This window comes from Cavia porcellus, unplaced genomic scaffold, assembly GCF_034190915.1.
Source record: "Cavia porcellus strain 051 isolate PalLab524CR breed Dunkin Hartley unplaced genomic scaffold, mCavPor4.1 scaffold_21, whole genome shotgun sequence".
Classification (NCBI taxonomy): Eukaryota; Metazoa; Chordata; class Mammalia; order Rodentia; family Caviidae; genus Cavia; species Cavia porcellus.
In genome coordinates, this window is record NW_026947504.1 from 44,177,677 (window position 1) to 44,466,034 (window position 288,358).

Here is a 288,358-nt window from a genome sequence, read left to right on the forward strand (position 1 = left end):
TTCTGTAGTAACCAGCATAAATTGTACAAAGGGATTGGATACTATAAATTATTATAATATAACCCTAAATTTGAGTTGGTACAGATACCACACATATCATCCTAAGATGTAATATGTGTGCATGATTTTATTATAGCTATGAAGCTTTACTTTATTATAGGATAACACTAGATTCTGAGATGGTACTAGGTCTCATAGAGCACGGGATGCCTTAAGTGGAAGTTCTAGAATACACCATTTAATCAGCACTAGGTGCTACTCACCATGTCTGTTCTTCAGGTCTGGTTACAAAGATAGGACTTGAAAAAATATTCAGATTCAGAGGCAGTTGTTAAAAGTTTAGAAAAAGTTCTGGTTTTGCTAGAAACCAGAGGCATAGATTCTTATATGGTAAACCTCTGAACAATCACTCTTAGATTACTGGCTCCCGATGACTTGATGAACACAGGTGGAGATAAGGTGTTCATAATCCATTTCCCAAAACTGGCCATTACTCAGGTTGCATAATGAGCTCTCATAGCATTCATCCGCCTCAGACTGAGATAATATCCCTGCAAAAGATGCTTTAGCATCTTTCTCTTCACAACACCAAGTAAAGCGGACTCAACTGCTAGTCACTTACCTTCCTGTATTCTGGCAATTTGCTGAATAAATCTTTTCTCTTCTGCCCACTGTGTCCCTCCAGCTATTGGCTCTCTGGAGAAGCAGCAGAGAACTGGACATTCTGAGGTTGCACCTGTACAGCTTACACTGGATGAGGGAAGAAAGAAGGTTGATATTGATTTGACATCTACTCAGTGGGATTTTTGAGTAAGTTGTATGGCCCAGAATGATATTTCCATAAACTTGCAGAGGAAAGAGGATTATGTGTTCCTTCACAGATTTTTGAAATTCTGGTCATTGGAAGTGCTCTAAATTTACACCCTAGATTTCCACTGGGAAACACAGAATGAAAAGAGCAGGGCTGAAAAACAGAAATCATGCATTGTGTAAGAAAATGGTGGAGAGTTTGTTTTTAATATACATATAGAGTATGTGATGCTCGAAAATTCTAGAGCATCTGCTGCATGAAGCAACTGATTTGAATCCTGGCACAGTTCCACTGTTTATGTGACACTGGTAACTTTTTCACCTTTCAGAGCCTCAACTTTCTTCACCAGTGTGACAGCAATAATAGCATGTACTATTTGGAGAGAACTAGAGTCAATATATAAAAAAGAGTTATAGGGATGGAATTACATTTTGTAGCTTTTATGTTATACCTCCTGTAGGGAATTTCATGGTATTTATAAACACAAAGAATAGGAAAGTTTAACTCAACATTGTGTATTTATGTGATCACTGGAGTTTGTTGTCGTTGGTAATTATTTTTTTTTTTCCTCCTGGGAAGACCTACATTTGATAGTTCTCACGAATTTGGAACTAGTTTGTGGCTGTTCCCTGTCTGTGTATAAACTCAAATGTAGAAATGTTTGTGATAATATTATTTGGATATTTCATGCCTATTTCTTGTACTCTGAATAACTACTATGAAGGTAGCAATACCCAATGTGCTAGTTATTGTTACTCTCCTACTAGCCTGTTTTGAAATTCTGCTTTATTTTTATTTGTATTTTTTTTCTCTTTAAAATAGAGTTTTTAAAAAGTGTTTCCAAAAGTCACCCTCAGTTTGAAGCTGTCCTCGTGCCTTTCTTTTCCTGATTGAAGTTCACAATTTCCCCACCCACACTAAGAGCAAAGGGTTTGGGATTTGTTTTCGTCATTGTTTTTCAAGGCTGCTTGTCTCAGTTTAGAACAATTTCCTCACCGACATCACTTGCTTCTTAACAGAACATGAAAGGCTGGATGGAAAGAGATCGGGATTGCAGTTGCTTGTGCTGGAAGCAACAAAATGTTGACAATTGCCATTATTTTTCTATTAAGATTGAAAAAGCATTCAGATGTGCAGAAAAACCATCATTTTTCTTGAGAACTAATAACTCAAGTGGATAAGAAGGTGGAGAACAATAGAAGACTTTGCCTTTGTTCAGCTTCTTACCAGTCGGTAACCAAATCTGTTTAATAGTTGAAATCACCCTTCCCAGTATGTGTCAAGAATAGAATACTCATCATATTTTTAGAGTGAAGCAAAAGTCTGTGCATCAAAAATTTCACAACAGAAATCTTTAAAAATGTAGAACTGTAGTTAGAAAAATCCAAAAGTAACATTTAAGTTTGTTCTGAGCTCAAATCCATGCAATTAACCTTTGTAAAACATTATGTCACGACAATAGAATCTGCCTTGACAACATTGCAGTTGTTTCTCTCCCTCCCTTTTTATACTGCATACAAAAAGAATCTTGCTTTTGGTGTTTTGTTTGCTGCAATTCTATGCATCACTGATCAAATAATCACACCAGAAATCTTTACCAAGTCAGTAGTGGTTGTTTGTCGATAGTGAGGTGAAATTAATGGGATACAGTTTGAAAGCTTGATAAAGACAGGACAAATGTGAAAAGTAAGTGTAGGCACCGCCTGTTAAAATATTTTTGGCATTATTAAATGAAAATGCAGTAATTCAAATATACCCTTAACGAAAAACACACTTAATGTCACGGTATACTCAGTTTTTTGTTGTGTAGATCACTCCTGGGGCTAATTTCATGGTGATTTCTAGAATCCTGGTGACTCTACTTGTAACTATTTTGTGGGGGAAGAAAGCAACAAGAAAAACGTCTTTTTTGTTTGTGTATTCAAAATGACTTTTGACAGGTTCTGAAATGTGAGAGGAAACAAATACACATGATTATAATTATACATTTTGGAGATAATAGCTTATTATGTGTATTTTCCCCATAATTTTATTTTGTATAATATTAACATATCAATGCAAACAATATAACCCCAGCTAACTGAAACATGGGGGCTGTGAAAAGAAAAGAGGGTGCATTATGTCCTCAGTGTACCAGGACTCTACAAATACATACAGTATTTAGAAAAATCATCTTGGGTTCTAAATGAAACTAAAAATATTCTGCCTTTCTTTCCTTTCAGCTGTCACACACTGATGCATTCAGAGAACAGATTCAGATCCCAGCTTCACAATCTGGAAATAAAAGCATTCAAGTTCAAGTCCCAGGTTCACAATCTGTTAGCTGTGGGTTACTTGCTAAATAAAATCATAGACATTTTTTGGTCATCAGTCTTGAGTGATGTGCGAATGGAATTTATCACATATAATAACGGTGAAAATCATAATGCGGTGAATGTTTAAACCAAGAAGTGTTAGTTTTTCTTCTTTCTTGCTCCTACCCTCTCCCGCTCTCCTGCCCTTCCTGTCATCTCCTGCTCCTCTTCATTTGTTTTCCTTGTCTTCCTCCCTGCCCCTCCTTGTTCTCTTCTTCTTCTGCTCCTCTGACATCTTTCTCATTCCTCTTTATAGCGATATTCATGTTAAAAATCAACCTCATCTCACAAAGAGTATCAACATTTGGAAAAATTAAAATTTTCTCAGTCTCTTTCTTTCATTTACCCAACTGATTTATTAATAACCCTTTTCAGCTACACAAAATAAAATAGGTACAGAAATCTCCTGGTAGAAATAAAGGATCAAAATTTAAGAGCAAACACACAAAGAAGCATCAGATAAATAAATTTCTGGCTAGGGAAAATTTTAGGTAGTCTAGTAATTTTTGAACACAGCCATAAAAATTGAAAACTAGAAACTACCTTGTCTAATCTCATTATATCCTTTTGAACTAAATTTGACAAATCTTATTGTTTTTTGCTTTCTAGATCTTTGGCAATAATTTTCAAGTTACTGTTGATTTCAGACATTGCTTTCACCAAACAATAGGATGAATCCTCTGCTATTTGAGACCCATGAGTAGAATCATCGTCTCTAACCAAACCCACCATATGTCTGTTCAAACAAGTGAATCTGGCCTGGACTTGCCCAGAAAGGCAATCAAGAGTAAGACTGAATTTCCCAAGAAACTGCAATAATATAAATGATGTTTCTATTGTCTTCCCAAATGCACCTGACACTTCAGAAAGCAATTAGTTTAGGAAATCTTGCAACACGCCACACAGAACCACTCTTTATTTGTTTGTTTGTTTATTTATTTATTTTTTATCGATTCCGGGGATCAAACTCACGACCGAGAGCTTGCAAGGCAGGCACTTATGCCACTGAGCTAAATCCCCAGCCCTTCTTTCTTTATTTTTTGTTATGTAGTAAGCTACATATTTTTGTTTATATTTTTTATAAATATCTATACATATTTGTTTATATTTTTGTTACGTTAGTTACCCTTTACATTGTTTTCTTAGTTATCTCTTTCTCCAGTTATACTTTTCTGTAATACTTTAATTTTGAACTCTAGAACAACTATTTCTTCATCCATTTTATGATAAAGAAATGAGCTTAAAAATCATTCTCTACTTCGAAACTATGTCCATCTTCCCATACCTGGAATTTTGCTTGTGTCTTAAGGAAAACACTTTTCTACACAGTCCTATTTGGTGAGTGTTATTCTTTCTCAGTATCATGCATGTTTTGAGGGTGGGGAGTTAGAAGCTCAATTTCTTTTTCAGTTTTCAATTTGCCTTTTATATTACTGCTCTTCCATCCTATTAACCTCTATGAATGTTAATTTCCTCTAACCTGTATTAATGTACTCTGGTCTTCACTCTTATTTGCAAAGAAATTCTACATATCATTTAACACTTTGAGTCTATTCCCAGTGTAAGTCATTTTCACCTGGAAATGCTTCCCCTGATGCCACACTTTCATTGATCTCCTGATTCCCCACTATTTCTTTGTTTAGGGCTGCTTAAATTCCCTCTTTCCCCCTTGTACTGTTCATTCACCAGGTGAGAGTCTTGATTCTATCTTGCCTTAACTTTCCCATCGTTCTCAACAATGCACTTGAATTTGTCTTAAAATCATGCACAAGTTTTATTAGGATACATACTTTATTTTAGTTCTATAAATTTCAGAATCTGATCTAAGGCCAAAAGGATAGTATTTGTGATCCTTTTCGTGTGTGTTTAATGATTAGGTATGTCTGCACTGTAACATGTACACTAAGACTTGGCAATGCTGCCATGTCTGTGGATGTTAGGTCGTAAATGTACTTAGTGATGCATGCATGTGTCCCTCGGGAGGTTCTCTAGGCGGTTTCACCAGCTGGCCTTCCTCTAATGACCCTTATCCCAGGGCCTGACCCTGGTGCAGGCCAGGAGGCTCTGAAATCCCATTTTGTTAGTATCTGTAGTATGATTTGATCTCCCCAAGGAGAGTTAAGTTCAGAATCTTGGTTTCCACAATCAAAAGGCCTACTTTTTATTTCTATGGTTATGGCTATCACATATACCAGAATTCATCAGTCAGTGTGACTAGTACATTTGTTTCATAAATAAAAATGTAGTAAGGGGCATCACCAGGATGAGATAATCAGTTTTTACGCATGGTGTCAGAAGGCTAACATGCTTTCATTTTTTATTTATCTTCATAACTGGGTCAGGTCATCTCTAATTACAGAAGCAGAATAATTGAAGGCCCTTGGCTGAGACTTCTCCTCTAGAATGATATATAAATGAACAATATTTAAAGAGGTCTCTCTCTCTCTTTCTCTCTCTCTCTCTCTCTCTCTCTCTCTCTCTCTCTCTCTCTCTCTCTCCCCTTCTCCTGGTGTCATTTTCCCAAGCCATTGCTTTCCCACTATTCTGACAGTCACTTTCTGTGTATAGTTATAATAATCTATGACATTATATTGAGCCTGAATACCATTCGACTCCCACAAAGAAATTTACAGTTTCACCTGACCCAGGTAGAATGAGAGGGGGCGTGTATGCTACTTAATCATTAATTCTTTGAGATTCCTTAGTGTTATCCTCATATAATGATAAAAATCATGCATACATAGTTCCTTGTACTTGAAATATGTTTTTAATTTTTTTTTTACTTTTTAATCATAATGATATCCAATTTCCTTGCTCCAGAGTGGTAAGTTGCTACTTCCCATTTCACCAATCATTCCAATAAAGAACTTTGGATAAAATTGGAAATTAATTTCTTGATTCCAAGTCAAATAGCCAAAGCAGAGAATTCTGACTAATAAATTTGAGTTGGAGGTGACGTTAGCTCTTTTCATATATTAAACAGGATTTCAACCATTTTCTCCCAACTCAATGCCACAGATTTGTCTGTATTCACACTATATTTGCAATCACGATTATCCCGATTTCCTCAAATGATTTGTTTTCCCTTTAAATGCCACTAATAGGGACATGAAAGAACAAACATGTGAGCCACTGTCGCGAGCATCAATCCCAGTCCTTCTTCAGGTAAAGGTTGCAGATATAAAGTTGTGCTTTTACTCTTTTCTTATTTTTTCTTCTCGGCCATAGTGGAAAATTCATTTAAAGATACGATGGACCTGGTTTTCTCATGCAACCTACCTCATCTTTGCTTTCTGTTTCACTTTTTCAACCTATATAATTAATTATTCTAATTATTCTAAGCACTAACCCTCTGTTGGAGACCACAAATTATAAATTGAGTCTAGGGAACACCCAAGGCTGTCCTTGCCCTACTGGTTGAGCCAGATTGGAACATGGAAACTCCATTTTCTTTTCTGGTCACAACATAGAGCCCCAGGTCTAGTGACTGCTGTGGTGCCCACAGGTTGACATAAGCGAGGATGAGAAGACACCTCGGAAAACTAGAGTTTCTTATCGACCCCCATCTTGTCTGCATCCTTGCGAGAATGCTCTTCCTCCTGGCCTGCTGTAGTCATCATTACTGTTCTTGAAAATACTGCCTGTCACCCATTGTCTGTGACTAAGATGTAGTGAATAAGTACCAAGAGTCTGTGTGGCTCATGGCCTTTTGTTCCCCACAAACAACTGGTCACCCCATATCCCTGCACTGCTATTTTGTCTCTTGCTCTTTCTTCTTATCTGTGCTGTCACAGTTGGCAGGAGATTGGGAACTCACTGTAGGGGTCCTTGGTAACTGGAAATCATGCAAAGGGTAACAATCCTCTAAAGCAGCAAGACATATTCTTCCTTTTTTTCTGCATAATAAGATTAATGGAATGTAGTGCTTCTAAAAACTGGAAAATTTTTTGAGTTACTCACAAAATTTACTATTACCTTCTGTAATAGTAAACAACCCATTACTAAGATTAGTAATATTGCAAATATTAAAAATAGCAATGCATTTTAATCTACTTTCCACCTCTCATGTCTCATTGATTACTGAATATTGAAATTATATATATATATATATATATATATATATATATGTGATATTTTACGGTGATTGCTAATGTGTAATGACATCTGCACAATACAGTGTATTTGTAAATGAAGCCCAATACAATTGAAAAATTCATCTGTTGAAAGGTATTATGGAAAGTTTATATTCATCTATAGTATGAGATAATCATACAATCATTTAAACTCACAAAATAGATATAAAATCTACATACAGTAAGTAAAATAAGATTTTTTCTTCTCTGGTTATGCAGATTGAACTCAGGATCTTGGCACAGAGCTGTATTCCCAGCTTACTTTTCTGTTTTGAGACAGTCTCACTAGAGTGCCCAGGCTGGGTTAAAATTTAAGGTCCTTCTGTGTCGGGTCCTGACCTAGATCCCCAGTCTTCCAAATGAGTGTACAGCGAAGGCTTAAATAAATGAAACAAGTGGTTTGATTTTAGGGCTCCAGGTGGATCAAAACCCTTTTACTGAATTTGAGACTCTGAGGGTGAAGACAAGGAGCTTCTCTGGACCACCCGTATTTATTACATCTCTAAACAAAGAAAGAGGATACTGAGGGAAACATGGGAAATGAGCAGGACCTTAGCAGTCACTCTCCAAGTAGTAAATTATGCAGATTTAGGAGAACTGTCTTATCTCCATGATGACACTTATGCCGGGAATGAGGCTGCAGGAGTGAGATGCCTGCAGCTGCAGTCTCTATGTACTTAATCAGTGTTTGAGCCAAGTGTCCACAGCTGTGGCCTACCATGCCTTTTGAGGTATCTCTGACACCACAGGCCACTACAGGGCTCAGCCAGGACGAGTGATTCATAGAGGTTCACTTACTATGAATCAGCTCCCATCACCAGGCAAGAGGCCTAGCTCTAGGACAGACTCAGAGATAAACATAGAAAGCCAATTAGTAAAATTTAAATCCTGCTCAGAGCTGCTTCATAGTGGTCTCCAACACTTCTGCCTCAGCCTCCCAGAGTGGTGGGTTTTATAGACACACGTTACCATCCTTGGCAAGACTTTTAAGTAGAAATATAAACATAAATACAGAATTCTATGCTTAAAATATAATTTATTTTGTCCTTGGCTTTTATATATACCAAAACAATTACAGCAGTTAAATGGCTTTGTCAAGAAGAGATCAGCTCGTCATAGGTTGTATCATTGTTAGTTAAGAGGGTCTCTGAAAACTGGTGACAGAGATTTCACTTTGCTCAATTTTTAGTTTATGCAATTATGAAATGGATCAATTCTTTATGTGCACTTGTATGTCAATGACTTTTGACTATTGAAAATCTGAAAAGAAAATTGAAGTTCCATTCACCATAGCATGAATAAACATAAAGTTAGATGCAATCTAAATGAACTGGAAAACATCCTGTAATTCAAGGATCAGAAGAGAAGATATTCTTAGAATGTCAATATTCATCCACACAATTAACCTATAGCTTCAGAGTAATCCCTGTTAAAATCCTAGTTAATTTAACGGCACATATTGACAAGCTGATTCTAAAATGAGATGCAAGGGGCCAGAATAGCTAAAGAAATTTGGGGGAAAAAATGTATGAGGGCTCGTATACCCTGATGAACTTCCAGACACCGTTCAGATAAAGGCTGGGCTTCTTGTTTAGTTGTGCCAGTGGGCCCAAATTACATTATAAATATTCTAGCTTCTAAGATTTGTTAACTTTGTGGTATGAGCTAAACTTTTGTTACCTACTTGGACTTTAGAAGATCATGTTATCGGGTCACTACAAAAGGTCTTCAGGTCACTGTGTGTGTGAGTCTTACAGTAAAAATTGTTCATGGACCAAAGGTCAGAAAACATAGATATGCTTATCCAGTGTATTATTGATTTCTGTTATAATTAAAATAGGAGGTCATTGGATTTCTCATTGATGAAATAGAGAGAACTCTATATGCTCTTAGGCTCCGTCTGTGGTCCTTGGGCTAACACCTTTGGACAAATAAGAAGTTAATATTGAAGGCGAATAGCTCATGTCTAATGTTGCTTAATTTTGTTTAACTTCTATCACTTTTAAAGATAATATTAACAAATACTCTCTTTTAGGTTTTGACCCTTGCTTAACTTGGTTATAAAATGCAGTAAATAGCTGATGACTTAGTAATGTTCTTGTTCCCTTTTCCAGATTAACAAAAGATGACAGCTTATCAAAGAAAACAAAATGCATCTAACTTTGTCTCCTTTAGATCAGGCCTCTGAACCTAGCTAGGCAGCTCGGGGACACGCTGCCCTCACCTGAAGCAGCCATAAGAAGACAAGACGTAGGCCCTTCACATCAATTAAGAATAAGGGTTCAAAGTTTGGGGGCTCAGAGAAGTGAGATAAGAGAAAAAGATGCATAGAAGGAAATAGGAAAATTGTAATTTAAAAGTGCTTTTAAGAACCCTGCAACTTAAAGGGCACCATTTACCCACGGTTATCTGTATCGGTATTAACAAGGCTTGTTTGTGTTCTTTTCTTACAGGTCCATCACTTAATATTGCTTTATAGCCATTAAGATAGTTCAATAAAAAGCTCAAAGAATAATTACTGGTGAGGATATAAAAAATTTGAAATTCTAATACACTGGGAAAGTAAAACAATGTAGCCACTGTGGAAAATAATTCCCCATTTCTTCAGTGATTAAACATGTAATAATGCCCATTAATTCATTCTTAGATGGGGAATTCACAAACATTTGTAGTAGCGTCATTCCTAGTACTCAAAATATGTAAACAACTCATACCAGAAACAGGCAAGTGTATAAACAAAACACATCATTAAAGGTAATTTTATTTGGCCATAAAATTAAGTACTGATAGCAACTATTATATAGATCAACCTTTAAAATCATTATTCTTAGTGAAAAAGCCGGTCACAAAACAGTACATAAATGGTCCCATTCGTGTAAAATTGCACAGTAGCAAATCCAAAAACAGAAAGGAAATTAGTATGTAGTTTAGGTGCACTGGAGTGGGGGTAGGGGGCTGGAGGGAAAGATAGGATGCTGATAACTAAAGCATCACCATCTAAGACAATGAAAACATACAACTGCCCTGGTGAGATTGTGCATATCTATAAATATACACATACTGAATTATGCGATTTGAGAGAATTGCATGTTATGGTGTATCTTAGTAATGCAGTAAAAACACATAATTGCTCTTAAGATGGTTAAGAATGGACATAAAATTCTTTATAATTAAGTATAAAGTATATTCAGTTTTTAAACATAAAATGTACACTAATTAGAATTAAATTGGCTTATTTTGTTACAGAAAAGTTTATTTCTCATTTATCATAGGCAGATGGAAATTTAATTATTCAAAACCATCGGTAAAATTCCCTAAAAATTTTTTTGTAAGAATTGAAAGGAACGCTTCCCTTTAATTTTGTAGTAAAAATGTGAGGATTATTTCTACACCCCTTACCATATGTTCTTCAAGTGAATTTTGTCATGACAAAGTCCTTCATGAAATTCTTTAATGACACTCAATGATGCCAGGATAAAGATCAACTCTTCAGTGATGATCATTCATCTTTAGAATGTGACATAGGCAGTCTTGTATTTTGTACTCAGTGCTAGCCTAGACATCTCTATTAGATTTTCTTCAGGGACACCCAGCTTATCATACTTAATATTTCCAGAGAATTAACTTCTTTTTTAGTTCAATTGTTTTATTCTCAACACGTATTCTAGTGCCTGTCTAAAAAAGTATGCTTAATCAATCTTTGTGAATAAGAGACTGTTTCAAAAGGTAGTTTTCTAGGTGGCAGAGTACAAATATGAAGACTCTAATTGATGAATGCATTATCAATTAATTTTTTCTAGGCATGAGATAAAAATGGGCACTTTTCTCTATTATTGCACTTTGATCTCAAAAAATATGAATATCACTTTTTAATAAATTTTCACTTACACAGTTTGAAGGAAAGACATAGAAAAATAAGTACAGTTTGGAAACCCTGTTAAACCCCAGACCTGTGAAGAACAATACTATTCTAATCATTTCTGATGCAAATACAATCTACACTCTACATACTAGACTTTGTGAGTTCCTCTGGAAAATATTCTTCATCTTTCTGTCTCCACTCCATGCTTCAGAGCTAAACTTTTAGTTTGAAGGAAAAATGGAAATTGATGAAAACTGAAAAAAACCTTAGAGACCTAGGTCATTTTGAAATTGAGAAACAATTACCAATGTTGTGCTTTGTAAAACATAACCTATTTTTTAGGACAAGAATTCCAATTAGTTCCATTCATTAAGCAATGGTTGTATTTCCATTAGAGTATCAAAATATTGGGATATGATGTCTCATAATGTCATAATTTTTATAAATATTAGGGATGATATTCCTTCCTATTGACTCAGATGTGATTTTAACATTGCAACTTTACGTCACCTTTTTACTATAAAACGGTTATATTTTTATTACACAATAAATTTTCTTTAGTGGTTCACATATATTCTCAGATGATTACAATTTCATTATTCTAACTTGTTGAAGTTTGTACCAATTACACATTGCTGCATTACGTAACTTGTTCTTTTCTCTTGCTTTAGTTGTACACTGATAAAGCATTTTAGAACATGGTTTCAATTTTAGAAAACTACCACTTTTAAATTCTATAATTATTCTTAAAAATACTGGCAATAGAGTTGTAGATTTGCCAGTAATTCCAGATACTTTCAAATGGCAACTGAATTCTATCAAGACGGCTGTTGTGTCATATTCCGTTGCTGTGACAAATTTAGGTAATCAATTTCAAAGGAGGAAAAGCTTATTTTGGAGGTAGTTTCAGAAGTTTCAGTGCGTGGTCATCTGGCTTGCTTGTTTTGGGGTCTGTGGCAAGGCAGACTGCCATGATAGGAAGGGCATCATGAAGCACAGCTGCTAACCTCCTGGCAGGCAGGAAGCACAACCAGACAGGAAGAGCCTGGTGTGCTAATAGGCTCTTCCGGGTCACACCCTGATGACGTAACTTCCGCACACTAGGCCCCGCCTCTAAAGTTTCTACACCTCCCAATGGCACCACAAGCTGGCAATCAATCCTTTGGGAGATATTTATGATTCAAACTGTAATACCTACATTTTAAATTCATTTATTTATTTTTGAATTTTTGGCTTTTAAACTCATTAGAGCAGGTTTTTTTCTTTTCTTTATTTTCCATCTGGTTTAGGAAAATCAAAATGAAATTGAAAAATCTCTTGGGATTTTTTTTCAAACTTCAGTAAAGTCTGGCTATAATTTTGTAAAGAGGTCAGTTTCTACTCTATAAAAATGATTTGCATTTCCTCTTGCCACCCCAATTTTACCACTATCTGCATGTTTTCCTGTCAATATCGTTATTATTCCCTCTGTGTGTTTGTGTGACCGTATTTCTCAACATAATTTTTCTTCTCTAAATCTGTTTATATGCTACTTAAAGTATTTAGAAGAAAAACAAGAGGAAAAATATAAGTAGAAACATAAACACATAAAACTTTTAGAGAAAGATTGTTGAAAATCCATCAAAAATGTAAAATTGAAAAATAGCACCCAATCAAAACTTTAAATTTTTGTTTTGTGGTCTTGTGTAGAGAATAAGTAGACAAGTTGCAAGCTGAAAAGAAACATTTGTAAACCAGATATTCAAAAACTGTTATCTAGACTATAATATCTCTCAGGAAAGCATCATTAACAAACACATGAAGTCTAATTATAATATATACAAAAGCATTAACAGATATTTCAACAAAATGGCATTAAGACAGCAAATAGGACTATACAATATATAAAAGAAAAGTAAATAAAATTAAAATGACAATGAAATATCATATTTGTATATCTATTAGATAGGGTAAAATAAAAATTGGTAATGACATCAAATAGCAAAATGCAGAAAGGTTGAATCATGTATTCATTTGCTACTGATGAGTATATAAAATGATGTAGAACACTAAAATACATACTGGTTATTTCTTATACAAATAATCATCCCAAAATACAAAAGTTCCCCAAAAGAAAATTTCTTAAGTATTCAGTCACAAAATATACAGCTGTCATAGTCCTGGGCATTAACTCCAGAGGGGGAAAATATGTTTTTATAATAACCCACACATAAATGTTTGCAGCAGCTTCATTTGAAATGACCTCACACAGAAAACACTCCAGATATACGTAAGTGGATGATGAGTTAAACAAACTGTATTATTCACAGGTCATGGAATCAGAATTATCATCAAGTGAACAAACTATTGATGTACATAATAACTTAGATGGATGTCTAGAGTTTTGTTGGGTGCAAAACACTCATCTCCAAATGCTACCAATTGAATGTTCCTTATGTAACACTGGCAAACTTTTTGAAATGCCAAAACCATAACAATTGAGAACAGATTATTATTAGAAGTTTGCACTGGGAGGGGAAAGCATGGAGAACAGGAGACTGATGTAGTTATGAAAGGACAATGTGAGGAATACTTGTGATGGAAATTTCCTCTATTTTGACTGTAATTATAGATACATAGACTACATATGAAAATTGAAAAGAACTAAACACTCAGATAACTCTACCATTACAAGCATAACCATGGAACTCTCATCAACATCCTTTGGTCTTATTCTATGGTTTTGAAAGATGTTTCCAACAGACAAAAACAAATCAATGGTACATGAGATACCTCTCATGTATGTTTACTTCATGTGCACATGAATCTATAGTTCTCTATAGATCCCAAAAGATTTTTTTAATATTAAAAGCAACAATAAAAAGAATAAAAATGGTGATAAAGTCTTTCAAAACAAAAATAATAGATTAACACTAGTTAATATATTGCATATAGTGTTTGAAGTAGTTGTTCAGATTACAAGATATAGGTATGAATGTTTTAAAATTTAATTTTAAAAACAAAGTAGAAGAAATAATTGTTTCATTAATATTTTATTTTTCTACATTTTAACTTCCCACTTGTTATTTTAACGTAACTCCATATTTTAGAGATATATTGGAATATTTCATCAAGAAATTTGAACTACTGGCAATTGAGGCATAAAAGGTTGACGTACCCTAATTACTGTCATCCCACAGCAGCTATGAGCAGTTCATAACTTTGTGCCTTCTCCCAGACCACAGAGTGTTTTGCACCCATAATGCAGAATTAGCATGGTGTTATTTTTTGGGAGAAAATCAAATCATTCAGACATATTGTTCCCTAAAAGCATGTTGATATATCCCTTTATACTCCCAGGATACACAACTGGCTAATTATTGGTAAGCTGAGATAATCTTGAAAAAAACAATAATCAAAACAATTAAAACTAAAGGAAACCAGGATAAGTCTATTGGAATTAATTAAAATCCATAATGAAAAATACTTCCACTAATAAAATTCTTATTCAATAATATGTAGTACAATTCTTACTCAAGAATGGAGTAAGAGTTTTGCAGGTGTCAGGGAATAGGGGATATGTAAATCTTGAATAGCCAATGGAATTTCCACCATCCTATGAGAGACGAATGTGAGTAACTGAACTGGGGCCCCTGTGAAACCTGTGTTCATGCCATAGAACTGGCACTTAAGCATCAGAACACAGGGGGCTCTGAAGAAGTGAGCACAGCTGCTTTCAGAAGCAAAGCACCCTGGCATTTGTCTCATCTCTAACAAACCTGCATGTTCCCCATTAAGAAGCCCTTCCACAGCAGTAGAAACAGGACGTGAATGTATCTAGGTAGGTAAAATAACTTACTAGAGGAATTTCTCTGAATGGACTCAAATGACTCCACTATGTTACATTGCTTCCAAAAAAATTTCCATGATACACTGTTAAAATAAAGACAGTTACTAATACATACTATATTGCAAGCATAGTATGATCCAATTGAAATAAAAACAGTAGCAAAAATATAACCTATGCATATGCATATATATTTATACATTTGCCAAGATAAAGGTTAAATGTGGTTCTTCTGGGAGATTTAGAATGAAGGGAACGCTGCAAATTGTAGTGATGCTACATCAATCTTTTTGGTAATTAAAATCCGTATGTTTTACCTGTGTAATTCAAATGTCTGAGTGGGTGAAAAAGCACAAATATTCCAGAGTGACACTGTCCACTGGAAATATACTGTGAGTTACAAATGAAACCCATGTTAGTATTTCAGTTTTCTAGCAGCAACATTGAAAAACTGAAAAGCAATAGAGCTAATATATGTAATATATTTAACTCATTGCACTCAGAATATTATAATTTCTGCATGTATTCTTTGTAAAGCTCCAATGAGGTAATTTACATAATTTTGTAGTACTTTTCTAAAACTCATGTGTATTTTACACCTGTAATACATATTAATTCAGATTAGCCCCATTGCAAGCCTTAAATAGTCCCATATGGACACGAGATACCTTGCAGATGGAGTAGCTGTAGAGAAAACTGAAGGCTTTGTACTACTAAATTCCACTGGAGAGATGATTTCAGACTGTCAGTCCAGTGATGGTGCATCTGTCCCGAGCTGGTCTCGTGGTGACTGTCACCGTCCAACTCTGTGATTTTTCAGTGGGTAAGTTTTAATGTCATTTAATGCATTTTATCATCATCATAAGTTTACAGAATTATCACAAAAGCAACATTTGATGAGAAAAAATTGTACATTCTTAGGAAACTATCACAAGTCAGCTTTAAAATATATCTATTAACATAACTTTGTACAAAAGTAAAAGGTAAGATGATATTGGTTGTGGATTTTAATTGTGTACAATTTGAACAACTATAAGTATCTATTTAAAGAGAGGGCAAAAAGATAAAATTTCTACCAAATAAAAATTGTTAGTCAAAGCATTCATGACCTGATGTCTCATCTAAATATCAAAAAATGTTGCTGGGTTCTTTCATTTGTTTGGTTTTGTTTATCTGAGCTCCAATTCCTCTGAGCAGATGGCTGTATTTAGACATCTACACAATCTCCCAAGCCTCAGTTTCCTCAGTTACTTATAGAAAATTTAAATTTAATACCAAATATTTACATAAAATAATACACGTGACAATACTAGAGAAACAAAATGCAAATAATTAGGATGATGTTTCCGAAATTGAGTTGAAGGGGGTGGTCAGAGATCCTACATTTTGAAATTCTCTCTTTACTGGGAGGTTTGAAATTTAGAGAATTCAAGAAAATAAAAGAAGAGAACTTGCAGAATGGTAAAGTAAACTCAAACATTTGGCCTTTTGAAATTTGAATACTTGTAAACGTAGTTCCATATGTGACATATGGCTGGTTTTTCCCAGGTTGGTTTTAAAGAATCTTGAGCATAGTAGACAGCTGTTGGCACAGCAGAAGATTTTGCTGTGCTAACAAAGGTTGGTGGCTAGGAATGGCCAAGTGTGAGTACTGGGAGCCTGCTCTCAGTAGAGTCATGGGCCTGATGATCACTCGGTCAATAATTACGGAGAATTATTACATCTCAGGAGTACTCTTTGTTACACCATGATTGCCTGTGTTCCCTTCACATTTACTTTTCTGCTTTGAGAATAGCATGATACTTGTAATATCCTTTACTTTGCATCAATATTTTCATTATTGTCTACGAGTTTCCCATGCAATTTTATGCTTTGGATCCTTGTGTTTAACCATCGAAATACACCTAATTGCTATTAATGTCAAGGCAAGAAAGTGAGAATGATTTTTGCACTACTTTAATTGCCAGCCAGTAAGTAAAATATCTAGTTTAAGAATTTTTCAGACACAAATATTCATTTTTATGAAACAGATACAATTCGAGGACAATTATCACTTTGAAAAATAGTTCATCATTTACAAAATAATTAGCCATTATTTTTACATGGGTAGCTTCTCTGTTGAAATTGGTATAGAATGTTTTATATTGAAATTTTGCAGAAAGCATTATCTCAAATGGTGACATACATTTTTACACTATGCTTTCTGAATAATGTGGTTTCTAAAATGAACCTCAAGTGTATTAAATTCGACTCAATTTTCAAGACACTCCTCCCTCTGCTTCAGGAAAAGCATAAAAAAACTTTAAAAAATTTTTTTAAGATAAAGAGGACATAAAATATAAGAAATGTTATACAAATGGAAGGTGACTTTAGAGCTCTCTTTTGTGTTAGGGGTTGCTACTGCTAAAAATATGCATAGAAATGAAAAGAAACCTCATATTACTTATTTAGAGGCCTCAAACAAGTATGACCCTTTGCTTGTATTTAATTTTGTTGTTTTTTTAGGCTTACTTATTGTATCCTTAGATTTTGTGTTCATTAACATTATATATATAATTTCACTGCATATTTAAAAAAATTTAAATTCTAGAATGTCTGATGTTAACAAATCCAATATTTTGTTCATACTTATATGCATAAAATTCATAAAAGCATCTATCATAACATCTAAAGGTTGTGAAGAATCATAATTTCTGGGGAACTAAAAAGTAGGATTATAGATGCTACCCATAAATATATTGATTTTTTACCCTGATCACCCGTAAAATGTCAGCACCCAGCCCCTGGTATAAGTTACTATAGAAAAACAGTTTTTTGTTGTTTTCAATATTGCTATTGTTTGATGCACAGAGGATATTTGAAGGTAAATTTTGGTAAAAAATATGTATAATATTCATTTAGGGTCTTTGAAAACACACAAATACAGAGATGAAATGTTAGTAAAAATTCTGAAACAATAATAAATGTATAATTGATCTATTTTTAAATACTTAGCTCTGAAAAAAGTGAGCATGTCAGTTACTCTCTCTGAGTTTAGTCCAATATCCGTGAGATAAAAGTGTATTTGCACCAGTACAATTATTCAGTAAGCTCTTTCCTCAAACCCATCTTGCCCATTCCAAAATCTCCATTATAAAAGCAGGTTTAAGATTGAACATGAGCTCAGCTTCTATGAAAACTAGTATCTACCATTTCATGTCAATAGTTGAAAACCCTTGCTGAACTCTTTTATATCTTCTAACTCCTGTTATTTAATTGGCTCTAAAGAATCAAGTTAAATTATCTTTAATTTTTGCACCCACCTTTTGTCTTGTAAGAAGGGTAACACATTTATGGAGCTTACCAAACTCTCACTCTCTTAAAACACAGCATTTCAGAATTAGCAATAATAGTCTGTCCACTGTGGGTGTGTGTGTGTGTGTGTATGTGTGTGTGTGTGTGTGTGTGTCTTTATGTCTTGAGAGGCAATGTTTAAAGGTGGGAAGGTGGTACCTGAGAACATACCACAGTTCCATTCTTGCATTCTTGTGTTTCCCAAGTTAGTTAGTGTTGGGGTTTCTCCTCAGATATATATGTATATTCTTGTCTTCACATGTATGAGCACACACTTTTGGTGAATGCTAAATTATGTAATTTTCCTAGCAGACTCAGTTAATTTTTGAGGTAAAATGAACTCAGTATGTTTCTTTTGGTTTTAAAACAGTGCTAATACTGAGAATATGATGGTGACCTGAAAGATAACAAGTTATACAACTTAAATTTTAAGAAACTGTCAGCACTTTTTACATAAAGTGTGACTACTTTCCTTTTAGTAGTTGTGTACATAAGACTAAATTACCTTGCAAACAATAGAAGTAACAAAGTGTTAAATTTTCCTCTACAGGAAAAATATATACTATATTTATATCTTTTGATACAGTTAATAATGATTGTCTAGTGATTCTACCATCTACTGAGGGAAAAAGCAGAAACTATGATATTTGTATTCTTCTTTTGAGTTAGCAACAGTATCGTATGACTGAAAATACTAAAGTTCAGTTTCACCTGTGTTTAGGATGTTAGAATGAATTATATTCATCTGGATATTTTAGGTATGCAATGATGTTACTTTGTTTCAGTGCTCTAAAGTATTCTAATTTATTAATTTTATTTCCTATATTAGAAATTTTTCCATTTTTAAAACCCAATTATTTACAAAAGCTCATATTTAAACTGGTAACAGTTGAAACTGAAGTACTTAATTTGTTTTTTCAAGCTGGAGACATGTCTCATTAGGACAAAATATCATAAAAATCATGAATCATCAAAATTTATTAAGACAAACATTTCTTTTACTTATTGAAATGATGCCCTAGGCTGATGTGTCTGTATAAAGTACACCTTGTTTTTATTTAAGAACGGGCTTATTATAACCCCATGAGAAGGTCTGCTTGCTCGTTTTAATGCTGTGGTTTACATGTTCTTAGGGAATAATTTGGTAATAGTGTGTTTCGAAGCCAAACCTTAGAATTGAGTAGAAAATCCTCAGAAAATACTCATCTGTAGTGACCTTGCTAAAGTATGAAAAGTTCTAATATTTTAGCTACATTATTTTTGCATATAAAATATCTATTCGAGGAGTCAACTACCACATGAAATAAATTGCATTTATTTTAATTGAAAAAGATAGCTAAAAACTCTCTGTGGGTTATCAGAACAGTACAAGAATACAAGGTGCCTTTCTTTATTAACAAAAACAATTGTAAAACAAATCGTGGAAGCAAAAGCAGGCTACAAAACTGAAGGGTTCTTGGTAGCCTTTGCCTTACACACGTTACAGGTTAATATGCCACAGTTGATAAATGCTGTAAAGTGTTAAGTTAGCAGCTGCTAATTTAATTTTAAACATTTTCCCCCACCCAGAGAGAGCATCACGGAAAGTATGCATATGTACGATGAACGCTCCCTCCCTCTTGCAGGGTCACAATCTTGTGGTCACGTAGTCCTCGTGGGCCCCTGTGTCTGTGGGGGTTAAGTCGTAGTCTGTACTGGAGTCCTCGTCCTTGTCGTGTCTCTCCTTTGGTATGATGGGCACAGTGTCCTCCACCACCACCTTCTCTGACTTGAACGAACACACTCTCTTGCCTACCTGCAAACCCAGTGTGTCCGTATTCCTTTCTTTATGGTCTACTAACACACACTGTTCACTGAGACCGGGAATGCTCAGGTCACCCCGTGTGGCTAATCCTCGGGACTCCAGCTGAATATTTCTCCCAAGTGGTCCCGCAGCCTGTTGACGAGCAACTTCTTCTGAAACAGAGAAGATTGGGTTTGCGTTTTGCTCAGCAGCGTTTTGTTTTGATCGTCTATGAAACAACCCGAAGTTTTTGATATCGGCTACAAAATTCACTTTCCTTTGCTTCTCCCTCGGCAGCTCCTGCACCACCAAGGCGGAGCCATTGCTCATGTTATGTCTCTCGGAGGCAATGGCTGCTGACCTCGGATGGATCAGAGTGGTTAAATCAAAAAGGCTGAAATGCTTTTTCTTGTCCTTGCTATTACCTTCGTTATCACTCTTTTCGTCTGAGTCTGCTGGATTCGAAGACTCCTTGGTGGCACTTGCACCTTGTGCGGTGGAGAGTTTGCTCCCTCGGAGTAAGCCCAGAACTTCAAAGCGGAAACTAGAAATGTCTTGCTTTAGTTCCTAAAGGAAATGGAAAATGATCAGCTGCGTTGAGGCTTAAACAAACCCTGGGAAGCATCACATCCTAAATCCAGATACAGGTCTGAAATGTTTCCGTTCCTTTTAAGAACAAAGGTTCTACAGCCCTGTGGTTCTACTTAGAATTTCCAGTTCCTTCTCTGGGACTGAGTATGGTTTATTAATCTCCTTCTTGGAGAGTTTTGTAGTCACCAAAATGCTTCCTTAGGATGGTGTAGAAAAAAACCAAGAGCAATGACCCTTTCCAACACTGAGGGGTTGAGTTTATGGCTTTTCTTGGGACTGCAGTTATAAAACACTGCTGGAAAGCATTCATCTGATGTCACATCAATTCATGATCTCTCAAGAAAGTATTTTTTTTAATAATGCAGACTTTTATGTCTGAAGCGATATTTGAAATAAAATAAAGAGAATCATCAGTTGCTTTGCATAGGAACTTTGTGAGGACCTAGCTCCAACATGTATGTCTGTCTCTCAGCCTTACAAACTGCTTCCCGTTAAACTTTCCCAAGATCCATCCATTTCTCTTATCATTTTGGACAGCTCAAGTTTCCTCCTTAAATTGAAGGTGGCTGTCTTGGTGGTGTCTTCCTTCCTAACTTGTTTATTTAAGCAACTAACTCATTTGACAAAATAATTAAAATTCTTTAGTTGCAAAAAATATTTAAATCTTGATAAATGAATAATCTGTGATTTTTGTTAGTACCAGGGATCGAACTCATGACCTTGTGCTTGCCAAGCAGACACTTACACCACTGAGCTAAATGCCTGGCCCTTGTGAGTTCAGTCTTGCATTTTATCTATTTTTGCAATGTTACTGGCTGCTTATTTTTGTTCTCTCCGCCAAACTCAAGGCTTTCTCTGTAAAGCAAACCCACATTTTTCAAAATGTGTTTATTCTTGTTTTAAAATCTTATTGACCCTTAAGCATTGTTCCAAAATCTCTAAACACATGTAGTTGAATAACAAAGTTAATTTATATATATTTTCAGCATGTAATATTTCCTATGCTCTAATTATTTCTTGTGACGGAATTGAAAAAAGAAGAAACTCTAGTAGAAACGCAAAATTTGTAAGTTACAGTTAAATTTACACCTTAAGTTCTTGCTACCAAAGTGTTCTGAGCACTCAGAAAGCTTTTGTTGCTTGTTCCTTATTAAATGTTTCAGCTATAGAATTTAGGATAAAATATCAAATGCAAAAGCTCACTCAGGAGGGCACTGCTGGGAGCCCTGAGTCAGATTGGCAGGAGGTGAAAGGATTTGCACTGTCTCCAAGTTAAACCCCCTTGACATTTGAGGTTGAGTATGTCTCAAAACAATTTAAGAGGAAATTTCTTCACTTACTTTAGAAAAAAGTTCAGTAAGAGTTTAATTTAAAAAAGCAGAAGGGACACATGCCTGCTAGAACACATGGCTGAGTTTGCAGTATTGATTCTAAATGTGCGGGGCTGGTTCTCTGTTTTGCAGGCTTGCTTCTCATTGTGATGAAGACAAAAATGGTTACCTTAAAATTCTCTTCTGTCAGGCCTTCTTCTGTTTTAGCATCTCTAATCATCGCTGCGACATAGCGCTTCACCAGGTTCCTCATAACTTCCTAAGGCATTTTAGAACAACAGTATGAGATTCAAGTCAGACAAAGGGCTTTTCTAATGAGTCAGTTCTGAAGGGGGCTGTGTTTTATTTTAATGCAAATGTCAAGAGAAAACACCAGGATAACTTACTTGATATTGGTGATGTCTTCTCAGATTATCAGCAGCTCGCCTCTGGAAAGGAAAAGGACAGTTCTTTTTTGATTATATTAATGTATAACTATTCTGAAAAATAATACACTGAAGTCTGACCTTACCCAGTAGGTAATGGTCACAAATTCCTTCCAACACCCCCACACGCAAAAAACCCCCAAAAGAATAAAATAGGTTAATAATGATGGAAATGTAGTCCTAACAGGGAATATAAAGGAATGGAGAATTAGTTGATCACTTGACATGAGGCTAAGATATATGTATGTATGTATCTATCTCTACTTATGTATATTTATATATCTATATATAGGTATATGAAATACAAATAAAATATCTTTATGAATGCTATACAATGAAAGGAAGGAATGAATCATATGTGACATATAATCAGAAACCTTTTAAGACAATGAACTCCTGACAATAATTTAGGTCATATATCCATTTAGAGGGACTCCTGTTTTACTTACTTAAATTTACTAAAAGTAATAAAGGACTTTGTTCAAATATAAGATTAATTGGCTTATCAGTCTTAAAAATAAGTTATTATTCTGAAGTGAAAAACTTGTTTTGAAGGAAAAGGTGAACTAGCACACTACATTTTTGTGGAAAAGAATATATGGAAAAAAGATATTTATTCACTGAAAAATGTTCAGCATCACTTTTGTTAAATAACAAATAGCCCTCAAATTTCATATTTGCAATTTTCCTAAGTATTCTAAAGACATTAGGAATCTTTATCATAATTAGGAATCTATCATAATCTAATTTTTTGCGTTTTGAATAAACTACAGTATTGATTCTTAAGGAAACACAGTGGCCAAAAGAGTCTAAATCGTTTTTAAAACTCAATAGTGGAAAACCAATTTGGTAAATCAAGAGAAAGTAAAAGATAGCATATCTTGGTTAAATAAGACTTTTGATCATGTTCCTACTAAATACTTAATGCAGGCTAATGAAATAGAATCTTGAAGAGTTGTATGCACATAAAAAAGTTATAGTTTTGGAAAATTGAGCAGCATGAAAGAAACTTTTTTTCTTCAGAGACTTAGGGGAAAAATGCTATTTTAACTGACCAGGACCTGTGTTTATGAGTCAATTCAGATGATGCAACATTTAGCTCCTTGAAGACTACTCATGATTTTAAAGGTGATAGTTCCACCTGAGAAATTCATCTGCAATATGATTGAGCCATTCATTTAAACTAGGAACTTCCAAACTTCTAAGTAAAATTTAGATTTAGGTTACCTTGGAAAGAATTTAGCATGGAAATTTTATGCCTGGGCCACCAGATGGAGGTGTCTGACTGGTTGAGACCCAGCAGAGCTGAAATTCGACACAAAAAGCACTTCTACAAGGAAACAGAAGCCTCCCAGATCTCCATGAATTTAGTTAAAGTGAACAAAAACATGGACCTGAGTGCACATGAATTTCCTTAGCACCCTCATTAAAAATATTACCGTAGAAATCTGGTTTTGATGATAAAAGGAGATAGAACCTTTTAGCTCAATATAAAAAAATTTTGGTCAGTTCAGTTTTTATTGTTTTACAGTCAAATAGCATTTCACAACTGTTTTTACAATCCTTTATAAAATTCAAGAAGAAACTTTTAGCAAAGAAATTTGAAGTCACGATTGATCTTTAAGTTTGCTTAGTGTATCAGCAGCAGTAACGTGTCAGAATTAGAGAAACCTGAGTCATAAGTAAAACTGTTAAGTCACACTGTACACTGCAATGGACACAAACCACCTTTCCCTCTGTAGAAATATACTCAAATCCAAAGTTAGAATTTTTCATTCAAGTATAAAAAGATCAAAGACTACAGTTTAAATAACAAGTTCAGGTTTATTTTTCTTGGGAAAAATATTTCAAAATTATTCATCTACCCCAGTGAAAAACTTTAAAAAATGTTTAGCTTGATAACTTTCAGAATTTAATTTCCATAGCCCAGACTTAAGGCTAAATTAATATTTAACCTTTTTGTCAAGTGATTATGTTCTACTTCTACATGGTAATAATACAAAATTATTTCTAGTCTTGTTACAGGCAGCTGAGTTATAAATATTACAGGCAGTCAGAAAGGGATGGGCCCTCAAGGAAGCCAGAGCAAAAGTTTAGATACTTTGCAGCCTTGGAATGGCAATCACTTCCTGCTGTGGGCCAAATCTCAAGACAAAAGGCAAAGGGAATACAACCACATCTTAAGGATCCACAGTCCAAATAGTTCTCATTACCCTGAGGAAGTCAGGAGTTAGCATCCCCCTTCCTACAGGAAGAGTCCCTGCCGCTAAGCACGCTGTTTACTCTGTGACTGGCCCCCCCATTTGCTCCTAATTTAATCAGTCTTACCTGAGCAATTAATCTTATTGGTTGACCACAGTTTTGTCCCGCCTTATGCCCACCTTGCAAGTTCTCATTTTCCTCCACTTTTGACCCATCTAACCTAATGATTTTACCCTATAAAAGTCTGTGGAAAAGACAGAGTCCCTGGCAACCCACTCAGGTCCGCTTCTGTCTCTCTCCCAGACAGAAGCCTTCTTTCTCTCAATAAATATATTCTGCTCTTAACTTCCATTGTTCCTAAAATGCATTCTTTGATTTTAGAGAACACGGACTCCTACTGGGTGTCTAGCAGGTTGGGAGTTTCATTCCCCTATGTCATTGTGAATTTAGGCCAGCCAACTTGAACTTTTACAGCATGGCTAGGAAAATAGAAATGACTGAAGTCAAGCATCCCCTGAATATCAAAACCAAAATAAATGCAACATATTCACCAAATGCCGAACAGTGAAGTATGCCCTTGGTAGTTTTCTTATTAGTCTCCCCTTCTCTAGTTGGCTCGATATAGAGCTCTTTGTTTTAGTCGGTTATCATGATGCCTGGCTGTTAGTACTTGTTTACTTTCCTGGAAGTAACATGTTAGGCTGTTAAGAACATGGGTACTCAGGTGTTATATCTGTTGTGAGGTTGACTGAGCCAGAAAATGAAGGTTATCCTTGAGATTGCAAGGTGAAAAATACACTCCCTGGGGAATTTTGAAAATTAAGTAAGATATTTAAGGCATTTATCACTGATTTGAGTTTCCATTCTCTACATTTTTTCACTTTCCAGCTAACAATATGATGTACACATTTCAAAAATATTCTTAAATCACAAAGCCATGAATAATCCAACACATATCAGAATTACTTCTGAGGAAGTAAAAGGTTATAATTACAGCACATTTTTTCTCTGTGTGATTATCATGCTATTTCATGCTTGTGAAGACTGTTTCCTTTAGCTAAATATTTGAATGTTTTTAGAAGAAATAGAGAAGTACAGAAGCAGGAAATTTGAATTTGGATAAGGTGACGTTATGATTCTAGTATTCATGGATGGATGCAAAAACAAATTCAGTGGACTGTCATTTTTGGAGAGAAACTTAAAAGTTTTATGAGCATCTTGAGTGACCTTGAATGCTCATTATGAAACTCTGTGGATTTTTCTTTCTATGTCATGGGTTGTTGCTCTTAGATTCAATTTAAGATATGTTTATTAAGTGACAACATGTTCACATAACACATTTTTGCAGTGTTCTTCAAGCACCCTTGCAGAGGTGAATAAAACAATTTAAACGGTTCACCTGTACTTAATAGGCTTGTAGACTATAAGGTTGAATTACTACAAACGAAAGCAATACAAATTTCTTTAGCAATGTGCATTAAGAAAAATATTTTGAAAGGAAAGTACTTTAAACTTCTACTGCCCCAGAAGTCACAAGACTGCTGAATGTTTCTTGACAGGATGGCTTTTAGGAAAAGTGGAGTGGGCATCCCCGTGTGTCGCATTAACACAAACCACAGTTCACAGGTTCCTCCTGATTTGTTAGCACAAGACAGTGGCATTTGGATCACAGAACTAGTGATAAAGGCAATCAACTGGGAAGACACTTCTGCTGCTACAGGCAAACTCCTGGTTCCAGTGGAAGTGCCAGATTGTTTTAGAGGTGGAAGGGTTTGCAGCTAGGAAAGAGACGACTGTAGGCAAATCAGCTGTGACATTTTCTGCCTTTTAAGCTCTGATTCTCTCTAAGTCCACTATTTGGAATGGCAGGTTCTCTACACATAACTGGTTCCCCGCAGTTAATTTTTGGTGTCCTTGTCTCTCATTTCTACTCTGATTTTTGTCTATCACTGATTTTCAGCCCATGAATTATGCCTTTTAGTCTTTACCTTGTTCAGTGAATTCCTTAAAGGATGCGCCCTGCTGTGTTCTCTTGGAAAGTAAAAAGGCAAGAATTCACTGCAGGATGGGCTCTGTTTTGCAAATACTGCATTTCATTTCCTTTGATGATGGATCTACACATTGCTCATTCTAAATACACTTTCTTTATCATGGCATGCTGCTACATATATTTTTATAATCCCATTTTCTAAACTTGTAAAAATAATTGCAAATGGCTGAACATTATATTGTCAAGCTAGGTAAGGAGTATCCTCTTGCAAGAATATCAAGCAGTTAATTCCAAAATACCCACACTTGGAAAAGAAAGACACTGCCAGTAAATCTTTCAGCAGTAAGATCTCAGAGACTCATAATTACTCATGGATAAACACTGTCATATCTGTAAGGTGTGCATTTATGCCTATTGAGAGCCATCAATATTAAGGACGTATGCATTTTGACAAATCACCACTAAAAATAAAAGCTGAGAGGCATATATTGCCAGCACTCTTCCTTTGGGGATGAGAAGTTGTGCTAATGCATTCACAAATTTTAATTCTCTTCACTGATTTTAATTGAGCATATTTCTGTGGCAACTGGTGAATCTACAGTGTCTCATTTATATCCCAAGGCTGAGCAGGATGCTGCGACTCTGAGATGCTCGCTCCTGTTCTCCTTCCAGTAGAAAGTGAAAACATAAAACTGAGGATGTCTAAAATAACTTCCTCATGAATTTATCAAGAAACATTTTTTTTGTGGTTCAGCATATTGACCTATTAATTTAAGCATTCCATTTAGAAACCCAGTCTGTAGCATTTGAAAAGTGTTTCATGTAGCCGGTAATTATACACTTGGGGAGATACTACATTAGCATCTTTTACATTAATTAAATGGATGTGGACCTTTTTGCACAGCCAGCACAAAGGTCAATTTTTAGCTAAAAAACCTGTGAGAGCTCCCAATGTGTTATTTAATCAAAATTTCTAATTAAAGTTTCAAGCTGGAAACGCTTGTTTTAAAATGGAGATTCTGGATGATTAAAATCCACACTATGGTGTGAGAACCAAAACTTTATTATGACAAAAGACATTAAGCAAAACAGTGATGAAAATTAATATGAAAGAGTATGTTTCTCATTTGATTATGGTATTCTCAGCGCTTGGTACTCTTGGCCTGGTACTCCAATCCCTTCGGTGGGACGTTCATGATTTGCAAGAAACAAGCTCTCTCTCAACAACTGGTTTTCTTCCTGTCATAAATGTTTTGCTCTATAATAGTACATTTCTGCTTCATTTATATTTTCTAGTATGAAGCAAGCAATCAAATAAAACATTAATTTAAAACTCTCAGTCACCCATTAATGGAGGCCCAAGCTTAGAAAAATGAATTAATGAGCTTTGGAGATTAGTGACATCAATATTACCCAGAAGCTATAAATAGCAAGATAAGGTCACCAATAATGGGGCTCCCAGCAAGGACCACTGTAGCATCCTTGAAGAGCTCTGGTTTCAGGCTTCCTGAATGCAGTGACCAGCTCTCTCTCTGTCTTTCAGGCAGCTGTTAGATAATGTATATCAGCAAGTGAGCCACAAGTGGGAGAGTTAGAAAGAATTCCTCAAAGAATGTAATAATCTCCCGCTGGACTTCAGTTTTATGCTTCAAGATGATGATGTAATTATACACAAGTTGGGGAACAAGAACAGAATACAAGCCAGCCTATTAAGCCAGGGCTTTTAAGTGCAGAAACCTATGAGGCAGCTGAATACAGCTGAATGATTTGAAAAGCTACGGAGAAAAATGAAGGGACCAACCGTTGGTGTCCATCAGACTTTTCAGGAGACAAGTGAGGGCAATGGAGAAGACATTAGATCAGGAAACAAGGGACCCAGGGTTTTCCTAGCTGTTTTCCTGCGGGACCCTGAGAAAAGTAAGCAAGTTCTCTTAGAAAGAAAATAGTGGAACTAAATGCTCTCTAATCTCTTTTTGGAGTGTGATCCTAAAGCATGTTTTGATTTACCAAGTGACCATCACTGATACTTCTGTGTTACTTTTTAATTAAGTGTGATATTTCCTTGCATAATGCACACATTAGAAAGATCAAACGGAGATGAATTCATAGCACAATCAATTATTTTTGACATTTTCTCATTTGAGTACTAGTATTTAAACCATCTCAATTTACCTTTCATTTACCTCATTTCTTTGTGTGCAAGAGTTTCTTTACAAATAGAACATATTTGTTTCCATATATAAAGTAAACATATCCAATTTAACAAAAATAATGTTTCCTTTTGATTCTAGAAATGTATTCCATTAAGAGCGAATTTAGACAGTGTGGAGTTTGACTAGAGGGAAGTTCGCTGAAATCCTAAGGCTGCAGGGAATGAGAGAGAAGGTGGGGGAGGGAATGGAGAAGGAAGATATGACTGAGAATTTTATTTAGTTGGGCATAAACTCACAAATTCTTAAAACACCCACTGTCAAAGGTTAGTAAACTGCATGGCAAAGGAAGAGAACAATGGTTTGCAGCCACAATGACCTCTAATTACTTCATTGTTTATAAGACTCAAATTTGAAAATAGAGACATCAGCTGCCAGGCTTGGTGGTGCACACCTGTAACCCCAGCATTCAGGAGACTGAGGCAGGGTGATTGCTGTGAGTTCAAGGCCAGCCTGAGTTATATAAACGAGTTTAAGGGAAGCCTGCACTATACAGCAAGACCTTGTCTAAAAATAAATAAATAAATAAATAAATATGAAAGAAAGAAAGAAAAAAGAAACAGATATATTAAAAGAAATTCACATTTTGAGAACAGCAATATATAGAAAAGAAAGCTCTTTAACTTGAACCATTTACTTTCTACCTCTATAAAAATGGGAATCAGTCCTTTAACAGAATTGCAAATCCTAGTTGCCTCTAAAAAATAATGACAGCATGTATCTAAAGATCAGTATCAGTGAGAGGAACTTGGAGGAGGGACTTGGAGGTCAATTCTACAAATTCTCCAACTTTTTTTGGGCATCACACATAGGTATCTTAAAAAAGTTAGAAGAGAGTCTAGTTTATTGCCAAAAGATTCATGAAGTCTTAAAAATCCAAGATTCCCTCTGATGTTGCCTAAAATTAAATTATGAAAGACAAATTTCTTTTATGAGGTGACATATTAATAAAGCATTGATCACCCATGTCTTCAGGGCTCTGTTAAAAATTTGGTGATATGAAGAACAAGAGAGAACAAAGAAAAAGTATAAGAAAAAGTGTATTTTGATTTAGGAAGAAGTAAATTAGAGTATGAATTTCCTGAAATATTTTCCTATTTTCTTTGTAGACAATTTTAATAATTTCTCACATTCTTATAGCATCTTACATATGATTGTATTAAAAAATGTTAAATAAGTTACGTAGCATACGTAACTTAAAGGATCATATCCTTATTTATGTGTCTCTCATATTAAAATCAAAACCCTTAAGAATGAAAATGTGCCTTCATGCTTCCTGCCACTTCCCAATTTCTAGCCCAGGGGCTGGCAGATGCAGTGATTGCTTACTAACCCACATAAGGCTTTGTCTGTTCAATACATTTTTTTCTACACCATTTAAAAATAACTTTAATCTCTTTTAAAAGACAAATCAGATATTTTCAATAAAATAATTTCACTCTTTTCTGTGTTCAGGCATACAAATGGAGAAATAGGATTTTTCAATGACAGAGAACAACTGAAGAAATTCATGGCCATCAAACTGGCCCTACAAAGTGTTCTGACAGATATTCTAAAAAGAGATAACAAGACCAAAATTCCAGGAATACCAGTAGAAAGAAGCCATCAAGCAGCACTAGCAATTAAACTGAGAGGAAAGACAGGGAGCCAATAGCAGGAAAATAATATGACGAAGATAAGCCAATACGTATCAATTATAATCACCGATGTAAATGGTCTCAATTTGTTAATTGAAAGAAATAGCCTGGAAGAATGGATCAATAAACAATAACCAACAATATGCTACATACAAGAAACACTTATTTTACAAAGAAATTTATAGAATAAAAGTCAAAGGATGGAAAACAGTACTCTATGTTGTAGAACCCAGAAAAAAGCAAAGGTAGCTGTTCTATTAGCAGACAGTATGAACTTCAAGCCAAGACAGATCAAAAGAGATAAAGAAAGTCATTATATACTTGTCATGGGAAAACTTCAAGAAGAAGAGATGACAATCATAAATATGTATGAACCAAATAGAGGGACAATTCACTATAGGAAACAAATATTAATGGACATGAAAAATTAAATAAGCACTAACAATTATAATGGGAACTCGATGCTCCAGTGTCACAAATAGACAGATAAACGAGACAAAAAATCAACAAAGAAATATCAGAACTGACCAAAACCTGTGAACAAATGAATTTAGTACTTATCTACAGAGTGTTCCAATCTACAACATCAGCATAGATGTTTTTCTCAGCTGTGCATGGGATGCGGTCCAAAATAAATCATATACTAATTCTTGGAACATGATTAAGTAAAGGCAAAAGAATTGAAATTATCCCAGGCACATTACATGACTGTGGTGCAATGGCAAAATAAGCTGCAAAAGAAAGCACAAAAATCTTCATGAAAACATGGAACTTAAGTAACAACCTATTGAAAACCAATGGGTCACAGATGAAATTAAAGAAAAAATTAAATGGTATTTACATGGTAATGCCAATATAACACCCAAAACTTACAGGATGCAGTGAAACAAATCCTAACAGGAAATTCATATCAGTGAATTCTCATATTAGGAAAACAAAATGAGCTCAAATAAACAACATAAGGTTGAACTTCAAACACCTAGAAATAGTAGAACAAATGAAGCCCAAACTTCCTATGAGAGAGGAAATTATAAAGCTAAAAGCAGAAATTAGTGCAACTGAGACTAAGAAAATGATACAAAGATTCAATGAATCTAATTGGTTCTTTGAAAGATTAAATAAAAATGATAAGTACTTAGCCAACCTGATCAAAACAGGAAAGAAAAGATTCCAATTCATGCAATTAAGAATGAAAAGGGTGAAACCACAAAGGATCTTGTGGAAATCCAGAAAAACATTAATAACTACTTCCAGAACTATTACTCCAATAAGATGAAAAACAGAGAAAAAATGGAGAGATTATGAGACACATATGAATTACCAAAGTTTGATCAAGGAGATATAAAAATTCTAAATAAACTCATATCAGTCAATAAAATTGAAAGCAATTTAAAATTTACCAACAAATAAAAACCCAGGCTCTGATGGGTTCACTGCTAAAGTCTGCAAGAAATTTAGAGAACATTAATGCAATTCCTCCTCAAACTTATTAATGAAATTGAAAGGGAAACAAAACTCCCAAAATCATTCCTGGAAGCAAGTGTTACCCTGATGCTAAAACCAGAGAAAGACCTAACCAAAAGTCACGACCAATCTCCCTAATGTATGTGGATGCAAAAATCTTCAATAAGATACTAGAAACAGAATGCAGCAAATTATCAAGAAGATTATACACCATTATTGTTGGGAACCATGAATTGTAAATTGCTCTACTGTCTGTCCTAGAGTCTCCTTCCTCTGCTTACCTTGTGAGCTGCTTTTGGAACACAGAAATCACCTTTCCCGAGGTCAACGAGACTAGCACTCAGGCGTGGGTGGAATTTTGGCTTGTTTCCTTTGTGATGTAACTTGCCCATTTGATCTTTGCCTCTGTCCTGTTCTCTGTCCCCTCTCCTACTCTGGCTAATAAAATGGTAGCTAGTGGTAGATTTAGGGGCTTTTGTTCCTAGAGTGCAGCTGGTCATCCTGGACTCCCTGCTGCTGTACCTTCTTCCTTTCTTGCTCTTTCTTTCTTTCCTGCCCTGAGCTGTAACCTTGGTAGGAGATGGGAACGCACTGTAAGGGTCTCCAATAAGTGGTACTGTGGGAAGGGCTGCTAACAACTGGCACCCAATGAGCACGTCTAAGCCTCAAGTCCTATAGAAGAACATCCAAAGAGGAAATGGGCTGACCTACAGCACTTAATAACATGGGGTCGAAGGAAGGCGTGCTTGTGTGTTGACATACAATGGCTTACCACGGTGACTTCCCTCTCAGTTTGTGTGACTGTGGAGAGAGGAACATCCCAGCCCCATGGTGGAGCCTATTCCTGTCTGACTTTCCATGTAAGCATTCTCTGGAGGAAAGCCCAATACCACAAATACTGAGATCCATGTAAGTTACAAAATCCATGATAGGGAGACAACTAAAAAAGACAGTGCAAGAGGCTTGCATGCTGGTGATGCATGCTTTTCCCCCAAAACTCCTAAAAATATGTTTGCTGCAATGATGGCCATTATAACCTGTATACTGTTTCAACTGGTACAATTATAAACATAAAGCGGGAGTAATGTTGGAGACCACTAATTGTAAATTCACATACTATCTATCCTGGAGTTTCTTTGCCCTAGAGTTTCTTTGATCAATCAACTGAAAGATTGATCAGTGGTGGAATGCAGAAATCACATTCTTCTAGGTTGGTGAGATTAGCACCTAATGCGGGGATACCACTGCCTCTGTGCTGTTCTGCAAAAGCGTCCTATCCTCTCACCCACATAATAATGCTAATAAAATGGTAGCTATAAAATTTGGGTCTTTTGTTCTTAGGTGCAACTGGTCATTCAGGAGTCCCTTCTGCTATACCCTCTACTTTGTCTCTGGCTTTCTTTCTTTCCTGCCATGAACTATAAACTGATCAGGAGACTGGAATCCACTATGGGGGACTCCAATAACAGGTACTGTGGGAAAGGTCGCTAATATATGACTTAGTAGGGTTCATCCCAGGATAGTTCAGCATATAGAAGTCAGTAAATATGAAACACTGTATCAACAAAGCTGAAGAGAAAAATCACAGGATTATCTCAATAGATACAGAAAAATCTTTGATGTAGCCCAACATCCATTTAGGACAAAACCCTACAGAAAACTGGAATAGATGGACTTCATATCCATTTGATGAAAGCCAGTTATGACTAATGGCTTTTATATCATACTAAATGATGTAAAACTGAAAGCTTTCACTTTAATAGTTGGAACAGAACAAGAATGTCCATTAACACCAACCCTATTTAATATACTTGTAAAGACAGCTAGAGTAATCAGACAAGAGAACAAATAAAGGGAATAAAGACAGCAAAGGAAAAAGTTAAATAATTATTTGCAGGTGACATGATACTCTCCCAAACAGTCCACCAAGAATCTTCTGGATTTCAGAACAATCTTCAGTCACATAGCTGGATACAAAGTCCACACTAAACATTCAATGTCAAGTATTTCTTGACACAAATAACAAACTCACTGAGAGAGAAATTGGGAAAACAATACCTTTCACAATAGCATTGAAAAATATGAAATGCTTAGAAATCAATCTAGCAAAGGAAGTAAAAGATGTTTACTCTGAAAACTACAGGACTCTAAAAAAGAAGGGTGAAAAAGATCAGAAAATGGAAAAATTCCTTGCTTTTGGGTAGGAAAACTCAAGTAGTCAAAATGGCCATACTCCCAAAATTTCTAACAGGTTTAATGCAACCTTAATCGAAGATAATATACTTTACAGAATTAAAGAACACATTATTAAAATTCTTTTGTAATCAGAAGATATGTAGGTTAGAAAAAACAGTTGATGGACACAAAGGCAAGACAGAGCATCACAGTCCCTGACTTCTAATTATACTATAGAGCTGCTGTGGTAATAACAGCATGACCCTAGTAACAACAACCATCTCAGCAGAAACAACACTGAACAGACCTAACTATCAGTGGAACAAATTAGAAGATGCAGAAAACTCTCCAAACACAGCCACTTTATTTTTGACAAAAAGGCCAAACACATTTACTGCAAGAAAGATAGCCTGTTAAAAAAATGGTACCCGGGGCTGGGGATTTAGCTCAGTGGCATAAGTGCCTGCCTTGCAAGCCTGTGGTCGTGAGTTCGATCCCTGGTACTGATAAAAAAAAAAAAAATTGTACCAAAAATGACTTTCCACATGCCAAAGACTAAAAACTAGACCTATATCTCTCACTTTGCAATCAACTAAAATCAAAATGGAACAAAGACTTAGATATTAAAACAGAAACATATCTGCTGAAAGAGAGAACAGGTAGAACTCTTGAACACAATGAAATAGGCAAAGGATTTATAAACAAAACCCCAATTGCCTGGGAAATATTACAAATGATCAATAACTAGGTCTCATTAAAAAGCTTTTGCCAGCAAAATAATTCACTAACAGAGTGAAAAGACACCTTACAAGCTGAGAACATAGTTTAGCTAATTTTTCCTCAAAGGACTAATATATAGAACATATAAAGAATTGAAAAAAATCAGATTCTCCAAATTTAAAAACCCAATCCAAAAATGGACATCAGAGATGAACATACACTTCTCAAATGAAGAAGTTAAAACTGCAAATAAATACATGAAAAAAATGTTCAACATCACTGGTCATTCAAGAGATTCAACTTAAAACAACGCTGAGATTCCATCTCACTACAGAATGAATGGGTATTGTCATGCAATCAATCAATAACAATGTTGGAGGGGCTGTGGGGAAGCAGGAACCCTTCTTCACTGTTGGTGAGAGTGCAGGCTGGTGCAATCACTGTGGAAAACAATGAAGAGAGTCCTAAAAAACTCGGAATAGAGGTCCCATTCGACACAGCTTTTCCTTTTCTTGGTATCTTCCTAAAAGACTTAAAAGCATGATAGCACAAAAATATACGCAGACCCACGTTTAGAGCAGCTCAGTTTGTAATAGCTAAATCCTGGAAAGAGTCCAAATGTTCATGAGCCAATGAATGGATAAAAAAGATGCGGTATTTTATGCAGTGGAGTACTGCTCTCCCACAATGAGGTGGAATTGATTTTGAGACATTAATAGCTAAATCAATGCACCTTGAGACCATACTCTTAAGTAAAGTAAACTGGACACAGAAATATCACACTGTCTCTCAGTGTGAGAAATTGAAAGTGTAAGGAACACCCAAATTGTAAAATAAATATTGTGAAATAGGAAGAAACTGTTCAAAAGGGAAGAGGAACCAGGGAAGGGGGAAAGGGAAAGAAAGGAAAGGAAAAGAAAAAAAAATAAGAAAAGAAGGCTAAAATGGAAACAAAGCTTTGTAAATAAAGAGGGGAAGAGGGGCGGGAGGGAGGGAGGGAATTGGGAAGAAAAGAGGATCAAGATATATACAGGTAAAAATTCCCCGTGATGAATGTCATCACTATGTATATTTAAATTTTACCAATAAACTTAATTAAAATAAAATAAGAATTGTTACAGTGTGGGGAGAGGAGACAATAAAATCCATATTGTCCCAGTAAAAGAAAGCACTGTTTGCAGTTAATGCTGCCTGGTAAGAGTAAGCTAAAGAATGAGAAGGGTTACTTAGAGCATGACTACTAGTTATCAATTATGTTAAAATATTAAGGACCAATTAATATTTTGAATTTGGATTAAATATCTAGCATTCCTTGGTGATTCTAACCTAAAGCCATTTTAAGATACTTCAATTTTTCTTCCAATGTCAAACCGACTAATGAATGTTAGTGTTTTTTTTTTTATCAAACTATGTATGAAAACTTTGAAAAGTAGGCAGCAAAGCCAGAGAGGAACAGAATCTGACTTGTTCCACATCAATGGTTTACCTGCAACACTCATCCAAGTTTGCATATTTTCTGTTGGGAACAGTTTGAACCCCTGATTTCCAGTAGGAGAAATGTTTTCAAAGGAAATATAGACCAGTATACTAGGAACATGGCTCTTGGGAACTTTAATATTTTTAACTACAGCATCTTGACACACAATATAATACTGAGAAGGGCCATGTTGAGTTAAATGTATGAATCAGAGCTGACAGTTGGCAGAGTATGCTTAAGCTGTCATATTCATCCCGTCATTTCTTTGGGCATTTTTATGAAGCATAGTCTATAACTGTCACCAGACAGGGTCTAAGGGGGCATAAACACTGAGATAAAGAAATTAATCCACTCTTCCCATAGAATAGGTTCACAGGTTCATGGACTCCCATCACAGAAAAAGAATTTTCAGAACTAATCAGGAAGACGCACAAGAAGAGTTTTATTAGGCAGAAATTCAGAAGTCACACTCAAAGAAATAAGTTGTGGGTCCTCAAAAGAGAGATACATTATTTCCCAGAGTGGGAATCATGCTTCTTTTGAAGTGATGGAAATCTGGAAAAATAATCCATTCCCTACAATATGATTGGTTCATATTACAGCTAAGAGTCTAGTTTATGCATTTATTTTTTTAGATGAATAATTTAAGTATTCTTTGATTTCTTTTGACCTGTTCCTTTATCTTGGGATCATGTTCCTTTATTTTACTTTTATTAATTAAGCTGATTTATGGACTCTCTTGAGTATTCTTGAGGAATTTTGAATGTGATGGTTCTGGAGGGTAAGGGATGTAAATCTAACTGAGAGAATGCTGATATGGATTGCCCTGAATAGCTTCAATGGCTCCCGGAAGTGGTAGCCTTTTAAAATGTACATTGTTTTTTAGTTATGATTTCCTTGTAACCTATCTTTTATTTATTTTACTGTAGTCCAGTAACCAAAATACATGTCCTCTCATCGAGTTTTACAATCCAGAGGGAGAAACAGATATAGAGAATCAATGCCACAAAGAACCTGTGATACTAATTCTGAAAAGTTGTCAAAATCTAGACTTTAAGAAACAGCACATTCATTCCCCAGGTGTTGACCAGTAGGACTCATGGACCTTTGTGAAGAAAGTGCCACTATTAAAATAACAGTAGCTATCTTCTTTGTAAAACATGAGCCTAAGAAAAATTCCTCCCAATTCAGAGGGTGACTTACACTTGGTAAATGTGCAGTTAATGTTTATGATATGGAATAACAAGAGTGCAACTTGAAAGATCTGACAACGTTCAAAAAAGAATATAATTGATTTCATTCAAATGCATAATTTAAGAAAAGAATAATACTAACATGCTGTGCTCTTACCCCTATTGTTCCAAAACTTTCTGGCTTTCTTCTCATCTTTTTCTTGCACAGATGGGTCCATATCCATTTGATCAGGTACCACAGAGACTTGGGACTGGGGATGACATTGAAGGGAGTGGGCAGAGTTCCTCCTTCTTCAAAGTAGCTCATCCAGAGCTTTGTTCGAGCAAATTTCCACTCTATATCTGCATGGTCCTGAATAGGAAAATATGACAACTTCTGACAGGTTTCTTAATTAATGTGGTGAAATAAACCTCACACAGAGCCTGAACCTGACTTGGAGTGGTTCTGGAGACATTAATTAAATTCCTTATGAAAACACCGCTAGCTTCCAGAGACAGTCATGTAAGCATTACAGAGGATGGCTTTCTCTGCAAGGAGTCACAGCATTTGTGTCACTTTTTGCCCTCCTTTCTTCAGTGTAACAGAAATCTAAAATAAGTCCATGTTACAGTGACTGTAGTAATTAGCTGTGATGCAAAGATGATTCTGAACCTCTTGCACTGTAGACTCTCATCAATGCAATTTGATTAGGTCCAGGCCAAAAAGCAAGGTTTTGTATATTTCCAGAGAACTCTCTTCCTGTTAAGGGGATTGCCACCTTTACAGTTGGGCATAATTTAGCCTTCATTGCAGCCAGAGAAAGCCTTATTTTATGTTTCCATGTGAATCATTTTTTTTTTGGCAGTGCTAGGGATTGAACCTGGGGCCTTGCACATACTAGGCAAATGTTCTACTGTTAAGCCACATCCCCAATCTTCATATGAAAAATTCTTGTACACCTTCTCACAGAGAAGTTTTTCTAATAAACATATGATAGAGCTGATAGAGCATTGAACCTTGGCAGATGTCACCAGATCAGATAGGAATCTGGCTAGTGGTTGCCCACGAGCCCAAAGATGTATCACTCAACATTAATTATTCACTCCACTTTATTAATCTCCTGGGAGAAACTTTGAAACATTTGTGGAAATGAGATATTAAGACAGTCTCTTCTCAAATTATCCCTAAATCTGATTAAAGCAGACAATCTGGGAAGTAGGAGGTGGTAGAAATCGGGCATGCATGCATTTTAACAATTCAAAATAGTTTCATTGTAAGAAATAAATTATTATAAAAGAACTAAGTTTTTAGAGTAGTAGAATAATCTTAGACGATGGTCCTTTGTAATATTATGAAATTGTTGTCCTGGTATATATCACATTTCTATTCTGTCCAACTGTGGTTTTGGTCAAGACACTGGATGGATTGTGTTTTGTAGCAACTTGCTTAGAGGATACATGGCCTTTGTTTGGCTGAGCAAATTGCTGATTGCATAGATTAATTGGAAGAAATAGAGAAAAAGTTTCCCTCCTCTTTCTTCTCCCCTCTTCTCATGCTTCATCTTTTTGCTCCTCTGTCTCCCTTTAGTTCTAAGCACATTTACAGATTACATGATTGTGCTGAGTTAGTGGTGAAATGTATACACTGTACATGGTGGGTTGCAGCTGTGGAATTAGGTAGAATTAGTTCCAGGGAATGAAAAGTGTAGCTATGGAAAGTGGCCTATGAGTAGCACATCTTAATTCACTGGCTCTCAGGAAGTAACAAATTAATATTTTTTGTTCTGACTTTCTTATGTTCTTCTAATGCTACCACTAAGCAGGTGGTTATCTACTTGTGTTGTGGGATTCTATGAGGGTCTGTAACGTAGATCACAGTTCTAGAAGATCTGGAGATAAAGAATCCTAAGCTGAGCATGACTAGAGCCCTCCTTTATACTCCCCTTTTCCTACTCAATATCTAAATTTAAAGTTTCACCTCTCCCTGGAAGCCTGCCTCACCTTCCCTCAGTCTTCAACTGTTTCCTGTTTCCATTCCAAGTCTAGTTTCTTCCTTCACTTTCAAAACATTCTCAAATTTCTATTCTCAATAATATATATTTTTAATTTTTGACCTTGTTACATTAATGTTTCCTTGAGATCACATACATTAATATTTTCTTAAGATCACATACCTGAGATCGTTTTTTGCAAAGCTAATACTTTGTATGTGATATGTCTGATATATGTTAGGTGCACAAGTGACACATGAACAGCCCCATGAGTGGGAAGAAGGCTTTAGATATCGCCTGCCTTGCAATACAAAATGGTCCTCCTATTCTGTGCTTCATGCTTTCCCTGTGTTCATCTCTTACCCTATGATTCTGTGTTAAGAACAGCAGAACAAAAACATGAAGTCCTTAGAGTAAATTATTTTGTTCTGGGGCAGATGAGAATAAAACATTTGACATGCCCGTGCCCCAAAGAGGCTGTACCACAAGGTGCTGGCAGGTGTACCTGCCTCAGGTTCTCAGCGCTTGCTTTTTGTCTCAATAATTTTAGCATTAGGGCTAAATAAAAAGTGAAAATTGAGGATGGTATTTATGTCTGCAATAAAGTTACTGGGAAAATCATGCTCCACAAAAAAATGCTATACTCTGTTTGGAAAATGTTCTCTTCTTGATAAAACTGGGATATTTAATATTTTACCAGAACCAAGTTGTTTACAATTTGTTTCTATTAGCCTGGCAATTAAAGGATTTCTAACATTTTGTTATTGTCATTCTGGAAAATGAAATCCACACTTGGGAAATGTATTGACTAGAGGGAAACAAACTTCAGAAACAAATATAGTTACATGGAGACTAAACTTAGGAAAAGCAATGTAGAAATAATCTTGAAGTGTGTAGGAGAGTATCAGTACAACATGTGTCTATTTGAAACTCTGCAAAGAAAATTTAGCTTAATTTATTCATTAATTAGCAAATCTTTATTGGGTACATATTCTGGTTCAAAATCTTGTTCTATTAACTAGAAATGCTGTAAAGTATGACAATTTTATCAAGGAGTACTCTTTTATTAAACGTTTTGTAGAGGCAGATTTTTCCTATAAGACATCTGTCACTGACACAAACCAGCACAAATCACGAAGCTATTATTTTTGTTTACTGATTCTTGAGCTAAAATGATCGTTACACATGACGGTTCATCTTATTATATCTACCTCCTAAGATTTGAAGTTGAAATCTTACCATGTAGATGTACAGAGCTTTAAGAAAATGAAAACCTGATGGCTTTTTCCCATGCCAGGTTTCTTTCAGCGCTGTTCTGTGTTGCCAAACATGAGTTTGTTTTAATCCAGGTGGCAGAGGAGACATTTAGAAACTGCACAGCCAGGGAGACTGCAAAGCTAGATGCATGCTGCACAGAAAGGAGCTCTCTGTCCTTCACTTCTATTGTTTCCCATAGAGAATGACTCCCTTGCAAAATATATTTACTTTTATATCACATGTAATATGACAAAACCAGCTTATATATAGTCACATACAGCAAGCTGCAGCTCAGAAATTCTAAATTAACTATATTATAATTTTAATACTTATCATCAACAGTCAATTGCATATTTTATTTCCTAACATAACAAAATGGAATGGAACGGGCAACCAAGAATTCTAGAAGGAAAACTGAAATTAAAAAGTAAGCTTACAGCAATTAGTTGGTAAGAATTGTTCATCATAGCTATTAGCATGTTGAGTAAGACAACCAGAGAGATGACATTGTATGTCCCAAACATGGTGGCACCAACAAACTCTGTGAATTCATGCTGTGCTTTCACATTGGTTACATACAGATTGATGAGCCCAAATATTGACCAAAACAGTGACTGGAGTGTCTCAAATAACCTAGAAGGAAGAGAAGAAAACATCAATATGTAAATTGAAGCATTATGCAATAAAGCATGGCAATAGAACTTGGCACTATTATGTATATTTGATTAACAAAATATCAAAAATAAAATATTTTGTACAATTATAAAGTCAAATTTAAAATCATTAAGTAGTTAAAAACTATTTTATATAACTAGCACAACTGATAAACAGAGTTATCCTAGATAGATACACTTAATTTTCCTAAGAAAATTGAAAGGTGCATTTGGTTTCCTAGGCCTCAGGGACCCAGATCCCCTTTTTGGATAACTAGTAGGCTACAGATGGTTTTTGTTTCCTCAAAGGCTGAGGAAAATATCAAAGACTAACATTTTATGACATATAGAAGTTAAGTAAAATTAATTTTAATATCCTTAAATGAAATTTTTTCAAACAAAATCCCACTCTTGCATGTATGTTTCTGATAGTTTATTTGGTCCAACACAGTGGGAAAAGCAGTGACATCAGCAAATATGTAGTTCACAAAGTCTGACATGTAACTTGTTCCTATTCGTAGGAAGTTTGTCAATCTCTGTGCTGAGTTACAGATACGTAGTTAATAAATGATACATCCTAAAACTCAGTCTTTCAAAAAAGAAGTCATTTCTTTTACCTGACTTTGTTTGGAGAAGATTAAAAGCAATCTCATTGTTATAGATTTTCAGGTATATATCTAAAATCCACATAATATATTCCATAAGATGGCAAAGAGTCTCAGATAATAAAATTTGATATTTTTACGTATCAATGCAGGTTTTACTCCTTCAGGCAATGAACAAATTGATGAGTTTACTGAAAGTAAAACTGCCTGAATTTACTTTGAAAAATGGAATAATCTGAGGAGAAGCTAAACCCATATGGAAAAGTATTCGTTTCCGTGGGGTTATTACAGAATATTAATACCGTGAAATAAAAAAAAAAAGAGTGTGAAAACAATTTTTTAAAAGACTATGGTTAAATGTGAGAAAACAAAAAAAAAAAAAACAAAAGCCCTTTTATATCTTGCATGGTGTCTGAGGAAAGATTTCATTATTTAGATATTAAATTTGAATCATACCATGGGACAAAGTCAATCACATTTTTGGGCAGCTCTCGGTGTCAGTAACCTAGTGTCATGTGCATTACTTTGTGCAATAGTGGCTTTTATGTGAGTCTCTGGGTATCCTTCCTCAGACACTGCCTCAGTGGATCAGGTCAAACATTGGTCAAGTGACTCGAGGAAAGACAATTCAGAGGAGCCAGTTGCTCTTGGGCAGGCCTAAACTGAGTATGATCTGATTTCCTATTTAGGAAAGTTTATTTTAGAAACATGAAGATAACAAGTTAGATGCGTAAAGAGGGTCAGATGACACAGCTGTGGTAGAGATTTCGGGTCATTAGAATGGTAAGGAATACCAAAGGTTTGAGAGTGCAAACTAAGAGGCTGAGAATTAGTAGGAGCAAGCCAAGTAACAAGCACCAGGGTGATTGCACAGGCAGTGGTGACTCACATTAACAATGACACACAGGATGGAAATTCTGCACGCCAACTCCTGTCTCCCTCGGGTGAGGTCCTGCCCTTGTTATCATCAGCCTTTACTTGGATGTTCAAAGAGTTTTTAGTTCTGTGCATTTTTCTTATAGTAAAATGGCTGTCACTTGAAATAAACCCTATAGTTTTGGCTAGTATAAGTAAAAGGAATGTAAGTAAATGTTCCAAAATTGGCATTTAGGGCTGAATTTTCCCAAATTTACTGCTAAAACAAAAGAAAACAAACAACGACAACAGCAAAACAAGTAACCAAGTTCATTGTATTTGAACAATTAATTCTAAGAGAGGAAATTTAGTTTGAATTTATTTTTCTAGAGCTGATAAATGATACCACAGATTACAGAAAGCATCGAGTGTGCTGATCCAACTTAACTAGACTGAGGTATGTAATGCAGTATGTGAGAAGGTAATGATATATTATTGGCAACCCAGGTGTCAGATTGCTATAAAATTAGAGAATGTTAAATCTAATATATTGACTTTAGGGAGTGGTCAGTAAGACTTATTCTTTGAAAATTTCTCAGATAAAAATAAGTTTTCCCTAAGAGCATGAGCTTTACTTATTTTATTTTTTAGCTTTACTAAAACTCAGGTAAGTTACTAAACTTTCTGACATCCTTTGGATTTAATGTGAACAAATTTCCTTTTGAAAATGATATGTATTCTCATTGTGACTATAGAAATATATTTGAGGTGGTTTTTGCTTGACATGAATAGCAGTTTTGAAAAAGTTGCAAGTTAAATAGCACAAATTACATAATGAATCATATAAAAGATTAATTCATAAATCCCACAGCAGTTACTATTCAAGTGTTCTAATAAAATCAATGATGCAGATTAAATAGACTGTTATGATTGAATAGTACATATTTGCTGATAAGAATAGCAGGTTCTTAAGAAATATCTCTAAATCCTTTGAGAAAATATACACTGACTTTTTAAAGCCCAATTTGAAAATGAAAAAAAAAAAATCAAGCTAAAAGGGAATTTTCTAATTAACTATATGTTTTATTCTTCCTTTTCTTACTTTTATGAAATGTATCAGTAGGGATGTTTATAAAGCAGTTCTGCTGAACTAAAATATATTTACTTTTTGGATGAATTAGGATCATAGTGTTTAGGTATTTCTAAATGAGTCATTCTTTTAATAGATGGATTTTTAAGAAGCCAATCTAGGTTTATTATTTCAAAGAAATATTCTGATAGATTTGAGAATATTCTCCATAGATTTGAGAAGTGATTTAAAAGTGTACAGGCAAACATTGCCTGTACCTTTAAGAATAATTAAGTTATACCACAAAGCAAAATGCCTGCATGTGATTAATATTTTATTTTGGGGGGAGGAAACACTTCACTTTCTTATAATAAATGCCATGAGGTAATTAAGTGACACTTAGCAAAAATTTTGAGTTGAAGATTAAATTAGAGGGTAGCTTTGTATGGGATGGGTTTCTGTTTCCTAAAAGTAACATTTTATTTGAAGACCTTTGGAAATATTTCTCAAGTACTCTTTTTTAAAAATAAGCTTCTTTCCTGTTTAAAAGTTTTCAGTAGATAAGCTAAGCAAATATAAAGGCAATGTATTCTGTAGCTAAGGTTTTCTCCTTTCCCAAGAGACTAAAATTAAAAGAAAACATTAATTCAAGAACCACTTGAATCTTTTTACTTTATAACTGCAAATGTATTATTAAAACAAGTAAAATATGATTTTATTTGGTGAATCCCAGCCATTAAGAATTCACTCAAAAAATATAAATGGCCTTGCATAACAAGACACTATCTGTCACAATTCCAATGTCCCTCTTTTCATAAGAGAGTCCCTTACCTGGGGATGCTAGTTTACAATTGTATATAGAGTGATTCCACTGACCGAACATTTGATGTTTTTTAATCGTCGTCTTTCTTTTCATATTAAAGAGGAAATAACATGGAAGTGTGATCACAAAGCATCTCTTTGTGAGTGGAGAAATGCACAAAGAGACATTCAAAACACAAATTGTAAGCTATAGCCCCAGGATCTCACAGGCAAATAGGAAATCAGGAAAGGCATTCTGGGAAAATATTTTTGAGATAGGTCGGGGAGCAAGACAAAATTTTGCCAATTGGTAAGATAACAGAAGGCGATTTCTGAAATAAGGAAAGAAAATGACATCCTGAGGAATTTATAATAATTTGGCAATGTTGAAGAGGAGCAAATTTTGGGAGAACAGTGACAGATATGAGTAGAAAAGGAGGCAATAGGCAGATCACTAAAGGATATTTAATATCAAGCTAAAGGGATATACCTTTGGTTGGTGAGAAATGGGAAACTACCTTGACACTTTACCAGGAGAGCCTCTGATTTTGATTGGAAAGAACGTCCAGGAAGCAGGATGGTGGGTACATGGAAAAACGCAGAAGCCAGGAATAAAGGGACTTAAACTTGGGCATGGGCCACGAGCAAAAAAGGATGGAGCAAAGTGAGCTATAACAGAGAGCAGGTAGTCCTGGTTCACAACATGTGAGTGGGATGCGGGAAGGAGACATCTAGTACAGAATATGAGCTTTTGATCTCAATATCAGGGTAGATTATGGCAACGCTGACAAGAATGGAACTGGAAGGAGGAAGAACAAGTTTTGAGAAAGCTGGTAAATACTTTCTGACTGGAGTTTTTCTAATTGGAGGAGGCATACGATGAAGGACACCTAGCAGACAGCTGGGTGTACTGCGCAGTGTGGAGACAGAATCCGATCCTGCCCTAGTGACTGTGCAAGCAGACTCACTGAGGCATAGGGACAAATACAGAAGCACAGCTGAGCTTTCACAGGGACCCTCTTCAGAGCGCTTGCGGCTAGAATGCTGAAAGAAAACATGTTTTAAAAGCAGAAATTGGAATACTTTGTCAGAGGAAAGTGAGGAAGGTTAGAGAAATAAGAGGTAAAGTGGAAGAATATTAGCAGAATTAAAGGAGGATGGCTCAGGGGCACAGGACCAGCCTGGGGTGGAAGCAGAGGTTAAATTGTAATTGAATAAAGAGTAAGGAGAGGAAAGAAAAGGAGATGCAATTTAAAACCTGCTCAGATTAAAATGGGGAGAAAGGCAGGAACAACAGGTCAAAGAAAACACAAGATGGTTCAAAGTTCTATCTGTGTTCACACTGGGAGTGGAAGAGCTTGGAAATTCATGAAATAAATAAAATATAGCACTCTACTACTTGTGATAAATAGTTATTATTGACAACATTATATGAGAATACAGGCAGTGTTTTAGGTACTTCACTTAAAGTTTGTTTTCTAAACTTTATATGCAATGCGATTTCTAAAATGGTGGGTAGAAAAAGTAGCCTGAAAATTTATGGAAGGTATAAAATTACCAATAAAAATTGGTAGCCAATTAAAGCACAGAGATAAAAGGTAGAGCTGGAGCCCTGAAGATACCCTTTCACAATGACTGACATTTATTGTGCTAAATAGGACCCGTTTATTAATATTTTCTTTTAGTTATCGAATATTGTTGAGCAAAACTAACTTTTTGAATGTGGATATACAGTTTATTATACAGAAAAACTGAGCTGAAATATTTCATTAATTTTAGTCGAATGATTTGGGCCTATAATATTTGAAATATACAGTTATTTATTGTTTTTCATGCTAAGGAAAGAAATCACTAATATAGATATATTAAAATAATACATAACCCAAGAAATATATATATATATATATATATATTGCTTGTGATATATGTATATATATATATATATGAGACTAAAATTTATGTTAGATATTACACATCAGACTCCTCTTGCCATATTCTTGAACTTAAAATTAATTTGTAATATGCAACTACTTAGCAAGAAACCAGTAATAGATGCAAGGGGATTCCTGAGGATAAGTGTTAGGTATAAACTTGAGGAGAGCAGAGGAAGCAGACAGGTGAGAAGAGCTGAAACCTGTAATTAACTGAATTCTATGCACTGTGTGTAAGTTTCTTCTGAAGACAAATTATGGTATCAGGAGGACAGGCAACAGATACATACTCAGTGGTCTTTGTGTGTAGTTAGAATTAGGGAATACATTAAAAAGTAATAAAAATTATGGTATCAGGAGGACAGGCAACAGATACATACTCAGTGGTCTTTGTGTGTAGTTAGAATTAGGGAATACATTAAAAAGTAATAAAGAGTTTGTGTACAGTCAGGAAAGCTGTCAGAGGTATAATTCTTGTCTATGAAAACAGAAGTCAGTGGTACCAGAATATTGCAAGTCCTTAATCTTCCTCGCCCATGGAAAATAGGACTACAAAGGAGGAGGGCAGTGTAAGTTCAGAAAGCTAAGATGCCGTCCAGGGTCATAGAGCAAGGACACAACTGGAGGAGGTTTTACTGTGTCCCTCCTGCCTGGGACCAAAATATACCAGGAGGAGGATACCACGGAGGTAAGTATGCTCTTTGGTCCAAAGAACTGCCCCTTAAGAACAAAGACTAAAGAACTGAAAGGGCTGAAAAGGATCAGGGGAAGCTGTGCCTTCTGTGTGATTCCAGGATGGAAAGAAGCTAAAGAAGCTCAGGTTGAGATTAAAATTTTATGTGCAAATTAGCAGATGTACATTAGTTAGACAGGTTTTTAAATTTCAGTATCAAACATAAAACAGATGCAAGATTAAATCAATATAAGCATTTTAACTAAAAAGGATTTAGTTTATGTGAAATTATTGCTTTCCTCCCAGGTGAGAAATTAATGACCCTCATCATAGTACATGCAATTCTATGATGGTTCAAGAATAAGGATCTGACTTTTAAAGTCACCTAAAAAATGACTGATATGTGCTGACTACATAAAACAAAACTAGGTTGCCTTTTAGCCTGCAGATGATTGGTCTGCAGCAAGCCTGATTTGACCATGGATGTTGTCAATTGCTCATCCCAGTGTAGGCACAAAGAGAAATTTGCATGCATAGTAATAGTAGTTAGATTAGTCTTGAGATTACATTTTGAATCATTTTATTTTTAATGTTGGGAACTAGAAAATGAAACATGTGTGTGAAGGGACGTTGGTACCCAGAATACTAGCAGATGCAGCACACAGGTGAAGGGAACCCATTACTGGGAAAACACATGAAGAAAGTTTGAAAAACCCTTGAGTTTCCAAACATGATTGGTTTTAAGTAGATTCTGTCCTTTAAAGTACTGGTAAGTTGTCAATAGTTTATAGGTATTTCTTTTTATCCCATATTAAAATATATGCATATTTTACATACATGTTTTCCTTTCTGTGTGATCACTTAAAAGAAAAGATCAAAACTTGAATTAAATGTACTAGGTTTTTTAATGCCAAAAAGATTCATTTTCATACAAAGCCAACTTTTCTGTTTTCTGCATGACGCATAATTCACATTCTCCTTTTCCACTGGATCTATGTCATGGGTTTTTAAATTCTCAATATAATATACCCCAAATTCTGTCCAGGGTTACCAAAAGCAATATCTATCCAACTTACGTGGAAAATGCATTATTCTGCTTTTCACATCGTATGCCTTTGCAGCTTAACCCCTTTGTTTCTTCGTAATAGAAATAAAGTTGATTTAGACCATTCGCAAATGCCAGCAACACAAGACAGTATATGAACAGAAACTTCAGAATGTCTAGAAGCATTCTTCCCAGAGATATTTGCAGAGGTCCCAGGTGAGAATTTGCAGTAAACAGTGAGATCAGACGCAGGGAACTGAAGATGTTTGCAATAGCAAATAAAGCTTCAGCCACCAGAGTGGGGTGCCACATGTCCCAGGATTCTCGCGGATGAAGAGCACTGTACTGGAGAAAACAGAGACAAAAAGAAAGTAAAACAAGCGTATGCCATGAGTATGCTAAACCCAGACCTAGGAGGATTGTTCAGATCAATTCAGGACAATGATTTATTATCTGGAAGATGAAGTTCCAGCAGTAATCTAGCAAAAGCAGCAATTTACTAATTTATTATTTATGAGCATTAATCAAATAACCTTTCAAGACTATACTTGTCATTTGCAGTTGTTGTTAGGAAAAACAGAGTGCTCTACTTCTGTATGAGTCCCATCACAATATTCTCATTCTTTTAATAGTTGGATTAACATGGGAGACATTTATGTGTGCTACTTGATTCTCCTTGAATCTAATGGGTAATATTTTAAATTCTTTTTGGGGGAGAAAACACACGGAAAGCTCTTGATCTTTTCCAATTCTGATTCTTGACTGACAGGGAATTAAAAAAATCAGGCTGGCATTAGATGAAAGTTGTAATTTTTATTTTTAAACTCTGGTAAATATACTTGAACCTTCCCAGAAATACTACATCTTCAGCATAAAAGAGCAAATAATTGAAGATATAGGAAAAGAGTTAAGATGTTGCAATTATTCATCTTGACAAGTATCAGAGTGAGAATTCACTTAAAAAAATCTCTGGATATGATGTCATCTTTTTTTTCAATCACGAAGGTCCCATTTTCTTTCCTTTCCTGACTTCTTTTTTGAAAAACACAAACTTTTGAGTAGAGAACAATTCCTTGCTCGTGTATGATTTTACATCTCTTCTTTATCATCTTGTACATTGTTTAAAACTCTCAAACTGTAAACATTATGAAAAAGGATGCATTATTACAGCCTGAAACGAAAGTGGAAATTCTCACAGCATTTAACACAGTGTGTGCTGAAGAAGCCTTTTGTTCCACAAAATATTTGCAGTCAGTGATGCAGACAGGTGCAGCTGAGTGCAGTAAAAGTTCTATAAGAGATGAATACAAATTGCTGTGGGAATAGAGAAGGTTAATTCCGCGTAGTGCTCTTGGGGTAAGGAATGGATAGAGATTATGTGTTGTGAAACCCTTCAGAGTTCTTCCAATCTAGAAGTGATGCTATGCCTTGTTCTAGATTTCACACCAGTGGATGGCAGTTAGATAAAAAATCTCTCATCACATTGGATAGAACACAGCTCTCCTTTGGCTCTACTGTGCACAGAGCTGTTCTTTATGAATTATCTGACTTGGGACTCAAAAAATCATAAAAAGTCTTACAAATGTGAGATGTCAAATTCTTCCTCAATGTAATTATCCAAGTTGGGCTCAGAGTCTAGTACTTTGGTAATTATTGGGATGTGACCCTACCTGAATATGTTCATGTTGGGCACTGTCAAAGCTTTGTCAACCAAATAGTGCTGGTCCCTGGGTTAAACGATGTTTGAAATGCAGACAACTCTTGACAGGCAACTTTGGAACATCTCTCTTGGAGCTATTTGCTTACATTCTCAGGATAGTAAGCCTACGGACCTTGGACGCTTCAGAGAGAATTTATTTACTTAAGAAAACTAAGGTCTTTTTCTTTCCTTTTTTTTTTTCTTTCTCCAGGACAAAGATAGACAGCTGGCTCAGGTGCATTATGTAAATTCTAAGATTCATACTTTTTGATTCTCTCTCCAGTGGTACAAACCCCTGTATGGGCAGGGTACATCTGGTTCTGATCATATACTCCATTCGGAGGCTGGGGCATGGGGAACTAGTGCTAGATTGCAATTCAGGTAAGTTAATGTTCTGTTCTTTGATCCAGAAATACTGCTTCCTGTCAGAGATAAATACAGATATAAATACTGCATAATTATCTCTTGATTTAACTCTTTTAAGCTTTGCTTTCCAAATTATCTCTTGTTATTCATGTAAACATTTTCTTAGGCTTTTAAATATAATCTTCTCTTTATGAAGCAAATTAGCAATTTTTACAAACCATAATGTTCTTTGAATGTGTAGAGAATAATAGTAATTCATTAGTTATTAAATGTATTTTCCACACCTATTATTGGAAGTTAAAATTAATTTGTAATTTAAATCTTTTATTTTACTCAATTACCATAAATCTATTTATAAATTTAGACTCATGTTTCATTTTGACACTGTACTCTGTCTCCTGAGTATCCTTTCAGGTTCCTCCATTTCACTTGCCCTTAAATGGTGAATATGTTTTTCAAGCCTTTTCTCGTTCCACCAACTTTTCCTACAGGCTTTCCATGATTTCCACTTTCAGTGCTGACTCCTAACTATACCTCTCCAGCAAGGCTTCACTTTTTACAGCCCTGTTACATATTGTATTGTGTGGTTAACCTTACCGCTTGAATAGCTTATGGGCCTCTCACACTCACGGAAATAGAACTGTTCACCAATTATGTTCAAGCTGTTTCTTCATTTACATCTTCTGATCTTAGGGAATGAATACCAGATCATGCAACTCAGAATCTGCTGCTCATTCACGAATAAGCTCTTAAGATCTTATATGTACAGTTACTTTTCTCCACCAGTGCCCACACTGCCTGAAGAGAGCTCCTTTTCCTTCTTCAGTTGTTATGATGAGAGTCTCCTGACTCTTCTCCTGCCTTGATCCTTTTCTTGTTAATCATCTATTTTCTGCCAAATGATATTTTTGAGGCAAAAATCAGGCCATGTCACATACAGCTTCATGTACTCCAAATACAGTACCACTGGGATGACATTTTAACTTTCTGGGTATCACGGGAAGCCTCTAGGATCTACGTTCTGACTTTTTAAAGTTGAACTGTCACTGGTCTCTAATTAGCTACTCAATCCTTTAATACTAGAGATAATCCAAACTAGCCACTCATTCTTTCCAACATGCCTATCTATGAAAGCAAGGCCTTTTGTTTATCGTGAAAGGAATTATTTCAATTCTTCAGTTGTTACTCATTTGTCAGATGCATGAATGTCTATTTAGTGCCTATTCTGTATCTTCAGGGAACACGGTGTTGATGAATGAAGATACTGCTCATGCCAGGAACTTAGAATGTAGTGGAGAAGACAAACATTAATAAAGTAATGCTCATATTTCCCTTTAGAATTAAAGTCTCACCACCGTGATTAGTGGACATGGGGACCTGGTACCCAGAGTTGCTAGGCTCTTGTTGCACAGTAATTCTTGAAGGGGAATAAACACCTCTGGCCATCAAGTCCTATTTTCCTCTTTCAGTCAAGCATTTGTTTTTTTGTCTACCCCTATCTAATATGTTTTTGCTCCAAACTGTCCTTTCTGTTAAGATTCTTTTATACAATAACTACTCCTTTAGCCTTTATTATAACTATATAGTTGGACACACACTCTTGGATTGCTATTCAGTTTTGTTTTGCAGGGACCTTTGTATGCTGGGAATCTAGTAGAATTCTTTGTCAGAATTGACAGAAGCATCAGAAACACAGAGGGAGAAGAATCATAGACATATCCCAAACCATGGTTTTCAAGAAGGTGAATTACAAAATGACTTTCATCTATATAGGATGTTAAAGCTTGTGTCTGGATGTCCCATTCAAAGCCTCATGGGGTCCTGGGGAAGGCTTTTTAGAGGCAGCTGAATCTAGAGTTTGTGATTAGTTCATTGTCTTGTTCTAGGATTGGGGTATGAGTGCTACATCCATTCTAGGCCAGGTAGTCTGCACAATGTAAAAGGGAAGAAAAGTGGCTTGTTTCCCTCCTTTTTGCTCTTGTTTTTGATGTCTTCTGCTGTCCTTCCCACCATGAAATGTTACCTGTCTGCCACACCATCCTGCCTTGGGGCCAGCTGATTATGGACTGAAACCTCCACAAACTGAGAGCTAAATAAATCTTCCCTTTCTTAATTTTGTGTGTAGGGTATTTTACATTGTAAATCAGAGATAAGTAACTAAGAGATAGGGTGACACTTTTCTGTTGCTGATGTCTATGACTTGTACCAAATGCTGAAGACTGGATTTTGTCTCTGTGATGAATCTGTGGATATCAAATAGAATCTGTACACTCCCAGTGCAAATCCTAGTTATAGCTTTTTGGCAATGTATTTTGAAGCACAGTAAGTGATCCTATGGTTCACTAAACAATATAAGATGATTTCATTTACATCATACTTCATAACTAGATACATGTCTTCATAACTAGATACATATCTTTAGATACATACGTAACTAGATACATATCCATCATTTATCAGGCCCTTATATCTACTGTTCCATTTCAGAGACTTATTATCTGAGACATTCTGTGTCTAAATGCCATTAATGAGTATCCCCTGTTTATGGGATAAAATTCCAATTTGATAGCAGGATGTAGAATAACTTTCATATCCTCTCATTTCCATTATTTAGGTTATATTTCAAATTGAACTCTGCTTTATATACTTTGACTTGTCCACATTGTGTTTTCTCTCTCAAATGTTCCCTGTCCTGTGCATGTTTCCATTACATTACATCGTATTTCCATCATTGCCATTAGAGTGAATTCAGTGCCTGTGATGCTAGTTTGGTTTGTATCGTAGATGATAGCTCATTGTAACATCCTTATGCATTTGCCTTTCTTTTACCTATGAGCTAATTTTGAAAACATGGTCTACATTTGAGGAAACCATACATTTTCAGAAACCAGATCTAAAACTGGTGATCTAATAAGTGGTTATTAAATAAGTTAGGTTTTAAGCCATGTAATAGCTGTTTGGTTTAGTTTTATAAGAATCTGTGGGAAGGAACTTTAGGTCAGTAAGTCAGCGTGACATCACAGACTCTTGGCATGAGCTTTTTTTGATTATTATCAACACTGTGCAGATAATACCATCAAGGCTCTCTTAACTAATGTGGAGGGTATTATGTTATATGAAATAAGCCAGATACCAAAAGATAAATATTCTATGATGTCTCTTATGTGTGGAACCTAGAAAAACAGATTTACAAGTAGAAGATAGTACAATAGAAATTATTGCAGAAGGTATGAACATGGTGGAAATGGAAGGAGTTTGGATAACTTTTACCAAGATGCAGTGGGATAGAAGGAGTAAGCTCTTAAATTCTACTGCACAGAAAGTGACAATAGTTTACAAAATCTCTGTTATGAAAAATTAGAAGAGAAGAGAAGAGCTTCAGTGCTCCAAACAAGAAGAATAAATGTGTTGAAAACATATTTACCCTGAGTCTATCAATGCACATTATATAAAAATTGAAATATTGAATTACAAGATATATATATATATATATATATATATATATATATATATAAATAAAACTAATAAAGAAGAAGTGTAAAAATAACTCAACAAAAGTATCTTCTTTAGTTAAGTACATCAGCATTACCTGGAAGTCTGTTTGAAATACATATTTGGGTCTAACTCTAACACTAGTAATTTAAAAACTGAGAGACAAGGAGAAAAGGGATTTGTGCTTTAACAAGTCCTCTGGAAAATTCTGATGTGCCTAGAAGTTTGAAAAGGACCTCTGTTGTTACATAATTGCAGAATTTTATCACAGCAAGAGGCCGCCAAAACCCACAGATACTAGTTTTTAGTATAAGGAGGTCCAAAACCACTGTATAGATTTCAATAAAAGGAAAGAGGAATTGGTCAGCTTTGCAATTAAAAATAGTCTTGCACATATATGCCTAATTACCTTTGTAATTAGGTAGCATACTATCTTTGGGTAACATACTATCTTTTGCTGTCTTAAAACTGTACAAAGTCATTAACATCTATACATATAGGTAATTATATACATATACAAAAATTATATTTCTATTCTTAAAATAGTTTTCCTTCCATAAAATTGATAGGAATTGGTTTTCCTTAGTATTTTAGTGAACATTGGAAACATTTTAATTAAATGAATGCTGGGAACTATGGCTTTTATAACTTGGAGCAGTTTTGATATTATTTTACTTGAATATAGCACACAGACTTAGGTCATTATTCTAAGAATTAGACTAAATAATGCTTTTGCTCTTCTGTTTCCATTGGCTCTATCATATTGTAGCTTATTGGATTGTGTGTGATAGCATAAACAAATTTTCTATGGAAAATAAGATAACATAGTAGCCATTGTTTGTTTCTGATTTCTGAGATAACATAGTAGCCATTGTTTGGTTCAGAATGCCCTGTAATACTCTAATTCTCTTGAATGGTTTTATACTATTTTGTTATGTTTGATACTATTGTATATGAACTTGTATAAGAGACATTGTGGTAGTTACTGTTAATTATGGGTTTTCTTCTGGTGAAATACTGTGTTTCTTACATTGTTCTGTTCTGATCTGCTTTGTTATGTCCTGTTTGTCTTAATCTCTTTAAAATTAAAAAAAAAAGAATTAGACTAAATGAATAAGAATCCATTTACATGCTAGCATTTTATGGTTTAGTTCATTATATTCCATGCATTATTCATTTGGCACCCTATTAGATATTTAGCCTCTTTGTAAAAGTTCAACATTGTCAAGTAATGTTTTTTTAAAGGAGAAGAAGAGAAAAGGAAAAGAGGCAAAAAGAAAAGCAGGAAAAGGTAAAAAGTAATCCTTCACTGTAATATGAAAAATAGTCCCTCAAAGAACAAAATAATCTCAATTGTCATTGTAGAATGAAAATGTTTTAAGTAAATTAGGGGGTTAGGGATAAGATTGATGTTGTACAAAATGTGGAGGAGTAGTGAGACTTAAGGTATTGTCATGCTGAACGGGATAAAGAGAAATTATGTTCTGCTCTAATTAGATGAAATGGTATCAGCTTAAAGTGAAATAATAATTTTGGTGCTTTCAAAGAGAAATATTTTGATATATCTATAAAATTTTATCTATTTGATATGACTAAAAAGTAGACTTTGGTTAACAAAATTTAAACAGCATTCTTGCTAGAATTTCTTTAGAAGCAGAAAAGAATAGAATTAAAATAGCTATTGTGAAGAATTTTGATACACTGTTGCATTTAGAAAAAAATTGTATAAATACAAAATGTTTGCTAAATCTTGGTTTGTAATTCTAGACAATACATTTAATATCTATTAATAAACTCATGAGCTGATTGGTTACATATGACGCTCTCAGTAACTTCATTAATTAAAGTAAAAACATTTGAAGATGCAGTACTAATTATAGGAAGTTACGTTTTACCAAGATACAATAGTTACCTTTACAAACGCAACTATCTTCAAGGAGATTGTTGCTAAATATAAGGAGTTCATCACAAAATCCATTAGATTCCACCAATCATGGATGTAATCTTGAAGTCCACCGTCCCACATCTGTTTAATTTCTCCCCATATAAAACCTGCAAGTATGGAAAGATTCACTGTGTTATTATCAATGAAATCACTGAAAATCGATCTGCAATTTAATAATTATAGATTGTGAAACTGCAAGAGGCAATGTATTTATATTAGATCCAATATCTATTTTTTTAGGTAATAATACTGGCTCCCAATATCTTTTCAGACTTTTAGATTCCTAAAAGAATTCTAGAAGATTCTGTTAAGTCATTTTCCCTTTCTTTCAAGCATTTGAAATACTTATTAAAACCACAGTGATTTAATTAAGTTGTAATTCCTCTATATAACTTGTCCCATGAAAATGTCACAACATTTTCTGGTAAGTAAATATCTTGAAACGTATTTTTCTTCCAAGTCAAAATGACTCAAATATTCATGAAAAGCAACATATTTAGCAAATAACTTGTTTCAGAAAATTCATCAAGGTACCTTATTATGCTTCTTTGGTCAACTAGCATGTCAGAGTTCTGACTGCTGTCTTAGAGAAAGGTTGGCTATGACATTCATGATAATTTATTACAGTACTGTTTATCAATTTCAGAGCTATATCCAGAGAAAATATAAATCCCTTTCCGTTATTTACAGTTATATGTAAATAGAAAATACCTCTTAAAAATTCTATTAAAGACCTACAACATATCACTCTACATCATTATTTAATTTCCACAATCCTATAAAACCACATTTCACTATTGCAAGGCCTAATGATGAGAAATACATTAAGCTGTTAAGAATCAGCATATTAAAAATATAAATATGGTGCTATAAATATTAATATGAGCAAACAATGAGATACCTTTACTACAATAATTTGAAGGAAAAAACACTTTACAGTGATTTTGATAACTGCTGAGAATATAGAAAGTTAGAAAGTGTACTGCCCCTAGTAAAAGCAAGAACAATTCAGATTATCTATGCAAATTATAACTTGTTATGCATTCATAAGAAAGATAAGAAATCAAAGGGTCCAAACTTCAAAGAAAAGCATATTCCTACCAAAAGAATCATGTTGTGGCACTTTATCCTAGTACAGGGTCAAGAGACACTGGCACCATCCCAGAGAATTAGAAGAACTTAGGGACATTTTTGAAATTGTTGAGTGTGAGCTGGCTCAAGAGGACCGAAGCTCTGGAAGGTGCAGACACAAAAGGAGCTTGCATCAGGATCTATGACATGGACTCCCTCCACTGGAAGATCAAAAAAGCTGCTTCTATAGGAAAACCAGAAGACCATACTCTGGCTTCTCCATCATGAGGAACAAAACATGGAAAACCAAGAAACATTCTTGGACCTTAGGTTTGCACCCATACCATCAGAGTAGACCTCTCCTACTCCTTGAGGAGGAGCAAGAACTCTGGCTAGTGTATGAGCTTCAAAGTCTGACTCCTGGAAAGCTGAGTATGGATCCCTCCTAATGCCCAGAAATATCCGTCCCTAATGTCCAGACACAGGACTAGTCTGATCTTGCATCAAGGAAGCAAAGGATCTGTCTCACCCTCTGCCCTTGTTCAAGCCCCAAAGGGCAAATAACAAGCAGAAGCTGATAAGCATATGTGGAGACCATCCCTCGGAGACATAGGCGCACATATAAGATCAAAAGCTGTGAGTGAAACAGGAACACTAAAAATAATTCTCTTTCCTACCAAAAGCAGAAGTGTGTGACATACTGACACTGACTGTAATTAGAACAAAACTCAAACTCAACTTAACTCCTGACTGTATTGCTTCAAACTCCTATAGCTTTATGTCAGTGGAAGAGGGATATACATTTTCAAGGATCATTTTTAGGTGCTTATTTTGCTATTCCTTCTCATAGGTGGAATAAACACCATCACAAAACACATACATTCATGTACACATCTGAGTGTAAACTCATACATGCTGCAGTGTGACGCACTACATTCAGTCAAAACAAAGGAGAAAGAAAAATACTGAAAAAAGCAAAAACAAACAAAACAAAAGTACTGAAAAATAAAAGAAAGCAAAACTGATGTCAAGCTTTTAGTAAAAAACTATCCACTACAAAGCAAACTGGAATGACATATTTTAAGGGTTAAAATTAAAAAAAAATTCAATACAGAATTCTACAGGCAGCACAAATAGATCCAGTAATGGTGAGCTACATTCTTTTATTTTTAATCTCTTTGTGTACTATCAGATTCATCTACAAGAAATGTTAAAAGATGTTTTAGGCAGAAGATATATGAGACTGAAAAGAAATTTGGGCTTATGAAAGGAAATAAATATACATCTCCAGTAAATCTTCAAAATGAAAAAAAAAAAAAAAACCCATTAAATGAAATTTCTCCAGTTCTTTAAAGCAAAGAAGTAGCAACTGATTGTGGTGTGTAACATATGTATGAGTTATATTTTTGACATTAGCACAAAAAAATGAAAGAGGAATTAGAAGCCTCCTTGATAAAATTCTAGTTCTTTACAAGTCAAAACAATTGATAAAAATGTAGCCAAAATAATAAAGAAACAAGGGAGAATTACACCTCACCAATATCAGAAATATATAAGGAATATCCATGTAGATCTTACAAATATGCTAATAAGATCAAATGACTGGAATGCATAATGTGATGTTGATTAAATTCAACAAATTAAATGAAATGAATATTTTTCTTTGAGATAAAAGTACACAAGATCATTCAACATGAGATATAATGCCTAGTATCATCCTATGTTAGAGTCCATGAGCTTATAGCTAGTAACACTCCAACAAAGAAAAACTCAGGTTTAGTTGACTCCATAGTTCTACCAAACATCTAAGAAGAAATAATATTAATTCCAATTGAACGCTTAAAAAAGTACCATAGGAAGAAACATTGAAAAGAAATATTCTGATTTAAAAAACCATACAAAATATAAGTAATCAAAGAAAACTACATATTATGAATTGCACCAAGTTCTGAACAAATATTAGTGAATTGAGTATGAAAATATAAAATAAGTTTTAGAAATAAGATGATAATAAAACATAACCAATGCTGTTTTGTCATGCAACGTAAGGTTGTTTCACATTTAAGAATCAATATAACTCACTTCAAAGGCAGATTGTTGAAAAATAGATTATCTTTCCAGTAGATGCAGAATATGCATTTGACAAAATTTAGGACCCATCCATGGCAAAAACTTTCAGCACAGTATGGATAGAAGGGACATTTGTCAGCCGAGTGACGAAAACATAAAACCTGCAACTCCCATCATCTACACTTAATCTGTAAAGGTGCTAAGAAGAAATCTTTCAAGGTTTGTGATTAGTGAATTACCATAACTGTGTTCCAGAGAAACTATTAAGAAAAATGGGCATAGGGTCTGCTACAGCCTGCTCAGTCATATTTTGGTCACCTCATAGAGGCGACTGCATGACTTTGTGTCAATAATTTATATTTGCAATGCTTGATATTCTTATCACCAAATGATATTCTTATAACTTAACTGAATGCGGTAAAAATTATAAAATTATTATTGATGAAAGGGTATAGGGACAAATAAATATTTAAAAAGTTAAGATGCATTATATTGATTGTGGGTATGAGTTGCTATACATTTATCTTTTCTGTGTGATTAAATTTTTCTTAATAAAAGCTTTGGAAGAAATAACAGAGTAGTGGACATGAAGGTCCATTTTTAGTAAAAAATAACAATGGCTATTAGAATGATCTACAAAATTAAAATTTTAAATTTTAAATTATGCTCAAATTCATAACTTAAGGAAGAGCAAAACCATGCTGGAATAACAGTGCCTTACACTCACATAAGAAAGCCAATCCAGAGTGTCACCCAAACCCTACAGAAGAGAGCTCACCCAAGCAGGAGGAGCAGTGCCATGCACCCACATGATAAAACCTACCTGGACCAGAAAAATGGTGCCCTGTTAGAGAGTACAATCAGGCTGGAAGAGCCCAACCTTCCCCCAGGGGAGCTTGTCATGGGACAGCAGAGGTAAAGACTAGCCAGCCAACCTGATCCTGGACCAGGACGACACTCAGAGAGAGAAGAGAGCAACCAGGCTCTATGAGCACTGCCATTAGTCCAACAGCCCACTTTAACCCCCCACTTGCAGCCTACATCCAGCAGAGGACAGAGGCTGGTCATGCTCACCATCTATCAGTGAACACATCCTGTCCTCAGTGTGGGAAGCACAGAAGGCCCTCTAGTGCAAGAAGAGCACTTTTCAGACCAACAGGCCTTAGGCTCAGCATAGAAAAGCGTGTTTGGTTGGACCCCAAGATTGCAGATAGTGCAAGAAAACCGCTCATTCAACAACACAGAATTCTTTTTCCTTGTCTCAGTTTTTTTTTTTTTTTTTTTAACTTTTCTATTTTGTACTATTTTTATATTTCCTTCATTAGGCTTTTGGGAAGCTTAGAGTTTTTCTCTAGCTTTAGTTTTCTCTTTAGATTTTTTTTTTTTTTTGGTCTCCTTTTATCTTTTTCCTCCCAACATTTCTCTCTCTCTCTCTCTCTTTTTTTTGGTCTTTTTCTTTTTCCCTTTTTATCTGTACCAGGGATCGAACTCACGACTGCCTGCTTGCAAGGCAGGCGCTTATGCCGCTGAGCTAAATCCCCAGCCCCTGTTTATTTCTTTATACATCTCAAGAGGATCTCCTATCTTACTTTCCCTTCCTCCAGTCTACTGGTTTACTTTGCTTTTTCCATTTTTCTGTTCCTCATCCGAACTACCTTCACTAGTATAACTACTAAGCCTTACAGATCTTCAGATAAATAGGTAACTTTCAAAAGGTACACTTTTGAAAATGCACTATTCTTAGTAGAGTTAAATTGTTTTTGTTTAATGGATGTTTACTTTAGACTAATACTTGGTCAATATTTGGCTTGTCTTAGTGTTTATACTATAAACATAGATTTCTTTCCTGTGGATAAGTGTAATCCTTTATTGGTCCTTAGGGTTTGTCAACATTCAGTTTATATATAATGTTATAATTGATGCTGCTTTTATCTATAGTCAAAGTGACATAGCTAATGATATTAACTGGGTTTCTTGAGGTGCTAATATCCAGATTTTGTGGGGGTCATTAACAATACTGTGGCCCGTAACAGTTGAACTTGGTATAGGGCCAGATACTCTGCAGCCTCCCCACTCAAGTAAGTGGAGGAAGTTGGATCTATGCCCAGAAGATGCCACTGAAAAGAAAACATTAACCAAAGAGCTTTCTATATTAGAAATGAATCTTTCTACCTAATCAACCTGCAAGTCTCAACATAAAACAAACTAGCATATAGAAACAGGAGAGGACAAGCCAACAAAATGCACCCGCCCAATTCTCACCTCCCTCCCAAAATGATCCATAGTTCAAAGAGAGGGGAAATCAAAAGCCTTTTGCCCAAATCTTTTGAAATGTTAAACGTAGTTCAAAGAGGCATTTGGCAAGTTTTTGAAGATATAGGCAATAAGATATTGGGCCAATTAAATACACTAACATAAAGCTAAACAAGACAATAGAAAATATACATCACCAAAATAGAAAGGGATTAGAGACCACAAAAGAGCTCCTGGGAGAAATTCAGAAGATTAAAAATTCTGTTGAAAATATGGGCAGAAAAATTGACCAAGACAGAGTCTAAGTACTAGAAGACAGGGCTATTGTTGGTTGGAAATTAATGAGACAGTCACGGAGTATGGAAAAATGGCTCCAACAGCTCTGAGATTACATAAAGTAGACTAAAGATAAGTTGATATTAGCAAAAAATCAGAAGATGGCACCAGTGGCATAAAAACTTGTTTACTGAAATAATAGCTAAAAAATTTGCAAACAATAAAAGTGTAACTTAGAGTGAACTGAGACATATAGAACTCCAAATAGCCATGATCAGAAAAAAATCTATGTGACCATAATACATGATATCCAGAATTCTACAGTTCCAATAAAAGAATGGCATCTTTCAAAGAAAAGGGATCAATCACTTATAAGAAAACCCATTAAAATTATATCAGACTTCTCAAAACAGACTGTAAGTCTAAGAGGGCTTGAAGTAAAATGTTTCTACCCATATAAAAAAATAATTCCCAGCACAGGCTGACATATTCTACAAAACTATCTTTCAAAATTTATGGGGAAATTATACTTTCACAATAAAGAGCTCATAAAGAGACTAATGACCACCAAGCTAGCAGTCAGAAAAAAAAAAAAACAGTCAAAGATACCCTAAAAATGGACAATGAAGCTAATAATAACAAAAATTCTAATAGAATGAATACATCCAATACAGAAAGTACTTAAGTACAATGGAAATTTAGAGAATCAGCAAGTAAAGAAAATATATCATGACCAGACTAAATCATTACCTTTCAGTAATTTCTCTCAAACATCAATTACCCAGTCAAAAGAGACAGTCTAGTGGACTGGATCAAGAAACAAAATCCAACAATATGCCACGCAAAAGAAACACATTTAACTCAAAAATAAATTCATTGACTAAAAATCAAAGAACAGAAAACAATATTCCATGCAACAGGAACAGGATAAAAGCAAGTGTAGATATACTATAGTCAGAAAAAGCAGACTCCAGGTTAATCAAAGATCCAGGTTGATCAAAATGGGTAGCAAAGAAAGACGCTGCATATTGGTTAAGAGAACAATCAAATAAGAATAAGCAACAGGGCAGAGCACAAGCGCCTGCCTGGCAATTGCAAGGTCTTGAGTTCAATCCTTAGTTTAGAAAAAAAACAAAAAGAGAGATAACAATTATTAACATGGATGTACCAAGCAATGGTGCATAAAACTTCATAAAACAAGTACCTCTCAATACACAAGATGAGATAACATATACAATTAGAATGGGGAACTCAGTAACCCACTGTCACTAGACAGATCAAATAGACCAAAAAAAAAAAAAAAATCAACAGAGTTGAACAAAACCTTTGAACAAATGAACCTCATAGACACATACATGTTTTACCCAACACTTAAATATACATTTTTTTAGCAACACATGGGACTTTCTGCAAAACATATTGCATACCAGCCAATAAATCAAACTTAAATAAATGGAAAAATATTGAAATTATGTCATGCATATTATCAACCCAGTTTAATGAAATTAGAAAGCAATGACAAAAGAAAATGCAGAAATTATGAAAAGGTATGAAACTAATCAAGCCACTCTTAACTAAACAATAGACTATAGAATAAATCATGAAATGATGGTTTCTTGAACTAAATGATAATGCCAAGTACAACATACAGCATGACAAAAGCAGTGAATTTACATATCATAAAAGCAAATTTATTTGAGTGAACTCAAATAAATAACTTAGTGATGTACCTCACAGACCTAGAAAAATAAGAATCCAAATTCAAAGCTAGTATAAGGAAGGAAATTATAAAGATCAGAGCAATCAATGAGATAGCGACCAAAAATTTTAAATAAGTGAGTGAATTATTTAAAATATAAACAAAATAGTCCAATTTTCTGTCAATTTAACTCAAAAAAGGAGAGAAATGATCCGAATTAGGGCCAATAGAAATGAAAAAAGTGAAATTTCAATGGACACTGCTGAAATAAAAAACATTAATAACAACACCTTCACAAACCTATACACCAATAAATTGGAGAATTCAGAAGAAATGGATAGATTCTTAGATCTATATGAATTTCCAAAATTGAACAAGAAAATTTATAAATCCTGAAAAATCCAATAAAAGGCAATGAAATTGAAAGAGTAATAATTATCTTACAGTTAAGGTATAGATGGGTTCATTACTTAATTCTGAAAAATTCTGGAAATTTTTAATGTCAATGTTGCTCAAAGTTTTGATGAAATGAAAAGGGAAAGAGTACTCCAGAAAGCATTCCTGGAAGTTACCATTAACCTGATCCCCAAAACAAAGATCCAACCAAAAGAGAGGACTATAGACATATTTCTTTAATAAATGTAGATGCAAAAATCCTCATCAAAGATACTATGAAACAGAATTCAATGAATCATCAAGAAGATCATACATCATGACCACACAGGCTTCATGCCATGCTACAAAGATGGTTCAGCACATGCAAATCAATAATTGAAATATATCACATAAACAAGAACAAGGACAACTTTCTCATGAGCATTTCAACACATGCAGAAAATGTGTTTGATGAAATCCACACCGTATTGAAAACAGACACTGAAAAATAGGTATAGAAGGACCTTATCACTATCTGATAAAAGCCATTTATGAAAACTTACAGCCAACATCATCATAATGGGAAAAAAACTGAAAGCCTTTCCTCTAAAGTCAGAAAAAAGGCAAGAATATCTACTGTTAATACTCCTGTTCAACATAATACTCAAGAGTAAAGCAATTGGACAAGAAAAAGTATAAGGGATATGTATAGAAAAGGAAGAAATCAATGATCATTATTTGCAGATGATATGATCCTTTATGTAAAAGACTCCCAAATCCACTAGAAGTCTCATAGAATTAATAACCAAATTCAGTAATATAGCAGGATACAAAATTAACATGCAAAAGTCTATAGCATCCTATATATTAATAAAAAACCCAGTGAAAAAGAAATTAGGAAAAAGGTATCATTAAAAGTAAAAGCAAGAAAAATTAAATATTTGTAATTAACCTAAGAAAATGAAACACCTCTGTAATGGAAAGATAATATTCTGAAAAAAGAAATCAAAGAGGATATCAGAAAATGGATTACCTATTCCTAGATAGGCAAGACCAACACAGTTAAGGTGGAGAACTTCCAAAATTGTAATAGATTTAAGACAATTCCAGTCAAAATTCCAGCAGCATTCTTCAGAGAACTGAAGAAAGCAATTCTAAAGCCCATATGGAACCAGAAGAGACACATAATATTTAAAATCAATCCTGAGTAAAAAGAAATCAGGAGATATCACTACCAAGGTCCTGAAGTTATATTATAAAGTTACAATGAAAAAACAAAACAAAACAACAATAACTAACAAATAGCCAAAAACCACAGCATGGTAGTTGTACAGAAACAGACATGGTGATCGATGAAAGGAATGGACGATGCAGAAAAAAGCTTTAGTATATTATACAGTTTGCTTTTGATAAAGGGGCCAAAAATGTACACTGGACTAAAATCAAAATATATCAGAGAATTAAATGTTACACCAGAAACGTTTAATCTTCTGGGAGGCAAAATAAAGGAAATCCTTGAAGACACAGGCATTAGCAAGGACTTCCAGGACTCCAGTTACATAGGAAATAGTGAAAAAATTAACAGATGGGATCCTACCAAATTGAGCGGATTCTGCCCACAAAAGAAACAACTCACAGATTGAAAAGACAACCTACAGAATGGGAAAATTTCTCTGTTGGCTACTCCTTGGAGAAAGGGCTCATATCTAAAATATATAAAGAACTCAAAAAATTATGTCCCCCAAAATAAAAGATCCAATTGAAAAACAGGCAAACAGGGTGAGCAGACACTTCACAGAAGAAGTACAAATCACCAATATAAAGAACTGTTGCATATCACGGACCATTAGAGAAATGAAAATTAAAACTTACTGAGATTCTATCCTACCATTAAAAGAATGACCTTCATCAAGAAATCAAATAATAACAAATAGGCATGAGGCTGTAGGGAAAATGGATCCCTTTCCTACTGGTGAGAACATAAAGTAGTACTACCACTATGGAAATGAGTATGGAGAGTCTTCAGAAAACTGAAACTAAGTATCTTCTAAGTGTCCTCCTGAAAGAGTTAAAGACATCATATTACAGTAACACATACAAACCCATGTTTATAGCAGCTCAATTGTATGTACATCCCAAGATGAACAGATAAAGAAAATGTATTTACACGCGGGAGGATACTACTTTGCCATAATGATAAACTTGAATCATTTGTAGGAAATTGGTTGCAACTTGAGGTCATACTTTTAAGTGAAGTAAATCAGGCACAGTTAACTACTGTATGTTTTCTCTGATACGAAAACTCAAAACATAAAGAGCCAAATAAAAGACAGATAATAGGAAGTAAGGAGATAGATCTTTTTCAAAGAGGAACTGGATCAAGAGATGGAGGAAGGGATGGGTGAAAGCAAGGACAGAGGATGAAAAGAGAACTTGGAGTGTGTTTTGTACACATGGCAGTGCCACAAAAGTAACAAGAATTATGTATTGTGAAGAGTTACTGCAAAAACAAAGGATGGGTATAAAGAACTAAATTGAAGGGAGAGGGAAGGAAGGTAATTTTTAAAAAAGAAATAAAGGTAACTATACATACCAATGCCCCACAAATCAAGTAAATGTTATGTGCTAACAAAATTAAAAGTCTAATGCAAATGAAGGCTAATTTCAGCTTAAGTATAGGTCTATTTTAAATTTTGCAGTGTACTACTGCTTTACATTAGATTTAGTGTTTAAATCTTCATCTTCCTTCTGGGTCTCCTTCATTAACAAAATATCTCTTGTGAGTTCTGTGGGGAATAAAGGGGGAAGACGATAATATTCACCTTCATACTGAAGAAATGTGTATATCAGAATTAAAGGAGATAATAGCTTATGCACTTAGTTTTAAAATTGGTGGGAAACTTACAATTTATTTTATTTGGTGAGGAAACTACTTAGCACCCGTGAAAATATTTTCCTCTGTCACAATCATGGTGATTTTTTTTTTTTACATACTTGGTTGTGGTCCTAGCACCAGCAGATAATCACAGCTTTCACGAGAAGCCTAAAGGTTAGAGAGCCAGTGTGATTAATACTGTACTAGTAGCTAATGCAGAAACTGGGATAGTATCTAAATCCTCTAAATCAGCTATGTTTGAATGACATTTGAAGATTCTTGAGATTTTACTATATACATATTTGTGTTGTCTTTCTTGCAATTTTTCAGTTTCAGAGATTAGAAGAAGTGTGTGTGTGTATGTGTGTGTGTGTGTGTGTGCCTGTGTGCCTGTGTGTGTGTGTGTGTGTGTGTGTGTGTGTGTGTGTGTGTGTATGTGTGTGTGTACACCATATAATCACTGATTGGACAAAAGGATTTTAAGCTAAATTTCAGTGGAAGGCAGAATAATATTACTGTACTGTTTGAGGAAGGAGATGCCAGGCTCTGTAGAGCTAGCAGTCAGCTTTCTACCTTAGCCAAGAAGTTAAATCACAGCTATCACTCTTCAAAGAGAGGTTTGGATCACATGACTTCTAAGAAGAAGGATTCTTCTCTAATTGTATAATTTTCCAGACATTGCTTTTTGTTGTTCATCTTATAAAAATTTTACTAAAATTGATCATCACAATATTTGTATTCAGAGGTTAAAAACTGTGCTGTGTAAGAAGATTCACACTTGCTATGATTTGTCCTAGAAATTGAAAATTTGATCACTGATATGAAAAGTAAAGAAAAAGAGCTTCTGGTCCATTGTAAAGAAAAATTTTCTGGAATTTAGAGTTGTTCTAAAACTGGATTATGGTCCAGAACCTAGAATATCTTCCATCTATTGTACTCCAAAGGATGTCTGCCACTGAGTTGGAAACCTGGTCTATGTAATAAAATCCATCCCATTATGATGCATCTGTGATTCAGTGACTTTCACAGCTGTACATAGTATAATGCAAAACATATTTTAAGTAGGTAATCAGAGCATTAATGTTTCTTTTATCCTCTCAGAGATAGACTGAAGTATCACTATATCCACTTCTACCAAATTGGAAAATCAAATGTGATTATTAACAATCGCCAAAATAGGTAACCTCAAATGTTGTGTGAACAATAATGTAGCAGAAGAAAGGCACTACATCTAATGGCATTAGAGGGCAGAAGCAGGGCCACTCTAAAGGAATTACAACGCAATAGTTAGGAGCTCAGTATGAGGTGGTATTTTAAACTTGAGAATATCTTAATATCTGGGAGAACTATTCTTATGAGATGGGTAAAGGGAAGGATATTTTAACTCAAACTTTAGGGTATATTTAGAATTGAGAGTTTATAGCAGCACCTTGTTTAAAAAAATTGAGATCTAGATAAGATCTCTAGTCAATCATTTTTGGGTAATGAGTTGGAATCTATTTTCTAAGGCACCAGATTGGCGTATCATTTTATGTGGCTCTGGCCACCACATACCTGTTTGAAAGCCATTGATTTCTATCTGCTATTAGCAGGTTAGTGAAGCCAGTTTTATCTCTTCTGGCAGTAGTCACTGAACCCTTGAAGAAACTATTCATTAGCAAAACTAGAGGGTGCTATTAGCCAACTGTTCACCCAGAGAGCAAACTGTTCACGGGAACTTAAAAGCCTGAAGACAGCAAAGCTTGAGGGAACTTCTGTCACAAAATGTTTGTCCTGTTCCCACAATGGGAACATTTCAGAACTGTTCTTTGCTGTTTATAAATAGATGGCATGGTTTCTCAGAGTCGCGGTGGCAGCCTGATTCCATGCACTGATGTCAAGATTGTGAGGACTCATGAAGCAAGGATCCTAGTGCAAATGAGTCAGAGTACGTCCTCTCAAAGATATTTGTGAATGCCCGGAAAGTTTTACTATTTTTTTTCTATCTTTCCCAGAACATATTTACCCAAGGCTGTTTGAATGTTCTATTAAATTCTGTCTTGTGCAACTGGCTATGAAGACGAAACTGAGTAGCAGGTTTTCAGATGCCACATTTAACAAACTCAGTCTCAAATGAAAGTTACATAACAGATTTTGTCTCATCCTCTGTTGCCATTGGTATTTAACACAAATAGTAAACAACAACCCTGAATCAGAAGCAAGTCATTTTTTAAGTCACCTATAGAGGCTTCCAAGGGCTTACTATTCAAGTCTCCAAGTCATTAGAGATCTGACCTTGCTGAATTCAGTGCTGTGGCATCAAAGCAATTAAGAATAAACAAACAAATCAACAAACAAACAAACAAAAAACCCACAAAAAGCTCATTCCTGATGGATTTTGCTTTGTTTTGTTTTTTCAAATCAGAAAATAACAATCTAGTGGGAATTCTGCTTCGGTTGAAGAATCACTTCACTCAATATCACTTATTATTTTCTTTAGTAGAGAATTATATTCTACTGAAACCCTAAGAGCCAAGAAGTTAAAAGGCAGCTCCTGTGGTCTCTGAATTATATTTAAAACCTAAACAAAAATGAAGACAGTGAGCACAATATGACTTTCGGAAGATAGCTTTGAAAAATATTAAAGAACTGTTTCCCCCAGGAGCTGGCTAAGAGCTTTCAGGACTCCTACTGCCAAAGTCCTGCCTCTCCATCTCTGTGGGCTACACAGAGGAGACACAGCAGAAAATCCCTGAGATTAGGATTGCCCAGTTTTTGTGCTGTGAAGGAATAAACACTGGAGAGAGATGAAAAGTGATTATTATCACCATAATTCAAGAAAATCTACACCAAGTCTACTGGTGTGTTACCACCTCCTTGGGCAGCAGCAGGCTTGCTTACCTCTTCTTGAGTCTAACTCACTAGGAGAAATAGAAAAACAGAGGGCTTGGCAGTTGGGCTGCTGCTGCCTGACTGTTTGAACTTCGATTGGCCAGGTTCTGAGATGTTTTTGTGGACTAAGCACATGCAACAGGGAAAGGCCAAGTGTGTCATGTGTCCAGCCCTCCAGAGGGACTCTTAAGGCCACAGACCTCAGTAGAGACTGACTCTACTACAAGAGGCTCGGTAAGCCTCTCGCAAGAGCACACATGAACCACCATGAGGGTCAGCGTGTCACTGGTTACACAGCCCACTCAGTAATCTCCAGGGATGTGGGACACTCAGAAGAGTTGTGCCAGGGTACCAGGTAAGAAAGGAAGATGCTTCACTTCCCCTAGGAACACTTGCTTGAGGCAGTGGGCATGGCAAGAACACTAAGAATGTGTGCCTGGTTTTGTTCAGTTTGGAACAGATGTACTGTGTCAGCAAAAACTGACATTCCAGGTCCTTGAAGCTTTGTTGTCAGGCCATCACTGGAACAAGACAATCTTTAAAGTGATCATAAATTTTGAATTTAGACTGGATTGAACTTAATTTTTAAAATAAATTTTCAGAAACATGATATCTAAATGATAAGATTAGAGAATAGGTTAAGGAGATTTGAGAGTAGTTGGAAGAATTAAAACCATTTTATGTTAATAAAATTGTCACATGCATATGGAATTCACATGAAAATTGATTTCTGGGATTTACCCTCAGTCCTGAATATTAAATACCTCTGCAGTTTCCAACCAAGATCACAATTCAAACCTTAATTTCTCCTAAGAGTTCAGTGATTGATTTAGTCTTACTAATTGAAGTAAGATAATAATACTTATTGAATCATTGGCTCAGTGGGACACTGAATATTTATTCTTAACTTGAAGAGATTTTAAAAACATAAAACCATTATGGTTTTCATGCCATTGTTACTACATCAGAGGGGAAAAAAGTAGGGAGATAGAATTAAGGAAGTACATATTTTCAAAGCATACTAACAAATGTTGCTTTGTTAATTTTAGATTAAGATTAGACTACATGACTTCAGCATTGTGGATTATCTGATAGTTTATGACACATAGTTACTAAAAATCAAGTGGAAAGTTGCTATCAACGAAGGAACATTCTTTTTATAGAATTCTCACTTTAATTTGTAATTTTCCTTGAAAACTAAAACAAATATTTATTCAGATTGAAAATAATGAATAAATAGTTCTCTAAGTCTTTCCCTAAGTCACATTTTCAATGCATACCAAGGATTGCTCATCATATATTTTCAAATGAGTAAATGTTAATTATTTAAAAAAGATTGCCATTTTCTACTAAAAATGAACTTCAGCACATTTTTTAAAAATTAAGTGCAATAAAGTATGTTTATCTCTTCACATTAAACACTTTATATATTTATAAACACACCAATGAAAATTTTAAAAATTAATGTTCTTAGAAACAAAGACTTACTTAGATCTAGACTTAGGTCTAACATAAGGAAACCAAAAAGCAAACATCTTCCAGTCACATCACTTCATTCTTTCTTTCTTGGAATAGACGATTCATTTCAGTGTTAGACCCCTGATGACAGCAGCAATGGTGCGTGAGGGTGCGGACAGTGGTAAGTTCAGTGTTTTGCCAAATGTGCCCGCTTGTACAGTCCACCCACATTTATTCTGTACTAAAATCTCAAATGGCAAACAGAGGCAAAAATGTCTGAAGTCTAGCTGGGCAGGTTCTTGCCTTCTCTAGCTCTCTGAATTTTGGCACAAGGTATTCTAGAGGATGAAGGCTCTAGATTCCCACATCCTGGATTTTGAACTGAGTATCTGAATGTTCAATCCTGAGTGTACAAAGGATCTAGTTCTTCATTTGTTTCCTCTCTGTGAAATGATATTTTAACATCACTGAGTATAGTTAAGTGGAGGAGAGTTACTGCGAAGTTCACATGAGAAAATGCATTTAAATCACTCATCACTTGCCAAACTTTTTAATTTCTATCATTTTTACTACCAATATGAGTACTATTGTTATTTCAGACTAATGAAAACTAAATCAACTGTTCCTCTAGTCTAACTTTGATCCTTCCTGGGTTTTCTTTGTTTGTTTTTCTAGCTAATCATCTTTTCCCATCTTTTTTGAATCATTTGAATCGTGCTCCTAACATTTTCTGGAAATCTGTAGGTTTCAGTTTGGGTTTATTAGTTAAGAATTATGTTATCACTACCTAAAAGCAGTCATTTAACTCAGTATTAGGCAGGCGTACACAACAACTTAAAACTTTATAATACTACATTGTTTGAGATGTTACTGTGTTTACAACTCTAGAAAAGTAAGCCTAACATGTTTTTTTTTCCCCACACCTCAACAGGAAAATGGAGATCACATTTCATACTGTAATGATGACCTGCTTTCCTTGAAGATTAAATATTTCTTTTAAATTACTATCAGATATTCTGCAGCTATGTATGAGGACTTATGTGTCTGCAGCTAGCTGCTAAGATTGAGCACTATTGCAAGAGGAGGAGTTAGTTTCCTATAATGGTAAATATATTTTTTTTTTTTTTTTTTTTTTTTTTAGAGATGGAGGCTTGCAATGTAGTTTGGGCTGGCCTGGAACATGTAGTGATCTTCTTCCTAGATGCTGAGATGACAGGTGTGTGTCATCACGCTTGGCAACTATATCATTTTAGGAAGCTTGAATGCATAGTTAATTCAGGTGTGAGGTGAAACTGTATTTGATACCTATGATCTCAATAAAAATCAGACAAAAGATGAAAAATGGGTGGCTGCTGGTGTAGCTCAATGGTAGAGCTTAGCATGTGCTTAGCAAGTGCAGGGCATTTTGTTCACTTCCCAGTATCAAAATGAAATAAAATAAAATATTATAAGAAAGGAAAATATATATTTTGCATGAAAATATGATAACCATAGGGACAAATACCATTTTTCATTTCACATCTTTTAATTGGCAGGCCTTGATAAAGTTTTCAGACTTCTTTATATCAACTTTTTAAAATATAAAAATATAAATAAATGATGGAAATGAAAAACCAGCATTACTAACGAAAAGCTGCTCAATGATATGTGTTACTGGCAAGATCGCTATGTGAGCGCTTCTTACTTGATGCCTAGGAAGCTATTTTTACCACTGCTTTGCTCTCTTCCCATGTTCCAGCTTTCCTGGGCTCACCGTTCTCATCATCGTGCTCAGTGTGCACAGATTTCCATATTGTTTAATTGTGGGTTATTCTTAGTCATACACTTAATGTCAAGTCACTGGAGCTGCCAATTTGTTTCCTCTTGGGGAAGAAGTATTTCCTGCTTTGTTAATGTAGCGACCTTCTTCAATTTCTACTTTCTTTCCACAATAATCTTACCAATTTTGTAATTTTTTGCTAAGTTGATTGCATGAGTCTACATTTGGAAATTTTGTATATGCATGTATTTCTTTGTGTAGTGGGCTGTGATATGCAGTTAATTACGATTGGTTTTGAGGAAAAATTTTAAAGTAGACTGGGAAAGTCTGAAACCTAGGATCCACGGGTTTACTACTATTATTACTAATATCATATTTTGTATTGTCTGCAGAAACCTCTATTTAAGATAAAACTACTGTTACAGGTTAGATGATTTATCATAATGCATATTACACATAAAACATGCTTTACTTTGTATATAGATTGTATTTTAAAAATGAATTTTTAGAGAAATATTATATTAATATTATATGCCTAATATAACATGGGAAAGTCAACACTGAATAAGTTCCAAGATTGAGTCCCAGTACAGCAGCGTATAGCATTTTGGTTTGTTGGTTTGAATGGGTGCTTGCACAGTCTGAGAAGTATATTGGTACCTCTCTGTCTGGAGTACTATCCATTATGAAAGTTCTTGCAGAGTTATCTGTTATTAGTTCTCTCTATTGCTTAGAATTTTAGGTCAAGATGACCAAACTCATAAGTCTGATCCTTGAATGAGATTTTTGGATATTGGCTAAAAAATCATCTTGACTAGAGATGATTTGTTTTTTGATGGGAAAATAAAGGTTTTAAGAACTGTCTACGCAAGCAAGTCTGAAGTGAGAATAATTCAAAAGTTTTGCAGTATGATGAGCTATAACATATCAATGATGCCATTGAGAGAGACATGAGTCATTGTAGATGGTTTTCAAAAAGTATAATACTCAACAGACTTCACTTTCATTAGTTATTACACCATTGATTTTCAATAGGAAAGAGTGTAAAGAAAATGCAGAATCACTATTCTGTCATTTTACTAAATGACAAGATACTTGGATCCATAAGAATGAGGGCAATTCTGATGGATGAAATAACAAAATGTATAAAAGAACATAAATCCTTTCATAAAATCATACACTTGAGAAAAAGAGGATTCATTTGGAAGGATGAGCTCTAAAATAAAGCCAGAGAATGTTTCCAGAAAGTGGAAATTCCTGATATAAATATATAAATAAATCTTTTAGGTGGGATAAACTAAACGGGTGGTACAAAAGTGAGCATTTGCATAAAGGAAATAATCACAGATGTGGTAGATAGCTTCTAAAAATGGAGTAACTGTAAATTTAGCACAATTGGAAAGGTAATACTTTGTATAGCAAGTGGTTCACTGAGGTATCATGGATTGAAAATCTAAGTCAGTTTAAGAGGATTCCAGGAAACCCATGAACAGAGGTTCAACCCCTCACTGCAAGTATTAACTGACAAGCCACATCATTCCATGGTTGTTCAGTCTTGTTATTATGGTAAGAAATTTATAATAAATGAACTGTAAAATGTCCTATTAAGGAACTGAAACTCGTGAGCATGATCACTTTATCAGACAGAAACAATGGTAGGATAAGAAAACAGATGATTTATTAATAAAAGTCGTCAAATCCGAGCCTCACTTTTGTTAGTATCACATATGATAAAAAGTTAAAGTATCCCTATGCTGATGTCTTTGGCATAATAAAGAACAGTTTCTGTCTCTAGCAGGGGGAGCTTAGAAGACAGGATGATAGGATTGAGTAGGACTTTAGATGTCATCTGCTTTAGACTTTCATTTTATAGGTGATGATACAGAAAATATTGAGAGTTCATCATCGTCTGTAACTTCCTGGCCTCCTAGTGGTAAATTTGCTGCATATATTCCAGCACAGCGATTTTTCCTCAGCAGTTCAGTGATGTACTGCAGACCTTTTATAACCGTAGATCTGTTAAAGCTCTAAGAATTCAATCTTAATTATAAGGCACTCACATTTCACCAAACTTGCTGAATGGTGTAATCATTTTGGCAGATATACTTGATATATAAACACTTTTTCAAATGCCCTGCTTTTAAAGTAAAATAATCATAAACAGGCATTTTTTTCTTATTCCAGGAAATATTTTTTCATCCTAAAACTTCCAAGATAAATTAATTCCTTGCATGCCAACATATCCCGAGAAATTATTACCATTAGCGTGTATTTCTCACCATTAAATCTATAGTAGCTTATTTAACCACTTCACTTTAGTTTGGATGTGGTTTCTTTAAGACAATGTTCAAGGATATTCTGCTACAGAGTTTACATGTATGAAGCAGCCAATGATCATAGCTGTGTGATTATTTAAACTTTGAAGTTTTTATTTTTATATTACATGGCACTTGCTGTCATTGTGATCATGGAGCTATTTGTTTGCTTATTATGCATTTCTTCTAGTAAAATTTAAACTTCATAAGAACAAGGACTTGTTGCTACTTTTTGTTTCTCTTTTATATCACAGCCACACTGCACTGCACAGAAAATACTTAACACAATGTCATTAACTGCATAAAGATTTAGCAATAATTCAGCTGTGTATGCTGTGTTGTATCTGTAACATTTTCTAAATGAAATGTTCTGTATTCTTTTGGGGATATTAAAAGTTTTTCAAATTTAATTCAAGTGACTGGATCTCTTAAACACTTTTATAAGAATTGTTCCAAGCAGCACAAGCACCTGCCTGGCAAGCCCAAAGCCATGAGTTCAATCCCCAGTACAAAAAAAGAAAAATTGTTCCAAAGAAATTTTCTATGAAGAAAAAATCACATAAAAATGATTTTTCATGTGTAATGTTTAAGTGAAAACAGGCAAATTAATTTTCAATATCAAAGACATAATAATATAATTTTCATGACATAATATTAATTTTCAATATCAATGACAATGTCATAATTATTTTACTCAAAAGAACACTTGCAAATTAAGTAAGATCACACCTTATACTGTCAGATTAATTAGAATCTACCCTAAGCCATGGGAAGTTCTTAAAAATAAGTTTTAGTAGCATTTAAAATGCATTAGATTTTGTTAATATGATCTGTTCTTTTTGCTATTACTTAGAGTACTATAATCTTTGGAAATGAAGATTGGATCTGTCTCAGATTTAGACGCGCTGTTTTGTTTCCTGACTTTCCCTCAGTTCAGTCTCCGCAGCTGTTCGGAAGTTAACTCAAACTGAACTTCTGAGATTACGAATCAGGAAATTTGTCATATACTTTCTGATGAGAAGGATGTGATACCAGAGAGCCTTTAAATGATGAGTTAAATTGAGAAAATGTGATTTTTTTTGGCAAACCATAATATGATACAAGAAACAATAATTAAAATGCAAAATTTAACCCAGGCAATAATAATAAGAGGAAAGGAAATCAAGATTTTCTCTAAATAAGGCTTTCTGTCTTACTATGATTTCTAGCAGATCTTCAAAACTTTTTCTTTCATGATAATACAGAAACTTGGAAGATATTCTATAGCACCATGTTCTACTACTAATCATGGCTAGGCATTTCAATATATAAGCTGATTGTCAAAAATGATTGCAATTACTTTACACATAGAATCACTAATTTCTCAGAGATTTATTCTTATCTTTCAGAAATTATATCTATTTAAGAAAAGTAGGATGATTATGTTTGGTCAATGGTTGCAAAGCTTTAAAAAAGAGATAGAGAAGCTCAGAGAATCCCTTGTGGGGTAAAAAGTCAATACATTTTAAAATTCTGTGCTTATGTTGTATTTGGGAATAGGTCCACCCATTGCAATTTGCAAAATATTTAGGTCTGGGGATAGGGAATTAGATCTACCATGTTCAGACATATTTTAAACAATCTTATGTCCCAAATATTATTGAATATTATTTTCTGAGCAACAAAATTCCATGGCAGTAACACGTTTTTATTATATTTTCTATAGTAACACATTTACCCAGGACCCACGGTAATATCATCCACTCGACGATGGTTGGTGGTGGACCTTGCCTGTTCAAGTCTGACCTGTCGATGTGTTGGGAGGCAAGCAGCAGCAGGAACAAAAAAGTCAAATAGGAGGCCGTGTGGCAGATAAACTTGATAAATGGCTTTCTGATGAACAGTCCAAGGGGGCTCTTCGGAGCTATCAGGTAGCACATAGAGAAGACAGGAAAAAGAAGTCCTATGATGAAACACGTCACCATCTTCACTGCCCAGTGTCTTCTCCTCCAGCCAGGAAACTCATCATACCAACGAGATGCAAGCAACTGTTGACAGTTAGGCTGGGCAACAAACTAAATGGAAAGGAAAGGAGAAAGAAAAGTAAGTCCGCGTTTCACATGCTCGCTTTGTTTCTTTGGTAGGAACACAACACAGAGCTTCTGTTTAAAGACAGATGTTCTGTGCTATTTAATTTTAGATCCAGGCAATCAAAGTGTTTAAAGTCATGCTATGAATAGAACCAATTTATTAAACATTTGTTTTATGCATAGTAGTGTCACATACACTTAGCTCATTACAAAATCAGAATACTGTGGCTGAGTTGGAGGATGTGAAAGAGAACGAGAGAACAAGAACATGCATAGAAAAAGATGAATGAACTAAGAAGTTCATAAAACTCAACACACCTCCATACACATATGAGGATATTTTAAGTCATATGGTACTTAATTAAAATGTTAATATACTACTTCTTAACTTGGTTATTTTTTCATGATGACATCACACTTGATGCTAATTTTGATAGAACTTTTAACATTTTCCACTATAAACATCTTATTTTCACCATCGAAAAGCATGCATACATTTAACTGTCTTCATTCAATAAGAAAGACATACATGAATAATGTTATGATCAGCAGACTATAAATAACCATAACTAAATTCGTTGGAAATGATCCCTAAATATAATCAGTTATACAAAACATTTCACAAACATTGCAATATTTTATCTGGTAACATGCTTGAGCTGCAAAATAGATACTATTTACTTTATTTTCGGGATGAAGACAGAAGCGATTATAGGAGGTCTCCAGATTTATCCAGGGTTAAATATCTAGTAATTGATGAAATGTTTAAAATCTTCTGCAGAATTATGCTTTTGTGCACACTACGTTTGTCACTGTGCCTGACAGCTCAGGAGTGTAGGAATTAGTAGGATTTTTTTTTTTCAAATGAAAAGCTTCCAAGGAAGCTTCTAGTTAAGTTCTATTTATATAGGGAGTTAGGGAGGGAGGCATTAATCCATGGCAATGTTTCGGGGAGAGCAGTAACCTGCGCTGGTGAGCAAATCAGCAGAGTGTGAGAAAGTTTTATGTGTAGTTTTAATTGAAGAACAAATTTAAATCCCTTCTAAGGGATTCAAGAAAATTCTGAAATAGGCTTAGTCCACAAGCAAACTGCACACTCGCTTCTTTCACAGGAGTTCAGCCTCCAGTATTTCTCATTTTTGTTTTCCATTTCTTAGTCCTATCTGGACTTCCTGCCATTGCACTAAAATTTACATTAAATCCAATTCAATTCTGTGCCATAAGTTTATAATAGATTCAGAGAAAAATATATTTGAATACTTTCTCTCTTTCTCTTTCAACATTCTTTAGAATCTTTCGAAAGCCTAACCTTAAGATTGCTTATGGAGTCATTATCTGATATTATAAGAAGTTATTGAATCATTACATGATGGTATTATAAATATTAAATACACTGTGGAAATTACTGACTCTAATCTCAGTTTTACAAGTAAACAAAATTATATCATCTTGTTTTTCATTTAAAACATAACTACTTAAAATTGTAAAACTCTGAAATATACAGGCAACAAAGAAAAAAATGATGAGAAATTTGAAAAGTATATATAAAAAATCTAGAAATATAAAAAAAGATAGAAGAAACCTCAGTGACACACAGAAAGATTAAAATATTTGGGATGTGAATAAGCTAAACTGAATAAATTACAGGTATTACAATCATGATGATAAAAATTTAAATGGGTCAGATTTATTTTGCATCCTTTTCATCATGTTTTCATTTTTACATGGTTTTCTAGGTTAAAAACTTCATCCAGTGTTCACCCTGAAACCGTATTTTCTATATGAGCAAATCTTAGATTCTTGGACCATTTTCTTGTGTTATTTACCGTGACTATGACAGGTGTTTAATATACTTCCGGCGGTTCATAAAGAGGTAAAACTTCGGGATTACTTGCATTACAGTTACTATGTATCAGTAATCTAATTTCTTTCCTTGAAAGGGGTCAAGAATTCATATACATGTCAGTTTCCTATAGATCTTACTGGTATTCCTTTGCAATTAAAAATAATCTGTATCCTTTGGGGTTCTGACAAGAAATGTTTTTCCAAACTTATTTTTTCATGTTGATAACAGGGCTGGCTTCAAGATTGTTGTAGGCAGAAGAGCTTTGGGGAATTATTATGTTCATAGCTGAAAAATTCTTTCTTTCTGATACTTCAAGTCCTAAATCCCTTCATAGTTGTCAGACAGCCTTTAGATTTTTGAGCTTTTCCTTGTTTCCTAGAAACGGATATAGTTATGCTCATAATTAAAGTAATTTTTATGGTCTGCTTGAGCACAGCCCATTTTACTTCATTAAATCAAAGCATCATTTTTCACTTAGTCTTTCCTTATTTAATTAGGTAAATGATATTCAGAATAGTATGTAACTTAGACATTGACTAGATAGGTGAGAGGAGATCAAGGCCTGATAAATATGTCTTTGGAGAACTCAAACTATGTTGAGAACTGATAATGAAATATTTAACATGAAGTCGTATGACATTTTAAAAAGTAAATGTAGCCTCCAGGAGAGATTATTCTCAACACCAAATGATCAGAAAAATTATGAAAGCCAGTAGACTTTGTTGGTTAAGTCTGGAAAAAATACATAGATTTTTTTTTTTTTTGTCTTTTTCCTTTTTATCGGTACAGGGAATCGAACTCAAGACTGCCTGCTTGCAAAGCAGGCGCTTATGCCACTGAACTAAATCCCCAGCCCCAAAAAGTTATGTTTTTTTTTTTTTTTTTTTTTTTTTTTTTTTGTATCAGGGATTGAACTCATGACCTTGTGCTTGCCAGACAGGCGCTGTGCTGCTAAGTCCCCAGAACAAATAGAATTTTGATAAGAGCAGTTGAGTTTGCATTTTTATTTAGACTTAGATAATGTGGTGTTGAAAACATTGTATACCGGTCAGTTTTCTATTACTGTTACAAAGTAGGTGAAATTCTCAGTTTAAGGGAGAGAGAGGTTTATTTTGGTTCGCTGATTCAGAGACTTCAGTCCATGGTGACCTGGCTTCAAGGCATAAACATGGCAGAAGGGTCTGGTGGAGAGAAGTTGCTCACAAAAAAATAATAGAGTGATCCTCACCAAATCACTGAACTTTAGAGCAGGTGAAGAAAGGTGGACACTGTAATGATAGGCAGAGAACATAAAACCTGATTAGTTCACCACCAACATACAAACAGGAGGAGCCTAGACAAATCTGAAATGAACACAATGGACACGAGACACATGAGTAGATGACAAAGAACCTGGTGAAAAATGAAGATGGAAATGCTTATATCGCCTGGTATCTCATGGGCAGTTGCCCTCTTCATCACCACCTGCCTTCGTCATGACCCTAACATCGTGACCCTATTTGAAATATATAGTGTATATTCAGAAGAAATGGGGATTTAAAAATATATATCTTGAAATGATCCTGGATCTCCTGCTTTTCTTCTAAATTGTGCATACTTTAATAAATTGTTAAATTCTCCATATATCTTTCTCGTAACTTGTAAAATGAAGATAACAGATATACTTAACTTTTTGGTACCGGGAATCAAACTCACGACCTCACACCTGCCAGGCAGGCATTTATGTCTGCTGCCCTAAATCCCCAGCCCTGAAATACTTAATTTTTTTTTAAATACTTAACTTTTAAGAACTATTACAAAATTAAATGACTAAATAAAAAATAAGGTGGTACCTGACTCACAATATTTATTCAATAACTGTTAGATACTACTAATTTGTATACATATATGAAAGGAATATGTGTATAAATACTTATATTCATATATACACATAGTTACAAAAGTATGTACACAAATATATAATACACATTTACTTTCTACATGCTGTGTTTTCATTATATGTTATTATTGTATGCTAATATTGCATAATAGTAAGTTTGTTTTGGTACATGCATTAACATATTTTAATCAATTTCAGTCTCATTAACCCTATTTCCCCTTAAGGACAGTTCGGTTATACCTATTTACACTCAGAATTGATTCTTTGTATCCACTGATTTTCCACTTATGGATTGAAACAACTAAAGATGGAAAACATTGGAAAATTCATTTGTGCTCAGTATATATGGACTTCGTGTTATTCCGTAAACAATAGTAAAACAATTGCCTATATAACACTTGTATTCATTAGATAGTTAAGATCAATGGTTAAGCTGCTTGGCTGAGGAGCAGCCTAGGGGAGTATTAGCAAAGCACAACTCTGAGTAAGTCTGGGTGGGTCACGGAGGTGTGACTTCGGGGTCTGTATCTCATCCCTAGCTATTTCCTCTCCACTGCTCTTGTGCTCTGCCTCTAAGCCATCATGAAATAATCACACCACCATAACCAATCATGGGTAGACCCATACAAATCCATAAGCCAAATTTCTTTTTGTTGAGGATGTCAAGTGTTTCATCTCAGAAACAGGAAACCTGACTGGTACATTAAGGGTGATCTGTAGAATACATAAGAGTGTTATATTTGGATCTAAGATGAGCCCCCAAAGTCTCATGTGGCTAAAGGTGGCAATCTCGGAAGGTGATTGAGTCATGGGGACACTATACTCATCAGTGGATTAATCTCTCTCTCTTTTTTTTTTTTTTTCTTTTGTACCAGAGATTGAACTGATGACCTCATGCTTGCCTGGCAGGTGCTTATGCCACTGAGCTAAATTCCTGGTCCTTGAATTAATTTCTTTAATCAGTTGATAGCTGAAAGTCCTGTTAAGAAGTAAAGCCCAATGGAGGGGGTAGATCACTGGGAATGTGCTTTTGGAGGGTATAACTCTCGCTGGTTCCTTCTGCTCCCTGATTCCTCAATGCCGTGTGTGGCTTGATCATCTTTCCTTTGCTGGACACTTCATGTCATTTCTGCATTGCACCAGCTAATCCTGCACTGATCCCTCTAAAATCATGAGAAAATGAAGCCTTCCTCCTTAAATTAAGGGTTGTCAGGTATTTTGTCCCAGAAATGAGAAAATTAACACATAGAATATATATACAAGTTACACACAAATACGTTACCATTTTATATAAGGCACTGGAATATGCACTGATTTTTGCATCTTCAGGGGTCTTGGACTGTCTCCTATTAATGATTAGAGATGACTATAATTGCACAATATTTAATAAAATTTTTAATTACTATGTCACAAAATGAAGAGTTTAAAAAGTTTTGCACGAAATTGCATTCAGAAGATAATGAAAGTGACTCAAGTATAAGGGAATATTAAAAAGATAGTTAGCTAACTAAGTTTTTATCAGCTTTGTTAAAAAGTAAAGAACTAATATAGGTTTGACCAGATCTAACTCATGTTAGCTAAAATTCTTGGGCATGAACATTACTTGATAAACTTAAGATTATATCCTTTGCAAATTTTGTGAGTCAAAAAGACAGAAATGATTGCGAAAAATCACCAACATGGTTAACAATATACCTAATTATTTTCTTTGAACATGCATGGCAAGTTCAGATTTTCAACCTAGGGCTCACAGGTAAACGCATATCTTGAGGGTACCATGTCTGATGTTTTCATCACCAAAAATAAAGGTAGCTAAACATAATTTAAATGTGTTGTTGAGGCAGGGGCAGGATTAATCTTATAACTTTCTTCAGCCTAAATTCAAAATTATTTTGGAAAATAAGTAAGATGAGGACTTGGCAGTAATAGAAATTTGAGAATAACAGAAGCGAAAAAAAACTAAGGCAATTAACCCAAAATTGAATGCAATTTTAAACCATTGAATTTGACAAATGAAGCTCAGTTAGGTGGTCAGAACATTGAGTTAATACATTGTGCTAGCTCTTTGAAAATCACAAAGGCCTGCAGTTGGTACCACCTCCATCCACATCCATTCACCATACCTCACAGGGGGCATACATAAAGAACTATTTCAAATCATTATAGAAAATAGTTTAAAATGCCAAACGTTTTTAGATTGCTGCCTATATGCTTTCTTAAAAATGAACAGAAGTGTGGAGGCAGAAAATCATATGGTATTGAAAGAATATTATTTGATGATTGATTCGTGTAGGTGAATAACAGATTAAGAATGGTGAATGGAAAGCAGAGAGGAAAGTTTGGCACAAGTACTGGCCACCCTGAGGGGTCCAGTTCTCTAGACTCTGCTGAGCCCCTAAGATTTTCTGCATGTAAGAGTGGCATTTTCAGAAAGGACATTCCATTCTTAAATTCTCCTGGAGAGACTCCTGCTGAGGCCAGATATCTGCTTTAATATGTTCCATTAAGGAAAGAAGCTAGAAAGGAAGAGAAACAGATGGGCATCGATATTAATAATTTTTATGAGATAAAAGGTACATTAACTCTTCTTTTCCCTTCCCCATCCTTTTTCACATGAATTTCAGATTTATCATTCCTAAAGAAAATAAATTACATATGACTGAAAAATACAATATTAATTTCATCCTTTTTTCCAGAATCAAAAGTCGATATCTGAAAATTTCTCCTTTATTATGCCAGAATATACACAGCAGTCGTATAAGTGAAGTGTTGCCTTTGTTTCAAAAGTTTTAAATCCTATAAATAGACAATTTTAAAACTTCATAGAGTTAATAAAAAGGACCACTTCCTTTCATGCTCTCTGACAACTTTTCATCCAAATGATTCCTGCTTCCCTGATAACAAAGCCCTCTGTAGACTACATTGGTCACAACTTGCCTGGACAAAATAAACAGGATTACAATATTTAATTATAAATTTTCTTTTCACTAGACTCAACTCCATGCATTTAGGAATGAAAAGGGTGAAATCACTACAGATCTTTCTGAAATCAAGATCATAAATACCTATTTTGAGAAACTGTATTCTAATAAGATGGAAAACTCAGAAGAAATAGAGATTTCTAGATACACATGAATTACCAAAGCTGCATTAAAAGGTATAAAAATTCTAAATGAAGCAGTATCAGTTAATGGGATGGATAAGGTAATTAAAAACTTACCAATACCAAGAAAAGCCCAGGTCTTGATAAATTCACTGTCAAATTCTACAAGAAAGTTAGAGAACTAATGCCATTACTCCTCAAATGCTTTAAAGAAGCTGAAAAGAAAACAAAATTCTTTAAGTCATTTCTGAAAGCAAGGATTACCCTGATTCCCAAACCAGAGAAGGACCCAACCAAAAAAGGGAACTAAAGACCAATTTCCCTAACGTACATAAATGCAGAAGTCCTCAGTAAGATACTGGGAAACAGAATGCAGCATATCTTCAAGAATATAATACACCACGACCAAATAGGATTCATCCAAAGGATGTAACGATGGTTCGACATACGCAAATACATAAATGTAATACACCATATCAACAGATCCAAGGACAATAACCATATGATCATCTCGATAGATATAGAAAAAGCATTTGATAACGGTCAACACCAACTCATGATAAAATCATGATCTTATCTCAATCTGATAAAAGTCATTTCTGACAAACCAGTAGACAACATCATACTAAATATTCAAAAACTGAAAGCTTTCACTGTAAAATTAGTCCAATATCACCACTCCTATCCAACATAGTTCTGGAAATGTTAGCCAGAGAAATTAGATGAAAGAAATAAAAGGAATAAACATAGGAAAAGAAGTTAAATTATCATTATTTGCAGATGACATGATACTCCACATAAAAGACCCCAAAAACTCCACGAAAAAGACTTCTACATTTAATAATGAAATTTGGTCATATAGCTGAATACAAAGTCAACACTTGAAGCTCAATAGCATTCTTGTACACCAATAAACTCACTGAGAGAGAAATCAGGGAAACAACACCTTTCACAACAGCATTCAAAAGATGAAATACCAAGGAATCAATCTGAAACAGAGGAAGTAAAAGTCCTTTACACTGAAAATAGCGCTCTGAAGAACGATCAAAGAGGATATCAAAAATGGAAAGGTATCCCTTGCTCTCCCTCCTGTAAGAAGAATCAATATGCTGAAAATGATCATACCTTCAAAATTATTATGCATATTTAAAGCAATCCAAATTAAAATACCAATAGTGTATCTTACAGAATTAGAAAGAAAATTCCTAACATTCATTTGCAACTAAAGATACCTAGGTTAGCAATAACAATTTTGGGCAAAACAAAGGCAAAGCAGCAAAGTACATAGCAATCCCTGACTTGACACTATGCTACCCGGCTCCTGTGATTAAAAACAGCATCCTACTGCAAAAATAAAAACACAACAAAAAACGACATCAATAACGACAACAGCAAAACAGCCTCAGTCACCTTATCTTTCACAAAGGAATCCAATACTTTCCATGGAAGACAGCTTCTTGAAACACAGTGCTGAAAAAACTGGCTTTCCACATGCTGCAGACTAAAACTAGGCTCATGTGTATCACAGTGAACTAACCTAAATTAAAAATGGATCAAAAACTTAAATATTAAAACAGAAATACTAAATATTAAAATAGAAACAGTTCTGGAAGATAAAATAGGTAGAACTCTTGAAGACATTTGTGTAGGAAAAGACAATGAACAAAACTAATTGCACAGGAAACCACAGAGATTCAACATGTGGGATCTCGTCTTATTAAAAAGCCTTTGCACAGCAAAAGTAATCACCAATAGAGTGAGGAGAAACTCACTGTGTGGGAAAAAAACTTTGTCAGTTGTTCCTCAGACAAAGACTACTGTTGAGAATATATATATCATAAAAAAACTTTTTAAAAAGTCTCGCCCCCAGTTTAAAGGCTCAATCCAAACATGGGCATCTGAAATGAATGAACACTTCTCAGATGAAGTAGAAATGGTAAGTAAGCATATGAAACACTGTTCAACATCACTAATTTTTTGAGAAATGTAAATTAAACCAATGCTGAGATTGCATGACATTCTAGAAAGAATGGCTGTTACCAAGAAATCAACCAATAACAAATCCTGGCAGGGCCGTGGGAAGAAGGAACCCTTCTGTACTGTTGGTGGAGTGTAGACTCATGTAGGCACTGTGGAAATCAGTGTGGAGACTCCTCAGATAGAGGTTTCATCCTACTCAGCCATTTCCCTTCAATATGTATCATGTACAGATACAAATTCTCAATGACGAATTTTATCAATATTCGTATCTAAAATGTACCAGTAAATAGGTTGAGGAGGTGATGAAATTAACTCATCTAGATAGAAGAGAGAGAAAAAGTTATGTTTTGGAAAAAGCAGAGCCCACATACTTGTTTTATGAACTTTCACAAAGTAGGGAAAAACAAAAAGTATCTCTTAAAGAAAACTACATTTTCATCACTGATTTTTATTTTTTTTCATCTAATAGCCACCTATTCCTGTTGGTTAAACATCTGTGGTGTTTTTCCTTTATGCTGGCCCATCTTCCCAGATCCTCTGTCTTATCTCTAAACTAAGTCCTCAATTTCTTATAAGGATTATTGATTAACAGGCTTCCCTCTTTCCTTGGTAAGATCACAGGTTATGCTCTTGAAATAGGGGTATCTTTTGCTATTCCTTGTCATCATTTCCAAGATTTCCACTTGCCATGATTTCAAGTGTTGCTTGTTCATGTCCTGGTCTGTGCAGGCTTCATGAAATCTCCCTGAGGAAATGCACATTCCAGTGTTAGGGGTAGATCTTGAAGCATGGGTGAAGTATGTCCTGTAAACAAGGAAAAAGCTATTCTATATTAGGAAATTAGTTACTGGAGTCTTACAGCCTTAATCATCAAACCTGCCACCCGAAAGATCTATGTGCAAATAAGAACTTTACTGATGATTTTCTGACCTAAGGCATTGCTATCCTTGTAGATATGAAAATTTTTATTTATAAAGTACATCTCCATGAGATTTCTGAGATTTTATTAAATGCAGTTTTTCATTGCATTACACAAAATAACATTAACTTGGTATTGCTTATGCATAATACACATATATAATCTATCAATGTATCTATATATATATAGTTTCTGAAGTTTATGGAGGCTTACATTGTAAAATCAGAATGTTGGCAGCGTCATGCAACATTTCAGACTCTGCCTGAGAGGGCTGCTTGCCTCTTCCTTGCCTCTTCCTGCTGTCTGGAAAGTAACTGTCAATTCTTGGCATTCCTTGACTTCAGCTATATCATCCTAATCTCCGCCTCTGTCATCCATGACATTCTGTGTGCCTCATTTCATATCATCCCTCTCTTCATATTAAGGACACCGAACATACTGGATTTCCAAATAAGATCATATTCTCATCTATCAAAGTTCAGATATTAGCATATATTTTGGAAGACATAATTACAATCATAACTCGCAAAAGTACATGTTTTCTAACAGTTACTTACTTTTAGATTCTATAGCTTGTATTAAAATGGCCATTTCAGGGCTGGGGATTTAGCTCAGTGGCATAAGTGCCTGCCTGGAAAGCACAAGGTCATAAATTTGATCCCTGGTACCAAAAATAAATAAATAAACAAATAAAAATGCCACTTCACATGCTCCAAATATATTTCAAATATGCAAATATTTTGAAAACATAAAAACTCCATTATATAAACATGATTTTATTAGATATGCTTATAAGCAAAAATCTATTGTCTTGATGATCAGAAAAAAAGATATTTCAGTGCTATATTGTGGCCATGTGTCTCAGTCTTTCAATTTATGTTTAATTTTGTTTCCTTTCCTGACTTACTTTTGACTTGTCTTTTTCTGTCACAAAGACTAGTCGTAACTGGTAGTATATTAAGAGAAAGATAAAAATGTATCAATAACAATATGGAACAAGGAGGCTACACAGGTAGCGAGCTATCCATATGATGTAATTTTAAGATTTTAAGATCTGGGAAAAAAGTGATATACTGAACCCATCTCTCATATCAGTCTACTAATACAACTAAATATCTTTCCTAAGAAATTTCAGGAGACTTGTACATTATAGCTAACAAAACATTACACTAGTTAGGCAAGCAAAAACTTAAGCAACTGATTTCTTGTCATCTAGTGGAGATAGGATTTTCATGCAAATGAGTGAGAAAAGATATAACTTTGCTGGTTGGAAAAATGAGAGACAAATCCTAAATCTGGCCCATTGTTGTCCCCTTAAGGAAAGTTTCAAAGACTAAGGGAGAAATGTGGATACAGATTTTTATGACATCTAAGATATTGTGTTAGAATCTTTGACAATTATACTTTTCTCTGGTTTTATAATATTCCTGAACTCCAATTATCAGCAGCTAGTTTTTATCACAAAACTATCACTAGAAAGTCACAAAGATACATAAATCTGAGTAAGTTCACAATTTGATTTTTTTGGGTAAATGGCTTCCAGAGTTATAATGATTGCTAGCACAGCTATCTAGATGAAATATAAACCCATTCTTCTTTATCCCCTCATGAGTTGATTTAAGTCTTGGGGACTTGTTTGCATTAAAAACAAACAAACAAACAAACTATAATGTGAAACTGAATTTCCCTTTGTACATGTGTTATTTAGCTACTCAAACACCAAGACAAGAAAATTAATGACTCAAATAAAAATAATTGGGTCCAAGATTTGCTCTGACAAGGTTGAAAGATATCTAGAGGGCCAATAAACACATGAAAACATTCTCAGTTCATCAACCATGAGAGAAATATAAATCAAAACCCCAGGTTTAAAATTAAACAAACTAACCATAACATGTCATGGTGGGAGTTTGGAGAACCTAGAATTTCTAATACATTGTTTATCAAAATACAAATGGTTAACTATTTTGAAAAGCAATTTGCAGCTTTTCTTTCTTAATTAAGTATTCACTTACCAACGACACAGCCATTCTAGATCTAGGCATGTATAAAAGAAATGAAAGCATAAACCTAAATGGAGATTTGCATGCTATAGTAGTTTTATTTGTAGTAGAATCACATATGGGAACAACACAAATGTCTATTGACCTATGGATGAATAAGTAAAATATGGTATGTCCATACTCAGCAACAGAAATGAAATAAACTATTTTATTAACATACACACACATACATGGTGGGATCTCAAAAGTAATTATACTGAATGAAAGAAGCTATAGGGAAAAAGGAATTAATACTGTGTAATATTATTTATATAAACCTTAGAAAATAAAAGCAAATTGACAAACCTCTAGCTAACCTTATCAAGAAAAAGAAAACAGAACTCCAAATTCATGCAATAGAACTGAAAATGGGGAAATTACTACAGATCTCATGGAAATTCAAAAGATCAGGAATACCTACTTTGTAAATCTCTACTCACGTACAGTGGAAAACACAGAGAAAATGGACAGATTCCTAGAAACATAAGAACTGCCAAAGCTCAACCAAAAAAATATAGCAACTTTGAATAACCCAATATCAGCTATTAAAATTAAAAATATAATTAAAAACTTACCAACAAAGAAAAGCCCAGGTCCTTATAGACTCACAGCTCAATTCTACAAGTAGTTTAGAGATTAGATGCCAATACTCCTTAAACTCTTCAATGAAATTGAAAGGAAGCAATCCTCCCTAAATCATTCCTGGAGGCAAGTATTACTCTGATATCAAAACCAGAGAAAGACCCAACAAAAAAAAAGAACTGTAGGCCAATCTCACTAATGAACATTGATGCAAACAGTCTCAATAAAATACTGGCAAATAGAATGCAGCAAATCATCATTAAGATTATACATCATGACCAAGTGGGATTCATTCCAGGAATGTAGGGATGGTTCAACATACACAGATCAATAAATGTAATCCTCATATCAATAGAGCCAAAAATAAGAATCACATGATCATCTTAATAGATGCAGAAAAAGCTTTTGATAAAGTTCAACATAAGTTCATGATTAAAAACCCTTCAGAAACTTGGAATACATGGTGTCTACCTCAGTCTCATGAAGGCCATCTGTGACAAGTGAACAGCCAATATTATACTAAGTGGACAAAACCTGAAAGCTTTCACACTAAAACCAGGAACAAGACAAGGATGTCCACCATCACCACTCCTGTTCAATATAGTTTTGGAAATACTACCCAAGGCAGTCAAATAAGAGAGAGAAATAAAATAATAAAGATAGGAAAGGAAGAAGTTAAACTATCACTATTTACAGATGACATGATACTATATATAGAGGACCCAAAAATTTCATTAAAAGATTATTAGAGGTAATAAATTCATCACTGTAGCTGGATACAAAGTCATCACTCAAAAGTCAATAGCATTCCTCTACACCCAAAACCTCACCAAGAGAGAAATTATGAAAATATTACCTTTCACAATAGCATCTAAAAAACTGAAATTCTTAGGGATAAACCTAAGCAAGAATGTATAAGATCTATATGCTGAAAATTATGCTATGCTAAAAAAGGAGATTGAAGAGGCTATTAGAAAATGGAAGGATATTCCTTGCTCTTGGCTAGGAAGAGTCAACATTGTGAAAATGGCCACACTCCCAAAACTGTTAAACAGATTTAATGCAATTCTAATCAAAATATCATTGACATACCTCATAGATCTAGCAAAAACACTCCTAAAATTCATTTGGAAGCAGAAGAAACCTAGAATAGCAAAGGCAATTCTGGGCAACAAAGGCAAGGCAGGAGGCATCTCAATTCCTGACTTGAAACTATACTACAAAGACACAGTGATAAAATCAGCATGGTACTGGCAAAGAAATAGACCTGAGGATCAACAGAACAGATTAGAAGATGCAAACACAACTACAAAGACACTCAGCCATCTGCTATTTGACAAAGGGGATAAACATGTTCAGTGAAAGAAGGATAACCTCTTTAATAAACGGTGTTGAAAAAATTGGCTCTCCACATGCTGAAGACTGAATCTAGATGCATGCCCATGGCCATGCACAGCCCTAAAGTCTAACTGGATCAAACACATAAATATTAATACAGAAACATTAAATATGCTGAAAGACAAGTGAGGTAGAAGTCTTGGAGACACAGGGGTAGGCAGAGAATTCATGAACAAAATGCAAACTGCAGGGGAAATACTTCAAAGAATCAACAACGGGGATCTCATATTATTGAAAAGTTTCTGCACTTCAAAAGAAATAACCAACAGAGTGAAAAGAAAACCCACAGAATGGGAAAGAATTTTAGACAGCAAGCAACCCCTCAGACAAAGGACTTATACCCAGAACATATAAAGAATTGAAAAATATTAAGCACCCCAAATTTAAAGACCCTTTCCAAAATTGGGCATCTGAGATGAACAGAGTTCTCAGATGAAGATATACAAATGGCAAATGAATACATGAAGAAATGTTCACTATCACTGGTCATTCAAGAAATGCAAATTACAACAGCACTGAGACTTCATCTCATTCTAGAAAGAATGGCTGCCATCAATAAATCAACTAATAACAACGTTGACGAGCCTGTGCAGAAAAAGGAACACTTCTCCACTGTTGTTTGGAGTGTAGACTGATGCAGCTACTATGGAAATCAATATGATGAATTCTCAGAAGAGTACGATTGGAAGTTCCATTCAACCCAGCTATTTTCCTCCTTGATATTTTCCCAGAAAACCTGAAAAGGTCATGTGACAGTGATATATGTGCACCCATGATCATAGCAGCACAATTTGATAGCCAAATCTTGGAAACAACCAAATCAACCAAAAACAACCATCAGCTGCAGAGGATGAAAAAGATGTGGTATTTTTATACAATGGAATATTACTCAGCTATAAAAAAGGATAATCTTGAGGCCTTCATATTGAAATGGAGGCCACTTAAGACTATCCTCATAAGTGAAACAAATAAGAATCATATTTATAAATATCAAATTGTGTCTCTATTTTTAAAAGTAATAAGAACTGTAGGAGTAATAAAACCCAAAATGTGTAATCACTATTGTAAAAAGAGAGGAAAAAAATGCTCTGAGGTGTATAACTGCATGTATGTTTAAGTATGTAATATAGATGATCATGTTACTAAGTTTTTGTTGGATTGTTGAGCAGAACAGTGCAGTCCCACTCTTTGAATGTCCAGTTTGTATGCTTTAATTTTGTAACCAGAACAACTATTTCTAAAATGAAAGTATGTAATTTATCAGCTAGTTGTTTCTTAGTGTTTATTTATTTATTTATTTTTTGAATTCTATATTGTTGCTACTCTTTTTTTCTGTTTTGCTGTTTTTCTCTTTAAATAAAATGTAAAAAAAGATATCACTAAGACAGCAAATATTCTTCTAGACCTAAACTAATAAAATTAGCTAATATTTTCTTTCCAACTCTAACTCCGTTAGCTACTACTGTACATTTTTCTTCTCACCTACATGTTATGAAGTAGAGATGATGCGATTTTGAATCTCTAACAGAGACTCAGGTTTGTGAAAACACTCACTGTCTAGTTGCTTTTACATTTTCTTAACCACTGTCTTTTTTCCTCTCAAGTGTGTATATGCAGATATGCTGATGACTCAGCACTGTTAATGTGCCTGAATCTTTCTTACCATTGTAATTTTCTATGTGCTGATACTTTTTGCCAGAACTATGACATTTTCTTTCCTCACAGGAAAGTTCTTATTCTTTCAACTCAGTTTCTAATTCCTCTAGTTATCCTGGGCTAAATTGTACTCTTTTTTTCACACATATTTTGTAGATTTAATATGTCTTATACCCCATAGTTCTTTTACTACAGGTTCTCATGAGCTCTGTATGTTTTCATCACCTGACCCCTAGTAACAATAATGAATATTTACTCACTTGAGTTAACTGACTAACAAACCATATGTCTTAGGAATTTATTTAGACACTAATAACTCATGCAGGTTCCACAAAAGTCTGGTTGAATTCATTGACCTCAACAACACGAAAAAGAATATTTGGTGCTATTTGTAAATTAACAAATTAAAAACTTTGATAATTTTCCTTTTCCTTAACATGACACAAAACACTCTATGCAGTTTCCTTGGAAATCCACCATATTGCTTGTTTATAAGAGGAAAAGGAAGCTTCAGTATAGGTTAAAAGTCAGTGCTAAGAAGCTAATCCAAATCAAGACTTTCTTTAAAAATGTTATTTATAAAGAGAAGGAATAAAAGAATTTCAAGTAATTGCTAAATGCTGAGGTTTCGGTTTTAAGCATCCCCAAAATGTCCATGTGTTGCTGCCTTTGTCACCAGCTTGAGGCTCTATGGAGAGAGGGTGCAACCTTTCAGGCCTTTAAGATCTTTTGTTCCAGGCCATCAGGAGATTCACAGGTTTCTGCTCTCATCTGCCGTGATGCTCTGCCCTGCCTCAGGCCCCCAAATAACAAAGTGAACTTGTCATGGAGTGAAACCTCTGGAACCACAAGACTTCAATAAATCTTTCCTCTTTTCTAAATTGATGTTTGTAATTGTTTTGTTATAGTGACAGAAAGCCAGCTAACACATTAAGGAAATGCATTTTAGAGAAATGTTTCAATTCCATAAGAATTAATAAAAAAGAGATAAGCTTTCACAAAGCTAATCCTTATGTTCTTTCATCATCTTGTTACTTTACCAGAAAATATCGAAGATATTCTCTTTTTCTCTTGACTTTTTTTGTAAACAGAGCTATACGTATCAAATGTAATTTTAGAAGTGTATTTTTAAAAATGACAAACCAGTGTTAATTAACTCGGTCTTTGAGTATTGGGAAATGGAAAGAAAAGGTTCAAATTAGAAGGAAAGCAAGGGAAGGAGAGGAGAAAGGACAGAAGAGACAAAAAAGAAGGCAAAACTGGAAACATCTTTTATAAAAAAAGAGGGGTGAAGACAGGGAAGAGAATGGGAAGAGGAGAAGCAAGATGTATCACATACAGGTACAAACCCCCTCTGATGACTGTGATCATTATGCATATTTGAAATGTTGCAATAAAATAAAAACTAAAAAGGTTTTAAAATAATAAAAACATAAAAGTTAAAAAAAAACCTATTCATTTTCAAACATTGAGAGGAGAATAGCAAATAGAAGACTTCTAAACAAGAAAATTCTTAGGTCAAAATGCATATTTTATAACCATTAGTCTCTATAGAGAGAATGGGTAATATTCATTGCACGTGAAAATTAAAACATTTTAAGTATAGATCACACAGTTTTTCTGTTTTATGTTGTTATGAACATATGTTCTATCTCTCTGTCTATATGTATATAGACATAGATAAATTAAAATAAGTTTGTTTTGATTATGTGTTTTCAATATTCAGTATCACTATTTCAAAAAGTAAATATATCCCTAAACTCAATAGTCTAAAAGCTATAATACGACCTGATAGTGAATTATAGATGCGGTGGATTGACAACTGGTGGTCCATTTGTAACACCCATCTGAACTGAATCAGCATGGTACTGGTTGTGGAAGACCCACCTGAGGATTGCTGCCACAGCATAAACAGAGAACTAAAGCGGGAAGAGGGTGTGCCGTTGAATTTCCTGGAGAAGCTTGTCACACTGGCTTTCCTGACAGGAACTCAGCTGCTATCATCAGAGGGGCTCAGGTCCTTGCTGTTGCTGAGGACAGCTGTGGTTCTCATTGGGGGCGGTTTGGCTCCAGTGTAGGTCCCTCAGCCTGCTGGCACAGATCATTCATTCCCTACTTTCCACCACTCACTTTGGGCCTTCCCAGTGCAGATCCTTGATAATTTCATGAGACATTGCCATGAGCTCTAGGCCTCCAACTGGGCTCATAGAGCACATTGCCATGGGATCCAGGTCTTCAGCTGGATTCATTCAGAACATTCTCTTGGAATCAAGGCCCTCAGCAGGATTCTTTGCACCTCTAATGTGTGGACATATCATCTTTTTCAATTTAATAAATTATGCATTCTGTAGTGAATTCTTTCCCTTGTAAACTCTGACTACAATGACAGCTATCTGATTCACTGTATTTTTCATGTACATACAACAAATCATAAAAGATAGTGAGTGTCTGAGATGTGGGTTCCAGAACAGAAGAAACTATGCTTTTCCACCTTAAGTTCTATCAGCCCATCTCCAACTTTAGTCTGATCTGTTGATCAGTATTAAGCGGGGTGAGGGAAGAGTAAACGATCAACGTGTCCTCACTCTGTACTAATACAGGGAGCATATTTCTTAGTCCAAACATTCAAGAGCCTTCCTTGCTTGATAGTAAATAGAGTAATAATTTTATACGTATTAAAATAATCATGATTATACAGAAAACATTTTTAGACCCCTATTTTCACTGGAAAGCCAAAGGAGGTTTATGAACGCTGAAGAATATCTTGCTAAATTCCCCCCTGGTGGTGGAAAGTTCATTTGATAGCAAGCAGAACCTGTCTGCTTCATGTCACCCAGACGTAGTCTTGCCAACTCTGAGTAACTATTTACCTCCAAACATTTGTAATGCATGTCAGGGGCATCATGCGTATGAGAAATGTACTGAAAATATTTACTTATATTTCTGTCAGGATAATTTTACTTTTCCTAAAACATTGTTGAGAGATGAGAGTTTGGTTTTCTCTTTTCAGTAAATTCAGTAAGACCAAGGTACCTATTCTAGATACTTCTCTAGGTACCTCTTTGCCTGGTGCTAAAGAAATTCAAAAGTAACAAAAGTAACTTTTTTTTTTTTTTTTAATAGCGCCAGGGATTAAACCCAGGGCCTCCTTAAACAGCTAATTTGCCAGATTAGATCTGTTACTTGTGGTCCTGTGCACTGGTCTCCAAGAGTGCTGAGATGATAGGAGTGTGCTATAAGCCTCATATGATAGTACTTTTATAATTATGCCTATAACACATGATGGTCTATAAGCATATTACTTAAATTTCAAATCCTAACTTTTAGTTGAAAGTGTGTTATCTAAGGCTCTGAAGAATGGCAAAGAAGTTTTGATTTATTTCTCCATATGAAAGAACAGTGTTTAAGTAATCTCCATATTTTCATCAGGATGAAGAATTTCTCGTGTGAGAAAGCGTTAGGAGATCTTTTATACCATATATTCTTTTTTTTTTTATTTTACTTCTTCATTTTTATCGGTACCAAGGATCGAACTCTTGACCACCTGCTTGCAAGGCAGGTGCTTATGCCGCTGAGCTAAATCCCCAGCCCATACCATATATTCTTGGTATTAACACATTTTCACTATAGTTTTTTAACCACACTAATCCTCTCTCATGTAGTTGTAGCTTTAGTTGTAGCTGTAGTTGTAGCTTACTCTAAGGTAAAATATTCACAGGATGCTCTGGAGGCCAAAAAATACTAGATTTGGGCCAAAAGAATCACATTTGAAAGAGCTGCTAACCATGTCATGCTCTGTGGACTTTAACAACCCAATGCGTGTTTCAAGATTAAAGGTAACGTTTGAGTTGAGAATTTGGAACACTCACTCATTATCTGCGAGCTGATTAATTACTGACACCAGATCTACCAGCATCCAGATTTCTGCGCAAAATCCAGATCTGGAGGAAAATCAAAATATTACAAGAATGTGTCAATCACATTGGAAGAATATCAAATGAGCCTTAAACACTAATAATCCTGTCATCGTAAAGAATTAAAGCTTAACAGTAATATATTGTGCCAGAAACTCTGGAAGGAATTATTGATAGATAAATAATGTGATGTAAACTAGGTAAATCTTTACATGTATTATGCATGTTTCACTTTAAATACTTTACTTGTGTACTTTACCAAATAAAATAGAAACATTAATCTTCTCACTATAGTACAGTGGTCCCAAGAAATAAAATGTGGGCTACATTTGTAATTTTAAGTTGTGAAACAGATACATTTTAAAAGGGGGAAAATAAAAAGACAATTTTAATAGCAAATTGTCTTTAATATTTGAAAAAATCTCAGTTTAAGAATTAAACACTACAAACATTTATTATTTAGATATTTGTCATTTTTGTATTAGGATTGAGCATTTGAAAACTGGTGTATGTTTTACATTTATAACATGCCTCAGCTTAGATATAACTGCATTTCAAGTGCATAATTGTTTCATGTAACCGCTTGCTACTGTATTTTATAATGAGGTTTAAGAGATTTTCAAGCCATAGAATGATACATATGTGCTACAGCTTCCAAGAAATCTCTAAGAGGGTCACTGAGAACTGAATGTGGAGTAGAGCAATTTTGTGATTAATTTATCAAAATTTGTTTTTCAGAGAAAGTTAGTGGTAGAATATGTTATGTCACCTCTTCCATCTCGCAGCCAGGAAAACAAGATTCAAGGAGGCCAGATAGATTTTCCAGGTACACGAAGATCAACAGCAAGACACAGTTGTCTTCCTGCCAGACAGGACTGATTAAGACTTTCGGATGAGGGACACTCTGAGGTCTGAAGGTAACAGCAAAATGGAGTCAAGGTTCGATGACTGTGATTTCTTTCAACTCAGAAATCATAGATTTTGGAAACGACCGTATCACTCACTTGACCTTCTAACATTTTGCATTCATTTATGGCAATAATAAAAGTATAAAATAAATAATGTTGACTTATTCAAGTGCTAAGTTTAGAGAAAATAGAAGCTAAACATTCAGTTCCAAAGTACTAAATGTCTAATCAACGAGGAGTTTATTTTTTCTACTCTCTCCTTTCTCTTTTCAAATATAGACTATTGTCATGATCTGAATAACTAGCATAGCTCCTCCTGAGAGGAACAGGAAGTGAGTATTTCTACTTCCTGTCTTAGTCTGACTTGGTATCTTACAAAGGGAATTAAAAGTATTATCTTAATTTTGAGAACCTGAAGAAAAAAACTTTTATATAGGATCAGGTTTCATTGCATGGCTGAAGAATTCACAAAAAGGAAGAGAAGAGGGGAGGAGAAGAGGGAGAGAGAGGGAGAGAGACCTACTGCCTGCCTGCATTTCCCAAAAGATCATCAGGTGCTTTAATCTGTGGCTTAGTTTAGCTTTCGCCTTTCCTAAATTTGCCAGATACAGCAGGGAATTCTACAAGGCTATGTAGACTCATTTACAGATTCTAAGAATTAATGGGGCAAAATTTCCAGCTAAATGGGCCATGCGACCAGGAAGATGAGGCCATGTACTCAGTGAGAAGAAGTAGCCATGTTGCATATGAATCTAAGCATCCTGGTTTTATTTCAACATTAATATATAAAGTACTCTCTATATAAAGCAACCTATATACATATTTTGTAATTGCAAAATACAAACTTTGATAAATCATAGGTCTTCACTCCATTCTTGCTGTAAGGGCCCAGGTAGCATCACGCCTGGTCTGACACCCCTTAGCTATCCCCACTCTATTCTAAAAGTAGTATCTAACCTGATCTTTTCACAACATAAACTTCCCTGCATAAAACCTTTCAAAAGCTTCTTACGGTTTTTAGACTAAACACTGACATTCTTAGGGAGGACAGGGACTGACCTGAGCCTCCCTCCCACTCTCCAGATACTCTGGCTTCTCCCAGCATAAAATCACCCACATGATGCTCACTGTGTCAGCAATTCTTTGTGTAACCTTTCAGCACTCCTTTAACCTTATCTCCCAATTGCTTCAGTCAGGTTGCCTGGAATTTCAGTCTAATTCCGATTCCCACTGTCATTGCTATAACTACTCCTTATATCTGCTTTTATAATGCAACTATTAATTATATTTCCCCTTACTAAAATTATAGAAGGGCAGAAACTCTCCATGCTATATTAACCCCTGCATTACTACTATCTAAAAATGCCTGATTAAATATATGGGTACAAATAATATTTGTTCAGTGAAAGATAAATAAAGGCAGATATGAATGGATAAATGAATGAAAGCAGTGAGGTATTTATATCATAGTGTCTCAAAGAATTTGCAGGCATCTCATGTTGGAAGAGCTGGAAGTATTTATGTAGGCTTAAATTTTGCATTTTTTTTCTAGCATCTCAGCCTACATATAGCTAGCGTGTACAATATGGGTCCCCAGATGCTGACAACTGAAGAGTAACATGTCATTTTCAGACTAGACAAGCACATCTTCTATATCAACATAATAATCAAGGGGGAAATAAAGTAACTCAGCTTGGTTTGAATGGGAGAATAAATAATCTACTTTAAAACAAAAATTATGAATAAAACAATTATTTAAAAACACAAATAATGATGTCATGAAAAATACAGGCTCTCAAGCAAAAAAGGCTTATCTTTGAAATGAAGACTATAAAAATAGCTACTTTTTATTTTTAATGACAGAAACAATTATAAATCACTTTTCAAAATTCCAGGTGCAATAATATTATCAGGTTCTTTCTCCCTTTCTTTTCTTTTATCTTAATGTATATAGCTCAAAGCAGTTTGCACATTTCTGCATTTGGTTGCAATGCTTTATGAGAAGAAGGGGCTCGCTGTGCTTGATCATGTCTTGCTTTCTCTGGGCATTGAACAGGCCTCAGAAGAAATTAATGCATTGGATCACAGCACTATAGGCTGATTTGTTAGACAAGAACCTTTGCAAATCTGAACATTGAAATGTGATCTTGGTCATCATGTAGAATTGCTGTCTTTTGACAACTGTCCATCTCTCTTCCACCGTAAATCTATATGGAGATTTGAAATATTTGCTGGGCACACTGATAGTTATGCAAAAGTGACTCAGATAAACATTGGGAATGTGTCTCATGCCCTGCTCCATCTCAGGAGCCAAAGTTTGCCTAAGATTAGTTACATTGTCCATACAGGCATTTCATGTTGTTAGGAGCCTGTATGCTTGATCAATCTTTGTTAGAATTAACTGTATTGTTTTAATGTGTTTTGATGTATTTTCTTTTACCAATATTTCATAATAGGTCAGATAAAGGATTGTAAAAGCATTTCATTCCTTTCTGCTGCTAGAGAGTAAATGCTATTGTAACTTCTGGTGTAGCCTATGAGATGGGTTAATACTTGGGATTCATTTTACCTTTTGAGGTCTTATTAGATTTTAAACATTAAAGCCTCAAGGTCAAGTAGCTACTTTAGGAAGGAGAAACAGAATAAGAAAAAATAGGTAAATGTTAATGATGTTCTTCCCACATATTTTGATTGTATTACTGCTGATTTCAGGTAAAGGCTCTTAATTCAAATTTCTTCTAAATGTAACTTTGAATTGTAACATTGCAAATTAATTAAAATTACTCACTTAAATTCAGATCTCTGTTTCATACCAATATTTCATAATAGCTCTTGTGAAAATGTCACCAGGTTTGAGTTTCTAGTCATATTTTGTATAGGAAAAATTCAAGCCTTTGAGTTAGTCTTTTACAAAATAAAATTGAACTCTAAATTTACATAGCATCTTCAGGAAATGGTTAAACTTGTGCATATGTGTGGGGGAATTACTTCAGGACTTATGAGATGTTCCTGATGAAATATGAATGTTGATTCTTAAATATTTTTGACATAAAATGTCAGATAAACAGATCTTAAAGAAACATAATCTCTCTACTTAAAAGCTATTTTTACAAGTCTCAACAAGCATGCTATTTTTAAACTAGGAAGCTGGAAAAAACATTTTTTATTTTTAAATTGCCCTTTGTGAATTTATTTTCCTCGTAGCTATTTCTCTTGGGTATGTTGAAGGTTCGTTAGTGTTTTTCTCCACACAGATAGAGAAAAGAAAAAGGGAGGAACAGTGTCGTATCACTGGCTGAATAACTATTTATAGCATGCTTCTGATACCAAGATGTGCAGGAGTGTTATAATGATACATGCAAGTGGAAAACAAAAGCATGAAAACAGAGGTTGCCTGTAAGATAAAAACTTATTTCCATAACTATTTCATATTTGCATTCTTCAGAGACTCTAAGACAAAGATTCAAAGAAAATTTTTTGGAAATAATAATGATTTATTTCCATCATTATTGTCATCATTAATTACTTTGACTTAGATATTTATAATAGTTTGTACAGAAGTTTTTCACAAAAGCAGCTAGTAGGCAGAAACCTTATGAAACAGTTTTATAAGTACTAGTAGAGTATAGAGTGTTGTTAGAACTAAATAGGACAGAATACTATTTTTCTTTTACAAATCTACAGTTATTTAAATTTCAGTTTAAATATTATTTATCCTTTAATATTTTAAATATTATTTATTCTAAATATTATTTATCTTTTAATATTTAATATTTATCCTTTATATTAAAAGATCTTAAATCACTCAGATTTAAGATGTCACTCATAAAAATAAAATATAATGTCATTAATATTAAGAATCCTAAATATGTGAATACTTTTTAAACATATGTTTACTATTGTAGGAAAAAGAATGGTTAACATCTTCAGGTACACTGGTGCTAATTTCCTTAATTATTATTTTCTAATGACATGATTAAACCAAAGGTTATTGGCAAAACTATACTGTACTCACTTTGATTAACTCAAATATGCATTAACCATCTAGTAGGCTGCAGCTGTCTTCTACACACTTCAGTTTTGGCAATAAACAAAAGGAGTCCACTTTCAAACTACATGAATAAAACAATGAAATAAAACAAAACCAATATGTAGCACTTCAGTACAGCATATAATTAAAATACTAAGAACTATTGTATAACTTTGGAGGACACCATTAAGACTGGCTATACTCGGAGCTAATTTGAGCAGAAACTATGAAGTTTCAGATAAAGAACTTTAAGTGTATGACTTGTGCTTCACTTCAGAGACAGACTCAAGAGCTACTGAAGATAAATAGCAGAAGTCAGTTATTAGATAGCAGGTATAGTGGAAATAAAAGTCTCAAGATAGATACGCTATTTTGTGATATTTATATTTACTGATTCAGGACAGACTGAAGTTAGAAAACAATATAGACTTAATTTTAGAAATTAACTCCAAAATTGTTATTGTAAATATGGATGTCTCATAGGAACAAGGACAGAAATAAGCTTATCTTATGTACCAACATGCATTTAGTAGTAATTGGGGACCTAAAAAAATATACTGAGTAGATGTAAGATCAAGTTAAAATTCATAGAAAAAGTTCATTCTGTTCAATTTCTGTGTCAGTTGTGATATGGTGAAGAAATTTCCTTATGGCCTGGATTGTGCCAGTACTAAACCCTGTACTTCAGAAAGTGAAGATAGTAGGAAATACTACATTTGCGCAAGTAATTAAGTTAAATAAACTCTATAGGTAAAACCATATGAAAATGCAGAGAGAAGATAACCATCTATTGTTTGGCTTGCATCTAGATGTGACCCCCAAAGCCTCATGCAATCATTGCTGGAGGTTTATGACTAATAATAAGTTGGCTGATTGGTTTGGCATAGTCTAGGGTAGGATCAGGGGGTGCCCCTGTCTGGGTATAAGTGCTTCTCCCTCTAAGGGTAGGTAGCCTGGATGGATAATAAGAGGCGGAGAGTGAGTCCTGCGTAATTAGAGACAGACAGTGAGTCCTCACTGGTAACTTGTTACTTGCTTCTTTGTTGCTTTCCTGTTTTATTGCCTTGTGTCTGCTATGAACTATTTCTCCTTTGTAATGTTTCCATGCCCCTCTGCCTTGGAGCCAGCTAGCTATGACCTGAAGCCTCTAACACCTTCTAACTAAATAACAACTAAATAACTAAATAACAACTGTGAACTAAATAAACCTTCCTTCCTTTAACATGCATTGGGTATTTTGTTTCATCAACAAGAAAAGTAACTGAGACAACTATAAAACAAAGAGAGAAGTCTTAGAATAAACCAACCCTGTTTGATCCTTAATCTCAGGCTTTCAGGATTACTAAAAAAGTCTTAATTTGGAAGCTGAAATGGATTCACTGTGTCAACTTGAGAAATTAAGAAACCCAACTAAGTGACTCCGCAGTTCTCCATCCCAGGGTGTAGAGGACCCATCACAGGGCAGGTATCCTGCATATAGTGTAAGGGGGAGAGTAGCCGTGCTCCTCTCCCTTTTTTTTTTTTTTTTTTTTTTTTTTTTTTTCTTGCTTTTGCTGTCTTCTGCTACTTAAATTGTTGCCCCTCACGAGGCTAGGCTTAAGGATAGGGTTTGGATTAGGGCCATGCTAGGCTTAGGGATAGGGTTTGGGTTAGGGCCACTATGCCTTAGAGCCATCTGACTATGAACTGAAATTTCTACAAACTGTGAGCTAAATAAATATTTCCTTCCCTAGATTTGTGTGTTAGGTATTTTGTTCCATCAACAAGAGGAAAGTAATTAAGACAGAAACCCTAGCTGACTAATCCATATGAAACTAGTCTCTGAAAATAATAAGTATTACTTTTTATAATAAGTGAAAAACTACCCTTTATTTCTGAAAGTGAATCAAAACAATCAAATTATGAAAAATCAGGCAAAACCTGGAAGCAGGTACCCGGATAAATGGGTCTTTTATTTACTTTACATATGGTAGTTAACCTGAGAACAGGTTACTATTGTTGTATAACATGAAGCAGTAGAAGTGGTGAAATCTGAGTAATTCTGGCCTACAGAGATAAGGACCGTGCTTGGGTCTCCTAGAGTTACAGAGCATGAAGAGAATTCCATTAAGGTTATATCAAGGGATCAAGATCCTTGATGCAAGATCCAAGATGCAGAATAATTTTAAATAATTTATTTATTTTCATTTTTTATTAGCACTCATTTGTAACACATAATGTTTATATTCCTGTGTAGAGTTGGTTGATATACATAACACTTAATTCCTTTTTCATCCTGTCTCCCTTTCCTCTCCCCTCCATTTCTTGATTTTCTATCCATTTGAGAAATATCTGTCATCCTACCTCCTATTATTTATCTTTATTCTGCTCTTTTTATGCTAAAGATGGGCAAACTGCAGACATTAATTGAAAGGGGCTTAGAGTGGAATTAAGCTGAAATTTCAGACTAATTGGCTTCTTAATTTCATGAAATAAACATTTTAGATGACTGTAAAATACTTTAAAATCTTCATAACAATCTTTTACCATATCCAGTGTATGCAATGCAAAATTTCTCCATATAGTAACAAACAAAAAAATGATTCATTATCAAAAGAAAAGACAAACAAGGAAGGTTCACATGTTAATGATCTATATGATAATTTTGCTAGATAAGGGCTGCAGTTATTTTAATAAGTTCAAGAATGCAAAGAAAAAAATAGAAAGTATACAAAAAAAGAGCTAAATAGAAAATGAAGAAGTAAAAACTAGAAGAGCTAACATTTGAAAATACTGCTGGATGAACTTAACAGCATAATGGTGGTGACAGAAGAGAGAGAAAGTAAATTTGAAGATGGATCAGTAAAAATTATTCAACCATAAGTAGGGGAAAATATTAAAATAAATTATAAAAACTCAAGAATCTATGAAACAATATCAAAAAGTATACTGAAAATCTTGGAAGAATAAAAAAAGAAAGTCAGAATTACAATATGTGAGTTGATAATGCCTCAAAGTCTTTCCATATTAGTCTTAAAATCAGTCTAAGGAAAATGGTGCTCACATACAAGGGGACAACATTTAAATTTATTGCTGATCATTCTTGAAAAATTATGAAGTCCAGGAGTAAATGGGACAATATTTGTAAAAGGCTGAGTATAAAAGTCAAAGTCAGATCTGTGCCTTGTCAAAGCTTATGTAATTTACATGAAGTTGCATAATATGAACTTCATGTAGATTGTATAAAATTAGGGTATTGTGGTAGACTGAATGGTGCTTTTCCAAAGATGTCCACATTCTAATTCTAAGAATGTATGGATATGTTGTATTACATGGCAAGTAAGAGCAAAGCTTGTTAATCACTCGAAGTTAATGTAACAATGTCCCCCGGAATTACCTTGGAGGCCTTTAAAGAAGGAGTAGAAACTCAGGTTGATAGTAGCATTGGATACACAGATAAAGAAAAGACATAAATCAAGGAGTGAAATGCCAGAAGGTGGGAAAGGCAAGAAAATTGATTCTCTCCACAAATACAGCCTTGCAAATATTTCAATTTTAGCTAGTGAGATTTGTGTCATGTTTTTGACATGCTGAACTATGAGGCAATAAATTTATCTTGTTCTGAGACACCACTGAAGATTAGTTACTGCAGCAAGATAAAAATAACAACTGTGTATAGCACAGTTCTTAAAACAATCACTAAGCCAGTGAAAACTGGTATAGCCATCTACTATGAATTTTAGAAGACTTAGCAAGATATCTGTTGTTTCTCATAATACAATGTATGAGATGGTCCTTCAACTGACCTTGAGAAGCTAAGTAATTTTTGCTTTCCTCTAGAATTATATTTTCTACATCAAAATTACTTTTCTGAATTAATTAGAATTTGGAATGACATTTTATTTTATGTTACTTTAGACATTTTTACAAGAAATCTTAGCTAAAGGGTATAAAGTTGATAAATTTAAAAATGGAATGAGTAATCAATATTTAAGATTTTCACAAATAAGTATCATATCTCACTCTGAGATAATGACAAGCACATAAGTACTGACAAAATCAGTCTTGCATTTGTAATGCCATGTAATTTTTATTAAATGTAATTTTGAATATACCTTTATCTAAATATATTTCCTATATCGCTAATGAAAATTTTACTTGGGTACATCGTATATGTATACTGTTTTGTGTGCTTAGTACTGGGGATCGAACTCATGACTGCTCACTTGCAAAGAAGGCACTTATGCCATGAGCTAAATCCCCAGTCCCCTCCCTTTTTTTTTCATTTTTTTAAGGATACACATTTAATAAAATACAGAGATACAGCTCAGAAAATTTATGCAACTCAACAACTGGTAGATATGATCTTTAAACATGGCTTTTCACTGATTTACAAAGAAAATACTCAGGCAAGTATAAAAATATTTGTCACTAGCTGGAAAAATATTTATTAGAAGTACTTGGAAGAATTTGAAAAAATGACCAGTAGGAAATAATGCCAAAGAATGCTTCCTGCTTTCCCTTCAGACTAAACTAAACACAAGCTTCCTAAAACCAGCCTATAGATAGTTCTACCAGATCCCTGACCGCCTGTATCTTTCATTTTGGACAAGCGTTTCTGTAAAATAATAGTTGATCGTTTCCAAGAACGACTGAAAAACATCTTTACTTTCTCCAGTGTTTGTTACTGTGTTAATCCATTTTCAGTAACTATGATAAAAACCTTATGGCAAGAAATTTATTGGAGAAATGGTCGGTTTTGACTCATAGTTTTAGAGATTTCTGTCCATGTTCAGTTGCCTCTATTGCTTTTGTGCTTGTAACAAGACAGAACTTCATAGCAGCAATTTGAAGCAGAGGAAGCTGCTTGCTTCAAGGCAGCTGGGAAGTAAAAAGAGGGTAAGATCAGAGGTCCTGAACTCTCCTGCAAGGACACGCTTGCAGTGATCTTGCTTTCTTTATCTGGGCCTCACCTCCTAAGTTCCTTTATTCTCTGCAGGGCTATCAAATGGCAAACTAGCCTTTATTGTATGGGCATTTGGGGGCAATCAAAGATCCAGATCATGACAGCCCTTCAATTTCAAAAAAGATTAGCATATGTTGTGTTAACCTCAGAGTTATATATTTATCCATTCATTCTTTCATCTATTGTATTTTAATTTTTTTTTAAAAAGTGCATTGAATTATTCACTGAAATACAAGATTTTAAGCAACATGCCCGGAGAGGCTGTTGTAAAGTAGCAATTAGAACATTTGTTTCAGTATTATTGTTAAAAAATAGAGCTTCCAAAGAGAGAACCTTAGTATTTACGCTACGGTGCTTTTTTATTCTGAAGAGTTTCTGCCAACCGCACAGGACTCCCTTTTGCCTCTATGAGCATTGCAAAGCTTTCTAGCATGAAGAGACAATCAGTATGTGGATCTGGCTTAACATCAAAAACTTTGCAATGTTTGAAGCGATCCATTTGTAAATAATTTAAAGACTTTTCCAATTAATTTTACCTTATTTCACATCTAATATCTCAATCTCTTACTGCAAAACGGTGCTATTCGTAGTTCACAGCTCCTCAGATAGAGTTTCTGCAGGAACAATTACCATATTGGCACTCATGCAGATATTACAGTGCCAGATTATGGATTGATCATTTATATAACAATTTTAGAAAGGTAATAAGGAAATATATACAAAGTAGCAATGAAATAAAATCCATTTCTCAGGTGATTTTTAATAGTAGGTTTATGCTCTTTACTGACACATAAAATATATTTGTAAATATTAAAGATATACTATGTAACATTTGGATAAATAGGTAGACTGTATAATGTTTAAATAAGTTTGAACATACATCTCTCCTCAGACATTTTCATTTTCTTATGGTGAAAACAATCACAATTCTTTCTTCTAGCTTTTGGAAACATGCAGTACATAAATTTTAACTACAGTCACCTACTGTGCAATACCTCACCAGAATTTCTTACCTTTGTCTGTTACTTAGTATCCATTGATCAATATTTTCTCATTCTTCCTATCCTATTAAGTTAACAAATTATTCTGATGAAAGATGTAAAAATTGGACAAATAAGAACTGCAAAATACTGCTGAATGTTATTAACAAAGACAATAAATGGAAAGACACGCAAAGTTCCTGAACTGGAATATTTAATGGGGTTAAGATATTAGTACAACCCAAATCTATGCATATATTCAGAAAAGAAGCATCATAAAAGCATAGATTCAACAGAAGCATTATAAAAGCTTTTTTATTTATGTCTTTGGAAAAAAATAAATGTTCTAAAATCTTTTGCATTCCCAAGGGATTATAACAGCCAAATTTGAATAAAGGGGAAAGTTAGATTTCTTATACTTCATTTTCTCAAAGCTTTGATAATCACACTTATTCATGATGTCATTATAACAAACATTGACCAATGGGACAGAGTAGAAAGTTCAGAAATGAACCCTCATGTGTTTGACCAAATTATTTCTAACAAATGTGTCCAAATCATGGGAAAGAAGTATTTCGTGAAAATGGTACTGGGAAGACTGGATATCTACATGCAAAATAATGAAATTGGACTTCTGTATGCAAGAGAACTCTAACTGGATCAAAGACATAAACTCAGTTATCTAAAACTGTGTAATTCTTAGAAGAAATGATGGGATGACATCTCCACAGCACCAGATCTAGCAATGTTGTGAAGCAACAAGACAAAGATGGTAATTAGAAAAAATGAACATAATGAAAATTTATAAAATTATGCATAAAATGACACTGTTTAGCACAGTGGAAGTCAATTCCTATAAGAAGACAAAGTAGATACAAGTTATATATATGATAACAATTAATAATTAGAATATATGAACTCCTAAAATTCAACAATATGATAAATGTCAAACAAATCATTTGAATATAAGTGACCACTGAACACATATAGAGGTGCTCAATGTTCCTACTTAAAAGGAAAATGCAAATCAAAACTATAATGAGGTACAATTTCAGGTTCATTAGGAGTAAGACATTAGCCAATCAGAAATTAACAAGTGTTTGTGAGGATGTGGAGTAATAAGAACTCCTGTGAACTACTGGTAAGAATTTAAAATAGGGCAACCAGTTAGAAAACAGTGTTGAAGTTCCTCAAAACATTAAAAGGTGAGAAAGGCCTTGTATTCTGAAAACACACAGCTAAAAATGCAGATTAGTTTTATTTCAAAAACTTAATTGTATTTTTATCTGGAAAGGTAGATTTCTTAAGAGATTGTTTTATTATTTTGTTTTATAACTTAAATATTTATGTTTTATAACTTAAATATTTACCCCCTTTTTTTTATAACTTCAGTAGTACATAATAATGCCTTTTTTTTTTTTGTTTGTTTTTTGGTACTGGGAAGCAAACTTACAACCTTGCGCTTGCCAGGCAGGCTTTTGTGCTGCTGAGCTAAATCTCTGGCCCCAATGATATGTTTTAAAAAGTCTGAAAAATTCACTATATATAATTTGTAATTAAATTATTAATTTACATGTTAATAGCATATTTCCCATTTATTCTTTTCCAGGGAAATTAAATTTGCAAAAATGCCTATACACTTTTTATAATGTCTACAGAAAATATATTATTCAGATTTTGTATTTTAATTTTTTAAAAGGCTGAAGTGCATTATATGATAACATAGTTATTTACACACACACACACACACACACACACACACACACACACACATACAGACACACAAAATCATTTCTAAATACTCACAAGTAATTTGTTAGGCCATCTTGATTTTTCTGAAGCCCAAGAAAGTTAAAGAAAAGAAAAAGTTCTCTACAATGCTGGTACAAAATCTATACTGTCAGAAATAAGTCTTATGGATTATACTAATAAAAGAATCCTCAAGCTATAGTTTTTGCTTTAAATTTCCCATATTATTTACCTGGAGTGAGCTTTCTAACCCAAAACTGATCAGAATAGTACATAAACATATAAAGGCAACTAGATTGACACTCAAGTAGAAACAGTGGGAAGCTTGATATTCAAGGAAAGATTTCAAAATTACTATGTATTTCTGTTATAATGTCAGACAGCTTAAAATAATTATTAATACAGTGTTTTAAAATCCTAAATTTGCAAGTAGATCATGGAGTCCAGTATAATAACTAAAATCAATTCTTAATATTTGAGATATTAAGAAAAAGCTAACTGTATTTAACTTTCAAAGGAGGTAACATGTAATATCTTAAATTTTTGACACAACTTTTTCCCAAGCTAGTTGCATTATAAGAAAGAGTATGTTGCTATTTTAAAATTTAGCAATTTAAAATATTATTAGCAATAATCCCTGTTAATCCTGGATAAGAGATTTTGTTTTGCAAAATCACTCGTTGTCTCTTCCAATATGGTTAAGCAGAATTTTAAAATCCTCAGTCCACACAATTGGCCCCCAGAAGCTACGCCACTGGCCTTGTCACAAAGGCCGACCCTGCTTCCATGTCCTGGAATATTGATTTTTTTTTTTCCTTAACCAGAGTATGAAAATAAAAATTCTGTGTCTGGAGTCTCAGTGCCAAAGACACATCAGAAACCAGTAGTCCTTGAAGAAAAAAGAAAACACTAGTAAAACTGAAGCAGAAAAACGATGATAAAGTACTTAGGAATGGCAAAAATGAAATGATTAGCTACAGTAATACATGATACTACATATTACAGCTTTCTGGCACCTAAAATTTATCACACGATTGATGCTACATTGATAATAATATCTGCAGCATTTATGTGAACACATAAAAGACAAACTGTATGAGAATTAAACTATAAATCAATCAATGTTGTTAAAAGCATTTTATTTAACTTTACAGAAATTAACTAAATTTTTAATTTTATAATTAAAATAATTTAAAAGAAACATGATGTAATTTTATTTTTACATATTTCCTACATATTATTTAAGTAGTAACTTTCTACTTCACATTCAAGGGAGCTGACCATTGTTTTTTGGTCCTTCCCTGTGGATTTGCCACTGCTATGTATGTAGGACAACAAAAATTATATACAAATCTGTCTTGTTTTCTCCTCACTCATGAAATCATTCTGACAGAAAATTCCTTAGAGAGGTTGCCATCAAAGCTTTGTTTAAAAAAAATAGCTTTTTTGTCTTGAAGAAAAAAAGTGGCAATCCTTCTGCAAATACTTCCTGAGCTCATATGACTGTACCCGCTCACTGCGAAATAAAAATCACCAACTCTAGGTTTCAAGGAACTTGTGGTTTTATAAACAGGAAATATCTAAAACAATTAATCATGATGCATTAATATAGAACTGGTATTTGTTCTTACAACAGGAGAGGGAGAGCCAAATTAGCCTGAGAGGGGAAATGTTGGACCCTTTAAAGATTGGGTTTCAACATCTTGGAGAAGAAGTGGGATCTAGTAAGCAACACAACCAGGAGGGCATACAGGGAACGGATACAAAGCACAGTGTAAGAATGAAGCTCAAGCATTCTGGAATTGCTGAGCAGGTAAACAAGACAGGAGGGTACTGCTTAGATCGGTGTCCCATTCTCACATGCCTTGCAGAGGGGGAAGATGAAGCAGAAGCCTTGGGGTGGGATGGTTTGAACTGGGCTGCTCTGTGCTCCATGAGCTTTCTTTGCCTCTGTGAACCTGTGTGGTGTTCCTTCCCCGTAATCTCATTTCTGTTGTTTTTGTTCTGAAGGCTTCTAATTTATCACTGAAACTCAATTAAGCCACCCTGTCCCCCCAGGAAGCCTCCCATCAAAACCTCAGGCTGAATTAGAAATAATTTTTCTGGGCTCTGAAAGGCAGCTCTAAGATGCTTCATGCTGTTATCTGGGCAAGAGCAAAAATTCTAGGTTTTAGGAAAATTCTAGAAGAAATAAAAGATTGACTCAGGGTTTGCTATCTTCTTATTCTGCTGTCCACAGACTTTGGCACAGACAGATATTCTGTAACCATTTTGTAAAAGGGCACTTAAAGAGAAGAAACATCTCTGGGGTCACAGGACAGCTCCTGGCTAATCCTCCCAACTGCTGCCTCCTGTATTTACAGTGTGCAGATGTCAAAAGCTTCACCTCAAGGGTTACAGTCCGTACTCAAAAAGGGGTGAGCTGGGGAGGGGAAAAAAGAGGCTCCAACTCCAAGTCCACAGCTATCTGAAAGAATTTTCATGCTTACAGAAGGCTATAGATAGCAATAGTGTTAATAATTTAACTGAGTTGTTACTGTGAAAAATGAAAAGCAGGCTTTTACCAACACATAGAGAACTGACGATTGGGCAGATCAAGGCACAGAGAGACCTAGGTAGCAGGCAGGGCTTAGCTTATTCGCTTTTTCTGCAAAGGGTATGCCATTGCATGCTACCTAAAGTGAAAAGAAAAGGGAATAGAGTTGAATACAAAGAATAAAACCCATAATCCTGCATACCTGCTTTCCCCATTTGCCATCATCTAGAAGCCATCTTAGAATTTTGTTTTCACAATCACCAAGGTGTAGCACAAATTATAGTTACAAAACTAGCGCAGGCACTATCAATCCAAGAGTTTCTTTCTAAATTGTTGTTTCCAAGAATTTGCACATAAAATAACTTTTATTGGGAAAAATTTCCCCAAGTATGGTCAAAGAAAAGTGAGGATGAGGGGTAAGTGAAGAACTTTTCCTCTCATATACTTAATTAGTTCATAAGGAAAAGTCAAGTGGACATTTATATTTCAAAACTTCCCACAGTGTCTTGAGAACTATAATGTTTTTGCTTCCTAAATTTCCAAAAGACAACATTTTAGCTTTTGTGTTTTTCCAGGGAATATAAGATGGGAGAATCTGTTAAATCTACTCCTGTATAAACTGACCAGTCTAGTTTTCATTAGTGATCAATGACAAAGAAAATACGGCTCACTAAATAGTGATTTTAGAGTAAATAATCCTAGAAGTTTAATCTGAACATTTGTGCAACAGAAACAAAAGAAAGAGTTTTCATCACTGACGATGTAAATGATCTCGTATGAATAATGGAGTCCAGCTGCCCTTGTAGCTAGCACTTCTTTGTGAAACACTGTTGTGTCAGAGGTACGAGTTCACAGAGGAAAGCAATACATTTAAAGACCAAGCGAAGGGATCCAATGGACAGTGGAATTAAAATATATTATTAGTGGTCTGATGATTTTATTTTATGTCTAAGACAAATAAATTTGCATTGAATGGAGCTGAGTGTACACACTTGTGTCAGGCTATTAGAAGACCTCATTGGAAAAATTGTTTAATTAATTTTGAGTTCATTTAAAGCAGTATCAAAATAAATTACGTATCTAAGTTAGAGATTTTCTATTTTATGTTTTATAAGACATAATTTTGTCCTTGTTTAATCAGTGCAGTTGAAAGTAAATTTATAAAAGGTTATGGACATATTCGATCTCAATTATGAGAGCAAAGCATTCAGGGGAGAGTTAAGAGATACTGTTACATGTCACTTAAGCAGCTTGTAAAGAAACTCACGAGGATTGAACTCTGAGCTGGAAAATCTAGTGTTAAATTAAACACCTAATTACATGCCACATTCCATCAGCGTGCTGACATGTCCTGGGCAGTCACTCAGGTCCTCTCTGACACAGTGTCAGCACTGAAGAGGTGTGGTCCTGGGGGGGCTGCCGTGAGGCTGTGGAGTGTGTGCTGTCCATGTGGTTTTGCCTGGCAACAACAGGCGTGCACACACAGAGGACCAGAGAGGCAGGGTTCTCAGTTGGTCAGTGAATGTGCTCTTCATAATAGCAGAAGAAAGAATTACGCTAGAAGAATAGTATTTTAAAAATCACTTTTACAGGCTTCGTGATTATTTACACCACTCAGTATAGTTTCATGCTTTCAAATCCAAGCATATGCCTGCAATTTCTGTAAGCATGGCTGTGAGAACAGTTGCTGTTTCTGATCTGGAGCTACCAGGTTCCAAGGTCATGTTAACCAATGACTAAAAGGTACTTAAGAATAGAAGTCCGAAGGGCAAGTTGAAATCAAGTGTGGCACACAGTGTAATTTGCTTTAATGTCTATAATGTAAGGGATTAAAGAATGGGCAAACTTAGAGGCTGAGGTAAAATTCATCTATTATGCATCTTGGTGCCAATGTAGATCCTAATATAAATTAATCAGAATACCGATTATTATTAATAGATAAGAAGAATTATTTTATATTCCAAAAGGTAATGAAACCCATAAGGCAAAAATTAAAATTGATCACAAATTAAATTACGAAGCCAATATTTCCCACTGCTTAATATACAGGAAAATGACAAACTACTTAGCTATTTATATAGGGGCTTATGAAGTGATAGACAAAAACATGGTAAAATTAATTGGGTAATAATAGTCTTTCATAGTAAAGTATAACAGGAAATGTGCAGTGGAGGAAAGTTCCTAACCTTGCAGCAGCCACAGATCAGAGAAATCAAAGAAGATCCCTGAGAGAAGAAGGGGCCAGGGACAATATGTACCCTTCAAAGGCACACTCCCAGGTATACCCTCCCCAACAGGCCCTCCTTTCCAGGAGCCCAGCCCACTCACCTGTGAATTCATTCATAGGTTAAACCATTCATGAGGTTAATACCCTGTCATGCAGTCATCTTCCTAGACACCCTGAACATTGTTATATTGGGGATACCAATAGGAATATCAGAGACATACTGAAAAAGCCTGAAATTAAATCCTGATAACGTAACTTGTTTTAATATCTGAATTCATAGGAAGATTGTTGTTAGGAGATTACTCTAGATTCAGTCAATTAATTAGGTTTAAAAAAACATGCAGGTAACTGTACACAGTGGAGAGAGTCTGCAATTCCATTTCAGGTGTACTTATTTATGAGCACTTTTTTTTCTTTTGAGGTAGAATCTCACTATGCTGCTCAGGCTGACTTTGAACTCCCTTGAGTTCAAGCAATTCTCCTGACCCCGTCCCCTGAGTTCCTGGGACCACAGGTGTGCACCATCACACCCAAAACCCGAGACCATTTTTCAGTTCATATGCTACAATATGATTGGTGAAAAGGCAGTTGTATTCATGACATTCAGTGTAGGGAGGAGAGGAAAATGTAAGAATGTAATACAATAGTTATTGCATACAAGTGAGGCCACTATCCCAGACAACACTGAGAAGGATTTGCTTCATGGACTTCTCCCTGGGTGTGTGGGGGTGTGACATAAACTTTAAAGAAGAAACACAACTTTGCCAATATGGATATTCATGAGGAGGCATTCCAGAGCATGAAAGATAGACCAAAGGCAAATTTCAAAACTTTTTAGAACAAACCAAGAAACACTTGTGATAAAAAGGTCTAAAGCAATGCCTTTTTGCTAAAACAGAGTTTTATTTAAGACATGCAATTTTACTAGAAAATTTTAAATCATATATTGTGAAGTCAGTATTTAGAATGCTCTAGAAATATGTTTGATGAAACACAACTTATGGTTTCAAAGAATACAAATGACAATAAAATCTTATTTCTGGGTCAGGGATCTTTAGCTCAGTGGCGTAAGCACCTGCCTGACAAGATGAGGTTGTGAGTTCAATTCCTGGTACGAAAAAAAAAAAAAATCCTATTCCTGATCTTTCTTTAGTATCACCGGAAAAACAACCCGTAACAGTTGATAATAGTGTATTAATTTAAGAAGTTTAGAAGTTTAATTAAGCCACTCGGCAGGAGGCCAGCATCTTCACTTTGTAAACGTCCTTATCCTGTGCAGGACCAGGTGATGGGAGTGTGACACACTGCCACAGGGGCGGTAGTCTGCCCACAGTATAGGGGAGGAAAAGAGGACCTTCTGCTGCTTTTTGTTCTGCTTTTGCTGTCTCCTGCTGCCCTGAACTGCTGTCCCTGTGTCACGCCACCCTGCTTTGGAGCAAGCTGAGTATGATACAAACTGTGAGCTAACTAAGCCTTTTCTTCCTTAATTTCAGGTGTTAGGTGTGTTGGCTCAACAATGAGAAAAAAAGTAATCTAGACACAATTTACTTCGCTTTGGGAAAATCATCAGGCCAAATATACCCTTTCATTTTGAATGTGAAATGTTACAAAATTTTTTGTAATTTTTTTTCATTGAAATCACAAAAAAGATGAAAGGAAAATATACAAATATGATGTCTTTTTAAAAAGGCTTCATTTAAAGGATATCACTACTTCTAATTTTCTTGTTACATGTTATATTTTTAGCTGCGTTTCCTCTTCTAATATTAGCTTCTATTATCCTTCAAATCAAAATTTTCTTATCGGAAAATGTATAAACATCTTGAAAGAAGTGTTAGAAATGATCAGATGCCTTTAATACTTTGCTTTAGACATGGCTAATTACAGACACAATGGTCTGTGGCTTTATATTCAGCAGACTATGAAGCTGAGCTCACTGTGTACATTTGTGAAGTATACAAAGCCGTCTAAGCAAAGGAATAAATTTTAAGTAAGGATGAAGATTTTTAATGAGTCAGGAACAAAATAAACACACACACACTACACACATGCACACACACACACACACACACACACACACACACACACATATATATATATATATAATACACTGTACCAAGTATATACTTAAGTATATATGTGTGTGTGTGTGTGTGTGTGTGTGTGTGTGTGTGTGTGTGTGTGTGTAGTCTGTTTTGTTTTTTGGAACCAGGGATCAAACTCATGACCTTGTACTTTGCACTTGCCAGGCAGGCACTTATGCTGCTGAGCTAAATCCCTGGCCCTTAACAACATATATTTGATGTTTTCTTTTCTCTCCTAAAAAACTATAAGATCTGCCAGAGCAGAGGCAGGTCATCGTGTTGTTCCTTGAGCTCCACACTCTGTCTAAAATATGTTCTGTGAAATACATGCTGAAAGAAGTAAAGAAGAAATAAATGACTTAAGTATATGAGAATTATCTGTAGATAAATGTAAATGGATAGTAATATGCAAGTAATTCATGTTAAAAGCTTTGTCTTGGAATCCTTTCAATAAGAATTGTCAGGATAAATTGATTAGCTATCACTGGTAGTTTCATTATGAGTGTATAATGAGCTTTTGAGTAATTCTTTCCTGGGTCTTTGCAAAAGTCACTGCAGCCAAACACAAATTTAAACCAGCTATGAACACAGTACCAAAATCAGTGTCAGCAAAAAATGAAGCTGAGTTGACTTATCGCAGAACAAGTAGAATTCTAATAAGTAAGCAAAGGTGGCTGCTACCTTATTTTTTATTGTGTGGATCCAGCATCCTGGAAACTTCATTCAACTCAGGTGCATAGAATATTACCAACTCTGAACTGATGCAACATTAACACACATTTATAATCATTATGACAAGCCTTAAATCTACTTCTCCAAAGAGGGCTAAAGAAATAAAATCATATTATTGTGTTAAAGAAAGAAAATCGTATTACTTTAAGAAGATCTGGCATAATTCTAAGGTCATGTGACTTCACATCATTAACAAGAATGAACAGAATAACATTTCATGGTCATATTAAGTACTTCAGCACTTTAAACGATGTGAAACTTCTCATCAATTCATCTTATAGCTGCATATTATGATTATTTGGTCCTTTAAGATATTATGTCCTTGAGCCCTAAACACAAGAACCTAGGAAAATGTGTTAATATTGTTGACAGAGACTCAAATTAAGATATATGATTTTATTTTTTAATGTTTCTGTACGTAGAGAGGTTTTACATTTATTAAAAAAGTATGAAAATCAAAGAAGCATGCTCTGCAGAGCCAGTTCAGGCCCACTAAAAGTAGGAAAGGAGCATAGATAGCATAGAAAGTGACAGGGGACCACGGTAAAAGGCCAGTGTTTGGATCTGTGATTTTAGTCAGAGGAAATGCGTACAGGAGGATCTGTTGCCTATTTAGTAATAGACATACTTTTCTATGCAATAGAAATACTTTTCTAAGTATTTCAGGTCCCAGATAACCTGATCTACTCTGTTCAGTGTTGTTTGATTTTTGGTACCAGAAATCGAACTCAGGACCTTGCACTTGCCAGGCAGGTGCTGTGCTGCCTAACTATATCCCCAGCCATCCCTTCAATGTCAGAGAAACTTTTATTTCAACTAGATTCAGGCTCCTATAGCAGTTAGATCAACTCATCTATTCAAATAATTTCAGATTATCTGGGACCTAAAATACTCAGGAAATAGGCTTAGAGAAAGCAGTCAGACTTGAGAAAGAATAAAAGTGGCCAAATTTAAAAAAACTGAGTACATTTTAAAATTCAAAAGTCTCTTCTTTTTCTCACTGTTTTTCATCTTAATCACAGTTTTTCCAACTATTGTTCTAGAATAGATAATTAATGTCAATCAAGAATGAAAAGAGAGCCAATATTTTCTGGTGATAGAAGTAAACATTTTTCTGAGAATGTTTTCAAACACAAATTATGATGGAAGCATACATCATGCTGAGTGATAGGTGTAAGAAGGTCGTGGTTACTTTATTTAATAAGTACCTGAAATGCATGTAAAGTTCATGGGAAAATTATTATTACCATACAGATAACATCTTTAACATTTTTCTTCTGGCAAATCAACAAACCCAGCAAAAGGAAAGTAGTTTTAGCAGTTTCATCTGTTGTTGGATTATAGGTTTTTTCTATATTAGTATTGTCTAATAGTCATTTTATTTTATTTATTTATTATTTTTTATTTTTTTACTGGTACCAGGGATCGAACTCACAACCACACACTTGCAAGGCAGGCGCTTATGCTGCTGAGCTAAATCCCCAGGCCCCAATAATCATTTTATTAATGTAGTACTTTTTACTTTTCTAAGACCCTTCACATAGGAAATAGGCTTGCATATTTACATACCTCTGCACATTTTACAATTCCTACAAACCAGCGAGGAAAACATTTGAAATGCGTATATAAAAATACACAATCAATTCTGATAAATACACTCAAAAAGTTAAAACAGTCTATGCATGAGCCTTTGAAGTTAGAAAACACAAATGGCAGAACTCGGATGTCTCACAAGGGGGATTATAAAACTCGTTAAATTTCCATTATATCACAAACAAGCATGTACATTCCAACATAGATGAGACAAACCATTACCAGTCATTTAACCGCTGACTGTCATTCTTCAGTGAAGATGAATATTAATTTGGCAAACCAGAAATGTCATCCACTTATACGTGAAAAGCAAACACCATAAAACTCAGAACTAATATGATAAGAAGCAGTTTACTTTGTGGGAAAGATCATAAAACAGGAAGAAATCGTTCAAAAGAAAAGGCAACTACGGAGTGAGGTGGGAGGGGAAGAGAGGAAAGGAAAAGAAAAAAGATAAAAGGAAATAAAATGGAAAGAAAGCTTTGTAAATAAGGAGGGGAAGGGGGGTTGAAGGGAGGAAGGAAGGATGGGAAAAAAGAGGACACAAGGTAACTACATACAGATACAGTTTCCCTGTGATGACAGTGATCAATCTGTGTGTCTAAACTGTACCAATAAACTCTTAGATTCTGTGGTGCTCGGATGGCCATACTCACCTCTTTCTGACGGTACTTAATGGCCAGTTTTAGCCTTGCAAGATCATTTCCACTTTGTTCTTCAAGCAGACTATTGTCGTCTCGGTAATTTAGAATGATTTCCAGTTCTCTGGAGCTCCTCGTCTGATCCAGGAGGTCCTTTGCAAACTGCTTGCACTGTCGTGACAGCTCCTCATACTCTGACTTAAATTCATTTTCCACTTTGCTCAGTTCCTGAAGCTCCCAGCTGAGCTGAAAGGCTGTGAGAAAAGGGTCTTCGCTGGACAGCGCAATGAGCGAGGGACTGGCCAGGGCCTTGTAGATGTTGAGTCTGGAACGCGAGTGGCGCAGGCTGTCCACGTCTGAGCTGGACACGCACTCCACACAGTTACAACGGACCTCGTGGGGTCGGGGCACAGAGACGCCTTTCTGGACTAAAAGTTTGATTATCTCATAGTTATTTGTATGGGCTGCCAAAATGATTGGGGTAATGTCCGGAGTAAATTCAGAAAACTGCTTATCAAGGAGTATGGGAGGCACCTAGGAAAAAAGAAAGCAAAAATGATGAATATTCATCTGACTGTTTAAGTCTGTGACTTTCAAATAGCATGCTATAGTAGGGTTGAACAAGGCTCTTAAACATTTTGCCGCATTTTTTTCTTGCAAGAGAGATACATACTTTGCTCTAAAGAAAGAAGATAAAATGAAAAAGTTTATTTGTATGCCGCATTATTTTTTTCTGTAATTTGAATTTTGACATTGTATGAGATCTTCAGGTAAGTAGCTAGAGAAACATTTTTTTTTGATAAATTGATTGATCACTGCTAAATTATTTTCTGACAATTTTGCTTTTCTTGTTCCCCGATGCTGATTTCCTAAAGAATAAAGAAACACACTAAACTATAGTTAATGAGTTGTTTTAAACACAAACTCTTCCTCCTAAATAGTAGTCTTTTAATTGGTCAGTGAAGATTTTTGATTTGTGTGTTTGCTTTTACTTTACTGTGAGGTTCCTTTTGCTTTCTGAACATTCAGACTAATGATTAAGGATGACACAGAAAGTAGGTTAGCTTCCTAGGTTCTCTTTGTAGCTATTTTTTTTGGGCATATTTTTCAGGTGATAAGAGACATTACATTTTGACTATCAATGTTTTTAGAAATAAGCTGACACTGAACCTGGTTACCAGTGTGAACTCTCATTGAATCAGGTTACTGATGATTTCCTTTGAATTATACTCTTGAGATGCTCATAATGAAAATACTACTACTGCTTATTAAAAGTCTTGCAGGCACATTAACTCTTTTTTTTATTACTCACATCTGACAGATGTGATCTCTCAGGGCTAAGCAGAAGACCCAGGTCCACCTGTATGACACTCAAGTTTGTTTAATATGCTGCTTCACTATTTGGAGTTTAAAATTTGTTCCTTCTGGCACATAATCATAGATGCATCTACGCAAAATACGTGCTACATAAAGACAAGCTCAGCAAGGCAGAAGAAATAATGACACGTTACATTAACACAAGATGAGGATTATACATGAAGGAAACCCAAAAAAGAATTAACAGAAAACAATTGTCAAGAAAAATGATACACATAGTGAAGCTTCAATTACAGTACTTTCAAGCAGAAGTATAATTTTATATATGCATAATTAAGCATATATGTTTTAAACTCATCTAGCCATTTAGAATATCTATTTTGTAAGAAACACTATAAAATATTAAAGGGAATATGTAAATAATATATTAAAATAATCAGCATGAGGGTTATTTTAAGATGAAAAAATTAATTGTTAGTAGAAATGGAAGCATTTTTATAGACATTTTAAAAATTAATTTCTTTTTTTTGTAGTGGGGATCAAACTCACGACCACAGGCTTACAAGGCAGGTGCTTATGCCACTGAGTTAAATCCATGGCCCTAGAACCATAATTTGAAGGAAAATGAGAGGCAGTCTGCAGAAAAATAGAAAGGCAACACAGAGAAAAGAATAAAGAAGCTCATGGCTGCAATCTCAGATCTTAGAGAGAAGTCAGACACAGGGAAGCCTAACACTACAAGCACAAGGTTAACCTGGAAAGTACTGGCAGCCGCATATATAAACAATGGACTGGCAATCCTAGCTTCCAGTGTCATCCATGATTCTTGCAAATTTTAAATCCAGTGTAGGGATACAGTCTAAAAAACTACTTACTATGGCTGGTGTCTGTACGTCCAGTCAAAGCCTCATACAATCATGGCAGGGACGGGCTTTTCAAAGAGAGCTTGATAAACTAGGATCTCTTGTTTTCACGCCCTCACCTTCAGAGTTACTGTATTTCCTGCTCAACTCAGCAGGGGACCAGAGTCCTCACTTTGAAAACACCCTCAGCCTGTGCAAGAGGAGGGACTGGGACAGTGTGAGTGCTACACTCACCTAAGAGGGTAGCCCACATACAATATAAGTGAGGAAGAGAGGCTTGCTTTCCCTGTTTTTGCTCTTATTACTGCTTTTACTGTCTTCCATCTCCACGAACAATTGCTCCTCAGCCATCCACCCTGCCTTGGAGTCAACTGATTATGGACTAAAACCTTCACAAACTGGAAGCTAATTAAACTTTTCCATCCTTAACTTTGGGTGTTGGGTATCTTGTCCCAGCAACAAAATAAAAGTAACTAAGACATTACTCCTCTTGAGTGGCAAACTAGCTTTGGTCAAATCCACCACAGTGCTCACCATTTTTTGAGTTCTGTAACCAGAAGCCCTTTAGGGAGGGATCGTATTGATTGGGACTGAGATACTTTGGGACTCTGCCAATGCAATTCTGGATCACAGGGGACAGCATGCTGCAGTGACTGGATGGGAGACAGCAAGAGAGACAACCATGGAGGGTGGGGTCATCATAGACTCCCAGAGAAATCTAAGCAGCAGGACTTTCAGGCTGTAGAGGGCATGCTAATAAGTGGCATTGCCCTCTGTGGTGAGGAGCATTGAGCCTTTCATGTCCCCCACTCTCCAGTGCACTTGGGGACATGCTTCACTTTGGACACTTGCCACACTGCTGGATGTATGGACTGAGGATGGATGTGTTTCTACTCTCCCTACATTTCTCTAACATAGTTGCCGCTAGTTGATGTTAAAGTGTACAATTAAAGAATTAAAAAGCAAGCACGAGTAGTAAATTGTTAACATTGCCACATTCATAAAGTATTAACTGTCCAGGTCTGGGGAGGAACACGGCAGATCTCAGCCAGTGTGCAGCACAAATGTGTAGAGGGGCAGCAGAGAGCAAACACAACAGACTCCGGCCGCAACTCACTATTCCCGCTCCATGCTTTGTAGAATCCACTAGTTAGGGACCTGGCAAGATCTTTTCTCTAACTCAAGCATCTCAGCCAGAGGAAGATTTTTATTACCCATTATTCTTTTGTTTTCTTTTTCTCTATCTTTTTTATTTATATATATTTTGTAATTTTGATAATTATATTTATCTCTTACACTTCTCTTCTTTTTCCCTTTGTTAAAAACACCTCTTTGTTTTAAACTTGTTTAATTGTTATGTTTATCTTTATGAATGCTTAATTTTTTTAGTTTATTCTATATTATTTTTGCCCATTTCTTTTCTATTGTTACTGGTGGTATGGTGCTTGATTTTAATTTTTTCTCTTACACTTCTATAGGTAGTTTATGTTTGTATTATTATTACTGTGATTTGTTTTCTCCTTTGAGTAGTACTGGGGATTAAAGTTTTAAGAGGATTCTGGAATTAAGAATATCTTCGTGAGCCAGGAATGGTGGTGCATGCCTGTAATCCCAGCATGTGGGAGGCTGAGGAGGAGAATTGCTGCAAATTCAAGGCCAGCCTAGACTGCATTGTGAGAAATTGTCTTAAGAAAATAAAAAGCAAGCAAACAAAAAAGAAAACAGTTGTGAAAGTAGAACAAAAAAGAAAGTAGAAGAAAAACTCATCGCAACAGATGTACAAATCTTAACATAGAAACACAGATATATGAATAAATTAGGTATTGAAACTTTCAAAGAGTCACAATTCTTTAGTAAATGAATCTAAGTTTATCAAGTAGATGAAATGCCAGACAAATAATTCAAAAGATAATTTTAAAAAAATAATCACTTCAAAGTTGTGCAAATAAATGGAGTTAAAGAATTTAACAGCAATTAAACAAAGAAAAATTTTGAGAGAAACAAACAGAAATCTTGAGGTGACAAGCTCAATAAGTCAAATAAATCTTCAGTTTAAAACCTCAGAAATATACTAGATCAACTAGTGGAAAAATTACCGTGACTTAAAGGTAAATTTGATGAACTATCACAATCAGAGGACATTAATATATATTATAAATAAGCCATCCAAGAACTATATGACACAGTTAAGGGACCAAACCTATGAGTTACCAGTTTAGATAAAGGAAACAAGATGAAGATAAAAGTATAGAATTATATTCACTGAAATAATAGTCAAAAATTTCCCAAATCTTGGGAGAGATCTGTAAACCTAGGAGCATCAGGTTTTAGAAACCAAAATAGACACAACTAGCAAAGAATATCTGTATATAATATTACTGTTAAACTGCCAAAGTACCAAACAAAAACATGCTATTGAAAACTGTCGGCAAAAAGTGTTCAACATTTATAAATGCAAACCAAACATAACGACAGCAGATTTCTTAGCATAAACTCGAAGGTACCAGAAGACATAGTAACAGGTACTTCAAGTACAGAAAGAAAATAACACTGACTTAGATTACTGATAGAGTAATCCTTCTAGCTGACAAAGTTATTCTTCTGAGAATGAAATATTTCAATATTTTAAATAAAAATCTTTCAAGATAAGCATCTCAGTTACTTTTCTCATTACTGAGACAAAATATCCAACACTAAATTAAAGAAGGAAAGGTTTATTTTGGCACACAGTTTGTAGAGGTCTCAATCCATAGTTAGCTACTTTAAGGCAAGGTGGCTTGGGAGAGGGACATGACAGAGGAGAAACAGTCCTCTGAGTAAGTAGAAGGCAGAAAAGCAGGGAATGAGTAGACCAGCTTCTTTCTGTCCCTTGTATTCCATCCAGCCTACCTGTCTTTTGGGTGGTGTCAGTCACACTCAGATTGGGGCACTCTTAATCACAGCATCACACACCATACTTCAGCACCCTCAAAAAAAGCTTACCTAAGACAACATGAGACCGGGAGAACATGGAGATGCAAGATATAACAGTAAGTGTAAACTAAAGGAATTAATTACCACTAAACAAGCATCACAGAAGCTACTTAAGAAATCTCACAAGCAGACAAGGAAGCAAGAAAAATGCAGTCACAAGGCAATGAGAAACAATAAATCTTACTAGAAAAGTAAACAAAAAATAAGAATTGCTAAAGAATTAACAATGATTAATTTAGCAGACCATCAAAATTCTGATATACATCAGGGGCAAATAATTAAACTTAAATTATTCAAAACACCCAGAAGTAAAACATTAAAATGACAAGAACTAGTGAATCTCCTTGAATGTAATTAGTCTGCATTCTATAATTAAAAGAAATGGACTAAAACAAAATACAACCAGTTATGGTTTGGGTTAAAAAAAATCCAACAGATTGCTACTGCCAGAAACTCACCTCACTGGCAAAGATTCACAAACTGAAAATGAAAAGACAGAGAATGACGATCCAATCAAATGGAATCTGAAACAAAACGTTACTAAATATACTCATAAATGGTAAGATGGGATTTAAGCCAAATCAGTTTGCAGAGACAAATACCTCACTAATTTTTGATAAAAGCAATAATCCATCAAGAAGAAATAGTAAATAGGTATGAATCAAATATTGGAGCATCTACCTAACAAACCCTGCAGAACATATTGTGAGATAGGCCCTCACGTAACAATGGTGGGGACTTGAACAGTCTGCTCTTGAAAATAAGTAGGTTCCCCAAACAAAAATTTCAACACTGAAATGTCAGAGTTAAATTAATATTTCAGAAAGACTTGACAGATATTTATTCAGTTTTTCACTCAACAGCCTCATAACATAAATTCTTTTCATCAGCACACAGAATTTTCTCAAAGACAGGTCCCATTTTAGACCATAAAGCATATTTTAGCAAATAACAAAATGAAATAATTTCTTGCATCTTATGAGACTATATGGAATAAAACTAGCAATCAACAACAAAAGAAAATTCAGAAAATATAGAAACATTTGGGTATTAAATAGTAGATTTTTAAAAGAGCAATAGATCATTGAAGAAATCAAGGTAGTATTTTAATATTTCTAGAATGAAATGAAAATGAAAACACAATATCCTGAAACTTATTGGATAAAATGAAGGAAAATATTGTATGAGGAAAATATATAGCTCTACTTGTTTACATTACGTATTCAGTGAGATCGCAGATAAATAATCTAATGATGCATCTAAAATTCTCAGAAAACGGGAATATACCCAACCCCAAATCAGTAGAAGGAAATAAGTAATAAAGATTAAGATAGAAGTACATGAAAGAGACCAAAAGAATTATACAAAAGTTTATTGAAATAATGTTTGTTTCTTAGAAAGACAAGATTATCAAACCCTTAGCTAAATTTATCAAAAAAAGAGAAGGTAAGTAAAATTAGGGAAGATAAAGGAGATATTGCAACAGACACACTGAAGTCCAAAACTCATAGTTGAATCTTTCTTTCTTTCTTTCTTTCTTTCTTTCTTTCTTTCTTTCTTTCTTTCTTTCTTTCAACTCAGAGCCTTATACTTGCCAGCAGACACTGTATTATTCAGCGAAATCTCTTTCCCCCATGAGGGAATAATTCAAAAATCTATTGCATTCATAAATTGGAAAATCTAAAAGAAATGGACAAATTTCTTGACATATACAACTTACCAAAATTGAACCAAGAGAATACAAAAAGCAAAAATAGATCAGTAACAAGGAAAGAGACTGAAACGGTAACAAAATATGTCTAAAGAAAGACAACATCCAGGATATGATAGTCACTGATGAATTTTACCAGACTTTTAGAGAAGAACTAATACTAAAATTCCTAAAACTGCTCCATAAAACAGAAAATAAATAAACACTTTAAAACTTATTCTATGAACTGAATATCACCCTGTAACAAAACAAAATATACACCAAAAGAAGAAAATATATGCCAATGCACAGATGCAAAAATGGTCAATAAAATAATTGCAATTCAAATTTGACTTCGTATTGAAAATATCATGGAAAATTAATAAACTGATTTTATTCCAGGGATGCTATAAAAGAGAAGGACATTAGAATATTGAAATGCACCCCTTGTTTAGGGGAAAAGAACTATTGTTCACATGGTAAAGACTTCTACAAATTCTTTGCAATCTCCATCAAAATATCAGTGACATTTTTCGCAGAACTGGAACAAAAAAAATTAAAATTCGAGTGAAAGTGCAAGAGGCTTACACTAGCTAAAGCATTTCTGTGCAAAGAAAAACACATATGGGAGTTATCACAATACTCAATTTAAAATAAAAAGTGTAGTACTGACTTATAAATTGACATGTAGATTAATGGAATAGAAGACCCAGGAATAAACCCATGCAGCTTCAAGATCTGATTCTTGACAAAGCATCGAAAAAATAAGGTGGAAAATAGCTTCTTCAACAAAAGGCTTGGGAAAACTAAACACACACTCAAGAAGTTTGAAACTAGATCATTATTCTCACCCTGTACAATAAAAATTCAGTGCTGAAGATCTTCATGTAAGCAGACTTTAATGTAAGACCGGAAAGTTTTAAACTATTAGAGGCAAATGGAGGAAATAGTGGAAATACTGGCAATGATTTCCTGAACAGAAGTCTAGTAGCTCAGGAAATGGCAATAAGAACTGACAAGTGTGATTACATTAAAGTAAAAACCTGCACAAAGAGAAAAAGAAAAAGATAAAGTGATGAGAAGGCTGGGGATATATCTCAGTACACAAGCGCTTACCTGGAAAGTGCAAGGTTGTGAGTTCGGTCTCTGGTACCAAGAAAAAAGAAAACAATAGCCAGTCCACAGAATAGAAGAAAACCTTTTTCTATATGTTTATCTGACAGTGTATTAATATATAGAAAATGTATTTGAATGATTCAATACCAAAAGTTCAAACGAATCAATCATTAAGCTGGTGAATGAGTGGAACAGACATTTCTCAAAAGAAGATGTACAAATGGCAATAATTACATATGAAAATGTTTCGCATCTTTGCTGTAAGGAAAATCTAAATAAAAACTGCACTGGCATTATATCTCACCTCCACCAGCATGACTATTATGAAGAAAAAATACTCTGGCAAGCACAAGGTACTGAGTTCAATCCCCAGTACCAGAAAAAAAAAATTCTGGTGAAGATGTTGGGAATAGGAACCTTCTACATTGTTCATGGAAATGTAACAGTATAGCCATTATTTGGGGCTGGGGATTTAGCTCAGCATAAGCATAAGCGCCTTTCTTTCAAGCAGGCAGTTGTGAGTTCGATCCCTGGTACCGATAAAAAGGAAAAAGACAAAAAACAAAAACAAAAAACAAAACAAAACAAACAAACAAACAAAAAACCAGTATAGCCATTATGGAAATCTGTGCGGCGGTTCCTCCAAAACTAACATTAGAACTAACAATGGTGCTTCCCTGCCCCTTATGGGTCTACATCTGGAGGCGTCAAAATCAGTATACAGTCAAGCTACCTGTACACCCACGTTTATCCCAGCAGTTATAACAACTCCAAAATTATGGAATTAGCCTACATTCCCATAAACAGATTAAATGATGAAGAAAATGTAACTTATATACATGACGGGATATTATTTAATCACAAATAAGTATGCAATCATATAATTTGCAGGAAAATGAATGGAACAGTAACAAATCATCCTTTTAAGCAAAATAAGGAAGAATCAGAAAGACAAGCATCATTTATTTTTGTGTATGTGTAACCCAGAAAAACAAAAAAATTGAAAAATAACATGAAAGTGGTGTTTGAACTGTTAAATAAGAAGGATGGAGTAAAGGATGTAGGGGAAGAGAAGGTGAAGAGGAGGGAGGATGTGATCCAAGTGAGGTGTGTGCAGGCATCGGACTGTGACTCCTCAGCTCTGTCCCCTCCGCTCCTGCTGCTGAGATATTTCCCAGTTCATATCAACTTTACCATTTACTCAGATGCAGAATTTGAAGAAGTCTACGATAGGAGGCATTTAGGCCTAGCGTGGTGGCGCATGTCTGTATTTCTAGCTCCCAGGAGTCTGAGGCAGAAGAATCCCCACAAATTACAGGGTAGCCTGGGCATAGACTGAGTTCAAGGCCAGCCTGAATTATTCAGCAACACTCTGTCTAAAAAGAAACATAAATAAAATAAGAGATGTTTAATCTCAGGATCATTTAGAAAACCTAGAATATGGGCTTCCTGCTCTTTCCCATGCTTTGTTTTCAAGCCAGTCGATTCTGCTTTCATCCTTTTAAGAGGCTATTGTAAGTACTCAGGAAATATTACTGAAATGGCTTTCTTCAAGTCATATTTTTTGGTTTTTTCAAATTTTCAAATTTCCATTTGGCATAATTAAGGACTGATATGAATATCATGAGCATGGCTCTGTAGAGAAAAATCATATTGCGTTTGATTTATTTTAGCTGAAGTAAAATCTATTGCCTACCAAAACCAGGCAAGCAAACATGCATGAAAATATATACTCACATTATTAATAAACAAATAATGAAGCCCAGGCAACTATTTTAAAAGTTTTTCATGTTACTCAGTCACATATTTAATGCTGTAATCTACAACTAAAGTAGAAGAGATAGTTAAGATCATAATCCAATAGATGCCTTTTGCTAAATGTGGCCTTTTATTTTCTTTTACTTCATGAATGGGTAGTTAACCAGTACCTTTATTACAACTTTGCCACAGCACTATCTATATTACTAACAATCATTTTAGCATCAAAGAGCGTTTAAATTATTGACATACAAGAGGTATCTGTTAAATCATTAACTGAATGGCAATTACCCAAACACTTCACTTTGAAATATCTAGATCTGAGGCAGATATTTTAAAATATAGAGCATACTATTTTATCCAAATATAGATGTCTCTTTGCCACTGGAGAACACATTTTAGAACTATACTGATGCTGAAGTATAAAATTTTTGGAGAGAGATTCATCTGGAAGTGATATTCATGCTCATATAATAGTATTTGTTCCTTTAAGGTCAGTGGTTGTTAAAATAGTTTGTGTATCCATACAAAATTTCTTGGTATGTCTAAGACACTAAGAATAAAAACATTTGTAACTTGATCTGTGACTTTTCTTAATTAGCAATATTAGGTGTGAACCTTTCTTAAAATTCCTCTTATGTATAAAACAATATCTTCTGTAACATGAAATTTCTATGAGGTAAATACCTTTTTTATATTCCAACTCATAGTATGCTACTAGAAACTTTATAAAGTACACATTCTTTTTCCAAGCATCTCAATAAAAAATATGTCAAATGCTATAGATTTGCTTTAAGCTTCAAGTTTTTAATGTATTGAAGACAAATTTTTAAAATTTTGGATGATAAAAATCAAATGTGTTTCTGCCATATATCTAGAGCAACTCACTAATTTAAGCCAATAATATAAGGAAGTGGTAATTTAAAGTTATAGTTTAAGATTCATTTAACCATAGTGATTTAAAATAGTCTTATACACAGGCACATGCATACAAATACAGATGTATTTACAACATATCTGCACAAAAAATAAGTGAGTACTATATGAATGAGTGGGTCAGCACTTAGATGGAAGGATATATTAAGTTAAAATTTAACTAAGCAAAGTCAACTGTATTATTTAAGGCCTAAACTTCTGTGAGAAAACCACACTTTTGCAGAATAAGTACTCTCTGACCTCAGTATAAAGTTAAGGCTTTGCCAGTTTGTTTGGTGTCTGTAAGAGCAAAGATTCCTGTGTGGGCCACTATGTCTGAGAAGTAGCATTGCTATGGCTCAGCCATAGTAGCAATGTTAAATATACAGCAGCACAGTACGTGAACTTAATTATTTCCTTGATTCTGGTCGTAAACTGGCTGGTGAGGACTGAATGAAATTCAATGGTTAGGTTTAATTTTGAGCTTATGTTTGATCTGACTTCTGGTGAAAACTTGGTCCAGAAAATAAGTACAAAACCATCAAATGTACAAAAAAAGGAGGAAGAGGAGGAACAGGAGGAGGAAGAGGAATCAAGTTATTGATAGAGGGCAGGGAAGGAAAGAGAAAGAGATTGAAAAGATAAATGAAGATATGTTATGCACATGTACAAACTCACACAAGGAATGTAATCATTATGTACTATACACATGTACTAATAGACTAAAGTTAAAAAAAGAAATTGACTATCATTATAGATATATTACTCCAAATCCAGGATTCTGAAATATTGTGCAGTGTATTTCATAATCTGAGGCAGCTTGTAGACCTTACTTCAGTACAAATAAATTTCTAAACAAAATTCATAGTATTATTTAGGAAAGAGTATTTAAGTCTATTTAAAATATAATACTTAAAAGCACATAAATTATATAGCAACATATACCTTTCTCTGTTTAGTCTTTTTAAGAAATGAATATATACAGGAAGGTAATATGCAAATTTTGAAGGAATGACCAATATATAAATATAACAGATATGTACTATAATGGTATGATAGAAAAGTACTTGTTATTTCTATTACTGACAAAAACATTGCAGGGTAGCACTGTTGAGTCATATTCATACTTAAAATTATATACTCATATACGACTATACAGACATACAAGCCTATGTATACTCCATTTAGAAGTTAGAAAAATAACTTAAATTCTTCACCCTTGTTCATAGTTATATTTGACTCTTGTCTTGGTTACTTTTCATTCATTGCTGGGACAAAATATTCAACACCCAAAATGAAGACAGAAAAAGTTTATTTATCTCACTGTTTGTGGAGGTTTCAGTCCACAATGAGCTGGCTTCAAAGCAGACTGGCATAACAACAGGGCAACACTTCAAGGCATCAGCCAGCAAAATCAGCCAGAGCAAAGAGTGGAGAAAAAGCCTCTTATTCTTCCTTGTATTGTGAGCAGGCTACCCATCTTACAGGGTGAGGGTAGCACTCATACCACCTTTGTATCCTCCTCTTGCACAGGATGAGAATATTTACAAAGCAAGGATCCTGGCTCCATGCAGAGTCTCTTAAACTTCTAAACCTTTCAAATTGATACAATGTATGTACTATGACAATCCACACCTTGTCAGCTTGGCAACCAGACATATTTGTATAAACTGGTTCAAGTCACATGACATGCTTATTCTTAACATTTCACAACTTGAACTTTATAGCACAGGTTTAACAATCCTTAAGAACCAGCATGAAGTTTATCAACCTTATACTATATTAGAATCATAACATTTTCCTATAGCTCCCCAAAGACTTATGCACATCCTTTTATGTAAAAGAAACTGTGCCCATCTGCAAAAGTTTCCAAATTCTAATGGTTTCAACCATCCTGAAAAGTGTAAGTCCCAAGCCTCTTCTGAGATTTAGGGCAACTCTTAGCTGTAAGCCTCTGTACAAATGAAAACAAAATTAAACACTTCTAACAGTGTATGGCACAAGTTAAACATTTTTATTCCAAAGTTACAAATAGGAAGACACAAAGGATTGGGATAAAAAAAATGTCTAAAATCCATCAGGTCAAACATTAAGTCTTGTAGTTGCACATCCAGCATCTGAAACAATCTGTGGCTAATTGTGATCTTCCAAAGGGCTTGTGTGACTCCACCCCTACAGCACTTCTGGTGGTTGTAACTCCCACAACTTCTCTCTTAAGCTTGTGTTGCTCTCTCCTTGCAGCTTCCTTAGACAATGCACCTTTTTGGCTTTTCTAAACTTCTGGGTTCTCCACTGCATCTTTGGCTTCACATTCATAGCTTCACACATTGCTCTCTCAGAAGCACCACACAGGGCTTCACAGGCCTTCTGAGACTGGAGTGGATGTCTTTTTAACCTTAGAATTCTTACATTCTGTGTGCACCTAAAACCACCACCATGGGGATGACACTGAGGTCTGCTGCCAGTTGGAGCAGTAGCCACGCTCTCCTCTCTTGGCTGCAGGAGTTGAGTCCTTGGATGGCAGGGCACTTTGAATGCAATTCTGAGGAAGAAATTTCTTATGACATTGCCATTCTGGAACACGGTGCTATACAACCTTTGCCTCAAAGCAAAGTTTCACTTTTTCAGATTTGAGGCTACGAAGGTCCGAGACGTAGCTTTCTGTGATGCCTTCAGGTCACCTTTTTAATTCTCTTCTTCCTTTTCAACAGTTGAGATTTCCTCAGTTGTAATCTATGTAGTTCACAAATTTATTGGAGATTCCTTTCTAACCAAACCTACAACACTTTAAGTCATCCTAATGGGCTCTTTGCTCATGATTTGCAACATAAATCTGGCTAAAAGCCCCCCACAATAGCCTTGCCACAGCCTCAACATTTGACTGCCCTGAATTTCTTCTGTCAGATGAATTAGTCCGCTGGCCTTCATCTTAGTCTCAGACAAAGTGTCTGGACATGAGCAAAATGCAGAAAAGCTTTCTCTACACATCATCTGGAGTCCAGCACTCAATGTAGTCCTTCCTAGCAGAAGTATTTGGAGCCTGGTCTTTACTATTTTTCTGGTCTTCTAAGCTCTGACCATAATCTCCTATGCAGAAAAGCCTAAGTTTTCCATGCTTACTCTTTCCGGCAACATCCCGAGCCGCCTTTCCAAACTCTTTCCATAAGCCGCTCCCAAAGGCTCTTGAATAGCACGGTCAGGTATAGTCATAGCAACAACCCCACTCTTGACAATTTTTGTCTTGGTTATTTTTCTCTCATTGCTGGGACAGAATACCTGACATCTGAAATGAAGGAAGGAAAGGCTTATTCAGCTCACTGTTTGTGGATGTTTCAGTCCATAATCAGCGGTCTCCAAGGCAGAGTAGCATGGCACCGGGGCACCATTTCAAGGCATCAGCTGGCAAAAGCAGCCAGAGCAAAAAGAGAGAGAACAAGCATCTTCTCCTTCTTATATTGGAAGCAGGTTACCCCTCATCAGGGTGGGTGTAGCACTCAAACCATTTCTGTGCCTTCCTCTTGCACAGGATGAAACTATTTACAAAATAAGAATCCTGGCTCCCTGCTCAGTCTCTTAGTTAAACTTTTAAATTTCTCAAATTGACACAATGCTTTAACCATAACAAATTGTATCTGTTGTATCTTCACGTTTAATTAAATTAGAGTTGGAAAACTCAAATACGATTTCTAACAGTGTAGATTTTTGTTTTCATTTTAGAAGAGGCAACTAAACATTTAAAAAGACTTTCTAGAAAGAAAAGAAAGCATGATGTTCAGTTTAACCAAAACATGTTTTTATTGAAAGACAGTACATTTTATACATACAAAAGTTCTGTAATACCAAGTGGTAAAATAGATTATAACACACATATAACCTTATACACACAAGTATTCATTTCACTTGAAGAATGTTCTAGAATATTATTCTTTTAAGAAAACAAATTTAAGAAGAAAATGAATAACAAATGAAGAAAACAATATATAAACAACAAAACTTGTCATTTGAGAAATGGAGATGAAAACGACACTGAGATTCCTCCTCACTCCAGAAATGGCTATCATCAGGCTGGGGATTTAGCTCCGCGGCATAAGCGCCTGCCTTGGAAGCCAATGGTCATGAGTTTGATTCCTGGTAACAACAAAAAAATGGCTATCATCAAGAATCCAAGAAGAAGAATCTCTTCTCCAGTGTTGGTGGGAGTGTAAGTTGGCACAACCATTTTGGAAATCAGTATAGAGATTCCTTAAAAAAAAAAAACAAACAAACAAAAAACAAAAAACAAAACAAAAAAAAAACCAAAAAAAAAAAAACCCTAAAACTCAGATTCCATTTGACCCAATTGGTTTCATTGTTGCTATCTTCCCAGAAGAGTTGAAACACACCCATGTTTAAAAGCACACAATTTGTATAGCCAAATCTTGGAAACAGCCTAGATGCTCATCATTGGATGAATGGATAAAGAAATTGTGATTTTTATATAGAATGAAATATACCCTGCTATAAAAAAGATAAATTTGAGGAATTTTTAAGTAAATGACACAATATGAGGCCATAATTTTAGGTGAAATAAATCAGATACGCATCTCTCAATATCACATTGTTTCTCTAGTGTGAGAAACCAAAAGTGTGAGTAAGGGCCAAAATAGACAACAGATATTGGGAAGCAGAAAGAAAAATTTGAAATGAGAAGGAGAACAGGAGAGGGATAGGAGAGAGGGGAGGAAGATAAAAGGAATAGAAATTAATGGAAGGAAAAATGGGAATACAGCTTTAGTAAATAAGGTGGAGCCAGGGGCTGAAGGAGGGAGGAGTTTGGGGGAAAATAATGAAGATAAATCACATGCAGGTGAAAATTCCTCTTTATGAATATAATCCATGAGCATGACAAATATTCACTAGTAAAAATAAAGTTAAAAAACTAAAATAATATAAATAATGGTCTGTAAAATGTTCACCAGAACTTTGAATGAAAGAATAAAAACAATGACATGTGAGTATATATACTTGTGAAATCTACAACTTCCCAGGTTAAAAAGAAAGGAATGAGTTTAAGTTATTATAATTAAGGAATGAGTTTAAGTTATTATAATTAACAACAAACAGCAAACTAACACCAAACAAACATCTGGTGTCATTCAAATCTATAAGACAGAGTAATTCAATCTATAGAAAATTGTCAATAAAAGTACATGACTAAAAACCCTCTATATCTAATCAAATTGTCATTCTTTTCTTGGGAGTTTTAGAGGAATGGTCAAAGATATGACATAAAAACTTGTGAATTAAACTAATAAACAATAAAATATATTTGCAACATATGAAATATAACTAGTATTTATATTGCACAGAAATTATATATGCTAAAAGAAAATTACAAATAACTCAACAGATAAATAGATATTTATTTCATGGAAGAAAATCAAAGATTCAAAAACTAAAAAAGGCTGCTCTTTGATATTAACAGTCAATGAAAGAAAAACTAAAACAATAAGAGACATGATTTTTACTCATGATATTGCCAAATCTGAAGAGCTAAATTTGTACATGTGGAGACAAATTGGATAAATGTAAATTATTATAATCTTTTTAGCAATTATATGATGATAATACATTCTGAGATTAGTCTCATTTGTAGGCACCTTTCTTAGATAAAAGCAGGTATTTTACTCTATTAATGTTCCTTCTTCCTGGCTTCTGCATCCACACATCAAAATGAAGTTACACAGTTTGTAAACATTTAGAAAAAAATGCTTCTGTGATGAACATGTAAAATCGAGTTTTCTTATCACTCCCTAAACAATGTGTACAACCATGTACATAGCCATGTACATAGCACTTCCATTGTATTAAACATTATAAGTAGCATAAAGTATAAGAAAGTATCTAATTAAAACTCAATTACTGTACCCTTTTATTTAAAGGACTTGAGCATAGGTAAATCTTACTCTTCATAGAGATCCTGGAATTCATTCACATGGTTACCAAAAGAAGACTGCATATTTCACCATGATTTATCATGATAGAAGCTTAGATATCACACAAATCTCTTTTGAAGAAAAATGTTTAAACAGAACATCCCATGTCACTGTATGAACATATATGCCACTTGAATCTGAAGTAGAAAGAATGTTGTGTATATCATCCTGGAGAGACACTTGTAAGGTCTCATTTTGCAATTCTGGAAAGTTGTGGCACAATTTCTATGTAAAATTCTTTACGTTTTTTAAGCACCAGTTGAGAGAATCTACTTTATATTGGACATTGTCCTTTGGGCTGTCTCATTGTACCTTCATTACTTTATTTGGTAAAGAAGACTTACGTAATCAGGATAACCCTGTGTTTTAAAATTTAATTTGGACCACACTTCACTGTCTATCCTGTTGCCTAAATGTTTCAGGATAAAACTTTCAATTCACAATTTTCTCACTGTTTTGTGCCTTCTCCATTTCAGTTGCCTAATAATGTCAAACATTTAGCAGCCAATGCAAACATTAGGATTCCTATGACTCCCCTTTGTAAAGCTGAACGGCTGCTGAGCAACCTTTCTGGTCCTTAATGGAGGCAGCAAGAAAGAAAGATAATGTTACTCATCCCCAAAGAACATAGAAACACCCCCTTTCAGAAACACCATTCATGAGAATAGTGAGGAGGGCCACTCAAAACTGTACAGTGCATGCACCTGTGCCTCCAGGAATGAACCTTAATCTGAAATATTTTCAACTTTATGCAAACTGTGGTTAGTATGCATCCAGTATCCATTATAAAAATTAAATATTTATGACCACTTTTACTTTTTAAAATTCCATGTGCTGTCTTTTATTGCAAGCCTAAACTTCACTTTGAATTAAAAATGTTAGAAAGAGATACAACATCTATTTGAAAAGTGTATGATGTATGCAGTAAACACAACTCTATGATCATTTGAATGAGGGACTTACTTTAAAACATAATGTGTACTTGAAGCAGTGAACAAGAATACAGGAAAGAAAAACATTTCAACTAACTGATACTGCCTGGAGTCTGGTGATCAAGACATAAGCTAAAGTTAATATGTAGAAATCAACATATACTAGGCCTGTGTTAGGAGCTATTATATCTCATGTAAATCCTCAAAATCATTTTTGAAGATATGTTTAAGCTCTTTATGAGAATTATAGAATTTCTTTCTCACAGAAATTCATGCAGCTTGACTTCATATCTAAATTCTTCATTAACAGTCTATGCTCCCAGGTCAAGCAGCTGTGAGATTCTTGACATTAGTGGAAGGTATTCAAGGTATCAAGGGAAGACAATATGCATCACATTCTACCTCAGCTCTTTTAGCAGTGTGAAAATGACAAAGTCTGTTAACTTCTCTGCTTCTTAATTTTCTTGTTTTTGTTTCAGATGTTTCTCGCTATAGAATAAGATTTGGAGAAACATACACCGACTGCTTCTCAGAGTTAATTCTCAGACTTTAGATAAAGATCAGATGTGCATGTATGTTGTACTCTATCAATCACTAAATAACAGGGAGATTCCAGTGTTCTGTGTGACAATCCTGGACTGTTTGGAGATAGAGCAGAAAATTGGCATCTTCAGTTTTTGCCAGATTCTGGTTTTTCTTTACATAAACATAGACCCAGTTATAGGGCTTGATTCATCTGAGGGGAAGGACAATAATTTCCCAGCAAACCTCTTTCATAAGTGTAGATGTCAGATCTAGAAAATGAATTTTTTGTTACTTTAGCCATGTATTTCCTGAAATGGTATGGGTTTCCTTTTGTAAACTGCTGAGGATGCATTGTAAATAATAACCATTCAATGTTAATTGCATTTTGGATTAAGAACTGTAGAAATATACATCTACTCTTAAGGAGACATCGAACATAGCAACTGTAACTATCGCTAACCTGAATCAGTAACAGAACTTGAGGACTGCTATTACTAATATACAGACTATTCAATTCACACACTTTCCTGTTATGTTAATTTTAAAAAGACACACAAACATACATAATATATAAACTACATTGAAAGAGGATAATAAATGACACTCAAGTGAAATGTTTTTTTGTTGGAAATATGACTAACAGATCTATTTAAATATAGTTTCACATAAATTATTTAATTATATATTAGTTCTGGCTACTGATTCTACTTTTAATTACATTTGTTCATGTTTCTCAACTTCTCCTTTTTGAAACTCACAGGATCTTTGACTTCTATGACTGTTAATTTCTCTGGATAGGAGCATATATGAACAGATGTTAGTAGTCTCAGTAATTACTGGTAGATTTGGGAATGTTAGCTAAGAATCCTATGATGCCCTCACTCCACAAACCACTTTTCTTGTTTGTAAAATGGAGATTAATGCAGTTTTTATTTTTAATGATTGAGAGTCATGTCAAATATAAAGGTGTTTGGTACATAATATTTGATGAAACGTGATCTATTAACATCATCATCACTAATTATCATTTCTCTGGTGGCTTTTTCTCAGTCACATGAAATCTTTTCCCCTGTCGAGTCTTCAAATACTGCTCCTTTCTAGAGACCAAATTTAAGCCAAATGCTCTTGTTTTTCGTATATAGTCAGTGTAACATTGGTTGTACTCTTTGTGTTGATTATCATCTGCAAGTGCTAAGCTTTACTTTTCCATTGGATAACATGTGCATATACACAAAAGGCTAAGTTCCTGCCTTAATTCAACTTAAATTCTATAGGGAGACTTGAATAGAAGGATGAATGTCAGTGAAGCTTCTTAAGTTTCGCTGAGGACAGAGCATTCCTCCAAGAGGATATAGCAAGCGAAAGATCCCCGCAGCAGTATAGGTACTTGGTGTTTTGACCAACTTGATAGAGGTACTGTTTGTGAGTCAAACAATGGCAGAAGACAAAAATATTTTTTCAGTAGCAGGTGAGATCCAGTAGATGCAATGTAAACCATTGAAGGACTCCAGTTACTTACAGTGAGTGGAAAAGGCAATAGAACATTTTAAGTATAAGCATCACCATACATGACACAGAATGACAACACTTGGATTGAAAATAAACACAAAGTGACATGAATGGGAAGGGTGTACACCTATGAGGGGCTCTGGGAGAGAATTCTCTGTGGTTGAGGGAGACTGCAGTGGAAAATTTGACAAGCAGGCTGATACTGGATATATTACGAAGGTAAAGTCAACAGAATGTGCTATTGGGTTACATGTGAGGTATGGCACATCACAAAGAGTGGCCAGGAATGACTAAACATCCTGGCCCACACAGAATCTGCACCACTTTCAGCTTTGAAGAGGTGATGGGATACAATAAAGATTGGAATTTATTTTTTTAGGTTAAATTTGACATAACGTTAGAAATGTGGATCTCTGTATTTGACAGTTATCAGCATACGAATAGTATTTAGAGCCGTGAGTCTGAATGTCATTTAGCAAGTGAGAAGTGAGTATAGATAGAATACAGTAGTTAGAAATCTGAACTCTCTGACATTTCAAAATTTAGATTTCGAGAAGATAAGGAAGGACATATAAAGGGTATTGAGAAAATAGACGGAGAAGTAGGAGAAAAGCTTAGAGAGTGTGAAATCTTGGAATGCTAAGGAACGTATTTAGGTGCATTGGTAGCCGGTAGAATCCTGAGGACATTCTTTCATGATTAATTTTGTTTTCTTAGTGGGTCGAAAAAAGAGAGTGTCACCTAAGAAAGAGGAGAGGAGAAGGGAGGAGCTATGGAATTGCTGTGTAACTGAGGGAAGAAGAAGATAAATGAACTAATAATCCCAGAGTGAAGAGAGACTGTCCATGCACCCAGGAAATGTAGTGGGAGTTCTTGAGCACTAGGAACTACCCACTCAAAATGAATTATCATGTTTTTTGAGTGAACCTAGTTCAAATGGTTTTGTGCTTTTGCTCATCTCTCTGTGTCTTGCCTGGATGCAACACACAGTAGGTAGAGACAGAATGAAATGAGAAATGGAATTTTATCTGATAATGTTCTAAAGAGAGTGAGGTAGATAGCATCCCCTTACTGTAACAGACACCCCAGACATTCAGCTTAAAGGGAAAAGGTATATTTTGGCTTGTGGTTTTGGAGGGTTCAGTTCTCATAGCTTGGGTCTGTGGCTGCACATGTACATCAGTGGTGAGAGTACATGGTCGCAGAGGCACATTTAACTCTTGACCATGAATCAAAAGAGAAAGAAGAAACCAATGTTCCACAGTCCCTTCTGGGGGATGCCACCAATGACCTAGGAATTCTTACTTGGGCTCATCTCTTTATGGTTCTGCAGCTTCCCAAAAGACACTAAGGCCAAAACTGCAACATAGACTGTTAGGGTACATCCCAGGTTCAAGTAACAGCAAGCAGTAAGATAATTTACCTTTACATGAGAGGCCACAGTGGTACTCTAAGGAATAATAACATAGAAAGCATTATCACAAGGGATGTGGGGCTCAGTAAAATTTAGAATATGGATGATAGAAAAGAAAACAGGGAAAAATATCAAGACCTCAGAAGCAGTATAGTTAGTAATAATGTGGAGATGGGAGTACGTGGTTAAAGTTAGGTAGAGTTACATGCAATACTGGAAAGGTAGGAAAATGGGTTAAGAGAAGCAAGGGATGTTTTAAGATTACCTGTATGTATAGCCAGAGAATTTGGACAAGACCATTGTTGAGGAGTATGACAATAAATGTGAGGCCAAAATCTTGAAGCAGTGAAACTAGGTGGAATACAGTAAGTAGAGGATCCACAGTTAGAAATAAAGAACAGTGGCATGGAAGAACTGGTAAGGAACAAAGCCCAGTGGTGTGATGGGGACTCAGATTAAATAAAGGGATCTTCAATAAAGCTTCGGCTTTTTTCTTGAAACTCTAGGGCAGTGCAGTGTCAGCTACATGGTGGACAACCCATATTTTTAGGTTATTGTTGAAATGCTGTCTTTTAAAAGTTATATATGTACTAGTCTGAAATATATGCATATACAATTTTAAATTGTTTTCTGGTACTGATATGTATAATGTATAAAGCAAATCTGATTATTTTCTAAAATGCACTTGTGTTTCCTATGTTAATAGTATATGACTTTTCTAAATGTTTTATTAATTTTAGTAACTTATCTGTAGACTTCCTTTTGTGTATACAAATTATTTGAATATACTTTTCATCTTTTCCTCTCATTTGTTTTTAATTTTAATGTTAAACCAAGACATCTGATAAATTGTATAGAATATTCATTTTATTACTGAAAATGAGAAACCTTACTTTCTTACTGATACTAGCACGAATGTATTTATTGTATCACTATTTTACCTGATAGTAACTCCTGCTATTTTTGTTAAATTCCCTAAAATGAGTTAAGAAAGGTTTTTGTTCATTCTATTCTTGCTTTACTAAAGTTTTTGTTATCTCCTGTCTTCCAGATGAACATAAAATTAATCAAAAGCTTTCTTGCTCATTTTTTTTAGTTATAATTGTGTGTTTAACCTTTTCCTGCTAAGGTAGTTACATTTAAAAATACTCTGTTTAATATTTTTGAATTTACATTTTCAATGAGTTGAGTATAATTTTTCTTTCTTATCTTTTCTGGTTTTGATGGTAAAGATAAAATAGTTTGCAATATTAAAAATAATTATAACGACTGGAATAGTATATTTCTTCCATAATAGCACTAATGTATTTTTAGTCACTATTTTAAATATATTAATCATTTTTATCATATTGACTCAAATATTTTCCAAGATTTAATTTCTGTGTGCATTTTTATTAGAAAGAATTTTAATATTACTTTCTCTTGATAGTCAAATCTACTGGTCTTTTTTTCTCCAGACATTGCTCACTGAATTCCAGGGACTAATTCATTAAAATAGAACAGTGATTTGGCAACAAATAGCAACTTTAAAAGTTTGTCCATAGGATTTTATATAGGATAGATGCTTGCTTATTTTAAGATTTATGAACACATGTCCATGTGTAAATTCAGGCCCTTGAAAGAAATTTAATGTTCACATTATACTTTAAACTGACTGTAATATCTACTCAATTTATATGAAATTCAGCTGTTATTGATGTATATTTACCTCTAGACAGATTAAAAATGTTCTTGTCATGGTTGTACAATATTTTAATTAAATAGTATATAGTAATTTACTTAATCATCATCTATATTTTTAAAGTGATAGTATCTTCTCTGTTTTGAATGTCTGAATAATTATGGTAAAAACATGAGTATCTCTGTTTATTTGGTTTTCTTTTACTAAACAATGATAAATTGATTTTCCAGAAGGATTCTGTTCTAAATTGATACTGTATTAAATGGACAAAATTACATAATTGACATTGATACTGTATTACACAAAATTACATAATTGCTTATTGTGTTTTGCTTATCATTCAGTGTAAATGGAATTATTTTAATCATTCTTTGTAGCACTATTCGTATGTAAATTCATTTTTTCCAGATATTTTGAATTTTTTACTTATTTTAAATATAAAAAATAATGATAGTATTAAACTGTTACAGATACAGTTCATTTGAACGTAAACAATATATTTCAGAGCTCCAAAGTTACTCAAAGATTAATCTTTGTTTTTTATATTTCATATATTTCTTCATTACATTACATAAAGGCTACTGCTATTCATGAATTAATGTAGATTTACATTAATAAATGAATGTTGTTATAGCTGTCAAGTCCTACTATTTGAGGTTCCAATAAAGGACCAGTGCGCAGTGTATGCTCCATTTAAATGAATATTATCAACTTCCGTATAATTTTCAAATAACCTGAGAGTCTAGGAACTTTGTCAATAAGGTAGATGGAGCATGGATGGCTGCAAGCTAGGGACAGATGACAAGAATCCTCACATCTTAATCCATATGAAGGTACAGATAAAAGGGTTTCATGCATATGATATGGCAATATGCTTTTGCATAGTTACTAGTGTTGTAACCTAGTTCTAACCAATGCACCTCCTTCCTGTTCTGTATGCACCATTTCAATAGAGATTAAAATTCCATTTCCAGTAAAGACTTAAGTTTCAGCTCCTTGTAAATCCCCCTCCCCTCCCCATTCTTTTTAGGTTAAGTCTCCGTTTCCTGTAAAGGCTTTAAGTCTTAGTTTCTTGTAATTCCCCCCACCCCCTTCAGCCTATCTGTAATACAGTGTGCTGTCCTTAAGAAACATTTAACTACAAGGAAGTTACAGGAGATACCAAGAAGCCCAGATGCTATCAAACTGGGTCAAAGTTCAAAGTTCGCAACATTCCTGTGGTTTTCAGCTTTAAAACCCAACCCTTTTAGCTGTAAGGCTCGCAGACTCCATATTGGCTCCCGGAGATTGCATCGCCAGGCCTGGCCTAAAATAAAGCCTTTGCTCCCTAAATTTTAATTTCTTGTTCCCTTGGATTTTATTCCAGGGTCCGAGCTATCACATTAGTACATGTTACAAGAAATTCATGCTAAGTGTGGAGACTTTACTCTCACACTGTTCTCCATCAAGGCACCAGTTAAACAGAGGAGATTTTTAAAAATGTTCATAGGTTCTCATTTTGATAGTGAGAGATGCAGTAGATAATGCATCTTAATAATTAGAATAGGCTCATCCAAAAAATGGTAGCATGGAATCAGAAGAGTCAAACAAGAACCAGCAAAGTTGACAGATGCTCAAAGTGAGGCAGGGAAACTGAGTGGCTGGGTACTGCAACTTGGAAAATGCTGGGTGTGTGGTTGGATCATCAATTTTAAAAAGAATTGAGAGATAAAGCTGAGGAGTTGGGATGTCTGGGCTCATGTACTCATTAGCTGATGGGCCTCAGGCACATCCCCCTCTGCATCCCCTTCAGAGGTAACAGCACCTCCTGCCTGTTTACAGGATCAAGGGACCTTAGGATGTTGAAACTGCTTAGGCCGCATCACAGTAGTTTACAACTGTAAGGAAAGATAAAGCTTTACTCTTATAATATTGGGCATGAAGATACAGAAAATTACTGCAAATCTGGTTTTTCACTTTTAAGGATGGAAAATTACATTTAAGAATATTAGATGAAATTTTATATGTAACATGAATATGAAAAGAACTGGCCTTGTGAGTTCATATGATTCTTAAATTTTACATCACTTTCATTAATTACCATAATAGCATAACTGAAGATTTCCAAAAAACTATATTTATCCCTAACTTGAGCGTATATTTCATGATTTGTTTCTAGTTCATTGACTTTCATTTTGTTAGTGTGCAGAAAACCAATGATCCTTGAGAGAATATTGACATTTTCCTGTTACAAAAGTTATATATCCAACTGTCTAAAGATTTCTGTATGTAGAATTAAAACAGAAAGCAAAGGTTATTCTTAAACTAATATCCATAGATATTCTTTTTTTTTTTTTTTTTTTTTTTTGTACCAGGAATCAAACTCACGACCTAATACTTGTCAGGCAGGCACTTATGGCACTGATCTAAATCCTTGGCTCATAGATATTTATTTAGCCTATACATGTTATATGTCTATACAAATAATCTATAACTGTGTTTTACATAGAAAATTTGAAGTGTGCTTTATATATGTATATACCATATGTATACAAATATGCCTATATCTTTTCTAACAAATACAGACTTTTACAATTATGGCAGTTTGTTCAAAGAAAACACCATGCTTTATGTAGGGCTTTGGTTTTACTGAACTGGAAATGTCCTTGAAGATTATGTTATATATCATTATGGTGAGGTAATGGCCTAATTGTAAGACAAATAAATTGTCAAATAATTAACAGAATTATTAATCTTATTTTCATTCTGAAAATGATCAAAGTCAGAATGGTTGCCTCAACTATATGTGATCATTGAAGTTTGACTTTATCTTGTCAAATCTATTTCCTGATTGTTTTTTCATGAATGACAATGTTTTAAAATCTGCCACATTGATTCATCTACTTATTTCATAAACTATTGCTTGTTACAGTACACATAAAATTATTTAGCCAATGAAAGAAAATAAAGATTACCAAGATGATGCTCACTGAATAGACTGATGAAGTAGTTATAATTTTGTAAAAATATTGAACATACAAACACTACCACAGTATAACAGACTGATAAGTGATTTTATTTTAAAAGACCAAAGTGCAATATTAACAACTCTGTTTCTGCACATGTGTGTGTGTGTTGGTGCTTGTGTGTGTAGTGTGTATTTGTAATTATCATAAGACCCAAATTAAAGGGAATATATTTGTGTTTTGCAGGTTTTGTTTTGGTCTTTTTGATACAGGCTCTCACTGTGCAGTTCAGGCTGGCCTCGGACTCACTGTAGCCCAGGCTGGTATTGAACTCACAACAATCCTCCTGCCTCCGCTTCCCGAGTGCTGGAAATACAGGCATGTGCCACCACTCCCAGCAGATCTGTCTTTTAACAAGAATTAACAAATTAAATGAGGATAACAATATGATTCGTCAATGTCACATGATATATTGATTAGTGAATATCTTAGGAAAAGCAAGACTGCAAAATTTAGTTTTAGGGATTCAAATATAGATATAAAACTGAACTGTTTCTAAAATAACTTGTTTTTCAAATGTTCTTGTCTGAGACTGCATAAAAATAACTGAAATAACAGTTGGAAAAAAATCTACAAATTGATGGTGTGAAGTTAATGAGAAAAATCTTGTGATAAGTCAAACCATCAAGCTCCGGGGATTGCTACACATGACAGAAGAGATGCAGGGACAGCCGTATTCCTCCCTATAAGACAGAATGCAACCAAAGAGAACATCAGAGGGATTTTTGGATAGTTACTAAGGGAAGTACATACATTGCAAAGAAGATTTGATTTTCCCTCCTCCCCTGAGTTCCTTTAGTGGAGAACTCAAACCATTGGATTTAATAGTGATCCACTTCTTAAAATTTAGAGGAGTCTTATTAGCAATCAGTTCTAAAATGTCTCAATCTCTGTTTTAATAGACAGATGCATAGATACACAAATGTTAGCCAGGCTGTCTAACAGATAGTAGACAAAATACACAGAAAGAGTGAAATCCTACAGACAATGAAATGGGCTCCCAATAGAGTAGTGTTTATGCACTGAAAAATGTTCTTTGGCTTTTTCCTTTTTCAATCATTTTCATCATAGAGTACATTAGTATGCTAGTAACCATATCATTATGGATTTTACTAGAAAGTACAATTAGAAACTTTAAACTCACAATAATTCATAAATTTTTACTCTTTGGAGTAAAATTTAAAATTAATTTGGCAATTTATAAAGTAAACCTTTGTTCCAGGCATTAAATCAAGTAAAAAGGGACAAATTTCATGGAAATTCATGATTTAAAAAAAAAGAAAAACAAAAAAACCTCGATATTGGGGCTGGGAATTTATCTCAGTAGCACAAGTGCCTACTAGGTAAGGACAAGGTTGTGAGTTCAATTCCTTGTTTTCAGATAAATAAATAAATAACCTCTGCTACAGTGAAAGAGTTGTAACTTACCTGAAAATCATAGAAAGAATATAAAACACATAATTATTACTGTTAAATTCACACCAAAGTTCAAAACCAATACATATATTTTTAAAAAGCCTCCAATATTCACCAGGTAGAAGTCTTTCCCTTAAGAATGGTCAAAAAACTTTAATTAGTCTGCTTTATCTTTGATAATAAATGACACACGGTGACTTAGGTGAACAGAGACCACACATTTACCCTAACGGTGCTCAGTGTCAATGCTCTGTCTCTTCTTGGAAACTTGCCTCTTAAAAATATCACTAAAGAAACCTGAATATTTTTATGTGGCCTTTCTGATAAATTTCCTTTATCATAATTTTTTCTTTTGCCTTTGTTAAGCAAAGCATCTTACTTGCTAGTTTGTAATGTGCTTAGATTATATTTACTCAAACTTTTCTGTAGTTCCATAAGGTTGGTCCATTTTCCTCTGGCATTAGAGAGCTCTGAGGCAGGGCCACGCTTCCTGTGTACATTTATCTTCTCGCAGACTCACAATATTTGAAATCACTGTACGGATATCCACAAATTTTTCCTCAGTGGCTCTGTCACCAGAATCCAGTTAAAGTTGATTCCTGTGCCCTACATTAGCATATCTTAAAAACTTAGAAGCATGACAAGAAGGTGAACCTTTATATACAGATCGAAATACCACATTTGATTCTAAAATTAATCATGATAGCAATATCAAATATAATACACATATATTAAGCACTGTTGAAGTATTTTTAAAATTCTAATTTTAATTATTATAAGAGATACTCATTAGCATTATATATTTCAGATAGTAATTACAGTATCATCCACAGCAAGTGGTAGAGTTAGAAGATGAACTCAGATTTTTTTCTACATTATAAATGCGATCCTTTGCTAACACGAAACATTTTTTATAATTAGGAACCAAATCTTAAAATATTATTTGTATATGTCTGTTTATGTTTATGTTACTATTCCTATTTATATTTTGCTCCCCAAAATATTGAAGGCAGAAATTAAAGTGACAAATATGACACATTTTTATTTGATAAGTAAAATTTAATTTTAGACTTGGCTCAAGAATACATGTGATTGGTAATCTTTGTTACATTTTCTGAACATCTCTAAACTCTATCATTCTCCTATCATTAGATGTGGTTACAGAAGTCAGTGTGTGTGTGTGGGTGTGTGTGTATGTGTGTGTAAGTGGTGTAAAAATGCTCTTTAATTCTCTCTGATTTAAAGTTTAGAAGTGATTTCTTGCATTTTGGTTGAAAGAATCAGATAGCATAAGTTAGGTTTAGAAATAATATGGTACAATAAAGGGAAACTGCATTCACAGAATTTGATGCCAGAACATGTGTTCTAAAGCATACAACCTTCACATGGAATTGGAAATGTCTATTTTACATGTGGTGACTTGAAGTCGCATCACAAGATCAGAAGCTCCTCTTATGACAAAAATTCATGACCTCTAATATTATATAATAAAGTAAATCAGAGAAATCTCTCTCTATATATTTATTGTATACTTATCAAATATAAATTTTAATATTGAAACACATTCAATAGAGATTATGAGTATAGCATATTTAAGACTGATTCAATTTATATGATATATCAGTTTATTATAGTGACTCCTGAATCACTGAAGTGTTTTAATACATTTTTCCATATTCATAGAAACATAGAGTAAGAGCAATTGCCTCTAATTACCACCAAATTTCCCTTTATCATGCATAATCTAATATGTCTATTTTTCAGGCATTAGACATGATTTTCTTGTGTTCAAAAATTAAGTAAAAATATAGTTAGAAAATCAACATTGTAGAAAAAAGAGGAAGAGTGAAAATGCACTTTACATATCATTTATCTTGAAATTGCAATTGATTTCTACATTAGATTCCTTTGTAAGCAGTTTCTTTGTAACTATAAAAAATATTTGAACACCCCTATGATTTAGTTAAGTAGGTCCTAGACATCTGTGTGTTAATATCTGGGTCTCCAGCTTGGTGCTATTAGAAGGCAGTGAATCTTTTAGCAAGCGGGCCCTGTAGGAAGTTTGGTCATCACGAGTATGTCCTTGAAAGGAACATTGAGACTTTCTGTCTCTGTTTCCTGGTTGTCAGGAAACAAACAATTCCCTCTGTGATATCTGACTTGCCATAGGCCAAAATGCACAGAGCTAACTGATTATAGATAACCCAGAAACTGAGAGAGCGAATAAGTCTCTCTCCCTTATGTATTTTATCTCAGCTATTTCATCACAGTGACTGAAATCTAATTAAAATAGTCACATTCGGCAGCCAAAAATAATTCTAGTGATAAAGGAACAAAGATAATAAATGCAGAAATGCATGATTCCTTTATTTAAACTTTGCTTCCTGTACTAGTCTCTTTATCACTAAAACTTGAGAAGGTCAACTGAATAGGAGGAAAGATATATTTTGGCTTATGGCTTTAAAGGGGTCAGCTCATGGTCACTGGGAACTCTAACCTAGACACAACATGGTGATTATGAAGGTGAGAGAGAGACGGAACAAAAGGTCGGGATGGATAGAGTGGGGAGGGAAGGAGGAAGGGAGAGAGAGAGCTTCATATTTTCTACTGCAAGGGCATACTTCCTGTGATCTCTCTTTCACCAGGTTCTACTTCTTAAAGAATCCAAAGATGCCAGTTGTGGCATCAGCTGTGAATCAAACCTTTACACACAGAAGCCTTTTGAGTACACTTAAGATCTAACCATAGCACTCATCCATGCCATTTTCCTCACTTTATTGTATCATTGCATCTTGAGTTATTCTTACTGCTCAGCGATGATGGAGAGGAAAACGCACCCGAAGTGTTTTCTTCTGTCAAGAATTCTTAACATGAATAATGAAAGCTATACATGTGATTGCACTAAATCATCATTAGGCTCTCTTGCAAGCTAAGAAACTATTTGCGATTTTAAGAATACCAGTTTCATCATTCTAGTTTGTTGTTATGAAAGAGTGGTGATATCTTCAGACACTGTACACTAGCACCGTGTACGCACATGTCTATGTGAGCCAATCGAGATGCATTTTATACACTAACAAGTAAAAATGTAACACTAGGCAGTATGGAGAATCTGTGGGGTCTTGTATCTAGAATCTATTAAATTTAGCCAATGTCTTTTGAGCACACAGTACACATCAGAGACTTCCTCTGGTATATACACAAGGAAAGGAAACTGACTTTTAGGGTAAATGTGAGTGATACTTGATATGTAGACAGAGAGTGTGAAAAGTTAAAGTTCCTGCAGGTATTCAAGCAGCAGAGGAGAAATTGCAGAGTTAACAACTCTCAGACTCCTTTACAGCTGTCTCATGAACTTCTAAAAGTAAAATGTGAGATCACGGGGTCCGGTTGTATTCTGAGAGGAGGATTTCTTTGTGGCCATGTGAGCCACCTCTGTGGCTAATGGAAGTGAGATATCACTGCTCAGTAAATTGACACCAAGCAGCAGGCTTCAAAAGACGGTTTCCTTCCACAAGGTTCTAACAGCAGTCAGTACCTCCACTGTTGACAAATGATAAATGGTCCTTTCTCTCTATTCTCCAAGTCACAATGTCTGTCTGTATCCCTCTCTCTGTCTCTGTCTTTCTCTGTCTCTGTCTCTGTCTCTGTCTCTGTCTCTGTCTCTCTCTCTCTCTCTTTCACACACACACGTGTGTGTTCATGGGTGCATGTGTATGCACACACAGAATATATGGGGAAAGAGCAACTTTTTATTGAAACTACTATATGTGTCACTCAAGAAAGAGTTAGGGAAAAGTATTCTCAAACATAATTTGGAAGGGCCCCGTTCCAATGAATAAATTTAAGGTAGAGGATGCAAGTTCTTTATGGAAGTTTTACTACAAGCCAAGTCTATGCCAAGATATATGTATCATTAAGGCAAATGCACAAACCTGTGCGCATCTGATTGAGTGGCAGCTGTGACTGAGAGAAAGTGATACAAACCGATACATATTTTCAGTATAATATTCTAAGAAAGATGAAGAGGCATATAGGATATAATGGTAGCAAAGAATATCAGTGTTTTGTGCACAAATGAAGAAAATATATTTTGCTGTCTAAAAATAACCTTCCTTCATCCTGGGAGGCAGAGTCTGTCTGTACAGTCTAAGCTGTCAGGTTTCACTCCAGAAGCATGCTTTTGCAGAGTTCCTTTCTGTGCTCTATCAGGCCCACCACTGCATCACACTGACATGTGCATTGCTTGACATTAATCTCCTACACTCTTGTTAATGTGCTGTTCTCACCTCCCTCTTCCCAGCAATTTCTCACTGTGCCAGCCATGTCTCCCTTATTACTGCCAATCTCTTCCTACAACAATCTAGGAGAAATGGAAGAAATGGGATAACCAGTGTGTTAAGTTTCTGATTCTAGTGAAGTTAAGATTTGCCAGGAGGCTTTGGCCAAAGAAATTTCAGGACATTTCTATAGAGTCAAATCATGGAGGCAACAATTTTGCATGTTACTCGAGAAGCTCATTTTATTCTTAAATTGTGCATGTTTTTAAGGTCTGAGTTTGCTGGACATAGGATGGCTAAAATGACAAGCAATGTTTCCAAGTAAAAGTAAAAGTCTTGAAAACATACTAAAATCTAAATGGGCAATCTATCTGAGCCTCAATTTTCTGATTTATATCAGTTCAGTATAAGAAAAAGGAACCAATTAAAATAAATATGAAAATACACAGCATGTACTAAAAAAGTCCTTATGATCCTTATCATGTGCAAGTATTTATCCAGGATTATTTAAACCCTACTATTTAGTAGTGACTGCCTAAAAAAGTCACTGAGGTGAGGGAAAGAATCGCACTTTCGGTACAATAGGGTATCTGTGCGCATGGGGTCCACTGACCACAGACTGAAAATATATGGAAATAGCTCCCTCTGCGTGAACATACACAGACTTTTTTCTTGTTTTTCCAAACAGTACAATACAATTACAATTTATAGAACATTTATATAGCATTGTATTAGCTCTCTGTTATTGTGAGAAATACTTTAGGCAGTCGACTTATCAAGAGAAAAGGGTCATTTTGGCTCACATTTGAGGAAGTTTAATCCATGATTCATTGTTCCTGTTACTTTGGGCCTCTGGTGAAAGCACATAGTGGAGAAAGCTTATGGTGGAGCAAACCACCTCTCAGTGGGAAAAGAAATGAGGGACAGGCCCCCTCTAACTAGAAGACCTCTTGGTAGGCCCGCATATTAAAGTTTTCTCTATCTCTCAGTGCTACAGGCTGAGGACCCAGGCTTTAACATGTACACCTCTGTGTAACATTCCATACCCAAATGAATGCAGGTTTAAGTACTCTGGACGAGATTCAGTATATACAAGAGGATGTGAGAAGGCTGCGTGCAGATATAGTATTTTCCTATTGTTTATGAAGTGCTAGACTATAGATTTTATTATCTGGAAAAAGTCCCCAAAGATACTGAGGGATAAATAATTGTATTACAATACTGATGATCACTTCCAGGCAAATCTAGTTGTATTTTGAAAATGGCTGTTATGCTTGATACAGTGTGTCAACTTGAGTTTAGAGGTTTAAACTAAGCAGGAAGCCAAGGTACTTACTTTATAAATATCCTTGTCCTGTGCAAGGAGATTTTGTGAGTGCCAGAGCTCACCTGGAGGGTTGGGGTTCATCTACGTACAATATAAGGGAGGAAAAGAGGCTTTTCTCTTCCCTCCTTTTTGCTCTTGTTGCTTTGATGTCTTCTGCTGCCTTAAAGTGTCGCCCTTCTGCCATGCCTCCCTGCCTTGGAGCCAACTGATTATGGACTGAAACCTCCACAAACTGTGAGCTAATAAACCCTTCCTTCCTCCATTTTGGGTGCCAAGTGTTTTGCCTTAGCAGTGAGAGAAAAGTAACCAAGACAATGGCAGTATTTAACAAACCTAACACAAAGGCTGTTATAAGATTTAAATGAAATAAAGATGCACAATGGTCTCATAAGAATGCTAAATGCACTGTTTTTGTTCAATTATTAAAATATTATCATCCTTTGAACTACAATGGTTATAACAAAATGTAACACATATTTACCATTTACCTACCACTTTTGATATTTGAAATCGTGTATTATTATGTTTGAGAAGAATATTCCATCTACTAATAACTGAAGACTCATTGATATTTTAAAGAGTGGAAATATACAAAATATAAAGTTTAAATGCATGCTTATTCTAATTTAACTTTTATTCCACATAGTATATTATACTAAAATTTTCTTATTTATATATAGGATACTAGTGTTGCTTAACAATTTAGCTTAAGTTTCCAAGTCAAATAAACCTATGTGTTTTCATTCAGGGACTGCGAATCCTAGTAGGAATATATTTGGCTATGAAGAATAGTGCACAGTTAAAGCTGTTCCACCCACCCATTGCCACTTAGTTCATGCATCTAGTTAATAATTTTGCAGCTATCAATTTGTCTCAGCCTAGAAAAAAATTATTCATTCAAGTATCCTTTCAGAAAGTTATATTCTTTTCATATGATCCGAACTCATGACCTAGAGTCACTACCAGGTCTTTCTATTAAATGATTCAAACAACAGTGACTTGGAACTTTGACATAAGAGAAACTTTCTTGGTGCTTGAAAAATTGATTCTTGCAAAGAACATTAAAATTTTATAATATCTAAACCCTCATTTTTTTCTTCCTGGCATCAAAGCAATAAAACTCTATTCAATTTTCTTCTAACAAAAACATAAATGAATACAACAAATTGAACAGAAAATCATGGTAAAGGCAATTACGAAGAATTCTATTCATAAAATGCTCTTTTATAATTCCCAATTATACTACTACCACATGTGTTCATTTAATTACAATTATTAAATGACTCACTTTATTCCTAAATGACTTATTTTTCAGAGTATCATAATTAGTAAACTTAATACCTTGTTCTCTGAAAAATGTTATTGTATGTAGACTTAATCACCATATTTTAATGGATTAGATGGATCTAATAAAATTAATGCCCCCAAATCTTTTCATCACATCCTATATTTCAAAGATTAAGTTCCTTTTTCTTACTTTAATATAAATTTACTCTTCAAATAGCACTAGCAGTTTAGTGTTCATTATGCATTAAAGAATACTGAGCATCTTCTAGGGACATATGCATTTTAAATTAAATTCAATATAATAAATACAAGCTGCCTGGTGTAAGAATATAATAACTTTCAAATGACCTCAAAGTGGAGGGATTATACTTAACTGTATACTTTTTACTGCTAGGCATTTTGTGTGCTAACTAATCTTCATAATAACCTAATTTAGTAGGTACTATCATCTTTTCTTATTTATGAGAAAGTAGTTGTTACTTTACTAACTGATTTCCCTGAGATTTTAAGATACAATTTATATCCAAATCTTTCTCTCTAAATTCTTTTCAGAAATTCTTATTCCTTCTACTCCAAGAAATTTATATGACTCAATTGCACTGCCTAAAATTTTAAAAAGCCCTTTCTCACATTTTCATAATGTAAAACAGAAACACATAAACATGTGAAGGTTGGTCTTATTGCTGGAAGCTGTTTGTTTTGGTTTTTCTTTCATCTGATTTTTCAGAAGAGGTTGAAATCCTTTCATTCTATACATATTTAATGCTTTTTACTTTCATAGTAAGTATGTGGACTGAGAGAAAAAGTCTATAATTCTCTGATCTGCAGCATGCACCGGGGGTTAAATGGAATATTATTTTGTGAGTGCAGCATAGTACATATTTTAAATTTTTTTCACTGAGGATGGAATTATTCAGATTTCTCATAATTGCCATCTGCTAGCTCACTAAACACTATCTATTCCCTATGTTGTAAGAGCTTTTAAGATTCCTACTGAGGAATAACAACACTCAATTTATCTTTTCTGTCTTCCAAAGTACTTTTTTATATTGACTGTGTTACAAAAATCAAATTTGGTAATAATTTTCAATATTTTCACATTAATGGCAGGTTAAAAAATAAGCCACTTTTCTTTTTAATATACTCTTAGTTTATTTGTAATTTTTTATCAATATATGTTTCCAGTGAATAACACTTGAATGCCTTCTGTGGAGTTGGAACATTTAACTAATACATCTGAATTCTTTTCATTGTCTTTCCTCTCCCCTTTCCCTCCATCTCTTGATCCACTTTCCATTTGAGAAAGATCTATCTCCTTACATCTTTTATCTTGTTTATTTTGCTCTTGTTTATAATCTGGGTTTATTTGCTAATTGCTAACTTACATTAGAATATAAATAAAGCATTATTGGTGACATTTTTGCTATGTTGCAAATGCAGTAAGTGATTTCAGAATGAGAAACAAATACAATTCATATTTTAGTTTAATATTCTCCGTTATTTTCTGAGCCTCTCACTCTCTTCCTCTCTCTGAATTTTGATGGAATTGTGTCCTACACTCCTGTAAAAATGACTTTTTACTGCAAATACCAGGATTTAACCCAAGACAGCATGTAATGAAAGCAAGTAGAAAGGATAAATCTCAAATAGTTTAACCACAGTGGAACTACAGGCAGCTCTAGGGTTCTATACACAGTGCTCATAGGCTGACTCAGTCTTGTTATACATGTGATTTACTAATGACTATATAAAATTCAAGAAATATAGAGGACAGATTGCTTGATCCAAAGCACAAGAAGGAAAATCTAATGCATACAGTGTTGAAAGTGAACTTTGTCATAAAATTTGATTACTGAAGCAGAAAGTAAATGGCTGTGTATTAGTCATTTTTTCATTGCTGGGGAAAAAAAACCCACATCCATAACTTGAAAGAGGATGTTATTTTCACTCATGGTTACAAACGGTTCAGTTCATGGTTGGCTGCTTTAGGGCAGAAACAGCATGAGAGAAGGCCTAACAGAGGAAACCTGCTTCACATATGTCAGCCAAGAAGCAGAGGGAAAAGGGAGTAGCAGAGGAAAAAACTACCCTTCCACATCATATCTCCAGTGACCCAGCTCCTAACAGCACATCGCACTAAGAACTCATCAGTGTTTCATATGCATTTTCGTAATCTAATTACCTTCCCAAAGCCCCACCTCTGGACATATAATGCCTTTGGACAACTGTGGATCTAAACTGTAACAAAGTCAATATGAAAAATAAATAGACTTGTTGAATGAACAAACTTCTATGCACAGTAACTAAAATTCTAATTATTAGCATCCAAATCTACTGAACAATGTTTTTGATATTTAGTCACCAATGCATATTTTGGATGTATATTTGCATTGGCATGTTAATGCCAATATTATACTTTACACTGTATGATTTCTGATTTTATAAATGTAATGACTCTAAAGTCACAAAAGAGTATTAGAAATATGCTAAACTTCTCAAATATGATGCCTACATGCACTTAGATGGAAAGAAAAGGAGCAAAATGAACTAAATTCTTCATTACTCTTTCTGAACTAGGTTTCTATTACTAATAATTATAGTTTTCAAATGAACAAAGAAGCCATATTTTTACTGGATAATTTGTTGGTGTTTGTCTTTTAAGTGTCTCTTGTGATATTAGTGTATATGCTGGTCAATAAGAAGACAGAGATAATGGCACAATACAGTTATAATACCAATAAAATCATATCAGTACTGCATATTACCTTATAAAAACAATTTTACAAAATGCAAAACGTCATGCCAAATCTGGTGGTGCATGTCTGTAATCCCAACACCATAGGAGGCTGATGCAGGAGGGTCACAATTTTGAGCACAGTCTAGGCAACTTGGTGATTTAGCAAGATCCTACCCCCAAAAGTAAAAAGGATCAGGGACAGGAGCCAGTGTGAGGGCCACAACTTCAAACATCAGTACCAAATAAATAAATAAATGAAATAAAAATTATCACTAGGCTTTAAGAAGCAGATAAGATTATGATCTTGCTTACTGGCTACCAGCCATACAAATCACAGCTCAAAGAGATTCAGACTTCTACAACCAGCATGTGGTGGAGGAGGCTGGAAGCTAGCATTTCTATCACTCTGTTCTTTGCTTTATCTCAGAGCTTCCCAGTTTCTCATGACTGTGTTGTTCCTCATCCAATTGCAATGTCAAGATCACAATTGGTGTATACTGAGCAACTACATTAAAAATGACATTGCAATATACAGAATAGGAGAGAGAGACAGAGAGACAGAGAGAGAGAGAGAGAGAGAGAGAGAGAGAGAGAGAGAGAGAGAGAGAGAGAGGAGAGGCTTTCAAATCTGCCTGACTCATCCTACATTAAGATAATTAGGAAATGATTTAAATAACTTCTTTTCAAATTGGTTCTGAGACAAGAACCAGACTGACATGATGGCTAATGTGAAGAGGCTCTGGAGTGTGAGCATTTTATTTCCTGTCTTTATGACTTAGAAACTGTTACTCAACATGTCTACACCTTCAGTTCCCTATCTATAAGCAGAGATAAAAACAGCACCTACCATCACAGGATAGTGTAAAGACTGGATTAAAGAGTATAATTATATTTCTTACTATAGCTCCTTACAAAATGAAAGGCTCAATGAATCTTTACTAGTACTATTGAAGCTATTATCATCATCATGTCATGTCTACATGGAGGTTAATTGTTAGCTATGAATTTATTGATCTTGTAATCAGATGAAATGTCAGAAACCAACAACTCCTCTTTCCATTCTTCTGTAAAATAAAGTGACTACATTAGGTATTTTCCAAGATCCTTGCCAAGTATAAAATCTTATATTCTTTTTACGTTTTTACATAAAATTTCCTCATCTGAAATCTTACTGCTGAACTAATAAATGAAAACCTAGTAAAATATTTTACCCAAAGAATAGGTGTATAATAAAAGTGTAAATGAAATTAAGAAATTGACATGTATTATACATCGCTTAACATTTGAATGAATTAACTGAAATCTCCTGAAACCAGATTTACACAGTGTACTTCAATATACCTCTCCAAAAATAGCTGTAAGAGCTAAATCATTCATTCTTAAAGTGCTGTCTCTACCCCAGCAGTATTAACATCACCTTGGCCCTGCTTAGAAATACAAATTCTAGAACCTGATTCCAGACTCCTTGCTTCAGAAGCTGCTGGTGACATTCCATAATTTGTACTCTAACAGGCCTGCTCAAGATCCTACGGATGCTAAAGTTTGAGACTCACTGGTGTAAATAAAGACTGGAAAGGTGAGTTCTGTCACGAATAAACATTTACGGTGGCAGCTGTAGCCGAAATTGATTCTCGCTTTAGAAGACTTATAAGGGAAAGGTCTGGTAGAAATAATTAAAAATCAAGTAATTAATTAGGTCACTGAAAAAGAGGCTAGGAAGTCATTACTAGGTATTCATTCTAGAGAAACAGGTACTAAGAGGGTTAAAAGAAAAGCTCAGTAAAATTTTCATACAACACCAATGTGATGACTGTAGGGATAATCTCAGTGAGAATACATAATGTTCCATCTTCCCACTTAGTGTAGAGACACATACATTCTATGTGCTGAATGCACTTTATATGGAAAGGGTAAGAAAATTACTGGTCTTTTATTTTGATAATAAAAATAAGTTACAAACCTAGGAACCTGATATCCTCATTTATAAAGGTAAACACAAAATACTGAAAGTATTTATCTCCTCGTTATTTACTTGACAAAAAATAAATCACTTCATTAAATGCTGCATTAAGAAAAATCATTAGATACACTGAATATCACAAATATTTAAGCAATGTTTAAAGTCAAGGAGAAAACATGGGAGCTGCAGAATGGCAGGTGGTTTTATTGGCTTCTATATTCTTGCTATCGTATTCACTAATACCAGAACCTTTTTTAAATCTTCCGTTTCTAATTATATTGGTATCAGTAAGTTAAAAGATAAATAAATTCAATCTGGTTCCACAAACTTTTTCTCTGTTAATGTGAGTTAAATTTCCCAAGATATAAGCCAGAAACTCTCCCTTTTCCTTCCGAGAACTCCTCTTCTGCTCTCTTACTTTCTACCCCGTAATATTTGTAAAATCCAGTTAATTTAATTACATAATTGCAGAAGACACTTTCATTCTGTTTGTTGTGACTACCTTTCTCCATATACCTACACTTTCCCTGTCTGTCTTCATAACTAGAATTTAAGACTCAAAAACAGAAATGCTGTATCCTTAGCTAAAGGGCCTGTCTAAGGAATTTAAACACGTTAAGGATCTAAACTTTTCCTCTGGCCAATGTACTCTGAAACGCCCTCTGAAATCCCAGATTCTTTGTGGTTGGAAGATGCCACTAAACATTACTTTCCAGAAAAAAGTAATATCTGACAAACTTGTATAAAAAATACAAGATTTATGTGATTTTTTATATTAGGTTACTTTTCCTGAATTCATTTTATGTGTTAGATTTATTTTATGCAGGTAAATATTTTTATTTTCATGTTTTAATGACTTTAACAAAATTAATGGCAATGTGTTTTGGAGTCTTTGAGGATGGACACTTATGAATCTTGAAGTTACATAAATGATAATAATACATATACAAAATGCTCACGATGATCATAAGAATTATCAAGGAAATTACACCATTTTTTTAACCATCACCAAAAGAATTCAAAGAAATTACACCTTCTGAGATATAAAAACTTAGTATTTTCAGAGCTTGGTGATGTAGCTCACTAACAGAGTTGTTGCCTAACCCGTGCATCGTCCTGAATTTAATCGCTAGCATGGCAAAAACACGAAAAAGAAATCGAGACCTATTTGCTACCTACGACACACTAATTTATGGAAAATGTCTTTCCAAAAGATACTGCCCCTGCTGAAGAGATATATTACCTATGAAAATCGCAGATACACCGCCATGTCCTAATGCAGCTTGGCTGTCCTGGCCCAGAAGACGTCCTCTGTGTCCTACACTACGTATGCTTCATGTTGCTAAGACTTTTCTTTGTAACATCAAGTACTCTAAAATATATGGTAATTTTCCTTCAAAAGTATAATGTTCAAACAAAAAGTGAAATTTTTGTTTATTCTTAATGCTTTCACCTAAGTGGAATTCTAGAATGTTCAAATACAAAAGGAATTCTTGGCAAGTGGAGTGATGCAAAAGAAACCTTCCAGAAACACATGGTCTGGGATACTTCAGACTCTTGGCAGACTGCAAACTTTTACTGCCTTTTATTAATAATCAGCAGCCAGATCAAGTGCCTCTATGTAACAGTACCTACTTGTGAGACTAGGGTTTAGCTCAGAATGTGAATGTCTTCCAGCACTCTCATAATAGCGACTATCCTCTCCAGACACCAAGTTGTCATTGTCTAAAGAGACATTGAAATATAGCAAATGTCATTGTCTAAAGAGATATTGATATATGCAGCCAATGTTCTCTAGAAAGCAGAATGAAGAAGGTTTCTCAGTAATAAAAATTTTAAAAATACATTTAATAACAATTTTGTTCTACAGCTGTCCTGCAGTATAAAATGATCAATACCAGCCTCAACATCTGACTTCTAGTAGACTCTATAGACACCAAATAAGGGTATATACAGTATAATACATAAATATTACAAGCAGCAGATGCTTTAGAGATATTATTGTGGAAGGAATTACAAAATCACAAGGTGATTGTGGTGCAACCATAGCTTACACAGGTGAAAACAGAATCCTGTTAATTTCCATTTAAATGTTATACAACCTCTTAGTGATTAAACTCTGGGAAATAACATTAAATATGTCTTTAGATATTACTGCTGTTACTTGTCTGCCTTGATCTAGTTTTATTCACGTTTGCAAGGATTGATGAGATGAGCAGATTTATTAGTAAATTTGAATATGATAAGAAATTAACCCACAAACAACAACACAACATGGAACAAACAACGAAAAGTGGGCAAAACCATAAGCTTGAAGTATTTTTATTTGGACTACTATGAAACTAGACTACTATGAAAGTCTGCGTTCTGATAAGGGGAAGGGATGAATCTGGATGGGACATAAGAATGAATCACAGAACACAGATGACACACAACCTTGAAGTTGTCATGCTAATAATGGCAAAGATTCTGGTAACAGTCCTTCAGGAGAGCAAAGATAAGGGTAGCCACAGAAGGGTTTGCTTTAAAAGAATGTCACACCTCTTGCTAGTCTACCCTTTGCAGAAATAAGAGATTTTTGGAGCAGCAAACAGGATAGAAATTGCTAGAGGCCTAACAACATATTCCGTAAGATTTTACTTTCAAAATAGAAATTCTAAGACACTGCAGGATCTACAATGTCTTTGCAATTAGCCTCTTCGTCTCGATAAAGGGAAGTGAGGAGTGAAAGCAAACAGGATCAAACAACTCAGACACAGGGCAGTGACAAAAGGTACACAGACAAAAATATACTACTTATTTATACCTCTCCATGATTTCTTCAGTTCTTTATGGTCAAATATAGGGATCAGAGAAAAAAGAACACACTGTGTTTGTAATTTCAGTTTATTTTCTCATGATAACAATAAAGTGGAGCTACATTTTTTGCCATTTGTAAATTTTATATAGGCCTGGAGTTAGAGTTCGTCTGCTATTCAATAATCTCTTTCTTTTCTTTAGATCTCAATTTAAAAGAATCCACTAGAATGGCTTAAAGGACAATATTGGAATTAGATGGTGTAATTCACTTTTTCTCTAAGATGCAGAGGTCCAAAACAGACAAGCAGGTTAAATAGAAAAATAACCAACAATTCACAGTTTGATAGTGTAGGATGTTAGGAAATGAGAGACCAGAGAAAGACACCCACATGTATGCAGTCGTCACAAACAACATAACACGTTGTGCGTTACACTGAGATATTTGCAATTTGTGAGAAGTCTCCACAGGTTGCTTTGCTTTAGTTCCCACAGTTACATTTGACTTTCCAGTGTGGAAGGACACGGGATAGTGGGACAGTGATAGCTGTAAGATATGCAGGGTGTACTTAAAAGTGGTTTTCTGTTATAATAGTTCTGAGTTTGGTCTTCATTGCTCTTAGACTTTCAGAGAATTTGAACATAAAAAGAACTTTCCTGCAGAAAAAATAAACTAAACACTGTACTATTGCATGTACCTGTTTTTCTCCACTTGGCTTTTTGTGGTTCAGCAGCAGCTCAACAGCTCCAACAACCTCTTTCCTGATAGCGTGTAACAGAGCATCTCCGACATAGACATTGAAGCTTAAGAGGAGCTCAATGAGTTCCAGGTTCTCATTCTCAATGGCAATCAGGAGCGCTGTCCTTCCGAGAGGATCAATGCAATTAATATTGATTTTAAAATAAATTTCCGCTTCCTCTAGGGATTTCTTGACACTTGCATAGTCCCCCTTTTCCACAGCATTCAAGTAGGCTTTTTCTGATGGTGAGAGTTCTGATTCTGCTCGGACAATCCTCAGGGGGATGCGATCTCTGTAGGGGGCATTCACATTTCTTTTGTAATAGAACTGAGCCATGTTTCATGCCATGCTATTTCTTTAACTCTGAAAGGACACACAGAAAAACCACAAGGATTAGTGTTAGGGGGCTTTTTCAGTAATTAGGAATCTTCTTTCTTTCCCAGCTCACTATGTATTCATGACAGTAACACTATTATTTTTCACAAAAGAGGTTAAAGGTTTTATTTCAAACAATAGAAATAAACTTAAGATATATTTAGTTAGCTGAAATGCAAGTTACAGTCTTAATCTAAGAAGACTAGAAAGGCATCAGTATTTGGAAAATTATTTTATGAATGAATTTATAAGTTATATGTAGAACCGATTGTGAATAGAAAGTTTTAGAAATTATTTACCAAGTATACATAGCTCTGGAAACCATATATATAAGTTTTAGTTCAGTGCTTTGCAAGTCAGAAGTTATTTTTCTGATATTCTAAAACCACATCAGGGAATGTCCAAATACATCACTTATGGCCAATTTTGCTAATCACAAAGATGCTACTATGATTGTGCAACAACACTATATTGGCAAAATACTTTCATTTATCATATATTCTATTGCTAATGTTATTAGTGTTAAGGTCGAAGTTAATGTGTATTAATGACATGAATATCAATAAAACATGCTAAGCCTAATGAATGTAATTTATTATACTTTGTAAGTGAATTCATGAGGAAATAAAGAATGTGTAGTAGTGACATTAATTATTCAGATAAGACTCAGCAATCACACTTCCAAAAGAAAAAAGATTGAAAAAGGATTAGAAAGTATTATGAAAAGGCTATTCTTTAATTCTCTCACTTTATATGAGGAACAATAAACTGCAAAACAAGAATGTACTCATTATAAAATTTATTATTTGTACTCTTAAGTTTATAAAGTCACTGGGATCTTTACTGACACTCTAGGTTAAAAAATACGTATACCTATAACATACATATACATATTACATATAGAGAGAAATATGCATGTACAAATTATATTTTGAATATATGTCCTTTAGTGGATTTAGTTCCTCCTGTCACCTAGGTTTTTTTTTTTTCAGTATAGGTAATTAAACACAGAACTCTTTTGCTAAGCTACACCTGTAGCTGTTTTTTAGTTTTATTTTTAATTTGTAATGCTTTTCCTAAATCGTTAAATTGCTTGTGCTGGGCTCCAATTTTTAATCCTCATGTATTCCTCGTCTCCCATAGTCCTGGGATTATGGGTGTGTTCCATTATGCTCAGCTGCATGCTTGTTGTTTGAACTGTGTTATTTTTATGTGTAAATGTATATATTTATTTACATATGTTTACTATGTAAAGTTAAAATGACTTGGTCATTTTAGTTGTCTAAACACTCATTCATTCACAGTAAATCATCTCTACAGACTTCATCAGGTTTTGAGTAAACTGATCTGATTTTAATAGTACTTAAAGCTATGTATGAAAGATACATTGATTTAAAGGTATGATTATATTTAATGCATTATTTTCAGTTTGGGAAATTATGACTTGTTTGCATGCTAGTTCAATTTGTTAGTGATGTCAATAATAGTTTAGTTAATCCTTTGGTATCCAGGTTATTATGTTTTCTCAAATATTTGATAAAGGAGGCAATACTAAAAAATCTTTATTTCATAAGTGATTTTATTTGACATGTTGGACTTTGTATTTTGTTAAGGTCCTTCACTGACAAAGTAAAATTGCATGTTTGACATATATTATTTACAGATGTGCAAATTACTTGTGTAAAATACAATTGTAAATTTGGTATTTTGAGGAGTCATGCTGGATTAACAATAATAGTATTTATTTTATTCAATAACAAGGGCAATATAAAAGTTTTCCAGTGAAGCTAGAATTCCAGTGAATTGAGATCCTTATGTTCCTGTCTCAACTTAATAATATGATTTGAATGTTCCATTTATGCATCATTAAGTATTTGCTTTAAAGTCATCAGTGGCCCAGTTCCTAAATGCCTCTTTCCCAGCCCGACAGTGGTGTGAGGGCAGGTAGATCAATGCTACAGCCTTCCTATTGCAATTCTGCCAAGACTGCTACTTTCTCAGCATAATAACTGGCACTTATCTTATACCTTAGCAGCGTACACAGTTCTTTAGTATTTCACTGACTTTACCTATGACTTCTGAAAAACAATATAAAATTTTCTTTGACAGTTGAGCTCAACCATAAAACTAATAATGTTTTGACTTGAAAACAGTGTTTCAATCTAGTTTACACAAATAAAGTTTAACATAAAAATATCTGCACATTCATACATGTTCACAGACGTGGACACACATTATATTGAAATTTCATGTGACCAACAATTGAATCAAGGCAGGGCATCAGTCTAAAGGATGGAAAAACTGTATCATATTATATTTTATTACATGTATTTAATTTTATTAATGGTGTTTTTGAGCAAATAATTAGGAAAGGTACATTTTACCTCTCAGTGATAATGAGAAATTGAAGAATGGAACAGCGGATACTCAAGGACTTTGAGAGAGAGGACAAAGGAGGAGAACTTAGACATAATTAAAGTCTATTTCACATAACTTTCATAAGTACAAAGTATAAAAATGTATTTTGGTACTATTCTGAAAGAAAAATATTCTAGTAAAGATTGTACTTAAGAAGTGGACTGAAAATGAAATGTACTCGCAGTCTATTTTTTGTCCATAAAGTGAGGAAAGCTTTGCTTGGTAAGAAATGGGTGAGAGAATAAGAATCAAACAGCTAACACTGAGACAGTTCTTTCATTAGCTGAAATGATCTCTTTCAATATCTTAAAAAAAATACTTAAGTATTTCCAGCAGGAAGGCTAGAAAGGTTTTTAATCAATTCGAAGTACGTATACATCAAAATTTAAAATTAAGTACATATAATGCAATATTAAAACACAATGCAGAGAACAGGATGGAAAGCAAGACAGGAAGGATGGAGGGAGAAAGAGATAAAGGGAGGAAGATGGAGTGATGGAGAGAGGCAGACAGAGAGAGAGAGAGAGAGAGAGAGAGAGAGAGAGACAGAGAGAGAGAGAGAGACAGAGACAGAGACAGAGAGAAGGAGAGAGAGACAGAAAGAGAGACAGAGACAGAGAGAAACTTGATAGCTAATACCCTAAAATGTAAGACAGATTATATAATTTTGAAGCACATACAATTGTCCTTCTTGATTACTTGAGATGCAGGGGTACTAGCTGAAGGACAAAAACCCAATTTTAACATTTTCAAACCGCTGTGTGAATGTACTTGCAAGTGGAAGGGGCTGATAAGGCTGATGGAGCCCCTGAGCTGACACACTTATCAGCAGCTACAGAATTGCTTGTGGATGGAAAGTCTGTAAAAGAACAGGCCACTGAGGGCAGAAAATATCTTGACCTACTATATCAAAATAAAAGCCTGTTCTGGTCCCGCACATTCAGAATGAGTATTTTGGAGTGATTTGTTTTTCCTTCATAAGTCTGCAGAATTTAACATGTCCTTTCATTTCAATATTCCTCTATACACCAGGAAGGAAACAATTCTTCATTGAATTATGTTTAAAAGGCTAAAAAAACAGGCAGGGGATGATGGAAAACTCCTCGAATATTGAGATGTGAATTTTTATGTAACCTAAAGTTTTCTCTAAATACATTAGAAATTTAAAAATGTATGATGAGAACCCCAATTGAACACTAATCCCAAAAGAAACTTAAAAAATTGTTATTAAATATGTAAATCACAGTTATCTAAGCAGCAGATATACAAGAAAACAAGAGGATTCCAGTTAATCAGACGAATCTGAGGGTGTTATGGTTTACATATAGATGTCCCCGAAAAGCTCTTCCTGCCCATATGTGGAGCTCTGGAGAGGTGATTGGATCATAACTGCATGATGCTCTGTCTCCCCTCTCCCTGGACCACTCTGCTTCCCACTACCACGGCCCGAGCAACCATTCTCTGCCATGCCGCCCTGCCTTGGAGCCAGCCAAGTATGGAGTTGCTTCTATAAACTGCTAGGCAACATAAACCTCTCTTCCTTTAATTTGTGGGTGTCAGATATTGTGTTTTAGCAAAGAGAAAGTAACTAAGAAGGTATATTTTCTTTTTCTTCTTTTTTTTTTTTTCCTTTTTCATCTACTCACAATCTTATGCTTGCCAGCCAGGCACTTACAACACAGAGCTACATACCAGCCCCAGCACATTTTCTAGAGGATAACCATATGAAGTGAAAGACGAGTGAAATTAAGTTCTGGAGAACACAGAGGTGAGGACATACAGAAACCTCTGCTCTTTAATCTGTATTGGTAGATGTAAAATGAATTCCTTCATCAGTTTTTCTCTTCATTTTCTACTGTAGTGAACTGTCAAAAGTTCACTGTTTAGAGAGGCGACTCCTGACAAAATGTGAAATACAGATTTTTTGTCAGGATTCTTTCACTTCTAATATAGAACAGCAGCAACAACAAAAAGCATATTATGATATCCTCAAGTCTTAAGGAAAGAAATCAAGATTATGGTTTTAGAAATCAAAGCCCCTTAAAATTTAACAGGACCAGATGTGAAACTAAATACCTAACATTCATGCTGAGGAAGATAGCTTAGGGCAAGAATCAATGTTTACTTAGATTTTTTTGTTTTGTTTCTAATCTCATGGAATTTCGAAAGCATATGCTTGGGAAATATATGTAACAAAGTTTGAATTTCCACACTGAGTTAGAACATACACACTGATATTTTTCCCTTCTAATTTCAAAGGGATATTTTCTCTCAGTTCCAGCTGCCAATCTAGTTGTCAGGGTTTACATATATTTGAAAGAAAATTATAAGATACTGTACCCTCTACTATCTGGCATCTGAAGCTGCACCTGCAAAAATTTATTTTATACTGAGAAAAATACCAGACCACATGGATGTCACAACTTCAGAACTTTTCCCGTATTGTCTCCTACTTGAATACTATCCCTCCCCTGTAGGCTCTGGCAATTCTTGTCAAGTTTTAAAATCTCATCTGAAGTAACACAGTCTCTGGGAGAGTTTTTTCTTTCTTTCTTCTCAAGGTAGAGTGTATATTTCTTTTTATGGCTCTCCGTAAATTTAAAACCTGTGGATCGCTTAGATTTAGGGCATTCCTTACACACTTGTACATCTGTGAGCTGAATTGGCGGAGGTACAAACAAACCAATGACTATAATAATTTTATGGCCATTCCTCTGCAATTTTAGGTAAAGAAATGAAATTTAAATATCAAGTTTCTTTAAACAATTTTATAAAATGGGTTTATTGGCTTTCAGTCAATAGCTATTTAGTTAGGAATATCAAGTTGCAAAATTACTTCAAATTTTCCTCTTTTTTTTTTCTTGTACATATTTATCAGTAAATTTTGTTGGCTGTAAGAGAACTTACAACAGTGATAAATAAATTATCATATGTGTAACTCACATCTCTGGCACACTGTAATGCTTTGAGAGCCTAACACCTTCAGAAAGGCACAAAATTATAGTGATTTATTGATCCTTCCAAGGAAATAAAAGCACAGAAGGAAAAATGCAAGACACTCTAGGAAAAAATATTTAAATGTCTTATAATAGAAGAGGCAGAATAAATGACCCAGATAATAGGAGACTTAAATTTGCATAAGGAAACAAAACAGGACAGGAGAAAAATTCAAATAAGAAATCATTAAGAAGTAATTGGGGGATATGGGAATAATGGCAACAGAATAAATTGGTGATCTGGTCATGAAATTGTTTTGTAACAGAAAAATGTTAATAGAAATAAACATTAAAAGCATAAGGATTAATATGCATATAATATAATTGTAAAAGGTGAAAGTTAAATAGTAGAGTACAGGAAATAGTAATGACCAATATTTTTCGTAATTATGAGAAAGATGTAACACTTTGGGCTGAAAAAAATCCATGTGGTCATACAGAATGTGATATACAGACAATTATAAAATGAAGCAGGGTAGCCATATGCCTATAAAAACTGCAATTACATGTGTCATTAAGAATAGGCATATTTATGTTAGTTATTTGTTTTAGAGAAACTTAGTCCAGGGCAAAATAAAATTGCAAAATCATAAACCAACTTCACTGTTTTACTTTTCACATTATTAAATTACTGTGTACCTTTTTATCTGAGATAATATTTTGCTCACCTAGAAAAACAGCTGCCTAAATGAACATTTCTCAAGACTTATCAAAACCTTCACTTTGCTGAATTCACTAATCCTAAACAATTACATCATAAGTATTTTTATTTTGAAATATTTTATTTTATTTGAAATGTGGGGCAGAGGACTCAGCCACTTGAGCCCAGGCCAGCAACTGCTGTAAATACTGTACTGTGATTACCCCTTTTGGAGGCGTCCAACTGTATTCCTCATTGAACTAGAGGCAGCAACAGTCTTAAAATTCTTGTGGAAACTGATAAAGACTAGAACAGCAAGAGCAGTTCTGGGCAACAAAGGAAAGCAGGAAGCATCACCATTCTGAACTTTAAGTTAAATTACAAGGCTACGGAGATTAAAAACAGCGTGGTATTTAACACAAAAAAGACATCTAGATTGGTGGAACAGAATTCTGGATGCAGGAAAAACTGCAGGCATAGTCAGCCAGAGGCCAAAAACACACCCTGGAGAAAAGAGCATCTTTAACAAATGATGTTGTGAAAACTGTAATTCACACTCAGAAGACTGAAACTAGATCCTTATCTCTTCTAAATTGAAATTATAATGGATCAACCATCTAAATTTTCAAACAAAACACTTAATCTACCAGAAAGTAAAATAAGTAAAATTCTCGAAAATATGAGCCTATGTGACTTTCTGAATAGAACCTTAGTTGCAAAAAAAAAAAAACAAAAAAAACAAAAAAAAAAAACATCAAGAATCCAAAAATCCAATCATATAAATTTAAACCTGCTATGCAGGAAAGGAAACAACCAAGAGAGTGAAGAGACAACCTACAGAAGGGAAAGATATTCAACTATCCCTCAGAGAGAGGACTAATATCCGTAATATATAAGAACTCAAAATTTTAGACCCCCAACAAATGATCCAATTAAAAAGTGGGCAACTGAGAAGTACAAATGCATTATATATATATATATATATATATACACATATTTACTACCGTCAAGAATGACTTATGCAACAATAAAATGCATTCAACATGACCCATAACAGAATCAGATCCTGTGGTCCATATCTAATTTCTAGTTTGTGAAATCCATTTGTGTGTGCACACATGCATTTGTGTGCGTGTGTGCGTGTGTGAATTTATAGTCATTCTTTTTGCGACTTTTGTAGATCCCTTCCATGAATCTGTAAGCTCCATTAATGCAATCACTGCTCTTATCATTTTTGCAGAGGTGACTCTTTTGCTTAAACAAGAAGAAATATTTTAATGATAGAACAAAATTATAAAATGCTGAAATGTGGATGTACATATTAATTTTCTTACACATACATGATCTTTCTGTTTAAGAAAAACAGTTACTAGGAAATATTACAGAGGTTAGCAAAATGCCATGTGGCTCAGTGGTTACTGTTTGTGTTGTTGCTGTTAGATGTGGTAGTAATGATTGATGGTGGCAGACTGTGTAAGAGACAGAGACAGAGTCAGAGGGAAGTATTTGAGCTCATATTTCAGGGTAGCATACTGATAAGGGACCAGAAAAATTACAGTTAGGAAACAAAAGATAATAAATGATCCTAAGAGAATCACTTGGAAATTTTTTAAATTATTAAACTACACTGAAAATGAATGGCAAATGGACTTTGAATTTAAATATTAAACAATAGGAAGAGATAAGTGAATATTAATCTTTACTTTTTGTGAAAGAATTGTTTTCAAAAATGGAGAAATGGTTATAAAAAGACTTCTGATATGCATACATAAATTTAATAATAGTACTATATTAAAAGAATACATAGAAAAATCAACACACAGAATTAAAATTCAAATGAATCGTGTGTTATTCTAAATCAACCTGACAGAGACATTTATTATGTAGAAAAGAAAAACTGCTAAGATTCAAGTAGTAAAGTGAATAGTATCCTCAGAGAAAAGGAACCATATATAGAAAATAACAAAATATTCAAATTCACAGATCTCTAAAATCCATGAAAGGTATCAAGATGTCGAATGTTAAATGTGATCGGGTTACACAGAGAATGCCCGTGCCAGAAATACACTCTTTTGACCAGTTTAAGTCATGTAGGATAGGAATAGCTTTTCAGAGAACATACAATGGAGTTATATTTTACAAGGCAGGCAATGTAGGCAAAGAATTAGAAAGTATTGCAATGAAAGAAGGGATAATTGTTTAACAAAGTGTGCTCAGGTCTCAATAAACATTGTATTTTACTATCAGGCACAAATAATCACAGTAAAATAAGTGTTAATTACAGATAAAATGTTAAATTCCATAAGAATGAATCTATGACAATGAGATTTATACTAAGAAGAATATGACTAATCATTTAAAAAGGTTACCAATGTGTAATCCACGTTGTTTTTGTGATTTCTTTGTATTTATGTTTTTGATAATGAGAACAATATATTTTGGTAAAAACATAAGCATTCTTTAGTCATAAAATCAAAGTTTGTTTTTAAAGGAAACATTTAGTTATCCTTAATATTTAGCAAGCCTCTAATTTTAAAAATGTATTTGAATTTCTTTTCTTGACTTCAAAAGCCAGAACCAAGAAAAATAAGTAAAAATGACAAATCCAAATCTTTCATCTTAGTAACCCAATGACTTTTTAATAGTAAGACTTGTACAAAAACAAAACAGTGTATCTCAAAGGTTAGTAAACTCTTTGCTGCTGGCAGTATTTAAGCAAAGAAGAGAAAATTTAAAGGGAACGTGGGGCAGAGTACTCAGCAATAAACAGGCTGGCTAAATTGAAAACTCTTTAATGATTGCTGTGATTAAATCTGATACTATCAGTCTGTGCTTTGGTTGTTCCATCTTCCAAAGAACTGTGTGACCTCGAACGCATTACTAACTCTTTATTCTCTACTAGTTACACTAAATTATATCATTGGTTTTGTTAAGCTTTGCAGTTTTTACTGAATTTTTAAGAATACTAATACTAATATTTTGCTGTGTGGTACCAGATTTTCTTGCTCTAGGTCACAGATGATGTGTCTTCTCATAACTATTCTTAAAATACAATATTTTCAGGTCAGCATAATTCTGAAACAGTTTCAGGTATATTTATTTTATAACTAAAAATGAAATTAAGTTTCTGTACATTGAACAATTAAATTTTCTGTGTGAGTCCTCAATCTAAACCTTTACTGTACTCTGAAATTACTGTGGTTATTTCTGTTTCTAGAAAAGCTATGTTTATTATTAAAACTGAAATAATATTGTTATGTGTAACATGGAAGAAAGTGGAGATGGTAACATTATATGAAATAAACCATGCATTGAAACAGGATCTCACCTAACCATGCACTATCTCACCCAAGCGGAATCTGCAAAAGTTGCCCTCATAGAAGTTAGAGTAGAATAGTGTTTATCAGAGGCTGTAGAGAGTAAGAGGTGGAGGGTTCCTCATGGGGTACTAAATTATAGTTGGAAAAGAATAAGAACTGCATATGCCACTATTTCATGACTATACATGAGAATAATGTAGGTAAATTTTGAAAAATTACAAGAAGCAATTTTAAATATTTTCTACATATAGAAATTATAAATGCTTTATAAATTAGACGTATTTACCTATATTTATACAATTTATACATGTACAAAAACATCACAAGTTGCCTCATAGTTGTATATGATTTTATGATCTTATATATCAGTTAAAATAAGTACAAATTTAGAAAATTACATATCTTTTGTTTAGCTGATCAAGCACATATAGACTTACCATTAAGCTGAATTCAGAAAGAATTTTCTTACGAATTAAAGAATTTTACAGATTCACACTTATGAATTGGTCAAAACAATTTAGTGACATTAAGTCCGGGTTAGATCAAGATTGTTTTGTGGACTGAAGCTATAAAGTCACATAAAACACAACCTCAAAAGGTGAATTTTATGATATGAAATTTTCCCTTAAATAAAACCGTTAAAGTAAGAGCCACTGTCAATCCCTGACCTCAAGGAGGACATTAGCAAGGTGTGAGGAAGCACTACTGACAGTCAACAGTAAGGAGCATAGGACAAAGTCTCCAGGACAGATTTGTGCAGTGTTTCCTGAAGATTCAGAGAAGAAAGCCATTGTAGCCCCCTTCCCCACGGGTGACGTCCAGAGCCACAAAGGGTACTGAATCCTATCTATCTTATAGGGAGGTTTTTGTCACACTGATCAGATATCTGAAGGGGAAATATTTAGAAAAGGGAACATTTGTTTTAGCGGTTTCAGCCTGGATGACTGATTCCATCACGCACACTGGGCCTAAGGGGAGGCAGAATGCCATGGCACTGGAGAAGAAAGCTGCTCCCTCCCTGCAGCGGGGAAGCCGAGACTGAAGGAAAGACTTAGAGAAATAGGGGCTGGGGACAGGGCATCTGCTTCAAAAGCATGTTCTCATTTCATCTGATCCCTCCAATTGGGCCCAAGTCCTGTTTCTATCACTTTTCACGAATGTCATCGAGCTATGATAGCATCATTCATGGAACACTTACTCTGTGCCAGCCTCTTTCACGTCTTAATTAATTGAATTGACTTTTCCTCACTTTGAGACACAATTCCTGAAACCTACAATTTAGAGAGGAAGAGGTTTAATTTAGCTCATAGTCTATGGCCAGCTGGCCCCGAGGCAGGAGAACCATTGCAGAACTGCATGGGCTAGTAAAGGCGCTGGGCTCACAGCAGTTGGAAAGCACAACTGAACAGGGTCAGAGAGGATGGCGCCAGGGATCATATATTGTAGCAATTTGCCACACTTCCGTGGTCTACTCAGGTAGTTTCCATCGCCTAGGGGGCTCCCAAACCAATCAAGTTGACACAATTAAAATTAAATGTCACATTAACCCTCAAGAAAATCTGTAGATTAAGTATTATTATCAGTGTGCTGAGAATGGATACAAATACTATGCACTTGCTAAATTTTTCAATCTCCTTGTAAACATCTTTCCTATTTTATGACTTCTTTTCATATCCTGTAGCATACATTTAGCCTTTCACGTTGTTACTGAACAACTGTTCAGTTTCCTAGTATCACTTTTCTCAGTTTTTATCTGGCTCGATGAATTGTGTAATGGGTGTCTGGATTCAGAGCCTCAGATCCACCTCACCAGCTTTCAGAGAGGTGTTTTTTTATTTTTTTGTTTGTTTGCTTATTTTGTTCTTTATTTTTTTGCATCCTCGTCATCATTTTTGGATATTTCCTAAAATGCCAGTGTCTCAGATCCATTCCAAGTCCCTCAGCTGCAGTATGGACTTGTAGTCAAGGTAATGGGATCCATTTGGTTTGTCTCCTCATTAGCTCCTCTGCTCTTTTAGGGAATGTATACAAGCACGTAGATATCCCGTTTCTATTGTCAGAAAAAGCTGTACTTTAAATTCAGGTTCCTAATATATTAGTCTCTACCTCAACTCTGAATCAGCCAGTCAAGTAATTTGGTTCATCTTGCTATTGGATGGAACCAAGAAAAGATAGCAAAGTTCAGTCTTTGCATCATATGAAATATAGAAATGATAAATAGCTAAGTGTGTTTCAATCCCAATGTTAAATTCAATCAAGGAGGTTAAAACAGTGAGATTGTGCTGTCTAGCAATCCCCACCTTTTCTGTACCTTAAATAGTGTCATATTGCATATTTAACCTCAGCAAACACTATAGGGTTAATAGAAAATAGAAAGCATATATTGTAAAGAGTATTTGCCTTTTTTGTCATGAACTTTTAATCAATATTCTCAGTTCTTTTGCATTACAGAACTCAAACACCAGTTATGCAATGCCAAACCAAAATGTTAAAACTATAATTCTTAGAATATACTTAATAAAAATTCACCATGCTCAAGGAATTCAGCATCTCCAAATACTTTCCAGTGTATATACCATAGCCACTTAAAAGTTTACATTTCCTTTGAAAATGTTCCTCAAGTTACTTGTTTATTATAAAATTTTGTGACAGATTTGCTGTCCAGAGAATTTTATTCTCTACAATGATCACCCCTATGACAATGCGAGCATTTTAATGACATAAAGTTGTTGTAATATTCTCCAGTATTCATCATAAAAGTTTTATCTCTTAAGTAAATTGGTATTGAAATTAGACTACACTTGAAGTAGTTTATATCTGTAAGCATGAGAGCATTTAAAAAAATTTAATAGCTAGTTCTGTGCCTTTGGGTATTCAGAAATAGGATAATTTACATAATGATACAGTTTATTCTCCATTAAATTTTTGTTTACACATTAACTAAATGAAACGAATTTCCTGAAGTCAAAGTCCTTCTGTTGTCCTAGGAGTCAACATGACTAAAGTATTAACTTATGGAATAAAAAAGGACTATGGGCTGTATGGTAGAATCATCTAATCCAACTCTGGCTGTCAGTTACTTTTCTTGTTGCTGAGATAAAATATCCCGACATTAAAGTTAATGAAGGAAAGGTTTTTAACCTCACAATTTGTGGAGATTTCAGTTCATAATTGGCTGGGATTACTAGCATGCACAACCATGCCCAGATCTTTTGCTAAATTCTAGAAATACTTTTTATTTTTTACATTTTGCGTTTTTCAAGAACATGATATCTGTAAGCAACAAGAGCTGATTTGAACCTAACCTAAGATACTTTCCATCACTGTTTTCTGGGCAGAGTTACTATGTTGTGGTTACTATATTCTGTAAATAAAGTAACATTATCTACTTCAGAAATTTATGCTAAAGAATGAAGATAAAATGTGTAAAGAGGAACATGACACTTGATTCCCAGAAATTATACAGTAAGTGCTTATTCACTTTTTGCCCTGATCTTTTTCCTCTTCTAATTCTGGAAGTTCAAAATTAATCCAAAATTTATTGTAATAATACAGTATATATTACTAAATTCATATCTCAGTAAGTTTTCACCTGAAGAGCCTCAGGTGATTTTTACCTTCTCTCTCTCTCTCTCTCTCTCTCTCTCTCTCTCTCTCTCTCTCTCTCTCTCTCATCTATCTTTCTACTTATCTATCCATCCATCAAGGTAATATATATTCATTAAGGTAATAAATCCAGTGGTGATAAACCTGTGGCATTCATGTTGCAACAAGCTGTTTGTTATCACTGAAAGCTCTAATAGATCCATTAACACATAGAGCTTCTAAATTCATAATGAGATGTGTGTTAGTTTTAGAAACAAAAGTATTGGTTTTGAAATCTTTCTGTCATTTCGCCTCAGGCTAATGTAACTGGAGACTGTCCAAGGTAGGTAACAATGTCCACATGCAGGAATGCTGCTGGGCAAATGTGACATGAAATATACAAAGTGGCTGATATGTACATAATTGATCAAAAGTGATTATATTTATTTTCATTGCATTTTTTTCTGGATTTCTCGATGCAAACTCATGAATGCAAGTTGTAAATAGTTTGTTTAAAATGAGCTTGTATTCATTTAAATCAAGACAAGTGTAAATTGATATATGTATTCTATCAAAGATGTATTTTTCTCTTGTAGTTAATGGAGCAAATATTTTCAAAGAGTTACTTTCCATGTTAATTGAGACATACTGTTCATCTAAGTTCGTAGTTTTAAGAAGGTCAATTTATTAATAATCTACTACCATCTTGTGAACTTCATATTTCTTTCAGGTTTTGTTTGTAAGACTGAGGAAGAATAACAGTATCTCATTAAAGTAATAGACATGTGAATAAATTACTAATACTAGAGATGTTCTCTAAGATACACTCTGTAATATATACTCATATATATATATATATACATATATAGCATGAAAGCTATTAAGATAAAATTTATACATATGTAGGGTAGTACATACAATTGCCAAATAAATAACATGCAAACAGCATTTCATAAAATAACGGTAATGGCACCCAATATACTGCATAAAATTAAGGTGCTCACAACATTCATAATTTACATTGGCTTGCAGTGTAAATGAATATGAATTTTTTACAGTATACACTATCATAAAAAACATCTCCATTAAATTTAATGATTTGGCTTTTCTAACCCAAAACCCAATACAGTATTTTAAGACAACAAATATCATTATTTTAGGTTTATAAAAAGAGTACCAATCCTAACAAATCATAAAGTTAACGATAAGCAATTAATTTCACCATGTTTCACTGATTAAATTTTATTACCTTTTTTGATGAGAAACATTTGGAAGAACATCATCTAAGCAGGAAGTTAGTCCACATTTATTTTTGCCACATGTAAAGCAATAGTACCTACATACAAATATATTTTTTGTTACCGTGAAAAGGAATTCATAAAGTTTTCCTAACATTACTTTTCCTAGAAGAGGAATTTAATTTCCTAGTAGCACATATTTTAAAAACTAGGCTTTCTCTTAGTGTGGTAGAGACTCTGTGGAAGCTGGCGTAACCTTTCCCATCAAGTGGCCAGAATAAATGTGTGCATCCAGTTACCCTACTTTACCTCACTCCTCTCCTCCGTTCTTCTTGGGCTGTGGTTAAGAATTATAAGGTTTGTAGGAAAGTTGCTTATGTAAAAATAAATTTTGTTATGGGTTTTGTTAAAGAAGCAAAAGAACAAAAAAGCAAAAAGAAGTGAAGGAGAGAAAAGAAAAAGATGTATATCTAAGCATATAACTTAAAGTAATTCAGAAGTTAAATATGCTTAAAACAGTAATTATTTATTCTCTCAGTTATTTACCCCCATGGGCACTCTGTGGAGCCTCTTCTGTGTTTGGGATGATTGTGGCATTAAGAAGTATAAGGATTTGCTTATTTTTTAAAAGAAGTTCACAGATTTAGGTAATAAGATAAACCTCATAAAGTACCAAGAATATCATAAATGCTAAAGTAAAGACATTTTTTAAAATTATAGATACTCAACAAGCTTCCAGCAAGGTGATACATGAGTTGAATTTTGAAGGAAGAAAAACATACTGGTAAGGGAAAAAACAGAAAGTCACTTTGGAAGATGGAACCAACCAACCAAACAAACAAACAAACAAAAAAAAAATCCTGAAAACTGCATGTACCTATGAAAGGTAATAGTTCAGATACAAGGAAATTCTAAAATTATGTATACATCTATGAAAATAACTATAGTTCTATAAATATAAATTACTATAGTAATTTATAGTACTATAGTAACTATAAATATAAGTTACTTAAAAACCAAGACTATAGGTAATAACTGGGTTTTAAATACTTCTACAATTTACTTTTCTATGTTGAAATAAATGTAGGTTTATAAAATAGTAGTTTCCTATTCTCCTTTGCTTACAAAATATTAGTGTATTATATGAATGTGATGTAAACATGATCAACTTTTCCAAAATTTAAAACATAAGAATTGATAAAATATTATTAACTGAACTACAGACTTCATTAGGATTTTACTTTTTCTGTTTGGTCTGAATTCTTGTTCTCTTCCATGATACATTCCAATTTACCATATTGCATTTAGCTTTTCATATCTTTAATGTTCTCAAATGTCAATTTCACAGTTTTCTCTGTCTTTTCTGATCTCAATAGCTTCGCATCTCACTATACAGGTAATTTATAAAATGGCCTTAGATTTAGATCACTTGCTTTTCATCATGACCGTACCAAGCTTAGGGATTTGGTGAAAATATGCACAGAAATAATATGACCACCTCACTGCATCCCTGCACATCAGCCTGATTTATCTCTGATAGTGCTGACTTTGCTCCCTTAGTGCGGTGCCTGGCAGCACTCAATACCCACACTCCTCTGATAGAAGAAAGTCAACAAATCCTGTGCGTTCTCAAGATCTGGCACTGGCACACACAGCTTCCTCTGCCACAGGGAAAATTACTAAAGCTTTTTTTATATGTGCTGAACTATTGCAACAATTAATAAAATTTGAGGGAAGTACTTTGAGGCAATGCAAATATCCTTTTTCCTGTTTTCCCCCACTGACATAAGCATCCATCAATGGATTTTCTTGCAGCAGTTTTTACTATGGAATTCTAATGGTGATTTTCTACTGCCCTGATTCCTTCCATATGGATTACTTGAAATTCTGCCTTAATGATAAATTTTTCCATTCTACCCTACTCATTTATTTATATCATTATGGATTTACAGGGATTAATTATAATATAATCACTGTTTCTTTGCTTTTCGGTTTTAACCCTTGGGAGCTTCTCCAGGTTAATTTCCTTCCACATTCTCTTATTCTTCCCACCTAGGTATATTTCAGTACTGTCTTAGGTTGTGACATTACAAGATGCTCCAGGCTTATCTTGTATTTTGCTGCCCCAGTGCTAGAAGGAACAATTTTCTAATTTTATTTCCTTTTTCCCAAACTTTAATTAGTGGACAATTTCCCAGGACTGTGAAACTCAAAAAGTAATAAAGTGATGGGGGATAGAAGGAGATGACCTGTATCATTTTGGAAAACAATACTTGTCTATATATTATAATATTAAAACCACAAAGAAGTATAAGCAGACACAGTTTTCTGATTCATAAATAACTTTACATGAGATGGTGCAGCAATTGTGAAACAATTTTACTTGTATACAAGTAAGTTAGCATGTTTCACATAATAGTAACTATATTTCTTTTTGTTAAGGAAAAATATTACAAATAAAGGGGGGGAATGCTAGAATGAAACTGATGACTAATTGGAGTTTGAATTATCAGAATGACTTTATGTGTGCATGTGTGTAGACAGATGGAAAAATAAATATTTTGTGGTTCTATACATAGATGTAATTCCTAGCCTCATTCCCTTAGTGATCTTAATGACTCTCCAGTGGCAACAAGCAAACCTGGCCCCCAGATACTGATTTCAAAATACTATGCTTCCATAAAAGGCACAGGGGTTTCTTTGAAACACTGTTACTTCCAGAACTGGAGAAGGATAAATACAAGATGAGCCTGGGACATCTTGTAACATCCTAGAATAGTCTAAGAAGATAATTGTCATTTCTTCTATCAGGAGTATCCTTCCTCGATTTCATCATCTCCAACTCAAGTTGGCCCACTTGCTTATTTCTCTCCAACCTTAAGACCCAACTTAAGCAACACTTACTCTTTGAAGAATTACCCGACTCTGCCTATACTGGTCTTGGCCATTTTTATTGTCAGTCTTTGTATCACATATCAGTATGAACAAATAGCTTACTGAGCATCTAAAATTTTACTTTTATTGCTGAATGTTCTATCCATCTCCCACAATACCATATGAGGATACTTTCTTGATCTCTGAATTGAATTTTTATTACCTATCCTGGAATAACTGACTGTTATCAAGTAACTGAGTGAATCAAGACTGTGCAGTTGGGCTATGCACAGGAGCAGATGGAGATTAGGCATTTCTTACAGTTTGTGTTAAATGCTTCTTGACAAAAAAAGATCATCCTAATGCAGGAATGAATAAAATATGAAAAAGAATAAACAAATGAGGATAGATCATCCAAAGCAGAATCCAGATTTCATCAGAAATACTGTCTTTTTCTTGGTCACACTTATCACAGACTTTCCTCAAGTTTTAGCTAAGAGCAATTCAAAGTTTAACAACTACATATTTCATTTTTATAGTTTTTAAAAGTCTTAGGCAAATACACTTGCTAATGTTAAACTCATGCAGTCTTCTTTTTCCACTATGTGAACATAATTAATTATCATGCCCACCTTTATTAAACAGCCAAATCATCCCCTTGAGAGCTCTGTAAGGTGGATCCTTCAGAAAATTGTCATCAGCTCTAGATTTCCAGGTAAGCCAAACAGTCAGTAGCTCCTCCTACAATGGCACACTTGATAAAGGCCTTGGTGTCTGAGGGAGCTGTGTATTGTGGGATATACACAGACTAATTTTTCCTATGTGAATGAATGGATTTTTCTAAGTAGAAAAAGTGAGAAAGATACTCTGTATACATGAATAACTCTGCTATTTTATTAGAGACAAAAATTTCACTTATCCATTCAGTAAATATGTTTTGGATAGTTAAAATGTCTCAGATACGGTAACATACAGAGAAGATAACAGAAAGTAAATGAGTTGTATGGAGAGACTAGAATAAGATGAAACAGAATGAATAAATTTCCAGTATGAAATTAGGAAAAAAACAATTTGATTGAAATAGTGATGTATTTATTAAGTTGAATAAATTTAGCTGTAAGCCTAATGTTTATCAGGATAAAACACTTCTAAATTCGAAATACAGAAAGATTCTGGAGATGGTATCAGGAGTCCGCTATCCAAAGTTGCATTTTTCAAATAGCATCATAAGTATCATAAGATGTCCCCCCCCCAAATCATTGGCCTGTGTATTGATTTATGCAGATTGCTGCAGGTTTTTTCATGGACATTATTACAATTAGAGTTTTCATTAGATCTTCTTAGTATCCTTTTAGGAATTGGGAAGGGAAGAAAAAAGCACACTTTCCTGATATTATATGAAGTTTAAATGTAAAATCCTGTGTCTCTTCTCACATTGCTTCTGGGCACCTACTGGACTTGGGAGTGTCAGAATGGGTTTAATTCCTTATTCTCCCAGGGGCTGAGTTTTCAAGCCTTTATTCCCAGAGAACTGATGCAATTACTATGTATGCTAATTTTTTCTGCTCTTCCTCCATTGTTAATATGAATGGCATGAGCCAAAAAACATTTTCTTTTTTCTTTCACACACACACACACACACACACACACACACACACACAGGATAAAATGCTACAATAATTTTTCCTAAAACTCTTTTGATTGCTATCAATGCTTATAAATGGATGGTTATTAGCAAAAAAGAACTGTGATTCTTACTACTCTGTTTGTGTTTAGGTTGGAAACCGATAAAGCATATGATATAGATATAGTCATAGATATTTTAAAGTGTCATACTCATTTTTCAGCCTTTGTAAACAAAATAATATTATTAATATTATTCCTCTATTGGTTGGAAATCAAGAACTCTTCCTTATTACACTTGAGTCATAAGCATAGTTTCAAGAATCTTTCAAAGGAAAAATCAGCACATGACAAACTCTTGAGGGCCACATATGTTAGATTCTCTCTCTTTGTCAGCTACTTGCACCTTGCAACGGAACAGAGTTGTCTCTAGATCCATTCTAATACGCAAAGGAAATTTAGCTCTCCTGTGAAAGCAAACAAATGTATCCAAAGAGAAACTAACTGGTTTATAAATCTCTCCAGCCATCCAGGAGGAGACATGACCATTTACTGCTCTCATTTGTGTCAATTCAGTTTCTGAAAAAGTGACAAACTGTTTAATAGAAAGACAAAGTACCCAACTTAAAAAAAGTTATTAATAACAGTCAGAAAAACCTCTCTTGAGTCATATTATGTGACCTTTAAGTTATATAAAATTAAACTCACAAATTGTTGATTTCGGATGTGTCCTTTACTTATTTTCAAAAGAAGATTTTGATACCCTTCAGTTCACGTCTCTTTCTGACAAGTAATAGAGCCCTCATCTCCTCACACACATCTCTCTCATCTTCTGTGCCTTCTTTAGCTGATCCCATAGACTGCTTGGGATGAGTTTGACCTTCCAGAATCAGAATGTGATGACTGAACTTTGTGTACTTGCACCAAGCAGCCATTGAATGTGCCCCCACCATAACAGACGCTATAATGTGCGAGGTGGTTCTGTAGCTGAGGAAGTCTGCAAATGAATTGGCAGCTTGAAGCCCTCTCTCCATACCACTAATACAGTGGCACCTCAGTTCATGAACTTAATTATTTCCATGATTCAGGCCACAAACTGAATTGGATGAAAAATGAATAAAATTATGTGATTAGGTTCAATTTTAAACTTAGGAGGAAAACTGATTTGGTTGAAATTCAATTCGGTTCATGACCATATCCTTGGAAAGAATTAAGTTTGTGAACCAGGGCACCACCGTAATTGAGGGGAATAGAAGTTCCATTGAAAGAGATCTAAGTAGTAAATCACAGTCCTATCAAATTGTCTTCCTAAAATCCTTAGCTACAAATATAATGTATAATAAGTTAGTTGGTTTTTCATCATTCATGTCAGCAACTACTTTTTTCTGTACTACTCACTGAATTAGATACTATTTTTCTTATTCTCAATGACCCAAAAAGCATATAACAATGCTTTTTTATGAGACAGACTTGCCAATATTTTCATTTTATTTTTAATTTCCTTAAAAACTTAACAAATGGTTGCCTTTTGTCACTTGAATGAATCATTTACATTTAACACAGAGATTATAATTTTGAAGTATAGCTTTTGATGCATAGAACACTATTTCCTTCAGTATTCTTAGCAGGGTTGGTTTGGTGATCATGAAGTTCTTCAGCTGTTCTTTGCCATGGAAGTATCTTATTTCTCTATCCATTTTGAAGGACAGTTTTTCAGGGTACATCAGTCTATGTTGGAAGTCATTTTCCTTTAGGATTTGAAATACTTCACTCCATGATTTCATTGACTTCATTGTTTGTGTTGACAAGTCTGCTGTAATTCTCATAGGTTTCCTTTATAGGTCACCTGTCTTTTCTCTGTAATAGTTTTTAATATTCTATTCTTAGGTTGGACTTCTGGAATGGTGATTATCACATGTCTGGGTGTACTTTTATATTGGTTATGGCTATTTGGAGTTCTATATGCTTGTATGTCAGTTTCCATTCTCATGTTTGGGAAATTTTCAGCTATTACTTCTCTAAATAGACTCTTGATATCATTTGTGTTGTCCCTTTATTTTTCATTTATCTCTATCAATCTTATATTGTTTTTCTTTGCATCATTGTGCAGCTGTTGAATTATTTCCTGATTCCTTGTTATTTTTAAAAGATATTTCCTTTCCTGCTCACTAGCTACAATCTTGTCTTTGAGGTCTGAAATTCTATCTTCACTTTTGTTGAGGCAGTTTTTACAACTTTCAATGGAATTTTTTATTTCCTGTATATCTCTTTGAATCTACTTCATGTATTGTTTGTTTCTTATATTGTTCATCCAGCGATTCCATCTTTTTGATTATTTCTCTAAGTTTTAACTGTGTCTTCTTTAAATTTGTTCAGCATTTGTTTCATTACTTTTATCTTTTCTTCTTTTACCTAGGAGATTATTTCTAATATGAATTCCTTTAAAGTTTCCCAGAGTTGCTTCTTTATTTTAGATATTTCAGGTGTATGGCTTATATTTTCTTCTATGTACATGGCTCCTAGGCTTTCTTGGTTTGGACTGGAGGTTTGAGATTGCATTTTGGTCTTTCATCTTGTCATTTTCCTGTATTTCCATGTTTTGAGAGATGTTCCAAAGCTTCCCTTGGATGTGTTAGACTTCACCTCTTATGCCCTTGGCTCCTGGGACTGAATAAAGGTTGCAGAGTGTGGTCCAGTCAGGCCCACAGAACCTCCCGTGCCACCTCCTGTGTTCCAGGAAGCAGGACAGGCTCCTAACCACTGTGGGTGATGGTCCAAAGCTCTCCCTGGGCTATTGCCGATGCGCTGGAACTCACCTCATGTGCCTTTAGCTCCCCTGATTGAATGAAAGTCGCTGAGCATGGTCTAATCAGGCCCACAAAAGCTCCTGAGCCTAATCCAGTGTGTCTAGAAGCTGGGAAGGAACTTAACCTCTGGGAGCCAGGTCAAGAAGATGTAAAAATGCTGAATAACCCATTTTATATTAATGAAATTTAAAATGTAATTAAGTCCTTACCTACAAAGAAGAGCCCAGGCCCAGACGGATTCATTGCTGACACTCCTGAAACTCTTTAATGAAATCGAAAGGGAAGCAATCCTTCCTAAGTCATTCCTGGAAGCAAATATTACTCTAGTACCAAAACTGGAGAAAGACTCAGCTAAAAAAGAGAACTATAGACCAATCTCCCTAATGAACACAGATGCAAAAATCCTCTATAAAATATTGGCAAAAAGGACGCAGCAAATCATCAAGAAGATTATACACCATGACCAAGTGGGATTCATCCCAGGCATGCAGGGATGGTTCAACATACATAAACCAATAAATGTAATCCACCATATCAATAAAGCAAAAAATAAGAATCACATGATCATTTCTATAGATGCAGAAGGCATTTACCTTAAAATCAGGCACAAGACAATTATGTCCTTTCTTACCATTCCTATCTAATATAGTACTGGAAATACTAGCCAGAGCAATTAGACAAGAGAGAGAAATAAAAGGAGTAAAGATAGGAAAAGAGGAAGTTAAATTATCATTATTTGCAGATGATACATGATACTCTACATAGAAGACCCCCAAAACTCCACTGAAATGCTCCTAGATATAACAAATAAATTCAGCAATGTAGCTGGATACAAAATCAATACTTAAAAATCAATAGCATTCCTATACACTAACAACAAAATCACTGAGATAGAAATAAGAGAAGCCACACTCTTCACACTAGCAATCAAGAAAATGAAATACTTAGGAATTAATCTCACAAAAGAAGTGAAAGACCTATATAGGGACAACTATACTACTCTAAAAAAGAAATCAAATAGAATCTCAGAAAATGGAAAGACATCCCTTGCTCATGGATAGGAAGAATAAACATTGTAAAAATGGCCATTCTCCCAAAACTGTTATACAGATTCAATGCAATCCCAATAAAAATACCATCAACATACCTCATATATCTAGAGAACTCACTCCTAAAATTCATCTGGAACTAGAAGAGACCTAGAATAGCAAAGGCAATTCTAAGCAACAAAGCCAAGGCAGGGGGCATCACATCACAATTCCTGACTTGAAAGTACACTGCAAAGCAACTGTAGTAAAATCAACATGGTACTGGAATCAAAACAGAGCTGAAGATCAGTGGAATACATTAGAAGATACAACCACAACTACAAACACACTCTGTCACCTTATCTTTGATAAAGGGGCCAAACATGTTCACTGGAAAAACAACAGTCTCTTTAATAAATGGTGCTGGAAAAGCTGGCTCTCCATATGCCAAAAACTATCACCATGTATTAAGTTAAAATCTAAATGGATCAAAGATCTGAATATTAAAACAGAAACACTAAACCTATTGGAAGACAAATTGGGTAAAAACCTTGAAGATATAGGGGTAGGTAGAGAATTCAGGAACAGGAATCAAACTGCACAGGAAATACTCCAAGAATCAATAACTGGAATCACCTCTTATTAAAACATTTCTACACGTCAAAAGAAATCTCCGGCATAGCGAAAAGAAAATCCACAAACTGGAATAAAATTTTAGTGAACTGTCCCACTGAAAAAGGGCTTCTGTCTAAAACATATAAAGATTTAAAAAAAATAAGAGCCCCAAAATTCAAAGATTCAATCCAAATATGGGCATCTGGAAATTAAAGAATACAGTCTTGAGCAATCAGTGGGTTGCAGAGGAAATTAAAGAAGAAATTAAAAAATACCTATACAAGCAAGCGAAAATACAAATAAAACTTACCAGAATCTGTGGGATGCAATGAAAGCGGTCCTCAGAGGAAAATTTATTGCACTGAGTTCCCACATCAGGAAAATAAGAATGAACACAAATAAACAACCTGATGCTACACCTCAAACATCTAGAAAAAGAAGAGCAAGTCAAGCCCAAAGCCAAAAGAAGTTAAGAAATTATAAAAATCAAAGTAGAAGTTAATGCAGTAGGGATTAATTAAACAAAGAATCAATGAATCAAAGAGTTGGTTCTTTGAAAGAATAAAATTGATAAGCCCTTAGCAAACCTTATTTAAAAAGGAAAGAAAAAAACTCAAATTTATGCAATAGGAATGAAAAAGGTGAAATCACTACAGACTCTGTGGAAATGCAGAAGATCATCAACACCTATTTCGAAAACCTCTGCTCTCAAAAGTTTGATAACACAGAAAAAATGGACAAATTCCTAGAAACATATGAAGTACAAAAGCTGGGTCAAGAAGATGTAAAACTGTTGAATAACCCAATTTCTATTAATGTAATTGAAAATGTAATTAAGTCCTTACCTACAAAGAAGAGCCCAAGAACAGACGGATTCACTGCAGAATTCTACAAGAAATACAAAGAAGACCTAATGCCCACACTCCTCAAATTACTCAATGAAATGAAATTTAAAAGGAAGCAATCCTTCCTAAGTCATTCCTGGAAGCAAATATTACTCTAGTACCAAAACCTGAGAAAGACTCAGCTAAAAAAGAGAACCACAGGCCAATCTCCCAATGACCATAAATGCAAAAATCCTCAATAAAATATTGGCAAACAGGATGCAGCAAATCATCAAGAATATTATACACCATAACCAAGTGGGATTCATCCCAGGAATGCAGAGATGGTTCAACATACATAAATCAATAAACGTTCTGTACCATATCAATAGAGTGAAAAGAATCACATGATCATTTCTATAGATGCAGAAAAAGCTTTTGATAAGATCCAACACTCATTCATGATAAGAATCTTACAGAAAATTGGAATAGATGGCCTTTTCCTCAATGTGATAAAGGCCTTCTATGATAAACCAACAGCCAGCATCATATTAAATGACCAAAAACTGAAAGCCTTTACCCTAAAGTCCAGCACAAGACAAGGATGTCCCTTATCACTGCTCCTATTCAACATAGTACTAGAAATATTAGCCAGAGCAATTAGCCGAGAGAGAAATAAAGAGTAAAGATAGGAAAAGAGGAAATTAAATTATCATTATTTGCAGATGACAATGATACTCTACATAAAGGACCAGCAAAACTGCATTGAAAAACTCTTAAATATAATAAATAAATTCAGCAATGTAGCTGGATACAAAGTCAAAACTCAAAAATCAATAGCATTCTTATACACTAACAACAAAATCACTGAGACAGAAATAAGCCACATCCTTCACACTAGCATACAAAAAATGAAATACTTAAGAATTAATCTCATAAAAGAAGTAAAAGATCTATAGATGGAAAATTATAATACCCTGAAAAAGAAATCGAAGTGGACCTCAAAAAATGGAAATGCTTCCCTCGTTCATGGATAAGAAGAATAAGTATTGTGAAAATGGCCATTCTCCCAAAACTGTAATACAGATTCAATGCCATCCCAATGAAAATACCACTAACATACCGCATCTATCTAGAGAACTCACTCCTAAAATTCATCTGGAACCAGAAGAAACCTAGAATAGTGAAGGCAATTGTAAGCAGCAAAGGCAAAGCAGGAGGCATCACAATCCCTGACTTGAAGTTGTACTACAAAGCTACTGAAATAAAATCAACATGGTACTGCAATACAAACAGATCTGAAGATCAATGGAATAGATTAGAAGATACAACAACAACTACAAACACACTCAACCACCTTACCTTTGATAAAGGGGCCTTGATAAAGGGGCTTTGATAAAGGTTCTTCACTGGAAGAACGAGTTTCTTTAATAAATGGTACTGGAAAAACTGGCTCTCCACATGCTGAAAACTAAAACTAGACCCATGCCTATCACCATGTACTAAACTAAAATCTAAATGGATCAAAGATATGAATATTAAAACAGAAACACTAAATCTGTTGGAAGACAAATTAGGTAAAAATCTTGAAGACATAGGGGTACGTGGAGAATTAATGAACAGGAATCAAACCACACGGAAAATACTTCCCAGAACCAATTACTGGGTTCATGTCTTATTAAAGAGATTCTATATGTCGAAAGAAATCTCCTGAACAGTGAAAAGAAAACCCACAAACTGGGAAAAAAATCTTTATGAACTGTCGCTCAGACAAAGGACTTCTGTCTAAAACATACAAAGAATTTTAAAAAATCAGACTCGCAAAATTCAAAGACCCAATCCAAAAATGGGCATCTGACATGAATACACAGTTCTCAAATGAAGAAATATAAATGGCAAATAAATACATGAAAAAATGTTCACCATCATTAGTCATTAGAGAAATGCAAATTAAAACAGCAGAGATTCCATCTCACTCCAGAGAGAATTGTCTGGATCAAGAACACTACCCACAACAACTGCTGGAGAGGATTTGGGGAAAAAGGAACTCTTCTGCACTGTTAGCTGGTGTGGAGACTGGTGCAACCATTATGGAGGTCAGTATGGAGAGTCCTCAAATAGCTGGGATTGGAAGTCCCATTCGATCCAGCTATTCCACTTCTAGGCATATTCCCAGAAGATCTGAAAACATCATACCACAGTGATGTATGTGCACCCATGTTTATAGCAGCACAGTTTGTAATAGCCAGATCTTGGAAACAACCTAAGTGCCCATCAACTGTGGAATGGATAAAAAAGTTGTGGTATTTTTATACAATGAAGCTCAGCTATAAAGAATGATCACATTGAGATATTTATAAATAAATAGGTGCAACTTGAGACCATACTCATAAGCAAAATAAATCAAACTCACACGTATAAATACCATATAGTCTTCCTAGTGTAAGAAATGGTAAGAGAACATAAGAGTTTGTGGTAATCATGGTTCCTCATTATATTGCATTGAAGCCTTATAACGTTTTCATTCATTAGTTGGAATGGTTTTGTTTTTTTTTTTTAATTTCATTATGTGTGATGGTATGAACAGTTATTTTGAAGAAAATGAGACATTATGGCAGACGTTTCTGATTTAATATCATCTTGAAGTACTATCATGCTTTTCTTCTATTCCCATTGGTCCTATCATGTTATATTATTGGATATTAATATGTGTGATAGTATAAACAAATTTTACATGGAAAATGAGATAATTCAGTAGCCATTGTTCATTTTCTGTTATTTGGTTCTGAATGTCCTGTAATACCTTCATTCTTTTGAATGATTTTATACTATTTTGTTATGTTTGATACTACTGTATGTGAAAGTATGCTCAACTACTTCAAAGAAAGAGACATTATGGTAGCTATTGTTAATAATCCAGTTGTCTTGTTTTAAGTGCTTGTATTTCTTACATTGTACTGTTCTGATATGCTTTGTTCTGTCCTCTTTTTCCTTAATCTTTTTAAAATAAAATAAAATAAAATACTAGAGTAAAAAAAAAGTAATTAACACTTTTTTAAAGGAAGGGGAATGTGAGAAAACGTTTGGGTAGGGAGCCAGAACACAGAACTTTGGGAGAGCTACAGGGCTATGGTTCTCAGGTCAGGGTGCCAGAGGAGAGACCCATGCACAAGAGAGAACTCCAGAGGTCCATGGAGGACCCACACCACTATAAAGTAGAATCCTCATCACAACACGCATGTGAGGAATTACTTGAGACCATGGATAAATCATCTTCCAGGACTAGAGGAAGCTATTCAGAGTAGATGCAGGGCCAAGGAGAATTTGTGTTGTCAACTGTCAAAATGGAGAAATTTAATATTTCATGGAGTTTTAAGTAAACTACACAGAATGTTCCTCTTTGACAGGAAGAAATAATTAGCCCTTCGTTAAGGGCTGCTCAGATATGTCAATCATATATTGAAATTAATACTCAAAGAATATAACTGTTTCCAAATAACTGTGTCTTAGAAAAAAACTTATCCAATATTAATTTTAAGAAAACAAAATGTTTAGCACCCAGTGAATTAAAACTTACAGTGTCTACCACCTAGTCAGAGATTATTATACATATAATTATGAAAAATTAAAACTCATGATAAAAAACAATGTGGTCTTTTCAGCAAATATTGCTTGGATAACTATATATCCACATAAGAAAAAATGAAATTAGTCCCCTACTTACACAGTATAGAAAATTTAACACAAACGAATAAAAAATTTAAACCTTAACAGTGAAAACTATAAAGCTTAGTAGCAAAGACTATAAAGATTTTACACATAAATGTAAAAACTCAAGATCTTGGATTATGTAATATTTTATATATAATGTGGATATCTAGTTATCCAAGCAATACATATTTCTATTTCAAAAACCTGTATCAAGATGATGAAAATAGCCCCTCCCTGGTAAGCGGTGGTGGTTTGGCAAACTGCGGCCCTTCCAGGGGGAGAACCAGCAGCAGCTGTTGAGATCCACACTATATTGGAACTTAGGACACTGGGAAGCCAAGCAAGCACCTCCCCTCCCTGGTAAGCAGTGGTAGTCTGGCAAACTGCGGCCCTTCCAGGGGGAGAACCAACAGCAGCTCCTGAGATCTACACCATGTTGGAACTTAGGACGCTGTGAAACCAAACCACCAGCCTACCTCCTTGCTAAGCAATAGTGAACCTACTGATGTTGATGCACGGCCTAGAGCCAAATATCCCATTCCCCTATCCCCCTTCTCTCCCCGCGCTGCCCATTAGCAAATGGGAACCAGAAATCTGAGTGTCTCCTGGGAGGTTGACATAGCAAATAAGGGGGACTTCCTTCTACCATTTCTTTGAAGGCAAATATTTTCATTATCGTTTTGCTCTCTTCTGATTAATGATACTGTTCTATTCAATATTCTGTTTTAATAAGTTCTATAGTGTTCTATATTTCATCTCATTTTGATATACATCATTGAAAAACAACTATTATAAAGATAACAAAATATACTGTGATACCTATTACTGTTATCCTGGTAACCTGCTGTGCAGTTCTGTACCAGTTTCACTGTACGATCTTAGTTGGCTTTATTCTGTCTTTTTCTGTTGTATACTTTCAAAATAAAATTTTAAAAAAGATGATGAAAATATATTTCACAGATGGAAAATATGGTTCAAGCCTTTGTTTCATAAGTGTACTGCACTCAGAATTTATAGTGATTGGATCTCAATAAAAAGATTATAATTATAATTTAAATGTGCAAATTACATAAATAGACATTTTTCCAAAAAAGACATAAAATGACCACTGAGCAACCTGAAAAGATTTCCATACCACTAGTATTGGGGAAATGGAAGCCAAAACTACAATAAGAAACCACTTTGCACCCATAGGATGGCTATAAATAAAAGTAAATACAAAAATTGCATAAAATAGCAAATGTCACTAAGGATGCGGAGAAATAAGGACACTTGTTCTTTGCTAGTGGGAGATTAAAATGGCTCTGGCACTTTGGAAAACAATTCAGCAGTTTTTCAAAAAGTTGAACAGAATCACTGTAGCAGAAAATCTAGCAATTGTACATCTCAGAATAGCCTGAGAAATAAAAAGACATGCTACACAGAAATTTTAAGTGAAAATTTATATTAAATTATTCAAAACAACTAAAGTTAAAAACAACTGAGGTATGTCAACAGGTGAATAGAATAGAAAACTGAAAAAATATAGATACTGGAGTATGATTTAATCATTAAAAAGATAAAAGTACTAATCTATGATACAACACAAATGAACCTTTAAAACACTATGCTAATGTAAAGAAGTCAATATAAAATATCAATATATGGTATACATTATTTCTTTTGCAAAAAATATGTAGAATAGGAGAATCTGTAGGAGAAGAGAGTGAATCAGTGCTTTCCTGAGTCTGGAGTGGGTAGGGCCATGAGAAAAGCGACAGCTTGTATGTTTCGTTTTGTTGTGATAAAACTGTTCTAAAATTAGATGCAAAAAAACATTACAGGAAATCTTTCAGACGTAAAGAAATGACAACACATGGCATAGACAGGAAAGGATTTAAAAATCAGAAATGGTTTAGTGCGTGAGTAAATACATGTTGATCTAAAATGATCCCTAAGAGGCTTTACTGCTGAAAGTTTGCTTCGCACTAAGCAATGTACAAAGGTGGGACTTTCAAAAGGGGATGGGAACCTGAGGTTTAGACATCACTAGCCAATAAATCCATTTATAATTCAATGGCATTATTTGGAGGTGATAGAAACTTAGAGGAAAATAGACCTATAGTACTTGAAGAGTGGGTTATGGGGTTATACTGACATGGTCTGTATTTTTGTCCCTGCCCCACCCCCATTTCCCCCCCTTCCTTCTGTACTGACCAATGGGAACTGCATTACTTTGCCAAGCCATTCTTTATTATTATTATTGTTGTTGTTGTTGTTATTATCATTTATTGGTTCATTTTAGACACGCATATTGATATCATGCATCATAGGGAGTTTGTACCTGTACATGAAACACCTCACTGCTTCTTTTTCCCATTCCTCTCCCCTTCCTTATTCACAAAAGCTGTGTTTCTATTTTTTTTTTTTCTATTCTTTTTCCTCTTGTCCCTTTCCACCCCTTCCCTTATCATTGGAACATTTAGTTTCCATTTCTCAGTATCTATTATACATTTCAGTCTTTATCTACACTTTCAGCTTCTTACACTACAATGCAGTATTTTAACATGTGTATCTGCTTTATTTCACTTATGAGTATGGCCTCAAGGTACATCCATTTATCTAAGTGTTCCATCTGGTGGCAAAATAGATTTCAAGCCAAAACTGATCAAGAGAGACAAGTTCACTAAAGCCCTGCCACACCATTGTGTCATGATGCTCTGTTTTACGACAGGCACAAAACCTCTGAAGCCATGAGACAAAACAAGCTTTTGACTCCTTTAATTTGTGTATGTCAGGTACTTTTCACAGCAACAAAAAGCTAACATGGTAACAGAACAGCACAAAGGTGAAGAGGGGAAAACTGAAGCAAACTCTCTAGCTTTCTTATACATAAAGCAACATAGTATCATCTAAAGGTAGCTTCCATAATTTAAAAGTATAAACTGTGAGATAACAGAAATATAAAAAATAGTTTGAATCATTGTACATTTTGGGTATTAACTCCTTATTAGGTGTAAGATTTGGGATTTTGCTTTGATTATCTATGTAATGATTGTTACCTCTGTTATGAAGAAATCTTTTGTTTTAGTTCAATCCCATTTGTCTACTTTTGCTAGTATCGTTTGAGATATGGGGTGATACCCAAGATTATTGCCAGAACAAATATTCTCTAATAGCAACAGCAACAACAAAATAACTCAATGAAAAAAGGGGAGAGGGGATGAACAGACATTTCTCAAGAGAAATAAAACAAATACTCAACATACATGGGAAAATAATAAATGTGACTGATCATCAGAGAAATGCAAATTGAAACCATATTACCTCATTCTTGTAAGAATGGCTGTTATGCACAAAATGAGTGCTGGGAAGGACATGAAGAAAAAGAATCACTGAATATTATTGGTGGGAACGAAGGCTGCCATTATAGAAAGCCATGTGAAGGACCCTCAAAAACTTCAAAAATACACCCCCCGTGTGATCCAGCAATCCCACAACTGGGTATACAGCCAAAGACAGCTAAATCAGTGTGGAAACAGACAACTTCTCTTGCATGTTTATTGCTCCTCTTCTTATAACGGATGAGAAATACCAACGACCTGACTGTTCATTAACTGATGAATGGATAAAGAAAATAGGGCACATATACACAATAGAATGCTATTTGGCCTTAAAATGAATGAAATCCAGTCATTTGTAACAACCTGGATGAAACTGGAGGTCATTATGTGTAATAAGCCGGGCACAGGAAGACAGTAACTGCCGCTGCTGCTGAATTAGCACAGTCATTTTAGAAATCAGTATGTAGGATCATCAGAAACATTAAAAATGGAATTGCCAAATGATCCATAATTCTCATTATTGGGTATGTTTCTAAAGAAATTTAGTATATCAGGAATATATCTGCACTGTCTTATTCACTTCAATGACCAAGTTATAAAAATGATCTATGTGTATATCAACTGATAAGTGTATAAAAAAGTATGATACATATACATAAGGGGATAGCACTCAGCATTTTAAAATGAAGTGAATTAGGTCACATGTGATGATATGGATGACTCTAAAGGACATTATGCTAAATAAGCAAGACATATAAAGATTAACACCACATGATCTCAATTATATAGGGATCAAAAAAGTGACATCCTAGAAATAGGCAATTAAATGGTGATAATCCAAAGTTAAAGTTGGTAAGTCCTTGTTATGGGAGAGGAAAGAAGATGTTAGTCAAAAGTTACACAGTTTTAGTTAGGAGGAATAAATTCTAGCAATAGTCCTCACAGCATGATCACTATAATTGAAAACAACATGCTGTGTATTTCAATATTCCTAAAAGAGTGAAGTGCTTTCACCACAAAGAAATGGTATGTGAGATGATTTGTTCATTAGCCTTACGAAATTAACTCACAAGCTATTCTTGTACCATAACATTGCATCGTATGCCATAAATATATATAATCACCACTTGCCAAGTAAAATAAAATTTCAAAATGAAGCAATTATTATTGCTAAGCTAACAAGTGAGGGAAATTTTGATCACAAGAAAGAATCAACTTATCTAAAAGAAGACAAGGAAAACACAGAAAGGGATCAAAAAACACAGGAATCAAGGAAATGATTGGTTTACATCTCAGCAATAACAAAAATTTTATCAATTAAAACATATAAAGATCCTAATGCTAAAGCAGATAACTTCAGATGGGATAAAAATAGACACCAACTTATGTTACTTACAAAGATATGAGCTTGAAACTGAAGAGACCACAGGTAAGCGTGAAACAGAGGCTCCATGCAAAATGATTGACATAAAGCTGAAGTCTGCACTTTTTCATGATATTACATCTACACCTCTTTAAAGTTTTATTTGAAATTGTTTTCCTTGCGTACTTTTAATTTTCCTATTATATCTATTAATTGTTTTCAGCAGTGTGTATTCTGACTCTTTACAATTTCTTTTTCTTTCTTGATTTCATTTTTTTTCTTTCCTTTCCCGAGTTCTGCCAGTGCATTGTTCTTTTCCTTCACGTTCCTCTGTGAGCTACAATAAAATCTTCCTCTTTAGTATGATAGATACTTTTTGCAAGCAATAGAAAGCTAACCCAGAGGGGCATTTATGATCCAAATCATAATATTCTGCTCCAGTCCCAAAGGACTCATATGTATCTCACAATTTTAAAAACACACTCAGCCCATCTCTAAGGGCCTCATGTGTCTCAAAAATTCCAGTATTATTCAAAAGTACAAGTTGAAAGTCTCCTCTGAGGCTCAAGGCAAAGTCTTGTACCTCTATTAAAATCAAAAGGCAAATTATGTGTATCCCACATACAACTGTGGGATGGATGCAAGAAAAACACTCGCATTTGGGTGCAAAGGGAGAAGGCATGGAAGAAAGGACAGAATCAAAGCAAGACAGGAATCCAGAAGAGAAAACTTCGGTTTCTAGCCCTGTGCCTGGGATCTGTAAAATCATTGTATAATGTGAGCCCCAGGAGACGTGGGCTGCACTGCTCCGATGACCTTGCTGTAAGCAGTCAACGTGGTCTCCCCTGTGTCAGCTTTCCTCACCGGCTGCAGCTTCCTTTGACAGCTGTTCCATGTGTCAGACATCTCTAACTTCAGGCTTTATTTTCATAGCTGCCTCTATCGCCCTGCCTTGGGCTTCTTGCAAGGATTCTGACCCTTCCATATACTACATGACCTCTCAAAATATTCTTTGCTATCCCAGTGGATGTTTCTGTGATTCTGCAACTGTTGTGTTCTATATGATTAACAGAAAAACAGCATCACATAGATCATATCAAGTCTACCACTGGTTCAAGCAGTGGCGAGGACCCTTCAGACCACAGATGCAGCAGCCACTGAGGACCTACAAGATTAATAAATGTATGAGAAACAATTTCTTATGTGTCTCTGTGAGAAGGGCACTTTGGACATTATTCTAAAAGCAAAGTCATTAGAACAAGTTTAGCATTTTTACATCACTGGGCCTGCAACTCATGGGGTCTTGCTGAGGCCCAAGATGCCCTGAAATATTTTTTTCTTGCGGTCTATGTGGAAAGAACTGTGTTTGTCTTCTTTGTAATGGCACTGTGCTCTATAGCAGTCTCCCTTTCTGATTGTAACAACAAATAATTAAGAATTTTTTCAAACCTCAGGTATGCACAAAATGTAGACAAGTTATTAATCAGAATACAGCCTGAATGGCTTCTAGTCCAGTTCCCAAGGGGCTCTCCACTTCCCTTTGAAATGTCATCAGCACAGTCTTTATGTCTTTACCACGTTACTATGTGGATTCCTCTATGAATTATCACCAGAATAGTCCACTAGTCTCTGCTTAGAGAGGTCTAGGTTTTGTTTTTGATCTGCTCTTCCAAGTTATTCCTATAAAGCAGTTCCAAAGAGCTGTGAATCACAACACAAGATATAATCACAGCAGTGATTATATCCCGTGCCATCATCAGTTTTCTGTGTTAGCTTTCTATCGTTGTGACAAGACACATGAGATAAAAATTTAGATGGAAGAAAGTTTTATTTTGGCTCACAATTTAAATCCTAAAATTTAAAAAGCACAAGGTCATGTGCTCCCTTGTTTTCTGGTCTGTGGTGAAGCCAAAGATTGCTGTGGAAAGTGCACGACAGAACAAAATCGGTTCATCTCATGGTATCTGGTGAGGGGGAAGAGTAAGAGAGACAGAGAGAGAGAGAGAGAGAGAGAGAGAGAGAGAGAGAGAGAGAGAGAGAGAGAGAGAGAGAGAGAGAGAGAGAGAGAGAGAGAGAGAGAGAGAGAGAGAGAGAGAGAGAGATACAGACAGACAGATTGTGGTTTGGAGAACAGAGAGAAAGGACTATTTATCATTTGTCAACAGTGGAGTTGCTGACTGCTATTAGAACTTTCTGGAAGGAAACTGTCTTTTGAAGTCTTCTGCGTGGTGTGAAGCATCAAGAGTGTCTCGAGAGAGAGAGAGAGAGAGAGAGAGAGAGAGAGAGAGAGAGAGAGAGACAGAGAGACAGACAGAGACAGAGAGAGAGAGAGACAGAGAGAGATGGAGAGACAGAGAGAGAGAGAGACAGAGAGAGAGAGACAGAGAGAGACAGAGAGAGAGACAGAGAGGCAGAGACAGAGAGATACAGAGAGAGAGAGACAGAGAAACAGAGACAGAGAGAGACAAGTCCAAAATTCCAATATTTCTTTTAAGACTCTGCCTATCAACGACCTAGCTTCCATCTATGAGTCCCTTCTCCTCTAGCTTCTATAACTTCTCAATAATGCCACCATCTGGGAGCCAAACCTTCAAAACAGGAGCCTTGAGGAATATTTGAAATCTAAAGCATTATTAGCATTCCACGACACAAACCGGTTTATACAAAGTAGTCATTTACCTATGTACCACATTTTTAATATTTTCTATTCCTTATGGGGAAAAAAGCCTTCTGGGAAAATTAAGAATATATACACTTAAGAGTACCTAGAATCATACCCTAGATTTGCACGTTCTTTCTTTGATGTGAAGTGTCATGGTTTATGTCTGTGGCCCCCAGGCCTCATGAGTTTGCATTGTGTATTTGTGATTGGTTCATTGTCCAGTGCTTGGATTGATGGTGTTAGTGCTCCACCCACATAGAGGTGGAGCCAGGATGTGATGTAATGGCAGGAAGAAGGCGTGTCTTGCTCTTTGCTAGTTCCTGTTTGCTGTTCACAGCCCCCATGAGCTGCGGCCCAGCCATGCCTGCCTGCCTTGGAGCCAACTGAGTGTGGACTGAAACCTCCAAAAACTGTAAGAAATAAACCTTTCCTTTACCAACTTGGGCTTCAGGTAATTTGTCTCAGCAATGGGTAAAAAGTAACTAAGGCATGAAGTATTGAAGCCTGTTTCAGTGCTCTTGTCCATAATTATAATGATTGGGAACACACTCCATTTAAAGGTGAGCAAAGTCTTCAAGGCATTACTCTCTCAAAGCTGCTACACCTAGTAGAGACAAAGCTGAAGTGGAAACCCTGGTAGGTCTGATAACCATGTTCTTTACTACCATGTTTAAAATTCTAACAGAATCTTCTAAAGCTTGTCTGAGAGGCAATATGCACAGATGTTTCAGTGTACTACATGTTCAATGAATATTAAGCACTAGTGGTGTTATTTTTGTTATGAATAACTATTAAATAGAATTCCCAGAAATCTCCATGAATAGTACTCCTTAACCTTCTGTGACAATGCATTTCCCCTTCCGGAGCCATCGCGTTAGTACTTTTTCTCTCTTCCTCCCCTTTGAGGAGTCCTTACTGCACTGCAAATCAGGTGGGAAGAGCCATAGCAGAGGCCGTAAGTTCCAAGGTCTCAATGTTGAATGTTAATCATTTCTCTTTCTTTAGAACTTAAATACCATGGTCAGAGGTAAGGTAATATTTTGTTTTTGAGGTGCTGTGTATCAAATGCTAAGAATTTGCTGTAATGCTGAGATACACAACTAGTTTTCCAGTCTTCCCCCTAACACAAGTATCCAGATTTACCTAAAATTCTATTAATGGTAACATTATTTCAATGAAAAAGTTGCAATAATTTAGTTTAGAAACAGCTTGCAACTTATAGCTTCATGTTAGTAAATTATTTTAGGTAGAAAAACTCATTACTATTAAACATTAGTTTATATATTTTTACCAACTTCTATGCTAAATGATTTTATTTTAATTTATAGATAAGAAATCTGAGGATTAGAAATATTAGGTAATTTACACAAGATTACACAAATTAGTGGACGTGATGGTTAAGATACAAATTGGAGTGTAAAATCAAATCTTTTAAACACTTCCTGTGCTAGTTTAATACAACTTAACAGTCATTGTGAAAGTGTAAACACACTACCATTTTTCTTTAGGACTACTAACCATAGTGTTTCATCTACGTTATTGCATCTTGCTAAAAGGATTTTCTATTAAGACAATCATATCCGAGTCTGAAAGATGATTTTTCTGTTAGTCAGATCATCAATAATTAATTTTCAGACCCAAAGTTTGCCTTACACCAAATTTCTGCAAACAAAAAATACCCTACATTTTCTTTTGTTTGGTCTTTCATGCTTCCCTCTGCAGTTCTGTTGACAGGTTATACCAGTGAAAACTCCAGTAAGATAAATCAAATTGAATAAAATAAAAGTTGATTCTGGAGGAAACCACATCAATTATTTAATCCTGCTTCTTCATTGCTACTGTTGTCAGGTATCAGGGAAAAATATACGCAGGGGTTTTAAAACATGAGCCTTAGGAAGTACTGGAAATGAGGAAGGGACATATAAATAAGAAGACTTTAATACAGATATTCAAAAGAAGAGTTCAGAAGTGTTTATTTTAAAATATTTTATAGATATAAACATAAACTTGGTCTATTAAAGCTAATAATTGCAATGACAATCTTTTTGAGAAATTTACTTTGATAAAGTTCTTCAGATACTTTCTTGTTGATGTTCTGCTAGAATCAATAAGACTTAGTTAACTTAAGTCTTATGATCTCTTCTTTCCTGTAATTTTGATAATGACTTTAGTAGCTTCAGTCAGATGAAATAAAAATACTTTAGGTAAAAATCTTCAAGTATACACGGTTTATATTATTTAAATTACTGTATATTTTAGAATACTATTAAATAATATTCATAGATTTCTATTTAATGTTCTTTTCTCATTTAAAGTTTCACAGCCCAACTTTAGTAAGCAATAAATTTATCTTCACATATTCAGGTTTTGTAACATCCCTAATATGTTCAGCCACTAAAAGTTGACCTTTCACCTTTGCCTAAATTTGTACAGTTGGAGACAATTAAAATTCAATTGCACTAAAATGATGTTATTCACTGAAGAAGCAACTATGGATCCAGGAATCTATTTTCTTCTCTACACAATCAATGACATTTTTAGTGGATTTATTTTGGCTTTTCAAGTACATAACTCATTATGAATTTGGAAATCAAGATAGTCCCACATAATTCTATTATCAAAACATCTCAAAAATTATATGTGATTTAACATGATATAAAGTAAATATTTTTGAAATGATAGAAATAAAATGTAGTGAAATTGTGCTTGATACAGTTTACAAAAAATAATGATAAATGACTATGCAGTGAAACAGAATATGAAAGAAAATATTATTTCATGTTAAACTTATATCTCAGCAGAAATAATAGTCTAAGAATGAGGCAGCAGAGACTAAATCATTCTCATCTGTAGACTTGTTGGGGACCACGAATTCTCTAGTGACTCTTCTTAGCAGATAATCCTCTATGCCCTCTGAGTCATCCCAGGATTATAGTCAAGGATGAGATCCTTCTGAGCATATGATCCTCTCCACCCTCTGGAGTCTGAGCCCTTTGCCAAACTAATCCTTTGCTAGCCCCACCTATCGCATATACACCTGATAAACAGTGGCAGGCTTGGGAGTGGAGGAGGACTGATCCAGAGACATTGACTCCCCCACTGATCCTACACTTGTCTCTGTTTTTTATTTTTCTGAAGTCCTCTTGAGACAGACAATCAGGATTCTTGGCCGGGCTCCCAAAATAGACTTTTATAAACAAAAGGAAGTGATAAAGGCCAAACATCTAATTTTCTTTGCTGTTATTTGAACAAATGCCTTGTTTTCTATGTGTGTTATATTTTTCTTATTAAAAATAAAGATGGAACAAGAGTGACAAATCATGATGGATTTCATCCAAATTAAATGCTGCTTCAAATGGTTTTATTAAGAGAATGAAATAGCAAGCATCAGGCCTGAAGAAATTATTTGCCAATTACATATGTGATAACTGCTGTGTAATATACATAAAATATATATTATATAATATATATAAAAAACTCTCAAACATCAACACCAAAACAATTGGGAAAAACACCAAAGACAACAAGATATGTTTAACTCAAGTTCGTATACAGATGGCAAATATACGCATGAAAAGATGGCTAACATCATTAATGATTGAAGAAATACAAACTAATACCACAATGAGATATTGCTACTAGAACACTGATTAAAATTAAAGATAGTAATGACACCAAATACTGGTGAGGAGTGAGAAACTGGGCAATTCATGTATTGGTGAGCATGTGAAGCATACAACAACACTGAAAACAGTTTATTAATAAACTGAAAATAGTTACCTTATGATTCATATTTACACTCTGGGCAGGTGTACCAGATAGATTACAACTTACAGTCATACAAAAATCTATACACAATGATTATAACAATAAAACCTTGTAAACAGTCCAGATGTACTTCGGTGGATAATAGGTTAAAGAAGGTGTGTGTCATTCATACTCATCAATAAAAAAACCAAACTATTGCCATATACAACATAATGCGTCTGGGTAAATATCTAGTGCATTACACTGAGTGACAGAAACCAATCTTAAAAAGATACATATTATATGATTTCATTTATAGAACACTCTCTCAAAATCTAAAATAGATACAAAGTAAATGTTAGGGTTCTAAGATTTGAGTATGGCCCCTAGCTAAATATAAATAAGGAAGCAAATCTTGGAATAATCATATTTAAAATAGGTGTGACAAAAGAAAGATACTGTAACAAAATACCATGAGCTAGACGGCTTACAAACCAGACTCTTCTCTGCAGATCTTGCTCTAGCCTCCTCCTGTGTAGCACCAGATTAGAGCCTATAGTCACTTTTCACTCCCTAAATATCCAAATTTTATGCTAAGTAGTTAGCTAATTCTCACAGTTCTGCATCCTGGGAAGTTCTGGGAATGTCCATGGAGGTGTTAGCAATCTTGGTGCCTGGTGAGGAACAGCTTGCCAGGTCTTAGATGACAACTTGTTGCTATGCTCTCAGAGTGGGAAAGTGGCTCTTTAGCCACTTCCTAAGGGAGAGTATCATCCATCAAATCTTCTCCTGCATGACCTTACCAATTCTCAGCGCCCCTCAGTTTTAACACTGTCACTGTGGTGGGGGTAAGAATTTCAATATTTTGGTGGGGACTTGAGAGAAGTAAACATTTGGATTATGGAATTTTTTGGAAACTGGACATTGGTAAATAAGAATTAAAAGTGAAAAGGAAAGAATAAGGACATATTTTTTTCAGACTGTACAACTGAACATAAAATCCAATCACTCAGTAAGTAGTACTTTCACATGTGCTACAATGCCTTAAAAGGCCTGGAGCCCTAGTGTTACACCTGCTAAAACTAACAAATAAGAACTTCTCTGTTGTTCAAATGATTACATGAAGAACATACTCAGATTTCAAAATTACAGCATACTGCTAAAGATACCAGAATTTAGACTTTTTCAGATTTGGGTTGACTCAGACCTAACTCATATGTTAGTTATGAAACTTGAGGAAGCTAAACCACTCTAACACTTAAGCCCATTAGTTTCTTCACTAATTAAATCATGATAGTTACAGGTGTCATGAAGCCAATAATATACAGGGATACATTTGGGATAGGACCTATATCGCAATGGCAAAGAGAAACACTGAAAACACAATCAAGGTTTGGAGGCAGATTTATTTTTGTCAGTGAGCACTGAGCAGGACCAATCCCAAAATATCAGGTCTCAAAGGCTCACGGAGGGACGTTTCTATGGTCTGCAAAGTAAAGTACAGACAGGCAGTACTTGGCTGCCTTTGATTGATTCTTACAATATGGATCATAGTGACCCACCATGCACCACAGTGACCAGCCATTTCTAAGAGAACCCAACAGGATCCATCACCTGGGCAACTGAAGTATACTTGGGGCGATGGGTAGACCTTTTCTCCTACATTTCCCCTCTCCTTTAGTTGCCCCAGCAAATCTTTGCTTGTCACATTACATGTGTTTTTTCTGCGACAAGGCTCAGCAAGAAACAATAACATTAGGGTGGTCAGTAGCTAATGATTAATTAAAGTTTAACTGGGTGGTTTGCTGTGATTTGTAGAAGAAAGTTGCAAAATTGTCTTAGTTACTTTTCTTTCATTGCTGGGACAAAATATCCCCACTATACTCAAAGTTAAAGGAGGAAAGGTTTATTTATTTTACAGTTTGTGGAGGTTCCAGCCCATTAATCAGCAGAGGGGAAATTCATGGTGGTTGAAGACAGAAAAACAAAGTAAGTACAACAAGGGGGAAGCAAGTCTCTTTCTGCCCCATTTATCTTACATTTTACTGCCCTTTTATCTTGGGTTAGGGTAGTGCCATTCCAATCAGTGAACTGATCCAGCAGTCACCCACCCTTAACTCCAGTACCCTGAAGGATAGCATTGAACCATGAGTCATTCACAAAATCTAGACTCAGCTGGCTCCAAAAAGCATGAAGCTTAGGGGGAGACATTCCATTTAAACTGGTATCACAGCTCTTTCAACAATCTATAGTATATTCCTAGCTATCTGAGGTTTCAGAATTATTAAAAACTAGTTAGCTAATTAACACAATATTTGTATATCTGGAGACTGAAATGTGACTTTATGCTCTAATAGAGAACCACAAAGTAAGAGACCAGAGGAAGATACGATATGAAGAGCATGTGGTATACATAGTTCTGCAAAATACTCAAGAAAACGCAGTAGCATTAAAATCTGAGCTACTTTCAATTCTGGGAGTTTGCAGCTACAGCTAAAATATTATAGCTTGTATTTGACCTCTGTAAAAAGGTACTTTATATAGGTTTTGGCTATCAGAACTTTAAAATAAAAATATTTGTATATTAACCATAATCACAGAACCATCTATGGAACAGCATACTGACAGCAGACAGAGGGATTAAGAACACATAAGGAAGCAAAAATACAGAGATATCTGAACTTCTTTTGTCTATAAGCATTCTTGATACCTACAAGAGCACACCGTTTTTAGCAGGAAAATAAGGAAGTCATAGAGATAAATCAGATTCCAAACCCAGTAGCCTTTTAACATATTACACACACACACACACACACACACACACACACACACACACACACACACGAGGAATGGTTTATCTCTGAAAATCCACTCCAAACCTCCTATACTCATAGGTGGGTTTTGGGAGGAGAATGGATCATGGAAGCATGAGACTTGTTAGTAGAAGAGCCCACTCATGAATTCATAGCTAATTGCGATGTTGGGAGGTAAAGCCTTGGCTGGAGGAGGAGGTGAGACACTGAGAGTGTGTCTGGAAAGGTCTGTCTACTTCTCTCCTTTGATCTCTCTCTGTCTCTCTCTGTTTCTGTCTCTCTGTCTCTCACTCTCTTTCTCTCCCTTTTCTTCTCCCTCCTCTTCCCTTTTATCCTAACCTTCCCCCTCTCACTCTCCCTTCCCTCCCCATCTGTCTCTCTGCTTTGACGCCATGCTCTGAACAAGCCTCCTCTGCCACGCCCCTGCGCCATGGCACACTACCTTAGAGGCAAGTGAGTATGGAATGAAACCTCTATAAACTGTGGGCCAAAATAAACTGTTCCTCTTTAGAGTTTCAGGAGTTGAGTACTGTGTCTCAGGGATTAGGAAATAACTAAGACATATACCCGTTTTATTATCTGGTGAAAGACAGATTTAATTTGGTGTTGATTAAAAGGTTACTGAAGTCATTATCTATGAAATCATTTAATCACACTAAGAAGAGTCTGTGAGAAGGCAATCTTAGTAACTAGTACTCAAGAGACAGAAAATGGCATAACAGTTTTGACAAACCTAATGAGCATGTGGAAACGAAAGAAAGCCCTAAATTCAGGAGGAATTAAGAAGTAAAGTTACTGTATTTTACAGAGACGTGAAATAGAAATGACAAAATTTTGGAGGAGGATGACTTTGAAAGACCCTTTACACGTGCTCTTTCTTCAAGGTCTATTGTAGATGAAAGACCCTCAGATGGCACCTCACCTCTTTTGGGGAAACCCAGTTATTTCCTCATGGACAGTGATTGAGTTTCTCACATGTAAATAAAATCTAGTCAGTTTCTAGGAAGCAGGTTGAGCATGTAACTATGGAGACTCAAGCCCTTCTGAGAGTAGTTCAGACATGAAGTGAAATTCTGGATCACCAAGATTTTCAGTTGTTTTTATAGCTTGCAACTCTTTCTTCCATGCCATCAAATACTACTGAGAGATAAGCAAAAATAAGCCATTGATACATACAAGAATTTAGATGTATTTTGAGTTGGCAGCCAAGATGCTCCAGTGGAAATGAAGTCTAGCTTTATCTTGGATTATACTGTAGCTCAGAGATGGTGTACTTGTTAAACTACATCACAGACTGAAGTAGCAGAAGTAATGTGGAGGTGCACAGTCACAATTGTGTTACAGGATTTGGGATTAAGATTGAGAATGTCATCCTAAAATAAAAGTGTGGTTGTCCCTTCTGGGACATGATCAGCCAGAAGTGAGTCTAGAATTATATGGAATTCCTCACTGTTTTATGAACATTCTAATAATCTTTCATGTAAGCCATGCAACAGATCCTCATCACACTTAATCACACACTGATTTTTACCTAGAAGAGGCTATCAAAGAACAGCTTCAGAAAGGTCATCACTGAAAACATAATTCTAACATCATCAAAATGGAGCTGAGACCTTGTAGAATGTATTGGGATGTAATCATGGTCAAGTCAATATTAACAGTATCCTGCAACTCACTAGTACATTCCTTCCCACAGATTAAAATTATAATATATATTTAAGTCAAGTAAACAAACAGAAGACAATCCATATTTCATGCAGGATAAGCAGAGATAGGTTTGGATCATACTAAAATACATAGCATATTTATGTATTTTTTTCATCATATGCTTCACAGATGTTGGTAAAATCAGAGGATATCCTATAGGCAGGTGTGGATAGTATTTTGAGTTATATGTGATTCAGTCTAATACAATATTGGGTCTATCTGTAAAGAATCTAGGTAAATACAGTCTATTAAACCTTAGGCAACATAAGTAATAGGAGTTATACTATACTACAGAATGTACAGTTACAGAGCACCTATAGCACTTTACCATCATTTTATAATGAACTTCAAAATTACATGTTTGAAAATAATGAAATTTTCAAAACTACAGGTCTTAGAAATCTTATCTCAATAAAGAGAGGTTAAATTGCTACTGCCTTACATTGATTTGTTTCTTTTTTTTTTTCTAACTTTGTAGTATGACTGCTATTCACCAAGAAAAAAAATTAATTGGAATTTAATAATTATGCCAGATTAATGTGGCTGCATTTATAATTTATTATTTTATATCAAATAGTGGCAAAACAGTTGTTTAGTTCCAGATATCAAAGACTTGATAATATTTAATAATATTTTTAATTAAAAATCATAGCTTGTTGATTTAAACTTCTTGTTACTATATTCATGTTCCTATGATTGCAATTAATAAGTCTAAAAGGTACCAGATAAGTATATTTTTAAAAAACATTTTAATTACATATTTCAACATTAAAGCTAAAATATTAAATAGAGGCATGTGTTTATAATAGAGTGAATGTGGTAGGCTAATTCTACTCTAAAAAATTAGGTAGATATAATATAAACAAACAAAAGTAGACAAATTTTCCTCTAAAGAACTATTGTAAGGGCTGGGGATTTAGCTCAGTGGCATAAACACCTGCTTGGCAAGTATGAGGCCATGAGTTCAACTGGTCCCCAGGAACAAACAAAAAACAATAAACCAAAAAAAATTGTTGTGGAGTTAAGTAGGACTTGTGAAGCCAAGAGCCTAGATACAGAGAAACCACATAAAAATGAAATGACCTTAAACAAGCCATGTTTCCTCACAAGGATTTTGTCAAAACAAACACAAACACCATACTCAGCAGGTCCTCACTTAAAGCATTTGTTAACATTTTAAACTTTCTGGGGCAAGAGGTAAGATACTATCAGAAAACTGCTTAAAATTATAGAGGAATATTCCACACTCTCACAGTAAAACAAGACAGATTTTATTATTATAGAATTTTGCTATATTGTGGATCTAAGGTGTCTCCCAAAAGTCCAGGCGTTAAAGCCTTGATCCAGAGACTGTGGAGCTGCTGGAATAGTGGAAAGATTACAATATGGGGCCTAGTGGGATATCTTTAGGTCACTAGGAGTGTGCCTTGGAAGGGATTTGGGGACCTTGGTGTCTTATTCCTTTTTTCTCTTTGATTTCCAAAGCATGAGACGAGCAGTTTTGCTTTGTCACATAATTCCACTGTGACTTACTGCTACAGGTCCAAAGTGGTAGGATCAACTGATCGAAGACTAAAACCACTAAAACCCTGAGCCAAAGAAACATCTTCTATTTCTCTTTATATTTATATCTATTGTGTTAGGTATTTGTTACAATGATGAAAAACTATTAACACAAACATGAGGGAAAGAAATGGCTTTATGAAACATAAGGCTCTCGAGTCCCTTAAGTCCTGCAGCAAGAAACAAGGTCAAACCAAGCCTGCCCAGAGTCTGCAAAGTAACCCTCAGTTTCCCAGTGTGAGGCTGGGTTAAGATAATTACTCTGACACCCTCTACTTTCAAAAGTACAAGGTCTATCCTTATACTGTTGACAAGCTTTTATAATTTTTAATACATATTTCTCTTTTAAACTAAGGAAAAGAAGCATTCCAACAAAAAATATGAAAAACAGGTTGACACATAGCTCTATTATTGGAGCTAATAGTCAGACTTTAAATGTGATATTGAAGAATATTTAGATATTAGATATAATAATGAAAAGTTTACGGATTTAAACCTAATGAAAAAAATGAAAAAAACTACAAGTGAAAATTTAACAATTGAAATTAGTATCTCAATAAATTAGTTTAGCAACAGATAGGAGAGAGTAAGAAATGATTCATAAATGGTAAAGTGGTTTATAAAGATATTCAAATTATAGAAAAGGGAGCAAAAAATGAATACATTGCAAGAAGAATTAAAAGATACTAACAATATGACAAATAATAAAAATGCCTACACATGTCTTAAAGGGGGAAAAAACATACAAGTACCTGGGGTGCAGTAACCCAGAATTTCCTAAGACTGATGCAAGATATCAGCCATATGGTAACAATACTCCAGGTTCACACTGGAGAAAATACACAGGAGCAATATGGGTGATACTATTTAGACACTATATTGTGCAATTTATGGAGATAAAAAATACTAAAAACATATAACAACTAAAATAAAGATGATATTATCCTCAAAGATCAAAAGCCAGCCTTATAACTGACCTTTTAATAGAGATGATGAGAATCAGAAGTCAGTTGATTGGCATACTTAAGTATGGGATGAAAGTGAATTTTCAAACTACAGTACTCTAACCAGTGAGTGTACTTATTGAAAGGAGGGAAAAATTTTCAAAATTAAAACATTTCAAATCAAACAAAAACTGAGAAAACTACAAGCACACTAAAGAAAATTCTCAACCTCTCAGAAAGGTCCTAAGGAAAAAAATGTGTTGTATCTGTAATTATGAACCTTAAAAAAAAGCAAGTGAGGAAATAAAACATAATAACAATTGTTTTTGAATATCTAAAATCATTAAATCTTCCTAGCTGGGGTTTCTCTCCCAACAACTAAATGCCTGTACATTGGTACATTTAAATTTTATTTTTTAAATATACAAGTATGTTATCTTTTCAATTTATTTTAAGCTACTATGTGGTAAAAAAACGAAGACAGAAATAGTTCATCAATCATACAGATAAATATTATGTATTGGTTCATCTTATATTTTTAATAATAGGTAAAAATAGAAAATATTGCTAGAATTTTATGAAAATAAACTAGGATTGCTCACTGACTGAGTTAAAGTTAAAACTTTTTAAGGCAAAGTATTGACTAATATTAGTGACATCAGTAACATATTAAGTATTTTTCTCTAAGTATAAGATAATACTTTTGAAAAATATTTATAGTGACAATTTTTAGTGTTTTATCTTAGCATTATCATAAGCACTAAGTTTAATATAAAACACAAAATTGACAGAAATTCTAGGATCTACCATGAAATGATTTTCCCTAAATAATGGAGCAAAGAGAACAATTTCTCTTAAGCAAAAGAGACTAACTGCACCATGGAAAATTTAACAGTATGAAATTTGCTTCTTTGAAATTATTTAAGCCCTTCCTTATAGAAAATTTTCTTAAACAGATTACAAGAAATATTTATCTCCAGTCTAATTTTTGGAAAAACTGCATTACATGTTAGGATTTGTGTCTAGATGTCTCTCCTCAAGGCTCATGAAGTTTTAGACGAGGCTTTTTTGGAAGTGGCTGAATCTACAGTGTGTGATTGACTGGTGGTGCACACAAGGTTCTGGAATTCATGGTAGGTGTTTGCTGAATGAGTCCACTGACTGAATTCGTACCACTATAATCCTGGCAGACTCGATATCCTCTGAATGGCACAAAAAGACCCTGTTAAACGTTGGTTGTTGATTTCATTGTCTTCTACCATCATGAACTGTTGCCCCTCTGCTATGTGCCACTGTGCCTTGGAGTCAGCCAGTTATAGACTGAAATCTCTACAAAGAGTGAGCTAAAAAAGTTTTTTCTTCCCTAGCTTTGGACACTGGGCATTTGGTCTCAGCAATGAGAAAAGTAACTAGGACAGAATTTGGTATCAAAGAAGTAGGGTTGTTGTGTGTAACTATAACTGACCATGTGGTTGAACAGTCTTTGGGACTAGCTGTGGAAATACATTAGAAAGGTTTAGAGATGCCAGCTGAAAAAGTAGATCTGGGTCACCTTAGGTTGTTTTATATGGGAGATTCTGGTCAGAGGTCAGAAGATCAGAGAAGTCTGATAGAAATTCGGCAAGCAAAGACCAGGTTCAGGAGGTTTATGCTGGGAAGAAGTACTGCATTGGCTGTTGGACTCCAGATGATGTATGTTATGGCTTGGCAGAAAGTTGGTCTGCATTTGCTCATATCCACAGACTTTTCTGAAACTGAGATATAGGATATAGCAGACTAGTTAATCTGGCCAAACAATTTCAAGGCCTTCTAATGTTGAGGTTGTGGCATAGCTGCTGTGAGGCTTCTAGCCAGGTCTATGTTGAGAATCAAGAGCAAAGAGGCAGTGTGATCCAAAATATTTTGAATTATGCCAAAAAGGAAGCTCCAATAATGCTGTGGATGGCAGAGATAGAGTTGAGGATCTTCATTGACGAGAAGGAACAGAAGTATAGAAGAGATGGACTGAGGGCATCAAAAGAAGCAGCAAGATTTCACTTCTTGCATCTTTAAAACTGCAAAAGTGAAATACTTTCCTTTGAGAAGTAATCCCCAGAGCACTGTGCTCCAGAATAGTGGCATCCAGAGAATTTGTTCTTCAGAATTGGATTCAGAATGGTCAGTGATCCAGGCACTCAAACCCTGTATCTAAGAGAGAAGAAAGCTTTGCTACTGCTCCACCTAGCAGGAGATTTTGCCATCATCTACCTGGCACTGGTTTTAGGTGCATGAAGAATGAAAGAGTTGTGGGGTTAAGAAGCTTCCACTCAGATTTCAGAAGACTTGGCAAGCTAGGAACTTTACCCCAGAGCTGGCAATGTGTGAAGCCGTGAGTGTGAAACCACAGGTATAGTGGAGACCCCAGAAGTTTGGAAAAGCCAGGAACATGAATTGTCTGAGGAAAACTGCAAGGAACAGGATCAAGAGAGAAGTCCTGGGAGTTAAAACCACCAGCAGTGCCAAAAGGGCAGAGCCACACCAGCCCTTTGGAGTTCACAATTTGCCACAGTTTGCCTCAGATGATGCACATGAAGATCAGGAGTTAATGTTTTCCCTGCTAGATTTTGGACTTGCTTTGGTCCCATTTCTTTGCAACACCCTATTTGTAACTTTTGGAATGGAAATATTTACCTTGTCCCTTTGAATGTTGGAATGTTAAACCTTCTTTCCATTTGTACAGGGCCTCACAGCTTTAATCTCAGAGGAGGCCTGGGCAATGCTGAAGCTCTTATGACTTTGGCAACTCTTAAAGAGGGACTAAATGCTTTTTTAAAGGAATGATTCTTTGGGGACTGGAGGTAGAATGCTATGGTTTGTATCTAGATTCTCTCCAAAGCCTCAGTAATTTGAGATGGGGCTTTGTCAAAGTTAGCTGAATCTAGAGTTTGTGATTGATTAAGAGTGCAATGCTGGGATTAAGGGTGTTGGAAATATGGATGGTTCATTGCTGGCTCAGTCCACTGACTGGATTGGTACCACCCTAATCCCAGCAATATGGGTAAGATAAAGGGTGGCGGGAGGCTTGCTTTTTACTTTCCCTTGCTTTCTTTTGCTGTCATCTGCTGCCATGAATTGTTTTTCCTCTGAGATGGCATTCTGTCAGCCCACTCTGCCTTGGACACAATAAACTGAGGAGTGAAACTTCTATAAATTGTGATCTAAATAAGCCTTTTCCTTTTAACTGCAGATTTCAGGTATTTTGTCTCAGCAAGGTGAGAAAATAACTAGAAGACTACTAATGAGATTTAATTTGAAGTCATGACTCAGTAGAAGTTTTAATCACATTTCACCATGAAAACATGTCATACTGTGGGGTTCTAAATGTTCATTACACTTCCTATAAATGTTTCTCCCTTGGTATAATCAAGGCAGCAGGTAATGTAAATAATATTTGGTAGTATCTCTATTATAAGATCCCAGTCAATGAAGGAGAAGCTTCATTCCTGGATTGATAAGAATAGTGAAAACATCAACTGACAGGTATAGAAGTGATGGAGTGTAAACAGTAGATATTATCATCGGATGGCATAAATGAACCAACAATATGTGAGTCCTTTGAGAAGCCACTGTCTGTGGATTACTCATACGATTAAAATAATCAAAATAAAATGTAGAAGACCCTAGAATAATCTCTAACATCAATTAAATTCCTGTGTACTTCATGAGCAGAGAATTTCAATCACTTTAAATATATAGCATGCAATATTCTTATGCATTAAAGATGGAAAATACTATTTTGCTCTCATAACTAGAAGCCTTATAAAAAGTTAACCTATGTTTTGAAAATCTTTCTTTAAATTAAAATGAATTGTTATTGTTGAATATATGTAGATTACTCAACAATGGATCATTTCAATCAATCTTTTTACTTTTTCTCAATTAGGTCATATAAATACTTTGTAGATATTTGCTATTTTTAAAAATTGAAGTTAAAATACTATAGTTTAAAATATGTATTAGTATTCTGTATTTAGTGTTGCTAGTAAATACTGCTAGTAACTATTAAGCTAAAGAAAGAGAATTTCCAACATGCAATTATATCCAATATTTCAAATATGGTAACATAAAAACAGGAAAATACAAAAGTATTTTATAGTTATACTTCAAGTTCTTGTTTCAGAGCTTCATTTCTAAATACAGCAGAACCCAAAGCAATTCTTATCCCTCAAACTTTTGATACATTTGCATCATGTAAAAAACATTTAGCAAGAATTATTATAATTAAATCTTTTTTCCATTAAGACTTCTTCTAATCATGAAAGGGCAAAATCATTTACAGGTTCACTTTGTTCCAAGAATGTGTTGGAGTGTTAAATGAAAATGGCCAGGTTAGCTCTCCAAATAGTTATACTACAAATCAAAATGTTAAGCTGTGAGGTTAAAATGAACCAGATAAGCAACTCTTTCCCTTTTGCCAACATTTTCCTCTTGTACATCATAAAAGGAGAGGGCTATCTTTAAATGTCCTTTTTTCTTAAGTTTACAGGCAATGAGAAACTTAGCGAATGGCACCTTGATTATTTTGATGAGTCTCAGAAAGCAAAAATTCTGGCAAATAGTGGGTAGCACTGGGAGGGCGGGTCTCACATAATATTTTTAAAAGTTCAACACAGCTACCTACCCCAGTTCCTGTTTCTGCACCCAACATTTAAGACTATGAGAAAAATGGCCTGTTTCTAGATTTCTCAGTATACTTTGAGCTATAAACAGAGAAGCCCACATGAAAATACTAACAGTAAACACTGAGAGCTCCTGGATGACTGATGAGGACTCAGGTTTAAAGGAATCTCTTGAGCCAAGGTCTTTAAATAAACTCAAATGAACTATGTCTTCTGTTTCAAATATTCCAGGTTATTCAACCATGGATCATTTTAAGCTATCGATTTGTTTTCTTTTTCCTAACTGGATTGCGTATTTCCTTTGTAGATATTTACTCTTTTTAAAAATAAAGGCACAAAGACCAGGTGGTGAAGACCTACGTCATTTCATTCCTGCCTCTCTAGCTCTTGATTTACATTTTGCTTCACAGGTTCCAAGAGGGATGAGGCAACACATTTATATATAGTGCTGTAAATCCAACAAAACTTTGGCAAAAAACTTACCTCCTTAAATTTGTAGCCTTTGAAAAGGAATTTAGTAGTATCTATGTATAACAGAAAGGCACCATTTTAGTAGTGTCAATAGTGTTTAAATTAAGATGGATTTACACACAGAAAACTTAGGTCTTCCATGAAAATCATGATTTGTGGCTAGGAGTATTTCAACATGATCTGTTTTTTAAATCTTAGTAATAAACTGTACTCATTTTAAGATAAATTGTGTTGTTTCTTTAATGAATTATCTGTCTTCATAAGAAAAGTTCAGGAGAAAAGCAAAGAATATTTGTAAGATAATATGAAGTACTCGAATGCAATAAGAAGTTAATAATCATTCTTGCTTGAAGCATTAATTAAAAAGGAAAGTATGTGCCCTATTTCTCTTTACTTCTTTACATCTATCAGAGTAATTGTTATGTATTAAATAAGTCCTCAGCAAGGTATGGGTACATATATACATTTAATGAGATGCAGGAGACTTACTTATAAATACAGTTTTAGACTTATGACTTTTCATGTCATTCATTATATAGCCAAGCATTCTACAAGGACCTTCTTACATCAGCAAAAAGAAATTTTTTTTTAACATTGAGGACTGGTTTTAGAACCTTATCACAGAGGAACAACTTTTTTTTCCTTTTAATTTTGATCAGGGCATTAGTTTATCACCAAATTACCCAGACGGGTCTTGAACTTGAAATTCACCTGGCTCACATTCTCAAATTATGGCATAACTCTATGACCACCATACCATATTTGTTAGCTTTACTCCTATAATCCCTGCTATTAATTTGCATTTTACACTCAGGAGTAGTCTCCCTTTTTATTTATTATGATTACATATATGAACATAATGCATATAAATATATATGTGTGTATCCATATTGTACATTCTGCATTGTATAAATATCCGTATGTATGCTGGGCTCTACATCAAATTAAATGTGACTTAACTACGCTTGTTCAACCTCAAGTAGTACAGAACATACATTCACAATGGTCTTCGAAGTGATCTGCTAGCTATACAGCTTTAGTGTACTTGAGCACGAAAGATCTCTTATGTAAATAAATTTTTATAAAGATGACTGCTTGTAAAACATGGCAAGTACATCACTCTTTCATTCATATTAACTCTTCCTGTCCACTCACCCCTACATTAAAATTTGGGGCATGGATATTAGTTTATGATCAGTTACTGGAAACATCAGTATATTGAAATAAAAGCTATGAGATAACAGCTGATAACAGATGAATTCAAGCATTCTTACTTGCAGAAAATGTGTGTTGAGCAATGGTTATACTAATTCTATGAAATGGAAGCTATGATTTAGTGTCCTATGCAGTATGATTCTGTTATGCACAGGTCTGCCTAAATATATTGTTTCCCCACCATCATGTAGAGGTGAAATGCATTAAAAATGTAGCAATGCATAAGAATACTTTGAATAAATCTAGATTTGTAAATATTTCACTCTCAGTGGTGTAGGATAAAAAGAATAAATATCAAATCAAAACAAAATACAAAACTAGACATTATGCCCTCTTAAGAATGTGACATTTGTTCAACTTAATTTGTTGATACTATCATTCTAAAGTGAGTTTCTTTAGTTCAGTAGGCATTCCTGATATACTTGCATTTGTCTTCTTACGATTCTAACTTCTTTTCATAGTGTAGTGGAACAAGAACTATCCCCTAAAAATTCTAACGAAGGGCCACTTAAACTAATGAGCATTTTATAATCACATCTATAAAACCTATGAAAATGAGCATTATAAAGTAACTAGTTGATTGCAAATTATGTTTAATGAACCATGGTGGGAAATTATTTTTGTAATGCAAGAAAAAATATTGTGATGTTATTATTATTAATATTATTGTAACTGGTTTAATCATACAGATAAGTATTCTAAAATCAGCCAAGGATGGCATTGTAAAAGTATGAAGTAAATTAATTATGCTTGATTAAATCATAATATTTAAGACAATCTAGTTCAGTTACAAATTCATACATTTTTAAATATCCTCTTGGTTTCTAAAGATGTTTGCCTAATTCAGAAGAAAGACCTTTGCCCACCTGTAAGGCAGAGCATACAGAAGCTTTGCTTGTATTTATACTTGGGACATCTGGAAAAAATTTTCAGAAGTACAGTAATGTTGGCAGAAGTACCAACTGTGCTTCAGTGCTTGGAGAACTTTTAAAGGAAGCAAAGTGGTAAAAGTTATTCTGGACAGAGGGAGCTTTTCTAAAAGACACGATAAAAAATGTAAAGCTTATCCATAGAATAATCGTTGAAATAGTCACATACAATAATCCACACGTATCTACTAGACGCATACCATTTTAAGATTAATTTTTGTAGTGGTATTTAAAGATATCACTTCTTCAACTTCAATGTGAATGGATTTGTGGTATAATTAAATTAGTTTCAAATATATGCATACGTTTAAAAATATAACAGTTTTACTAAAATTTGTTACCATCTGATAGATGCCCTCTGCAATACAGAAATAAAAGCTCTTCTCATTAGATACCAAAGAACATTAAAATAACTGAACAAGTAAAATTTCAAATAAAATTATGACAAAATACTTGATACAAATACAATACAAACGTGATTGCTTTCATTAATAAACAGACATTTTATTAGGAGCAGACAGATATTCTAAAGGGTTGACTGGGAATTTTTTACTTAAATACTACAATCCTATGAGCATTAAAGAAAAATTTATAAAATTGAATTTTGTCCATGAAAATAGACCTTCCTTTCCACATGCATTGTATTTGCATTCTAGGATAAGAAAAATAGAGTGCTGGAGATGGCACTCGGTGGTAGGGACAGAGTTTGGATAAAGCCCTTGGTTCAATGACCAGTGCATAAATAAATAAACAATTTAATTAATTGGAGAATGGTGCTTTGGAGAATAGCTTGCCTCCTGCTCTGCTGCAAAGCTGGTGGAACTTTAGTAAACAGATTACTGTCTCAAATCCTGTCCCTAGGAAGGGAACAATTGCCTGTGTCCCTGTGATGTGTTTGAACACATCAAAGAAAAACAATAACAGCAAGAATACAGTAGATTCATGAATCTTATTATTTTTACTTTAGAAACTGTAAGAATTAAGTAAAATGCAGGGTGAGATTTGAATCAAGTTTGAATCTGTTTAACCACAAAGAAGTTTTGTAAATTTTTGAAATTTAGTCTGGTCAGGTTGTTAAAATGTGATAACATTACTTCAGATTCAAACAAGATTCGAAAAAACAGGTGTCTAGAACAGTTCTTGGCATATATATTTGTGTCCATAAATATTCCCACTCCATTCTTTCACCGTTGTTTTAAAATAATAATTTCTGATTCTTACTTTAGCTACATTTCAGCCTTTTTTGCTATTGATTCAAAGCAATCACCTAACGGGGCTTTTTAAACACATTTCCAAAATATTATCACGAGCTTTAGGCAGAATTTAATTACTGCATATCCATATCTTCATTTATTGTAGTTTTCATTTCTCAAAAAGAAAGCAGCATACCAGGTAAAGCTATTCAAGGCATATTTTAAATTAATGTTTGATTTAACAACTCTAATTTTATGTATAAACTGTGCATGTGTCACCTCCTCCTATCATCTCCTGGATATCCTATTTAAACTGAACATTCAGACGCATCAGTTAGATATAAATAGATGATAGCATTGGCTATGAATTTGTTCATGAAGTAATTATAAATTAATGTCTTTCCAATGCATGTCTTTAATTTTTAGTTTTCAAATGAATGATTCCAAAATGTATTTCTTGTTACACAGCTTTTCCTTTTTAGTTGTAAATATTAACATTCTTAGAAATCAGATCTGTATCTATACTGATTTAAAAAAAGCAGCCATGGTCAAAGCATTCTCAAATATTTTAATATACAAAAGTCACAATGTATCGGAAAGTGTTCAAAATAGAAAACATAAGGAGAAGAAAGTCAATCCTAAACCAATTTTTCATTATAACTAGATGAGAATAAATGCCTAATTAAAACTGAGTTAATCAAACTAGCTTTAATATTTATTATGTGAGTAGGAAATAGTTTAAGAGGAAAGCAAAGTTTTTATTTTAAACTGTCTTCTCAACCTAATTTTCAATAGGAACCAAAAGCTTGTGGTTAATATTCCATGAATATTAAAAATACCAGTTTCAATTTGGTCCAGACAATACAATTTAGGAAGTAAAGATGCATATTAGAATCTGATCTCATAAAACGTTTGACACATGATTTTGGAAGAAAGAAATGTACCTTATTATATGGTCCCTTTGTCTAGTTTATTTCACAAGTCATAAACAATCACATTTGTGTAAGAAAATAAACAGTCTATAGTTTAAAATCTTATATGCTGCTTAATATTTTCCATTTACCTACCATTATTTACAAAAATCCCTTCTTTGAGCATTGTCACAGCTGATTTTATAGATAGACATATATGTCTTTTTATTCATTACAAATTAATTAGAAATGATAGAATATTTGAAAGTGGGTAAAAATTATGTTGATTTACATAGATTTATAGCAATTAAATTTGCAGGTATAAAATATAACAAATACTTCTAAAAATATACTGCACTATTGTTTTTCTTAAATTCATCAAGCTTAAATTCTCAAAGAGAATTATTCCTCAACAGACATTGAATCATATTTGAAATAGGGTAGATTGATTATATTTGACTGGATGAGTAGATATTTTTATTACTTTTGTCATTATAAAATAAACAAAGTAATGACTGTGCTATTTCTATCTTTCAAATACAGTTAAGGGACAACAATTTTTAAGCCTAATTATTCAAAAAAGTGGTTTTCTATTTATGAAATTCATTGCGTAACTTTGATAGGCATAATCATTCAGATATTTGAGACAGTATATCTAATTTTCTGATCCTTTATAGGTTGAAGTGATGTACTAATTTATAAAATATAAGTTGCTTTTAAAATTTATTTATCTTCAGCTTCCTGAAGAACATCAATCTTAAAACATTTTAGCCCTTTAGATGCCTGCAGTTCTTTATAGAATGTAGGAAAGTTTGAAATGTATGTACTGATCAAGACTTCCAATTTTCTTCTAATCAGAAAGCACAGATTTGCTTCTGCTTTTCCTATTTATGTAAATTTCCCATTTATGAATTAATATGATAAGTTGTATGAAAAGTTATCTGTTTTGTTACAAAATTCACAACTCAAATGACCATAAAATTCATAGTTTTTAATCATTTTTTATAGTCTCCTTGATGCATTCTGATTTTGACCTTTTGGAAATAAGTACAATATAACAATATAAAAGTAGAAAAACAATATAAAAGTAGATAATTTTAAATCTCTTCAGTCATAAAAGTATATTCCATGTCATATCTGAGAGAACAACTGTAAGCAATGTCAATTTTTTTTTTTTTTTTTTTGGTATCAGAAGTCGAACTCAAGACATCCTGCTTACCAGGCAGGTGCTGTGCTGCTGAGCGGTATCTCTGGCCCACTTTGTCAGTGTTCAACAGGCTTTCCTAACACGGTCATGTTTCTCATATCTGGCTAGATTAGATACTTTACACTTTGGTAGATGCTCCTAGTGAAGAAAATGGACCTTTCTAAATTTGTAAATGCAAACCTATATGTCATAATTCGTCCACCTATATATTTATTCAGCATAGAGCGAGCAATTCTCATGGTCAACTTCATCAATCTGTTGGTCTATGTTTTTGTGCCTTTCTGGCTTTAATCTTTTATTACCCCGGCATGGCAGAACACTGGAGTTCTGATTAAAGCTCTCCAAAAAGGCAGAACTCTGGTGTTATGTTCTCTTATTCATAAACAATATAAGTGTTTGCACTCCACCTGCAGTAACAAGTATTAATCCAAGATATTCATGTAAAATAGTTAGATAAAACTTCTCAGACTTACACCAATGGGCTGATCTGTATGAACAACTGTAGTAGTTCATATAGATTTAAAAGCTCGGCTTTAACGTTGTCAAAATGAATGGTGACTCTAATTTTCAGTTAGATAGCTGTGCCTATATTCTATTGCATTTTCTTTTGTCTTTAATACTTAAGGGGATTGTCCTGATTTACTGTCCAGGTGAACACAAGTAAGCATTATGACTTTCAAGACCAAATCATAACACAGTGATGAGGATGCCAGTGGCCTAACACATCCACCCACTCCTACTCTGTCTCTGAGTTCTACTTTTAGAAACTCCTCCAGTAAACCTTCTTTCTTAAAGAATTTTTAAAAAAATGATCTGTATTGTGATTACCCTGATAAAAAAGCCAGGAATTATATGAGCTCTGGGAAGTTTTTGTTTGTTTTCTTTTTAGTTTTACGAGTCTGGGCTAAATTTCTTCCTAATAAAACATTTGCAGCTCTCCTTTCTATGTCCTCCCACTTCTTTGGCTTGGTGCTTACTCCATAAGCACCCCCTGTCTTTTATAGCACTGGAATTTAACTGGGAAGGGCCTCCCTAAGAAACCATGTGAACAGAGACACAACCCCGCAGGGGATCCATCACAGTGCCTGCAAGCAGAAGATCCCAGCTCTCTCTGCTCACTAGGTCCAGTGCCTGGCCAGCACTCTGTGGTATTCGGGAAGGCAGCGGAGTTCACGGCTAGCACAACAAGTTGTGCTGTGAATCTTAGCGATCTACCCACGCAGCAAGCAGGATTATTGGCTCAGTTCTAGACAGGGTCCAGCAACATGGGAAAAAGTGCTTCTGCTTTTTGACAGAAAATGGCACTGACGCAGAGTGTAATCAATCCACTTGGGATATTGAGCACGTTCCTTTCCGTGGCCCCCATAGTGTAGGAACCAGAGGGTCAAAGGCTCTCTTTATATGCACCAGGGGAGGCCACTATGATCCATTTTCTCTAAATGCATAAAAGGCTAAAAAACCACCACATTGCCCAGCACCGCGGCCAGGCTGCAGCTGCTTTGTTTGCCATATAAGTCACAGCGGGGGTTTGCTCCTGCCCTCTCCCCTAGTCTAACCAAGAGCCTGAGCAGCACCCGCAAACTCGGGCTCAGTGGGGATCAACCACAGACAGCTCCACGGATCTTGTCCCTATCCACGAAAAGAAACTAAGCAGTCCCAGGCTCTTGAACTCCGAGCCCCCCAGGTGTCCGCCTCCCAGGAGGGAGCCGGCTTCCCGGGCCACCGCGTAAAACTTAACGGAGACCGTGCAAGGACTGGGGGGAGCGGGGGGTCACAGGGGGCTCTGACGCGCCCAGCTCTTTACCTGCAAAGTTGCAATCTTGGGTGAGGGGATCCGATCCGAGCCGGGGGCTGCACGCCCCGTCACATTCCGCAGGGCTTCCTCGGGCGCGGTGGACTTTTGCACCATTCCAAGGAGAAACGCACGAAGCTGGAGCCCACGCAGCCGGCTCGGAACTGGGCGGAGTGAGGATGCCGAGAGCGAACCCCGGCGGCGGGGGAGGGGCGGCCGGCGGGTGGGGATGGGGGAGCGCTCACCCACCCGCGCCTTCAGCCCTCTGGACCAAGTTAAGAGCTCCACAACTGACTGCGCGAGCCCGAGCCCGGAGCAAGGCTCCCCGTTCCCCGCCTCCGTCCCCCCGAGGCTCCCGGCTGCAGGTCCGCGCCAGCCGCTGGGCAAGGACAGCACTGGAAGACGCTCGACCCACGCCTGGGCGAGGGCTGACGCTCCCCTGGCTCCGTGGCCTCAGTGGCCTCCACCTCCCCGGGCCAACCTCGGGACTTCCTAACGTCAGCAGCGGGGAGCTCAGCACTGCGAGCTGGCCCAGCCTTGGTGAGACTCTATCCCGCCGTCCGGGACGCAAGCCAGACACACCTCCGGGCTTCGGTGGGGCTCTGCAGACATGTAAGAGTTCGGTTTACGCCAGGACCCAGCTTCCCAAAGCCCGGCTCCTACCCCAGTAAACAAACATCCGTGCGGCTGGCTGGTCATCCAACAGGAGAAAAGTAACCCCCGCAACTCTCCAGCCTCCTCCGCTGGCGCAGCTTGGGGTTCCTGGCACCCCCTCGCCCGTCCTCAAGGTGTCAGACTTCCCCTGCGAGAGCGAGGATGCGGTTCGCTACAAGGCGAGCCATCGCAATGAATAAATGATGAGCCACAACGTCCCACCCACCCCTACCAGTTCGGTCTTCCCAGGAGGCAACGGAAATCAGCAAGTTTCCAAGTGTTAAAACCCGAGCGAGACGCGGGGCAGCCTTGGAGCACAGGGCTTGGCAGCTGCAGGTGATGTAGGAGTGCGCGCCCGTGCTCATGTGCACGACATTTCTGAATCAGTGTTATCCCTGGGCCAATCTCTTTGGTGTTCACAGACAAAAATAATATCAAAATGAGAAGACGAAAGCAACGTATGTGTGCAAACCAGGCAATAACTTACTTGCTGTAGCTGCGAAGCTTTTCGCTCTGGGAAGTTTGATTGGTCCCAATCTCACGACCCGGGAAAGATCGGAGTTAATTTGTAAAAGCAACAGTAGCGTCCAGGCAGAATCTTCTGTAGGAACCGGGAGAGATCACTTCCTTCGGACTCCTGTTTCTACTTGGTTTCTTTTATCTTCTGAAAACTCCAGGGAGACATGCTGACTGCGTGGCTCTCCAGCAGACGACTGCTCCAGATTTGTGCTGGTGCCACAGATTAGTGGCATTCTTTCTCCCCAGCCGCTGGGTGTCACGCTTTTTACACCTTCTGGAAAACAGCCCTATAATGATCTCAAAAAGAACCAGTTTCTTCCCGTGGATTATTTATTTCCCAAGGAGCACAACAGACAGACCAGCGCCCACACGCAGACTCCCGAGCACCAAATGCAAGCATTTCCTTCGTGTTTATGTACCCCTAGCTCAGATGAGCTGAGTTTATCTGTTTGGAGTATTTCCAGGACAGAAGAAGATGTGATAAAATAACCCTCAATGGAGAGACACACATGAAACTTTTTTTCCTTTTAAATCAATTATCTTATTTTTTACTTTGTCTCTTATCCTAATTGCTCTTCTCACGAGTTCATCTACAACTGATTTGTATTCTAAATCTCTAGGAGCAGGAACCTCTAGACCATCCTTCTAAAGCAATTAGGTATCTACACTGAGACAAACTCCGTTGGTCTACAATGCTTCTCTAGAAAATAGAGAGAGCAATAAAATAGTTCTTTCCTTCTCTAAATTTCTTGTTACTCTTTACCTCAGAAGTATACCAACATCTTTAAACAATCATTTTTCTTAGCTTTTATAAAATATGTAAAAATACACATATCTGCAGACACGGCAGTAAAATTTAAAATGAATTGGTGTCAACTTTCTGACAAGAAGGAAACAATTCATATGGAAAACTATTTTATGGATAACATATATACGTGGCTTTAGACAGTGAACTTACTTTGATATTTTAGCATCTATACCAAATTAAATGCATTTCCTGCCTCTCTTAACATAGTGTCTCCAATATTGTGTCAATGAGAGTCATTTTACCAACTTTTAATAATTTATTATTTTTCCCATAAGGAAAGAGCTGATGAATCTACAGTATGCACAACCAAGAGGAACACTAATACAGCACTGTATATACCAGCCACAGGAGCAGACTGTTCTTATGGGGAAAAATAGTATCTGTTGAACCCTGAGCCCCATTTTGGTGCTTCACATGATTACTGATTGCTAATCTCATGTCATTCACAAAATGATTAGCATTAACAGGAAAATTATCAGAAGCCTTCTTAAACAATCCAGTGAACTGTATATATTGTGGCCTAGGCAATCTAAAGAAGTTTGTAGTTTTGACAATATAAAACTACTTGGCATCATTTTGCAAACCTTCATAGCATTTAAAATGCAGCTCACTGAAGTCATTAAATTTACAGTAAAATGCTATGTGCATATCTGGATTTTGGTTTCAATATCGGATTCAAGAAATGACGAAAAGCTCTCATGTTAAATTTAGCAGATATAAGTAACCTAAAAAATGATAAAAGTATAACAGTTTATTTGCAGTGCTTAGCTGTAGTGTAAATATATCATGGGACTGAGACCATAATTTCTTTAAGAACTCAAATTTACTTCTAAAAACTGTTCTCCATATAAAGCTGACAGGTAACATTTGTAGATTACTTTCTTTTAAAATTGGAAAAGACAAAGTCACAGACAAATACATTTGGAAAATTTAATTCTGCCTTGTGTCCTAATTGATATTCTGTGTAATAATAATCTCCTGTGCATGACGTCTTCAAATAGATGACAGTGGCCTTTTCTGATCCCAGACAGGTTTGGGATACAGGTGAGCATTCCCTTTAAAGCCTGCCTGACTGTCTCTTGTGTGGCCAGAACTCTCAAATTTGGAACAATGGCTCTACAAGTGTGCACCCAAGGACTCTGGTCTCTGCTTAAGGTTCAGATATTTGCTTTTGTTTCAGGTCTTTCATCTTCTGTTTGTGACATCGATCAGAATAAGGCTTTGATCCATTGTTTAGAACCTGGTTATAAACATGGCTTTTTACCTGCCTGTTTAAAAAATGAATGTTAGCAAATTTTTTTGAAATGTTAATTTTAGTCAACTGCTGCAAATTTCTGTGAAGTATTTCACTATTTTAATTGTTGAAAAAATGGGTTGTTTTTATACTTTATTAGAAGACTTTGTTGAAAGCCTTTGCTAACACATTTTTGACTGCACATCTGATTAAATCCTCAGAATAGAATCCTACAAATAGAGACATGTATCAAGATGCAGGAATATTTTAAAGCTCACTGTGTATGTTATCAGGGAATTTGTTTTATGGAACTCTCATCAATAGGAGGCATATTTAATCTGTATTTTCCTCTTTTCTCCCTTTATGCTTGCTGATTTCCTATTTAGGAAAAAAATATAAAACTAATAACTTGTATTGCTAGAAAAGGTGACATACTTGTATTGTATTATTTTAGTGTGAGTTTATATAGTTTTTCAATACTTAGTAAGGATTTTAGTGCTTGCTTCCCTAATTTGATTTATAATAGCGCTTGAGATATTAACATTAATGTGTTCTCATATTTATGTATTTCTTCACTTCTTTGATTTTCAAAATTGGGGATAATATTATTTATTTTTGAAAAGTTATGGTTCTCATAAATATTAAACCACCACATTTTCCTAGATGATTTTTTGAATACTTCAATGTTCTTAACATCTTTTCCCACATGTATTCATTCTTTACAAGTTGTTTTAATCATTAATTCATGGACCCTGGAATCATATTGTGTATTTGAAATCTCAGTAATAGGACAAAATGTATACTTAGGTGCAAAGCATTGTGGTAAGTTTAGTATACATCTGTGAACAAAACAGATATTTTATATTTACAGAATTTATATTTTAAGTAAGACAAATACATTGTAACTAATATAGTAAGTTCTGTGCAATATTAGAGGATGATTAAAGGAAGAGGGTGATGATACTAAAAGCTCTGGCAAGGGCACATGATGACACTGAGTTGCAATTTTCACAATTATTCAGGGCGGACACACTGGAGCAGACACAGAAGTTGGGAAGCTGGTCATGGGATTATCCAGGAAAGTACAGTGGAGGTAGAGGAGTAACTGTAGGTGACTCCTGTTTCAAAAATTACTCTGGGTGTTATAGGGAAGAGAGACTAAAGAAGTAACACAGAAGCAGTAAGAACAGGCAGGAGGCTACTTAAACAAACCATGAAATGTGGTAGCATAAATTTACTGAAGGCAGATTAAGGATCCAGTCTGGAAGAAGACCCACCACAATTTTCCAAGCTCCGTACATACAGAGGGTGAGTGTGAGAGTGGAAGAAAGTTGAGATGGTTTTAGAGGGAAGATTAGGACTTCATTCGTGTGTGTGTCAAGTCTGAATGGTTGTCAGAATATGAAAAGCTGCATGACCTTGGTTAATGTCACCGAAGTCTATGTGCCTTAGATTTTCTATCTCTGAAAGAATGAAGTAATCACTCCTATCTCCTAGGACCAAATTAGTCTTATTTAGTGACCGTCTAATTGTATCTTTTATAAAAGAGGAAACCAGTACCACTTACAATAAATGGTAAATAAAGAATTCATTCTTCCTTTTCACACTGGTAGAAGATGTCACCTCTTTTTTATTAACCAGGTTGCTTTGCCAAGCTTCTTTCTTCTCTATCAATTCTGTTCTACTGATACTTCCATTCTGTGATTTAGCTTCACGTTGCTATTTGCTCTATTCTCTGTCATTTTAAATGTTAGGTAGTTCTTCCATCAGTTCTTGCTGTCTAAATGGATGCAGCTGTTATGACAAGGATGAAATCAACAAATATAATACGCTTATAAAGGAGATGAGTACGTATCATGCTTAACAGACATAATCTGCTCTTAGTGTTATTAGTGCTCATTACTGAATGAGGCTGTCCTGGCCCTGAAACAGAATAATTGTTTACCCTCCCACCCCGGTCTTACGATACACCCATATGGTACACAAAAGGCTTCTACCCCAAATATATACACCTATCTCAGTACTTCTCCATTACAACCCAGAGACATTTCATTCTGTGCAATTTGTTCCTATTAATTAATCACTTTCACAAACTCTTGCTTATTTGTGTCCTGGAAAATGGAGTATCTTCCTAAATCAAGAATGGAAGTAGGCATCATTGGAAGACCAGGGAGATATTTGACTGCTTCAGAAACCAGAAGTAATAGATGTGCAAATATTCCTATTGGATATTGACAATGTTCTAGTATGGGTAATGCATACGATTTTTTTTTAAAAGGGAAGAGATAATAGAGACAGTGAAGGACATTTTCTTATTGATTAAGGGAAAACAAGACATAACAATTCTTAAAGTGAACCGCTGGTGTTATCTTAGTTTTGTTTTAGAAATGATCTTCCATTATGTTTGGCCTTAGTGGAAATCCTCCCACCTTTCAGTGATACGGTAACAATTGTATCTGCATGATTCCATTGCAATGAGAGCTCTTTTTCTGTTATGAATTTTGTGAATGTTTATCAGATGTCATTTTAGGCTGTAATGCTTTAGCTAATCTTTAGTATCAGTCAATTTTTGAAGAAAGAAGCAAATGGTTTAGAGAAAGTTCTCCTTACTAAATATATGTCCCAATTTATCTTTCTCTCATTTTTATTATTAGAGTGTAGAGAACTGAACTCTGGGTTTAACACATACTAGGCAAGTGCTCTCCCACCGAACCACTTCCCCAGCAGTGACTCTGTACATTTTAAATAAGGGTGGTAAGTTTCTGAAGAAGCAAAGGACTGTTAAATGAAAACTGTTAGTGACTTCACAGAATACATCAAATAATATATCAAGAAATGAAATGATATAAAACACGTCACCGAATCATACTTAATGGTGCATAATCAGCCTTTAGTTTCCAGTTTTTCAAATGAAAATACGCAAACCTATAAATGACTTTTAGAGTAAGATGAAATGGGCAGTATAGTTCAATGGCAAGTACACAGATCTATAGGAGGGCTTGAGCTGAGTACAAGGTCTGCTATCGCTTTTGGCCACTTAAGTCAAAATCATTCAACAAGCGGTGGAAGGTCTTGATTTGTGATATCTCAGCAGATTATTAAGTTTTTGAAGAGGCAATGTGAATATCTCTGAATGCAGACATTGCTAATTACAACAGCTCGAAATTTTAATTAATTGTTTTATAAACATTAAGTCCTTAATTTATAAAAGAATAACATTATCCACTATAGTAGGCATGATTCTCAGTTTACAAACTCAATAGAGGAAAAGAGATAAAGAAAAATATTTTGCAAGCAAAGTACTAAAAGGGTCCAGGTATATGACAATCCTACTTGTACTCTGAAATCCATCTTTTATTCAAATGTTAGAAAAATAGTTTTTGGTCAACTAGAATGTAAAACATGTAAATAAAATTGAAAACTTTTTAAAATATTTAATTCATAGTTTTCCTTATGATACTTTTATAAATCACATGAGATAAAATATTTAGAAATATTGATTTTTTTTCTGTTCTCATACTTTATGAAATTTAATTCAATTTCATTTTGATTTAATTCAATCTCTTCACCAGCAACTTCAAAATAAATTAAAGTCATCATTAGAACTATTATTTGAGTCATCTAAAAGAGTTTTGCAATGTTTATTTTCATTTTTTTAAACTCATATATATAAATATATATACATATATATATATATATAGTCTTCCTTGAGTGTATGATGCAATTTATGTGTAACAATTTGTGTGCTAAGAATCCATTACATAGTGCAACAATTTTTGTTTTTCTTTGTTGGCTCTCCAAAATATGGACAAAAACATGAATTTTTAATAAGACTAACCTGCAGTATTATCAAACACTTAGGAAAACGTATTATTGGAAATAAATATTACATTTTTATTTTTGTCACTGCTGTTGCTTTTATAATTGGAATCAAACTCATGACCTTGTACTTGTCAGGCAGGTGCTGTGCCGCTGAGCTATTTCCCTGTCATGCATTGGAGTTTTATTTGTTACTTATTTGTTTATTATTTCACTGATGAATTTTTAAATGGTGAGTTCTGCAGTTATGTAACACTGATTTGTATACTCTAGATACAAGGTTTTCTTTTTAAAATCCAAATGAAGTCACTGAGGCAACTCCCAATTCTATATGTTTTAATTAGGTTACAAACCTGCAGTTAAAATTGAAAATTACGATGGAATATTTGACACTGGGTAATTTATAAAGAAAAGAAGTCTATTTCTCATAGCCCTAGGGCTACAAAGTCTAAATTCAAGGGGCCTGCAAATTAGAGTTTCCTCTTTCTGTTTCTAAGTTGCTGTCCTGAATTCACTCTTTCTTTCAAGTCTTTTATAATAGAATTATTTCATTTTTGAGGGCAGCAATCTCCTGACCCAAATATCTTCATTGGGCCCAACTTGCCAACATTTTATTTGAATTGCATTTATATTACAGTACATGAAATTTAGAGAACACATTCAAACTACAGCACCATCCATGCATGAGAGAAAAAGTTATGTTAGGCCAATGACTGAGAGAGAGTTGATACATCTTTTACAAGTTATAGTTTAAGAGTAGAAACTGAAATGAGACAATGATTTAATTAGGTTACATGACATGCAGTCATACTGGATTCACCACTGAATGTCACGATAACTGCTTCCTGGAGGTAACTGAAGTTATTCTCATTTTATTAATGTTCATATTCATTTGGGAGAAAATATAGCATTTATTAATTGCTACTTATTAAAGGAAAGAGAAAGGAGAAGATGTAATAATTGAAGAGGAAAAGAAACTATCCTGGAATTAGTTAACCCAGGCCCAGTGATTACATTCCATAAAGTTCTTTAAAAACACATAAGAAACATACATTTCATTAAATCAGTGCATCTTATTATTCTTAGATAATGTGATCATGAATCCAGATTGGTGTCATCCCCTTCAAGGAGCGATCTCTCAAGTTGACTGCTGTGAACCTGGCCTTTGCCACTTCTTGTCACAGTCTGATGCCAGCTACAAACTGTTTGGTGCCAGGTGTCAATTTCTGATTCCATGGCATATAATGAAGCACCTTGGCTTCTTAAGAAAGAAAAACTGTGAAACTGATATTTTTATGTCTTTATTTTGGAGCACCTATTCCTTTAATGAGAAAATCTAAGTTCAGTTTTATTTGCTGACTGTCTCTGCAAGGCAGTGGTGTCTGTGTGTCAATATCCACTGTAGCTAGTCTCCAGAAAATTGGGTCCCCACGATGAATTTAGTGTTATTCAAAAATTCTGCATCAGGATTCTCTGATTACCTGATGAAATGTTTTGAATTTCAAGGGAACGTTCTGTCTTTAAATGAATGTCACAATATCTTAGATAATTGCAAAATGTATTTGTAAACTTAACTAGGTCTTACTTCTGAGACAGGTGGCAAGACAATTTGGCTTATGCCATTCATGCTAAACTTGGGTGATCTAAACCTGTTTGCTAAACTTAAAGAACTCAGATGTCTCACGTATGGTTTAAACACACGTGGTAACACTCTCACAAATTTTTGATTATGCAGATGAATAGTTCTTATTAGATTTACAGAAATATATTCTGTATATCTATCTCACCTATGAATGTTACACTGGAATAATTTTATATCTTATTTAAGCACACACACTTCTACTGTATCAAATTTATTTTCAATATTAAATCATAACTGATAAATCACCTTCAAAATGTATACACTAAGTAAAAGGTTATTTTTAGATGAGATATGTCCTCTGATGTTACCATTTATTTTGCATTTATGAAATGAAAAGGAAGGATAAAACTGGCATTCAATGATCCACACAGTAATAAATATTTGGAAACATCTTTTTAATGAAGTGCCTGGGTAAATAATGTATGATTAAACAGTAATCTCTTACATGGAGATCAGGGATATAAGGCTAGAAATTAAGGGAGAGTTTACAACTGTCACGTAGAATAATTAGTGTTGCATGTGGAGAGTAAATGCTTCACTAGATTACAGACTACAGTTTTAAGAAAGCGAGGCTACTTTACTCTTTCAGACTAAACGCAACATACCCCAGCAGTTCTAACTAGCACAATCATGTGTAAATATGACACTAGTATCTGGCGTGCCAGCTGTGCAGCGCAGTAAATGACTTTGCATAAGATGTGTAACTTGTCCTCTGTACCACATCACAAAATTCTCAGTGTCTCTTTCCAGTGTGGCCTAATGCTTCATTTCTCAGTTTCGAGCTGTTTATAGATAAACACAAATATGGGAACAAGCACTATAAAGCACATTTATCATTAAAATCTGTTAAAATATCCCATGTAATCATCTCAACTGTCTGTTCCCTCTAGAATTGCAATGCTTGAGGAGTGCTTTGGAAATGCTATGCATACACATATGCTAGTCAGGTAAAATAATTTCTAATGGAAAGTTACTGAGTCTACCGAGTAATATAGATACGGAAATCTAATGAACTGTACAGTAAATGCTACAATGGTAAAGGACAGTGCTATAAGTGGAAAGTAATGCATGAAAAGAGAAATCACTGTGTAATTATATAGAAATGATCTTCAATAGGAATAAAAAACACAAGAGCAAGCGTACTCAATTTTAAGAATCAAAATTGTTTTGTTTCTATAACTAAATCTTTTATTTTAAGGTTTTGTGATGGTCTTTAGGAGAAACATTATCTGGGATGTATACATTTTGTATATCTGGCTGTCTTTCTCCGTAGTTCTTGAGACTAGGTCTCAGTTTTCTAATTTGAGGCTTGCAAGTCATATCATTAATATTGGGTGCAATTACTTATTAATATTAAAGTTTAAAAGTAAGAACATGTCTATCACAAACAAAAATATTCTTTTAGTACTACTAGAAGAGTGGAATAGCGTTACAGGGCAATAGACTCAGTGGGCCTATAGATGGTGCTATGTAGAAAATTTATAAGTTTATAACTTTATGTCAAAACTTAGTATTTCCATATGCATCCGTACTCAAAACAATACAAATTACTAAATTAAAATAACATCACCTAGAAAAAGTCTTCAGCTCTTTAATTCCATGCCTAAGTTTTGCAGTGGGGGAACTGAGAAGAAATATTTTCCCCAGGATCAAATCACAAAACTTGTTGGCTCAGAAAGCAATAACTAAAAAGAAGAAAAGAGAACTGATAAAGTTTGAACAGAAAGATATATGGGAACAAAAGTAGTAACAGACACACTAAATTGATGAGATACTGCTGTGAAGTACTAGGTCACAAAACACAATAGAAAGCTGAACTATTCTCAGATACAGAGAGCCATTCCACAGCTGGTGTGGAAATCCAGGGTTCTGGGAAGGATTTACTTTAAATAAGAACAAGAAGAATCAAAGTGTGTGGTGTGCTTACTTGGGGATTACTGTATATTGCTCTCTTCCTTCCCTCCATTCACCTATAAATGGCTATTATAAATGATTTATGAGAAACATCTTGGCTTTATACAACAGTGCATGCAAGGAGAAAAAATCAGTAATACTGATTTTTATTTTAACATTACATTTTTTAGTATATACTTTGCTAGTTTCTGTTGGTGCCAGATCTGATACTATTTATATGTTAACTTGGTGTTTCATGGGAAGTATACAAATTATCCTAAAGGAGACAGATAGTACAGTCTGTTCTATTCATATTAAGAAAACACTAGATATATTCTTTCCACTGTTCTGAGTTTATTGTTTTCCAAATCACTTTGGTCTTGGTTCTCTTCTTTTAAATTAGACTTTCAACATGAGAAGCATCAAACTAACAAAATATATAAATTTTGTCATGGGCTGTCAGCATACATTTTTTGTTACTTCTAAAAAGTCATGAAATTATAAAAATTCTCCTTAGATCCAGATTTATGTTCCAACAAAGTTTATGATGTCAACCTTAAAGGCACAAAAAATTCTGGTTTCTAATCAGAGTAAAGCATGTGAAATCTTCAAGCAATTCAGATATCATAGGAGCATGGAGATGGGAGATAAATAATTAACAGAAAAATACATACAAATGGAAAGAAATTAACATGGGATGTAATGAGAATGATTGAACGATCATGGCAGCGAGAAAGAAAACAAGGTGAGGTGATTAATAATCAAAGGGCTTTACACAGAAAGGCAAACCCTTCTGCATTTTCTCATTCCCATTACTACTCTTAATATCATTACCAAATATTTCTTGTGTATAATGGAATGTGTCTGTGGTAAATAATTGTTACTTACTGATAAAGACTATGGAACTTAAGAGAACTGAGTGATAAAAACGTTTTTGCATTTATCTGAGTTTCAGAAGAGTTTTTCATAGAGTAGATTTGCTGTTCAGCATGTTTCTTTTACTGTGATTTCTAGATTATTGCTATGTATTGGGTTATTCCAGGGAAAAATGAATATTGTTTGGCTTATCCAATCATATCCTGCAGGATGTTTTCAAAACCAGTCTATCAACAGCTGGAATGAATAAACAAAAATTAAGGGCTGACACCAAAACCCCTTTTCTGCCTTCTCAGTGTATCTTTTATTATGGTGAATCACTCTTTCCTCTCCAAGCTCTAAAATTGCTCCTCAAATGCAGCACAACCAACCTAGTGAAAAGCAAATGACTCCTGATTTTAATGACTAGATTCCTAGGTGGTCCTGGGCCAAGACTGGACAAGTTATTCCCCAAGAATTACATACAATAAAAAGTGAAATATTCCAAGTCTTGGGGACCTTCTAGTTTAGGTCTTGTGCCCTTAGAGCTACCATAGCAGTATCTCTTGCTCTATGAATAAAGCAGTGGACTTTTAAATAGACCGAATGGTCTCCATAATCCCCGGAAAAGAGACCTAGGATAGTATACAGAGAAGAGGAGATTGAGAGGCATGGAGATAGGTGTGACAGAGATGAAGGTAGACATCTAGGGAAGGCAACTAAGCTTCTGAAATCAAGTGAAGCCGAGAGCAGCTCCCCGTCTGCCCATCCCTTGTCAGAAATTTAGTGCATTTCTTGTCTGCTGGATGATTTATTTTGAGTTTTGTCTCCAGTTATGTTGGTGTGAGTTGGTGTTATCGCTCAAAAAATGATTCAGCAATGCACCAAGACATGCCAATAGGTGTGCAAGGACTCTAAAGCCCATTAAAATGTCAGTCTTATAGTAAACTGACAACTTCCAGTTTTATGAATTTATAAGGTATGAAATGCTGCTGTCATTTGTGAATATATTTAACATGAACATTATTTTTTTTAAATAAAATTGAAAAATCAGCGTTAAAAATCACTTCCCCTGCTTTTTCCTGTAAGATATTAGAAAAGCAACATTTTCTGTCTTAATAATAACCCAATTATTAGTAAAACAAGAATGTTACTCTGGGAAATCAATTTCTGATTTGAAGGAAAGAGGGAAGATGCAAGTTTTTTTGCCTTGATCTGAGGTCCACTGAGATCAGGGAAGGCAGAGAACTCAGTTAGAAATGGAGCAGAGGTCACAGGGAGAGAGACTGGATTGATTGCCAGAACGAGAAAATGCAAAGGGTCCCCCTAATGAGACTGCTTCCTTGTTTGACTGGATTAGCCTTTGGAGACATGTTTATTCTTTTTAATGGAAATCTGGTCTACACTATCTTCTTAGTAACTTTTATTGCTGTTTATTCATTCATTTTTTTTTACAGTTCTTTATGTCCTTTGAGGAAATGATCCCTTGAGACTCACTTTTGAAACTCTTACGATGGTTAGACGTTGTCAATAGTTTTCTTTTATATTCTGATCCACACCATTTGGTGACATTTAATGTGCAATAGAAAACATTTCTTCTGTTTGTTTCAGTGAGGCTTTTGTATTATTTTGCTACTGTTCCTAGTAGTTTTCATTAGGTTCAATATACACAGTCAGTGAAGTCGATGGATTATTTGCCATATGTTCTATATATACAAAAAGAAACCAAATATTAGTCTATTTTATGAGCCTAAAGTAAATGACAGCTCTGACACATAGGAATGGGATTTTACTGTCACACTGACATCACTGTTAATGTTTTAATAATGGCAATAAATCAACAGGCTCTTTTTCTCTGAGTTGCTTTTGCCTCAGACTTCCTGTTGACATGCTGTGCCAGTACAGAGAAAAAGTTATTGTTTCTCTTTTTAATCTGCTTGTTTGGGAGAGGGAAGGACCTGTGGGAGGGAGCCTGGATGGGACAAAGTTCCTGACAGGTGTCCCTCCATCAGATTATCTACTGTGGAATAATTTGTTTTTTCCTATTTTTACTTTTTCTGTTTTAGCACACGCTTTGTATCCAACATCATTTGGTACAATGCACAACAAAATGTGATTCAACAAGGAAGTCTGCTAATGTGATCCTAAAATGAATTATTCTTGATGAGGACCCAAATGAGTTGTCTACATCACATCGCATCTTCAAATGTTCCCTTTTTGTGAAATCTTTTCATAATCAATCAGAAATCTCTCCAGGCTAAACAGGTTCAATTTTATTTTTTAATCTTAATATTTATTAGTACATTTTCAGTACATAATGTCTGTTTTCCTTCATGAGGAGTCGGTACACGTACGTTAGCTATCTGAATTCATGTTTTTATTCCCTTCTCCCTTCACTCCACCCTCTTAGTCTGCTCTCTTTTACAAAAGGTCTTTCTTCCTGTTTCCCATTAACTATCTTCTATTTTGCTTATGAATTTATTTATATTTTGGGTTTCTCATATAAGAGAACCTGTGCAGCTTGTCATTTTGATTTAGCTCATGTAATATTATGGTTTCAAGGTGAATCCATTTTCCTGCAAATCACTGAAGTTAACCTTCCTTTTGGAGAGCAGTACTCCACTGTGTATGAATACCACATATTTTATCATCTCTTGATGGATACATAGGCTACATTTAAGACTTATTTATTATGAGTTAACTACAAACCTATGCATACATGTATCACTTGTAATACTATGTCTTTAACATAGAAATCTGAGATGGGAATAACTGGTTTAATTTTTGGAATTTTTAGTTTTAGTTATTTGAGGAGTCTTAATTTTAATGGATAAGAAAATATTTACACTGGGTAACAGCAATGAATGGTCTACAAATTAAATTTTAATTACTTCTTGAACACTCTATTGTCTAAAGTTTCCATAGGCAGCAAAGAATACACCAAAGTCTCCACAAACTTTGTAAATAAGTGGTTGCAGCTTATAGCCAGCAGGTAAAACTGGAAATCCATCAAAAACAATAAATGTTGATTTGTTTCTAAAAGTACCTTTCTGAAGTTAATTTTCCATATGTATTTGTATTATCATTATTGTTATTTTGTCAATTGGTAAACTATTTAAATTATCTTTGTTTAAAATTTTTTTGTCAGAAAAGAATAATATGTCCTATTTTTCTTCCCTAAAGCATAGTAATGAATACATAGATAAATGCAAATATGCTTCCACGGAGAATACATGACTCTTACAAACTTTTATGATGAAACTAAGAAACAGAGAAGTGTTAAGTGTCTCAAAGGTACAATATTAATGGTGCAAATTAGGTCTCTTAACATCTAACCATATGAACAGGCTCAATAATTTGTTTAAAAAGTAATGTTAAACTTATTGGTCTTTGTAGCTAGAGATAAAAATAGAAGTTTCTCTCCTCTGACTTCTTAATAATCTACTAAGTCGAATTTAATGCAAGCTTAAATTCCAGTCTTAAAGCATCAAGGAAAGTCATTTTAGGAAAAAAGATACTGTGTATTCACGATATTGGAGTCATTGGCCTGGGATTACTTTTTTTTACCCCTGCTGTTTAGCATATATTTCCAACTGAGTTGTCCAGTGGGATTTGCTGATGCTTCTTATTTTTCACACAGTGTACATGAATTATCCTTTTCAAGCCTGTGAATAATCCTACAAGATAGATTCTCCAGTACCACTGTACAGAAGCTTCACACAGCTGAGCTCCATGATTCAGCAAACAGCTCGAAGCCACAGAATGTAACCATCAAAACTCTTCATGCTCCATGCAACACCAAAGTTCTCGATCATCCATTCCTCAGGGTGACAAGTTAGAATCACTTGGGGACTACACATAAGAAGGGAAGGCGGAGACAGAAGTGGACAGAAAACAGACAAAGAGGGGAGGGGCTAGGCAGAAAGAGTACTTCTGACATAACCCTACCTACAACCAGGTAATCAGAATACAGATTGCTGGAGGCTGAGCACAAACACTCAACAGGTGATGCCATATGCACCTAGGTTTGCTCTGGGAATCTCTCTTTAGGAGCCAATCTAGAACTTGCTGGTAAAAGAAAGCACCATGAAACCTTTTCCTCATTGCCATAGAAATCTTAAGGTGTCCTCCTGATTTATCATCCGTATCAGGGCACATTAGAATGCAGTGTGAGTGATCTTAATAAAATATAGAAACAACAAACACAATTCAGGTTAATCTGAAGCCAAGCACCCTCTGTATAACCCCAAACTGCTTTCCAGTTTGGATTTCAAGTCGAACACTGACCTTGCACCTCTGCTATTTCTGTTACGGAGCGCTGCACAAAGTGTGCACAGTATATTTGCAAAACTAGTAAGTTCAACATTGTCTCTCTTTTTCTGTTTTAAGAACAACAATTATTTTCTCAGTTAAAATAATGTTAATAGTCTATGAGATACATAAAAAAGAAAAGCTATTCATTTCATATAGAGAAAGTAAGAACTTAATATTTCTAATATGAAGCAGATTTCTGGACAGGCGATAGCCACAATCGTTTTTTGACTACTCTGTTTAGTAGAAGATGTCATTTATCTTGCAAATTTTCAGAATTGTGCCCTCTGTATTTCATGCACTTGAATTGTTATCTAAAATAATAGGCCTATGAATGCTTTATATATATATATATATATATATATATATATATATATATTTAAAATAATCAAATCATATTTAAATTTGAAAGAGAAGGAAGGTTTAGGTTTGGTATAAATGGCAGTTTTGGGCGAAGTAAGAAATAAGAAGCAAAATTTTAATTTTATGATGGCTTACACGCATAGGACTTGACTGTTCTGTAGTCTTTCAATGGCTTTTCAAAAGTGACATACACAACAACAATATGATGAATACCTTTATCTTGAGATCATCTAAATCGCACAAGTAAGATTTATAGTTTAAGATGTACAGTGAACAGTTTACTTTTAGTAACACATCAGAACCTTTAAATGGCAAAGATTTATTATACACTAATGCACACTTAAAAGGAGCCCTGCAGTATGCACTTGCTTGAGCCTTTTTTAATCTTCCAGCTCATAGTTTACACTGCTTAATTAACATAGAAGCAAATGAATTTTTCCTGTATAGCATTAATAGATCACAGAGGCCTTGCAGAGTATATAGCTCTATGAAAAACTCTGAAAAAGCATATTTAATTCAAGTCTCTTTCCTATCATAAAAGCTAATTAACTCTCAATTGAAACATAATTCTCTGTAATGTTAAGTAAATTGTATTTTGTTCAGCACATTCATGATAATATCCACTCAGGCTTTTTAAACAACTAAATTACAACTTTTGTAAGAAATTATTTTATGCAATTGTTTCACTAGACAGGCCACTGAGGGAACATATTAGAGAAAATATTCATTAAAGACACAACGTGGAGAAAGATAAATTAGTTATGTACTTCCTAAATTAAGAACAGAAACATAACTGCTAAAAATATATAATTCTTGTCCTTTATTTATACCTACTTTATTTATCTTTTCCATGCCTTCCTGATGGTCCTTGCAGTTTCTGAAGATTCAGTTCTCAAATCTCTTTACTCTTGAGATGTTTGCATGCCTTATCTACTACCATCAAGCAGATGGCTCCCGAATCTATGCTTTAACTCTTTAACCGCATGCTACAGTTTCTGCTGTGATCTATAATTTCAAATTCTCAAATTAAACTTTCACTGAGTTTTCTTTTGCTAACATCAGACAATGAACTTGCAAGTGAATCCCTCGTTCAAGTGAAAGGACAGTCTTTATTGATTCTAACCTATATTTTGTATGATGTCCTGTATCCTTTTGTAGTAACACATTTTGTCCTTTAACATTGCTTCATCTTTATTATACAGAATTCCTAACAGTGCAGCCTACACTGCAAGAACATCCTAGAAAAGAAACAAAAGAGCTTTATAAGATTATTTAATGTGACTGTTTCACAGATAACCTAGTGTGCTATTATTCAGGTACAGAAAGGAGTCCATCAAGATGAACTGTAAGTTGCACTACTAAGTACTCTACTTGCCAATAGAGCCAATGATGCTGGTCACCATGTGGGCACCAGATGTTTAAATAGTGAAATTCCATCCTGCTTCTTTAAGGTGTAGTAAGCAATGTGACAGCTCCTGAAGAGATGGGATGGTATGACTTGACCTGAAAGTTGCACCCAAGTTTCAAAACTAAGAGCAGTGTGCATGTACTTATCCCACTTTTCCAAAAACTAAAGATGGTGTAAATAAACTTTCTCCCTTGCTCAGAAATGGTAGGAATTTGTAAAGCACAGAATTTGCAGGTAGGAGGTATTGAAATGCCTATATTTTGGACCTCCTTGAAGATGGTGGAACAGTAAGCAGCAAACTAAAAAGCTTATAACTTGAGAATAAAGAATGTGAATGAAGAAGCAGGGGTACAAACAAAGAAACTACAAAGGCTATTCACAGAAATAATTGAGGAACGCTTCCCAAACATAGGAAAAGGAAATGATATTCAGATGTATGAGGCATACAGAACTCCAGCCACCTACAACCAAAACAGAGCCACACCCAGGCATATAATAATCAAGATCCCAGAAATTCAATATAAGAACAGAATATTAAAAGCTGTTAGAGACAAGAAACAGATAACCTATAAAGGAAGGCCCATCAGAATAATGGCAGACTTCTTGACACCAGAAGAGCTTGGAGCAAAATATTCCAAGCCCTAAAGAAAATAATCTCTAGCCCAGATTGATATACCCTGCTAAACTGTGTCTAGAAATTAATGGAGAAACAGGATGCTTCCAAGACAAAGAAGAACTTAGGAAATTCACAACCACCAATCCAACTCTACAGAGAATACTTCAGGGCATTCTAGAGAGAGAGAAAAGTACCAGGATTCCAGGAACAGTGGCAGACAGGCCTCAATGAATGGAGTAGAAAGTAGAATAAAGAAGACAAGCAGTCAACCAATGGCAAACAAAGATCATAACAGAAATGAGGCAGGGAAGGTTGGTTATAAACTAATATAGATGGCCTTAATACACTAAATTTTAAAAAAAAGGAGAATCACAGGTAGAGATCAGGTGTTAGGGTCCACGGATGCTCTATATAGGAAACATAATTAACCGGAGAAAGGGTATATGGACTGAAAATCAAATATGGGAAATCAATATTCTATGGCACAGGGAGCCAGAGAGTAATAGGGGCAACTACACCAGTATTTGTGAATAGACAGGCTTTAATAGGTTAAGGAATATAATTATAGATCAAGTCCAGGGGGGAGAAGGTTTGGAACCACCTAGGTAAATAGCAGGTTGACCCTCAATTTAAAACCGAGGTTCTAGATGAGACCCAAAAATACACAGTACACCTTGGAAAGTGAAAGGGGAGGAATGGTCTTTAAAAAGGTGGCAGAAGATATAGTTAATAGTGTATTAAGAATTAAAACCCATATTACTCACACTATTCTGCTTCGATAGATTTTATTCTGTCCAGGGTTGTCTACTTGCATTAGATTTGAGGGCACAGACAACTATCCCCCAAACACCATGACATAGCACAGTAATCATCTTTAATTTCCTATTAACTTAATTTGGAGCCTGGTTTATCATGACTGATCTTAGTTAAATCTGGTCTGTTTGATTGCTGTTTGATATTGACAGATTTTATTCAAGATTTATATGATTGATAGTATCAAGTCTGTGCATTTAGGCAATTACACTGAAGATGACAAGACTCACTATGATACTCATTCTGGCTTGGTTACTACCTATTTCTGAAGTTTTATAGTACATACAAAATTGCATTTTTATTAATACTGTTATGTACTGATATTTTCAGTTATAATAGTATAACTGATGATATGGCCAATTCTATTGAAGATAACCAGAGACAACACAGTAACCATGGTAGAAGCCCTTATACAATGGTCTTATATGTCTTTTTCATTTCATGGTGTTTATAGGAATATGTTTTATTTTGTCTTGCTTTGTTTTGTTCCTCCCTCTAATACAGAAATGATAGAAATACATGTTAAGACTCATGCATGCGTAGAACCAATAAAAAGTTTATGAGAACTGATCTTATGACACATGATGAAATGAACAAATATTTTGAAGTAAAAGAGGCACTACATTACCCAGTGCTGATCCAGGAGTATCATAATGTGAAACCCAGCAATAGTATTATTCTTTGTTCAGAGTGATACTAGCCTGCTTGGGTTTGTTCAATCTCAACATAAATGAAGATATGGACAACTGCATGTATAAATGTATAGGATTGATAACAGTATTATTAAGTTTTTGTTGAACAGAACTGGTTACAGTCTTGCTGTTTGAAACTCCACTTTATATGTTCCACTTTTGTATCTTGAATAACTATTTGTAAGAGGACAATATGTAAATATCAACTATTGATTTCTTACTGTTTATTCTTTCTTTGAAAGTATGTATTATTCCTACCCATTTTCTGTTTTGTTTAGTCTTCCTTTAAATAAAATTTTAAAAAAAGAGCAAAAGGAGGAAAAAGTGGAAACTACTGTCAATTTCTTATTGCCTTATCTTGAACTTTTGCATTGTTACACAATTATATTAGGTTTGGCTTTGTTCTGTCTTTTGTTAGGTTTTATGCTTTCAGATGGTAAGGGCAGCTATTTTGAATATAATGGGAAATATGGTAATCATGGTTTCCTATTATATTGTTTTGAAGGCTTATAATGCTTTCATTCATCGGTCTGATTTTATTTTGTTTTGTTTAATTTTATTATGTGAGATGTTATGAATGCTATTTTGAAGAAAAGAAGACATTATGGTAGCTATTGCTAGTTTACTATTATCTTGTTTTGAAGTCCTTACCATGCTTTTGTTTTTCTGCTTTGATTGATTCTTTCCTCTTGTGTTTTATTTAATTTTATTACATGTGATGTTACAGGCAAATTTTTTGAGGAAAATGAGATAACAGAAGCAACCATTGTTCATTTCCTGTTACTTGGTTTTGAAGTCCTGTAATGCTTTCATTCTTTTGAAATTTTTTTACTATATTATGTTTGATATTATTGCGTGTGAAGGTATGCTCAACCATTTCAAAGAAAAGAGACATCATGTTAGCTACTGTTGATGTCCAGTTTTTTTGTTGCTTGCATTTTCCTGTTCTGATTTGCTTTGTTTCATTCTGTTTTCTTTTCTTCTCTCTAAAAGAAAAAAAAAAGAAATGCCTAAGTTTCTAGAAATATATGGATTTGGCCAGTATCTAATTGAACAAATAAATCACTAAAGCTACATACATAAATAATGAAGATTGTAATAAAGATAATTATCTGAACTGTTTGCACACCTGTCCTTATCCTTTGCCAGACAGTCCATTAAGGACACTCCTGTTCACCAAAACATGTGTCCCAAGAATTTAGCTACTGATACATAGCAGGCACTAAACACATAATTCTAAGGAAATACTGAGTCATTTCTAAAAATAAATTTCTTGTTAAGAAGGAAAGTCAACTCTTGGCATAGCACATATGGAAGCTGACCATACACAGATGCTTGTGGCAAAGAAAATATAAGAATAGTGAAATCATATGGCTCTTATTATATGAAATTTCTTTTATTTTAAAAAGGGTAAAACTAAACATAACAAAACAGAACCAAGCAGATCAGAAGCAAAACAATGTAAGTGAAACAGATTTCAAAGCAAGACAACAGGAGAGTCTACCTTGGTTACTATATTGTCTCTTGTTTTCTTCTAAATAGTGTCTATATCTTCATGCACTATGAATTCATACAAAACAAAATGACACAAAAGTAATCAAAACAGAGTAATCAAGGCACTTCAGGCCTTCAAAACCAGACAATAGGAAAATTAAAAAAGACTGTCATAATGTCTCTTGTTCTCTTCAAAACAGCTGTCCATACCTTCATGTATGTTTAAATTAAACAATACAAAACAGACTAAAACCACTCTGAACAAAGAATAGAAGCATTACTGGATTTCACAGCATGATGATATGGAATCAGCAATGGATACTACAATGTCTGTTTTTATTCAAAGTAGCTGTTCATTTCATCACACATAATAGAATCGATTCTCATAAACTGTTTAGGAGAAGTTCTAGGTGTGCATAAGCTTCTACATGCATACCTATCCTTTCTGTATTAGAAGGAAAAACAAATCGAAGCAGATTTCTGGAAAAATAAGAAACAAAAAGACAAATAAATAACAATAGTAAAGAGCCCCAAAAAATGATGATATAGGCTTTCAAAACATGGTGGTAGGAACAGAACTAAGGTTGGTATTTTCCATAGTGATCTTCAAGAGTTCCTCAGGTCACCAGACACAAACATTGTTCCAACCCTATGACTATTAACTGCTTTGTCCTACAAACTTATAGAATTTGTAGCGCAATTATCTTTGCTATCCTAAGTGTGTTTATTCAAATTTAGATTTTTTTTTATTTCCCCTTATTTTTCTTTTTTCTCCTTTTCCATGAGACATTATTCTTCCCCTTGAGCAGAGTCTTTCCTTTTCACTGTATTTACTGAGATTTTTGTATCTTATGTATTGTTACCATTTCTTACACTAGGGCGACACAATGTGGTATTTACTCATGTGAGTTTGATTTATTTCACTTATGAGTATGCATCCATTTACATATAAACATCTCAATGTGATCATTCTTTATAGTTGAGTAGTACTCCATTGTACAAAAATTTCACATATTTTTAATCCATTCCTAAGTTGATGAGCATTTAGTTTGTTTCCAAGATCTGGCTATTGCGAATTGCACTGCTATAAACATGGGTGCACTTATATCACTGTGGTATGATGTTTTCATTTATTCTGAGAATATGCCCAGAAGTGGAATAGTGGAGTCAAATGGGACCTCCAATTCCAGCTTTCTGAGGTACCTCCAGACTGACCTCCACAGCTGTTGCACCACCAACAGTGGAGAAGAGTTTTTTCCCTACAGCCTCTCCAGCATTTGTTGTTGGTAGTTTTCTTTATCCTGGCCATTCTTTCTGGAGTGAGATCGAATGTCAGTGTGGTTTTAATTTGCATTTCTCTTATGACAAGTGATATTGAACATTTTTATGCATTTATTTGCCATTTGTACATCTTTATCTGAGAAGTGTGTATTCACCTCACGTGCCCATTTTTGGTTTGGGTCTTTGAATTTTGAGGATCCAATTTTTAAAAAAATTCTTTATTCTTTTATTCTAATTCTTTATTACAGAAGATCTTTATCTAAAGGACAGTTGACTAAGATTTTTTTTCAAAATTCATGGGTTTCCCTTTTACTCTGCTGGAGATTTCTTTTGACATGCAAAAACTTTTCAGTAAGATGAGATCCCAGTTATTGATCCTGTGAAGTATTTCCCATGTGGTTTGATTCTTGTTCATGAATTCTCTACCTACCCCTATGTTTTCAAGATTTCTAATTACTTTGTGTTATAGCAAATTTCTGTTTTAATATTTAGATCTTTGATCCATTTTGACTTTAGTACGTGGTGATAGGCATGAGAAATTTTATTTGTGATTTTATTCAATTGTCTAAATAACCTTCTGTGATAAGAATTATTATAACACATTACTTAGTTCAGGCATAAAGATATTGAGCAATTCACCTGAGATCATAAAACTCATATAAGTTATAGAGCTAAAATTTGAATTCAGGAAGTTAAGTTGTAGGAAGTTTTCATGCCGCTGCTATTCACAATCAGAATGATCTCTAAAGACAACAACAGTATATTTTTCTAACAAGGTAAGGTAACAAAAAGTTTTTTTTAATATTTTATTTTTCATCTTAAAATATTTTATTGGAACATATTTGCAACACATAATGAATAAATTCATCATGGGGTGCTGGTACCTATACACATTGCATCTTAATTCCTTCCTCCCCTCTTTCTGTATCCCTAGATACCTTCCTTATCTGCAAAAAGCCTTCCTCCTGTTTACTATCAACTAACTTTTATTTTGCTCTTTAGATAATTCAGACCTCAGGTTTCTCATATAACAGAAATTATGCAATATTTAATCTCTGTATCTGATTTATTTCACTTACCATTATGGGTATCAAGGTGTATCCATTTTCCTAAAAATGACTCAAATTATCCTTCTTTTTGGTCCAGAAGTAATCTATTGTGGATATACCATATTTTCTTTCTCCATTTGTCTGCTGATGGCCCTATAGACTGTTTTTGAGATTGAGCTACTGTGAGTTTTACTGTTGTAAACATAGTCATGCATGAATTATGGTAATATGATGTCTGTAATTACTTGGGGAAGATGCACAGAAGAGGTATAACTGGGTCAAGTTTTAGGTTTCTGAGGACTCTTACTACTGATTTCCATGGTGGTGGCAGTGGTTACATAGCAGCTGTGCTAGTCACCCACAACTTTTCCACGCTACTTTCACGTCATTTGTTATTTTTGAGTATTTGATTATAGTTATTCTTTATGGAATAAGATGAAATCTCAGTGTTGTTTTGTTCACATCTCTCTAATGTCCAAAGATACTGAATGTTTTTCACCTATTGACCATTCATATTTCTTTGGAAAAGTACCCATTCATTTCAATTGCCCAGTTTTTGATTGTGCCATTTATGAGACACTTACTGCAAACATCACAGTAGATGGGGAAAAGTGGAAAGTTTTTCCTCCGAAATCATCATAAGACAAGGGAGGCAACTTTAGACAGTATGTTCAATAAAGTAGTTGCAAATTTAGCCAGAAAAATCAAGCAACGGTAAGAAATACAAGAATACAAGGGATATGTGTAGAGGAGAAAATACGTACTATATCCTTATTAGCAGATGATATGATCCTTTACATAGAAGACTCCAGAAACTTTTACTAAAAGATTTTAGAACTAATAAACCAACTCAGAAAAACAGCAGATATAAACTAAATACATAAAAATCAGTGGTGTTCCTGTATACTTATAATGAAACTAGAAGAAAGAAATTAATTCCATTTATGATCACCAAAAAAAAAAAAAAAAACTAAATACTTTAGAAACTAAACTAAATAAGGAAGTAAAATCCTCTATAATGAAATTTTAGAACTCCAAAAAAGGAGACTGATGGAAGCATCAGAAAAACAAAGACATCTTCTGTTCCTGGATAGGCAGAAATAATATTGTCAAAAATAACTGTATTACCCAAATGAAATATAGATTTAATGAAACTTCAACCAAAATATAGTGTCCTTCACAGAACTAGAAATAAAGACTGCTGAAATTTAGATACATCCAGAGTGATGCATAATAGCAAAAGCAATCCTGAGTAAGAGCAAATCAAGGGACTAGCATGAATTTTAAGTTATATTAAAAAGCTGCAATGTTAAAAAAAAACTCTATGTACAAGACATACATAGAGGTCAATAGAACAGGTGCAACAGTAATCCCAGGTACAGCTTCTATCTGCTGTCAAGTGGGTCAGAGAGGACAGCCTGTATCAGCCCTAACTGATTGGGGCAGCGTAGACATTAGACCTCTGGGATTAAGAATGGGTGGAAAGGTTTCATCATTTTTAACCTAATTTGTTTTACAACATGGGATGATTTTTTATACTTCAGTGGGGCCTAGAACACTTAGCTGCCAGTTGGGTACTGAATGACTGAGCTCCATCCCCAGTTTATGCCATGAATTCATAGAGAACAGGCTCCAACAACCCAAGCTCCTTCCCATCAGTTCTCACAAAGTGCTTCTTTGGCCAGGTTGATGCTTCAGCTGAATCTTTTTCTTTGGCTTCCTATTTTATCTGATCATTTTCCTAGACACATATTGTAGTAAAGGTTTTCAAGGAAAACAATTTAATATAGGACATATTATTTATAGAATTATTTTATAGTAGTCACCCAAGAGTCAAATGCAAAACAACAACAAAAACAAAAAAAAAGTGTAGATCTTTCCACACGCTAGAGACCCCAAAGAATCCAATTGAGGGCCTGGATCTCATGACAATATTCTGCATGAGCCCATCTGAAGAACATGACAATGCTCCCCACGAGTCCAACTGGAAACCTAAAACCCATGGCAATGTCTTGTACAAGTCTGTTTTATGGATCTGTTCTGGGAAGTCCCAAAGGTCAGTGGCAGACACTAGAAAGACTGTGCCAGCAGGCTGAGGGTTCTACACTGATGCCAAGAAACAATGCTCAAAGTAAGGATGACAGCTCCCCAAAAAAGTACCACAGCCATCCTCAGCACTGAAGTCTCAAGCTCCTCCAATGATGAGTAAAGCTGAGTTCATATCAGGAAGCCAGTGTGACAGGCGTCTCCAGGAGACTGTACAGCACACCATCTTCCCTCTGGAGCCAAGAAGTGATGGTCAAAGTAAGGGCCAGAGGTATCCCAAAGTGAAGCACAGCCATTCTCAGTGACAACAAGTGCCTGAGTTCCTCTGATGATGAGAATAACCAAGTTCATGTCAGAAAAGAAGCTCAACAAACTTCCCCAGGAGAACCAAAGGCAACAGGAAAACCAGCAAAACACTTCTTCCTCTCCAGTGGTCCTTTTTATGATGTTGGCAACAATGCTCAGGTGGGCCAGCCATACCCAGCACCATGCTCAGTTCAGCTGGTTGTTATATGTTGACCACTAGTTAACAACCCACCACATCATGCTTCAGGAAGCTATCACCATTCTTTGAGTGTTTAATATGCTTAATATGCGTGTTAATTCTCTCGGCAAGTATCTTGCCTTAACTTGTTTGTTTACAACAATGCCAACAGCATGCTATGCACACTCTTCCTGTTTTGCCGTGGTCACATCTGTGGAGCAGTCCTTTTTGTACATTACTCACTCCCTTGATGTCTGCAATGTCACCCTTTGTTGTGGATTTACATGTATGCAGCCAAAGAAACAATCCTGTGTTTTCTAAAGGAACTAGAGAACATATCCTCTTTCTTTTTGCGTTCCTCATTTTGGCAAATTCTGGAAGATTGTGGTTCTGGCTGAAAGGAATAGCTAATAATTTTTATCTTTGAATTTCTGAATGAATAATTAATTCTAAGTTTAAGCTAAAAAATAAGGTTAATCAACTGAATTCTTACATCTCCCTAAAAGTTACATATAAAATCCTAATTCCCAATTTGATGGTATTAGGGGATGGAGCCCTCAGGAAATGATTAGGTAGTGAGAGTAGAGTACTTATGATGGAATTACTGTCCTTAATAAAAGAAATCACAGGCAGTTCTCTCGCTGCCTTCCATCATGTAAGAGTACAAGACAGACTTCTATGAAACAGGAAGCAGACACTCCCTACACCCCCGATTTGGTCTTGGACTTCCTGTCTTCCAGAAGTGTCAGTTATAAATGTATTTGGCTTGTATGCCAGATATTCTTTGATATTCTGTTATAACAATCCAAAGATTAAAAAGACATTTTTAACCAGTCCTGAGCATTCATTTTATCTTGCTAAACAAATTTTTAAATATGTGTGTAATGAATGCCCACATTTCACTGCCAATTTTCTTTTTCATATGCACATAATATAATGAAAACTTTGTATGATTTCGATAATATTTTGTAATGACTAGATGAGAGATGAATCACTCATATAAATGTTGCAAGCACGTGGATTTATAAATCAGTGTCTAGTTTGTAAAACAAATGAAATTTCACTTATGATGAGATAAAACAAAACAAGGACTAAAGAAATCATCTAAAGATTAACTTTCATGGTCTTGTTCTAGAAAATATTCAACAGGCACCTGTAAATATGCCCCAATAACTTTCGTGTCTGCTAGAAGATATTCTTGAGTAGACCTAATTCTTAATAATGACAATTTATGATCAAATATCAGACAAATAAATTAAATACTAGGCATTATGGATCTTAATTTTGTGCACAGAGTTGGCACAAAAGTAAAATGTCTCCCCCTGGAGACTCCAAGAAAGATCAAGTTCAGGAGACCTCACAGTGTAGATCCTGCTAACCCTGGAAGGAGGTAGATGTTAGGGGCCCTGCAGGTCACTAAGCATGTGACTTATAATCTGGCTGTGCAGGATTAATGAGGCTGGATGGCAACATGATTGACAGAGTAGCTATAGGGCATTTAGAGCCTAAGGACCCATCTTTCCTTAATCACTTCTCAAAAGGCAGACCATATTGTTCTTTCCACATGAATAAGTTTTTCATCAAATTAAGTGACTACCACATAATGAGTGTGGTTTATTATTAGGTCTAACAAACACATTTGTTCTTTTAAAAATGTTCTTTCTAGATGAAATTAGCATGAAATGTAAAAACTCATTAGGACTAAATAAAGCTAGAGATGGAGTTTTTATATGTATCTTCTACCATTAACTGAAAATTTGTACAAAATTAAAATAGAATCTATTAAATATAGATTCATTTAGATTACCAAAAGTGGAGGAATATAATGTCCTGAGAGTTACAGGGTACAAAATTTTAAAAATTCAGACTGTCAGTTCTCATTTAAAATTACATTCAAATGATTCTTTGTATTTGTAAAAAATAACGTTACAGCATCTAATAAGTTGCACAACAACATATGGTTCAAGGATTGGATTAGCTGGGAGCAGGGGCTTTTCTGTCACCTCCGACCTGTGTGATCAGAACAAGTTGCTTTTTGTGTTCCTCATTTTGGCAAATTCTGGAAGATTGTGGTTCTGGCTGAAAGGAATAGCTAATAATTTTTTATCTTTGAATTTCTGAGTGAATAATTCATTCTAATTTTAAGCTAAAAAATAAGGTTAATCAACTGAATTTTTACATCTCCCTAAAATTTACATATAAAATCCTAATTCCCAATTTGATGGTTTTAGGGGATGGAGCCCTCGGGAGATGCCTCTCTTTCCTCCTCTGTAAAATGACAGTTATAATTACAACATTTTTTCAGGAGTGTTGTGCTAAATTTCTTTTTATTACTAAGAAATGATTATTCTTAAATATCCAAAGCATAGTAACATAAACAAGATATTAGTATGAATTACCATATAAATTTTAAAGAAGTTGAGCACTAAAACCAATTTTCAGATTGTTACATTTTAATTGGAGTTTTCCTATTATCTAAATTAATGCATTGGACAATTTATTTATCTCTTGGTGACAAAATGTATGCAAGATATATCCATCTTCAGTAGCAATCTCACTGTTTTTTTGAGATAACCTAGTGATAAATGAATTCATGCTTAATAATCTATAGTGCTCAGAATGGCCTAAATCATTAATAATTGTTCTAAATCATTAATAATTGTTCTTACTTGACTTGATTTCACCTCTTAAAGTGATGGAATTGGTCACCTGGTCTAATTTTGTTCCTTACAAATCGATGTAGAATGCGTAGTAGTGATCAAGACAAATAAAATATAAATGGTGTGAAATAAACTAGAGTCATGTTCCAAAATATAGGGCATGTTGCAAGGATGTTTTCCAGATGGTCCACTGGGATATGGGAAGAAGTCATTATAACTTAAAATGAGAAAAACAAATTTCCCATGATGTTTAATATATGTTGAAAATAGTGAATCTAAATAGGGATCAGACAGTAAGAGCTATGGGTAGCGATGAATATTTAGCAGGTTTAAAGACTAGTGACATAAGGGATAAGCAAAATATCAGGACAGATTGAGAAGCCTGCACCCTGGATTCTGGGGCAGCTCTGCAATTGATTTGCTCTAACTAACATCCTCTAAAAACCTGCTAGAAGCACAAATTTCGAGCCTTCCCCAAGCCCACCGAACCAGAAGTTCTACAAGTGAAGTTCAGCAACATAGTTTAATAAGACTAATAAAAGTCATTATATTCAACTAATTTTGATCCTTGATACTGATCAGTCATATGAAAAACGGACAGTATGGTAGAAAGCAGTTGTTCATTTCTGGGAAGTGTCTGTGCTAAAGTAAACCAAAATCCAAGAAGCACAATAGATGACACTGGAAATACAGAAATTTGGGAGAGAAATTGGGGAGAAGGTGAAATTTATATTTCAAGAAAGAAGATGATTTTATATGAAAGACCCTCAAAACTGATCAAGATCCCTTTGGGTATAGGAGAATATGAATTCCTTCCATTACTACTTTACTAAAAGTTAAATTTATTCCCAGAACCATTCTAGCACTAGAGTCATAATGTTGAACAAGTCAGATGTGAATGATATCTTTGGTGAGTCTGGTGTCTGTACTAATCCTTAATTATTAAAAAAGAAAACCCTGAGAAGGTTAACTTAATAAAGGTGATTTATTTTGGATCACACTTTCAGAGGGTTCAGTTCATGGTAACCTGGCCATATTACTTTGATCCGGTGGCAGTACAGTGTGGTTTGAAGGGAGCACATGGCAGGATAGGACTCTTCATGGTGGATGGGAAGCAGAGAGAGAAGGTGAAGAATCCAGGTATATACCAAGTCAGGGTATCTCCCAGTGTCTAATTGTCCTCCACTGCTATAATTTCTACAACCTCACAACAGGGACAATGTCTGGGGACCAAGCTTTTAACACGTGGGCCTTTTGGAGACATTCAAGATCCAAACTATTGCATCTATAAAGAGTACTAAATCAAAGGTACATTTTACTTGAGTGATCAGATCATACATACATACATATAGATTAAGTCCTATTATTTAGTTATAGTACTTGGCATTTGGACTTATAAAATTTGTAAAATCAGTGCATAAAAGCTATGTGTTATTTTGAGAAAGGTAAACATGTTAGATAATATTTTATATTGTACAAATAGTACTTGACATTTAGGTTTAGAAAAATTTGTAAAAATAAGTAAATAAAAAAATACAATTTAGTTGTATTTGGAGAAAAGATATAAACAAAATAGGTTGTGATGTATGAACAACTTAAGCAATCTACTATAATCTTGAAAAAAAGGAAACAAGATGAGAATCTATGTCTCCTTCTTTCCAACATTGCTTTTAAAAGAAATGAGTTTTAACCTGTAAATATTGGAACAAAGACACTATTTGGAAATTGGTACATTTTGGATAAATGTTTATTCCTACTATAAACATTCAAAACCAGAAAAAAAATTACTAAGCCCCCAACTAGCATTGGAAAGGAAAAAAAAAAAAAAAGGAAGAGATGGAATTGGTATGATATTGAAAAATATCAGAAGCCCAAAACTATAGTCGGAAAAATCATTATAACATGCCTTGTTACCCATTATCTGTTCACATGTTTAAAAATGTATATAAAACATGCCTTCTTAGGGTTAAAAATTCTTAGTGTTACTTTGTTGATTTCGTGAAGTTTTCTGGCATGTGTCATTCCTCATACATCATTATAGGAAACACAGAATATTATCATCAGTGTAGTTGACAAATTAATGCACCACACATTCTAATCCCAGGAACCTATGAATGAATATTCCTTTAGTAATAGGGATTTTATACTTATAGTCAAATGAAAGATTTTAAGATAGGAAATCACCCTGCATTATTCAGATGGGCCCAGTGTAATCACAAAGATCCTTATAAGAAAAATACGCAGAGTAAAAATCAAAAAAAGAATATGGTATTTTGGCAGAAAAAAAAACCTGGAAGACCATGCTGTGAATGTGGGTGAGTGAACCACAGCCAAGGAATACAAGTGCCTGTGGCAAATTGTATTTCATTTTAATTTTTATTATTTTTATTATTATTTTTGATGCTGAGGATTGAACTCATGACTTCACACATGCCAGGCAGGCACTTATGTTCTATTTGTGTGCTTATTATTGTTATGGTACATGAGGGGTTTGGCACATATATTTTTACAATTTATTCATTTATTTTTTGGGGGGGAGGAGAGTGCTGGGAATTGAACTCATGACCTCACACTTGCCAGGCAGATACTGTGCCAATGAGCTATTTCTCCAGTCTTTTACAATTTATTTTTTGTGTTCATAATTTTAGTAGCTACTTATCTATTTAAATATATAATAACTATTAATTTATTTATTCATGTTTCTTTTTATAAGGATAGATTTCCACCCAATACCCAGAACATAGTTTTTAAAAAAAGGTTTTGATTGCAGATTTTTCTCACATACTAATTCTGGTTTTTCAGTTTGACTGTATCTGTCTTCGGGTACCTCTTAGGACCACAGTGCATGCTTTCCATGATTCTCTTTTCCTATTCTTAGGAAAGCTTCTATGTTAAGTATATTATGTCTTAATGGTTATCCCCATGTTTTTCTAAATTTTATCCATATTTCAAGCTTGTTTGATTAATATAGTTTTAACATATTCTTATGCCTTATGGAAAAAGTTGGAAGTTGTAAGAAACTTCAAGGATGTTCCATATTCAATACTAGTCCTTCTAGAAATTGTTTCAGTGTTTTCTTTTCTTCCCAGATAATACAAAAATGACACAACATTGCTTTTTACAGTTTAATACCAATAACCTCACATTTTTAAAAGATGTACTTCTTTAAGTCTAGATAGCAATTCTTAAAACATTTCCATGTCACATACTTTTCTTCTCCACATTTAAATCATATCATAAACAAAAATTGGTGAGATGTCTGCTCAAATGATAATTTTTCTCTGGTGTTTTTATTTTCTTATAATTAGAAGAACTGTAGTAAGCTTTCTTGAGGAATCGTTATTGACATTTTGTCAGCTTTTCTATCCGATGAGAATTTAATAATGACAATTAAAAATTAATTGAGTGGGCTTCGTGTATTTAAACTGTGTTAGAAAATAGTTCATGATGGGTTAAACGGTTTGGAGAAATGCCTCTTAAAGAACCACATGATAAAGTCATGTGTACCACTGTAATGCTCCTGGGAGATGCTCTGCATCTTCAGGGGAGGGCCCTTTATAAAGTTCTTAGGCCATCGGTGGCATGCCTGGGAAGAGGACTATGGCACACTGGTCCTTTCTCTATTCTTTTTTATCCTGCTTCCTGGCTGTGATGGTTAACCTAGACTTCTACCTTAATTACATTATGTGTCTAGAGGTAATGTGTATGTGTACCAATTTCCCAAGATGAAAATAATTATTATATATTGCAGATATATAGTAAAAAAATAAGAAAGAAACAAAGAAACCTGAAGAAATGCCTAGGGTGGTGATTGGATGGTGAGGGGTGCTAAACTCACCAGTGAGGTAACCCACCGTTGAGTACATAGTTACTCAGCATCATGGGCTGCTGGGAAGCCTGTAGCTGACCTACAGGCAGGTCACCAGGGGTGTGCCTTTGAAGTGTATGTCTTTTCTCTGGTTCTTCCCCCTTTTCCTGCTTCCAGGATGTCATGAAGTGAGTGACTTCTTCTGTTGCATTCTTCCATCAGGATGTTTCTGCTTTGCCACAGGCCTAGAAGCAATGAAGACAAGTAAGTGTCGACTGCACACTCTGAATCACGAGCTAAAATAAACTTTTCCTCCTTAAATTGTTCATGTCAGTTATGTTGTTTTGGGGAGGGAAGCTAACAATTTATGCATAGTAAAAAGTGTGAAAGCACACGATACACTCAAAAGTACAGTGTCAGTGTTTTTGTTTTGTTTTTTAATAGCTTGCTTTCTTTCTTTCTTTCCTTGGTTCTGGGAGTCATACTTAGGGCCTTGCATTTGCCAGGCAGGCACTGTGCCACTAAACCATATGCCCAGCGCAGATCTCAGTGTTTTGCTCGGAACAGTGAAAGTGAGACATTCTCAGAGCTCTCTGTGCTGTAGTTAACAGAGGGGAACAGTAAGGTCAGACACTTGCTGGACTGGCCTTTCTCTAGTCCCAAGGAGCTTACTGACCTCCGGCTCAGCTGTGCTTCAGTGGCTCCCTGTAATTATAAAGGGTTTATTAGTATACTTTTCTTTAATGCAGGATGGTCAAATTATTTTGCCATAATAGACTTTTAGGTGAAGATTAAATGTAGATATTTTATTTGAAATTTCTCTCTGCTATGGTCTGAAGGTGTCCTCTTGTTATGGTTTACATCAAGAATGTTTCCCCAAGATTTCAGGCAATCACAGGCAGAGCTTTGGGAAGGTGATTGGATCATGGATGTGAAGAAACTGACCTGTTGTTAAAAGTGTGGTCTTGTTAGAAGAGGCAGGTCACTGGAGACATAGCCTGGAAAACTGTCTCTTCCCCACTCCTGGCTTCTTGCTTTGCTTCCTAGTTCTCATGTTGTGAGTATCTTTTGCTCATGACCCTTCTACTATGTCCTTTTGGCTCTGAAGCATACAAACTATAGAGTAAAACTACCAGCCAAAATAAACCTCTCCACTTTTAAATTTTGGGTATGGTTTTTTGTATTAGGGCCCTCCTGCTTTTCCCAACTGCTCATTACCACCATTGTTTAAATGCATTTAAGATATAAAGAGTACAGCATGCATCAAAATCCCTTGGAGTCACTTTTGCAAAGATTGTAGTGGTCTCTTTTCTAAACTTACTGTGTATGTTATCTTGTAGACTTTTATCCAGTTCCCCATGTGTTTGCCACAATCTGTGTCTCAAAGATTCCAATTTCATTGCTCCTTCTTCTTACGCTGGCCTCTGATTTGAAGCCAGGGCCTCAGAATATGGAAAGAAGGGTGTGGTTAAGTGCAGCCTGAGAGCCCAGGGATAAAGAGGAGGAGAGGAGTGGAGTGGTGGTCTCCTGTGCAGACCTGGGGATGAGTTTCAGCTGCCTATTCAACTCAGTCCTCAATCAGCCTGCTGGCACTTTCTCATGTTTTTATTTGGGCTGAGACTAATTCACCTCTCAAAATATAATATTAGCCGGCCTAGAGCATTCCCCCACATACCACTTGTACATGGCATAGAAAGAATGCAAGAGTAACAAGACAAAACAGGAAAAAATATCCCATTGCTAACCCAGAAGAGAAGGATGATCTAGAAATACAGACTGTCGATGTTGAATAATTTCATCTCACTAGCACATATTAGATGAGAAGGCAAATCAACCAGGCAGGGCCTGAAAAATGCTTCCAGAGTGCCTGCATGCCTCCCTTTGTGGAAATCTGTTCTTTGTTCATAGAAATTGGTGAGCTAGATGAATAACTGACTGCAGGGCCGCCTAGCACACCCTAATGAGATTTCTCTGTTATCTTATTTGTTCAGAAACCAAGTTGGAAAATGCTGGTTAAAAAATACACTTTTGCCTCGAGACACAAATGAACCCAACTGGTTTTCTGTATCAAGCCAAGTGACCAATTATCAAATTTGCCTTTAGTTCCTCATGAAAAACACATAAAGGGATAGAGATAGTTTAAAGCAGGATAGAGATGCTTCTTTCATGCAGAGAGGTTTCATTAAAAGCACTGCTTATCCTAAAATTGGCCAACGAGGGAAAAGGAAGCAAAAAATGAATCTTTTAATGTATGCCTGGGGAGGCCCTCAGGTTTTCATTTGGTCAATTGAACTATAGACTTAATGCAAAAATTTAAAAATGATATCTACTCTGAGTTGGTTAAGGAGTTCGAAGAGAGAGACTGTGGGGAGGCAATCCTGGGAGCAGCAGCCATACAGCCAGGCCAGGCTTCATCTCTAATAGCCTTTTGATCCACATTCGAATTAGCTGTTAAATATAGGTTCTCCCTGAAAGCTTCCCTGATCACAAGGCAGGGATTCGATATTACTCATAGGCAAATCTGCAGTTTCAAAAACACTGCCTAAATCACATTGACTGCAGTCAGTAAATATTCTAAAATATTTTTCCTTGGGGAGGAAAGTAAAGCCAAGGCTGCCCGTCTCTCATGCACTTTTTTAGGGTCAGCGTAAAGTCAGGAAGGACACACTCAAGTGCAGATGGTGCACAGGGCCGATTCTGTGGCACGGGCTCCAGGCCATAATCCTGGGACAGCGGTCATGATAGACGCTCCATACTGGGTACCTTCTACAGCCAAATGCCAAGGAGGCTCTCGGCTTCTCACCTCCCAAGTGTCACTTGATCTTGCCAGTGAAGTATGAACAGAAATACCACAGTTCCCTTCTGAAAGCCTGAGCAAGATTTGCCACAGTTCTTGCATGGTCATCCTGGTAGTGTGAACCATGAGAACCCATCTGCCAAAGTTCCTCACTAGCTAGGAAGGGGAGAATCTGCACACTTCAACAAACACATCTTAAGATTATTGCATGCTTTTATTTTTACAATTGATTATATAATAATTTTCTCTATTTGTTTTTCAAAATGAAAAATCAATGAAAAATCCATTAAACTGTAGGAAAAATACCATGAGAGACATACTGAATACCCAGAACTGAGTCTAGCTATAAAATCGCTCTGCATAAACAACTAGAGCATTTCTTTGGCAACTTGGATGGTTAATTACACTGTCAAAAAGAAATACTAACTGTAATTACATCCATTTTCTGTCTAGTTTCACAATGTATTTCCCACTTTCTTACAATTATTGTCGCAAATTTTCATTTTTGGTGTTTCAGGTGACTCTCTTGAGAATATTAATACCTTATTTCTAAAATGTATAGGAAATGTGTTATATAAGAAACATAAGAATAAAAATATCTATGACATCATATTCTTATAAAGTAAGATATAGATTTCGTGTTTGACTCTATTTTAAATTACTCTTCAACGCACAAGCAGAAATGAGTATAAATATAATTAAAAATGAAAAACCTATAAAATATGTAGAATAATTTAAATACTTATTTTTAAACATGAATGATCTAGTTCTAAATATAGTTTTCTATATTCACAGGTTCTACATGTGCAGATCAAAAATATAAAAAATGATTACATCTTTTCTGAACATGTACCGACTTTTTCTTTGTCATTATGTCCTAAAAATATGACTTATAACAACTGCATAGAGAGTTTTATATTTTATTAGGTACATTAAGTAATTTAGAAGTGACTTAAAGTGTGTGGGGGAATGCTCACAGGTCCTGTGTAAAGTCTCCTATATTTACGCGACTGAGCACGCATAGACTTTGGTAGGCATGACTCTCACTGACAATGAGAATTGTGTTTAATTGTTTATCTCAGATTGCACCATGAGAAATTGTTAGTTTTAGTGGCATGAGTAATAATTGGGAGCCAGTTTACTTCTATCCTGTGTTTTTTCCTTCTAAATTGTGATTAGAAAACTTCATGTCTATATATTTTGAAACAAAACCATAATAACACACAAGCATATACTTTATAACAGCCCTAATCCCTAGTAATATCATATTACTACTAGAACTAGGCCATGTCAACAGTAATATATTATTTGGAATGTTACTTATTAATTCATTGATGTTCCTGTAACAAGAGATTATTCATATTCTCATTTTCAGTGATAGGACACTGGGCCACAATGTGTTCTGAATGGTAAGTGGGCTTGAGGAAAACACGTTATTCTATTCTACCTTTCCAATCTCCCCTATACCTTTGATGGAAGCTCTAGGACTCCTTCCCAATACGTACACCAGAAAAATAAAGAAATGATAATCCTAGGACTTGAATTCAGACCTATATTCTAACTCATTCAATACCAGATACTCTTTTTTATTTGGTGGGGGGAGGGGAGGGTGTTAACTGTATTTCGTGATGGCCAGGCAGGCTCTTGTGTTACTGAGCTACATCCCCAGCCCTGATGTCCTTATTCCAAAATGGATAAACCATCAGTACAATAGAGTCTCTGTGAAAATTAAATGGAGTAATACAGGTTAAACCCTTAGCTCAGTGTCTGCTAGGCACCAAATTTATAATAGATTGCATGTATTATTATCAATTCTTGCTTCTCAACACCAAGGATATTTAGGATCTGAAAGAACTGTGCTGATTGCCCCTATTCTAAACTCTTGCTAGATAATTACCATGAACTATGAGCTCATCTTCTGTGTACTATTTAAACTATTTGCCAAAGTAGTATTCCAAATCCGATTCATGCTGAAGCCCACATGAGGTCCATTAATTTTAACATAAAGTTCTGAAATTCATTCATGCAGTGGGTTCCCTTAGCTATAACCTTCTACTCTCCATTTCATTGATTTATTTAGACTTCAAGAAGCAGTTGAGACAGAGTTTAAGACTACAACATTCCCCCACTGCAATTTTTGCTCTGTTACTCCCTTTTCTTTTGCCTTAACTTGGATCTAAAATGAGGGTACTTGCAATTCTTAGTTCATAGATTTATTTCAAGGCTTGAGTATATCTATGTACATAACATGTTTTGAACAGGGCCTACCTGATAGTATATTTTACGAATATTAGTCAAACAAAATTTTTTATACATTAACTATTCCTAATATCCTAGTGTTCAGAATTCAAAGGAAAAATGTTTTTAACCCATACGTCACATCTACTCTTAAAGAAGTAGGGTCTTGGTGAGTTAGTTATGCTAATATGCAAACAGAAATTAAGGTGGGAAGTATAATAGAAGACAATGAACACAATATTGTACAGTCAGCATAGTGTACTCTAAATACAGAATAGTTTTTAAGGTTGTTAAATGTGATTTCCATTTTAAAGGGAGAGAAATTAAAAATGAGAAAGATTATGTGACCATAGAGGTACCGAATGTTAAAAGAGATATTTGAGCCTAAGTTTCCACCAATGGGCTCTGATTTTTCCACTGTATCTGTTTTCAGTTATTTTTTTTTAATTCTACATTTTTATCTTAAAAAATTAGAATAAAATGTAGAAAATACTGTATTATGGCAAAGTTATCTACATTGTAACCACATAGCCTGGCAAATTCATGCTCTGATGGAGGGTTAGCATCTCAATTTGACCCTGTTCTCTCTCTCTCTCTCTCTCTCTCTCTCTCTCTCTCTCTCTCTCTCTCTCTCTCTCTGTCAGCTTTTCAAGTACTGTGAACCTAATGTTTTCCTCTTTTTCCACTTCATTACTGTTATTTTTGGATGTTCATATAACAATAATAACATATTGTAAAGGCACTTTTCTTCCAGGTTTTTCCCTGTTTTCCAGTTCCAGTTTCAATTTACAGCAGTTTTTGAAACAGTTTGTGGTGATTGTTACTACTTCCTCATGGCTCATTGTCTTTTGAGTCCCTTAAGTTTTATTATTTTCCTGCTACTTAATACAAATTCTTGTTAAGGTCATTTATGAGTCTGTGTGGCCGTATCTGATGGTCATTTTTCAGCCTTGGTCTTAAATAACAGAGCTGAATAAATGAATAAATAAATACAGGATTAAAGTCCACAGAGACTGCCAGGAAACATGTGGGTCATACAAACATGGATTTTTGAAACTTGAAGAACAAAGAAGAGACCGTTGTGATGAAGTCTGAACAGCAATAAAATTAGAAGTGTTTCAGGGTTAAGATTAGTTATGGGACCTTAGAGAGGAAATTAGTGAGTGTGTTTTAGGCATGGGAGGCCTAAATTTGTCACCCATGTGATGAGATGAATTTCTGGAATAGTCAATAGTCTTTGTTTGGGAACACAGGAGTCCATTTGAGTTTGTCTTTGGTTCTGTCCTACTGAATGTGAAAGAGCTACTAGTTAATCCATCTGAGCTTAACTAATTGGTAAGATTGCATGGTATGTTGCATATTATGGTTTGGTGCATATTCTCGTCTAGTATGTTTTGAGGCTAATTAATAGCTTGTTTTGTTTGTTTGTTTTCTCTTTCCTTTCTCATCCTCCTCATTCTCCCCTTCCTGCTCCCTCTTACTCCTCTTCCTCCTCCCCCCACTCTTCCTCCTCCTCTTCCTTCTTCCTCTTCTTTTGTCAAATTGGGGATTCTATATATTTTCTCAGAATTCTTGGCTGTCTCATATGAAAGTAATATGTACTTTATGTGTAAAAATTTTTTTTATTTCACCCTTATAAAATCTCATGTCAGTTGCAGGGAATATAGTTCTGGAGCATAAGCACCTGCCTAGCAAGTGCAAAGTCCTGAGTTCAATTCCCGGTAACAAAAAACAAAACAAAACAGGCAAAAAGCAAAACAAAACAAAACAAAAACAAAAACAAAAACCTCACAGCAGTGCAAATTTACACTGCTAAGAGTCAATATGCTTATGTTTCAACTTCAAACATACGTCTCATCTGTACTTTGCCTCTTTGATTACATAACTAATATACTGTTTAAAGCAGAGAAATAAATTGTGCTATTCATACACAATGCTATAAAAAGTATTAATCTGAGTCATTTATAGAAAAATAGATGCACTTTTAAACTGCAGTGCTAAATGAAATGTATCAGACACACAAGTTTAAATATTGTATGGTTTTTTTATACAAGAGACCCAAAGTACAAATAAAATAAATAAATAATAGAGGGCAGAGCCAGAACTTCTGCAAAGGGGAAGAGGACCACGAAATGAAGGGGCAGGGAGAGGGAGGGCATCAAAAGAATTGAAGTACATCATATATACAGAAACTCTTCAAAATGCATATAATCATTACATATTACAAACGTACTAATAAAAGAAAAAAATTGGGTAAAACACCATAACATTTCTTGTCTTCAAAACAGTAGAAACATTTTCATGACCTGCATTTACAATTGGGACTGTAATTGTTACAGGCTACTTCTCATCTTGGTTTTCTAAAAAAGGCATCGGAAGGACCACTGAGATTGAAAGCAAAGTAAATACTCCACTTGCCATAGAAAAGAACTTTTATGTTAATTATTGATTCCATCCCCTTAATTATCTTATTTTATATTTTATAGAATAAAGGAGCCATTAGAAAGGATGGGAAGACTTATTTGGTACCAGAACTCAACAGGGAGCTGTCGTATTTACAACCTACAAGCAGAAAAAGAAATAGCATAAAGAAATCTGAAAGGTTAATAAAGGCACTTTTACCTTTCTGCTACATATTACATATCTTATAGCTTCATATTAAAGTTGCATATGATAAAATTTAATATTTTTAAATAAATTTAATATTTTCTTGGTGACTGAAAATTATTATCATCAACTGTTTTAATTATTTTACTCTAATGTATTGAAACTCTCAAAATGTAGCTTAAGTTGTTTTATTATACTCCAAATAAGTAGCTTAAATACATCATTGTCCAGTAAGACAGCATAATAACTGAGTCATAGAAATGTAGAATGTATTTTAGAAAATTTTTAATAAACATGAATGTAATTTTAAAATGAAGCATAAAAAATATAAGGGTTTAAAGAAACTTGCATTAGCTATCTGGGAAATTTGTTTACGATTAAGACTTCATTTACTGTTGGCACCAGAAGGGTGATTCTTTGAATGCATAATGCAGGAGGAAAAAAAACACAATAATAGTCTTGCACTGAGTTATCAGCGTGTATTCTGATGTTTCTTGCTCAAGAGCCATATTTGGTTTTATTCTCTTCAAAAAAAAGTAATAAGAACTGTGGGAGTAATAAAACCCAAAATGTGTAGTTGTCATTGTACAAAAGAGAGGAAAAGAAAGTGCTCTAAAGGTTATAACTGCATATATGTTTAAGTATAGAAGATAGGTAACCATATTACTGAGTTTTATTGGATCATTGAACAAAACTGTTTGCAGTCTCACTGTTTGAAAGTCCACTTTGTATGCTTTAATTTTGTAACTTGAACAACTGTTTCTAAGATAACAATATGTAATCTATTAACTAGTGATTCCCTACTGTTTATTCTTTCTGAAATTCTGTATAACTTGTATCCTTTTTCTGGTTTTTTTTTCTTTTTTCCTTAAATAAAATTTTAAAAAAAGAGCCAGTAGGGCTGTTATCATCTCAACTCTTTTGAACATCATTACAGTTTCTTCAAACAGATAGTGGCTAATGTTATTCTAAGTGTATCATTAGCTGCAATATGTAGGCTAAAAATATTGTCAACAAAGGGCATGCTCAAGGGCTACTATACAACTGTTTTAAAGCTCTCTTTAACTGTTCTGTAGTTTAAGGAAAACATGGCAGTCTTTCTTTGCCAAAGGTAAGTTGTGTTCACTGAAGCACGATAACCCAATGTGAAAGGAGTGATAGATCTTTGTCCTTTAACTACTGCTACAGCTGTGTGTCTTTTAAAGCTTAAATATTCATGCAGCAGTTTAAGATATTACTTTCTCTTTATCTGATGGAAATATTGGCTCTTCAAGTTAAATAAAATGCCCTCCTTTCCTTTCACATTTAATAAGCAATCTTTCTGAGCAACAACTGCATATAGTGTGTTACTATGTGGTGGATCATTAATATAAATTTCATGATTATAGTACAATTGGTCTACAACTCAGCTTGTGTTGACACTTAAAGTTTTTGATTTTATGATTGGACAAATGTGATACACACTCAATATGAACCATAATTTAAATTTTGAATTTTAATCTTTTCTCCGAAGAGCAATGGTTTATACACCATTCTCACAATTTTAGAAAAAATTAAAGCCAAAACTCACAGTCAGGTATGTACCATAACCAACACACTACCTTGTGTTGGTTTGCTAACATGGAATACTTGAGATATGAGATGTATTAAATGTATTCTGTTATTTTTAAATAACATGGAGAATCATGTGTCAAAGAGCATCTGTCCTGAATTCATAACTTTTCTATAATAGGCTTGTGGTTTGTTTTCAAACATTGGACTGTATTATTTTGCTACCTATCTGGTTGCTTTTATCAGTTATTACCTGCAATTAGAGGGTAATAAACTTTTCTCATGTGGCATGATAGAATAATTCGAAGAATTTTCCACAACAACCTTTCCCAATAGCCCTTCACAAATACAAATCTGGACAAAATAACACTGATTGAAACATAAATTTCTGTGTGAATTTTATACTTATTAGGGAAATAAATGGCCTGGCATTCCATTATGTAGAAGTAAATCAGGCACTTTAAGAGAAATAATATGTTGTCTGGTAGTAAAATAAATAATTTAATCTTATATTGTATATCATAGCAATGGTTTATTTAAGACTGGTGACAGGAAAATATATTGCACCTATGAAGACAAGAATCTACATTCCTATTTATATGCATGTACAAAATGGACTATTTTTGAATCAACATTTTTTCTAATAAAAAATAACAGTCATTCTCTGTGTAATCAGTTGGACAACTCTGTGGTATCTATTAAACTCAGCATTATGGTGACATAATCAGAGATCCAATTTAAACCATGATTATTAAATAAAGAATGCCATATATTAAAGTCAAATTCTACGAGAGTGCCTGAATAATCCCTGATGTTAAAATGCAGCTAAATATGTTGGCATACATCACAAATATTAAATACTTTTTTGAGGGCACATAGCCTATAGCATCAGAAAGCTCTATGTCCAACCAAAAGTAAACCCTGGGAAATATGCCAAGGTTTAAATGAAATCAAGAGGTGAAAAGGAAAATCACAGAGCAAATCTAAAACAATGTAACATACACTGTCTCTCCTTGTTTTAGCTTCCTGAAAATTCATGCTAGCTTCAATTGGAAGACCTTGCACAGATTCAACCCCTAGAGCTTGACATTTGGCCTCAGAGCCACTGAATGCAACCATTTCCCAGCTGTCCTCAGTCTGGCTAAATCTTTACATCTCAAATGCCTCACTATAGAAAACTGCAAAGACAATCTTTAGGATGAAAGTCTGTACTGTAGAAAGCTGCATTTTCTACTTCTCTATGCAAAGTTTGAATAAACCATTTTAAATTAGGCATAATTAAACATTAGGAAATACACATACTATTTTTGTTAAATGTTTTGACAATGACTTATATGTTATCAATTTAGGTATAAAACTCAAACAGCCAGGTATTACAAGAGAGAGGAAGTTGATGGTAACTATCATGCAGAAATGTCATTTCTAAATCATCTGCTTCATACTGCAGGTTTCTTTTTCCTAACTAACAATTTTGGTTATTTGGGGAGAGGGATTCTTTCTCTTGCTCAGAAGCAGATTTTTAATTTTGACAAAAATACAGCTTATGTTGGGGCATATTATTTCTGTCATCTGAGAGCATTTAATGGTATTTATTTCTGAAGGAAATTACAAGAATTTGCATTGAATTGGAAAAAATGACTGCAAATGGGAAAACACACTGTGCTACTGGGAGCAAAAAGCACATTCAGTCCCCGAACATTCGTTTCCCACTGAGTTCAAATAGCACACAGTTCTTTCTCCAGAGCCACCTCCATGATTGGGGCTGTAAAGAATGGTGGCACATTAAATTAAAATAAATGATTGAGAAAATTGCCAGTTGGTAGAATGCATGTTCTAAAGACTTATCATAGATACTGAGCTTACATAATGCTGTCATTACCTGTGATTATGTCAGAGCATGTTTGTTAGAAAAGGTCATTTAATTTCTAAGCCATCTCAAAACAACAAAGCGACAGCAGCAGCCACAGCGACAGCAACAACAAGAGCCAATGGCTGAAAAATGACATGCTTAGATTTTTAGAATAATTCTAATAGGTATTCAAAACATTGCACTTTCATTGACTTTAATAGGAGTATGGCTGGCTCCAGGAAACAGTATTTATTTTAGTGGGTTTAAATATATTTCATATTAGAAAACAAAGAAGAAAACAAACAAAATATTTCAGAAGAGCACCAAGCTTTCAATTCTTGCTTTTTGTTTGTTTGTTTAACCAGGAATTGAACCAAGAGACATGTGCCTACCAGACAAGCGAGACACAGCTAAGATACTTCCCTGGCCCTTACTTCTTATTTTATAGAGTGATGGGTATTTTGTGTCTATATAGATGGGTACCTACAATGCATGGAGAAAAGGAAAGTAATTGTAAGAAAAAACCAACCATTCTTGTATTTCTATTTCTTATATTTAAAGCAGATTCTCCTTGCATTTCTGTGTGTGAACATGCATGTACATATGTGTGTGCATGTATGTGCAGAAATGATATTAATATTTCTAGATTCTTTATTTTACTTAACTTATACCATAAAATGTTCTTATACGATTAAGCACATAGATATTATAATCTATTATGTTTCTGGATAGAGTATGACTTGTTTACTCATTTTTTTCCAATTATGACAATTGACTATGAAGAATATCAATAATTAACTACCTTGTGCATGTCTGTTTCTTTGAGATCCTAGAACCGGCAACACACTATCAAAGTTAATGAGCATTTAAAAGCCGCTCAATAACTTTATGCTACTTTTCAGGATACACTGACTGATTAATACAGGCATTAGTAACATATGTGACAAGCTTCACATTATCTGCTGTTATTAAATATGTATATATCTATACTTATGGCAAATAGATATTAACAAATTTGAATTTAAAAGGACCAATATAATCTTGTTTTAATTCACACCTAACTTACATTCTGACCTTTGTCTCCCAGGCTTTGGAGGCATTGAGAATGGAGCAATCATAGACAGGTCTGCCTAGGGTGTCACGGAGTCTTCTTAGTGCAAGTAAAATTTTCAGGCACTGCTTACTACTAAAGACAAAGCAGCAGAACCAGAGATTGGCTTCATTTTGGAGGAATAAAGCCCAGGTGAATCTTCTTCCATTCACTCAGGAATTATTCTGCAAACTTGTAGAGAGATTACATGTCTCTTAAATCACATTTCAAGTATCTCAAAGTAGCACCCAATATATCTGCATTTAGAAATGAATCATTTAGAAATATTTCAGGGATTTCAAAAATTTGCCCTAATGTTATACAGCAGACATCTAAAGTGAGCCTTACAAAATGCTATGACTAGTTCCTAGAGGGGTTAATACCTTAATCCATGATGAGAAAACCTGAGGCCCATGATAAGGACTGATATGATGATAAGGAAAGTGTCTTTATTTCAGGCTGCTACAACACAATACTTTGGATTGAGTAATTTATAAACATAGAAATGTATTGTTCACTCTTCTGGAACTGGGAAGTCCAAGATTAAGGAGCCTACAGATTTGGTGTTTGCTCTCTATTGCATGCATAGAGATTTTTCAGCTGTTCCTTAGTCTTCTTTTATAAGGGTACTAACTTATTCAAGAGGGCTCTTTTATAGAGGTCCCTTTTCCTAATACTACTGTTTTGGAGCAACTATACTTTAACCTGTGAATTTAGAGGGGACATAGACCTTCAGACCATAGCAGAAATTTATTTTCTATAAAATTTTTTTCTATCAAAAAAAATAATGCAGCTAGTGGGTACTGGGTAATGTTTTCTCTCACTCTCTTCTGTTTCTCAAAACACATAGATGTAGACACTCACTTCAAAAGTGCACTTGCACCACCTATGCATACACTTATGTATTAATTCAAAAACACTGTATATACACAAAAGTAACGTATGTGTATATTTGATATAAGTATTAATGAGTCCAAGTGTGTGTGTGTTATTTTTGGTTCTGCTCTTGTTTTGTTATGCTGGAAATTTAATCCCAGGCCCTCATACTGAGTTACATCCTAAGCCCTTTTTATTTTTGATTTTGAGGCAAGATCTCACTTCAGTGCTAAATTTCCCAGTCTAGACTCAAATTCATAACCTTCCTGCCTCAGCTTCCCAGAGTACTGGGTTTGTTTCACAGGATTTGCGTTTTATATATGTACACATTTTTATATGTGCCTCATTTTAGAACTTCAAAATTTTTTTGCCATTCCCCAAAAACTAAATGTTATAAAAGAGACTCACCAAATTTTTATTCTGCCCGGGTTTTTAAATGATTTGCATCTCATCCTTGAGATGAACTCCCTTGCCAGTCATTAACTCAGGATAAATATTTCTGAAGTGGAAAGGATCTGATGGGGTCTTGAAGGCAGGAGAGGAGACCTGAGGGTTATTTGTGCATGGAGCTCTGTCCAGTTCCCTCACCCTGAATAATCAGGCAATTCAATTTGCATAATTAACCCTCCCTTAAAGTAGTCTTTAAAGTCTTTGCCAGGAAAGATTACTAAATGACCACCCGAGGATTGTTGCTGCATCCCATTCCCTTGAGCATCCAGAGGCTGTCCATGCCAAGCTGAATGGTGTGTTACTAATTTTGAGGGCCTCAAGAGTGTGCATGCTTCCCCGAGAGGTCTAAGTGTTGTAAGCCCTGATTATCTCCCTTGGCACCGAGAAGGTGAGTGCATGAATTTGAGCCAAGTTAAGTGACACAAAAGGGTCGCTCATTAATAATAAGTCACACAGGCAAGGAGTTGAATAAATATGGTCAATAATTATAGAATTATAGAATAGTCAGTTGTAGAAAAATGTTAACCAGATAGTTTTGGAAGAAAAATGTACCAGAAATTGACCTAGAAATTACCTTGTTCACTATTAGAACTAAAACTAGTAAATCCTCTGGTGTCATTTTAGTAAAACCTATCCTGAAACATTAGAAAGACAAATATAATCCGTTGTTTAAAATATATTCTAAATTGTAAAAATGTTCATACATACAGATAAAAACAAACATGAAGAAAGGATGGACGAAATAGTCACAACTATCCTTTCTAAGGAAAAAAATCTTTGTTTCTGCTCCAGTGTTCTAAATAGTAACTTCAATAATTCTGTATACTGTGTTAAACTATTACCTCTGAATGTAAAATCTTTAGCTCTATTTGCTTATCAACTAATGTGATTAATACTGTATTCTCTAGCTGTCTCTCTATGTCTCAGTATCTTTAAATATTTTAATATATTGCAAAGTTAATATTCATTATTATTTCTAGGGCTTTAGATAGCATCCTCACTGTCTTGTTGATGGGGAGAAGCCGTACCATTGATGTTTATCTTCCTCTTTTTTCCACATATCATCACTCAGCTTCTTTTGTCTGGGTTCTTACTTTTATGTATTCAAAAGGAAGAACATTTGGGTATTTTTCAGACTTTAAAAAGTTCATGCATTTTACAGAGTTTTCTCAGCTCAGAATAATTTAACCCCCAACTTCAACCTCAGAAAAACACTTGACAGTGATAGCAGATATCTGAGATTACCGCACCTTCAGGGGGAGCAGGAATGCTGCAGAGTATTTTACAACCCACAGCAAAGATGTCTAGATTGCCAATTCTAAGAAACCATGGACTCTCCCCACAAGATTCATTCTGAAATTGCAAAAAATAGAGGGGATAGTTTTAAAAATACCAGACAGTAGTTCTATATTGTTGAGAGTAAAATCTTAAATTCACCTAGAAGTGCAATATATATTCTTAAACTGAATAAAAATCAATTGTGTCCTAATAGATCATGATTTTCTTGCACATTTAAAAAATTTCCTGGATCTCCTAATTGTCTTTATTTCATTGAAATAAGTGCATATATTCTCTGTTACAGCACTGGGATTATTCAACTTCTTAGTGAAAGATTAGTTAAGGATAGATTATTTTTCATGAGTAACCTGAAGTTTTGAAAACCTTCAAATATGAAAGTTTCCAAGGTTATAGAATCCCAGTATCAAAACCAAATCTTTTGGGATTTTAACTCAAATCTTTTGGGATACTATTCCATTGTGTCGATTGATCAAGTATGCAGTGATCCAGAAGAAAATTATCATGTCTATCTCATTACAATTCCTTAAAGGACACTTGCACCAAATGCTCTGATGTACCTCCCATTAAACTGGCATAAAATAGGGTTTGCTTTTCACATAAAACAAAACAAGGAGGTAAATGCTTTGGGGGTTCTTTGAGGACTCAATATTAGCTTTTCTGAAATCTTCTAAGTCTTACTTTTATAAATACTGTAATTGTACCAAAATTCAACAGAATGCACTCTGAATATTAGGAAAAGAAGAAAATTTTCTCCTATACCTGTTTCTTCTCTTCTTTCTCCTTTTCCCTCTTAATCTTCCTCTCCTTTATTTTCTTTCCCTTCTCTTCCTCTTCTACCACCTCTTCCTCTTTCTCTCTTAATCAGAAAAGAGTTCTTCCCATTTGAATTCCATTTATTCGACCACCCTCCTTTCATTTAATTGACTATAATTGGTAAACATCACCACTGAACACTTAGGAAGTACATAATTTATCTTCTGTGCTTGGGAGAGTATCAGATTTCTCTTAGAATATTTTTTCCCACTGAATCCATTGAGGCAAAATGGGTACACCATCTAATGGCTAAGCAAATGACACTACCTACTATGTATTTTTAATATAGTAAGTAAATGACAGCATTTGCTTATGAATAATTGATATTTCATCAGAATATCTCTACAGATTGATTTTAAATTATTCTTTCTTAGTATCCAGTGGATCATTTCAATCTAAAAATTCTGCTTTTTATAAGGATTGGGGATTTTTTCTATAATTAATCTCCAATAATTTCTTTTTCCTCTTTTTATAAAATTACTAATAGAAATTATTGATTCTCTTGGACTTATTATTATTGGTTTACTTTTCTCTAAAATTGTTTTTATGACTGGATTTTAAACCTTATTCTGAGGAAATGTTATTCTCTTCCATAAGTCTTCTTTTGCTATGGGCCTCAGTCTTGGTTGACTAATTTAGTCATTCTTTTTTTTTTTTTTTTTAATTTTTATTTTGAAAGTATACAACAGAACAAGTCAGAATAAAGCTTTCACACTGTTGATATTGTTACCATGATTAAGATTGAAATGTTGATTTCAAGATAGGTTTGTTCTTGTTTGCCTGTTTTCTGCTACTATTGCTACCCTTTGTCATGCATAAGAAGGTGCAAGTAATATTAGAGGTATGAATTGGAGCAGGGATAGTTGTCTGGAAGTGCGGTTTCTTATTCTTCAGTCAAGTAGAAGGGCTCCAGACCTCACTCAGAAAGCTTTATCCATTTCTCCTATAAAATATCATCCCATTTTCATAGCTTTCTTCCACTAGAACTGAAAGTAAAAGATGTGTATGGGTGTTTGTTGCTTTGAGGGACATCAGGAAGAATGTCACAAGTGTTCAGTCTGTCCTTGTCATTCTGCTTCTCTCCTGATCCTCACCATCCACCTATTTAGGGTCAAGACTGTAAAAGATGACTCCAAGCTCCATTTGGGAATTCTCTGCTTGCTGAGGCTGTGACTTTCTCCACCATTCTCATCCAAACGTCTCACAGCAGTAGCCTTCTCTCTTGGAAGACTAACTTTCTAGTTAATAGCTCAATGATTACTAGGGAGACAGAGGAAATAAAATATAATGGATTCTTTTTGCAGTACTAAAAGCAATTCACTATAAGTTTAGCTTTATGTCTTCTTGAATACATAGGTTAGATAATTCACCAGGGTCAAGCAAGATTACATATATTTTCACTTTATATATTGTTCATACGTCAAACTCACTAAGTCAAGTATCGGCTGTTACTGTTTCTCGTAATACAAATCCACATCCATATCTAACTTTGTCAAACTTTTCACGCCTTCCTGTAGGTATCCATCCATTCATTTATATATGTGCCAAGTATTAAACTGCTCATATGCACCTGATTTCATGTTAGAAATGATTTATTTCTACATGAATAAGATAAACCCAGATAAACAAAGATTAAAGTATAGGAAACAGATGTGAAGACAGGTTTTTCTGTATAACATTATAAATACTTTAATAAATATGTGAACAAAATGGGATGGGATTTTTCCTTCATGCATTAATGCTTTTATACAAACAAGGTCATGCTAATGAGTTTAGTGGTGTTGCATTATTTAAATGGTTTTATATTCCTTAAAGAGACTGCTGGTAGACTAATTTAACCAGAAGTAAATCTAGGTGAATTGTTAACAGGAAAAGAAATGTGTCAGGCAGCGGGACTCAATGGCTAAAGCTCTGAACAGTTGTTTCTTCAATATGCTTCATTTACTATAAGGCGGTGTATGAATTAATTTAGTACTTTGATCAAGCTGCAGTTGTGTAATTTGTGTAATACAAACTTATCCTAAGTAATTTCTGATTGTTGTTTCTGAATTGACATTTTATGGTCATTTATCTAGCCATTTGATTAATATCTACACTCCCAGAAGTCCAAAGAAGAATATTTATTACCAGTTCTGAACAGATGAATGGAGGACTTTGCATATTCAGTTAAGGCAGTTTTGAGGTGTATTTAGGCTGGACTTCCTGACTTCACATGCGAACTAATGAGCCAGAAATAATTACAGGACTGCAAAGAATCACAAGGTATTTACATCTCCAGGTCTCATTACAGGAAGTAGCAGTCTGCAGCACGAAGGGAGTGCAGGCTCACAGAAGCAGGTCTCTTTCAGGACCTGCCTCTACTCCTGCTGGAGAAGCCACAACACCCCTAGCTCGGGGAATTTTAAAAGGAGAGTAATTAACTTGCCTAAATTTTAATGGTCCTGGACCTAAGGCAAATGTTAAGATATAAGATATGCCTCATTCAACTGGTACTGACCTTGTCTTTGATTTTACTTTCTTAATTTTATTCTCTTAAAGCTCTTAGCTATTTTGCATAATTCTCCCAGTGACAGAGAGTATCTTCCAGAGATAACTGGAATATTGTTATGAATATTTTGAGTCTCTGTTTATGGTTGGAATTTAGAGTTTAAATCTTTTCAGATATTGTATTAAATGTAAGTTTGGCATTGCTCATCAATACGTAAAATTAATAATAAAATTAATTAATAATAAAAATTAGATAAAACCTCCATTATGTAGCCATGATGCCATGACTCCGTTTTCATCACCACATTTGGAGATATACAATATATTCTATCTTTTCCATTAAAGATTACAATGCTTATATATACTTATTATGAGAATAGAAGAAAGTGAAACGGCAGGAGGAAATGGATAGAGAAGCAGCCTATTCTATGTACATTTGTTTAAATCACTCAGTAAAATACATTTGATACTTAAGAGCCCTTACTTCCATGAGTGTGATAGACATCTTAAGGTCTATGATTTTTTCTAAGATTCTGGTACTAGCACTCATTTGTCTTCCCACTAAAGAAATTCTCAAATTCCTGGAAAATTACAACCTCTAGAGGTGATGGTTCTAACACCTGCAAAAAATCATATTGATCCTGTTTCAGACTGTGCTAGAAAGTGGCCTGCCTGGCTTAGATGCAACTTAGGTGAGACTTTTTCCCACTACTGCTGGAATTGGAATTGAGGTAAAATAAAGAGGATGTACAATCTTCCACTGGAGCTTGGGAAGGGAACAAGACACAACAAAATCAGGGACATATGGAAAAGGCATCGGAAAAGCCAACATGGGAAGATATTAGTAACTGAAATGTGAGTTCAAAAATAAAAACACTAGATAATTGAAAGACGGACTATTTGTTGTTGTTGTTCTCTTTGTCTATATGACATAATTTAAAGGGTTAAGACAGGCATTTACAATAAGGTCCTAAACTACTGGGGTGAAAAGACTGATAAGAAAAAACAGTTTTGGGGTCAGGATGATAGCAAAACCTGTTGGAAAACACAGTTTTAGTAAGCATACATTTAAATCCAAACAGGGCACAGTGATTGCAAAGATTATGTAGGTGGCAGAGAACAATATCTACAAGGAAAAACAAAATGCCAGAGAAATATCGAGTGTTGAGATGGGACCTAGTTTCAGAGTGGTCGGAGAAACAACAAGATTAGAAATAGGGACAATATATCAAAAGCAAATCTGTGCCTTCGTGTTTTTGGTACTTCAAATTATGTGAGGGGCAAAGGTTTAATGTTTGTGTTAAGTGTTCCCAAGCAGCCCTGAACATGTGGCAGAATTTAATAACAAGAAAAATTGGTAAAGGTGCAGATAGGATTTTAAATATTAAGAAATTCTCTCACATGTACTTGTGTAGGAGATTTTCAATTTTAAAATGAGAAATTTACATAAAGTACGGAGAATATAGATTTATTCAATAACTTCGTTATAAATATATTCACATATGCATATATATTAGTACTTTAAAATTGCATTTAGCCAATACACTTTTTCCTGTTTTTTTTTTTAATTTCTATATATATCTACCCATCCTTGCAACACACTTCATATGACTCTGAAAATCATAGCAATCTACCATCAGACTGACTTAGGATCATCCTGATGAGTCAGAAATATCTGATTTTTGTGGTCACAATGAGCTACCCATGAGGGATGTCTGAATTTATGCCAGCCAATTGAGATCTTTTTCTATGTTTTCCCTGCTAACATTGTACTGGCTAACAGCCTGAAACTCATCCCTTGATATCTCCTGGTAGGGTAGAACGTGCATCAAATTCATTATTTATTCTGTAGCATGATACAGATCCCACCTGAAAAGAATATGGACAGTCCTGAAATAACATGAATAGAAAAGGGTATGGTTAATGAGAAGCTACAATTCGTTTTAGTCCCTAGGTCCTGGTGTTTGTACAAAACACAATTTCTGTTCTTCAGAGTTAATGAAATCCACTACTAATCTCTTTTTCTTTTTCTTTCTTTCTTTCTTTCTTTCTTTCTTTCTTTCTTTCTTACTTACTTAATTTCTCTTTCTCTCTTCTTTTCTTCTTTCTTTTTTTTACTAAAACTAGTATATCAGATCTAAACATGATTATTGTTTTAAGTGAAAAAATTTGAAAATATAGTACCTTTGCTTCTGAGAAGCCAGAGAAAATTATATGAGAGCCACACAGCCAAACTGCATTAGGACAGTGTCTTTATGGCACTGATATAATCCTAATGGTAAAACACAAATATAGTGTTTTTCATTGCTAGAGCTGAATATATAAATAGGGAGCCAGAAAACATACAAATAACTATAACAAAACTGACAGTAGTCTTTCCTGTGTACAAAATTGATTTACTTACCTATGAATAAATTGTTTAGTACCAGATTTCTTAAGCTGTTAGACGTGTTAATTATTTTGTAATGTCCCCCCATGATTTGTGCATCAGGAACAATGCAGAATTTGGTTGCATTGTGAATTTATAACAATGCTCAAAATATAAGCTTCTGTTGCTATAAGTAATGCATTCAGGATTTCCTGCATTGCCTGTGCTAGATGTTCCTTTGTAGAAAGTTCCAGACCACAACTTAGTAATAAATACACGGCAAGTACTATTTTTTTTTTTGCCACTTGATAGACTTATAATGAAAGATACACTGGCATTTTGAAAACTTGAAACTCTGGGTCAAGAGATGTAACAACCAGCTATGATAGATAATGTTTCCATTAAATAATTAAATGTTTTAATTTTACATTTGATCTGTATATAATCAAATATACACTTGACAATTTTTAATGTGAGGGTATAAATTCCTTTTACTTCATCGTTTGCAAAATGTTAAATTTTGTCAGAGTTCTTGGAGTTGCTGGTAGATACTAAGGAATGATGCAGAAGGCAGAGAATGGAGAAAAACCTAGATTTGCCATTCATTTGTGAATGGCATCAGGGTCTGACCAGGGCCTGGGACAATGCTACATATATCGGGGGTTAAGGATCTTATCAGCTCATGTGACTGTGACCAACTGCCATGGTCACTGAACTGAAGGTGCCTCTTTTGAGCCTTTCCTTCTGCTTCTCCGGGCCAACCTACCAAAGAAAAAGTAGTGCTTCTGCCCCGAATTTATTCATATATAAAATTATGTGATTTTTATATTGATTCCCTTGATTATTATGAATGCTATTTTGCTCTGTTTGCTCATTACTGAACCTTGGGAAACCACGTGGCAGTGCCCCCTTAGGCACTCAAAAAGTAATTAATGAATGGGTGGACAAATGAATTGATGGTATAACTTGAAAGAATGCAAGGAAATATTCAGATATAACATTTCACAATACTAAATAGCCAACTATGTAGAATACATAGGAAAAAGCCACCTCCCCAAATTGCTAAATGATTGGAAGCATGAGGAGTCATTACATGAGGTAGAAAGCATTATGCAAAAGAGAAAGGTGGAGGAAGAGGAGAGAAATTGTTTAATGTGGGGTGCCTGCCTATTTTGTCCCCATGGAGAAGTCTGAGATAAGCAAAAAGGAAAGTTTGAAGATTAGAAGAGAAAAATGATTAATTAGATAAGTATTATTGCAAAATTTATGGTTTGGGTTTTTTCATATATGATTTATCCAGCCATAAGGACTCACTCTTTCTTTGTGTGTCTTGACAAATCTTTCCATTTCTTCATGATCCAGACCAATCTTACCCTTATTTGAATAATCTAAGAGTCAAAAAGATACTCGGCCATGTCTCCTTGATGCAATAGTTACGTTCTTCTTTGTACACAGTATTAGATACACCACCCAGCATATCAAAAAATGAAGTACAGCGGAATGAATGAAAGTAGTAAATACAATGAAGCCAGAAACGGAAGAGAAGCTGAGGTAGGAAACTGGCAGATAGTTATGCTAAAATGAAGAGATGGAGTTCATGTTTGATAAAAAGAAAGTACAGAAGCTGGAGACAGAGAGTAAGCAAAGACAACTGTTTCCTTGTCCTTGCAGACAGTTTCAAGAACAAAGTGCCCTGTGGTGCCAAAACAATCAGAGTTCAAGTGCTGTGTTGCCACAAACAGGACCATGGCACGTACTTAGTGACCTGAAGTCTATAATCCATAAGATGATAATTGGCAGAACACAGGAAGTAAGAATCAAGACTGAAAAAAGAATGACAAATAAATAATAATGAGCTGATGGCATGATAAAAAGAAACATATCGGTAATTGCAGATGCAACGGGGTCCTTGGAGATGTAATTTTTCACCTTGTCTTTAATTTTAAGGTAAAGGAGAACTGAGATATGTAAATTGCATGAAAAATCCAATGTAAAAGAAGAGGCCAAAACTGCATGAAAAAGAAACATTTGATGAAATAATGCCCCAGAGATAAATCAGAAGAGAGCAATATAAACAAATCAAATGCAATATTTGTTTGGCTTTTGAAAAGAATTCTGAAGCGAAATGGGAAAATGCAAAGAAAAGGGGATTTTAATCTACTACAAGGAAAAATTTAAAGCAGTGCTTAATATAAGAATTTTTATAATCAATGTTATTAGGTAGATACAATTATAATACTTTTATCTGTGTCAGAAAGATTGCTAGTTGGATATGAACAGAGACGTAGAAACAATCACCTTCCTGTGATGTAATTGAAATAACAGGAAAAGTTTTAATGACATTTACAACATTTTTCAGAAACCCAGGTAACCCTTTTTGAGCTTTTGATTATCTTAGTATTTTAATATTATAATTATAGCATGTCAGTACCCTGTTTAAAATGTAATTATCAAAACTCAGGGGAAAGCAATTCTTATGCATTTCATACAATATAATTTTAGAATTTGAGCTATTTTTATGTCCTTATTTAAGTCATAGAAACATAGTTGAAAATCTAGGGACTTGTATTTCTCCCTTTTCAATAGGTTTTTTTAAGATAATGTTTACTTTTGAAGTGGCCTTGTTACTGGTCTATATTTATATAAAAAAATAAAATTATTTCTGATGGAATATAATAATTCCTCCAGTTTTATAAATACATGTGAATGACAGGGCCATAGTATCTTTAAATTTTTTTTTACCTGATTCTTTCATGGAATCCATTTTCTCTAGAAAATAATTAAAATTATAACCTCTGATAGGTGAATTACTGATTTCCCTTGAGTCTCTGCTTAAATGCCATTGAAGCTGGCCCCAGTCACACTATGTAAGAGCCTTTCAGCAAAACACTGGTTCGTTGGCAACTGAGGATTTTCCTGGTTCACTAACATGTTCCTACAGCCCAGAAATAGGCTTTTTCATGCTGAATCGACAACTGTTGTTAGGATATATACACTTGAGACGATAAAGATTTTGGTGGGTTTGGGTAGAAATGGAGATTTTTTAAAGTTTCTAAGTGTTTCAAGTCATCCTTTGAAAAGATGCTCAACCAAAAGTAGGATCCAGTTTTTAAGTGAAGAATTTTCTAAGTCTTTCTTCCCTTGAGCTTCTCTTCCCTCCCGTCTGTCTTGTTTCTTCCAACTTTCTTCCTCCTTTTCGCCACCTCTCTGTCCTCCCTTTTTATCTTCTTCCCTTCTTTCTTTTCCTTTTCCTTCTCCCCTTTCTTTGCTGTGTTCCTTCATCCAATAACATGTATTATTAAACATACTGATCATTGTGAATCCCAAAATCAAGAAACTAATAGTCTGTACTTTAAGATGAACTCAGTTAAATAATGAAAACAGAGAGGGGTGTTAGAGCCGAAAGTTAAACTAATTAAATTAATTAATTTAATTAATTAACGATTAAATTAATACGGCATGCGTCTGTGTGTTACAAAGTGAAGTGTGAAGGAGATACTGAGACCTATATTCTCCTATGATTTATGACACATCCATAAGACAATCCAAAGACATATGATGAATATATTATAAGAAAATTTACTTTTCATAATACCTTTTATCAAATATCTTGAGCCAAGGTCATACCTAACTACTGACTTTCTGTTTAAACAGATCACTTTCATTCACCATAAACAGTGGCAAATTTTTTGGTCATCCAAGCCCATTCATTTGTTTCTGGAACTAATGAATCTAAACTAAGGACCCTAGAAACTAAAGTATGTCTGACAGTATTTCCCAACATGGCACATTTAAGGCACTGAAATAAAATGACAGAAACCTATTACTTTTTCAAACAATTCCGAGCTGTAAGAAGATGCATTTCTCCTTGTATTTTCTTGAATGATTATCCTTATACCATAATGGATTATTGCATTACTCACCTTAACTGACATTTTATAAGACCAAAAATTAAAAAGAAGTGTGTATTATGGTATTGAAGAGCCCAGAGGACATTTTAAATTAGCTAAATATGCTAAGCCTTGTTAAGTTTATGTTAGAACTACTTGTTTTCTAAATTAAAACAGAATCAAGAGACTAAGCTAAACAAAATAGGTAATTGTATAAAGATTAAAACGTTGTTTATGTAATAATCATTGCATAACCAGACCACATTTCTATGGTAAGGAGGTGGAATCCGGTAGAAACACAGTCTTGTTTGCCCTCTGCCTACCGAAGAGGACACTGTATTTCCTCTTCTGGTTTCACTGAGCTTTCTTGGCTTTTGAAGGTGTTAAAGTACACAATTTAAGAAGTCAAAAGAGAAGGCCAAAGCCATCTTGATAAGAAAAATCATTGCATAATTATGTCAAAAGTTCCAAGTCCTGGAAATTGGAATTAGGGTGGCAGGAACAAGGTTCTGTTTTTAAAAAGTCAGAAGAATACTCTTCTGGAAGCTGGAATAGTGCTCTGGGGAATACAACTTCAAGGGCAAAATGCTTGGTGCAAGGTTTGTGGAGTTCCGCTGAATGTTGGCAAACGTAATTCTCCCCACACTTACCTCCTCCACTGCTTATTTAAGAGACTTCAGGAAACATCTTCCCTAATTATTTTCCAAGAACTTGAAATGAGATGGGTGTTCACATTAAGATGTACAACCTAAGCTGAAACCTGCCTAAATGTAACCCTCATTTATTTTGGTTGTTACTAATTTGAAGAAAAGAGAAAGGAAGCTTGCAAGTGATTAGTCCACAGAAGAAATAGATGCCAGCTAGATCGATGACTTCATACATTTTTTAGAATCATAAATATTCTTATCAAGAATCATAAATATTCTTATTATGAATCATGACATATTCATAATAATATAATGACATATTAGTTATGTCATTATAAACACAAAGGAAGGATTTTCATGATACTTTAAAATCCTAGTATTTGGCTAACATTGTACTAACATTGTATAATTGACACATAATTAAAAAAGTAGAACATCTAGTTCTTTCTTGCCTAATCTGCAGTACTGTTTTCTAGGTTAAAGAAAACATTTGTTTTCTATGATTTTGTGGCTGAATATTTCTAATTTTTCTTACTTCTAATGGCTTCCACAATCAAAATAAATAAAAATAAAACAAAAATCAGAATGGAGTTGGGCATAGTGGTACATGCCTGTAATTGCAGCACTTGAGAGGCTGAAGCAGAAAGACTGCTGTGAGTTCAAGGTCAATCTGGGCTATGTTGTGATCCCAACAAGCCTAAACCACATAACAAAACCCACCCTGTCACGTATGCAGACTCACACACACACACACACACACACACTCAAAGCAAAATAGAGTAGTTTAAAATAAACTCTCATTCTCTCTTTTCCCAACATACCTTTCCTCAGTGCAATTGCTAGAAAAGAAAAATGCTTTTGCTTGTTTACAAATGTTTTAGGTACATGTCTTCTTATGTAGACAGAGCATGACAAACTGCTACAGTTACTTGTAATTATATACGATAAATCTTTTAGTTCTACTTTATTTTGTTATTTGATTACTGCTTTTGATAAACATTACAAGCATAGCTGCCTCCCCACCCTCATCTGCCCCACTCTTTTGCTCTCTGTCACTTCTGAGCATTACAAAGCCCTTGCAGGATCGCTGCCCACTCCTGTCCTGTCTCAGAGGTTCACTCGTCACTTTGCTTTCCTAATGGAACCTGGGTTCATCCCTCTGAAAGTAGTTATTTTCTTTTTTACTCAGAAATAGAACATTTTCTTCAGTGAATTCTTTAAAAGTGCCATTTGCCTACAAGTCCCCAATACATATAGAACTTGTGATTATACCACACAAAATCTGTATATTGCAAGAAATTGCTTTCTCATTTGCCCTTTATGTTACATTTAAAAGGTTGTATTTTGCAAAAGCATAGCCAAACCAGTACATTATAGAATCCTGTTGTTCTGATTCAAAATGATGAGGAGAAAGAAACTTTTAAAATGCATTTGCCTTATTCGGGAGTATTTAGATTTCAACAAACTCTTACCCTATAGAGTCTTTTGTTTTATTCTTCTTTTATAAATTAGCATCTTTGGTGATTTTGTGAAGGACTCTTTCTCTCATAAATCTTCTAAAATAAATTGGTTTTATCAAACCAAATAGCTGTAATTTTTGGAAGATAGGGAAAAGAATAGTAAGAGATGCCATGCTACAAACTATTCAGTAAGTCAACTGATCAAATATACATGATGTACACTGTAGACAGTAGATTCTAGGTAGGATGAAGTTTTCTCTGTCAACAACCTAGCCCAAGAAGGAGAAGAATAAGTAAATAAAAGCAGCATCAGTGTACAAGACTCTCTTCTGAGACCTTTCTCAGTGCCCCTAGGCACTTTGTAACTCAAAATTACTGGTGTTATAGTATTTCTATTTAAAGAAAAATCACCCTTATTGCTAAGGTCTATCTCATTTATAAGAAAATGAGTGGTTTTTGCTGATATTGATACTTCAGAGATTGATATATTAACAGTAAAAATAATTCAGTAAGCATCTCAGGAAGCTGTTTTTGAGAATACAATTCATGGAAATCCAATAGTGTTAAAATGATTGCATAGACCAGAAGCATACAATTGAAAGTGGTAAAACCTTCATGCAATTGCTTATTTTGAATTTTATTCTTTCTCTCTCTCTCCACGAGTTTATGGAAATTTCATACTTTTAAATAGTTAATTTCCCCAAAAGAACTTTAAATGTAATGAATCCTTAACTTAGTAACTGATAACTATAAACTATTCAACTTTTGTTTCTTGTTGGGAGCCCTTGAAGCTGAAAATTGAACACACACGCAGGGCTGCGGCATGACTGGGCACAGCAGACCCAAGAACAAAGAGATACCTCAAAGAGCAAGATAAGGCCACAGCTGAGGACATCTGGCTGGGACCTCAGTTAACAAGATAGAGATTAAAGCTGCAAGCATTTCACTACTATAATGAAAGTCAACCTGGAGACTTTTTCCTAAATTAGTTCTCCTAAATTAACATAAGATAGTTCTCCTAAATTAACATAGTCTGTTACCTGGAAAAGTCTTGACTGGCTCCCAAGGTCCTGTTCAGTTTCCTTCCTTGCTTGAAAACTCAATAAAAATGGGCATCCCAGAGACACTCCTTGTCTCAGCCCTCAGAGTCTTGAACTCTGCTAGAGAGTTTTGATGATCCTAGAACCCTAAAATCTTACCACTTGCCTCATTTACTTAACCTTTCATCTTATACTCTTTTGGGAGATCAGGTATCTTGGCCAGGCCTCTAATAGTTTCTTAATTGAATCATTCTTCTTTCAGCTCATTTGATACATTTTATATTTCTATTCATAAGTGATTTTACTATTAATGAAAGGAATCAGTGTCATAAAGTGGCATTGAAAGTTTCATAAACCTTGGAACTTTCTTCTATTAACCCATTTTTTCCACATTGCAAAAAGTAGATACCTCTATGGTTATGTAGGATGGACCCCAACATTCCAACCTAAGTTAATAATGATAGCTCTAATTTTATTGTGTCTCTAATATATGCTAGTTATTATGCTAAGTACCTTTTTATGTTATTTTGTAGTCTCACAAATACCAGCTTTTTTGTGTAAAATGAAATTCAGAATGGTCAAGTAATTAATTCGAAGACCATGGTTACCAACCATAGGATGGTTACCTACCATAGGATCTAGATTTGAGCCATATATGTCTGATTCCAAAATAGGAGAGATACATATATGACATGCTGGACTGTGTGTACCTACCATTATTAAGATATTAAAGGACCAGGGTGTGTTCTCATTAGAAAGTTAATTCTACCTCAAAAGTACTATTGTTTGGCTGATTCAGCATTTAATGAACATGGTTCCTAGTGTCATCCTCTTATCTTTGGCTAAAATTTTACTTATAATGAATTTACAATATACCACAGTGTTTGCTATAGTTAGACTGATAATTGTGAAGGTAATTCACGAGTGTGTGTAGTATATTTATCTTTCCTGATATCTTTCTATGTTTTGGGATCTGTTTTATTTTATCTCATATAGCCTGTCTTTTGTGTTTAACAGTTTTAGCAGCTTTGCGCCTTGGCTATAATATGCACCACTCCACTAGACCAGAGTTGCTCTCTATTGGGACGAGCACAGCCAAGGTTGATTCAAGTTGATACTCAGGACCTAGGTGAGATTCTGTTCCTATGTATCATGCTTGCACAGGATCAGGATTTGAAAGGAGATTTTAATCTCATGGGTGACAGAACATTGAAGTGGTGAGATTAATCAATGATGGATGATTCATAATATTGTATAGGTCTTATATCAAGCTGAAGTCATCATTTTACCTCCGCCAGTCACACATAATTTCTCAGGTCATGACAACACTCTTCTCCACCAAGCTGAATGGAATATTTTCCCTAGCAGGAAATCATGTCATTTAATGGGAAATGTTGCTCATGGAAATATTTAGTAAGGGGAAGAAGCAAACACTAAGCTGTTATGACACTCATTCTGTAAATAATAAAACTTGCTGAACTGGATGTTAGAAGCATAGATACTAGAGAAATAATAGCGTGGCTGAGATTGTAGATTGCATACTGTCTTTATACTGGGTTGGGTAAATCCTATCTTCTGTAAGCCTCTTTGTTTATCTCAAAAATGTGTAATTATAAATGAATGAATCTCCTAAAACCATTACAAATTTTGAATAAGTTTATTTTAAAGAGTTTTAAATATGACAGTTGGAATTAATGAATGGTGATTATTACCATAGACGAGAAAGACATGGAGCCCTCATCCATCTAAACTTCACCTTAAACAACTTTACTTCCTAACCAGTAGGAGAGACAGAAAACTGTATAAAAATTTTGTTCATATACATAACATGCATGTAAAATATTTGGGATTTGTCTTCTGTTCCTACTACTCTACTACCAGACTGCAATCAAAAAGAATAAGAAGGCAGAGGGAGGGCACAGTTGATTGCATTGAACATATTGAGTAATTCTATCTTCTTGAACTCACATAATACATTTATTACATCTGTTTTAACATCTTTGTCTATTAATTATTTCATCTGTATCCTTTTGGGTCACTTTTAATTGACATATTTTTCTCCTCAGTTGGCTTTTATTTTCCTGCTTATTGAAGAGCTATTAATTTCTGATTTAATGTGGGTTTTTTTTACATTACTCTATACTAAATAGGTCTATCTTTCTAATAGTTGAGCTTTGTCTAGGATGTAGTTAAGCTCCTTAAAAAGGGTGTGATTGAGGGTGTTTTTTTGCTTCAGTCTTGAGTATTTAGCCTATTTTCCCCACTATTAAACAAGATAATTATCTTTATTAATCTAATCAGTGGACACTGAGTTGTGGAATAGTATCTGGGGACAGATACTATTTCCATTCATAAGAATATCTTGGCCAATAAACCTTCCAGGTTGTGCTGATTCAGATTTTAGACTGGTCAGTACTCAGTGTAAATGCGTGAAAAGGGCTTTGTGCTGATCTCTGTGTTGAAGTGTGACTTTTTCTTTTCTGTTCATCTGCTTTGCAAACTCGTGGTACCTTGCCCTGCCCAGGGCCCCCATTTCATCTTCTCAGTATAGGGAGACTCTGAACATGTTCAGCCTGCTGCTGCTCTGTAGTACAACCTGGACTTTTTCTAGATGAAGAAGCTGAAATGCCAAAGGCATTTTAACACTTTTTCTACTTTTTCTCCTATAGGTTGATGTCTTTCCTTCTCATATGTAAAATGACCTGAAGGCCATTATTTCTTGAGTGTTATCCTTACTTTGTTTCAAGTGGGAGAGCAAATATAATCCACTTTACTATAAATGAAGTTTGTTGGTATATCTTTTGAATCTCTTAATATCAAATTTTTTCTTAACTTTGTCCTTTGTAACTTTGACTTTTTGATGCATTGGTCCAACTACTTTGAAGAAGGTCCTTTGATCTGAATGTATCTCACTTTTCCTCATGTTAGATTCGGATTATGGATTTCTTTCAGGAATATTACCAGAGTGATGCCAAGTTCTCAGTGAATATTAGGTTACATGTGGCAGTATTTTTTTTCTATAATCTGTGTGTTAGCTTAGAAGAGTTGCACAAGTTGTTCTATATTATAGTTACTATTTTTTCTTAGTAATTAATATTTCATGAAGATATAATTTGAGCCTATAGAAACATCCTAGCTTCTACCAGATTTTCACTAACTAGGTTTAACATCATTGATGACTTTGCCTTAGGATTGAGTAATCACTTTTTAAAGTTGCATGGTGATGTGTACTTGTACTCCTCACACTTTGGAAGGCCAACACAGAGTTGAAACCCTTCCTGAGTAACTTAGTGACTTAGGGATATATTGTCTCAAAATTTTAAAAAAGTTTGAAAAGGACTGAGGATGTATCTCAGTCCAAGTGCTCTGGGTTCAACCCCAGTACTCAAAAAAATAATACTTCTTGTGAACCCTTTTATCTTTCTTCATTTATTGATTGACAAGTGAGGATAAGGCAGAGCTTCCCCTCTTTCTTCATTTTTATGTGTTTATTAATTACTAAAAGATGAATCTATGAGATTAAATATGTTTTGAATCAAAGATTCTTTATGACTGATACTCTTGCTATTACACTTAAATAATTTGATATGCAAATATTTCCACACTTGGCATCTCTTCAATCTGGCTGCCATTCATTTCAGTGTTCTTAGATCTCTTGCTTACTTTCCGGCATGGAAAGATTTTCAGTTTTATTTTAAATTTATTTTCCCAACCCCAACACTAATATGAACATTTCCCTAAGAATGCTTGTCTCCATTTAGGAGAGAAGAGTAGCCAAAAGATTTATCTTTGTGCTAACTGGCATTGCTCTTGGACCATCTCAATGGGTGCATTTAGAAATGGTACATAGGGAACAGGTAGATACAGATACAATAATGTACATGTCATATATGAACACCCATCTATGTCTTCTATGTTGCTTATTTACGTATTTTATTATCAAGTATATTTTCTGCATTGCCTACAGAGGATACCCTTTCTCATCTTTAGACAAGATTTCAAAATTTTCATGCAATTTTCATCCCTCTAATGAACTAATCTTATTGTCTTTCGTTAGTTTCTTTAATCCCCAAAATTCCCCTAGCCCGTGACAACTAAACTCCTCCTCATTTTCCAGTATTGATATTATTCTTATTGCTATTATTATTGTTGTTGTTTACCCTGCTATGAAACAGATCTCAAGACGTACTACTGTTATTGATCTGAAACTGTATGGCCTTTGACAAATAGACATTTCCTCCTGCCCCACCCACCTGCCCCCAGTATCATTTTACACTCCACAGGTATGAGTTCAACTGCTTTCTGTTCTCCATGTGAGTGAGAACATGTGATATTTATCTTTCTGCAGCTGGGTTATTTCACTTAGCACAATAACCTCCAGGTTGACTCATTTCGCAAGTGAAATATTTTCTTTCTTTTTTTTTTTTTTAGAAGTGGTATTCCACTGTGAATTTATTTCTTTATCCATCTGCTTGTGAGACGGTTCACCAATAACTGAAATGAATTGTGCTGGAGTAAACGGTGGTTGTCCAGATAGCTCTGTCATGTTGATTTCAGTTCCATTGGATACACAGAAGTGGGATTGCTAGGTCACGTGGGAGTTTAGTTGCAGGGTATTGTTCTTTGTTCATTTCTTGATTAGTTTTGCTTATTTTTCTCATTCTTAAATTGTTTGAGCTCCTTACACATTTTGAATAGCAATCCCTTATCAGATGTATGGTTAGCTCATATATTCTCTCAGCCTGTGGGTTGTCTCTTTATTTTCTTAATTGTTTTCTTTGCTATGAAGGAGCTTTATAGCTTGAGGTAATCCCATTTAACTATGTTTGCTTTTGCCGCTCAAGAGGTGAGTGTTATTGCCTAAAAGTCATTGCCCAGGCTAGTGTTAATGTTAAGTAAATGAGTGTCTGGTACACGTTTCCCTTTTTGTCATCTATAAAGCTGTATCGTGACCTTTAAAACTTTAAATCCTCATTGAAAAGCATCATTAGATACCCCATTACTTTTGCCATTTATTTTCTTCTATTTCCAATTTCTGCAGCAGTCATTTAGCTCTAATAATGCAGTATAAAATAGTCATAAATAATAAATAAATGAATGAATGTAATTGTGTTCCAAAACTAGACAATAGGGGGCTAGGGATTTAGCTCAGTGGCATAAGCATCTGACTTGCAAGCAGGCAGTCGTGAGTTCAATCCCCGGTACCCTTAAAAAGGAAAAAGACAAAACAAACAAACAAACAAAAACTAGACAATGATCCTGAATAGGTCTTCCAATGTTATATAATTATTGGTATAATTTAAAACATCTCAAATTTTTTCTTAAGAATATTATTGTTAGATATACATAATTCCTCAAATTGAAGGTTAATTAACATAATCTTTCTTAAAGTACATTTTGCAGTTTTATTACCATTATAAAGTTCATTAAGTTTCCTTTTACCATACAACCAAAAGGGAGTTGATCTCTTGATTTAGTTAGGATATGCTAAGTTTAGACAACACAATTCTCAAAAACCAGTGGCTCAAATGGTATCAAAGCATATTAACCTTTTCATAAATGTCTGGGACGAGCATTGGAGAATGGTAAAATATATAAGGTGGGCTAATTTAGTATTATCCTTGACACATAGATTCTAAGTGACAGTAAAAGTCACCAATTCAACCAGAAAATACATCTTCACATTCTTATCCTGCCCCAGAAATGGCACATATTCTTTATCCTCATGTGATATTGTAAATATAGTAGTCATTTGCTCTCTGTCAATTGTAGGAGACACTGGGGAATGTATAGCTACATCTTCAGAAATAGTTTCATTAGTGTTAAGTGTGGAGAATGCGTTTTAGTGGGTTATAGCATTTTCAGTGTTGTGTTGGGCAGTCCTTAACAGTAGAAAGATGCTTCTATACAATCCTTCCCAAACAAGATAGCAATAACTTTACTTTCCATGACAATAAATGCACAGCCAATGTGCAGAAACCATTATAAAGTGATATCAATGTGAAATAAAGAAACCCAAAATATATAGTTTAAAGCTAGATGCATAAGTCAGCCTTACACTGGTCCCATCAAAAACTCCTGGCATACAAATTTGACCTTCAAATGTCCTGAAATCTTTATTTTGCAGTTAATTAAATGGATTTTAGGTGGTGTGATTAACCATCAGGGCCAGTGACAAAGAAAAACAGAGATATGCAAAGCAGAGGAGAATGTAGGCAAGCCAGAAACCATCCTCACCGTGAGTCTGTCTTTCCAGGCCTTTAACCATGACGGATGCAGAGAATCATTGCTGTTTCATTTATTCTCAGCTCATATGTTTTACCAAACTATGAACTGGAAGTATAGAAAGAAATACTTCCCAGTAAAGTACATCCCCACTTACACTGATGGTGTCCAAACGCCCATAGATAGGAAAGTATCTATAAGACTTCTTTTGCAAAAATAGATATTTAAGTTATTCAGTTCTTTATATTTTATTGTTTTTCTAAACTGGAAATTTTTTTGTGAACCTGTTCTATAGGATTTTGGAATGCATTACTTACATTTAGCATTTTCCCTTCTAGTTGGATTAGTATCTATAGAAAGATGCTTACTTATCTGCAATCCAAAAAACATTTGTAAAATGTAGAGCCTGAAATGGATAATTTTTATGATCCCATTTTACTCTTTGCTTCAACAGAGCATGTGGAGTGCTTTTCTGTTTTGAATAAAATTTGCAGAGAGCTCAATTCTAAATAATAGAAACTATGATGTTTTTCTGAAATGTTATTCCATTTAGAAAATCTCTCCCATCATGAACAAGACAATTCTACTTTCAAATGAAAGAAATCATTTTCAAATACAACTTTCATCTTTCTTGACATTAGATCTACATAATAGAGTAAGTGGAAAAGAGAAATACACACATTATCAAACTTCAATTAAGTTTCAGAGCTGAAATGTACACAAGGAAATAGTCGACTACAGCTTAATGCATTTAAAATTGCAGATGCCATTAGGGTTGCACATTAATGAAGTGAAAATGAACTATCTCATGAAACTGGCTTTTAAAAATCACTTCAAGTACATTTATATCAAAATACCAAATACATCTATTATTTTAAACAGGATACTAGCTTCTGACTTATAATACATGCGTCAAAATGAATATGATTTCCTTGTGTCATTTTCACGTGTCAGAGCATGACATAATGTACACAAAACTCTCAATACATATGCTATATTTTTATGTCAACCAAGGTGAAAGATACTATATGTTGGTAGAGTTGGCTGATTTTTCTGCAGTGAAATATTAGGATTATGATTGCATAAGTTACATTTCCAATTTTAACCGAAGAATTAAAATTTGACAAGTGGTACAAATATATTTTGTGTTGGATCCTTTTCTGCAGTCATTTATTTTTACCATTTATTCTTTATTAGAGTTATTCAAACCAAGGCATAGTTATCAAAATGGGGTCTTGAAAGCATATGTTAGGGAAAGATTTGCAACATTTGCTAATATTTTCTTGAGTTTACCTCCGTCAGTCCATATGCTACACTGTTTGACCATAAATTGGAATTTGGAACAGTAAACACCTTTCCCACGTGGTTATGATACATGCTCACCTTGGGGAATGACTACTCTATAATTTTCAAACATAGCCATACTTGACTGAATAATAGTTAAAGGAATGTTAAAATATATATCCTCTGAATTTCCCTACATGTGTCTGTATCTGTCTTCACTTTATACTGCTTGATTGGCTTGAGCTGTCACTATCTCCTTCTAGGTTATAATAGAAATATTCCACTGATATTATTAAGCACTTGTTCTGTTTCTCTTGTTGTCCTTTATTTCTAAACCCATCCTTCACACAGTGACTCAAATACTGTTTTCTCAAATTTAAGTCTCATCTTGTGATATCCTAGGTCAGAGCCCAAATTGGTTCCCAAGATAATTGAGATTGATTTTCTGTTATCCAACAATTTTCAAAATCAAGCCACACCTCAATATCCCTAGCCTTAACTTCATACTCTACAATTTAAACTGCCTGAATGCCTCTAGTCCTAATAAATATTCTGTGTTAATTAAACACAATATGCATTTGACACATTGCTACCTTTCCCTAGAATGCATGTTCTTTTTCATTTCCCAGACTTACTAAATACATTCCTTTTTAAAAATTGTTTCAGACAGTTTTAGATTTGAAGAAAACTTTCCATGACAATATGGAGAGTTTCCATGTATCCAATACTCAGTTCCTCTTGTTAAAATAGCACATTAGCATGGCATGTTGGTCACAACTAACAAATAAGTATCAACAGATTATTACTAACTACTGTCCATACTTTAGATTTCCTTAGTTTTTATCTAATATCCTTTTCTATTCTAAGAGTTCATCTATGAATGATACAGTACACTTAGTTATGTCTCTACTGCTCCTGAGTGCTGACATGTTTAAGTCCTTGGAAGTTGTGGATTGGCATTTAAATCAGCTACTATAACAAAATATCTAAGAAAATCAACCTAAAAGGAAGGAAGATTTATTTTAACTCAGGGTTTGGAGGTTTTAGTTCATGGTTACTTGGCCCCTGTTGCTTTTGGGACTCTGGCGTGGCAAGATGTCATGGCAAGAAGTAGTGATGTATGTCATATACCTCTAGGTGGCTGGGAAGCAAAAGGAGAAGGAGAGAGGAAAAATTGAGCATAGCATCTCCTTCAGGAACATGGCCCCAAGGACCTAAAAGAATATCAAGCCTCACCTTAAAAGTTTCTTTTTTGTGGGGGACAGGATTTTTCTATGCAGTTCAGGCTGAACTTGAACTCATTTTGCTGCCCAGACTGGTCTTGAATTTAAAGCAGTCCTCATGTTTCAGCCTCCAAAATGCTGTTGTTACCACAGTGCTCGGCTCCTACTATATGCTTTCCACGATACCGTACTATATTTCAACATACCCATTCGATACTTCAGGAGGGAGATATT

At 34.7% G+C, this 288,358-nt stretch overlaps 1 protein-coding gene across 9 annotated transcripts; it reads right to left on the minus strand.

The window, feature by feature from the left end:
- Positions 1 to 19,618: 19,618 nt before the first annotated feature.
- On the minus strand, positions 19,619 to 221,037 carry Trpc4 (transient receptor potential cation channel subfamily C member 4). 9 transcript variants are annotated; one of them, XM_063232148.1, is made up of 12 exons: positions 219,494 to 219,632; positions 160,888 to 161,292; positions 118,729 to 119,247; positions 76,618 to 76,954; positions 55,846 to 55,985; positions 48,408 to 48,721; positions 41,182 to 41,377; positions 37,675 to 37,869; positions 22,411 to 22,452; positions 22,194 to 22,283; positions 20,528 to 20,669; positions 19,619 to 20,272 (listed from the first exon to the last, which is right to left on the minus strand). In XM_063232148.1, the coding sequence occupies exons 2-12, from the start codon at positions 161,263 to 161,265 to the stop codon at positions 19,947 to 19,949; spliced, it is 2,679 nt and encodes an 892-aa protein (XP_063088218.1). In that variant the 5' UTR covers positions 161,266 to 161,292; positions 219,494 to 219,632; the 3' UTR covers positions 19,619 to 19,946. The 9 variants fall into 9 exon arrangements, with proteins under 9 accessions (XP_063088218.1, XP_063088217.1, XP_063088216.1 ...); XM_063232147.1 differs by having other exon boundaries at positions 19,619 to 20,275; XM_063232146.1 differs by having other exon boundaries at positions 37,660 to 37,869.
- Positions 221,038 to 288,358: the final 67,321 nt, after the last annotated feature.

What these genes read in the sequence shown, in the direction of transcription:
- Trpc4 (XM_005006923.4), bottom strand. Translation starts at nt 161,265, where the DNA reads ATGGCTCAGTTCTATTACAAAAGAAATGTGAATGCCCCCTACAGAGAT. An exon ending in CAGAATAATGCATTTTCCAC is followed by an intron (nt 41,378 to 48,407) that starts GTAAGTTGGATA and finishes TCTTCCTTCTAG; the next exon opens with GTTATTTGAGACACTCCAGT. An exon ending in TAGGGGTAAGAGCACAGCAT is followed by an intron (nt 22,453 to 37,659) that starts GTTAGTATTATT and finishes TTTCCTTTCCAG; the next exon opens with AGGCGAGCTGCTGATAATCT.